The 279,701-nt window shown below is 35.6% G+C and overlaps 17 protein-coding genes and 2 long non-coding RNA genes across 26 annotated transcripts; 5 read left to right on the forward strand and 14 right to left on the reverse strand.

Moving 5' to 3' along the window:
* Window positions 1–7,960: 7,960 nt before the first annotated feature.
* Window positions 7,961–26,800, forward strand: LOC116169145. The gene is made up of 7 exons (XM_031485172.1): window positions 7,961–7,988; window positions 11,957–12,067; window positions 22,062–22,195; window positions 22,245–22,413; window positions 22,464–22,825; window positions 22,872–23,120; window positions 23,190–26,800. Exons 1-7 carry the CDS (start codon window positions 7,961–7,963, stop codon window positions 25,740–25,742), a joined length of 3,606 nt encoding a protein of 1,201 aa, XP_031341032.1. The 3' UTR covers window positions 25,743–26,800.
* Window positions 26,801–31,114: 4,314 nt separating this feature from the next.
* LOC116168866 (aurora kinase B-like) lies at window positions 31,115–32,509 on the reverse strand. Its single transcript, XM_031484863.1, has 6 exons — window positions 32,251–32,509; window positions 32,015–32,206; window positions 31,828–31,962; window positions 31,518–31,768; window positions 31,325–31,464; window positions 31,115–31,277 (listed from the first exon to the last, which is right to left on the reverse strand). The coding sequence occupies exons 1-6, from the start codon at window positions 32,352–32,354 to the stop codon at window positions 31,188–31,190; spliced, it is 912 nt and encodes a 303-aa protein (XP_031340723.1). The 5' UTR covers window positions 32,355–32,509; the 3' UTR covers window positions 31,115–31,187.
* Window positions 32,510–32,552: 43 nt separating this feature from the next.
* Window positions 32,553–34,361, forward strand: LOC116168865 (NAD-dependent protein deacetylase sirtuin-2). Its single transcript, XM_031484862.1, has 7 exons — window positions 32,553–32,713; window positions 32,771–32,904; window positions 32,952–33,048; window positions 33,101–33,457; window positions 33,575–33,767; window positions 33,816–34,002; window positions 34,057–34,361. Exons 1-7 carry the CDS (start codon window positions 32,701–32,703, stop codon window positions 34,180–34,182), a joined length of 1,107 nt encoding a protein of 368 aa, XP_031340722.1. The 5' UTR covers window positions 32,553–32,700; the 3' UTR covers window positions 34,183–34,361.
* Window positions 34,362–37,838: 3,477 nt separating this feature from the next.
* On the reverse strand, window positions 37,839–59,074 carry LOC116168208 (bifunctional glutamate/proline--tRNA ligase). The gene is made up of 17 exons (XM_031483911.1): window positions 58,676–59,074; window positions 58,440–58,611; window positions 58,287–58,394; window positions 56,425–56,550; window positions 51,567–51,711; window positions 51,269–51,516; window positions 51,016–51,220; window positions 50,750–50,965; window positions 44,143–44,412; window positions 43,650–44,097; window positions 43,345–43,559; window positions 43,124–43,297; window positions 42,777–43,073; window positions 42,458–42,728; window positions 38,338–38,995; window positions 38,145–38,288; window positions 37,839–38,084 (listed from the first exon to the last, which is right to left on the reverse strand). The coding sequence occupies exons 1-17, from the start codon at window positions 59,034–59,036 to the stop codon at window positions 37,925–37,927; spliced, it is 4,218 nt and encodes a 1,405-aa protein (XP_031339771.1). The 5' UTR covers window positions 59,037–59,074; the 3' UTR covers window positions 37,839–37,924.
* An 883-nt stretch (window positions 59,075–59,957) lies between these two features.
* On the forward strand, window positions 59,958–61,296 carry LOC116168209 (aurora kinase B-like). Its single transcript, XM_031483912.1, has 6 exons — window positions 59,958–60,181; window positions 60,227–60,418; window positions 60,470–60,598; window positions 60,648–60,898; window positions 60,951–61,090; window positions 61,141–61,296. The coding sequence occupies exons 1-6, from the start codon at window positions 60,093–60,095 to the stop codon at window positions 61,228–61,230; spliced, it is 891 nt and encodes a 296-aa protein (XP_031339772.1). The 5' UTR covers window positions 59,958–60,092; the 3' UTR covers window positions 61,231–61,296.
* Window positions 61,297–62,646: 1,350 nt separating this feature from the next.
* LOC116168211 (nuclear pore complex protein Nup98-Nup96) lies at window positions 62,647–76,511 on the reverse strand. Its single transcript, XM_031483913.1, has 10 exons — window positions 76,288–76,511; window positions 75,864–76,049; window positions 75,424–75,813; window positions 68,596–68,975; window positions 68,264–68,540; window positions 68,090–68,219; window positions 67,784–68,039; window positions 63,740–64,034; window positions 63,499–63,693; window positions 62,647–63,451 (listed from the first exon to the last, which is right to left on the reverse strand). The coding sequence occupies exons 1-10, from the start codon at window positions 76,343–76,345 to the stop codon at window positions 62,796–62,798; spliced, it is 2,823 nt and encodes a 940-aa protein (XP_031339773.1). The 5' UTR covers window positions 76,346–76,511; the 3' UTR covers window positions 62,647–62,795.
* Window positions 76,512–77,394: 883 nt separating this feature from the next.
* LOC116168212 (SAYSvFN domain-containing protein 1) lies at window positions 77,395–78,239 on the forward strand. Its single transcript, XM_031483914.1, has 2 exons — window positions 77,395–77,676; window positions 77,731–78,239. Exons 1-2 carry the CDS (start codon window positions 77,551–77,553, stop codon window positions 78,073–78,075), a joined length of 471 nt encoding a protein of 156 aa, XP_031339774.1. The 5' UTR covers window positions 77,395–77,550; the 3' UTR covers window positions 78,076–78,239.
* Window positions 78,240–79,123: 884 nt separating this feature from the next.
* LOC116168213 (post-GPI attachment to proteins factor 6) lies at window positions 79,124–86,570 on the reverse strand. The gene is made up of 5 exons (XM_031483915.1): window positions 86,472–86,570; window positions 86,179–86,383; window positions 85,896–86,135; window positions 81,715–83,022; window positions 79,124–80,648 (listed from the first exon to the last, which is right to left on the reverse strand). Exons 2-5 carry the CDS (start codon window positions 86,381–86,383, stop codon window positions 79,975–79,977), a joined length of 2,427 nt encoding a protein of 808 aa, XP_031339775.1. The 5' UTR covers window positions 86,472–86,570; the 3' UTR covers window positions 79,124–79,974.
* Window positions 86,571–88,509: 1,939 nt separating this feature from the next.
* Window positions 88,510–100,838, reverse strand: LOC116168014 (protein O-mannosyl-transferase 2). The gene is given in 14 exon segments (XM_031483655.1): window positions 88,510–88,788; window positions 88,834–88,999; window positions 89,001–89,180; window positions 89,231–89,379; window positions 89,430–89,670; window positions 89,723–89,923; window positions 89,969–90,161; window positions 91,781–91,887; window positions 99,720–99,988; window positions 100,041–100,149; window positions 100,202–100,306; window positions 100,352–100,436; window positions 100,491–100,574; window positions 100,627–100,838. Coding segments are annotated over 14 exon segments (2,133 nt in total). The 5' UTR covers window positions 100,653–100,838; the 3' UTR covers window positions 88,510–88,570.
* LOC116168015 (4-hydroxybenzoate polyprenyltransferase, mitochondrial) lies at window positions 94,600–96,599 on the forward strand. Its single transcript, XM_031483657.1, has 2 exons — window positions 94,600–95,310; window positions 95,356–96,599. The coding sequence occupies exon 2, from the start codon at window positions 95,427–95,429 to the stop codon at window positions 96,522–96,524; it is 1,098 nt and encodes a 365-aa protein (XP_031339517.1). The 5' UTR covers window positions 94,600–95,310; window positions 95,356–95,426; the 3' UTR covers window positions 96,525–96,599.
* Window positions 100,839–102,417: 1,579 nt separating the features above from the next.
* LOC116168591 (probable maleylacetoacetate isomerase 2) lies at window positions 102,418–104,513 on the reverse strand. Its single transcript, XM_031484509.1, has 4 exons — window positions 104,263–104,513; window positions 104,106–104,157; window positions 103,815–104,041; window positions 102,418–102,797 (listed from the first exon to the last, which is right to left on the reverse strand). The coding sequence occupies exons 1-4, from the start codon at window positions 104,278–104,280 to the stop codon at window positions 102,441–102,443; spliced, it is 654 nt and encodes a 217-aa protein (XP_031340369.1). The 5' UTR covers window positions 104,281–104,513; the 3' UTR covers window positions 102,418–102,440.
* A 1,414-nt stretch (window positions 104,514–105,927) lies between these two features.
* On the reverse strand, window positions 105,928–107,275 carry LOC116168592 (THAP domain-containing protein 6-like). Of its 3 annotated transcripts, none has more exons than XM_031484512.1 (4): window positions 107,110–107,275; window positions 106,618–106,828; window positions 106,484–106,539; window positions 105,928–106,261 (listed from the first exon to the last, which is right to left on the reverse strand). In XM_031484512.1, exons 1-4 carry the CDS (start codon window positions 107,190–107,192, stop codon window positions 105,982–105,984), a joined length of 630 nt encoding a protein of 209 aa, XP_031340372.1. In that variant the 5' UTR covers window positions 107,193–107,275; the 3' UTR covers window positions 105,928–105,981. The 3 variants fall into 3 exon arrangements, with proteins under 3 accessions (XP_031340372.1, XP_031340371.1, XP_031340373.1); XM_031484511.1 differs by having other exon boundaries at window positions 106,484–106,551; XM_031484513.1 differs by having other exon boundaries at window positions 106,484–106,551; window positions 107,097–107,275.
* A 372-nt stretch (window positions 107,276–107,647) lies between these two features.
* On the reverse strand, window positions 107,648–109,215 carry LOC116169146. Its single transcript, XM_031485173.1, has 3 exons — window positions 108,618–109,215; window positions 107,810–108,564; window positions 107,648–107,730 (listed from the first exon to the last, which is right to left on the reverse strand). The coding sequence occupies exons 1-3, from the start codon at window positions 108,896–108,898 to the stop codon at window positions 107,648–107,650; spliced, it is 1,119 nt and encodes a 372-aa protein (XP_031341033.1). The 5' UTR covers window positions 108,899–109,215.
* A 2,900-nt stretch (window positions 109,216–112,115) lies between these two features.
* LOC116169147 (RNA-binding protein Nova-1-like) lies at window positions 112,116–122,450 on the reverse strand (the record flags this gene model as incomplete). The annotated part of the gene is made up of 5 exons (XM_031485174.1): window positions 112,116–114,955; window positions 117,240–117,473; window positions 117,523–117,754; window positions 117,805–118,118; window positions 122,096–122,450. Coding segments are annotated over 5 exons (1,359 nt in total), but the record flags the coding sequence as incomplete, so codon positions are not given.
* Window positions 122,451–133,219: 10,769 nt separating this feature from the next.
* On the reverse strand, window positions 133,220–138,485 carry LOC116168674 (putative oxidoreductase GLYR1 homolog). The gene is made up of 6 exons (XM_031484615.1): window positions 138,324–138,485; window positions 138,202–138,238; window positions 137,979–138,061; window positions 137,777–137,903; window positions 137,623–137,727; window positions 133,220–133,468 (listed from the first exon to the last, which is right to left on the reverse strand). Exons 1-6 carry the CDS (start codon window positions 138,356–138,358, stop codon window positions 133,235–133,237), a joined length of 621 nt encoding a protein of 206 aa, XP_031340475.1. The 5' UTR covers window positions 138,359–138,485; the 3' UTR covers window positions 133,220–133,234.
* Window positions 138,486–141,563: 3,078 nt separating this feature from the next.
* On the reverse strand, window positions 141,564–150,533 carry LOC116168088 (E3 ubiquitin-protein ligase SH3RF1-like). Of its 3 annotated transcripts, none has more exons than XM_031483751.1 (8): window positions 149,771–150,533; window positions 145,580–145,694; window positions 145,293–145,528; window positions 144,925–145,242; window positions 144,077–144,842; window positions 143,858–144,009; window positions 142,901–143,023; window positions 141,564–142,278 (listed from the first exon to the last, which is right to left on the reverse strand). In XM_031483751.1, the coding sequence occupies exons 1-8, from the start codon at window positions 150,181–150,183 to the stop codon at window positions 141,990–141,992; spliced, it is 2,412 nt and encodes an 803-aa protein (XP_031339611.1). In that variant the 5' UTR covers window positions 150,184–150,533; the 3' UTR covers window positions 141,564–141,989. The 3 variants fall into 3 exon arrangements, with proteins under 3 accessions (XP_031339611.1, XP_031339610.1, XP_031339613.1); XM_031483750.1 differs by having other exon boundaries at window positions 143,858–144,012; XM_031483753.1 differs by lacking the exon at window positions 142,901–143,023 and having other exon boundaries at window positions 143,858–144,012.
* A 2,162-nt stretch (window positions 150,534–152,695) lies between these two features.
* On the reverse strand, window positions 152,696–226,626 carry LOC116168089. Of its 3 annotated transcripts, none has more exons than XM_031483755.1 (12): window positions 226,392–226,626; window positions 209,271–209,328; window positions 196,829–196,945; window positions 185,066–185,237; window positions 184,861–185,011; window positions 165,295–165,426; window positions 156,919–156,993; window positions 156,794–156,866; window positions 156,621–156,745; window positions 156,487–156,568; window positions 153,795–155,963; window positions 152,696–153,110 (listed from the first exon to the last, which is right to left on the reverse strand). In XM_031483755.1, exons 3-11 carry the CDS (start codon window positions 196,941–196,943, stop codon window positions 153,796–153,798), a joined length of 3,093 nt encoding a protein of 1,030 aa, XP_031339615.1. In that variant the 5' UTR covers window positions 196,944–196,945; window positions 209,271–209,328; window positions 226,392–226,626; the 3' UTR covers window positions 152,696–153,110; window position 153,795. The 3 variants fall into 3 exon arrangements, with proteins under 3 accessions (XP_031339615.1, XP_031339614.1, XP_031339616.1); XM_031483754.1 differs by having other exon boundaries at window positions 153,795–156,050; XM_031483756.1 differs by lacking the exons at window positions 184,861–185,011; window positions 185,066–185,237; window positions 196,829–196,945; window positions 209,271–209,328; window positions 226,392–226,626 and adding an exon at window positions 173,992–174,487 and having other exon boundaries at window positions 153,795–156,050.
* Window positions 226,627–235,828: 9,202 nt separating this feature from the next.
* LOC116168091 lies at window positions 235,829–240,171 on the reverse strand. Its single transcript, XR_004144709.1, has 5 exons — window positions 238,088–240,171; window positions 237,842–237,992; window positions 237,454–237,622; window positions 236,531–237,253; window positions 235,829–236,327 (listed from the first exon to the last, which is right to left on the reverse strand). It is a non-coding gene; the product is annotated as an uncharacterized LOC116168091 (long non-coding RNA).
* A 72-nt stretch (window positions 240,172–240,243) lies between these two features.
* On the reverse strand, window positions 240,244–256,447 carry LOC116168090. Of its 2 annotated transcripts, XR_004144708.1 has the most exons (10): window positions 256,352–256,447; window positions 255,857–256,100; window positions 255,429–255,583; window positions 250,933–251,887; window positions 249,458–249,642; window positions 245,251–245,378; window positions 241,873–242,020; window positions 241,606–241,630; window positions 240,907–241,026; window positions 240,244–240,703 (listed from the first exon to the last, which is right to left on the reverse strand). It is a non-coding gene; the product is annotated as an uncharacterized LOC116168090 (long non-coding RNA). The 2 variants fall into 2 exon arrangements; XR_004144707.1 differs by having other exon boundaries at window positions 240,907–241,630.
* Between the last annotated feature and the right edge of the window lie 23,254 nt (window positions 256,448–279,701).

Consider the following 279,701-nt stretch of genomic DNA (forward strand, 5'->3'; position numbering starts at 1 on the left):
TGTAACAATAATTAAACGCTTCCCATAGGTTCTTTAATAATTTGAAATTATGCTACATGTTCCGACGGTCCGTATTTACGGTGGTAACGGTCTAGTATTGCTTTCATTTCATAAAATTGTTCCTCTCTCTAGTTGTCCTCTGCACGGACCGGCTATAGAATCCGCTGAATGTTTCCCCTGTCCTTCCGCTTTCGGCAGTTGGACTAGTCGCCGCCCCCGCGAGCTCTGTATATATTATTGTATGTGTTTATAGTGTAAATAACCCGGGAAAAAGCGGATCATCGGTTAAGCAAGTGCGAAGCTGACCCCAGCACAATCTAGGAGACTGTCTCATAAGTAAATTGCACTATTGCGTGTGGAAGGAGGGAAAAGTTCCAGCTATAGCGAACGTAGAAGTAGCGACCCCGATAGACCGGGTGAAACACAATCAGCGAACAAACCACGTCGCCCAACCTGTCAATCCGAACCTGTGAACAGTACCAAAGACACGCACCCACAGACGAACGACAGAGGAAGTTCCTGCGAGAACACGTCGTGATAGAAAGTTATCTATACAGAAACGGCGAACAAGGGCCACGCCTCGCCGCTTCAATGGAAACCCACCACGCAGCCTTATACGCACCCACCGCCAGACATCCAGGAGCCGAAGAAACCGCAAAATGGACGTCTCCCCCAGACTACGTCCGCGGATGTTGGGTTTGCGTTGCGGTTGCAGTGAAGAGAGGCTTCGTTCAAGACGCGACAGTTCGCCCACAGTGGCTCGATTTAGATGATGGCGCGCTCTTGGCTTCATTTTTTTTCGTGATCCACCCAGAGGGAATGTTGAAACTTCAAAAGTTACAACGCGCTCTGCAAAAACGAGCAGCGCAGATTTGGCAGCAACTACTGTCGCTATTTACACTCATATTTATAGGTATCGCCGTGAATTCTGACCCAATAAGCGCTTTATCTTACAACGATGAATTCGACTCCACGCTATCATAAGCTTTTTGTCATTTAACATTCAATAGACGTATTCAACTCGCTCTCCTTACTCTTATTTTAATTACAATAACCCGCTTCGTTTACCTCGTCCTAAATGTACACACGTAACGCAGTATAAATAGTAATTTACTTTCTGAAATAGAACTGCATTTCTAACCGGGATTATTACATTCAAACCAATTTTGCCAAACTGTACAATTTTGGGAAGTCTTGTTACAATTGTTGGATAAAATTTCATTCAATTCAATATCACTATTATCACGGTACGGTAAAAGCAAGGTTTGTAAATTGCGCCGAATCCCCGAATATCTTCATCCCCTACTTGCACCTAGAAGTCTCGATGCCACAACAACAAAAAACGTATTCATGGACTAGTGAGACACGACGACAATTAGGCTAGGCCACCACTTGCGATTTTTAGTCGTGGCAACTAAAATATCGCTGTCGCAGAAAATCTGGAGGGTTTTCCAATGGATGATATCGCACTCACTTGTGTGATCGCTATTTTGCTTCGGGCGAGAAGTAAATGGCGAAAACACCGTTATTTAATCGATCCATTAGCAAATCAAAGATAATTGAAAGGGGTGCTATTGTTTGCGTTTTGCCCGCCCGTCCGTCTGTCCGGGCCCACTTCTGCGGTTTTGAACTACTTTTAGGGGAATTGTCCTAGAGTCCTGGAATTGTTTGAAAAGTAGCTTATACCTTGAAAACCACCCATGTATTTAGTGGTACCAAGTAAAACGGGGAGGGAGGGGGGGGGGGGCACGTTCCATCCTTCATGGTAGTCTAATGAAATGTGTACTTAAAGTCCTCAACAAAAGGAACTGTTTTGTACCTATACTATCCGCCCTTCTTTCTGACCCCTCATAAGAGAGGTTTCGGGGGGAGTTATCCACAATTTATACTTCCTTTGATTGCTGCAATTATTTAGTCGCAATTAAAAATCGCCTCAAGCTCTGGTGGACAGAATTGTTCACGAAAAAAAAACTCAAAAGCATCAGGTATCGACGTATCGTCATAGTAACTTACTAGTATTACAAATTCGCCATAATACTGCTTTTCTATAACGCGAAATATTTTTTAATCGCTAAATTGATAAATACATACATGTCTGTGCCTCGCAGTAAACACGTTCTTCAATAGAATACAATCTACAAATTACTATCTACCGATTTGCAGATTATACTTATTGTTTTATAATGATTTGGTCATACGTAATTCTGCCGGAATACATAATCTTTAGTGGTAGGCTCGACACTTATTCAGCTATGATGGGTATAAATCGAATTGCCGGCGTTCGTGTGGCTCGTAAAGTGAAAGAAGATTGGATCGAGTATTTATAATCATAGAGTGTTGAATGTCCATAAGAATATACGTGAATATCATTATCGAGTTGCTTTCCGCAAACTGCTGCAAGAGAATTTTGATATAATCACAGTATATTATACAATGTTGGATGCCGTACGTTATTACCTTATTTATGCATTGATAATCGAAAGTTGTATTCAATTTTTCTAAATGAGTGGTAGGTAGGTAGGTATTTGCAGTAAAGTTGATTCATTTTTACACAGCAGTATTGAAGTGTAGATGCCGCTCATTGATAACGTGTAGGTACTAACTATTAGTGTATGTAAGCGATAAATATAAAGAAACAATAATTCAGGTAATATTGCTTTGAGCTTTCTGATGTACGTACTTGCAGAATTTTTTAAGATTATTGTTGTATTGAGATACAGTGTTTCACATAACATATTTCCAATTTAACACCCAATAAGAAGCAAGATTTTAATTAATGGTGGCAGTTGTTAATTAATAACGCGCGATAATCTATGTAAGATTTGTGACTGTTGTTAAATGAATTCTAGTGTCTCACGTCTGTTACACTACCCCCTCCTTAGAGTCGTTCCCTGTGCCAGTGGGTCTTCGAGCTGTTCAGTTCCTGTAACATTCACTGTCCTTAGTGGTCAAGGAAAACAGCAATCAATGATCTTTACGTTAAATTTTGCGAATCCCAGATTAATGCGATGGATCTACTAAATAGCATTCTAAAGAAGAACACCGCTGACATTGCAGAAGAAGGTTTGATCCATCTAACCCGATAAACTCACTCCATCTAAACCCCAATGAATTTCATCCTCGTATAGCGTTGCAATTCTTTTCTCAATAATAACCGTCTTTCTATCTTCTCGAAGGGATCCTCATTCTTAGTAAAGTTTTCAAGGAAATAGTTGGCGTGACTGTGATTACAGAGTATTGCGGAATGTCCTCCCCAAACCTTTAAGCAAATAATGAAATAAGTGCAATTTAACAGGTAGTCACATTGACACCGCTACAGTTGCTACGAGCTTATTTATTTTATTGCCCTATGTTGCAGTCAATCCGTAACTATTTTCGACTTATGAGGTGGTGCAAGATCTTGTTAAAACATTCAATTCTTTTTCTCTACTAAGGGAAGATCATCTAAAGAGTCCTCAATGACGAGCCGGTTTATATCATGGTATATTTGTGAGTTGAGTTTCTGTTGGAAGATACCGTAAATCAATACACGATTCCGATACACACTAAACCCAAATCGTCCTTGTATTTGAATATCGACGGTTCGATGAGGATTGTATCTCATCACCGGTGCTCGTTGCAGCTCTACACTGTTCCGCCGGATTACAATGGGGGTGATAAACCGGAACGAGGAGCTGAGTGATCTCTAAACAACATGTTGCACGTGTTGCTCACGAATTGGGTTCCGTTGTCGCTTCGGATTAGGCGTGACGCTAGGTCTTGGATTATTAGGATCCATTTTTTTTTTGGGAGAGGTTCGATAAGGTTGACTGCTATTACCTGAAATCTTGTTGGTGCAGGAATTTGAAGGAGCCCTTCTGGATTTTGGTTCGATGCCTTAAACCTTGGCCAATCGGGCGCACCCGTGTCAATGTAACCGTTCCCGTGACACAAATAAGTTCACTTGTGCGATACCGGTATTTTCTCGGCTGTTTGGACATCGGCTGCGTATCACTCCGGGGCTTCCGCATCCGAAGCAAGCGATGGTAGAGGCAGAGACGTCCTGGGGTGGATGTTGTCATGACGGGAGCTGGCAAAGGGGCTGTTGTTGAGAACTTTACAACTTCGCCTAGTACACTTCCGGCATCTGCCATACAGAAAACTCCCAAATTTGACCTAAATTAATAATTTGAGACTCAGTTGCCTCTATCTACTTCCAAAGAATTTACTACGCAAATTTTGATCAACACATGAATTAAATTTACTTCGAAACACACTAAATAAAAATTAAAACAAAATTCCTGAAAGAAAGAGAAGCTTACAAAGCTTGTTTGGACATAATACCCCGCACGCAGACGGTCGATAATTAAAAATCAGAAAATCCTAAAATTACGTAGTTTTTTTCTTGTCATAATCCTCTGGCCGTGAATGGGCTGCGAGATTAAGGCGCACTTATCAAAGACACACAAAAACACTCACTAAGAGCTTCAAAATGAAAAAGATTCTAACGGTAGAAACTTTTAACTTTCACTAAGTTGACAACTGTTTTGTTGACTCGTTCTCACTTTTTCTATATACGAATAAACCGTTTAAAAAAACTTTGAACTTTGAGACCTATATTAATACAGCATATTAATTTAAAATTTAAAAGACTAACTGAAAAATTTAGAGGAGAACTAAGTTTAATTTAAGAGTCATTTTTATAAAGGCTCGTTTTTAAAGTCGTGGCAAAAGTTGCACTGTTAATATTTAAACTTAAAAATTAAGAAAAGCTGTTAATAAGTATCCGGAAGAATTGCGCGATTGCAATTTTTAAGCGTTTAGAGGAAAATGAAAAGCATCTCAAAAGATAACAATTTTGTTTTAAACTTATTAATTAAATTCCTCGAGGAAATTCACTTGTCTGATGATCTTAGTGGTTCCCGATCCGGCACTGGTATTTTGACTTGCCCTATACTTAAGTTCGCAACTCTCGGGAAAAATTCCAAGCAGATGAGCCATCAAACTTTTTCATGTTAAAATATGAGCGTTTCGTGCCACTTTCAAATCTCGGCAGCAGTCGGTTCGGACTGGGTGGTACGAATAGGACTCCTACGTGCATAAAACTAAAAATTTTGTGCCTAAGAAAGGATAAGAAAAATGAAATATATCACGGACGAAAAACCATGAAAAAACCCTGCTGCAGAGGCGGGAAAGAAACAATACTGTGATAAATCTGTAACTGTATTTGTGCTTTTTCCGCGGTACCTATAAACGGTTAATAGAATCATATGGACTAAAAATAAATTAAGCGGTATGTCAGATTTATTTCGAGCATCAGAGTGAACTGTATTATTTTGGAGGTTGTGGTTGACGCAAAGAAAGAACGTTTTCATCTGAAAACCAGATATTTAACAATGGAAATTGTTATGCTTTCTGCGAGTGTTTTTTATTTTTATTTTATTTTATTTTGCCTTTATTTTTGAGTGGGCGAGGTTTCAGCAAATGCTGCTCTACCAACCCAACCCACTATACATTTACAAATATCCATGCCCGAACCCGGATTCGAACCAGGGACCCTTAGCACCACAGTTCAGCTTTAACTGAACTGCGCCACACGGGCCGGCTTTTGTATATGGGTACAAAGTTATGAGTTTCGTTCAAGCTGCGAAAAGTCAACGGTGTTGCATTAAGTGACGATTGTACCGTACTCGACCGTGATCGGTAGGTGAAGGAAAAGCCGCGGGTACTGTCGATACAGTACTTGCTCAATTGTTTTGTTAATTCAAACCTAAAATTCTCTCACATCTCCTTTGATAGTATTGCGAACATGTTACGACGCTTATAGCCTAGTTTTCATAGACGCGAATTTCGCATGTTTGGTACGAAATGCGAATTTTCACAAAAAGTTGTCATATTTCAACTACACGACTTCCAACAAGATGGCGCACCATCCCATACTTTCAGGAGTAGGTACTATAACCACAGATTTAAACACTCAATCTGTGCTATAACGTACATTTATGTATCAATACATTGCGATGGTTCACGAAAACACTATTTTCAACACTATCGATGAATTAAAAAAATCTTTGTTGGAACTAATTCTGCCAAGAAATTATTAACCGATCAATTTGACAGTAGCGTCGAAGATTGCAATCTGTAGTAAATAACCACGGGGGAGAACATTTTTAATATGAATTTAAGGGTGCGCTATATCCGGACACTTAATAATACTTTTTACTCATTTTTGAATTTAAATATTACCAGGGTAACTTTTGCAATGCCCACAAAAGCAAGCTTTTATAAAAGAGTCTTTTAAATTTTAACTTAAAAATGCTCCTTTTAATATAGTATATAGTTTATCAAAATCGGCCGAAAACGAAAAAAAGGGTTCCAAATAAATTTGCCCCTCCATGTATTTGCATTTTTCCTAATAACGTTTGCATTTACATTTAACTTTCCTTTCAAATGTCCAAACGCCGGGCGTTCAAACGAAGAATAGACCTCATCACCAACAGTTTATAAACGAAAAACGGTTTAATTATGGAAATGGTACTTCAGCTTTAATTTTGAAGAGATATAAATTGTTAAATATTGAAGAATCCCCAATCAAATTGCGTCATTAATATAATATGCGCGTAAAAGCTACTGGAGTTTTTCCAAATTAAATTTTTTCTGAACCGAAAATAAAGCACAATTAGCGCCATACCTTTGCAAAGTTGCTATTCATTGGCTTAATGAAAAAGGTAATTACGTTTTTTAATTGCATACTAATTTTCAGCAGAACTTATAATCACAACGCCACGGTGCTTATCGTAAAATGTTGCATGCTACCAAAATAAGCACCTTCATACGCCTAATAGTTCGTGCCTAAACGCGACTTGCCGTTAAAATTATTTTATGGAAATTAAAATTTGTATAGTTACAGTAATTTACAGCAATTTTATTATAATCAAAATTTAACCGTATAATTATTACCAGCCACAATAGGTACTTATATGATGAGTAGTAAAAGTGCTTTGGCCTATAACTAAATTGTAGGTAATTCGATTTCGCTTATAAAAATTTTTAGCGTTATTTATCTGTCAATCAAACACAATTCATTTTTTTGCTCGGGTCACTTCTGCAATATTATGAATGCTGGAACGGTAATTTTTAGGAAATGAGTAGAAGGCGCATTACAACGGATCGAATCTATCTTATAAACGAAATAAAATATAGCTAATAGATAAATGTCTTATTTTGTCATCGGCAGGAGACAAGCAAAGGTACCGCAGTCCACCACCTTTTACATCATTGAATTGTCTAGTTTTTCTAAGGCAGTTTAGTTATAAATATTATGTTATATCAAAAACGGCATAGGTACTGTTTTTTCCTCCACAACAACTCTATAGATCATTGTACTCGATATTTATTTCTTTTACTTTAAATGGAAGTGGTATGAAAGATCATATGTCCAAGTATGTATATCATTCATCATATAAGTATCAATTAACATTTTTAATGTAATGCGAATGAAATACCTAGCAGAGAAATACCGTTTTGCAAATTGAATAGTAATATCTCACTTGCCCTTTTTAGATACATCATAATATGAAATATGTATGTACTAATTGGGCGTTTGAATGACTACAGAGTTGCAGTTTGGAGCTCCCAATTCGAAGAAAATTTCCATAAAATAATTAATACATCAAAAATATACAACTGTGGACGACATTAAAAGACGTTATTAGATATTGTTTTGTTTTACGATTTTTTCAATTTTTCAATTAGATCAAGTTAGTTTCAGTTTGTCAAATGGATACCTACTTCACGTCATGATTATTGCTGTTCCTTTGGTAATAAACTTACTAATTACGCTCTTTTACTAAAAATTAATTAGTCGCTGCCAAAAATCTAGAATAGCTCTTTCTAATTTACCACAATTAGAGAGATTAAAAGGACGTGAGAACTGGGATCTCTGAAAGTTTGCTGTGCAGGCATACTACATTACTACCCGATGGAGGATCTGTGGAATGCTGTTGAAGGTAAGGAGGAAGATGAAAAGAAACTTGTTTGAGCTAGATCCGAACTGATTTCATTGCTTACTCCCTCATTACTTGTCTATCATATTCGTCAAGCGAAAAATGCCAAGAAAATATGCGATTTGAAGATTCTGGAGGATTAACTAGGAAAGTTGATCTCATACGGAAGCTTATATCAATAAAGCTTGAGAATTGCTCATCGATGGAGGAATCGGAACATCCTCGAAGTAACTACAAGTGAGCTAAGCAGTGTCTGGTCTTCTAGATAAGTATCAACCAATGATTATGGGCATGGAGAGTTCAGGTATAGAAATAAGCAAATAACCGGAGACTATGCCAAGACGAAGTTACTTTAGGATGTACAAGTGAACTTCAGTGAAAATCAAGCAGCTGCATTTGTTGGGAAACCAAGGTCTAGTGATTTCAAGAAAACTGTGAAGTGTTATAGATGTCATGAATTCGAACATGTCAAGTCGAATTGTCTTAAGAGGAAGCTGGGCAAGAAGAAAACTGACGGCAAGAAAATGATTTGTGCTATTCAAGAATGTTCAGAAATGTTCCAGTTTTGAAATTTTGGTAGCAACTAACTCTACAACGATTGGACAATTTGTTGGAAATGCCAATTTGGACGTCAATAATACGAACGAAACTATCAATGTTCCATCTGTCTGAAATTCACAGGAACTTGCTTTCAATTCAAAAGATTATGAGCTATTATAGACATACGGTATTCTTTAGCAGGCAAGGATGCAGAGTTGTTAATCAGAACGATGAAGTGATTGCAAGTAATGCTGGAAATTTGTTGGAAGTTGAATAAACCGAATGAAATATCATAAGTATCAATGGAGAAATCTTGGCTGGTCTTTGGCACCAGCGTTTGGACCATCCTTGTCACCACAATCTGAAGAAGGTTGAACATCTTGTTCAGGGAATCGATCATGCTACTTTAAATACTTCTGAGTGCACTGTATGTTTATTGGGTAAAATTTTGGTTCAAGATCTACCTGTATTTGAACTTGTTCACTCTGATGTTGGCGGTCCCATGGAGCAAATTTCATGGAACGCTTCAAGGTATTTGCTTATGATTGTTGACGACTCCTCCAGAAAAGTGTTGGGGTATTTCTTGAAATGCAAAAGTTGGGTTCCAAACCAAATTGAACCCTTCACGACTGTGACAGAAAAACAAACGGGTTAAAAAATGAAAATTCTACTGACAGTGGTTGGGAGTTTTGTAACAGCAAAGTAGCTGAAATCAGTGATTCCAGTAGCATTATTCATCAAAAGTCTGCACTATATATTCCTGAGCAGAATGGCTTGGTAGAAATGGTGAACAGGACCTAGAGAAAGTAAGATACACGCTGATTCATTCCAATCTTGGGAAGAAGTATTGGGTCGAAGCTGTGAATTCTGCGTTGTATGTGGTGAATGGGATTGAAAAGAAAAATGCCTGAAGAAGTTTGGTGGGGGCGGAAACAAAACGTGAAACATTTGAAAGTTTTTGCTGACGTTAACTCTACCTTAATCATACAGCGTTTAAAACTACCCCTTGAGTCGTCCTGGAACTGTATCACTCTCTGTTGAAGATTCGTGGAATGCAACTAAAAATTTCTGACGTTAAATCCTGGCTCGTAGCAGGGAGGCTTTACTATTTGCAAAATCCCAAGGCATGCTCGATGTTGCCTAATCGAAATCTTAATTGAATAAGTCCTTTTTATTGTAGAAAGGGATGTCGGATGTCGGATTATCCATAAGAAATATTTGGGTCGAAACGGTCTTCAGAATCTTCTAAAAATGTTTTGGAATTTTCTGAAAAATCGTCATCTATGTACGAATTTTTTTAGAAATCGTCTTCACAATTTTCTTAGAAAAACTTCGTAGTTTTCTTAGGAAGAAGAACTGATTGTATATTGCTTTGTACAATGGCATGAGGTCACTACAACGTAACACCGCATAATTGTCAACGTGATCATCTTACATGATATACTAGAGACATCCTTGAAATAATTCTAGAAACCCTGGAGAATTAAAAAATTTCTTAGAGATCTTTTTACAAACCCAGCAGATATTTTCCTAGAAATAGAAAAAATCTTAATTTGTTTGGAATCATCTTTTGAATGATATCTTCAAGGATCATTTTGGGTATATTTTTAGGAATTGTTTTAAAGGTATGAAATAAATACTCCAGCAAAGACTCTTCTTGGAAACAGTTAGGGAATCTTTGAAATCATAGAAATTTCGATTGAAGCCTTTTAGCGCATTTTGCAACTTATGTTGGAAGGCGCTTTTATGGTCACTTTCTCCGTCCGTCCGTCCGAGGCCTTAACTACTCCTACGGTTTTCAACGTATTTAGTTCGTTCTTTTTGCACTCGATAGCTATAATAGCCTCCGTACCTCAACTAAGAAAAATCTTGACGATTGAACTTCTTATTTATGGAATTTTAACCACAGATGCCTCTAGTAAAGACAAACATATCGCATTTTGTAAAACTGCGCAATCCTAAGTTTTTTATTTATAAGAATATTTATGCAATAACTTATTTTCCTTTGTACACATAAGTAGTCCGTTGTATGACCTTTCTGGAAGTACTGATCAATTCATGTAAAATGCGCTAAAGTTAACCTTTTTTCATTTTTACAAATATTAATTAGTGTTATTTCTGTTTCGAAATAAATAGGACTGATATAGAGTCAAAATATATTTTATATTTTCAACGACCCATTGTAATGTCACCTAAAACTTTTCCGCAAATCCTTTAAAGAACCTTCCAAGAGTTTTTTTTAAAGATCTTCAAATTTTTTGGGATTTTATCGTATCTTACTACCCATTTAAGATGTGATGTGAAAAATGTCAAAACTAGCTGTTTTAAATATTTTTACGACCGAGTAAAAACCGCTGGCGAAGTTAAAAGAACGAAAAATATGATATAATTATACAGGTTGTAATACATCAATGTAATTAGGAAAAAGCGTGCAAAAAATTGAGTAAATATACAAAGGGTTGCATTTAAAAAAATACAAACTTATGGGACAACTCTCAGAAACGGTAGTTCAAACATTTTTTTGACTACGCCATTGGATTCTACGTAAAAATATCTAACGTACACAGTTTTTATCTTTTTTCTTATCTTACATGGGCAATAAGATATGATAACACCTCAAAAAGTCAAACTTTTCGTTTTGACCCTGTATCTTAGAAACAAACGTAGCTAGATTGATTTTGTTTTTAGTATTAAAAGTTTCACAAAAACTCAAAATTTCTTTCTCCAAGATGACAGAACTATAAGGTTAGGTATACCAAGTGGCACTTGCCGCAGCCGGGTTTCGCAATGTTCTAGTGTAATTTAGTGTAAAGGTCTTGATATGAAATGCTCAGAATATTAACTGGGACTGAGCAGATTATTTATACACACACAATAGCTAGGGATCTAGAGTAGAGCCATGCGGGACACCTTTATTGTACGCAATGAAATGATCTAAATTGATACTGTTTCCTATTCAGTTGCAGTTTCACGAACGAAATCGTACCATAATTTTCTGTCAGGGTGTCTTTGTAAGTTGCACGAAAAACGTTACTAAAGCTGTCAGGATTTTAATCTTGGATGAACAACCATACAAACAGAGGAGTGTTGATTAGTTTATCTTTATCAAATTTGTACATATTTTTAACGAAGACCCAGGAACGGGAGCAGGGAGCGCAGAAAAAGACCCATATGGGACTAAGAAAGGCATTCGTTTTCTACAATTTAGAACGAAATCGGTGGTATTTTTGTAAATCCTTTTCGTACCTATCTATCCGACGTATTGTAATTAACCATGCGGCTTGCATGCATTACTATTCATCTACTGACAATCTCAAAAGACGTTCCAGAAGGGTGACTGGCTCCCTTTTATAAAACGAAGTAATTACAAGTATACTAATTGAAAGTTTATGATTATAGTCAATTATACTAACAAAGATTTTCTTTTACAGAATGCGTTCTGGCTCCATTTGTTAGCGCTTCAACGTCACAGAAGATACCTTTTGTTTTTCTACCATTAAAAGGACAAATCATTCATCCGAGCAAGGAAATAAATTTTACAGGTAAGTAACAATGCTCGCTCATAGACACACTATTGCTCGCTTTAACAATTTCAAATCATGCACGTGTTCGTACACAAATTAAACAATACGCGATGACGTTTCTTGAATTTTGCAGTAGACATCTGCCTCCGAGAGGACGTTGCCTTCTCATCTTTTTATAATTAATTCAAATCTAATTACGCATATGTTACGATATAACTGTAAGATTTATCATTAAAGAAAAGTGAATTCAGTTACCGTGAATGCTTTTGAAGCGAATTCTGTTTGGGCAATTATAAAACTACATCGTTGATTATAATATTTTATGTGTAGGTAAACACCGCAACGTGGAACGGTATAAGACCCTGTTGATTGTTAACATCCTCATTTAGTCTTCACTTCCAAATTAATACCAATAGAGTCGTTTGGCTTTAATCAGCTTACGGATTGTATCGATTAAATTAAGAATTAAGATACCTATTTCTGCAGATGAATGGCAATATCACCGTTTACATACAACTTACTAGCCTGTGGTAACCTCCCCTTCGTTTTTCTTGTATCGTTCCATACGACTTAGAATGATAAGGAAAGTAATTATGTGCAACGAAATCCAAATTACACCCTTCTTCGAAATTATTTCAGATACCTATCATCAAATTAATTTGGGAAAAACACTACTACAGGATCCCACATAAGGTTTACCTTGGCTCACCGGTTTACCGAGGGGAATACATTTATCAGCAATCTTAATGTGTAAACAAACACATTGCAAATGGGTTGCCTAAAAAAATTAAGTCAAGACTACCCTTAATTAAAATTAATATTTCTGGCTGCTTCTATCACATGGAGAGAGCGCATGCGCACTTTCTTACATCGATGAACTGGCCTACTGTCTTTTGTATTTTAGTTACGGGCAAAGTTGCATGTTTAGATTCTTAGATAAAGGCTTCTTTGTTTATTAAGTTATCGAAAACGTGTTTACATGTTCCTAAAGCACTTTTTTGAGAAGAATTGAATGGCTATGAAAATTGTCAATTATTCATTTTCAGCACAAAGTTGTATTTTAGCGTAACACAGCGACGTTGAGCTAACGCTTATGTGCTCCGATTTTCCGTCGTCTGTCTGTCTGTCTGTCTGTTCTATCGAGATCTCGTCCCCTGGGTCACCCAGAGACGAGAGGGTTTTGAAAGATTATGAAACGGTTCTTATTTTCGTTAAAAGAAACGATCCGCGCCATCTTCACCCAATATCACTGACCAAAGACAGGAAACCACGTCCGGGATTACGTGTGAGGATGCTCAGCGGTGTGCACAGCAACAAAACATGGACCGATACAGAAAGCGACCGTCCGCTGCATTCTGCACGGAGCGGGTATAGAATCCTCGCTGAGTTCCGCCGTGAAGATTTTGAACTTTGAAACTGGAAACGTTGCGAACATTTTCGTCCACAGCGTAATGGTGGCTCGATATGAGTCTCGTTCTTGACTTAATTTCTATCTTCGGGATACACCCAGTAGACCCATTGGCTTAACATTGCATGACGCACTTTAGGAAAACGGCCGACACGTATCGTTGTTTAACTGCTGCTTTCCCACTATTTACACTCATATTATCGACGTTGTACATTCTGACCCAATAAGCGCAATCTTGCAACGATTAATGCTATAAATACCTACTCTTTTTGTCATTCAAAATTCGGTTACGCGAGACATATTTATCTCGCTCTCCTTGCTTTTTTTTTCATTACAATGACCCGCTTCATTTACTCATCCCGAATATATACACGCAGTGCAGTATTTATATTAATTTACTCTATTTACATCTGAAATAAAACTGCCCGTGTTGGTTATTTTATATTTCTAATTCCCTTTGAGCATCCTTACACAAGATTATAGATCCGTATCTATATTTACATTTTGCATGTTTACTATACCATAACATTTTTTTTTGCATTCAGAAGTCCTATTACATAGAGAACCGAGGCCCAAAAATTATATGATTCGATATTCGCAGGAAGTAACTGTTGGTGTCATTGGAGGCGGAGTAGCAAATCCCACTATATCAAGTCGCCAACTCGAAGCGGAAGATGAACCGCAAATTCAGACCTTACACCGAACGGAAACAACAACTGTTGCCGACTGATTTTGAGCGAAGGATGGAATTTTGTAATTGGTATCTTCAACGCATTCAACGAGATCTGTTCTTTTACACTCTACAGGAACATTTATTGGACAGATGAAACCCATATTAGTATAGTGCTGAAATTTTTCACAGGCACAACGATAATTGCTATAAGAAAAACATAGCACTCAGGGTCAGATACAAATGCCACGCTACAAACGCTCATTCGAAACAGGTTAAATAAAGTCTCCAGTACACTGCGATTTCCATTAAACAGACGCGTACAAAAGAAAATACAAACACTAAACTGAATTCGCCTCAAAATAGTTATTTGTTTCATTAGTACAAAAAATGTTAGTTTTCGGGACGAGGAAGATAGTTGCTGGACGACGCGTTAGCGGAGTCCAGCAACCTTCCGAGTCCCGAAAGCGCATTTTTTGTACGAATAAAACATAAAATTTTTTCTCCAACCCCCTTTACTTCAAATTATATTCGAATTTAGATTCAGTCACAGTTTCACTACTAGTATAAGAACTTCTGCTTTCTTGTCCTCACGTGTCATGCCACTCTAGTTTTTAAGTTAACTTATAACCTTTCGTTCTTACTTCTTACTTCTCACCTCTCGCGACTTTGTAGGGAGCAAATCTTGAGGTAGCATGTTCTGCCGTTTCTACAGGGTGTCCCTAAAAGGTCTGTACAACGCGCTACCAGGGGTTCTTGGTATCAAAATAGGACGATTTAACCCTACTTACCTCTATCCAAAAGTGCTTCGTTAAGGCGCTATCTACCGCCAAGGATTCAAAAAACAAATCGTTATTTTTATTTTATCGGAAAATGGTTTTGCCGATTAAAATGAAAGTCGGGAATGTGAATGTCTAATGTAAAAAGGGTCTTTGTGATATCATCGTTTTGATTGTAGTTGCTATGTAGGTGGTAAAATACTGACCATCCACATCTGAAGAGGTCTAAAACTTTTTAACTACTATTTTGACGGTTCTGAATTTTTAGACACTGATAGACAGTTTACTTGCAAGCATTTTTTGTCTCTTGATGAATATCGCTATCTGTGATGGTTTACGAAAAAAAAATAAATTTAGGCATGATGAATGGCATGCACCATACATGCGATTGTTCCTCAAAAAATCAGAAGATGGCTGTTAAACCTTAGAGTGGCGTAACGTTTGTTTGTTGTTTCTTAAACTTTAACAATTGACGTTTTGCTTGAAGACTTAAAACTTTAAAAAATAACGTACCAATGTTGCAAAGGGCATAGTTTAATTTATTACGCCGTATAATGCTTTGTATGCGTGAAAATGGTGGTCACTTTGAACATTTAGTACGTTTAAATTAATACATTACATTGACTTACTCTGTTGTGTTCGTTTATTCTACATTACTTGCTTGCACTACGGTTTCATAGCCTACTTCTTGCTTGCACTTATGGTTTTTGAGGAACAATCGCATGTATGGTGCATGCCATTCATCATGCATAAATTTTTTTTTTTTCGTAAACCATCACCGATAGCGATATTCATCAAGAGACAAAAAATGTTTGCAAGTAAACTGTCTATCAATGTCTAAAAATTCAGAGCCGTCAAAATAGTAGTAAAAAAGTTTTAGACCTCTTCAGATGTGGATGGTCAGTATTTTACCACCTACATAGCAACTACAATCAAAACGATGATATCACAAAGACCCTTTTTACATTAGACATTCACATCCCGACTTTCATTTTAATCGGCAAAACCATTTTCCGATAAAATAAAAATAACGATTTGTTTTTTGAATCCTTGGCGGTAGATAGCGCCTTAACGAAGCACTTTTGGATAGAGGTAAGTAGGGTTAAATCGTCCTATTTTGATACCAAGAACCCCTGGTAGCGCGTTGTACAGACCTTTTAGGAACACCCTGTATAATCTCTGGCGGAGTGCAATCCATGTCGCTATCAGTTTCAGTCATTTTATTGTATACACAATAAATATTGTTATATTTTGCATTGAAATAAAAAACTTACCATACAGTTCTTTAATTAAAATTAATTGCAATTAACTTTTTCAAATTTTGATTTCAAAATGACAGATAATAGTGCAATGGGTCTGAAGTAGATGGCGTTACGCGCGACGGCGGGTTGTATACGTATTAAAATTACGTTCACGGAATATGAATTACGTTACACATGGTTTAAATAAAAATAGCGAACGTAAATTATTTTCAATACATGTACATACGTATAGGTAACATCATTATTTGCATTGAATATGCAAAAATATTTGATTTGTATGTATAGAAATATCTTACAACCTGCAATGTAAAACGATGTCAATGTGACATATCTCCGTGATTGTAATTTTTTAATTGGCCAACTTTCAAGGTCAATTTCTTTTTGGTACTAGGACCAAAAGTATCCACTTTTTGTACAGTTGCCATGGTGAAAGCGATTAATCCGCAAAACGTCAATTTTAGGTACCGAACACTGTCACAAAATAGCGTCTTATTCAGGTGGTTGGAGAAAAACTTCTTTTTTGATTATATAACCAACTTTTCTCCGAATGTTTGACACAAAACCTCTCCTTAACTTGAACTCGACTATTCAATTCCACACGACGTGCTTAAAATCTTTTAATCCACTAACTAACTTTTTCCAATAACCTTATAATTACATAAACTGACTGTCTTTAGTACATCCAAAAATCGGCTCCAACAAATGAACCCGACCGCACCCAAATACCAAAGCACGGCGGTAGCGGCCCCGATTTCCCACACACGGACCAAGGAGAAAGGCAAAAAGTCAAGTTACCACACTTCCTTTTCTATTTAACACATTTCCCTCTCTTGTCCCATCTTTGATTCCACTTCGTTATTGTTTAGTTAAAATACGAAACATTCTCTTATCCAATACGCGCACCTGCGACAACATCTGTTTACAAAATCAATTAACTTTTAGCGATAAGTGCAACTCTTAAAAAATTAACTTTTCGAATGTTTCTTATTTTGTTTATTTAATTGTAAATTAAATAAACAAAATAAATAAATTACGATGTACAAACAAAAATTAATCACAGTTTAAACTACGTAAATTAATAGAACAATATAATAAACTGTTTTTTAGTAAAGGCATCGTTAACTACACTTTGTGTAAAAAATAAAATAAAATAAAATAAAACATTTCAAAGCCATTAAATTCTTCTCAAAAAAGTGTCTTAAGAGCACAGTTAAGCACATTACCAATAACTAAATAAACAAATAAGTTATAGGCTTTTATCTGAAAATCAAAAAAATGTAAATTTTACCAGTGACTAGTAACTAGCGCTATTTTGATCTTCGTCATCGTGTTTATCTCAAAAAACATATTGAGACTGCGAGGTTAGAAGACTTACCCCATACTAACGATCAAATTTGGCTACCCTATACTTGTGTGCATACATAACGAAAGGACATTGAAGCTATATGGTGTAATTTTTGTACGTTATGCGTTAAAATACCTCACCCTAAATAAAAGCAAGCTATGCCCGAGGTACTATACATACCTAAATGTATGCACTTTGCACTTAAGTAAAAAAACATCGAGATTTTAAGCGCCAAATTCAAACTGTATGCAGTCATTTTGAATCACCCGGTATAATCCAAACGATTGCCGTGAAAAACATTAAAAACTGCATTTATTACTTACAAAGATGTATAATGGAGAAAGGTTATTCTTTAGATATCAATTTCTTTGGGAAGACGACATTTTTACAATACCTTTTCAATATCAACGTGGTAATAATACAGAAATTGCATCGTAATTTCCGCTTGTGTCGATGCATGAATTCACTTGATCGTAACTTACCTGCCCAAGCTTAGGGTTATTATAGCAGGACGTGCCTATCTCAATACCTACAACAAGTGATCAAACACTTCCGGATTCGTATCGACCAGCGCAAAGTGCAGTCGACTTTAAAAGTCTTCACAAAAGCTCATTATTTCGAAATATAAATTTAATTAATCGCAGATAGGTAGGAAAAACAACTTTATTGTTGTACCCCTAAAGCAGTCAATTTTGCGTTTCTAATCTTATAATCATAAACCTTTGCAAATTGCAGAACCGCTTGGGAGGTAAGAATTCTGTCACGAGTGGAATACGCCCCATTGTAATTCATTGAAGATCGCATTTATATAATATCAATGAATTAATGAATAAATAAATTTTGGAACGCATCTTGCAGTAGGTATATACCAAATAAAATAACCAAAACCTCAAGTGAGTTACTTAAAATTACTACTGAATTAACACTTTGGAAGCCACGATATAATATGATAATGATACCGAACCCCAACTCGAAATTGAATACATTAATTCATGAAAATGTACGAAGCCGTACACGGGCCATACACACACTTGGTGTTCTTATTCCAAAAATAAGTGGAAATTTCGACAAAAAAAGTGGAAACTTCGACAAAAAAGTGGAAATTTTCACAAAAAAGTGAAAACTTCTACAAAAAGGTGGAAATTCCCACAAAAAAGTGGAAATTTCGACAAAAAAGTGACAATTTCGAAAAAAAGTGAAAGCGGCGACAACAAAGCAGAAATTTGACCTTCCCCCACCGCCCCATCGAGTGACCCATCATTTTAAAGGCTATCAAATATTTTTGTCGAAATTTTTTGTAGAAATGTTCACTTTTTTGGCGAAATTTTCACTTTTTTGTAGAAGAAGAACACCAAGTGTATATGTGGCCCGTGTACGGCTTCGTAAAAATGAACGGTTACATAAAATTAACTGACATAACTTTAGAAGTAAGAACTCGAACTATGGTACAACTGGTTTTGGAAGCCCTTTTCAACTTTTTGTTGGCTATAAGGGAAATAAGGCACACGTCAGTAGATATGAAGATGCGCCACCGATATTAAATTGAATTGGGGTAAATTGTAAAGGCGAAGACTGCAATGAAGGCTACAGAATAGAGTGCTTTTAGGTTACCTCTCTTAATTTCTTCGCTCGGTGGCCTAGATCAACTTCAAAAAATTCCAGAGAATTAATTGCACAACTTTTGATTAATACCTGAAATGATTTTTAGGCACTAATAGAAAAAAATCTGACATGAAAACTCTATCTGGGCCGCACAATGAATTCGAATAAACACTCAATTAATTGATTGACTATGACAAATATTCATTCCAAAACACATAAAAACAAATTAAAACAAAATCCCTGAAAAAAAGAAAAGCTTACAACGCTTGTTTGGAGACATATCCCCCCCATACTGGCGGTCGACAATCAAAATACGAGATCTTAGAATTACTTGTTTTTTTCTTAATAATCCAAAAAATCTGGTCATACAAGATTTGCAATATTAGATGCACTAAACTCTTACAAACGCTGACAGCTTCTGGACTTCACTTTGCCATAACACAGAATTAGATTACTATAATAAATAAGATGAACAGATTTTCAGAGGCTGTTCGGAACGAGCCAAATATCCCTACTTCTCTAATATGACACTCGCAATTCTTCTAAACACCTACGTCTTCGTGATCTTTTAACAGCGAGAAAACACATGCGTTAATTAATTTTCGCTTGATACACCTCCTTATCGCAACGACCCGTTGTGTCTTCTAACATCTTATCTAAATGGAATAAATCACAAAAATTATTAATTATTTTGTTGTTTTCCCATTTTTTCGTTTCCTTATGTTTTAGTGTTGAAAACACTTATAGGATGCTAGTTTCTAAGATTATACATAACGTTTATATGAAACGCTCGAATGTTGGAAGACTCGGGTGGGGAAGCGAGAGCAGATTTGAAGTGTGACTGTCACAATTCTTGAAAGTGAATTACTAGTGGTTTACGATCGGCTTTTCAATGGAAGATATAAAGCATGTTGCGCATACGTCATCTTATAATAGTATTACGAGCATGTTAGGACGTTTATTATCGAGCTCCTAGCGAGTTTATGATTTTGCTTTGTACGTCCGACCGTCAGTCGGTCCATTGGCCAATATCTCGAAAACGGGTGGACAGATTACGATGCAATTGTGCAGGTGACCACATTTGTAAGTCGACATTCACACTGCCCTTTTCCGATCTCGACCATTTATGAACCAAATTGCAATTTTTTTAATTACTTCGGTATTTAGACGAAACTTTATATGTAAACACTACGTGTGTCAGTCAAACTAACGACGATTTCAAAATATTGTTTTGTGCATGCGCAATTCCAAGTTTCTTGTATACAAAAGCCTTTAAATGAAATTTGATACATAGGCACTATGTTCAACATTTGGTTTTACCCATGCTGTAGTTATACAGGGGGTTCCTGGGTCACTTCAAGGTCGCTCGCCACCTGGTGGTGACCTTGGAAACTAGGTCAAAGTGACGTGGCGAGCGACCTTGGGAATTAGGTGAAGGTCAGAGTTGAGTGACGTGTGGTCGGTGACCTTGGATGAGCTTGAGAATTTATGAAGTCAATGCCCTCGGATGAGCTTGAAAATTAATTAGGGTCAATCACCTCGGATGACCTTGAAGTTTAATGGGGTCAATGACCTCGAATGCGCTCGGAAATGAATGGAGCCATTGACTTCAGATGACATTGCACATTAATGAGGTCGGTGACCTCGAATCACCTTGAGCATTAATGGAGGCGATGACCTCGCATGACCTTGGAAATTAATTGGGTCAATGATCTCGATAACCTTGGAAATAAATGTCAATATCCTCGGATGACCATGAGAGTTATTGGGGTCAATGACCTCGGATGACATTGAAAATGAGGTCACCGCCCACGTGGCACGCGACTCTCACCTTGACCTAATTTCCAAGGTCACCACCAAGTGGCGAGCGACCTTGAAGTGGTCCGGGAACCCCCCTGTATAACTACTCAGGGGCTCGTTTGCTATATTTGTTTACACATAGCAACTGACCCACTGAATAAATGTTATTTGTGTTGCCGATAGTTGAAAGAAATGCGAGATCTGTGAATTTTTAGTGCTATAAAAACCTTCTGTTTTTTTAGCGCATTTTTTAAAAATTAAAAAAAATGTGCTATTGTTTGCGTTTTGTCCGTCCGTCCGGACCCACTTCTGCCGTTTCGAACTACTTCTAGGGGAATGGTCCTAGAGTCCTGAAATTTTTTGCAGTATGTAGCCTATACCTTGAAGGTATAAGGCCATCAAATTTTGCTGTCTAAACGGGGCTCCCCTTCGAATTATTTCCTGAGATGCTGTTTTTGAAAGTTAAATGTGCATAACTTTTACATACGACAACCAATTGGTCCCAGATTTTGCACACGCTTGCCTTTAGGTGGTGCCAAATTAAATTTTAGAAGGGGGGGGCACATGTTCTACCCTTCATGGGATTCTAATGAAAGGTCTCATTGAAATAAATTGGTTTGTACAAACTATAACTTTCCCGTGCGACTCCTTTTCGAGATCAGGGGCCTTGGGGGGGGGGGGGTAAAAATTAATTTTATTTTTCATTGTATTATAATTAAAGGTCTCAACGAACGGAATTAATTTCTACCAACCATAGTCCTCCTCCTCGACCTCATATGGTTATCGGGTATATTCCCTTATACCTAAAGAACGGATTGTCGGAAGAGGGTACTCACAAAGGGCAATTGGTGATGTCAAAAACAAAAGCTATTTCGGTTTAAAAAAAATGCGCATTATCTGCACAAGAGTTGTGCACAATTTATACTTGTTTCATTTATTTCGTTTCTTCGAGCGCTTATAGTTATTCTCTTTTGAATGCTTCAGATTTCTTTGCTTCTACAGACTCCTTGGATTCCAGATCTCCAGACTCTTCGTTTTTTTCGATTAGTTTTCCATATAATGATCGATTAAACATAAAACAGCCCGTAGTTTTTACTACAACCTTCCCACAGTAACACGGAACTGAATAATTTACTTTTGTTACAGGAATTAAAGCACCGATATGCGCTGTATCAAACTCCAAGTTCTTAACTGAAAATGGTTGGAAAGACTTACGAAACACGTTAAACGGGGAATTTCCATTTCAACTGTTCATTGACGAAGGGCGGACATTTTTACAAGTGAATACTTCACAATTTAATCTCATTTTACTATATTTATTTATTGCAGTGGATCGGAGAGACGGAGTTACGCTCAAGGATGTCAGGCCGATTAATTCTGGTCCATCTAGTATGTCGCGACTCGGCGGCTGGTGGGCAAACTCCGGCGGAGGTTGAGTCAATTTTTACACCGTGCGTTGCGTTTAGAGTAGTTGGTACGCCGTTGAAGTATCTACAAAGTAAGAAGAAACAAATCGGAGCTCTACAGGCTTATATATTTCGGTTTCAGATGTTAGCGAGGTAGTGTTTTCGGCGGATGCTCAAGCATCAGAAGATAGTAGTAATAGCCGTTTGAGTGTAACAGAGTACATTGCAATCGGAGTGTGTTCCATTCTTCTTGGGTTGATATACGTTGCGTCGGTATTCTTGTATCTCCACATCAGAAGACAAAGAAAAGGTGCGGGAAATAGTAAAAATCAGGGTAACCACCCAGGGGTGACTCCCGTAGAGGAAGGAATTATTAAAAGCAACCCTCTACTTGGACTTAACCGTCATTTTACTGGCGTAGATAGCAGCTATAGTGATTCAGGCAGTTCCGATACAGATGTAACTCCCGATTTAGTCCAGAATCACTATGATAGGAAAAAGAACGTATGTATGCATTATGCCACCTAGCACTTTTTAAGGTTTCATATAGATTCAAACATCGGCACTCATTCATCCTCAACAATCATATTATCACTGCTCGTCGTATGTGTCCAAAGCCGTTTTGGAATCGATGTGTCAAGATTCGTCGAACATCGAAAGACTCCCAGAGGAAAACGTGTCAATCGTTGAAACCATGGAAGGGAGAGAAGAGCGTCCAGATTCAATCAGAGCAATCACCGGGACGACTAGAAAGAAGTTATACTTTAATCCTGCGTACTTTGAGCCAGAATTATTACTTGTAAGTTACATTTAAGCAAAACGTAATAATAACACTTTTAAAGTTCGATGAAAATCTATTTTGCTTTAGGCTCCTCCACCAGCTGCATTAGAATTCTTAATCAAGATCCGCGAAGTTATAGCTATAGCGAAACAGAAAATGGCTTGCAAGAAATTTTGTCCCAGTCTCCTTGGTATCCCCGAAGAGGAAAGCACTAATTTCTTCGATCCCGCTTTTGAACAGTCACGTGCTGTCGGCAGCCGCAGAAGTAGTATGATCAGTTTGAAACGTGAAAATAGCAGAAGGCGTACTTGTACAGGTTGTCCCGCATGTGAGCCACAAGATCTGAAAGCTTTATGTGGAAAACTCCCTGAGTTTCCGTCTTTAGTGGCATGTCACAATTGTACAACAATAAACTCCGACAGCAAACAGCGAAGCATACAAAAGTGGCTGGAAGATGTCCCCACACTCAAGCCAAAGACTAACGACGAAGCACATGCTTTGGTGAGATCTCTTGAGGGCAAGACTATTGTGGGGCCTAAACGAGTACGCTCACCAACCAGATCACTATCACCCGGTAATATATCAACACCGATCAGAGCCTTATCGCCGAAGCCTGCGTCGGAACGAGCGCGTTCTCCTAGCCCAACTTCGTCAATGCAACCGCCGCTAAAGAAAACGCATCAACCCAGAAAACCTACGACAAAATCAAAAGCTCCACTGCCTCCGGTACCGACTGCTGATTACAACAGAGAGATCAAAGAAACAATTGCTCCGAAGGGCAAAGAAGCACCAACTTTGACCCGAGATCACATGAAAACTGTAATCGGTCAATTTTCCAACCATCGCCCCGTAGCTCGCGTCAACAATTTTACTTCCGATTCTTCGCCCAGTCCAGAGATACCCAGAAAACCCATTTTGGATTATGAAGTGGATAGCTTGGAGAGGAGTCACAAACATAAGGGAAACGAAACGCCGATGGAGTATTGCGATTTATCATCACAGCCCAGTCCAAGTTTAAGCGCCGCTCTACCAATGGCCGAAGAAATGACTATTCAAAACGCGGTATTAAATACTAAAACTGGAAATATGACAGTCTCCAGGCTTCATTCCAAAATTGCGGATACAAGTTTGAACGACGACTATGAGTTGATCGTCGTAAGAAAGGGTAGTAACCACCACGTTGACCATTCAGATTTGTACAACTTACCCGACTACTTTCAAAATGGCAACGGCTACAGTTTAGTGAGTGAAGTGTACGTCAATAATGGTTACAACTTTGGAAGTGCTTCGTCGTCCCCATGCGCTTCAAACAGCTCTACTTTGGAAAAAAAGATGAAACCAAAAATTAAATACGAACAACCGGAATTAAAGCCCGGTCAACTGACTATTGAAGTTGAAGATTGTCCGAATAATTATATTCGAATTGATGATTCGGACAATTTCGAGCCGGATACGCTAGATCGAAAACCTAGCAAGAGAAGTATATCCAGTACAAATATTAACAGCGACGATGGTTTAGACGATTTGCACAGGTCAAATTCAATTTTATTACGCACTACCGGTTCCTTTAAACATAGCTCATTTATACACCCGTCAAAACCAACGAATCCAGCTAATGGTAGTTTCCAAAGAACTTTTAGGAGTCTTAGAGAAATTTACGAATATAAGAAAACCAAACACGGCATTCGAAGAAGCGCGGATAATCTCGCAATGGTAGATTCTGTGCAATCAGCCCGCGATGCAAATTTCGTTACGTGGCAAAATGATTTTAGTAAACAACACGAGGGAAAGCTTTTAACTTTGCAGGAGAGGCATTTGAAGCGCCAAAGGCGACTGGCGGCCCAAAACATGAAAGCCGTCCCTCCCGACGTGATACCGCCGCCGCCTCACAACACCTCGCTTTACGAACACGCGAAACCGCCCAGAAAAATAATCATCGACCTGCAAAGGGCCAACAAACCACCTTTGCCGCCAAAAAACGGGAATGGCAGGAGTACTAGTCAAACTCAAAGTATAAAGGAAATGATTCCTGCTTCTCCTCATTCTGAACATTATAGCGACGTGCCCTCAACTAGTCTATCTGGTACTTCTGTCAGTCCCAATTCCTCGGATTATGAAATATATAATACAGTAGGAGAAGCCGATAACTACGAACAGACTGAACCGAATGCGTACAAGAATCACTTCCTGCTACACGCGCCAAGAGTAGCGGAACCGTTTCATTCTCTAAAAATGAATAAATACAGCGATGATAATAATAACAGCATTTACTCAAGTCGCCTAGGCGGTTCTCAAGAAACCAAGCGAGAGTGGCACAAGGTCGTTGGCAACAATAACCTAAGAAACAAAGTTATGGACTCAGGTTATTTAAGTACTGACTCGAATGATTCCCGCAGGAAACCGATCGACTCGGAAAAGGACGTCTGCGCGGGAAGCGAAACGGATGAGAGTTTAGGCGACGGCCATAGCGAATCCGGCGCAGAGAGTGTGGAGACCCATTCTGTCTTCTTTGGGACATATAGAAGCCCATCATTTATGTCAAAGTATAATGGTACCAACGCCGCAACAATTAATAATGGTTACGTTAACATTGATGGTATGGATTATGCTACAGTTGTCCCAGTCGATACAAATAGATAACTTTAACGATCTCTCTCTTTAGAATAATTCACAGCATCGCTCTCATCAGTGTACATATTATATTGAAACCAAATGCTGAAGAAAAATGTATATATTTAGTAAACTAATTTATTACACCAAATACATTGTAAAGTAGTTCCAATTAAATTTAAGTTAACAAAAGCTCTGTAGATTACTTCAATATTGTGCAATATTAATAATCGTGGTAGGCTTGATCTACCTGCAATTGTATTGTTGTGATATACATCGGGCCGGAAGTGCAATAATTACTTTAGAAACTGTTGCAATATTATTTAATAAGATATGCAATATTATTATTAGTGCCTCAATTTCAACACACCACTTATTGTATCTCTTGTCATTTTCAACTTTTGAAGAGAATTTTAATGCCACAGTGCCATGTAATTAGATTCCTATTAGAAAACGGTCAGGTACAGGTTTACTTTTTCGTGCCTTTTTATTACATATACCTACTTGCCTACACCACTGTAAATTTGTGCAATACTTTTTTAACCATTTAGGTATGTGATAAACTTTGTTAGGCATAGGAAATATGGTGCAATAATGTTTTTGCCAATAGAAAATGTACAAATTATTTGTTATTTGTAATACTTGTACAGTGGTATAATTATATTTTTAACTATTACTATGTAATAATTGTTTTGGAATGTTGGTAATTGCTTACATAAATTACCAGCATACTAAAACTAGTATTTTATTGTAACGCGAGCTTCCACGTACCTGCTGCAGTGTATAAAGTAACCAGGTATAGGGACAAAGCCTTCGCTAGGGTTTATGGTAAATAGAAGTGGTGTGAATGGGAATACAATCGACAATAATTTGTAATATAGCTATCTATATTATGTTAACGACTTATTGATAATTCGATAGACCTGCTCGGCTAAGTTTTATAGTTTTATACGCGGTTATATACCCTGCCTTTTAGTTATTTAATGTGTACACTTGTGTTTTGTATAGGTAAAAAAGTTTAGTATGTATTTAAGTCATTGGTATCTCTGTTTTGTGGTGGTTTGTATTGAAATGATATGTTTTCTATGAGTGCTATATATTTATTAAAATAAACAATGTTTTGCCACATCTGTTTGATTTATTAGCCTACTTTTCAAGACTCTATATTTCGTGAGTACTGCAAAGGTTAGACATTACATTACAAGGGTTGAAAACTATTGCTCATACTAAATAAAACTACGAAACCAGTAAGAAGTTTCTATCACAATTAATTTTACCCACGACTAGCTCTCACAAAATTTAAATACCCCTTACCTTACGGAAGTTTGGCCTTTTATCTAGGTACTTCTGAAAATCAAAACTTGACGCTCTGGTTTGACTGCAAACCAATAAATACAAATTCCAAATAAATAATTGAATGTATTGACTAAACTAAAGTCGATCCAATACCATTCTCTATGCATTTTTGTAGAAAACTGGATCACTTTTGACACGATACAGTTATTGAACCTTTGAAACCCACTCTGATAGGTACAACATTGCCTCTCGTAGTATAGAAACTTCTGGATGACTTTTTACTTATCCCACACGGATTCGGATTCGTCAGAAAAAAATAAGTCAAGCTCACGCAATTTATATCTACTAAACTCGATAACAAAACCTCTGAATGTCACCATTATAATTTTGAATGTTTAAGGTTGATTCTCACTATACGTAACGTTTCCATACCATATCCATTCCATAACCATTCCGTAAATTATTATACCTATGAAATTGACCGTTAAGTGATATGTGCATAAGACATTTAGCCGCGCGCTAATACACATTCTCCTTTCCGTTCACATATGGAAGGCGAATGTGTATCAGCGCGCGACTGAATGTCTTACGCACATATCACTTAAAGGTCAATTTCGTAGCCTATAATAATTTACGGAATGGTTATGGAAAGGATATGGTATGGAAACGTTATGTTAAGTGAGAATCGACCTTTTCGTCTAATTTCTTACTAGACCTGGGCGATTACAGGTTTAAATAATCGATAATGGATTATTAAAAATAATCGATTATACTGATTATAATCGATTAGTCAAATAAATGGTTAATCAAATAATCGATTAATCAAACCCGATTATGGATTTTTTACCCATTGCTAGTAGGTAGTAGTAGGGGAGCTAGCACGAAATCCAGTGAACGAGAATGATCAAAATTTTAACCGATGGAGTTCCATTTTGCCCTATCAGAGTATGCTAAAATCGATCGTCTGCCGCCTCAGGTCATATGACTTAAGGTTGATTCTCACTATACATAACGTTTCCATACCATATCCTTTCCATAACCATTCCGTAAATTATTATACCTATGAAATTGACCTTTAAGTGATATGTGCGTAAGACATTCAGCCGCGCGCTAATACACATTCTCCTTTCCGTTCACATATGGAAGGCGAATGTGTATTAGCGCGCGACTGAATGTCTTACGCACATATCACTTAAAGGTCAATTTCGTAGCCTATAATAATTTACGGAATGGATATGGTATGGAAACGTTATGTATAGTGAGAATCAGCCTTTAAGGCGCTGCGGGTACTTCTTGCGGTACCAATTCTAAAAGGTTGTTTTTCGAGCAAATAAATGATACACCAAATGAAAACGTTGATAATAGCTCTTAAAAAAATATTTAAAAAAATCGCGCGCATTTGGTAACTTCGTAAAAAAACAATTCTTAGTCGGTTTTTCACGAAATTTCTACGGATATAACTAGGTTACGGTTGGACGAATGAAGCTGATTTTTTTTACAGACTGATTATAGGTACTACTAATGAGTTAACGGTGTTTCGTTTTTAAATTTTTTCTCTAATTATAAGATTGTCTTATTATCTTAACATTATAAGATATCTTATAATTAGAGAAAAAATTTAAAAAAGAAATACTCTCATAGTCATTGGCTATACCTATCATTAGTCTGTAAAAAAGATCAGCTTCATTCATCCAACGGTAACCTAGTTATATCCGTAGAAAGTTCGTGAAAAACCGACTAAGAATTGTTTTTTTATGGAGTTATCAAATGTGCGCGATTTTTTTAAATATTTTTTCTCGAAAAACAACCTTTCAGAATTGGTACCGCAAGAAGTACCCGCAGCGCCTTAAGTCATATGACCTGAGGCGGCAGACGATCGATTTTAGCATACTCTGATAAGGCAAAATAGAACTCCATTACTCCAGTAACCAATTTAATCGATCATTCTTGATTGGAGTTGATGGGAGTTTTTAATTATAAACTCAAGTTACTAAGATTTGTGTGTGATGTAACTTATAATTTTGATATTTGAGTGCTAGACTAATGACTATCCCATTGGGGAGACAATTTTTATTTTGCCATTTAATAGTAACAATAACCAGCATTTATTTTGGTATACTTGAATTGATTTGTACTCTTTGTAATACCCCCGTATCTTACTATACTTCATTCATTATAAGAAGGTAGTAGATGGCGCTGTGTTCGAAGATAAACACACACAGGAAAAATATAAAACGGCCTCAAATTATTGTAAAGTTATAATACCCAGCACCGCAAACAGAAATAAATCGTCGACATTAACACCTAATGACATTTCAACAGCTTAGTTCGCAACAGAAACTACCAACTTGCAAAATTCGCTACTCGTTTTATGTTTCAGTGTAATACTGACTCGTGTTTTAACCTTTCACACTGAAAGTCAAAGTTTCCCTATGCTTTCTACCGCTACCTTCTTAAAATGAATACAGTATAATTTCATACGGGGAGACTTTTCGGAGAACTGACAGGTCCGCTTTAAGTTTAACAAACAAATTGAAACATCAAAATAAAATTTTAATAAAGGTGACTTAGATCGCATTTGTTTTGGTTTTATTAGAAAAAACCATTTCAAATACGAATTATCTCCGAAACGAATCAATAGAATTTAAAAAGCAAATCAGATTAGTAATCACGATTAAATGGCTTTCAAATAATGTGCCATTTGCCATAGGTTCCATTTAAAATTTTAGAGGTTAACCTCCCTACGTAGAGGAGTGAAGACTTGGGTTCATGGACTTACATGGGAAGAATCATTTCAATTTTTAAATTTCTGAAGTCCTGGGTAACCTATTATTTAATAATTTATAGAGATTCTTTTCGAATTACATCTCGAGATTACGTATAATCCCGACTTATATCTCGGGATTACATAATTTGAACTACCTTGTCCGTTCTACACTTTCGTAGATTTCATAGAACGAATGCGGAACTTTCTGGAGAACCTTCTACCTTTGTTTATCTTCTACCAAGTTTTAGAAAACCTTAAAAAAAAGATGAATGAAATCGGTAGTCGTTCTAAAGTTATTGCGCGACCAGAAGAAATAGGGGTTCATTTTTATATACAGTGTGTCCAAGGTAGAACGCACCATAGGGAAACAATAATGTCTTTTTTCGCGAAGGATCCACGAGGCCTTTGAAATCAGCGTTCAACGTACCACTCCAATCTCTTTTCTCGCATCAAGTAACGCAATAAGCAATAGCGTAAACGTACGTTGATCGCTAACTTCAAATAATCAAATACATATCAAAGCTCTCATGGATCCTTCACGAAAAAACAGATTAAGTACTGTTTCCCTATGGTGCGTTCTCCCTGGGACACAATAAGGTATAGAGATTCAGAAAAACTAAAATATAATCATTTTCAGAAGATTGAGGTCAGCATGAACAATAAGAAGATGCCTATACGCGAGTTGAAGTGCATTAAAACATTGCTTGAAGAAGCGATTCCTTGAATCTGTTGAAAAGCGACAACCGCTACTACGTCATTGAATAAAAAACTCCGTGCAACTGCAACAGTGCAACCTCATACATTTTTCTATTCTGGTTCATTTTCTTTATATATTTTCAAACTATACCTCTCGTTGAATTCGTTAAGTTATCAGCTATAATTTTTATTTAATTAATTTAATATTAATTAAATTCTAATTCGTCTAAGAGCAATATGGCCTTATAAACGATATTCTAAAAAGTTACATTTTGCAAAACACTATTTAAGCGAATGGCTAACGCATTATATACATATAGGTAGATACCTATGTGTACGTTCTTGCCGTATATGCAATGTAAAATGCGCAGAGAAAAATCCTTATATTTTAATTAATTATGAATATGAATATTAGAACTTACAACCAACAAATCGCACTGTTGTAAAGATAATTAAAAATTGGACCTTTTTGAAAAATTCCATTTTTTCTTTTTTGGGCCGTTTGGACATTTGTATCAACAGACGAATTTAGGGGGTTAATTAGTAGGCCAAGCTCTATAGAAAACATCATTAATGCTTATTACCTTTAAAAGCTTGATGGAGGAACGAATTGGGTTATCAAAAAACTCTACTAATTTGTATTCTTGCCTATTCAAATTCCAATACTTTACTTTAAATAATAAAAACACAAACTTTTAAAAAAATATTACAAAATCTTATTTCTTATCCTTATAATTGGTAACTATCCATGGGTGTTTCATAACACCTGGCAATGTGATGCGGTTTACAGATGATTTTAGTAGCAACTGCAATACAATGATATGATTATCATTGAGCTAGACACCGAACATACCTTCGAGATTAAATCAACACCGCCAGCTGAAATATGCATAGGGAACGAAATCTGAATGTTTTTAATTCGAGCATATGTTTCTTCCGTACTTTTGCTTTCAAAGGGAGGACTACCAACTAAGAATTCATAACACAATATACCTACAAAAACAAGTGTAATGAACATAACTATAGTATGTATATGTATACTACACCTAAACACCAATTGTCAACGTATTTGCCATACTGTTTTCCTTCGACAATTTCTGGTGGAAGATAATCCAAGGTTCCACACATAGTTTTACGGCTCAACGAAGGAGCGTGGACCGACCACCCAAAATCACCCAGCTTAATATCATCATTAATTGAAAGTAACAAATTTTCAGGTTTTAGATCTCGATGTATAACTTTCTTACGGTGGCAATAGTCAAGAGCATCAGCGACTTGATAAATATACTTCGCTGTTCTATTAAACAAGAAATGAAATTGGGTTGTGCCTAGGGTTGTACAGTATGTCATATTCACCTTTGTTCAGAAAACCTTCCAAGTGGGCTACTGGTTAACTCTTTATACACCTCTCCTTTTCCGGCAAACTCTAATGCTAAGTAAATGCGATGGTCGTCATGGAACCATACATGCAGTTTTAAAATATTCGGATGCCTAAAAGAAACACAATTACTAATAGATTTGCTAGCAATATGTACATACTTACTCCAAATGAGATTGAATTTCAATTTCTCTCAGTATTTGTCGTTCAACGTGACCTTTGACAATTTCTTTTTTTAGTAAAGTTTTGAGTGCCACCACCCAACCAGAACGTTTTTCGCGTGCGATGTACACTCTCCCGAACTTGCCACGGCCTAATCTAGTTCCGAATTCAAAGTCATCCAATGACCATTTGTAACTAAAAGGTAGCTTTTAAAACATAATTAATAACAATGCAATTACCTTGGTTTATTGTAGGCTGGGTGTGAAAGAATGTTTGAAAGCATTAGTTTAGTGCCCTCATCATAGTGTGTGCTTGGTTCTTCATTGTTCTTGAGGATTTCCATTAGCACAAACACCTTCACGAATTATAATGACTACTTTTTGGGTAAAATTAATTATCAATTACTGTTTACAATACAATAATTATACACTTGACACTGAAAATAACAAACTTTCTGTTTTGTTTCTGTTTAATTCGAAATTAGGGGATTTTAATTATTTACTAATAATTGTTGATGGTCAGTGGTTATAAATTTTCTAAGGTTGGCAATTGGTCAGTCCATTGTCAAATGTAACCTTTCTTTTTCAACACAATTTTCCTTCAGTAGCAATTTTCTATAGTTTACACATTAATTTACATAACATTTAAAAATAAAATATAAGGAGGGGTATATAACTTAACCTTTAATAATGTCGAGCAAAGGTAATATAATTACAAAAGGGAAACAACTGTTATTTCGCTATGTACAAAAATTTTTAGAAGATTCTAAGCCACCTCCAGAAGCCTCGGGAACGTCAAGTTCTTCAACTTTTAGTGTGGAAAGTCTCCGTCAGTACCTAGCTGAAAAATTACACATTTTGGACAGTGGACTGTCGCAAGAAAAAAAAGTTAAAGTCTGTGACCAAAACTGAGATTTTACATCAACTTATTAGACCCATAGGTTTTAGATGATGTTTCTATCGACGGAATTGTTGATTACATTAAGAAACGTTCAAGTATAAATATTATTACAATGGCGGGTGCGGGTATATCAACCTGTAAGATTAATTGTGATTTGATTATGGTAATATTTACAAAACATGTTTTCAGCGGCCGGCATACCAGACTTTAGATCACCCGGTTCCGGGTTGTACAGCAATTTACAGAAGTATAATTTACCACATCCACAGGCAATTTTTGAACTTGATTTTTTTTATGATAATCCCAAACCTTTTTTTGTACTTGCTAAGGAATTATATCCTGGTAGCTTTAAACCTACAAAATGTCATTATTTTGTTAAGTTACTGCTTGAGAAAGGGCACCTCCTACGTCATTTTACACAAAATATTGATACTCTGGAACGTGTAGCAGGAATTCCTGAAGAAAAGCTTGTTGAAGCTCATGGTACATTTCATCGTGGCCATTGTTTGGAATGCAAAAAGGAATATTCATTATCTTGGATGAAAGGTAAATTGTGTAAATCATGTCAACACTGGCTGCAATTTCTCCAAAATTTGTGCATATTTCATTTTTTTAGGGAAACGCTCCTTAGCTGGCGCTTTTTGATATGATCTTTGCTTACAGAAAAAATATTTGAAGACAAAATCCCTATTTGTGAGACTTGTCCGGGAATAGTAAAGCCTGATATTGTATTTTTTGGAGAAAACTTGCCCGAGAAATTCCACAATTGTGCCCATACGGATTTTGCAAAATGCGATCTACTGTTAATATTGGGCTCCTCTCTAGTTGTGCAACCGTTTGCTTCATTAATGGATCGGTAATACTTTTCAAACTAAACTTTGTAAGGGATGTTATTAATTACTAGAGTGCCCGACACAACTCCTCGAATGCTGATTAATAGAGAAAAAGCTGGGGAACGGACGGGATTATTGTCATTGATTGGAATGGGATCGGGTTTCGAATTTGACAGTCCGGACAATACTCGAGACGTCTATTGGCTTGGAGATTGCGACGAAGGCTGTCAAATACTAGCGGATAAATTAGGTTGGGGTGTAAGTTTAACTGTGTATTGAATTAAAAGCTGTTCGTAATTTTTGTATTTGAAGGATGAGCTTAAGAAATTGGTGGAAAAAGAACACAAACGCATTGATGAAGAAAGTAAAGGTGATAAGAAAACTGAAGACATTAAAAAAGAATCGAAAATAGAACAACCACCTAAAAATGAAGAGTGAAAGGTTAATCATATTGGTTTCTATAGTTCTTTCCATTTCTGCATTTTAAAAATTTGATACTGTTAGAGAAAATATGTTATAAATAAGAGGTTTAACATGTTAATGAAGATATATTGTTTTAATTATTTATGCATCTATTATATAGACGGTATATGTTGTTTTAGTAAAAATTGACCCGATTGGTTGTTTTTTACAAATATAAAAAATATGCTGTATGCACTATTGTTTCCAGTTTGTGTTCTTCTCTTTTCAAACTTACCTTTGTCAAGAATTAGGCATGTGTCTTGTTTTTTGCTTAACTAAAGTATCTAAGATCAGTTAAATTCTGTGCAAATGTAACTGAGGCGTTTACAAATGCATTACGCCGAGTTGCATTGTAAAATCTCATGTATATCAGTTCTTTGGTGAAATATATAGGTACAAATAGGTACCTTTCCCTGTAAATTTTGGGGGTTACTCCACATTACGTATCTCTTGTGCTGTGCTGTATATTGCAAGATCAGCAGTGACAACGGTATGATTTTGTCCCAAAGATTCAGGCTTGTTTTTCGATTTCACTAGACGATGGTTAGGATGGGATTGTAGCTCGTTGGTGGAGAATTCAAAAACGGCATACATATGTATATTGAATGGTAGATACCAGAACTTGCTTAGGATTATCAGCATGTACTTAGGCTGTTAAAGTCAGTTATCTGGTCGTTATCTAGTGATAGGTCAACGAGGAATTTGGATTTCTTCTGCCGATGTATCTCGCTTTTGAAAAAGGACTGTGCGTTGAATTTTTTTCGTCTGTTTCCACAGAATATGGCCTACTGTTTCCTCATTGAAGTCGAAGTTATTAATGCTCGCTGTGATAACATTATCATTTTTTATTTGACAAATTTTTGTGAAATGTAGGTAGACACCCTTAGCAGAACATGTAATATTGACGTTAACTGTAGGTACTTGTTATGCCACTGTCTGAGAATATTTTCTGACCCGAAAGACCAATTTGCAAATGAGTGTAACTTTTGTTTGAAAAATGACCTTAAGAAAAACTGTTCAATTTTCTTCCGTACACAACAAACTTCGTGGAATTTTGTCAATTTTCGTTGTCCGGCCAAGAATTGCAGTGGAATTATTTTTTTCGAATTTTCAAAAACTAATTTCAGATTCGTGATTTTTATATTCAAAAACCACCAGCACCAGATACCAAATTTCGTCGAAATCAACATTTTTTCGCACCCCTATTGAGGGGTGTGCCCTTTTGTGGTAGGAATTTTGAAAAATTATTTGCAAAACCGGAAAGGGCATACAGCAAAACCTATTCAAAGACTTACCACCAGTCTCTGTAACTGTTGCTGAGAAATAAATTAAAGGAGAAATGGAAACTTTACCACTTTTTTGAGGGTGGCTCCTAAACGAATACATGGAGTTAATGAATTGTTTGAGATTTTACAATGCAACTCGGCGGAATGCATTTGTAAACGGCCTAAATAGCTAGTTTTGGTATTCGGATAGAAATTTCTTAGTAAAGTAGAACCTCTTACGCATCGCTCCTTGTTGCGCGAACGCTGCTGACTATCCTTCCCTCTCCGTCTCACTCGCGACTCCCGACTCGGCGAGGTGGGTAGGTTTTTACTTAAATGACCGTAACTTTTTTATTATGAAAAATTCACGGTAATGTTATAGAAAATAAAATATTCACAATGCTTCGGAGCATCGAATGAGCTATAAATATTGGAAATCGATATCGTGAAATAAAAAGTTCAAAGTGCGCATTTTTCATCTGTTACACGAATTTTGAAAGTTGACGGTCATTTTTCTAAAAACTGTGCATAACAAAAGGTAGGTAAATATGAATGCTTTAGATTCTGCTATAAATGTACTTTCATTTTACAAAAGGAATTATTGATGTATATCGGCTTAGTTGCTGACAAAATAAATACTTTCGGTGGTCTAGTCGCGCGCGCGTAAATGAGTAAAGTTCAACTTTAGCGGCCTATAACTTTTGTCAGGACCACGGGAAAATGTCGTAAAGCGAGATTCTGAAGGTTCAAACATTTCTGAACAAAATGGCGTGGGTCCCAATTCTTTCTACTCCGAAAAAAAAACTACCTCAAATAAGCGAGTTAGCGCCGGCTCTCCGCTGCACTACAAGTGACTGCATATATTTGATTGGTTAAAATAATCCAACTTTGTGGGATCCAGCTTATTCCAGCCTTAGCAAAGATTTCAGTTTTATTATTTAAATGCACGACTGTTTGAGTTAATTCCCCAAGAAAAGTATAGTTTGTTGCAAAATGAGAAAGGTGGCTGTGGGGCTATTAGCCACCAAAAAATTGAATTTCTGGTGCAATTGCAGTTCTAAGTTGCTTTGTATTGGACCATTAGTGTGTGTAAATGGAGTGTTTTATTGGCACTATAATTGGAGTCACGAAGGTTAAAGATCAATACTTTTTTCTTTTTTTAATTCTAAATCCGCACCGTTTATCGCCCTTATTTAACATACACTCCTTCACATTAAATATGACGCAGATATCTGTAAAATTTCCTCTAGGTACCTGAAACGAAATACGCAAAGACCTGTGACAACATGTAACTAAATAGTTATTTATGTTATAAGTCCGGTAGGTTACTTGTAACAGTACGAGTTAGACATTTATTGGACGAGGCAACGTCAGGAGCCGAGTCAAGAATGTCTTAAACGAGTGCTGTTACAAGTACTACCGGACGTATATCGTAACGTATTTTATTTGCATACTGTAAGTCTGTTTTGTATCCTTATTGTCATTTCAAAGATTATTGCTAAAAGGAAACAGATTTGCCACAACCCAAATTTATTAAATATTGTAATTCGGCAGGACAATTTAACGAACAAGAAATTCACCAAACCAATTATTGACAGACGTCAAACTAGTCTGTGGTTCACCACGCATTTGTCGCTGGAAAAGTTGCAGGTAACTTTTGCCGCTGTCAAAGTGTTTGCGGCTTAGATTTTTTATACATGAGTTGAATTGTCACTAAAAATGGACGCTATAAACGTTTTTTCACTTATAATTGCAACGAAAAGAGAAGTTATGTATTTTACCGAAACAAGTAAATTTGGGTTTGGATTTAAGGTAATGAAAATCATCGACGGCAGAAAAATACATCGAAAGCTCGGTAGAAGGAAAAGTTAAGATTGCCCGTATGATACAACTGATACAAGGCGGCGAAAATTTCATTGAAGTTCTACAGCAGATGGAATCAAACATTACTAACTCGACATCCAGTAATAACCCAGGCGTTAGTGTTGAGGGCAATACAAATTGTTTCATTACAATCAATGTTAATGTTTGAAATAAAGAATTACAGCCAAATTTATGTTGGGGTTTTTTGTGTGAAGATGTCAAATTTGATGTATACAAATAACAGTCCGGTAAGTGTTGCTTAGCGACACTTAACGGCTCTGATGCTGTAATAACTCACTTACCGGACTCAAAATGATAGTGTAATCGAACATCTACCGGACAGTATGAAATAAAAAATTTTTTCCTGTCCACACTTATGTATAATTAAACATTAAATACTCCAAGATTTTTTCATCTCTTTCACCGACATTGAATTAATGTGGTAGGTGTGAGTGTTTTGAATCATATTTGCTTGGAATTAATACAAATTAATTACACACTACAAAAATCTTCAATTACTTTTATTTGTAAAAATTTTATAGAACACAACATAATAAGTTACTTAGTGCAGCACTTACAGCACAAAATAATTAATAACTGCGTCCAAATAAGGTGTAAAATTTCGGCTTTCTAGTACATTTAGGATGGATACACCGCGCATTCGGTTTCATCGGTAATTGTTCTAAAGGAATACAAAGTGATTTGGCTCCCATTGAAGGTGCCCCAACTTCGGCTACCTCTGACGCATCTCTGTAATTACAATGAAGTTAATATTTTAAAAAAATGAGAAAAGAGTTTAGTAGTTAGTACCTCGTACTGTCTGTTTTAATTGCGTCTTCGCATTCCATTTCGCCACAGAATGGAGACAGAATTACATTCTTCTTATCCAAATTAGGAGTAAATTGTGACCATTCCGTCACCTGAATTGTATGACTTGTAAACTCCTCCGATGCCCTGTTGAAAAACAAACATTAAGTCTATGTGACAGCCCAATAGTCCATACTTATTAAACAAATTCTGCTGAATGTTCTCCAGGAGCGTAGCAAGATCCTTGGCGGCGGATTCACGTTTCATTGTAACTTTCTGTCCGTTATCTCTCCGCACGGCAACTATCTGTTTGTTTTTAATGTCTTTCGGTCCTAACTCAACTCTAATAGGAACTCCTTTCAACTCCCAATGATTGAATTTCCATCCGGGTGAATAGTTATCTCGATAATCACCTTTAACACGTAGCCCGGCCCCGAGTAGTTCTTTTTCTAGTTCATCACAGCTGTCTTGTAAAAGCTGTCGATCAACGTCGCTTAAACCGCACGGAACAATTACCACTTGAACTAATGCAACTCGCGGAGGAATGACCAATCCCTGATTATCACCATGAACCATCACCATGACACCAAGCGACCGTGTACTGACACCCCACGAGTTTTGGTAAGCGAATGTCTTTTCTTGTGTTTCCGGATGGTCAAATACTATTTCAAACATTTTCGAGAAGTTCTGACCGAGATAATGTGACGTTGCGGCTTGTACACCTCGACCGCTAGCCGCGACATATCCTTCTATTGTCAAGGTGTAGTCGCCACCGGCAAACTTTTCTTTTTCGGTTTTACGTCCTTTGATCACTGGTATTGCAAGAAGGTCGGTATAAATTTTGGCATACAAATCTGAAAAAAAAAGTTTGAGGTCACACATCAATTTAGCTATGGTCTATAACTGACGTCATTGTGCTTTTAACTTAGACCATACAGTAACCTGAACTGCTATTACTTCATGTTTGAACTGTTCACAGATGTTTTACAATTTATGCGAGTATAAAAATACGAATTGTGCTTTGTGATCATAATACAAACGCACTTGCAACATACCTACAGGCAAATCGGATACGTAATTCCATGTAAAAAAAACAATGCCCAATAGCATTTTAACACCAAGGATTTAAACCCAATTTGACCCAATATTTGTGTTTTTTAAATGAAACACCATGTATATTATAACGTCAATTTTTTTCCTTCTTTTTCCTGATTACATTGATGTATCACAATTTTTTACATAATTATATCATATTTTTTTAATTGTTTAAATGGCATGTTTCTATTTATTTTTATTTTTATTGATTGGTATCAGCTACCTTAATTACCACGGATCAATAAACAAAACAAAATCTCCACGAATCTATGGCCTACTATTTAAAAAAAAGTAACAAAAAAGTTTTCATGGCTAAAATTACCAAATATATAGGTAGTGAAACATCAATGTAATCAGGAAAAAAAAAATGAAAAACAATTGACGTTAAAATATAGGTACTAACATTGGAACAAATCTACGTTTTTTCTATATTACATGTGTAGTAAGATACGATAACATCTCAAAAAGTCAAACTTGTCGTTTACACCCTGTATCTCAGAAACAAACGTAGCTAGATTACTTCTGTTTGTGGTATCAAGTTTCACAAAACAGTGGCACATGAACTGGTCGATCGCTATGCAATAGTAACAAAACAATTGCCACATTGAAATGACTAAATTACAAACCTTCACATATTTAATATCGACCAAACGCAATGTCAGGTTTGAGGTTAGGGTGTAACGAAGCATCCAGTTTCCACCAGTTTTGGTGACCGCTCTGTGTATGAACGCCCGGTATTCTAGGAATTGAAGATAGAAGCTAAAGGTAATTGAATTAATGAATTAAAATAGTTGGGTTTCAACCGCCGCTACCGTAATTAAGGCTGCAATTAATCCGCCGTTTGCGGCCGTTCACATCAAGATATTACAATTGTTTTTATTTCGACCGAAAACTATTGTCATTTATAGGACGACACAAATTAAAATTTTAGAATTTCAGCCACGTTATTATATTATTTTAAAACAAGCTTAAAACCAGTTGAGGCCGTTCAGTTTTAAGTACTTTATCAGTTTCCATACCGTCCACCCCGCGGGTTTATTCCAACATTCAAATTAACAATAGGTGGTGCTGTAATTTTACTTTTAGTTTTCTCTGCTGACCACCCATAACCCTGTTCCCTGGATTTCACCGTCGTCTCCGGCTGGGTTCGTGGGCCTTCCAACGCCATTATAACCACCAAGTCAGGTCCAGAAGCAAGAACACGTTCCTACCGCCGAATACTTCTCCAAGGGCAAATTTGCATCCCTGGGTGGCGCCCGAGTTTCTGTACCACCACCGCCGCGGTCTTCGTTTCCGTTAAAAGTGGGTTGTATTCATTTAATTGAAGTTATAATTATTTTGTCTTTAATGAAATGTGAACGAGATTGCTTCAAACCCAATTCGCGAATGAGAGTTTCATTATTGTATAGTTATAGACCATAGAGGGTCATTAATACCACGTATGAGGTTATACATGTTTGCCGTTCTAACACATCGCATTTGTTACGTTCTTTTCTTCTTACCAAATTTATATACCGTTTAAGTAACTCTTCTTTTGTAACCAGGTTAGGTACGATGTTAAGTTATTTCTATAGTAGAGTTGAAATTACTCTAGTTCTTTATTTTCGCCGTTAGAGGCCATCGATGTGTTATTAAGTTTCTTTTAAAATAGCTTTTTTTTTACTTTCGCCGCTAGAGGTTGTGATCTTTTTTTTCTGCATACGCATTTCGTTGCTTTCGTGCAGTGAGGATTTTGCCTTCATATTGGTTGCATGCAAATAATTTTTCTGATACGCCATTACTTGTTACTTTACTTGTCTACCTCAATAAGGGCTTATGCTTTGCGTATTACCATATTTCCTTGCAGTGTTTTCTCGTTCTATTTCTGATGCGCCTGTGGTTGCTCCATTGAACCGTTTTGCAGATTTGTATCTGCACAGATAATGATTCAGCATGTTTCTTAATATGTATTATCTTTGTCTTCCCTCAGAGTTTTCTCTTATTTACATTTTGAATTAAGTAGATTACATTGCTACCGCAATATATTTATGCCTTGCTATTCACTATCCCTCTCATTTGTTTGTATGTGTTGTTATCTGTTACAGATACGGCAGAACGCGCCCTTCTGAGCTCAAAAGTAATTACTACATTCGTTTGATAGTCATTTAACAATTACAGTTCCATTGTTTTCTGCGGAGGCCTGCTTTGATTTTAGTAATTTCCTTGACGACGTGTTGATCACCTTTTGCTGAAAATTTAGACATTGACATGCGGATCTGGATTTTTCAGCCTATGTTAATATTTTGGAGATCATTTATTAAATTACCCTCGATTGTGACAACAATTATTGTTTATGTTCTACCCCTATCAATTATTTTATTTCTTTAGCTTCTCAAAACCAGAACCAAGATCTCTTATCTGCCTTGTTTCCCCTTTAGGTAAGTATTCTCGTTACTCTTGACACTTACTAAAGACTAAGTGGCGCCTATCCGGTTTACTATTGCTACATTTTGCTTCATTTTTGCTAGTGTAAAAAACCCTGTTATTCACCCCGGCCCACCTTTACTTTGCCTGAGCTTACCATGTGTTTAACTCATGGTAATTTTGCTACGTTCGCGCAGTTCTATCAGTATGATTTAACCGTTTATTTCTGTGGAAAGAAGAACCTCATTCAGTTTAAATTGGCGCTGTATATGTTACGTGCACACCACAGTTCTTGCTTCTTAGCAATACGCGAAAGGGGCTCTCTAATTAACTTTTCTCCCATTTAAAATGCGGGATTGTATGTGTGATGGTCTACTTTAACCTGAATACCTAGTGTTGGCATTCTTGAATTAATGATGAAGAACGTAGGAACAAAGTCATGCCCAATTTGATGTTCTTTATCACTTGTTGTTTTGTCTAGATGTGTTTGATCTGTTTTATACTAAAGCGAATTATCACGTTTTGCCATGTGCAGTTATGATGCAATTTGTATCTTATGTTGATTAATTTGTTAACCACATTTGACTCAATTACCTGACTTGAAATATCTTTGCTTTTATACTTCTGTTTGTATTTTGTTGCTGTAGTTAATTTACTTCTTGTATTTGTGTGAGCGTTATGCAAGGTTTACTTTCTTGCTGGTTCTTTTTTTCCTGGCTTTTGTATTTATGGGGAATGGTTTAGAGCTGTGGATTTGTAACTTTTGAACATCTGCTTACCTGTTACGCCACTTTCATTTTAATGAAGACAATACTAACCTACAATAGTTTTAACATCGGCTTGGCAATCTTCCTTATTGGCATAAGCATTATGTCCTTCTTGCCACAAAAATTCCCTAGTCCGTAAAAACGGTTGCGGATGTTTAAATTCCCATCGAACGACATTGTTCCACTGATTGAGTTTTATTGGCAAATCCCTATACGACTGTACCCATTTGGCGTACGCCGGATACATCACAGTTTCCGAAGTTGGACGAACTGCAACCGGTTCCGCCAACTCGGAGTCACCAGATTTGGTCACCCAAGCGACCTAAACAGGGAAAATTGTGACATCAGGAAATTGTCCAGTTATTTATACCTCAGGCGAAAAATCTGCAATATGGGTTTTTTCTTTTTCTAAAGCAGCGCGGGACACAAATATCGGGAAATAACAATTCTGAACACCTAACTTCTTTATTTCTGCATCAAACCAGTCTTTAATTGCTTCCCAAATGGAGTAGGACCACGGTCTTAGGATGTAGCAACCTGATACATCGTAATATTCGATCAACTCCCCTTTGGTTATAACTTGAGAATACCAATCGGAGAGATTTTCCTCCTTTTTCGCTTCCAACCCCAAGCGTGTCTGTTTTTTAGTGCCAGCACCATCTTCCACCTTTTAAAAGTAAATTGTAGTAAATTTTACGCTATTTGATTTGTACTTACATCGGTAGGCTTCTTCTCTTTCTCTTTCTTTTCCGATTTGGCTTTCGTCACTTTTTCCTCCTTTGGTTTAGTAGTCTTTTGAGTTCTGCCGCCCGTTGGGAAATCAGTTCCTGTCAATGCCTTATACTCCGCTTTTAAATCTAACAGTTTCTTGACTTCGGTGTCGATCTCCGCCTAACAACTTAGTTTTTGTACAAGTAACAAAATAGTGTCAGTGATACCTTTGCCGCTCCTCCAGATTTTGCTTTTCGCACCACTTCACCTTGTTGATTGATTTTGGATGTAAGATCGCTTTCATTACCGTTCACGGACGGACTTACAACAATGGGCGTGGCCATTTCTGGTTTCCAAACGTTTCCGGTTAGGGTTTTAAACTGTTCTTTTAACGATAGTAACGATTTTACTGCAGTGTCTACAACTGTCTTATCGGCTTTCTCTGGAAAAAAAATGAAATTACTAAACCGGCAACATCAAAATAAATAATTTTTTTATTGATCATCAATCTACTAATTAATGGAATAAATACCTGATTTAAGCTGCCGAACTTTATTGCCTTGTTCAGTTATCTGATTCAAAAGTTCAGTTTCATGAGCCTTGTCACATTTAGGCACTGGAGCCTTAGTTTGAGCAACCGCACCGGGTTTCCAATCAGAACCGGTCAAACTTTTGTAATCGGCTTTAAGGGCTAGTAACACCTTCACCTCGGCCTCTACCACTGACTTTTCCACCTTTTTGGACTTCAAATCTCGCACTTTATCACCTTGTGCTGAAATTTTCTCTAGAAGTGTATTTTGGTCAGTTGAATTGTGCACTATTTCAGGGGAGGGAGGTGCGTCAGTATGCGCTGGTACCACTGCTTCAGGTTTCCAATCAGAACCAGTTGCCTTCTTGTATGTATCTTTAAGCGTAAGTAAAAGTTTCACTTCGGGGTCTACAATATCTTTTGTAGCCTTTTCAGATTTCAATTTTCTCACCTAAACGAAAATTGCAAATTCACATGACGAGGGCGAGACACTTACCTTATCACCCTGCGCAGATATCTGTAAACTCAACTCATTTACGTTAATTGTCTTTTGTGGACCAGAGGGCGCAGTACCAGGTTTCCATTCAGTGCCTGTCACTGATTTATAGTCGCCCTTTAATTGCAAAAGTAATTTAACAGCTGCATCGACTTCAGACTTGGCAGCCTTTTGAGTCTTTAAATTTCTTACGATGTCACCTTGAGCAACTACTTCATTATTTAGTTGCTCTGGAGTTTTATTCTTATCACTCTGTGCGGGTTTTGACTCCTGTAAAGATATGGGTATTGTAAGATCTCTTTGGTAGTGACCATAACATTAAAAGGTTTTTTAGCGCATTTTTCATGCATTGATTAGTACTTCCCAAAAGACCATAGCTATTGTGCGCGACGTTTTTCTTTACTAATAGCATCTATGATTAAAACGTCAAAGAAATCTCTCCATAAACAAGAAAATTGGCATTGCGCAGTCTGCGCATGCGCACATCTGGTGTTTACAATATGCGATATGCTTGCCTTTACTACAAGCATCTTTGGTTAAAATTTTCAATAATTAATAAAGTCGACATTGTGCAGCATGGGTACATTAAGCGCCAAGATTTCTCTTGGCTCAGGTGCCAAGTTAGAAAATGCGATAAAAATGGTACCAGATATCAGTCTATAATATAATCTACATTGTTTCATTGCTTTGGCTTCAGAAAAGAAGGTATTGAATTTACAGTGCTATGTGCACCTGTCCAGCTAGCTCAATTAAATGTAGGCACACTAACAAAATCTTTTAAAAAGAATAATTCTAATTTTTACCACATGCATGTGAGCTAGCCAGTAAGGGAGATATTGCATTGGGGTAAAACATAACGTTTTGAAGCACCAGGAAACTAAATCACATTAAATCTCAATGATGTCGGTCTGTCTGTCAGTCCATCTGCACTCTCTTTCCGGCTAAACGGCTCAAGCGATTGGAACTAAGTTTGGTTCACATTTTCTTAAGACATAAAAGGGCAGAACTGCGCATGCGCAGGTAGTATCTGGGCTAGTCACAGCACATCCAGGCCTCCGCCACAACGAAAATTTCGATATTGACGTAAATTTTATTAATTTGCGAAATTAAGCAACCTTAACAGCCTCCAAAGTAATTGCCACATTTTCAATTAACACCTGATGTAATTCTGGGTACATAGAAAATTGAGAACTCTTAACTGGCTCATACTTTAGAACTGATTAATCACAAAGTCAACAATTTACAGACTAATAAATGTATTTTGACATAAACCAATCAAATAAGGTGAAAGAAAAACAGGCACTTAGGGCCAACATACCACGCAACAAGCGATCGATAGAACAATGAATTAAAAAAATATTAATTACCTTAAACACAAAACACCAGATGATATTGCTTTGAAACTCTCTACACTACAACTGATTTCGTAAACTTCACAAATAAACTAAACTAACTGTCTCTTCAAAAAGCCTTGATAATGACAAAATGGACTGTTTTGTAAACGAATACGCTCAAATACGGCTACGTTTCAACGTAAAAAAAACCGATTCACTTCTTCCACCAAATTCCATGTTCCCTTTCTCACTTTTCCAGATTTTGCACCCTTACAAAAAACCTTTTTGTGAATTATTCTGATTTTTTAATTTCTCGAAATAAATCGAATCGAATCTTTCAGTCTTTTTTGCGAATAAGCCATCCTTTAAATAAAAGAAATACAGATATTTCCACATTCCATGATGTTAAAATATATATAAGGTGAATAGTGTGCTGAGAAAAAGAGAAGTGAAAATCGCGCGTGGGTGCAGGAATGATGTAAACATTTTGAGAGACGATTTTACATTTAATCTGTGATTGAGTTATATTTATTTTTAAGTGCGTTTTATGTTAAAAAGGATCGTTAATAAAGTATTCATCAAACATTTACAATAACACATGACAAGACCTACGATATGATACCAATATTGCTATAGACTGTAGTGAACTCTCTGTGATCTTAGTCTTTGTCCAAGCCTTTAACCCTGTATGAGTCATCTTCGATAAATCGCGGAAACGAGCGGCCGGATCAGAAACACATGCCGAAATTATAAAGTTATACAACGCACAACGTAATAAGTGACCTGCGCCAACGAATGACACACAATTCTGATTTTTAATTGCACATTAATTAATAACAAATGAACAGTACAACGTATTTGTTTAAAATATACATAATTTTGTGTAAACAACGTCATGCAGACGTTATTTCGGTCTAAACACCAAAAATAATGACGGGACATCCTGTATATGAGAGTATTTCAATTTATTAAGTAAATCTGAGGTATTATTGAAGAAATAATCACAGAGTTGGTTTGTTCTATTTGTATTACAATGTTTGTTTTTTCTTTTGGAATAATTTGTAATTGCACAGTTTTCGATTTAATTTATCGCTTCTGTAAATTATTCAATGTAGATAAGGTGTTAGAAGTAAGGTTACATCTTGTCGTTTGCGATAAGGAGTTTTATTATCAGGCGAAAATTAATTAACGCGAGCGTTCTTTCGTTCATAAAGAGTAGACGCGGGTGTTACGAAGAGTTTCGCGTTTCATGTTGGAGAAGTGGTGTTTCCTTAAATACTGGAGACAACAATAAAACGAGCTGTAACAAATTTTTTTTCATACCATTTATTTGGTATATGTGAATTATCAATGTACCTATAATTAGCCACTACAAAATGGCCTTAATGAACCGGCAGGTGTAATAATTTTAATTCTGAAGTGCTCTTCAAACATTTCAACATAATCTCGAACATAATACAAAAGAGGAAATACAACCTGCATCTGTCATTAGAGGTTGCATCCCGGCTTATGCACAATGTGCTACGCCACTGATCATAATTTATAAAAAAAAAAGCATACACTTTCTAACCACAGATTAGAAATAGAATAATCGGGTTATGTGCATTGACCGTTACCTTTTTGTTTATTTATTAAAATTACTATAGAAACCAAAATACAATTTTAAATTACGGTTATGAATATCTACCCATGGCAGGTTCAATTTTTCGGTCGAATTAATGTACGAGGACATTATTTGTTGCTAAAAGTGCAACTAACTAAAATATTACATCATAAACATAAAATTGCATCAAATTTTTAGGACCTTTAAATTACGTATAGGAACGTCGGCATAATTGTAAACAAGAAAAATTAGATTCCTTTCAATAACTTCATTCAATACCAAATAATTAATGATGTACCAATTAACTTAACCTAACTCTCTAAAAGCTGCTAGCAGTCAAGTCTAATTTATAGAAGAGAGGCAGATAATAAAATAAAAAAGTTATCAAAAAAAACTTACATGAAAACTTTTATTTTACAAAACCCGTTCAACATACGTTTACGTTCACGAATGCAACCGTACACGTGGTTTTCTGTCAGATTGCCAAGTAAAAGGAAGTGAAATTACGACCTTGATATTAGAACTTACTTTTTCTATTACATTTTTTGGTGGGAAGGTGATGAACTCGTAAATTTATCAAAAATACAAAGAAATGCGCAAATTTAAATTGTTCCCCCAAGTAGATAATCAAAAAAAAGTTATGTAAGACAATATCGGTGATTGCCTCCATAGATAAGCGACGTCGTAAAGAATAATATAATAATAAATACATGTAACACCTTTAATTTGATGATTTATTTATTGGAATGCACATTGTACAATAAAATTTCAATATGGTGGGGTTCTATGATTTTCCCGTCATTATTAAAGCAAAATTAACATACTAATTTTGCTAGGTGTCAAATTAATATTTCGATAATAAATAATACAATAAAATAAAAATATAGCAGCTATGCGATCGAAACAGTTGCTGTCGAGTCAAATTTGGAATTTTTGTTTGTTATTTAACTTGCACTTCCAAAGGTGACTCGACGTCAATCCATTTTTGATCGCCCGTTATAACAAGTAAGAATAGGTAATTTTTATTATAGGGGAAAAGTTGCCTTTTTGAAAAAAAAAAGGTGAAACAAAGTCGTTTGCTATAATCTTCAGGTTCTGCAAGCAGCAGCTGCAGCTCATCAAAGTATTTAAATTATTTAAAAATATACAAAATTGTACTTCGGTTGTATGGAAAAATCTGAATCTGTTATCAGAATTTCCATAACACAAAACACGCTAGATGTAGAAACTACAGGGCACTACTTTCTTATTTCTATTGACGCTATGTTGGATTTTTATAGAGAGGAAAAAAGAAATTCATTTGAATGTATTGTCAATTGCCATCATAGCCATATTTTTCTTTTTTCCTCTACCTCATTTAATAAAAATCCAATATGCCGCCAATAACGAATAAGAAAATAGTAGCCTGTGCCTGTAGCTTATTCTAGATCTAGCATGTTATGTAAATTCTGATGGCAGATTCAAATTCTCCAAAAAAATACGCTAACAGGAACCATCCATTTTCCACAGTTCAAGCTAGGGAAAATGAAATTTAACATGTGCAGTTTTTCAGTGATTTCGCAGTTATTTTCAAAGATTTTTGAAAAATTTCAATTGCAATTTACAAAAAGGGGCAACTTTGCCCCAATTTAACCTACCAGTATCTCTCACCGTTATGGAGATCCCAATGGTGCGCCACGAATTTGAATCACTCTGCACTTTGTTTTCTTGCTTTCAAAACAAGTTAACTTCCTTTAAGTCATTAAAGGAGAATAGGGGATTACAGATTGCAAAAAAGATATTTGGAGCCATAAGTACATGCAGGTTTTATATGTTTAATCACAAACTGATACCGGCACGTAAGAAGGCGAAAGATGACGCATCCCCACTAGTCATCCCAGATGAAAGCTACTGATCGTAATTTAATACGCATCTGGGGGTCGATTTTTGAAAACCGATCGTTTCTGTGCGAACGCGCATTTTGCGAATGGTAGCAATTATATAGCTGCAAATCGATGCGCAGAGAGAAATTTCTTATTTTTAAATCGACCATAAACGGAAAGTGATGGGTCTCAACAGATGCTACCGTGCGGAAAAGTTAAGTTTTGAGGAAACTCTTTTTTTCTTCTTAATCCGTTCAATTTCTCAAAAACAAAAAATCGTAGGGAAGTTCACGCTACTGGTGGTACGAGTTCCAAACATTACCACACGATATAAAAGAAGACTGTGGTCACATACCCCCATGGTTAGGCAATACACCTTACATTTGAAAGAATCGCAGTATGGGAAAAAAATACGCAACGCTCTGTGTGTACAACAACCGTAAAATCTTCGACTTTGATCGTTCTGCGCAGATGCAGGGAACAGGGATTTTACACAACGTTATCGTTTAATACATTTCGCATGAAATACTTATATTGAAGCGCTGCGTACTTCAAGTTTTTGTTTATATACCGTTACTGAACCATGTCAGTCTGCAGGTGACTATGCCTTTACAATATTTTATTTTGGCCTTCACGTGGAAGTTTATTATCAGTATGATGTTACGCTGATTCGATTTAACTATTCCGTCAAGAAAGTACCTAATACAGTCTGATTCTTAGCTGTATCTGTTACTTCCTTTCTCGTGCGGACTGCAGCTCCTGCGTCTTAGCATGTACGAGAAAGGGGGGGTTCTCTAATTTGATGTTTCTCTGTATGGGTGGTCGTGCGGACCGCAGCTCTTGCGTCTTAGCAATACAGAAGGGGGGTCCTCTAATTAACCTTTCTTCTATTACTTAATGTGGTTTTGCTTCTACAATAATAGATGGCGAAAACTTCCCCATAAAATTCATTCCATGGCCATCCGTACTTTAAGTAACAGGTCAAAGATAAGGTCACTGGTTCATTTAAAATCTTAGCAGAAGGGAAGTTAATTCCTATCCAAGACTGGTAAGAAGCTATTTACATGTGAACGGATTTTATACACTCTGCATTTCTCGTGTTAATTGTACAAACCACGAAGTTATATAAGGATGTGACTCGCAATGAAAGTGAGATAGTTCTAACACCCACTGCTCTCGAACCTGAATCATTTCAGGTAATATTTCGATTTTGTACAAAAAGTTGTCTGTATCCTCACATCACTTACCAAAGGGAAGATTTATTTCTTCATCTTCAGTACACCACCACCAGCAAAAATCATTTCCTGTAGAGGAAAAGTTATAAGAGGTGTGGTGGTAACCGAAAAATATACAAAATAATATGCATATTTTCTATGTCACACTTTCTGTGTAGGCTAAGGGCTTGGTTTAATTCCCCAGTGCCCTTGTCACCAAATGATAAAAAAAAACAACCTACCATTCGGAAAATTTACAAACGCAACGCATTGGGATCACTATTAAAAAGCAAAAGCAATATTTGCATCATACAGTATCTTGAATTCTGGATTCTGGTCATCACGACAACCCTGTGTAAGGGTTGCATAAGGGACGAAGAGGTGCTACCTACAAATTTGAACAATTTCGTTACAGCATATAAGAAGAATTAGGTCCCTTTTTCACATTTCTTTTTTGTGTTCAAAATTTATAAGCACCTACTGTTTGTTGAATGTGAGTGGAGAGGTGAGTTGATGTGTGTTGATTTTCCTTGGTACATACATATGTACTACCAGCTACTGATGGATTTAATAACAATTTAAATAAACACCTACCTGTTGTGAAGTCACGAGGGTTGTACCAGCTGTGGGATTTGCCTTTGTGTGACCATCAGGTATGGCGAACAAAATAACCGACCGTTCTTTACAAGTATTCAAACTCAATGGTGCATATGCGGTCTCAACCTTGAAAAATCCTCTACGTTGCAGCTGAATGATATCACCCTTTTTCAACTTCTTCAGTTCGGGATCACCGAGCATTCGAACACTTTTCTTAGGAATAAACAACAATTATTAATAAACCGTCGATTACAAAACACTACCTTAGTTTCATGTCCAATGTACTGCTTAAAATCTTCATCTTTTCCTAACAACGATTTACTAATTATATGATCGAAATATATACAAAATGTTGGAGTAAATGTTGCCTTTTCATTGTCAGCTAACCACGTAATTTTTAACGTCTTCTTGTAATCTTTATTACTCAAGTTCGGTTCTGCTTCTATGGATACAATTTTATTATTTTCGCTAAAATCAAAAAGATTATCACGAGATGATAAATCTAACAAGGCGTACCGATTAATTTTTTTAATGAGCAAATTTCCCCAATTTATAAAAGTCGTATTTTCGCCTTCTACCAAGGTTTCTGCGTCAGCTGCATCGATCAAAACCCGAGGACCTACCCATACGTCCTTTGTTCCCATGTCGTTGTTTTTGGGATGCTTGGGTACTTCCAATCTCTCTTCCTTCGCATTTTTGACCAGTACAGGTATTGGTGAGTCATATTCCAATGCAGTATAGCGTGGAGCAATAGGATCTATTACCTAAATTTGAGGTGTAACTCTGTATAAAATGTGAAGTACAAAATGCGTACCTTTTTGTTAAAGGCCCAAATTTTATCCCACTCCATAAATACAACCGAGCGGCTAGAACCTTGCGCTATTATGAATTGTTTCAATCCCTCCACTGTCATGCCTCGCCTTAGAATTCCTCTGACGGTAGGGAATCGAGGATCATCCCTAGAAAATTTGAAAATTGTTAAATTTCTTGCCAAGAATAAAAGGCAGTTTCCGATATACAAGAGCTCCCAAAAAATATTTCATATGCAATCTCACCTGTACCTAACCTTTACCCTCATATACTGTACTATATACTCCTTTTTGATTTTGATGTTTTGATGTAGAGATTTGAACCGTGACAGGATGTCTACCACGGGCCATGTATCTCATCACATATCATGTAATGTGTCTATACATCTGATTGTTTGTTGTTATTTATGGATTACATTAAATATGAACTATTGTGTATATCAGAAATCGGATACATGTGAATTCACCTTTAAGATCCATTTTTCGCAATCTAATGAAACTACACCCCCACATAGTGCAAGCAATAGAATAGTGAGTGATCCTGGACGCAACAATCCGAGAGGCGCATCTGTCGCTATTTTAAAAGTAACCTTTAACATGAAATTGGTACTTACCTTACGCTATACCCTTAGAAAGTAGCTGTGTAAACAACAGCATGTAGGCGTTATTCGGTTTAAACACCAAAAATGATGGGACACGCTGTATATGAGAATATTTCAATTTATTAAAGTTAAATCTGGGGGTTATTTATGAACAAACACAAAGTTGGTTTATTTTACTTGAATTTATGTTTCCGTATTTGTTCTTTCTTTTAGAAATTTTGTTAAATACGTAATTCTTGTTTAAATTTGATCGCATTTACAAATTCTGTAATTTAGATAAGGTGTGAAAAGTAAGACACATCTGGTTCAGTTTGCGTACTTTATAAAAGGTTTTATCTAGTCGCTGCGATACGGAGTTTTATCAGGCGAAAAATAATTAACGCACTATTTAATTGCTGTTAAGAGATAAGGTGTTACAAAGAATTGGGTGTTCCGACGTGCATGTCATTAATCTAAAAGTGTGATTGGCGGTTGTTTTGAAAATTCATGAGAAAGGAGTATATTTTATGATGGAAGTGGTGTTTCAAATACTGGAGACAACGAGCAAACGAGGCTACTGCTACTTCAATTTACGCTAATTCATCATTGTTTACGAAACTTTTATTAAGTTTAAAAAACAAGCAGTTGTAGTGAACAGTGTAATGCATTAAAATTCGATGTAATCGTTACCAATAATGGCAGATACCGCCCAATTAAATCCAACGCATTCGACAGTGTATCACATGAAATTCTACTCTAGAAGTTAGAGGCAATATATAGTTTCGACGAGACAAGTACACTATTAATTGCACCGTTTTTGGAAAACAGGGCACAAACTGTATGTGCAAAAAAACATCTCAAAATTTCTACAGTTAAACAGGGGCGTCCCTCAAGGATCTATTCTGGGGCCGATTCTATTTATCATAACGTAAACGACCTAGCGTAACAACTACAAGATGTGGGAACATGTATACAATATGCTGACGACACAGCAATGAAAATCTCCATGTTCTTCTTGGCTGTAAAGCTGCTACACGTCGGGCAAAGGGATGATGTGAGTAATGTGACGCAAATTTCAATGAAACTAAGACTGTGGACATGTTGATATTGCTTAGACAGCATGGAATTCGTATTCCTCCGCATGTGAAGTTCCTAGCGGCACAGATAGGCCTAGAAGTAGCTTTGTTTATTTGTTATAGATAGCGCGTAAGTGATGCTTTCTCATGCCTGTTACTATTTGGTTGATTACGTAAACTCAATTAAGTACGTTTCTAAACATAACCAAATGTGGTGCAATCGTTTTGAGGAATTTTCCCTTTATAGCTATTTATTTAAGCTATGTGTGTCCGACAGAAACTCACTGAATGTAAAACTCTACAACAAATTGGATAGTCAATTAAAACTAATGTCATTGCCTAAATTTCAAATTAATGTTAAAAAACTCTTGTTGCAAAATTGTTTTTACAGTATCGCAGAATATTTGAATACCTACTCCTTAATGCACGCGAATCTAGTCTTGTAGTTCCTAACATACTGTGATATTTTTAATGTGTGAAATATTTATATATACCTATACTCCTTTATATCTCATATACCATTTTGACGTGACAAACAATGTAAATTGAATAGGTCCAATAAACTATATTATTATTATTATTATGTTGGTTAGATTATACAAACTGTAGATTTGTGTACCTGTAGTGGAATTCTCCTCACATTAAAATTAAATTCGCCCATATGGCCCAGTTCAATTAAAGCTGGACTGTAGTGCTAAGGGTCCCTGGTTCGAATCCGGGTTCGGGCATAGATATTCGTAAATGTATAGTGAGTTGGGTTGGTAGAGCAGCCTTGGCTGAAACCCCGCGCACTCAAAAATAAAGGTACAATAAAATAAATTATTGTTATCGGCTTGAGTGATGGGTCGGGGATTTTTGTTCCCAAACGGTGGCAGGTACTATAGGAATCACCCTGTATATGAAGACGTAATATACCGTGTGTCCTAAATCGCGTGGGATTGCATGGGTAACTTTCTGATTATTAAAGATAGAGAATTGGTTAAATGGGCAATGTTTTGCAGTTTTAGATGCTTATTTAAAATTTCCTTGTGGAAATTCAAAATGTCGAATAGGTTCGACGTAAATTAAAAATAACTAACATTGGTCATTTCCTTGAATGTCTTATATCATCGAAAGTATAAGAGATATAAAATAAAGTTTTATATAAAAGTTGCTGTCTTTGATACACTTAATTTAGAAGTGATGTCAAACAAAAATTCAAGATGGCTACTTTTGAGGAACATTTACCAACTTCCTAAAGTGAAATAGGCGTCATATTCGATTATTATTAGTGAATAGATTTTGTAATTCTCTTTTCAACGAGCTATCATAGCATACGATTGAAAATAAGATACCTGTTATATCAACGGTTTTTATATTTTAATCAAGTAGTCTGTGATGACTGTGACGAGAAAAAAACTGTTTAGCAGCCTGATTCGTAGCAAGTCCTTTATTTGGGTAAAATATGTGCGAAGGAACAGTTTTGAGTCGGAGAATCGCTTTTCGAAAAAAAAAAACGGCATCAAATCAACCGAGTTCGAAACTCGTGATAAACAAAGAAATTCTAGCGAGGGGAGGGGGGTGTTATTAGTAACAGCTAGTTCAAGGCCAGTTACTTGAAGTTGAGTGACGTGTTTGAACAGCGCCTTATGTAATAAATAAAATTTTGTACTTTAATTTGTAACGCCGCTTTAGCCACCGATAAGGAAATCAGTTGCCGTAGGTATATAATAAATTGATCATTTTTCTAAGTATTACCGTCGGGATATTCAAACCTCCGAAACCGTGCCAACACCTTCGCCAGAAGCAAGGCTCGAGTCCGTCCATTCCAATGCCGCTACTTTCACCTGCCGACGTGATTTATTCACAATAATTTGTAAATTTATTTATTTTTCTTTTAACTAAATTTTAATGTTGATTCCGCTAATTATATTGTAATGTAACAATTAATCGGTGCATTTACTGACAAGACCTAGTTAATAAATTGGGCAAAACTGGTGTCAACACAGTGGAACATTGGCATTTTATTCCGCTGCATAATCACGATCTCGAGTATTACTTTCGCGAAATTGAAGCTGATGGAATTGCGATTCATGCGAACTTTTTTTCAACCAAACCTAGCATTCGTCAAGAAGATAACGTTACCTGGGTATTGCAAAAAGTCATCTGTGCCATCAAAGCGATCTGTTTCCATATTTCTTAATTTGAACTGTATAAAATAGTGGTCGGTTATTTTTAGGAATTTATAGAAGCAATTTTGTTCGAAATAATTTTAACATTCCTAAAGGAATCGACCCGCGAAAGTTACTTGCATAAAACAAATTTGTATTGGGTTCATTGGTAAGAATCTAATCCAAACAAAGGATTTTGGTTATTTTGTTTCATTAATGGGTAAATTGCACAGGACATGTGGTCCTGATGTGTTATCAAGCACAGAAGGTGAAGTAGCCTCCTTGAGACCATGTAACCACAAAGAGGCAGACACGCGCGTGGTGCTCCACTTGTTTGACGTCATTCATCAAGCCCCCCAGGAACAAAGAAAAATTCAATGTTCATTTCCATAAACATATCATAAGAACTTCTGGCGCTGAACCCATTCTATGTTCCTCCTCAAATCGAGGCCACAGAATCTTCCTAGAAATTTTGATACAAGTGCCAAAAGCATTGCATATTTCGTGGAAAAATGTACAACCGAGGAGTGCAATGATTTGCTGCTGATGAATGCTGTAGACCCAATGTTAAAATTGTTTATAAAAACAATCTTGAATGTCCAAACTGTTGATTTTCTATTTATTTTTTATCTGGACTGTACATGATGTAGTTGCCATAAAAACTTTATGATTTAATAACTTACCTTCGTGGTTAATTATGCAAGGGTTGAGGTGAACGCTGAAAAAATCAAACAAAACCGAATAAATGTCCCAGTCATTAGCAATCAACATTTGTGTATGTCCCTAACCCCTCTAATGAAGGTTCCAGGTGCAAATAGGCGTGGGCCCACGTAGGAACATTAAGACTAAGGGTCAAAGAGCATATGTGCCAATTTTCATAGCGTGCAACATCCATGGCCCTTAAATTTGCAAAAAGTACATCCGTTGTCTCACTATTCTATTCTTTACGCTATGATGTCGACTACCATGTGACTACTACACAACCCAGAAGTGCTCATGCAGAAGGCTGACCTGACAGTAACCATGGTCTTACTGTCTGATCAACATTGAACTTACCATCCATCTACCAAATTGTTTTCGACAAACCATGCCAATTTTCGTTTACTTAGTACCGTGTTGGTCATGGATAATCTACTATACTCCCAAATGTATGGTTTCCTCAAACCTAATGCCTCAATAAACCAATAGAACTGTGCATCTCTATCGTGATATTCCATAGTTCTAAGAAATTTTGTACTTTAATTTGTAACGCCGCTTTAGCCACCGATAAGGAAATCAGTTGCCGTAGGTATATAATAAATTGATCATTTTTCTAAGTATTACCGTCGGGATATTCAAACCTCCGAAACCGTGCCAACACCTTCGCCAGAAGCAAGGCTCGAGTCCGTCCATTCCAATGCCGCTACTTTCACCTGCCGACGTGATTTATTCACAATAATTTGTAAATTTATTTATTTTTCTTTTAACTAAATTTTAATGTTGATTCCGCTAATTATATTGTAATGTAACAATTAATCGGTGCATTTACTGACAAGACCTAGTTAATAAATTGGGCAAAACTGGTGTCAACACAGTGGAACATTGGCATTTTATTCCGCTGCATAATCACGATCTCGAGTATTACTTTCGCGAAATTGAAGCTGATGGAATTGCGATTCATGCGAACTTTTTTTCAACCAAACCTAGCATTCGTCAAGAAGATAACGTTACCTGGGTATTGCAAAAAGTCATCTGTGCCATCAAAGCGATCTGTTTCCATATTTCTTAATTTGAACTGTATAAAATAGTGGTCGGTTATTTTTAGGAATTTATAGAAGCAATTTTGTTCGAAATAATTTTAACATTCCTAAAGGAATCGACCCGCGAAAGTTACTTGCATAAAACAAATTTGTATTGGGTTCATTGGTAAGAATCTAATCCAAACAAAGGATTTTGGTTATTTTGTTTCATTAATGGGTAAATTGCACAGGACATGTGGTCCTGATGTGTTATCAAGCACAGAAGGTGAAGTAGCCTCCTTGAGACCATGTAACCACAAAGAGGCAGACACGCGCGTGGTGCTCCACTTGTTTGACGTCATTCATCAAGCCCCCCAGGAACAAAGAAAAATTCAATGTTCATTTCCATAAACATATCATAAGAACTTCTGGCGCTGAACCCATTCTATGTTCCTCCTCAAATCGAGGCCACAGAATCTTCCTAGAAATTTTGATACAAGTGCCAAAAGCATTGCATATTTCGTGGAAAAATGTACAACCGAGGAGTGCAATGATTTGCTGCTGATGAATGCTGTAGACCCAATGTTAAAATTGTTTATAAAAACAATCTTGAATGTCCAAACTGTTGATTTTCTATTTATTTTTTATCTGGACTGTACATGATGTAGTTGCCATAAAAACTTTATGATTTAATAACTTACCTTCGTGGTTAATTATGCAAGGGTTGAGGTGAACGCTGAAAAAATCAAACAAAACCGAATAAATGTCCCAGTCATTAGCAATCAACATTTGTGTATGTCCCTAACCCCTCTAATGAAGGTTCCAGGTGCAAATAGGCGTGGGCCCACGTAGGAACATTAAGACTAAGGGTCAAAGAGCATATGTGCCAATTTTCATAGCGTGCAACATCCATGGCCCTTAAATTTGCAAAAAGTACATCCGTTGTCTCACTATTCTATTCTTTACGCTATGATGTCGACTACCATGTGACTACTACACAACCCAGAAGTGCTCATGCAGAAGGCTGACCTGACAGTAACCATGGTCTTACTGTCTGATCAACATTGAACTTACCATCCATCTACCAAATTGTTTTCGACAAACCATGCCAATTTTCGTTTACTTAGTACCGTGTTGGTCATGGATAATCTACTATACTCCCAAATGTATGGTTTCCTCAAACCTAATGCCTCAATAAACCAATAGAACTGTGCATCTCTATCGTGATATTCCATAGTTCTAAGAGTGTGTGTGACGTTTTCGATAGCATCGACGATAGGACAAGCAAAATCGTACGTTGGATAAACCCTAAAAATCAGGTAAATGCTGGAAACACAGCAGCGTGCTACCTACTTGTACTTTGTCCCTGTCCTCGGATGTGGTTCATTTTTACACCGGTAAATTGTGGGATCACGCATACATCCATTTGGAGATTGCATATCAATTTTGGCCCTTACGCAACACTTCTGGCCCTTTTCGGTCCCATTTTTCATTTCATTCCATAAATTTATATTTTGCTGATATGCTAAAAAGATACATTATTATTAGTAGACCCCTTATATTAGTACAGATTATAACTCGATGCTTACTATTACTTCTGTTCTCCGATTCAATTTTTTGTTCCCTTTGCTGTTTCATCAGTTCTGGCTCTGTATCGTCAACATATGCCTTCCCCTCCTTAAGCAATTTCTCGCAATACTCCAACATTATATCGAAATATTGGGAGGTGTGAGTGAATAAATCGGGTTTGATTTCAAGCATTTCGATATCTTCCAAAATGACCTGTTCAAAATGAACATTTTCCTTTGCCGGATTCGTGTCGTCGAAACGCATAATGAGTTTGCCTTGAAACGCCTGTTGATAATATTGGTTCAACAGTGCGGCTTTGGCGTGTCCAATGTGTAAATATCCCGATGCTTCTGGAGGAAACCTCACAACTACCTTTCCCATTTCTGCACCTGGAAGATCGACAAATTTGCCCTCTTGAGCTCGAGCGAGATGCAGTGGAGCAACAATTGCTCAAGTGATTCTGATACCAATAATGAAGCTGCTATGTATTCTGTGACCGGCAATCTAATCCGAAATCCTTAATGGGCCTGCAATGGCTGCCCAATTTTTTTTGTTAAATTATCCTGACTCACAGAAATTGATCTCAGGTATTCTGCAATAAGAATACTTTTTAAAATATGTTGTAATTGGAATTTTCATCCACATGCTGCAGATCAAAAATTGCAGATTCACCAGAAACCTGTTTCATTTATATCCACATTGAATTATTTTTCTGTATTAAAAGGACTGCTTTTGTGAAACAAATTTTTGGAACCGTAATGTGTGACAAAAGTTTTGAAAATGTCAACCAACAAACCATCATAGACATATGTTATTCGCATATGTCTTTGCCAGTGGTTCCTAACCTTTCGAATATTGTTACCCATATGTCTTACGTAGGGGAACGAACTTAACCCCCCCTCCCCAACTTAAAATCAAAAATGATTTCATACAAACAATATATGCATATACAAATTTCTGTTAATCAAAAAATCTTAAAAATTTTAATTTTTAGACAAAAAGTATTTTGAACTAAAACCAATGTGAACATTGAGATTGTTTGAAATTAACAAGTCTTTTAATATTACTATTAATTCGTTTCCTAGGCATCAACAATGTTTGTTACCCCTAAAAATTGCAGTTTTACCCCCAGGTTAGGAACCACTGGTCTATGCAAACCATCATCCATCAGTGTTTATTCTCAATCATTTGCAATCTAAAACTATTTTTTGCAGTTACCTTGTATATACTTACTGTAACGTATGAGATGTTATCTGTGGTATAAAACGAAGTCATGAAAATCCCCTACTTTCCAGTAATTTTGAATTAAACAGAAAGTTCGTTATTTTCAGATGGCAAGCGCACAGAACGGTTTATTGTGTAGTTGATGTTACAGTAATAATTGATAATTTATTTTAAATAAAAAGTAGTAATTATAATTAGTGAAGGTGTGTGATAATGAATGAAGAACCAAGCACAAACTATGATGAAGGCACTCAACTAATGCTTTCAAACATTCTTTCACACCCAGCTTACAAAAATTCAAGGTAATTGTATTACTATTAATTATTCTTGTGAACGTTAGCTTTTAGTTACAAATGGTCATTGGACGATTTTGAATTGGGAACTAGATTAGGTCGTGGCAAGTTCGGGAGAGTCTACTTCGCACGTGAAAAACGGTCTGGTTGGGTGGTAGCACTCAAAACTTTACTAAAAAAAGAAATTGTTAAGGGCCACGTTGAACGACAAATACTGAGAGAAATTGAAATTCAATCAAATTTGAAGTAAGAATACGCTTGCCGGCAGGTCTGTGTTAGTAGTTGTGTTTCTTTTAGGCATCCGAATATTCTAAAACTGCATGTGTGGTTCCATGACGACCATCGCATTTACTTAGCATTAGAGTTTGCCGGAAAAGGAGAGGTGTATAAACAGTTAACGACAATTGGAAGGTTTTCCGAACAAAGGTACTGATATATGACATTTTACAACCAAATATCATTTCTTGTTTAATAGAACAGCAAAGTATATTTATCAAGTCGCTGATGCTCTTGACTATTGTCACCGTAAGAAAGTTATACATCGAGACCTTAAGCCTGAAAATTTGTTACTGTCAATTAATGATGATATCAAGCTGGGCGATTTTGGGTGGTCGGTCCACGCTCCTTCGTTGAGCCGTAAAACTATGTGTGGAACCTTGGATTATCTTCCACCAGAAATCGTCGAAGGAAAACAGTATGGCAAATACGTTGACAATTGGTGTTTAGGTGAAGTATACACATACTCTAGTTACGTTTTTCATCACACTTTTTCTTGTAGGTATATTGTGTTATGAATTCTTAGTTGGGCATCCTCCCTTTGAAAGCAAAACTACTGAAGAAACATACGCTCGAATTACAAACATTGAAATTTCGTTCCCTATGCATATTTCACCTGGTGGTGTTGATTTAATCTCGAAGGTATGTTCGTTGTCTAGCTCAATAATGATAATCATATCATTGTATTGCAGTTGCTACTAAAATCATCTGTAAACCGCATCACATTGCCAGGTGTTATGAAACACCCATGGATAATTAACAATTATAAGGATAAGAAATAAGATTTTGTAATATATATTTTTTAAATTTGTAGTATTATTATCTAAAGTAAAGTTGCAAAATATAAACATGTATTTTATTTATTCGTAGCGGCATTCGGAATTTGAATAGGCAAGAATGCAAATAGGAAGATTCTGTAGTGTCACAGTGTAGACTTCGTAATTTGTATTTACACTGTCATTGAGGTTGTGTGTATGAGAGTGGGTTTCTTAATAGATAACATGTTAATTTTTAAGGGGGTGATTTTTGGGCCCATTTTAAGAAATAAACTTCCTATGAACGTATGTCCAAAACGTCTTTTGAGATACAGGGTGTTAAGGTTTTACGAAAATAATCAATTTTTTTGTCATTTTTATGAAATTTTTCATGCATAAACGTGGTAACTCAAATTTCATAAAAATATTTAAAGTAGTACATATGCAAATGACAAAAAATTGATTTTTATTGTATTTTTAACGCCCTGTATCTCAAAAGCTAAGAGGTTTTGGACATACGTTCATAGGAAGTTTTTTTCTTAAAATTGGCCCAAAAGTCACCCCCTTAAATATGCATGTTATTAGGAAACACCTTGTATATATATTGATAAACAGTGATCAAGTGGACTTGAGTAAGTTTGTATGCCGAGTAATTATTAAAAATATTGAAAACGGCCGATTTCCAAATATTTATAATGGTGGTTACTGACTAACTTTTTTATTAATTGGCGCAATATATTTTTTAGGTCGTTATCAGGACGCCAGAAAAAAATAAAAATCAGATCAGAAAATTTCGGTTCTTCTGGCATATCTTGGGAAGCAATAGGAATTTTCTGGTCTTATTAAAAGCATATAATAGCTGTTTAATTGCGCACCTTTTGTCTAATTTAACAATCGTATCTTTTATGGTTTCCGGAATCCCCAAGATAGACATCTATCTTCGACACAATGTCTTTTAGTCTAGTCTTTATATTAACATCAAGTGATAAATAAATTCGCTTGTTATAAGTTAATCTATTTGCGATCACCGTTATAGTTTATCGTGAATAGTATTAGTTTCTGGCTAATTTCATATAGATAAATTACGTAATAAATTTTATGTTACACTGGTGTCAAGTGTCCGGCGTGTTTGAAAGTTTATGTTAGTAGTAACCATATCCACGTCAGGAAAAATGGAAATGGAAGTCAGTCAACAAGAAACATGAGGTAACTCGTCCACAATCAGTTCAGTGTACATTCAAGTCTGGGATTATTAATGCGAACTAAACAACTAAATTGAATGGTAAAAACTTTATTGATAAATATAAGTTGTACAGTCTCTAAATTATCATTTGAGAAACTTAAAATATGAATAAAAACTAAAAGAAAGCAGAGACGGTAAATATATTCCACTAAATAATAATTTTATACATAAATTGCTTATTTTATGACTTATTTTTACAAAAAAAAAACAAATAAAGTTAAAATCACAATAAAATTCCTCACTATTTTGAATTTTAACATAGATTCAACAATATCAAAATACTTTGCTTAACAGTTTATTGTATAAGTACGCTAAATTAAATTACGAACAATTTTTTACCTAGAACAAATTAAATAATTATTGATGACTTCTTACAATCACTTTCTTCGTAACAATATTTAGAGAAATGATCAACAGTGAACTTCCAGGTACCTGTCTCAGGACGATAATCTAAGAATGTTGTGTTTTGTTTTTTAGACAGCAAACGAAGTCTATCAATGAAATTGGTTTTTGCTATCTCTTCAACGTTGTAAACCGGCTTCTGGGTATGTTTATCACGAGGCCACACATTTTCCATTGTAATTTGTGCGCGTCGGTTTAAACCTTGCCCAATCGGAGGTTTCTTGTCATCATCGGCATAAACTGTAATATCCCTGTGGTCTATGTCAACAATTTCGTCTAAATTTAAATTAGAAACGTCCATAGCATCTGGAAAATAGACACTGCCAAAACGGTTATGCCCAATGGTAAACCCTTTGACGATGCATTCTCCTTTTTCATTTTTGTACTTGTGCAACTCATTGAGAGGAGGTTTAGTGTAGTACTCTGGACGAGTAAGTTTTACTCCACAACTTAAATGAGTAGAAATTATCGCGTTATTGTTTTCCTTTTCTTCTTCCCCCACGGTATTATCATTTGCAGTATTTGTTGAGGCATCTCTAGTGGAAGAATCTGAACTCGAACTCACCTCGTTATCTTGAAAGCGCACCGTCTTACTGACCTTATCTAAATTGCAAAATGAATACGTACAATATTATTGCAAGTAGCCTTACCTTTGGGTGATGTTTCGTCTTGTAAAATACTACGAGTTCGATCACCATAAGAATTGTCACGTTGAAGATGATCAGATTCCTTGGATATGGCAGAGATATCGTTATCAGTAGCATTTAAATAATTACTGACATCTAACGGAAGTTGTTTAGCCCTTATCTTGTCGACACTCTCTCGTACAGGTGTAGCCGCCGTCACTGAAATTCTACATGAGGTTAAAAATTCAATTAGAAAAACTCATACCTTCGGTGTCCTGTTTTTTATTGAAAATGGGACCATTGATGCCGTCACGTTTGAACATCAACTTGGATTTTTCCAGGAGATCATTTTTCTCAACGTCAGTGTCGTTTAACTGCATACTAAATATGCTCTTGTAGTTTTTTGGGTTGAAACCATCGCCTAAACGTTTATAATCTTCTAACACTTCTTGTTCACTTTTAGGTACAGATTTACGTAAAATTAGGCGCCTCCCAGCGGTAGGTTTAGTGGAGAAGTTAGTTACTATTGGTTTTTCCATGACATCATCTAATAAGGCATACTAAAAGAAAAATGGGTCTTAAAATTGTATCTTTACAAACATGAAAGCACCTACTATTAGAAATCACATTTTCAGCCAGCACAAACATAAAGTTAGAAAAAAGGCATCTTCATTCTGAATGAAGAATGTAAGACAAAAATAAAGAGATTGAGAATATATTTGAACATATCAATGAATGGGAATAAGGTTTCGGAAAAAGGTTGGTGTTCAAGAAAATGGGGAAGAAAGAAGTAAAAATGGAACAACTAAAAAAGTGAAGGAAAGGCATTAGCTGTTGTCAATGAGAATGTATGTACAGTGAAACAGTGCCCACAGGAACCAATAAAATCTGCTTTGTGGTATGGAAACGCAATAATAATACAAGGCAAGGTCTTTGCAATTAACGTCTGTGCTCAAATTCCATTAGGGGTATGTTGGAAATAAAAAAATCTAATGAAATAAACTGACAACATTAAAATCCTAAGGCCAGGTTTAAACAATGTTGATTTAAAACGTCAATTTAACTGAGAATTCCATCAATCTGTCTGATATTAGTCAATGCTGTTATAAGGTACCAAAGAGCCAAAGCCATACTCAAGTTGAATAGATATACCCACAAATGCTACAAATTGTTGCGCCTAGGACGATTTTTTGACGCGCGATTTTTATTTGTTTTTATAGGAAGCATCTTCCCTTAAAATTACGAAAAAACCGTCCACAAATAACAAAATTGCGCAATCATTTTTTTTCGGTTTTTCACAACTCGTCACAAATAAGAGTTATTTATGTGTTGCTCAAGCGTAATTCCTTTTTTTTACTTTTGCATTTCTTTACTTCCATAAGATCTGTTGCTGAAATTTCAAAAGAATTGGGTTAGACTTACTAGACTGATTAGTCTGCAATTGCACAGTCTATTCATTGATGTGTGTTTAATTTATTTTTTTAGGAATCCCCTTCCCACAACATTTCATAAAATCATGTCGTTAAATAAGAAAGTTCGATCTGCGGATGTGTAATCCATTTGTTTGTAAATTTCAATTACATGTTAAGACTAAGTACATTTAACCATCTGGAAATTATTTGTGTAGTATTTGTAAAAGTTTATCTCATGTTCTTCTCCGGCCGTAGATAAGAAGTTTTCTGTTCACTGTAAAGCTAATCAGTTTAAAGATAAGAACGTGTTATGCTGAAGTTTAACACACAGGTGCAGATTATTATAAGACTGGGTAATATTTTTGTCAAGGAAAGAGGAAGGAAGTAAATAGAAAGGGGAAAAGGTTTTAAATAAGCAAACCGGACGTTGAAACGTACCCGTATTTGTTTGCAAAACAGTCAGTTTTGTCGTTATCGAGGCTTTTTGAAGAAACAGTATTGTTTAATTGTGAAGTTATAGATATAATTTGTCTAATACGTCATCATTTAAATGAATTTATAAGTCGATGTCCTGTGGTTATCGAGCGTTTGTCGCTTAAGAGAAGGTCTTCAAAGTCATCAGTTAAAGGAAGTTTAGTCCACCAGTTTTATGAATGAAATAGGTTATAATTCTGTACATGCAAAAGTTTTATTACGTAAATAAGTAAAATAGACCATAACGATTCCAAATATACCAATATCTCTTTAAATTTTTGGATATGCGGGGTTCTTCCTTAGTAGGGCAAGTAAATCGAGTTTTAAGTTAAGTCCCGATGTATCATCATTTTGACTGTTTGATACTCGCAGTTATGACCGGAGATTTTGGATTATTGAGACTTCGTTAATAAATTGTTTTATTGCGTGAGAACAGTTATAGTATTGGACCTTTGACGGCGGTGCATCTGTGTTAAATTTGGGCCATAACATATGCCCTTATCTTGAATCTAATGAGCGATAAGAAAACTTCTTATCTATAACTAGAGAAAGCATGAGATAAACTTTTACAAATATTACGCAAATAATTTCCAGATGTTTAAATTTAGTCTTAACACGTAATTTATATTTACAAGTGCCAAAACACAAAAAACAGAATAATTATTTAAACAAAATCAAACGTCAAATAATTAAATAATTCCAAGACATCAAGTTTGTCCTCGAATTCAACCGATACGATCGACATTGCGCTTAATCTCAAATTCCAACCAACAATTAACGTTAACAATAAATGAAATCCACATACGGAGCTTCCCATCTTTATTACAGGTACCGAGGTCAAATAAAACGTCCTCGTGGTGTAGTTTATAGAAATCAGACCGACCAATCGATTTCAAAATCAATACGTATTTACGCCAGATCATCTAAATGAACTTACCTCTATGGCTTTCACCACTCATAGATTAGTAAAATGGTCCTACAGCTTCCGTTTCTTTACTGCTATTCAGACTTGCCTTATAAATAAGATTGTGTAAATAACGTTAAATGGTTAAGTGGAAGAGCAGGTAAGGATTTTTCCACACCTGAACTTCGCCAGTTGGACACTATCATATTTTTTTTTTTTTTTCTTCTTTGTTTCTTCTCGTTATATTGATATTTTGTGTCCAATAAAGTCCTATTATTATTATTATTATTTGCTAATTGGTTTATTTTTCGAGGGTATAACACAAGAGCTTAATTTTTAATCAGATAATTTTATTTTTACACGAAAGTTTTGTTCCAACAGAAAAAATAGAGATCAAAAGTGTGATTTTATCATGTGCTTTTGACAGAGTTTTTTCCAGGAACTAGGAAGCAACAAAATTTGACTGAATTAAAAATCAAATTATCCTGATTTAAAACCAAAATCGAGTGTATTTTAGAGAGATTAATAAAAGACAGTAAATTTTACAACCACTACATATTTTACGCATTCCTACGCGCATTTTTATCGCTGATAAAAAGCTACTTAGGTTTTAATCAGAAAAAAAATCATCTGATTGGTTAGAATTTGAAACAACCACCAGGCTGACTGGTCGTATATTAATGGAGTGTATTAATCGGATAAAAACTCGACTAAACATACCAAAAAAAAGTTGGCATGTTGTAGTCTGCACCATTTTGCAGTCTGCGCATGCGCACATTTGATTTTTAATATGTACGATGTATTTGCCTTCACAAATGACATTTGTGGTTAGTTTAAAAAATATATATCCCGGGCGTTGAAAGTGATATTTTGCAACTATTAATTTTAGGCGAAAAAGTTATCGAAAGTAAAAAAAATAAACAACTTTTGTATCTGCACTATTTTCGTGTAACCTCCAAAACAAAAAGTGGAAAAAATGGGGACAGGGATTAGCAACCTTGAGTGCCACACCTCTAACCCCCGGATAAAGGTCCCACCATCTTTCAAGTCAAGGTTTGTGCCCTAAACCTCTGTTCCAAGGCAATTTGGATATTTTAGACAACATAAAGGCCGATGATCTGGCAAACCTGATCATAATCAGGATCAGTGGGAAAAGACAAGCAGAGCATCCCACATGAACAAGCACCTGCACCTGGCTAAGCGATTCATGAAGGCTTCGCTGCAGAAAACCAAAGATATTTCAGAATATGGATGTTCAGACCTTTACAGGTTACATGCCAACTGTACAAACAGGCATGCAACTGTTACGCTGCTGCTAAATGTAGTATAGTCAAGACAACAGAATAGTGAAAGAGAACCTCAAAGAAGTTGTTAGGTCCTTCAGTGATCTAAAACTAGTCTAGAAACCAACCGGGGAAATCATAAAAATCCTGTGGGGATTAAGTGACTACCAGATCTTATCTGGGACATCAATAATATAGTCCATGTAAATGGTTTCAATATATATATTTGTTCTTACCTTCCCACCCATATTAGACGAAGAGAACATCGATTTCGGTTTAATTATCGTCCTGTATTTGCTAGTGTTCTTTTCTATATTTGTCAAAGGCATTGGCGCTTGATCCAGAATTTCCTTTAACGCTTTCGGATCGGTGGTATTGTGAGCTTTACTCTTAAGCGCATCCACCAAAAAGTCGTGGTGCTGGAACGGTCCGTATATTTGCTGGACATGTTCGTAAAAATCTTGCGTCGGTTGTAAGTCAAATCCCGACGATCTGAAACACGGTTTAGTGACGTTTTCGTGCAAAAATCTTTAAATACTAACTGATTCAGTAATGGTTGCTGCTGGTTCATCATGAAACCGGTATTTGCCGTGTTAAAGAAACTGGGTTGGGTAGTTCCTCCTAGGAGAGGTTTATTTTGTCCAAATAGAGAAGTGCCTCCGGTTTGAGTACCTATAAATTATTTTGAGTCATGCTGTAATATGTAAATTGCATACCAAGTCCAAATCCTGTTTGTAATGGTTGTCCAAATGTCGTTTGGGCTGGTTTTTGAACATTGAAAGGATTCTGATTAGGTTGAGATGAGAAAAGGGTACTTTGTTGCCCAAAAGCTGGTGTTGTTACATTGGAAGTTCCAAAAGTACCAAATCCAGTGGAAGATTTTGGTGTTTGGAAAATACTAGATTGGGTAGTCGGCTGCTGATTAAAATTAAACAAAGGTTGTTGGGTACTAAAAGCCGGTTGTGTTGTCGCCTTGCTAAAGAGACCTGTATTCTGTAAGATTAGTATATCATTAGCAATTGCACTATTAATTTAACATTTCACCTACCGGAGCGGTGTTTTGGAATAAACTGCTTGTACCAAAGTTAATGGAAGGTTGTGTCGTAGCAGTAGACCCAAATATGTTTGCCGTAGGTTGTGTACCAAACCCTTTATTTATAGCAGTAGAGCCAAAAGTAGATGTGGTAGCGTTAAAGTTAAAGGCATTTGTTGTTGGAGTAGTTCCGAAACCAGTGCTTGTTTTACCAAACAGTGAGGGTTGGGCTGCTTGATTGCCTAAATTAAAACCCGAAGTATTTGTACCAAATGCTGAGGTTTGGCCGAATGCTGCTTTAGCGGTGTCAGTCTGTCCAAATAAGGAAGGAGCGGTTGAAGCTGCTGTACCAAATAAAGTTGATCCAAATCCGCTTTGTTGTTGTTGTTGTGGGCCTAAAATTTAAAATGGTTAATGTGATAATCAACTTCTGATTTTCTAGATTGCTCTTCATGGCCTACTACTTTTTTACTTTTTTTCCATGCATTGATCAGTACTTCCCGAAAGGCCATAGCTATGTGGGCGACGTTTTTCTTTACTAGCATCTATGGTTAAAATTTCAAAGAAATATCTACAGTGAGTTTGTTTTAAATGCGAACATATGCTTTTGTATGCAATGTAATTTCCCTATGTCGATTTAACAAAAAAACGCATCAATCTATGAGGTGTGCGCGGTTCACATTCCCACCAGTAAAACGCGCAACTTGCGTGACTATGAATAAGTAACGCTTTCTAATAGTCTGCATGATGAAGAGCACTCGGAAAAATTTTTTTAAAGAAGCCCTGTGACCCCATCGCAACTTTAGGATAAATTTTTCTTAAACTTACGATAACTTGACCCTTAGACCACATAGTACATGGACTGCTATTAGCCCTATGCTTTCAATACAAAATGGATGGTCACGGATAGAGGGCACTGTAGTCGCGGGTATGTGAATCTCAGGGTAAACTAAAGTCATGTAAACACCACTCGGATCGCGTAAAGAGTAGCTTTTATGGTAACCGCGTAGTACGGGAACCTTTATAGTATATTAAGTATGGAGAACGGTAAGGGATTTTTACCGTTCGAAGACAATTGTTTGGAGGAGGAGCGAAGCGACGACTCCAATTATTGTCTGAGAACGGTAACCCTTAACGTTCGACGTGCTTATAACATTTTTTGCGCGATCGAAATTAAAATTATGCAACCAATATAAATATGCACTAAGAAATTAACGAGCAGAATAAATCGAAATGATCGAAGTGGTATGGTGTACATCACTAGGTAACCAGTTTATTTGTCAAAATTGAAATTAATAATTTCATAAAAATGTGCATGTGTCTGATGTAGTTTACTAGCTTTGCACTTCCTTTATGACTTTATGAGCGTCTTGCTATAGGAAACAACAGCACAAATTGTACGTTTAATGTACCTAACAATAATTAAAGATTAAATGTAATGTAAGACTGTTGATTTTTAAAAAGGCGTCGGTAAGTATTTTTGCTGTTCTGTTTTTAGATCGGTAAGTAATTTTGGCGTCGTCGTAATCATAGCAACTGGTAAATACTACGTACTGTCATGGAAACACCCATGGTAAATAGTCAGAAATGACCGATCGCGCAAAAAATACTCTTGATTATCTTCTATCCGTCCACAAATAAGAATATGTTTGCTTTTTTGGCATATCTAGGCGATTAATTAAGTGACGTTTGTTAATTTATAGGTTGACAGTCTCAAATCGTGTCTAAGGGTACGTTCCACTTAACGCCCGCAACGACCACGATGCCCGTCTGCCGTTCCACATAACGACCACAGTCGTTATGGTCGCAGTCGCGACGTCAGATATGACGTCATTACTAGCGACCGCACCGAGCCCACGGCGCTCGCCTATCGTACCTGGGTCAGCGTGGGCGTTCTAATTTTATAACCTTACATTCTTGACAGGAGACATTTCTAGAGACATTTAACTGTCAGACACTGATTGTTTGAACACGCATGCGTTACAAATTTTTCGTTTTCGCTATGGAGAAAATATAATTACGTGTTTCAGAACGTAACCTTGTGGTGGACATTACATTATGGATGTTCTACATGCACAAACTGGTAAGTATATATGCTGATTCGTGAATGTTAAAGTTATTTGTTAAGGAAAATTCTGCTTTAACACAATTTTCTTTATTGTAGATCTTATGGATGAGTATGATAGATTATAAATGGTAATGCAACGATGGATGAAAATGAGAATGCACGTTAGTTTTGAATGAAAAAGAGAAATTGTTTTCGAAGCAGCATTCCCAGAAGAAATTCTGGGGAGAAGTGTTCATTATCATCGTATTAAGTATGGCCGCAGCATTTATGATAGAAATTCAAAAGTCGTTTTCAATATTTTAAAATTAAAAATAAAAAATATTTACCAACTTAATGTGACTCTTGAATTCATAATCCACCCCACTTTGTATCCTTTACGCATTACGAACTCCTCAACGACGTCCATGTTGGAAAACTGTTCACTCACGCGTGACGTCACATCGTACTCAAAAGCGTTCCACTTAAGGTTTCGCCCACAACGCCTCTAAGCTAGTGGAACGACAAAACCGCGGTCGCGGTCGTGATCGTTACGGGCGTTAAGTGGAACGTACCCTAAGTGGGCAACTTCGGACACACTCGTTTACCCTGAAATTTACATACCCAGGCGATGTCCTTGACCATATTTTAGTTACAATTAGCAGTCCATGTACTATACAGGGTGGTGCCTAGTGCGACGCAGCATAGGGATTTCAATGTTAATTTCTTTGTAGTCAATTACTAGCTCCCCTAATTATTTTAGAGCAAAAGTCTAAATACGTTTTTTTTAGAGAAAAAAATACCGCATCTGTTCATACTATTACTTATAATTTTCCGTTTTTCAAAACCGTAGAAACCGACAAAATAAAAAGGTTCATTTTACAATAAATCAGATATGCCTTGGAATTACCTTAAAAAACAGCGATCACGTTTCATTATTTGCCTTTGACGTTTATTAAATTTAAATTTATACTTGTTTACAAATTAATTAACTGCAAGTTAGTCCGGGCGAGAAATTCGGTAAAGCGCATTATAAAGGTTCTAACTGCAAATCTTGAGACATTTTGGTGACAAGTGTTTTTAGGGTAATTGGACCCTGCTGAATCCGATTTTGCCTGTCACCACCTCGAATTTTGGCTGCTAAGGCCTCAAATCAAGATGTCGGTCAAAATGGCGACTAAAACTCACTTTAACATTTTTTTCTTGTTGAAAACAAAAATATTATTATGATTTTTATGTAGCACATACATTTTGCCACTTGGTACTAGTTTATGAGAAATGAAGCCAAAAAAATTTAAGATGGCGGCTGAAAGAAAGCTCCAAATGCCGCGTTTTGTAGTATTCTTGATTTATTCAACCTTTTAAGTGAGCAAAAGAACTATAATTTGTTTACAAAGTGCCTGCTTAAGTGAAAACGAGGTACAAAAACTTTACTTACACTTTTTCAAAAATGGCGGACAAGATGGCGCTTAGTTTGACTCTTTGTACGAACTCTGTATAAAAAAATAAATCGAAAACAAAACTTAAAAAATAGAAATGAGCAAAAACATTAGTCTCTCTCTCTCTCTCTCTCTCTTCCTTTCTTTCTTTCTCTCTTTCTTTCTTTCTCTTAGGCTTTATTCGGATTCGTCACTTGAATCCGATGATAGCACAAGCTGAGTTTCTAGGCTTTCGTTGTTTTTGCTAACGCTTTTACATTGGCAACTTCTGGTGCACAGCATGCGTTTGCCTTTCGAATTAACAGTTCTCCGGCACTTGCATATGTTAGTTTTGCACCCTTTCTTGCAACCACAATGTACTAAACTTTGGCATGCTTTTGGCACGGCACACCCACAGTCAAAATATTTCGAACTTGGTATATAATAATTGAACCTAGCATGTAGCCAGCAGATTCGCGCTATCAGTAATTTTGCGCGCGTTGCGTCGTAGCCGTGATGGAAGGTCCTAAATTACGCGTGCGTTTCAAACGCTGTATAAACAATATTTGGCGTTCTATTTGTAAAACAAAAACAAATTTATAAGGATCTTATAAGATAATTTGCAACTAAAGAAATTAGTTAACACAAGTTTCTACCGTCATTTTGACCACCATCTTTATTTTTTATACGATAGTAATAAATAATGAAACGTATGCACTAGATAAAAATCATGATAATAATCTTTGGTTACTACAACAACAAATTTTAAAGTGAGTTTTAGTCGCCATTTTGGGCGCCATCTTGATTTGAGGCCTTAGCAGCCGGAATTCGAGGTGGTGACAGGCAAAATCGGATTCAGCAGGGTCCAATTATCCCAAAAACACTTGTCACCACAATGTCTCAAGATTTGCCGTTAGAAGTTAAGATCTCAAAATTCTCGCCCGGACTAAGTGCAATAACGTTCAAAATGTCCGTCAAAACCTTCAGGAAAACAACGATACATTCAACGGTTTGGCTGCAGTAGCGGAAAATCCGAATATAAGTTTAAGAACAATTCTTCCTCAAATCAGTTTTTTTTTCTTCGATTATGTAGGTACTCTGGTTCCGGAAAATGATAAACAAATAGTATCTGATGCAGATGCAGCATACATTCTATAAAAAAACATTACCCTAAGATGCCTTTTATTGCGTCGGTTATTTAAAACAGAATTAAATATGGAAATCATTCGACGTCAAACACCGATAAGTTAGATGCGATGCGCTTGGAGTTTGTTAAAAGATTCCAAAGCATCACTGATTTATAAAAATGTAATTTTTTATTTTGTCGATTCCTACGGTTTTGAAAAACGGAAAATTATGAGTAATAGCATGAACAGATTCCCTATTTTTTTCTCTAAAAAAACGTATTTAGACTTTTGCTGTAAAATAATTAGGGGAGCTAGTAAATGACTATAAAGAAATTACCATTGAAATCCCTATGCTGCGTCGCGCTAGGCACCACCCGGTATAGTCTAAGACTTGACCTCACGGGGCACGCGCTGTCACCACAATTCATTGTGAACCCACCTTCAATTATTTGTAGGTCATGTGCACCTGGTATTCTACTAATTTGATCTATTCAATACATAAATGAAGAAAATAAGAAAATAAATAACAAAAACAACTACAATAAATGTTCAAAGTGTCCTTCTTGGCATTCTAAGCAATCACCTAACCACTTTAGAAATTAAATTGAATTATTTTTAAAAATGTGACAGCTGTCAATTTTATCTACTACTCATTTGAACTACTCAATAGATTGATGTGTTTTTTTTAAATCGAACATAGGGAAATTACATTGCATGCAAAATCCTATGTTCGCATTTAAAAAAAATTCACTATAGTTAGCATTGCGCAATCTGCGCATGCGCACATCTGATTTTGACTTTACACAATATGTTTGTCATTACCAGAAACATCTATGATTAAAATTTTTATAAATAAGCAAGTTAGCATTGCGTACTCTGCACATGCGCACAACCGTTGGTTTCAATATGTGATATCTATTAATAAATAAGAAAGTGAATATTGCGCATGCGCACATTAATCGTCAAGATTTTGCACAAGGACGAAGGTTTATAAGTGAGTCCGCGTCACACTTTTCAGTTCAAGCAAGAAAAGGAAAGTAGCGAAGTTTTTTTAGCAGAGGTGGCAAAATAATTGGCAGTGCATGTGTTTGATCTGCAAATATAGGGAAATGTGTCCTTTTAATTTTTTCCTGTGAAATTACTGTAATTAGCCCTGGCACCCATCTTGCATGTGGAGAGTGGCTTTCTACCGGGGGTGTCCTCAGGTGGAGGATAGGGGGAAGGCCCTGTGAATTATTGTATGAGAAACAGGGTTAAGGCCAGAGACATGGAGAGAGGAGATCGCTGATCGACGAGTGCGCATCCAAGAAAGGGTGCGACCTCATGGGCGCTGCCATTTTTACACCCGTTGTGTCATGTTGTGTTTATAGTGGTGTTATTTTAGCGTGTGTTCGTGTTTAGGAGAGCTTTTTTCGAGGTTTAAGTGTTTATTTTGTAACGTCAACGTCACTGGCATTTTCTTTTGTTCATTTGGATTGAGATATTAGTTTCTTCCTACGGAGCTGCTGCCGAATAGAGTGTAGTGTATGAAGATTGCGTTAGATGTCTCTGGGTTGCGTCAGTAAACCTTTATAGTCCTGTTCAAATTTCGCGCTTCAATGGGTGTCAAAATGGCAGCCCCCTTGTTTTGTCACTTCGCGCAGTTTCATGCGCTATCTCCTCTCTCCATGTCTCTGGTTAAGGCGGAAATGGGATGCCTTAGTGAAATCGCCTAGTAAATAATGCAGCTTTGATAAACGCATTTCAAAAAATGACCCAAACTGTGCTAAATAAACGAATTTTTTAATTTTAGAAAAATAGTTATTTTTAAAAACAACAATTCCACCACATCATTTAACTAGCAGCAAAACGAATCACAAAGCAAAATAATGTATTGATGTGTGGTGTAATTTTGAGCTGCAGAATAATCTAGGTAATTCTTTTTTCGACATGGAATTTAAGAATTTTTTTTTAAGAAAAGAGTCATGGCTATATAGAGTGCCAATTTTTCCCACATCGCATTTGGGATCTCACCACAAAGTTTACTATCTTTACTCATCTACAAATAACGCTATTTCCCTTGTAGTCATGTTGTCAAACAAAAGATAATTGCTGTTCTGTAAGTTTGGCAAGCATGCACTATATTCCAATTAAGGCTAATTACAATAAAACATAACAATGTTAGACACATTATGTCTATGATGAGTAAATTTGCACATTAGAAAATGTAATAAACAAAAGTTAAAATAAAACTGCCAAAAGTAAACTTAATTACCTTTACGATTGGCCTGATAATCTTCCCACTGTAACTCCTCAAGAGATTTCGACTCGTACTCCTTCATGCAAGTTATACAATGATGTTTGGTATTGATCGAATGTGTAACACCGCCTTTCTGCATGGTATCTGTTCCTGTGGTGGGATTAAATTTGATGACGGTTCCCGCCTGAGGCGTTGCGCCGAAACTTGTACCCCCGAAAACGCCACCGGTACCGGCCGCTTGAAAATTTTGAGGTTGCTGTTGGCCGAACAGTGTCGACGTCGAGGGAGCAAAACCGAACGACGCTTTGTTTTGCTGCCCGAACGTCGACGTCGCGGATGAGGTGAACAAGCCATTGGTGCCGCTACTAACGCCGACATTCGGTTGCTGTCCAAATAAACCCGTACCTAAAGTAGAGTAAATTTAAAAAATAAAAAAAAATTGTCACAAATAGTACCGAAACCAGTTTGCTGTGTGCCTCCTGCAAAGGCAGGTATTGTGGGGTTTGAAAAAAGTGTTCCGGTAGCTGGTTGAGGATTAGAGCCGAATAAGGGTGCCGATTGACCGAAACCACCCGTGTTGGGTTTTCCGGAAAATTGTGATTGCCCAAATGGCGTTTGGTTGGTTGTTGTGCTTCCGAATCCTTGAAAAATAGGCATTTAATTAAATTCGATAGCGATTTGCTTTAAGAGGTAGTTTCAAAATATGACGCAATGCATCTGACAGCCTCCATTTTCTATACGCATTTAGGTAAACAAACCCAATAAATGAAAATAAATGAAAGAATTTACAGAACGGCACATCTTACGTGCTGAACGAAGCAAATTGAAATAATTCTCAGGAAAATATTGCGTCAGGAGTAATAAATAAAAAAAACTTACCAAAGGTTGGTGCGGTATTGGTGGTTCCGAACGCAGATTTATTTAAATTCGAGAACATAGCTTGGTTTCACTTGCACAAATTTAAGAAAGAACGAAACTTACAGTAAAACTAACAGCTCGAGTGCATTATAAACTTTAATTTTTTCAACACAATTCGTTTATTTACTAAAAACCTCGTAGATGTAGCACATGCGTAATGTTTATTGTGATGTGGTAAGATTGTGGGTCACGGCGTAGGTAAATTTATATATAATGGCAACACCGCATATTTTCAATAATTCCAGCTTTTATCGTTTATACAGGGTGCTGAAAAATGGAGTCAATAACGTACTGCACTGCGAGTAGGCAGCAACTGTCATACTAACTGCCCGGACTTCACACGTGAAATTTGTTACTGGTCAGATACCGAGAGGAGAAAAGAAAATGATGTACATATTCAGCATCAGTATCCTCCAATCAACGAAATATGATAGAGCGGACAGTGATTAAGCCCTAGTTGCACCAACAAAATTAAGCCTTGCTTAAAGTTAAGTCGAACTTAAAATCTATGGCAACGATTATTAAGACAATCGTTGCTATGGTATTTAAGTTATGCTTAACTTTAAGGGATACTTAATTTTGACGGTGCAATTGGCCCTAAGTGGTTCACTATACAGTGAAATGAAGAAAAGTATTGAAAAGAAAAGGACAGATGGTTTAAGAAGGAAAATTCTGGTGCGACAATTAACATCATGAAAGAATTATATATTATAGATGGCTGTGACCCCATACTTGCGTAGATACTAAAGATATTTACTCATAAGATTCTATATCGTTCTTATTTCCTGTGCTATCGTGAACGTTCAACAGAAATTAATAAACGTGTAATAAAAACTTATTGGGTTTTATTTAATTACTGAATCAAAAATATGCTTCCAGAGACCAGAACAATGTACATTCATCAATTTTTTTGCAATAATCTGAATATAAAAAATATTCATCTCTCATCTCCCTAGATCATACGTAATACATATACAATGATATGTATTAATATATGATCTAAGCTCATCTCAAATACAATTTTATGTATATCTCACCACCGAATAAATACAACTGAAGCATGTGTGGCACTCAATTCTATGGTTGCGAATCAGCTGTTTTCTACTTGTTGAGTGTTCAATTTGAAAATGTATTCCAAAAAGTAAAAATTATGAAAGTACTTAACATTAAGAACCAGTTTGGTTTAATTTATTTACCTACAAGCAGATTTTGATCGTCTTCCAAATGGATGCTGAACAGAAATTGGCACAATACAGAGCAAGAAAACGCAGGCAGGAATATTTAGAAAGTGTTACTGGGTCTCTTCGGTCTTTCTTTACTTCGAAAGTAACCGGAAGAAATACAGTTATGGTAACTCGTACATTTATTGCAAAACATTCATTAAAATTTTCTTTCTATCGATAGACGGGAACAGTTAACGAACCTCTTGTTATCGACGGAGTATCTGATGAGGAATTGGAAGAAGATGAAAACTGTAGTTGGTCATATTTACAAATTGTAACGTACATTCTCTATTTTATACTGTGGGGCACTGTGTATTTGATTTTTATTAAGTTACAATTTGGAATTATTTATCTTATAATCTCCGCATTGATAGGTATATACTTAAACACACGTACCTCACCAAAGAAGAGAAATGAAGTTAGTGCCTATTCAGTGTTTAATGAAAATTGTAAGAGCATCGATGGTACTTTAAAAGCGGAACAGTTCGAAAAAGAAATTAGATTTGGCGCTATAGGCGTGCATTAGTAATGCCAACGTGGGTCAGTTAAATGTGATATTTTTATTACATAATATTTATTAACAGGAAATACTTTTTTATGAATATAAGATGTTGTAATTGTATTAATTATTAAGTGTATATTATTTGGGATATGACAAAATATAATACAGTTTGTAGGTAAAAGATAAAACATGTTTGGTTCGTCACAGATTTATTAACCTTCCATAACCCAACTGTAGTAGAGTTTTCACTAAAACTTGTTTTCCTTTCAGCCTAGTTCAATTATTTGTATTTTATAGCAGATGTTAAATTGAGATTTTAATTAGGTTTAGGAGTCTTTAACAGTATGGGTAGATAAAGTAATCACTTTAACGCCAAGGAAGATAAAGTGAAACAAATCATTGTGCATTCCAATGAGATCTGTCATTTTTATTAAAAATAAGACGTGGAGCACTATATAAAATGAAATTCAGAACAGAATACAAATTGTTTCCAAGAAAATCACAGGAGTATCTAAGCTTGGACATTTAAATTAAATACCTACAGCATTTTTAGAAATTTTATAATGGTTTCTATGGCTTCTGCGGTAAAATAGAGTTTTGTATTATAGATGACGATAAGTAAAGTGAAACTAACCATCGCGTGAAACATCTTTCAGTCATTGGTTAAAACAACTCTTTATTGTCTTGTATAATAAATAACTATTATGTACGACTGCTTGAAATACGGTGATTAAAGTCGCAATTAGCGGCCATAATTTGCAATATTATGGCCTAGTCCATAATGATAAAGTACAAAAGGCCGCCTGTCAATGTGACAGTCGTAGTCAGGTGTCGATCCAAGGTACATGCAAGCATTTAGAAATACTTGACAAATGCTTGACATCTGTTGTCAATGATATATAGATTTTATCATTTATTGAATTCCATGAAATTTTCTTCTTTAAGCGTTGTTGCAGTCGTACATAAAGCTTTGTATATATCGCGTACATAAATAAGCTTTATGGGAACTCACCTGGTTTATTTGTGCCTCGCTCGCAAGCTCGCTCGGCTAAATAAACGGCTCGTCCATAAAGACCCAGTTTATGTACTTACTTGATATATAAATAGCTATTATTGATTGTTAATGTTACTTTATTATACAGCTAACTCAATCGGTTCCGATAAAATTACACATTGGCTTCCATAGGAATGGACCACAGTTTTCTCTATTTCTATTTTGAATATGGAGCATGTGAACCTGCAGGGCTACGTCTTAATAAAAGTAATTGTTCCAATTAATCAACTATCTATTTCAAGAAAATATATACAAAAAGTAATAAAAATATCATATTCGTTCTAGAATTAAATTGTCATGTAAATAAATTGCTCCGAAAAGTTTGGCCTTCCAAACTTTACACTATCAATCATTTTCCTATTAATCGATCCCACACAAAGTTTAAATGTGTAGTATATAGATAAAATTTGGAAATAAATAACGAAGATCATTGAGTAGCATAAATAAAGATATTGGTGTGATAATGTCATAGTGCAATTGACAGTTACAAGAAAAGTGTCTATGTTAAATGGGAGTAAAAAATATACAGGTGAATTAAAGAACAATGGAACAAGTAGGAAAGAAGATAATTCCACAACTAGGCTAAGTGCATCTAATCACATCATTAGGACACAGACCGTGCTAGTCAAAGTTGAACTTCACAATCCTACTTATCCCACTATAAAATAACATTTTATCACAATACATTCACTTTTCTAGGGCTAATATAAATATTATCACATAAATGAACAGTCTCAAATTGTCTGGTCTGTCCATATTATTGACATGCAGAACAATTTGTAGGACATTAAGGTAACAGCTAATAAAATTACTTATATAATTTCATAACCAAACAAACAGCTTGCATTGAAATACCTACATAAATTACATTACTCGCTAGATTCCACGGAAGCTGGTAAAAACGAACGCTTGTTTGGTATTAATATAATAATGGACAATGCAATGACAATATGCCACATGCTATGCAAGTACATATAATTAGAATTTGTTTGTAAGAAAGCGTACGTTAGCAAGCCAAAAGCAACCGTGATAATGCCAATCGGAAAAATGATGCACTGATAACGCTTGCTCGGGAATCTAGCTTTCGATCTTTTATAATGGCAACACCAACTGGCAACAAGAATAATAATACCGGTTACGAAAGGAATAGCGAACGCCCATATAGCCGTTTTGTTTATTGTGGTTGTAAATGACAGCAAAATCGCACCAGTAATGTGACAAATGGAAGGCCAAGGGTGCGGTAGGTGCGCAATCGCTATAATCGTGACCCATATTGCGAGTAACCCACAAAAGAAATCTGAAAATTGCAACACTGATAAATTGACTATACAAAAACTGTAAATGTTTTCGCCAGCGTCACAGGCGTGATAAAATGACGAAAAAAATCCTGTCGAAAAATACACTACGGCCTCGACATAGTACCCTCTTCTGTATGCAATGTATGTTGCCGGAAGAAATACTACATTGCTAAGCACGAGAAGCAGGAGTTCCATCAATATAACTCCTTTTGAATTCGCTCCAGAACTGTCCGAGCAATCCCATCCTGAAACACAAGGATCTAAATAAGTAATAGCATTGGGTGCATGACAACTATGGAAAAAAATCTGTCCTCCATAATTAGTGCTATAAAAAAAGTAAGTAAATAAAACTTAAAATAGTAAAATCAAAATTTGGAAGGTTTCCCTCGCTTAAGAGATATGAGGCAAATTCAAAAAATTACCAATTTCAAAATGACCTTATATATTTTCAGAATAAGTGTACGGGAAAACACCTGTCCAGCTTTATACCAAGGCTTAAAAGATAACAACAATTAACGAAAGAATACACCTGCAAATTTCAAACAATTTAAATGTCTTAAATTAAATAAAACAATCTTGCGCGTCCATTTGGCATACATTATTCCAATCAATGAAGAAATCATCTAAGGCGTGACCAGTCTTTATCAAAAACAAAAAAAATGGTTACACAAAACTACACTTATGCGTGTTACCGTAGCAATACACTCATATACAGGCCTATTCAAAATCGAGCCACCATATGTTCAAATTTGGCAAAGTTGCGTATTTTGATGCTTAACAAAATGTAGTTTTCGAAGATCCGGAAAAAAATAAAATTTTTATTTTTTACTGAAGTTATTTAAAAAAAAGTTTCCAAATAAATAACACATTGTTATGGGCACTTTTTTCCCTCTACAAGATGCTAGTTTTAAATTTTAAATCCCACGTTTCGTCTCCGGTTAACTAGCAACTTTGTTTTTTTTATGGAAGTATATGCTATTACTTTTGTGTCATTTGATAGAGAATTTTTTTCTGATTTCAAAAATGTCATAATTAAAATATCTTCTTTTTTGTCTAGAAAATTTTGTCTTGGGTAGTGTACCTACGTAGTTTCTTGCGTTTTTACGAATTAAAAGCATTATTTCTGATTAAAAGATAGTGATATTTACATTTTTGAATCAGAAAAAAATGTTTGACATATTACAGTGGACATCTAGCGGTGCGCATTATAACAACACGTCGATTAACAGTCGACTAACGTCGCCTGGGATATTGTTAGCTTGAATGACATATTTACAAGACCTTCAGTAACTTAACTTAGGTATAACTTACCTTTATAGTGATTAGTACAAATACAGACAGAATAAGCCACTCCTTCCGAAATTAAATACACGCATTTTCCATTACTCCCACATTTACCAGAAATGCACGGAAACGAAACGGCAGCGAATAATACACTTGCGTTACACGAATCGGAAGCCTTCAAACAAGGCCCGTCGCAATTACAATTCGAGCACGCTTTGTGGTCCCGTATGTCGTTCTCACAAGTTTCAATGCAACTATTACAGAGGTTCACAGAATCGCACTCCATCTCACATTTCTGTGGACAACTATTAAGCTCCTGCCTGCATTTCTCTGTACATTCGCACGGCTCGCATTTTCCGCAGAACAATTTAAAAGTGGCATACCAGTTGCCGGCATCTGGAAAAGGTACATAAACTGTAGAGTTCTTTAACGTTCTATTTAAAATAATTGGAGCGATTGTCTCTTTCTCATCTAAAACGCACTTATTCGGCCAAGTCGGGATTTCCTTCCCGTTGTTTCTTAGACAGCCGATTATTGTCACCTGCTTGGACTCCTCTCCTATCTCTCTTGCCGCCCCTTTCTTTCTTATTCTCGGTTTAAACGCCAAACTAAACTGCAAAGTTCCCCCAATATCTGTAGCGGGATTAATATGAAATTTTAACGCTGTCATATCGTTATTGGTAATATTTACTGAGGACGGAACACTTCCATCTGTATCAGGATGCAAGTCAAACGAATAGAAAAAGTTCTCTATACTTCCTTCTCTGACTAAGTTGTACTGATTGTACGACAAATTCAAGTGCAAGTAAGGACTCGCGTAGTTTCTTAAAATGGAATGCTTATAATAACGAGTGCTATTAATATTGAGCGGGAATATCTTCGTCTCATTTGAAAATAGAAGTTGAGTATCGTTAGAGGGGTAAGTTGAGAAGCACTTAAATGTAAATGCAAATTCCGCTTCACTGTCTGTTTTCGAATCGAGGTTAAAGCTCACATAATACCAACTATCTTCGACCGTCATTATTTGTGTCTTAAAATTTTTGGTGTCGTACGCCTCTTTCGTTAGGTCCATACTGTACAATGACTCGTTTACATTGGGAATCCTATGTGATTGAACACGAAGTTTGATCTTCGTGCAGTCCACGCAGAACTTAATTTTTTTCATATGCAAGATTACGTATTCTGTGTAATCGGAAACATAAAACTTAAAAATTCTGTTGGTGCGCGGATGTAGTATGACATGCTCCTGTTTCTCGGGCACTATAATGTACGGTCGCGGTTTTTTAATCACCCATAACTCGGCATTAAGGACTGTGAGGCACTTCGCTGTGAGACCTGCAATAAAATCAGGCTGTTAGGTACTACTTGCCAGATAACTCAAGCAAAGTAAAGTGCTATAACGTTACAGCGCCATCTTGGCGAATCAAGTCAGAAATTGTACATTATTAAGGATCCTAGTTTTGTATGGTTGTCTGGTTCGTATGCGTTCGCTGTAACTCTTATAGTTAAAATCCCCAGGTACTTTTTATAGCTTTTAATTTTTATCCGTCCGTGAGTCCGTGTGCGCTTTAAATCTAGCTGATCGTGTTGAAATTTGGTGTGTTGGTACTTTGGACATTAAGCTATGACGGTATTGATTTTCGGGAAGCTGGTTCAACAGGAACAAAAGCTATAGGATAGTGAATCGGGAACAGGAAAAGCTGTGTCAAAATCGTTATTCATGTACCAAGATCGTGGAGAAAAAACTAAGAGTATTATGAATTTGATATAGATCAAAATTGCAAGGTTAAAATAAATGGTATTAAAAAAATAATGGTAATACCTTTGTTTGAATGGTAATACTGAGGATCCTTCGAAATTCTGTTGTATCGGTTTATTTTCTGTGCGAATCATGAAGCGTAATTGTTTACTGTACGTACACAAGGTGTTTTTTTTAAGATGGGCCATACGACAATGTAAAGGAGTTGAGTTATTTAAAATGGGCCATAGGGAAATTTACATTACATCAATTGTTTCAGTCATATGCCCCCAGACTGAAATCTGAAATGTAGGTAATGTTCCACATTTTGACATTTGGGTGAAAGCCTGTTGAGGGCCCAGAACAAAAGGGACAATAAAAATATATAAATAAACGAGACTGTCGCCCCGTTATTTGTGCCTCAGAATGACTTACAGGCCACAATAACTAAAAAAATTACTGGCTTTATTTTCATAAGCACGTTTTAAAATTTTTATTTTGCGAATAACCACTCGGCTGGCCTAAATTAACAGAAAATTCAAAATTTACTAGGTTTGTGAACACGCGTGGTATCTATGGTTAAAATTTCGAAGAAATATTTTCATAAATAATGAAGTTGGGACTGCGCAGAATGCGCATGCGCACATCTAATCTTTACAATATGAGATATGTTTGCCTTCATTGGAAAATGTGCTAAAAGATCAAAGCTTCACCAAATATTTGTGGTAAACCACCGACCTCACGAGACGCCCTTGGTCATTTGAGATGTTGATATATCGTAATTCTATACCGATAGACATTGCAGCATTGCAGGTTTTAAAAAACATGTTATACATAGATATGTTCGTTTAATTGATAACCGCAACATCGTCAATAGTAATAATTATATATTTTTAGCAGATTAGTAAATTACAATGGGACATTCGGAAATCTGGCTAGAGCGGGCTTAAAATTTTACAGGCCAGGGTCCCTGGCGAGCCTGGCTACGCCCCTGGTTAGGTGTGTACTTTCATGGCCCATCTTTAAAAAACACCCTGTATGATCAATTGTTGTAGAGAGTACCATAGAATTGAAAATAGTCTGTCTAAACCGCTATCGTTCAAATATTGAAAAAGCTCCGAATAAAAAGAAGTGCACGTATTGCAAAAATGTTGGACATTTAAAGGACGACTGCCGTAAACTTGCAATGCGATAGTAGTGAAGGTCCATCCAAATTTGCTAATTTAAGAAACTAAGAAAATGATCTGAGTGCTGAATTTGTATGCAGTAATTTTGAAATCGAACAATCTCCTATGTCCAGTCCAATGGTTCCCGTTCAAATCAACACACATTATGGCTACGCGTTCATTGATACTGGTGCGAAAAGTAGTGTCACGGGAAACAAGTTGGCAAGCGACCACTGAGTTTAACCTCAATTCGCCAGTCGGCGTTTGATTGTTAGTTGTAACAGGTGGTCGCGTATCACAAATTTGGTTTTGAATTTGTATTTTGGTGAAGGAAAATTTACATGTATATCGCTTCATAGGGAACGCGAACAAAAGTATGTCTGGCGATAAAGAGCGATAACAACGTGTATATTTTCGATAAAGGTTTAAGTAAATTCGGATTTGTGACAAAATTGCGGGTTACCTGCAATTTTAACAGTGTGTTCAATTTCAAAATTACTGCATAGAAATTGCGCACTCTTTGTTGGAACATGTTTAGATACTTCCTCTCGACAGGTGGGGCAGTTACTTTTCACGTACGTACCCAGAAGCATCACAACCATAGCATTTGATCTGTTGATTACTTTCTTAGTTGATGGTACCACGTTTCTTAAATTAGCAAATTTGGATGTACCTTCACTCTCGCATGCTTGGTTATATTTTGCAAGTTTATAAGCAGTCGTCCTTTAAATGTCCAACATTTTTGCAATACATGCACTTCTTTTTATTTGGAGCACTTTCATTATTTGAGAACGATAGCGGTTTAGACAGACTTATTTTCAATTGTATGGAACTCAGGCAGAATGAGGGTGTAAGCAAACAAGAACACAAGTTTCGGACGTCGAAACCAGCAACTTTGGTCAAAACTTCAGTTGATAGTTTTAGTGATTTATAGTTAAATGTACAACTGATAATAGCATAATTTGCTCTATCCTGTATGTCATTTAATACCATTTGGAAAAAATATTAAAATGTTTAGAAACATAATTACAACTGCCTGGCGAAAAAATATATACGAGATAGGTATAGGAACAACATACCTATATGAAAAGAAGCAGAATTTTACAATCTTTGCTTTTGCAAGACTTAAAAAAAATGAAAAATAAGCTAGTAAGGTATAGGAATATGCCCCATCAATCGAAAGCACATTCAATATTTAAAGTCATCAACTCATCAGTGTACTAAAAACGTTATAATTCGATTTTCAAAAATCGCTTCCCCTTAAAAATAAACCAGAAAGATTTATAATGAACTAATTGCCGTACCTTGCTGTGTAATCGCGCGTAACCTAGGATCCGTATACGCAATGAAGGCGGCGGCAAAATAAAATCCGGCATACGGTGAGGTAACGTTAATATAATGGCAGGTTTTGTTCGACGTAAACTTCAACTCCTCTATAGGACCGCTATAATTTAAAAAATGTTTCGGTAACTCGGAATTATCGGGATTAATAACAGGTGGTGATCCGGATTTTAAGTAGACATCGATATCGTTCGGCTCGCAACCTGAAAGCAAATTAAGATGGGGATAATGGGGAAGTGATCTTACGAAAAAGAGATTCTTCTATTTCTTCCGCTTCAAATTTGAATGAGACAAAATGAACATCTTCAGGTATCTTAAATTGTAATACTGCAGCATCACTGTAATCCATATATTTTATTAACAGAGTAGAATGTGTTTTGGCTACCATAACAATCTCTTGGGAGATTGTTTCTAGACATATCAGTAGTAATGTAAGCAATTCAGTTTGCATCTGCAATAAATTATTGAATGTATAAGAATTACTTATATTCATCGTAATATAACCTAAGTTCCTACTAAAACAATGAAAAATTACTTACTCTATTGTAGAATAAAGAAATAGTAATAAAATTGGTATATTGGAAATAAGAACAAAATAAAAATCATAATATGAACATAATTTTAACTGTTATTTAAAAATTATTAAATAATAATAAACACTAGCACTACTCAATTTGACATTTTTGACTATTGCGTTGCAGATTGACTACTATAAGTCAGTATATCTACTATTCATAGTTCAAATGAATTTGAAGATCTGAGAGAAATCCGTTTTATGCTCTTAAAATTGGCTTGTGTTAAATTAAAAACTGTTCTTAGAATAAACATTATTCAATTTACTTATACACGGTGTCCATTTTTCGAGTGCCACTATGGGGATCTCTCTTATCTTAAGAGATAGAAACTTGGTTAAATTAAGGCAAAGTTGCGAATTTTCGTGCTGAATAATAATCTAAAAAGAAATTTATAATATCATCAAATAGTTTTGAAAATATGGCAAAAAATCGATATTTTCTGATTTTTAACTTTTTCATGGTAAACTAATTGTACTAGACATTTCTAATTAACACACATTATTCAGACACTTTTTAATAGAGATTTCGAATATGGCATCCCGTTTTCAATAACTTTCAAGATAACGGAGAAACACGTGGCAACTTTAGTTTTTTTATGGGCGCCGTTTTGGATTTTGACATTTTGAGATTAGGTCTTTTTTTCTCTTTACAACGATATATCACACATGGTGGTTCGCTAAAATATTAATTTATTCTTATGTATTTTGTTCTAATTTGAATTATAATTTCCTTGCAAAAGGAAGGTTCAATTCTGTTCACATGAAAACCGAATTTTCTCAACCCATCTAGTTCCCTGATGCCAACGCTGCAACCGGCCATATGCATCAAACTGTCAAACTTTTGTTCACAATAAAAGAACGTTTTGTTTTTCCAAAGCACTCTTCCCAAAAAAATTAAAAATTGTATTTTAGGAAAAATGTGATACTGAACCACCATGTGTGATATATGGTCGTAAAGAGAAAAAAAGACGTAATCTTAAAATCTCAAAATTAAAAATGGCGCCCATAAGAAAATCTAAAGTTGCCACGTGTTTCTCTGTCGTTTTAAAAGTTATTTAAAACGAGATGTCACATTCGAAATCTCCATTAAAAAGTGATCGAATAATGTGTTAATTAGAAATGTCTATTACGACTAGTTTATCATGAAAAAATTAAAAACGAAAATCGTTTCGTTTTTTTGCGATATTTTCAGAACTATTGATATTTTAAATTTCTGTTCAGATGGTTATTCAGCAGGGAAATTGGCAACTTTGCCCCCATTTCACCAACCTTCTATCTCTTAAGGTAAGCGAGATCCCCATAGTGGCACTCCAAAAATGGACACCGTGTATAGAAGACGAGAAGCAAAAGCTTTCATTTGTAATCGCCGGTGACTGGTCCTTTATCGACTTGATGGTAAATAATAAAATCTTGCCTTCTGAATTATGTCCAGAATTGTAGAATTTGCAAGAAATTTCAAAAGTCAAAAATCCAAAATCTCACTTATATTCAGGGCTGGACATTAAGTCCTACCAACTTAACCTTAATACTAAAGAAATATAAAATATTTTAGAGTGACTAAATCCGAAAATTAATCAAAAACAGTAAGAAAGTTGAAGAGTGTATGAAGAAAGCAATTGGATGAAACAATGATGAAACTATTGCTGAAGAAAAGGAAGCTAGAAACATTAATTAAAACATTTCTATAATTAATAATAATTTTTATTTTTTACTATTAATTTTATTTATTTATGTTAGAACCCTTAAAACCAAAAAAACACTGGAACCGGAACTGAAAATTACTGAAGCCACCAAACCGGAACCCTGAAAAAGAATTTTTCGTAAAGTGTGGAACCAGAACCTATATTTCATATGCGTTCTGTTTATTATTTGTAATATGTATTAAGTGATATGGAAGTAATTGATTAAAATTTAGACAAAAACCAAAGATTATATAATATCTTCAAAAAGTATCTTATGTCTGTAATTTTCTCATAGCCCATATTCCAGAAAGAACTAAAAAATAAAATGCATAAAAGTCTTTATTGTATAAAAATAAGTTGTAAACATAAATCTGTGGTAATTTCAAAATTCCCAACTATCCAACCATTTTAGCCCAGACATTGTCGAATTACGTTCACTTGAACTTGGGCCTGTCATACCATACGCAAGAGGCGCAAAATTTACAAAGCTATACATTAGAATAGCTAAAAACAAACCCATCATTGTATGATAAATTGTGGTACCAATCTTTTCCGGAAAGAGGCATGGAATTACGTCCAATAAATAATCAAACAGAATACCTGAAATAGTATCTCAACCTTGTTTCTTCTCATTTCTGAAATTACCTGTTAACATTGAGTTAAATAACAACGCCGGGAAGTAGTGATGAAAGTATAGCACCCGACCCATTGCCCAGAAAGGCACATAGTGTAATGACCATGCCAAAAACATCCATGCACAAGCTTCTAAATGTCGGTTGGGTGCTTCTACTATACAAAAACACGGATTAAATTACATAACAAGCGAGAATAAATTTCGTACCTGTTAATGTTTTGACATATCCTCTTTGTTGCTTAATACTCCTTGTAATAAATACTATCACAAAAACAATCAGGAATACTAAATTACCCCACCAGATCACAGGATTCCCAAGTAGATAAATTCTATATGCAGAACCGGAAAAAAATTGGCCCTAAAATGAGTGAAACCATAATTTTCTTATAACATTGCGTCAAATTTTACCCTGTAATTAATTGGCCACTGCCAAGGACGAGATGTAACCTCTCCTTCTTTAGGTTTTAAACCCGCATTGCCTTGAAACATTACAGCGTGTGATTCGAGAAATCTTTCAATAAAGCTCGGCGCGTAGACTTTAAAACTAACGTTAGGCACTAAAATTGAAATAACTGAAAACACTTTCAAAAGTCCCAAGACTCATTACATTTTTGAAAAAAGTTCTCTTCAACATTCCATATTGCGTTAGCATCACGAAGATTCGGATTACAAGATACTTCCTGTTGCTCATAGCCCCATTTGGGCAACTGCTTGCCAGTGCTTGTTAATGCGCACGACTGTAGATAGTGTATTAATCTAATTTTACTACTGACTGTAGTAACTTCGCTACCATCAGTGCCACCGATTATCGAAACTCTCCAAATATCGTTAGCGTCACCTGTCCCATTCTGAAGAATAATTGCAAGTGAAGCAATTGAATTGTGATCAGTTAGGGTTTACCTCACCGTAGCCGGTTACTTGAAAGTGTTTCTTTGTTATTGGAGCTTGTTCTTTGTGCGAGTGTAAATTACGCTTTGTCGGCAAATGCACAAATCTGACTAAATCCCCACTTCGTACAATGGTAACTCCTTTTACATCGTTAGTGTTGTACTTATAAATAATCCATTTGTTATTGTCATCTTTATGCGTATATGTAGTTATCTAAGGATACAACTGTATTATATGCTGAAATAAATGTCGCTATACCTGCTGTTGTTTTGCTCCAATTCCGTCCGGATAGAGATGGTAGTGTGAATGTAAATAGCCTCCTCCTGTTCTGTGGTTTTTGAGAGTAACTACAGCTCCATATGCAACAAGATGAGGCATACTGGCATTGTGCAAACTGTTACCGATTAATTGCGATTGAAATGCTGAACTGTAAAACCCATCTCCATTACCACTAAAAATAAAATTAATGATTAAAGTACTACTTCAATATACTTAAAGCTACCGCATGCAAGAGAGGTAAGTAAAATTGCTTGATTGCAACGATAATTAGACTTTATAGATCACCACACTAATAGGTTAGATGGTTAATTTCGACCATTTATCTCGAGCACAACGAATTGCCATGACATTCCTCAATTACACTTTACTAATCCCAGACATTCTTTGTGCGCACGTGTGATTGTAAGCGAAATTTAAACCTACGATATGTATGGGACATGTACAGCAGACGTAGCTTATTCATTCTTTTCCATTTAAGTCAAGTAAATGTTAATTGGTCAATTCGATATTAGACAACACTAGCACATTGCACTAAAAAACTTTTTCCATATATCATTCCTCTTGAATTGAAATAAATCTACCAATTCATCTGTCTGTCCCATTGCCATTGCTCGACTATGTTGAGGACTGTTTCAGATATCTGCAGAAGAAGATATAATGACGTTATTGTATAACAAAAGAACCAGATAGGCCGAGCAATGAAGCAATTACACATGTACCTAATTGAAAGAAAAAACGACTAATAATGCATGATATAGCAAAAGGTGATTTTTGGTCAAGACTTGAATGTATCAGGAAATAATTGCACTATACAGATTATAAGGCAAAATTAAACGAATGCCAAGACAATGTATCCGATTATTTTTTTCTGCATGCAAACTTTGTACAGATCAAGAGGAAAGAGTAGTAATTTGCGACGTTGCATTTTTGATTGTCGTATAAGCTATTTTTTGGTCTCTTCGCATTTTTTTAACTGTAACTCTAACTCTTTTTGTTTTCATAATTATTGAACAAAATTTAAGTAAAATGAAACAAAAATTCATTAAAATAACTCAACAAATGAAAAAGTTAGAAGATTTTAAGTTGCGATGAGAAAAATAATTTCGTTTCAGCGTGTGACGTCACTTGACCTATTCCCATACGATGTCTGTTCGTTCGCTTAGTACTGGTAGTATTGGTTAAATATTGTATTATCAACATCATGAAACTTGTCCATTGTTTATTAAGTAGCGACAGTACTGTGAGCAACCTCAAAAGGTCTAACGTCCGGGCGGCCAGTCCATCCATCAGTTTTCACGGGTTGTCGTTAAGAAACGCGCTTGGACGTACATGCCTATGGAAGCATAAAACGCATACTTCTTTACAGCTTTCCGTGGGATTATTTTATAAGAAAACTAGTACAATTTTTGTTATCTAATTGAAATCGAAACTACGTCGATAAAATGGGTCACCCAATCACCAGCTATGGTGGAAAAACTGGTCATTAGATACAGAAAAGAAATATTAGTTGAGAAGATTCCTAATACCCCATACAATAGTCCCAATTTCCCAACACCATAAGTTAGTGCACTATAGTTAAATTCGTACAAGGTAATACATTATTATTGGTTCTACAAAGTCCGCTACTGATATGATATTACAAGACCACTATTATAACTGTAGAAAAAACCTTTGCCATGCAGGAGAAGACAACTTTCAGAATTACATAAAAGCAAAAACAATCGAAAGTACATACTTTTTCTACAGTTACACTGATAGTAGAGTACCGACTCATTATATACTTTGGCTTACCTGCGATTCAAAACTGCGAGATGTATGTAAAAAAATGTCACGTATAGTAATATGGGCCAAATAATTAAACATATTGCTCTTGCAATTAAATGCTTCAAAGTCACAGTCTAAAAAATAAGTAAATATGAAATGGTAGGTAGACAGTATAATTACAGTATTAAAAACCATGCAACTTTAACAAACGCAAGTCTACGAGAAAAGCTCAGTGTTTTCAACAGTATATTTTATAATTAGCACTAACTATTTCATGTGTATTTCCTTTTAACATGTTAAAAGTGTATTTCTGTTAAGAGCATCGACATGCAGAAAGAGACTGCGCATGCCAATGCTAAGCGCGGATACTGCAGGTGCACTAGAGGGGAAAGCTAAGAAGCAAACGCTCTCGCTATCGCGCTTGTGTTGATTACACTTCCACCCTCAATGTCGATTGTATGTGACCAACAGAAGCGCGACAGAGAGAGCGCTTGCGTCTTAGTTTCCCTCTCGCTCCCCTACAGTATCCGCGCTTAGCATTCGCATGCGCAGTTCATGTCTATATGTCTATATGGTTAAGTTTATCTTAACTATAAAAATGTCATTTTTTCATTTTATTACACTATTTCTTGCACTATTTATCTGAAAAACTGTTTGTATTTTTGGTAGCATGGATCAAGAATCAAATCCATCTTCTGTTTACTCTCACGTAAAATGTAAAGACACAATCTACCACTATACATTTTAGGAAGTCTTTGGAAAAATCGTTTTCATAGTAAAACACTTACCTATGCATAGTTGGAAATTCTGGAGAAACTAAATATTTATATTATGTTGCATTTTTAATGTGGTTTTCTGACAATTTGCAAATCGATTCAAAGAGTATGGTTTCGGCAAAGAAATTCTAGAGCAATAGTACATCATTCAAAATTCGATTAATATCATTAACAATCATTTATACTCCTGTGTCTTAAAATAGGTAACTTGTTACCATAACAAGCAGGCATTTATTTAGTAAATAAAGTTTCTCTGACGGCAAAATGATACATCCGATTGTCTTTATTTTCCCATTATTCTCAAGTGGGTGGAGTTTCAGTTGAAGATACCCTACTCCAGTGGTTCTCAAAGTTACTCGGTTCCGACCCATCTAACAGAAATTTCCAATTTCGTGACCCACCTCTTTCCGCAACTTAAGTAACCTACATTTTTAAAAATCATAAATAGCCGAACGAAATATCAAATTTATCACTTCCTATTTTTTTAATTCATGTAATCGCCCATCAGGGCCCATTCAATATTCGGGGTCGCGAGGAAATACTGCCCTATTCTATTCTTTTCCATATCCAGCTTTGAATCAGATGATAAAGTCAAGCATCTAACCCATTGGCTCTCATAATTCAAATCATATCTTAATTCTGATTTGTTTATGCCTTTATCCCACGACCATATCAATAATAAACTTAATAGTGATGTGTAGGTACAAGAAGGAAGAAATGGCCACACTTCAGCACTAAATCATTGCCTACCCACATTGCCAGTACCAAAAATGATACCATTATCGATCTTTTATGTACTTGTAGTGTTGTAACCAAACACCGGTTTCCAGCCTTGTAGTTTACCCGCCTTATGATGACCACCCTGTACTTTGATGAATTGAATTTATCCGTTTTGCAACCGTTCCTGTAGGAAATTGCAGTTTAATGAAAACAAATTACGCCGCTTGACCTCACATTTCAAGGAACAAAAGAATTTGGATATTTCATTCCGACTATTTCGATAAGTATAATTAACCGTAATTAGTTGAATGAGTTACAGTTAACAGCCTCCGATTAAGTCAAGATTACATCCGTTAGGTGCGTCCTTAAAAAATTTGAATTTTGACATCGTCCCGTTTTTTTCGACGAAGGGAAGAACGTAATTAATTAAAGAAGATGTAATTTTTGGACAGCATTAAACGAATACGCCGGCCGGTCCGGAATTTCCTACGTCCCCTCTCCGTATTTTGAGAAGTTTAGATAAAGTAAAGGGGGATAGAGAATGCCTTTGGTGGTGATTTACCGAAACTCAAGAAATTTTTTGCCTTTTGAATCTTTTTGCCTTTGGTGTTTAATCGTATTTAAATCTTTTGCATTCTGCTTTTTGCATCTTTACAAGTTACGTTTGTAAGTACCGTAATTTTGAGATTTTCCGTAAATTTATTTTGCACTCGTACCGATTAATTTTTGCTTTTAGATTAAGTTTGCCCGTCAAAAAAGTACACACTATGTTGAGTAGAATTTTTTATTACGAATCCAACGATGTACGGCACAAAAAAAAAACAAATTGTTGGTTTCAACAAGATGAGAGCACCCGCGCAGAACGCCCAAATCGTGCGAGAACACCTATTGGACAAATTTTCCATTTTACAGGGAATTTGAGAGGGTATTTTTACACGATTAGCGGGTTGTGCTCGGGTGCACCATCCTGTTGAAACGAACAGAATTTCCGTTTTATTTTTTGTGTATTTGTAATAAAAAATGCGAAGTACACAATACACTATGACTTTTTTGCAGGCCATATAAAAAAATAAAGTTGATGATATCTTTGGACGTAATCGGAATTTCCTGGTTTTCTTTAAAGCATGATAATAAGACTATTTAATTTCGCACTTGATTCCAACCTCCAACATCTATCTATGTGAAAGTTTTATGTACAATGAGCAATGAAATTTGTGAGAAGGTTAGACTGATGTTTATTAAGAAATACATTTTACTTTTAACAAATAACAAAAACAGATTAATTTATAAATGTGTAGCTACTTTGTGACCAATTTTAGTTTTGTAATGAAGTACGGGGTCCAAAGATTTTTAGCGCTTCAAGGTCCTTAAGTTCCTTAATCTGGCACTGGTTTGAATGGAGATTATATCAAAAAGAGGACCTCCAGCTACCCCATCTTCAAGTTCTTTATGAGCACCCCGTAGTCACGCTTAACGAATATCACACATTTTTGAGATTTGTTAATGAGCGTAGTCGACGCGCTGTTAAATCATAAAATAGATAAACATTTACTAGGTAGGTACTGCCTAACTCAATGGTACTGCCTCTTATAATCTTGTTTAATTTTTTTGTTTTGTATTCCATTGTAATTACTGTATTAAAAGAGTCACGTCGAAATCTAGATGCGAGTCTCCCAACTGGAGGCCTTGCTACGCCTATGCTTTCAATTAGTTTTAATTTTTTATTAATCAATTGTTATCAATAATTATCATATGACCTACGCTTGCAACTTGAAAAATCACAACAGAAGTTCGCATAAAATTAAGGTTAGGAATAGGTCTTTTATTATATTTGAGGTTATAAATATGTACGTGTCTTTATTTAAAATTGTACTACCTATCTATGATGTTGTTTTTAATAAAAAGTGCATTGGAATTTCCATAAAAGTGCTAAGTAATTACACTTTTTCCTACAGTTTCCCTTATTATCAAATTACAACCATAAAGTAGATAAGCCAAATTCATTCCTAACCTAAAATCCTTTATTGCATAATTTGTACACATTTATCGATAAGAAAGAAGGTATTTTAATTCAAAATGCGATATACCTTTAATTTCACCTTTTAGATAATTAGGATGCTAGTCTACAGTTTGAGTCTAAAGGGGCGACTTCTGTACAAACACAGCAAGTTTGTATAATGTTACATGTACTACGTAATAGCTGTTTTAAATCTTCGTTAAATAGAAAAGAAATAAAATTATTGAAGGAGCAAATTGTAGGTATTGTAAGAAGATCGTGTAAAACTTCAGTGAACGTTGTGAATGAACATAAAACGGAAAGAGTGAATAATGTGAGAATTTCTAGTCGACTGGTGGAAAGTGCGCCGAAATCTGTACAGCCATATTTAAAATTGATGAGATTGGACAAGCCTGTTGGATCATGGTTGCTGTACTGGCCATGCGGTTGGTCAATAGCATCGGCTGCGGCACCTGGAGCATTGCCAGATCCATACATGCTCCTTCTGTTTGGTACTGGAGCTGTGGTTATGCGAGGAGCAGGCTGTACAATTAATGATATGTGGGACCGTGACATCGACAAGAAGGTTGTTCGAACTCGAGAACGTCCATTAGTTAGTGGTAGTGTTTCGCTAAAGCAATCTTGGATATTTTTAGCCGGACAATTAAGCGTAGGCCTAGCAGTTTTGATGCAGCTAAACTGGTATAGTGTATTTTTAGGCGCAAGCTCATTGGGACTTGTTGTGACGTATCCGTTAATGAAACGCTATACGCATTGGCCTCAGTTTGTGTTAGGACTAGCTTTTAATTGGGGTGCGCTATTAGGGTATAGTGCCATACAAGGTCACGTCAATGGTCCCGTTTGCATACCGTTGTATGTTGCAGGAGTGTGTTGGACACTCGTATATGACACCATTTACGCACATCAAGATCGTAAAGATGATTTAATTATCGGTATGAAATCTACGGCCATCCGTTTCGGTAATAACACAAAACTATATTTGTCAGCATTCACCGTCACCATGATAACAAATTTAATAATATCTGGCGTAATGAACGCTCAAACAATGCCTTACTATGCATCTATCGCGTTGCTCTCCTCTCACTTGGCGTCCCAAATATTTATGCTGAACACGGATAGTGTAGCGGATTGTGCTTCAAAGTTTGTGTCAAATGTACATGTAGGATTGATCTTATTTTGTGGCATTGTACTAGGAAATTTATTTAAAAAAGAGGAAAACTGTAAAGAAAAACACAAAACTTTAACAGAAATGTTATAAGCTAGTCAGTGTAGGTAATTCAATTCTTGATCGCTAGGGATAGAAATAAAGAAATTAAAAACTATGAATGTGATATTTTCTTTTGTTTCTGTACATCGTTGTAGTGTTATCTTTAATTGTATACCAAAGTACACAAGGTGTACAGATAAAATGGGCTTGCGTGGGTACCTCTTATTAATGCAGATAGGAATAGGAGCTTGAAATTCCTTTAGGGAATGGAAATACCGAGGGAAATACTGTGCGATCAAAAAAGAGTTGCTGTCGTGTCACCTTTGGAAATTTTGTTTACATGAGAAATCGTATTTAAGGTGAACTTCCAAAGGCGACTCGACAGCAACTCATTTTTGATCGCCCATTAGTAACGCAGACGCTTACAATATTGAGAACCATATCACCAAAATGTTTAGCACACTCTCAATAATAAAAAAATGTGCTATTGCGCCCGTGCTTTTTTTTACAACCACAATATCAGGCAATCTTAGAAATCCATGAATACCAAGAAAAAAATGGTTCTGCCTGCATATTGTGGGAAATGCAACGGAGTTCTTCTGCATGTTACACTTTCAAGAAAATGAACATTTTAAGAGGGGCATAAATCCCAAATGTACTTATGTGAAAATGCGCTAGCCTCTCTATTACTTCTTTATTAGCGCATTTTCCAACGAAGTTGCGTGCACTATTGCAGCCACATTCTCTGTCCGCCCATCTGTTCGTTGGAGGCCTTAACTACTCCTACAGTCAGTATATTTAGTTCGTTCTTTTTGAATTCGGTAGGTATGTACCTTATAGCTGTGGCACCTGAGCCGAGAAAAATATTGACGATTAATGTGCGCATTCTTATTTATTGTTTGAAATTTTAACCATTAACCATAGGCTATAGCTATGACCTTTTGGGAAGTACTGAGCAATGCATGGAAAATGCGCTAAACCTTTTTGTGGTCTCCAAAATTATAAAAAGTTTGCTCGAATCAACATACTTTAAAATTGTGATCAGTGACGTACGTCAAGAGGGGCATATATATATTTTTTAATAGCAACCACTATTTTTTTATGACCACAAATTAGATTGATTGGGAACTTTTATCATTTTGGATATCATAAAAAACTTCTTTGTAAAAATTTTAGTTTTGAACATATATTTAGTGTTCCATACATAATTTACACTCTATATGGTGCCAGCACATTGTAATTACTATTGGTGGGTTAACAGTTTAACATTACCATTCTGTTTATTTACAATGACCAAAAGTAATCAATATTGTAGTTTTTACGGCTGTAAAAGTAAATTGCATAATTCCAGCATATTAAATTCTCTTTTGAACAATATAACACGCCAGGGATGATATTCACCCTTAAGGAGCAAGGATGGTTAAAAACGTCACATATTATCATGCTACTAAAAAATTTTTAAATGTGATCAGTGCAATTTTGCAAACAACAGTAACATAACTAAGTGGCATATGTGAAATTCAAGGATGTAATGTGTAGTGTGTGCGATTAGGTATGCCGCAAATAGTAAGAAAAATTTAAATTGTGAGCTTTATTGGTAATTAGAAAATTAAGTTAATTACGGATTCAAGCTAATTCAAGACAGCCACGAGTTCTTAAGAAAAAGACCTTTCAGTTACGGTAGAATTAAGGGGTTGTATTTTCAAACCGGCAGGATAAACTTTCAAATTAGTACAATTCACTTAAAAAGCTGCTAGAATAACCCAATGTTTATAAAGCGCTCCCACCAATACACGCCATTTTTAAATCACTTCAGCGCCTCTAGTGTTCATCTGAATCGCGAATAAAAATGGCTACTTAACAAAACACAAATTTGTTGTAATATTCGCAATTGTAACGTAAATTCTAAAACGCCTACACAAATTTTTGCTTTTACCTTTAAATGTAATTTTCGTAATTTTACTGAACATGTTTATATTGACAGAGGGCGCTTTTACGTATGCCTAAATAGTATATTTGTGTCACCTACAAACAAATATAAATAATACTACATATCTTTGTTACTAACTGTATAAGGTGCGATATGAATATGGCTATAAAAATAGAGGGTTTGCATGTAAAAAAAAACTTAGATATAATTATAACTATTCGCTTTCAATTCAATTTTTAATGTTGGTTTTTAAACTCCCTGCATTTATTTATAATCAAAATATCAACACTAAAGCTGAAACTCTTGTAAAAGGAAACCAGCTCTCATATAGAAAAAATTAGCAATTGTGATTTGGACTGCAAACGTCATTTTTTATATAAAACTTAAAATAAGTATGTCAAAAACGGATAAATTTAGGTACCTATAAGATATTATGCTGAGATTTTTTTTTATGTTTACATACAGAAAACAGATCAATTGCATGGAATAGGTGGCAATAATAGGCAACCAACTCTACACAAATTTGTTTTAAATCATAATCAACGTCTGATATCAAAACAGTGACTTGATTATTCAATGTCATATTAGTGTTAGCTATTAGTCTTTATTTTTATAATCATCATCAAATTGTCATTTTTTAACACAAAGATGAATAGCAAAGGCGATAAGGTTGAAATATTTATTTATTATCCCTCTCTTGTTCTGGACCCTCAACAGGCTTGCACTTACAGAGTGACCCACATTACACATAATGCTTTTTAGAGGTGCCTCTGCAGAAGGTCTTAAGTTGTTCTATACTACTCTGGTAGACAGAGTGCTCAAAACTAGTCTAAGGAAATTCCCATCTCTGTCACAGATGAAAACTTCTTAACTCAGTCCAGGTTTGAACACCCAACCTCCAACTTTATAGCTCCAATGCTCTACCATTGAACCACAAAATATCAGGGTGGTAACAGTTTAAGAACTGTAAAAACAGCTCCAGTTTGTCGCGTGTAATGATGGTTGCCTACAGCCATCTATTTATGCTGTGATACTAAGTATCATGACCATGCATTTGATCCGTTTTGTTTTCTAAGTGTACATACTCCATATGTATACATTTACGAAAAATTCCCTGTACATGAAATCTTATGTAAAATCTAAAAATGAAACAATAAATTGGGTGTATTCTTGAAATATGCAAGTGGGCATCAACTTCTGATATAACCGAAAGTAGGTACCACCAACTTGAATATATTTGATTATGTTGGGGTCCACTTTTTGAGATTAGATAGCTATGATTCGCCACAGTGCAATCTAATGGGCGCAATACTTACCACAGGACGAGTCAGATCACCTAGAATTCTCCATAGATCAGAAATTGTAATTAATCCCACTAACATCACAGCAAAGAGCCCGACAAATTTTACAGAAATACAGCACGACAACATCAAGCCGGTAAAAATCAACCAGCTGTACCATCTGAAGGAAAATTCTCGAGTAGAATCTGAAGACACTTTAATAGCTCCCAGAATAGATCCCATTAAGAAACACAGCAATAGGGGATCTAATAAAATGTATTGTGTCAACGTAATTAAACCCACATCTGAAATGATACACTTTAAATTGTGAACAGAGACATTTCCACTTCCATCTACCTAGTAATATCAACAGTGATGAGAATAGGGCTGCTGTTACCGAATGTGTCATTTCATCTACTATTAAAAACGACATTGGTACTATAGTAGCACCCACAGCAGTACAAAACTAAACGAAATTGCTTAGTGCGCAAGTAGAAAAGAGGCATCTCTAAACTTACCACTCTCATTCCAATATAGCTAGTATTATAATACTTATCACCCGGTTTATCAAAGGGAAAAGTTCCATCATAACCAGTTACGTAGCCTGCTAAACCGATAAGCATCTAAAAGTAGGAATGCAACTTCAATTTTTGAGTGGACTAACATACCTTCCCTAAAGGGGGATGCACATCAAAAAAGAACGTTCGATTAATATACCAGCTGCCCATTTTACCAAAGTGTGTCTCATCCCAGCTAAAAAGTGAACCTTTAGCAACTTACACAAATTTGTGTACCATCGACATTTACCAAACGTGTGCAGGCTCCTGAACTTTGTAAAATCGCGTAGCCAGCGTCAAGAAACAAATGACTCCAAACGCCAGCCACCAATTCCTGAAATTCTACTTCATTAATTCATCAGGCACCTAAGAATTGTTTTAGGTACCTTGGGTACGTTTTGTTTTCGCACATCTCGTAAACAGAATTGCTGAACCAGTGTGTTACCCTAATTAATTTTTTACCTCAATTCGAAAAGTCATAATAATTTTGAGTTTATCGTGCAAACCATGTCCCATTGGGGACAAATACCAAAAAAACACGAAATTTGTTTATGCGTGTCAGTGAACGGTAAATGTGCAGCCACACATAGCGTGTTCCATTCCAATTGGATGTATCCTACAGGGTGTCCAGCGACGAACGTATTTATACTACAAAACTTATAAAACTAAACAACTTTCCTCAATAACATTTTGCTATTGTAAGGTAAACTTAATTACGTGATTTATTTATTTACAATTAACTAACAATAATTTTAACTGTAATTATTATTTCTCACTAATACCATTGTTTAATGAATAAACAAAGCTAATACCATTGTTGGTGTGTATAATCAATGCTAATACCTACTTTATAACATAAAACGAGCGGGAACTTAACACTTCACTTTGCATCGATATTAGAACTGACCAATTAAATTAGGTGTCCTTCAGGAGTTTTTGTCAATTGAAACTAGACATAGGAAATCCCTGTCTACTTTTAAATGAATATCACTGTATATAACTGACCAGCGCTAAGGAGGTAATATGAGCGCGACTCGCGTGCTATGCTATTTCCCACCACCGTTATATTCTCCCCTTATTTTTTACTCGTAGGTCTGTGCCCATAGACATAATTGTGTATTCTCATATGTCTATGTCTGTGCCTAGCTTAAGTGGTTATCACGAACCTCTTAAATTTTTTTAAGACCGGCTTATACAAAAGAAACCACCACCGGTAACTTTGGGAATGGTTCTGTTTTTTTTCTATTACTTAAAGATAACATAGCCATTTTATATGTATATATCCCTACATGTAGGAATTTTTATCTTTTAAGGGTGTAGAGATGAGGGACACTTGCACTTACACAAGTCTGTCTTCTCCAATTTCTCTGCCCCAGTTGCGTGGAATTTATCAATTGAGAACTACACAAAAAATTTATAGATAATATTATGATTTATTAAAAAAGCTCCCTATGAAGGAACGTACAAAATATTTCCCACTTACTCATAACAAACCATGATAAACTACCATCAATCAAGCAACTACAACACTTGGGACAAGCAATTAAAAAATAAATTTTTATAAATAAAAATTTCTACAAAAATTTACTTTCGCTCAGTACTTCATTTGGATAAAATTTTACTCTCGTTGTCACCACGAAATATCTAAATATGAGCTCAAATTTATATCACCACACTTGAGAGTGCCTTCTATTTGTATTATCAACATATACATAACTAATTCTATTATCACTTAAGTTCACGATTAGTAATATAAATTGGTTTGCATACCTAATGCTAATTTCAGTGACCAATAAAACTTGGATAGGCGGACCAAAAAGATAAAAATATCTCCGATTCATGTAAAAGATCTATAAAAACGCAAGTACTTCACATTCAAAATTACACTACAAAAATTGTCAACCAATATAATTATTATTACAACCAGAAATGTAAAAAAAACAATAAAAAAATAAGACATTTAAAGAAATTATTTGTACTTTATCTTGGCAATATATAAAAACAGCTCTTCTAATACAAGTGTTGTCATTGGCAAACTCGCGGAAGTATTATTGAACATGTTCTATAAATGTGTCTCGGTGACCTACATAATCCAAAAGAATATGAAGATTGTCAACGGAGCATTACATTTGAAAACCGTTTGGTGTATTGGAAGAGTTGTTCAGTGACTTTTTGTTAAAAATATCGATCAAAGTGTTGATTATTTAGTAACTTCGGGTGGACAATCGGGCTGATTACTAGGATGAGCGGCTCGAACTGCAGGATGGTTTTCTAATTCTCTGTCGATCCTCAATATGATAGGGAACGGTCGAAGATCAACGTGGAATTTTCTCGCGTTGAATACTTGCGGAATTAGGCAACAGTCTGCTAACGTAATGTCATCACCGACACAGTATTTTCCCGCGCTTTGCGATAGTAATTTTTCCACAGCTCGAAAACCTCTACTAATCCAATGTTGAGCCCATTCGTTCTTTTTTTCCTCACCGACATGTATCAGTACAATTAAATTTTGTAGAGGTTGTATACCAGAGGCGATCACTTCGCATATTTCCCTGACCTACAACATTTCTGTATAAATATCTGCCCTCAAGTGTAATCTATACCGTCAATTCCTACTAATGCTTCAGCATTCTCCTCAAGAATGGTCTAATAATTCCTGAGGACAATAATAGTTCCTTTATTACACTGTAGTCCACGGTTATACAATTTAATGGAGAGCCAAATGTGCACATGCTCAAATGGTTCACTGATAAGTTTTATAACCGTGTTCTGCACCTTTCGTGTGATTAATACAAATATTTTTTTCCCACTCAAAATTCAATGCCCAACTATTATGCTCGCCAGGTGAGAATGCCAGTCACAGAATACCTGATGCCGGTCCACAATTGCACGTTTTTCATATTATAACATGCGATTATTGTAGACCAGCATCAAGTGTTCCGTGACGGGCATTCTCTCCTGAGGCAATTTCGAAAATTCCATCAATTTAACCAGGTTGGTAGATTTTGCAATAGTAACAATTATTACCACGATTGTTTCCATGGTAATTTTTATTAGCCTGGTTAAACCGGTTCAATTTTCGAAAATGCCTCTGGAGAGCATAATTAATATGACAACCCTGCACAGATGCTTTTATTTCGTAGCCACCTTCTGTTTTGGTGTAAATTTTGCTTTATTGTCAATTTTATAATTGAAGCGTTGAGTAACTATACAAGTGATACATGCTCTCTTAATACCTACATAAAATAAAAAATGCAGGTAAGTACTTAAAAATGGTCACCCAGTCGCGAAACGGTTTAAATAACGATAGTGTTATACAACTTACGGCCAGTTGCACAAAAAAAATAATCCTGAATAATCCAGGATTATTGTTTAATCCGGTATTAAGACATTTGATTGGCTTTATATTGAAGTAGACAGCCAATCAAATGTCAAAATTCTTGTTTAAACTCAGATTTGGCAAATAATGTAGGATTTTGATTGTAACTCGCTTTCCTCCAACCGGCTGTTAGCCGTATAAAAACATAATGGCACAAATACAATAAACAGTAACAGTCAGATAAGATAGAATCACCTTTGCTCTTTTAACAACATCATGGGGTAAAAGAGGCCTTTGAGGTCGAGTTTCCTCCAAATAATGCAATATATTAAGCGATTCCACCAAAGTGACACCATCGATCTGCAAAGCAGGTACTTGTTCCATAGGGTTTATTTCACGAAATTCGTTTGAATGATGTTCTCCTCCTGATTTAATCAATGATACCGGTTTAATATCATACGGAATTTCCTTCAAATGCAACGCTATAAATAGAGTAAAAACCAGATAAACAACTAGTATGGTAATTTGAGTTGTTTAAAGTCGTACCTATTCGAACTCTCCAAGAACAGGAACTTCGCCAGTAGGAATATAGAATCGGCTAGAAACAAAATTTAAAATTTGCATATTAAATATCAAGGTAAACTTGATAACTTATTAATATGTGAGGAGAGTAAAAATGCTCGAAGATAATCAAAATTCTTACCTTTCCAATAATAGACATCTTCTAATAATTAGATTAACTTCAATAACAAAAAACGAATTTTTAAATAGTTATTGATCGTAATAAACAACAAACCGGCAATTTCACAAAAAACACCCAGTAGTTCACTTGACGGTTGTAAATTTTAGTCGCGTTCGCCTTGACACTTTGTGTCTGTCTACACAGACTAAAGACTTGTGGAATAGAATGGAAGGAGATATGACATGACATAGGCAAGTGATGATGACGGTCTGAGGGGAGTTGCCATGACCACCATCACCCGCCCCACTCCGCTAAAATGAAAGCACATAAGAAAATACAATCAAATCCCAATCAAAAATACGAAAGATAAACATTAGAAAATAATTAATCAAACCCCAAAGGTTATACCAGATACAAAGTGTAGACTGTGATCACATCGTAACCTGAGAGATAACCTCCTATTTGAATGCAGTTGTTTCCAAGGAAATTAGCAGTCAGACAGATGGAACAGTAATATAATAATAATAAAGGTTGAATTTGTACTGTCTGGTTGCGAGATGAACGACTTTTACATAAATACTTACTAGCATTGCACTTAACTTTTTTTTTTTCGTATTAATTTAAATTGGTTGCCCTTGTTTCCGCTTTGCATTTATAAAGTCTTTTTAAACTAACATTTTCGCCTTGAAGAGAGAGTAAAAACACTGTAACCAAATGAGTTATGACACTCAATACAGGGACTGATCTCGACAGTCAACTGTATAGGCTCGAAACCCGGAACAAGATTCTTCTAATACAAATTTTTCCGTTTACAATCTATGTGTGATATGTGTGATTTTGTTGTAACAATGAATTCGCCTTACAAGACCATGTAATTTTCCATCTTGCTCTTAACAAAAGGAAATTATTGCACCAGATGAGTCCCATCCTGTATATTTCACCCTTTCTCAGAATCTTAAGTACCTATGCTTACCTTACGTTACTTGTTTTTAACCTATATGTTACCACTCAAAGCCTACGTTACTTGTTTTTAACCTATATGTTACCACTCAAAGCCTACATGCTACATAATTTAATATTAATTTGACGGCTGGTTTTTTCTTAGCAAGTTCTTTTGTTCCCAGCCTATTTTTATTTTTACTCGGTGAACTACTATTCTCAAAGTTTATTTTTGCAATGTAATTTAATTCCACTTACATTTCCGAGCTTTCAGTCTTATTAATATGAGCAATAATTATTAAACAAACTTTCCGCAATTTCAGTGTTTTATTTTACGATCCTTCCCTACTGTACTTCATGCCATAGCATTGTTTGTAACTAACAATAAGAAGGCCCTGCATTAGATGTTTGATCACGCCATTTTTCGGTTTCAAATTTAAGCGGGATTCTGGTTAGCTTTTGGAGTGAATTCCTGGCCATTTTTAAACGTTGCCGGGTTGATTATTTCCATGTTCTTGTAGTGTGAATTTGGCGTAGAACCTTGGGATTAGGTACACTACAACCTTTAGTTATTGTTATGCTGAAAAATAATAGAATTAAGGTGTTGGAAAGCTGGGAAAGAAAAGGAAAACATGGGATACAGAATTAGTATATTATAAAACAAGGGACAGCAGGTTTTGTCTCGCATTTATGGGAAAATGATTTAATTAGTTATACATTAAAATAATTTGTTCAACAAATGAAGCGAACAGGTAAATATAATTTTATTTTGTAATATGTAATAATATTCTACGGTTTATACTAACTTACAATCAAAATGTCCCATGCTTCAGAAGACAAGACATTTTTCTCCTTCAATTCGTTCAAAAGTGCCTTCAAATCAATAAATGATTTCCGAAGTTTGTTATTGGAAGTTTGCAGTTTGCGAATTTTTCTTCTCTGTTCCTGGATTGTTTCTATAGCTACTTCTAAACATAATTTCGCTTCTGCTGGAGATGTACACACTTTTTTGACATCAATGTCGCCTATTCGCCGGTATTTTGGGCATGGTATGGCTTCATCATTTACTGTGTCGCTCGATCTATAATAGCATAATAAATTATACACTCGATAGACACAGAAAAATGAACTGAATATTTTTTTAACCACCATATAACTCATTTGAATGTGATTCATGCATTTTTCAGCTTTGATAATATTCAATTCTTGGTAGTTATGCAAGTTAGTCCAATGCAACCCTTCTATATTAAAAAATGCCCTGTCTTTTCAGCATGTGCAATTTGAAAAAGTACTCATTACATACCGTTCCCAAAGAGCTTTCCCCACGTCGATGAAAACCTGAGCTTCTTCACCTTCTACCTCGCCTTCTACCTATAAACCGACACCACAAAACATCTAGTTGAGTAGTGGAAGATTACTATATGATTATTTACTTACATTTTCATTTTTGATTTTATTGCTATATTGTGGGTTTTCATTCAAAGAAGGAACTGCAGCTTTTTTTAGTTTTCTCCTAGATCCAAGAAGCAGTTGTTCTTCAAAATCAGTGTCCGAAAAATGAGTAGAACAAATTCTTGATGAATCTGCGATATTGGTGAGGCCCAATGCCTCCATCCACTTTTGCTTTGCTACATTGTCCTTTGGGAACCTATATTAACAGCGAGGTAAAATTAGGTACTATTGCACATCATGACAATTTATATGACATTCAGAAACGAATTGATTCCTCAAACTTGATACGACCAAAGTACGAGTACCTAAACGATTGTTGAAATACAAACACAAACATTCTGAGAATGAAGAACAAATTTCACTAAATTTTATTTCAGCAGATTACTCGTAGTTGGCCATATAAAAAATAAGTTTCCATTGAATTGCACAATTAACAACTAATTTTCTATCTTTTTAATACCTACATTGACAACTTACGTGTGAAACGATATTCCCTGTCCACTTTGATTAGCAGTCTTCTTGCCGCGATAATTCTTGCAAACAATACAAGTCGCTACCATTATCAACAAAATAAACGATTAATAAATATCAACACAAATTACATAGACCACAAAATCAAGTATCAACCATGGACATTCGACCACAGAAATATACACAAACCACAGAACAGTAAAATGTCACAGCAATGTCGATTGAATGCAACCAACAAAGAGAGAACTATAGAACAGCCAAGTTCAGCATTTCGAATTTCCCGCTCGAATTTGAGGAGTTACCATTTTACATGCGCATGCCTTTAGTGGCAAGTAAAACTTTTGAAAATGGTAAAGAGGGGGGGGGGGGGGAGAACCGATATTGAATTTTTTCAGTGTTATATTTAAAAAAACAGAATTTAATAGCTATTTTTAGATTGAAATATACAGGGTATGCCCATTTAAGTTAGATAATAACTTTTGTTCAATCCTGTCATTGAAAACAAGTGTTTCTTACTTAGATACCAAATGTGAAAGTGTTTGTTTTACCCATTCAAACTATTTCCATAGCAACGGGTGAGCGAAAAGAGTGAGTGAAAAATTTTCACCCACTCATAATACACATACGCTGAACTTTTATTGATTCATAATTCATCACTTAGATACAAAACAACAAAATTACTTATAAATATGAAAATTAACATTACAATTGTTAAAAATTGGTTGGTTGATACCAGGGACTTGAACTTTTGCAGCATCTTCTGCTCCAATTTGCAAACAAACGTTATTGGTGCTGGTGCTACTGCCACTATCACCCGTAATAATTTTTTTCGCTATCTCGATTTTATTGGTCACCGACTCTTCTACATAACTCTCAGCAATAGATGAGGATCGCCAACCTCCGTGTCTTTTAAGGGTAAGGATATCAGCAGAAGCATTTGCTAATAGTGTTGCCGACGTCCGCCTAAAGCAATGTCCTGTATAAAGGTCGGCATCTTTCAATTTCAAGTAACTTGCCACCAATCTAGGTATTTTGGATACAGTATTTATGCCAACTGGTTGAACTGTGCATTTGCCTGATCGATAATTCAAGAAAAATCTTCCATCGCCGAGAGCTTTTGGATGCAGTGCTGCATATTTTCGATATATTGTTAAACACTTAAAATTATTTCCTTCAACATCAGTCACAACAAAGGAACGCGGTTTACAATTTTTCGTTTTGGTGATACTAACGACTAATATAGTCCCTTTATCTTGAATCTCAGTGGTTTTAAGATTTACTAACTCATCACACCTACAGGCGCCCATAACTCCCATCACAACAACCATCTTCATTAGCAAGTAAATCTCGTCAGGAGCTTCATTTAAAAACTTTTCCACTTCTCTTTGATCAAATGTCTTCGCTTTTTTAGGTTGATAACCCTTAGAATTACTTTTTAGAATGGCGAACAAGGTTTTAAACCTAAAACATTTCATATATTACAACCAGTAAATTAATAATGAACTAAAACTTACTTGCTTATGTCCACTTTCTCAAAAACAAATAGGGTGCATTTAAGCATCGAAAATACAGACCATAAAGAAGGGGCAGCGTATTTTTGTATCAATCCATTGAAATAAGCAACCACTACTTCTTCAATTACAACATTTACGTTTCTGTTCTCCATCCACGACCGAAATTTTTCCAACTCCTTGATGTATCTGTCTTTGGATTTTTTCGGTAATAAATTAAATGTCGCTGCATTCGCTTCTTCCAAAATGTTATCTGGCACAAATACACTATTTTCATCTTCCATTTTCTCGGAAATCTAAACGCGCACACTTTTGCTACAATTGTAATTTGTTGACAGATTGTGTCAATTGTTTTACGCAGATCTCATGGAAACCATAACAACGAAAACTACCTACTATGTTTTTTTCAGATGCTTAAAAAATAACTATTACACTGTTTTTTTTTAAATTTTTATTAGTAACAGGATTGAACAAAACGCTATACAGCACTCGTGGAAAACTAAATCACTCACTTGTGTGTCGTTCCACACTCGGCTACGCCTCGTGTGTAATCTCGACACACGCGTGAGTGAAACTTTTAGTTTCTCCACTTGTACTGTAATATACTATTTTACCCGATAGTACTGTATAATTATTTATTTTGAAAACGGCAGATTATTTATCAATAATTTTCAAGAAACATTTTTTTGTTTCTGTTTTTACTAAGAATATATACGGTCATTCTGAAATTGAAAATTGTTTGATTTATCTCCGTATCTCTGAAGCAAAAATGTGCAAATTTTGATTTTACCATTGCAAGTTTGACCCAAAAAGAGCCCATAACGCCTATAAAAGTGTCGAAAATGGGACACCCTGTACATGAAACACTATGTAAAATTCCAAAAGGAAAATAAAAATGTATTTTCATTTAAAAAAAAGTTGTTGGTTTTAACTTATTTTTGAGCATGTGCTCTTTCTTTAAAACTTAATACGGTAAAATCAAAATTTTCGCTCGGGTAAGAAATACAGGGAAAACCACAAAATTGTTAATTTCAAAATGATTATCGGCCCGTATTATAAAGCCATACAGCATTCTTAACTATGTTGTCAGCTAACAGTGTTGTTAAGACATGTGATTGGATGTTTTTACAAACAATAACATCATTCTTAAGCCGGCCCGTGTGTCGCAGTTGAGTTGAAGCTGGACTGCGGTACTAAGGGTCCCTGGTTCGAATCCGGGTACGGGCATGGGTATTTGTAAATGTGTAGTGGGTTAGGTTGGTAGAGCAGCCTTAGCTGAAACCCCGCCCACTCAATACTAAAGACAACAAGTTAAAAAAGTAATCGTAAACGATTTACAAAAAGCGCATTTCCACTTGCATTCATTTCTCATTTGTCAGATGCAACTTCTATTAAAATCGTAAAAATTCGGCCACAAATATGAAAGATAGCGTTGCATATGTGCAATCCATTATTCGGTCAAATATGAAAGATAGTCGCATATGTGCAATCCATTCAGAGCTGGGAAGTTACTTTGATAAAGTAAGTTACTATAGTTACTTTCCAAAAAGTAACTTAAGTTACTTGAGTAACTAGATACGTAGAAACAAAAGTAACTTAGTTACAGTTATAGTAACTAAGTTACTTTTAAAAAAGTTCTTTTAAAAAGATACTTTCCAGTTGCTTGCTTCGAATTTCAACAAATAATAAGAAACAGCTGAATACTGAATAACCAAAAGTTTTATTTTCATATTATTTCGTTCACAAGCACAACAGTCTCACGTTTACAACTAACAAGGCAAATGGCGAGTTGCATTTTTTTAATAACATAATAAGCATCAGATCACATATACAAATATCTGCCGATGCGTCGCCGGGCGTGGTGCTGTTGCCGAGTCGCGAATTCGAAAAGTGTACAGATAAGAAATTTTGAGTATATAATTACAACGGCGATGGTAGGGTGCATCGACATCTTACTCATACTCCTACATTACATAATATATCAAATAAGAGATAAAAAATTGCACTTTAGGCTACTACCTTTTATCATCTCCTCAATATTAAATTACAAGAAGGACTATTTTCTTATTGACATTATTTAAAATGCTTGTGAGATCTACAATGTATTTTGAGGAATAATTTTATAATAAATAAAAAGTAACTTTTCGGTAGGTAACTAAGTTCTTTTTAGGTAACTTAGTTACCAGAAAGTAACTTAGTTACTTTATAAGTAACTAAGTTCCTCTGAAATTGGAAAAGTTATAAGTTACTTTTAGAAAGTAACTAAGTTACAAGTTACTTTTAGTGTTATTTCAAAAGTAACTAAGTTACAGTAACTTAGTTACTTGAAAGTAACTTAAATTTTAGTTACTTCCCAGCTCTGAATCATTCCCAAGGTTTGTTGCAATTTAAATTAATCTGTTTTATTGATATATCGAAGATATTGCTATCAATTGAGTTGAGGTTATGCACAAACTTGATAGTTTAGTTATAAATTGTTCCTTTCGATAACTAACCTACTATAAATTATACCCTGCTAACAAAACAAGTTGAAAAATAATTCAAGACAATGGGCCGTATGAATAAAAGCAAATGCTTATACTTGCAAAAATTCAAAGTAAATACTCGTAACTGCCCCTTCATACTGGTCTGTTTAGCATGGTTTAGCAGCGCTGTACTGCGTCCTTCCTTCTGCTTAGAAGCGCTGCTAAGTCGCCCAGTGCGAAGGAGCACTTACAAGTATTTACTTTGAAATTTTGCAAGTATAAGCATTTGCTTACTTTTATTCATACGGCCCATTTATATGCTCTTACTTTATAATCAATTTTTTATATTAAATTATGCTAGTTTTGAAGTGCTATTATTTCTATTTGAAGAGTTTTTCAAAACAAAAAATATGTATTCCAAATTTCTGTAATATCGGGCAAAAAACAAAAAATCTAAAATCCCATTGTTGTTACTTCAACTACACCAAAGTAGCTATATTGCATTTAATCAATTATGTGGAAATTGATTGATAATTTTACCCAAATTGCTAAATTAAAATTTTATTTATAGCAAAAAGAAATCTAAAAGGGCAATTTCTTTGAATCATAATCATTTTTTAATAAATCTTTTTTATCAAATAAGTTTATTCAGCCTTTATTTTTCTCTTATACAAAATAAATTAAGTTTACAATAAACCTAATTTGAATACAAATTTCAAATTGACTAGAATATTATCAGGCTAATTGTAAAGTTAAATGGACGGATAACACACAAAGATTTGTACTAATTTTGAATAAGTAAACGAAATGAAGGTAGCTAAACGATGGAGGTGTTTGGATAACAAAACATTTAATTAGCTTATTGCAAGAGGAGCAATTCAGTCATTCTCTAAACACTTCCAAAGCTTTTCGAGTTAATTTGTCGCCGTGAACTATGTGTGAAATAAAACTAAAGCTTTATGAATTAATAAAGAGGAGAACGGAAAATGGTCATGTTTGCTGTATGTTTAAATGAGGAGTTATGAATAATACGATATATGGCACTATGAATTTTATTGAATTATAATGTAGTTGACAATGCTGTGAACTAACTAATTTAAATTTGTAAACTACAAACAATGGTACAAATATATATAATATGCTCACGTGTACCAAATTTTGTAGAATGTGCATATTTCAAAAACTGTAAATGTGTATAAATAAAAACAGCAACCCGTTTTACCAAATTTAAAGGTACGAACATCTGTAAATAAAAGTAATTTAGGTAAATACACTGTAGTACGTATCATATAGATACCTAACTGGATGGAGAGGTAGACGTGTAAATTACCTAAATTTTATAAAATTTCGTATGAGGATGAACAATAACAAAAGAAACATTCTACGATTAAATTTGTTAACACAATCACAAATCGTGCAAAAAATACTCACTAGTATGGTAACTAAGTATAAATCAGGTAACCCTGAAACCATATCACACCTCACATCCATCTCCATTAATAAGGTATACCTACACCATTAGCCCCATAAATTACTTACATCTACAGTAAAACTTATTTATCTATTTTTTATAGGATTTTCAACCCTCAGTTTCCTACAGCTAATGACTAAATGATCGTGATGCAATAAAACAACATATATATTATACAGGAGATGCACTAAAAATATTGCACCTTCTAATTGATTAAAATTTTCATTAAAAAAACGGCAATTATTTCCATCGTTAGGATATTAACGAAAATATTGAACATAAAAAAATAAAGGATTTAACAAAAGTAGTAACAAATATTACGATAAACAAATTGAATACATGAAATGTTTCTAGCTAAAAATGTATGGCCGTCGCAATCACATTTGGTTGCTGATTTTGTAAAACACACCAACAAATAAAGCAACATCGGTTATATATGTATGTAACGAAGTATGCATAATAATAACGTTTCAATGTGGCAGATCAACAACCAAATCGTTGCATTAAAGTCAGTTGTGAGTATCACAGCAGTAGTAAATGTTGTACAGAAAAAGTGTATTTATAAAAAGTTTTGAGGCAACTGAACGGAATTTATCTACTTTGTTAACAGGTGGCTTTGATTTTTCATTCTGTGATAAAGCGTATATTATTAAATCGTCGAATAGTAGATGCAGAATATAACATTTGACGTAATGTCCTATTCTCAATAAAACTATATCAAACTACAGTGATCACATACATTTAGACAATGAAAACTATGCTTTGTGTATGACTTGGTACCTTTTAACTTGCCGTTAACAATCGTTTTTGTAAATAATCTTATATTTAATATGACTCCAATATGCACAGCATTGATCAGCGAGGGAATGCCACAAAAATTCTACGTCCCGCATAGATTTCTATATCTACTACTTCCAGCTCCAAATTCATAATTAACAAACTTAGAATCTACTTTAAATCTAGTATGTACTCATAGTCAACAAAAATAATTTTTTAAATATTAACATCGTCTATACAAAGTGAATCGATTGATTAACGGCTACGTTAAAACATTGTCTTGCACAAGTCCAAACATTAACAATATTAACAACATGCGATAACAACAATATATAATTTTCAGTTATATTTTACCTTTCCATAGGATTTCTTTTATATAATTATATAGATCTATAAGAAGGAATAACAGTTCAAAAGTCAGGTGATAAATAGAATGACTATGTCTATGGCTATATACAATGTCATGCTCGAGTTCACAGGACTACCGATACCGACAGGAATAACTCTTCCTCTTACAAATTGCATAATCGTTATCAAAATTTATTCAACTTTTACTAGATAAAATTTTAACAGTTTGCACATGTGAGGCAAGAAACAGGTACAAGTACTTTTAGACCGAAAACGCTCCACACAATGTACTAGTGTTGAATAAAACTTGATGGCGATTATAATCGCTTTAAAATTATGATTTTTATTAAAATCTCTCATAAAAATAATTGTCTCCCATTAAAAATAAACATTAATTTTGTATATGAATAATATTTAAAATTGATTTCTCATTACAGGGCATTCCCAATTCTACTCTAACTTTAAATTAACCTTAAAATGGAAAAAGGAATGTGCAAGTTCTACTATTTAAACAAACAGAACACCCTGTATAATATGCCAGTTACTTTGCTATACTTGTAAATATAATTTTAACGTTTGTAATGACCGTAATAGAAAATAAACTGACATAATTCGTGTAAAGTGAAGGTACAGATACCAGAGCTAGTAACAAAGATTATCACAATTTCAAGTTTACGCTAAACTTTAATGATTACGTAATAATAAACTTTGTAACAATTTCTTAATAAAATATAATAATCAACGCAACAAGTAAGAAAATAATGACAATGTTTAATGTTTCCCTCAACAAATATATACAAATCAAAAATTTTATATAAAAAAAATAAACATCTCCTAATAAAATATTTACAGAAACAACAACAAAAGAAAGATGATTATCACGATTTCGGGTACTGTTCGTAACAGTAATTTAAAATATGAAGATTGATTTTGAAAAAACGTTATTATACAACTAATGATTTCGCTACAATTAAAAATGAAACACGAACAGAATTAGTAATTTCCATTTTCTGTACCTGCATGGATGGTCGGTGATGGTGAACTAGGTTCATGTTATCACTGTATGCCGAGCGTACTTAGAGTATTGTTGCGTGCACGTTTGAGTTCCTCTTCGGAGATGCGTTGCTCGATGAGATATTGTGCGGTGTTAATCGCGTTCGGGTTCCCGGTAATGGTGACGATACGATTGCGTGTTCCTGGCGCGAATATGCCCTTTTTGGAAATTTGTATATTGGCACCGCTCATGTTTTGAATTTCGACCAGGGACCGACCTCCTGGACCTGAAAAATTAAATTATTTGTTCTAGAAATTACCGTCTATTTAAATGTTATGAACTGTGTATTTAATCATTTGGTGGTAAATGAACGCGCATGAATTTTATTTTGCAAAGTGAAGGGAAGCGTTTATGCACATGCAAAAAATTCAGGAAAAGTTTGACTTTCTGGGATGTTACCATTTCTTACTACCCATGTAAAAATGTAGAATCCAGTGAACCACCATTTCTGAAATTTGACCCACCGTTATTTTTTAAATGCAACAACCTGTATATTTAATATCAATTTTTTTGTCCTGATTCATTGATGTATCACAACCTATATTTTTTTAAGTAGGCCATGGATTCATGGAGATTTTGTTTTGTTTCATTATGGTAACTAAGGCAGCCGATACAAAACAATAAAAATGAATGAAACATCCATTGAAACCAATCAATAAAAATGGTTGACAGTATACAGGCTGTTTCACGCACACCGTTACCTAAAAGTATTCAGACTCCCATTCATAATTTCAATCTGCAAATTTGCTACCAACATAGTTTTTTATGCTCTATCGAAAGAAAATATTATCATGATCATTTCACTTCCGGTATGGATAGCAACTTTCTTATTTTAAATAGAACACCCTATATTTTATTGCATTTTCGAAATCTACATGAAAATCTACGTCATTTGATACCACATTTCCCTATACCTAGCATCAAAGGTTTTCAAGTTATTCAGGATTTTTCAAAAATTTTGACTGCTGTTCTTTAGCGCCATGTACCTATATAGTTTCATTTTTCCATTTCTCTTTTTGTGATAGATGCTATGAAAGCTGCCGCAATGAAACGCATAATACTGTACTTCATAGATGGATCTATCTCACTTTGTTTACCACCCGCACTTAAGGGAGGTATTGCATTGGGGCAAAAAATGACCCCCTCCCCACTTTTTTTTACGGAAATACACGTTTTGAAACACCAGGAATCCGAATCAAATAAAATCTAGATGATGTCGGTCTGTCAGTCCGCCTGTACACTCAATTCCGGCTGCACCGATTGGAACCAAATTTGGTAAAAACATTCTAAGACATAAAAGGAAGAGCTGAAAAGCTATTGACCAAAATCGCGCATGCACAAGTGTGTCAAACTCTCATTTCCGACTAAACGGTTAAACCGATTGGGACCAAATTTGGTACACATATTCATAGGCATAAAAAGGTAGAATTCTTAGACCATATAGTACATGGACTGCTAATTGTAACTAAAATATGGTCAAGGACATCGCCTGGGTATGTGCGTTTCAGGGTAAACGAGTCTCTCCGAAGTTGTCCGATGAGACACGATTTGTGGCTGTCAACCTATAAATTAACAAATGTCAATTAATTAATTGCCCAGATATGGCAAAAAAAGCAAACCTATTCTAATTTGTGGACGTATAGAAGATACTCAAGAGTATTTAAAGCTTCCTGTACTACGTGGTTACCATAAAAGCTACTCTTTACGCGATCCGAGTGGTGTTTACATGACTTTAGTTTACCCTGAGATTCACATACCCACGACTACAGTAAGTAAGGTAGAATTGCGCATGCGCAGGTGTGCGGTTGGTATCTGTGCTAGCCTCAGCAAATTTTTTTTATTTGTTTTGAAAATTTCAATAGCAATGTATCTAATGAAAAAGATATAGGTAGTCGACCAGCATTTGATCAAAACAATAAATTTATATACCAGGATTTTCCTTAGTTTGCGCGCACTTCATCAATTCGGTTTTTTGGGGAATATTGTACGGTCAGCCGACACAACTGTTGAGTGTGTTGGAGACGTTAGTAATAATTGGCACCACAAATTTGGCGTAATCATAACCTAACATGTGTTTTGTAAAGTTAGTGTCAACGGCAATTAAGCGATTGAAAAAAGATGGATAAAAAACCTGGTATGATTGTTTTGAAAGATTATGTTATCATAAATCCCTTTTGCACGTTTTAAAACAGAAAGACGTAAGTAATGGTTCCAAAAGTTCCTTAAGAAAAGTTGTTGAGAATATTGGTTTCCACTATCAAAAGGACAATCCAAGAATGTTTAATGGAGTTACCCAATATTGCACTATCAAGAGTTCATTTGATATAATGGGTATCTTACCCACAATGCAGCACTGTATGGCTGCCTACATACATATTTCTCATCGATTGCATGATGCTATGTCAACATACTTAGTGATGACGTCATATTACACACAAACAAAGGAAAATCCTACGATAAATAATTTGTGATGTGTTGCGTATATCAAAATTTAGTAATAGATAACTTACCTAAAATAGCACCAACTATCACTTCGGCAATTTCTACATTTTTAGTATCCTTCCCTTGCAATTCGGCGGGGGTGGGGCTTTTATTCAACACTGCCATCTGTTGACCGGTGCCTAACCCAAAACTATTGTTATTTATAGAAATAGGAGCGGTAGCCGGAGAACTCGGATGCCGGAATGGATCAAATGCAGTTTCGTACCTTTCAAGATTTGATCTTGGTGTAGGAGATGTGGCACCTAAATAAAATTTTATATTGTAACTGATCATTTATTGTGATTTGCGAACCTAAACATTCTCCGAGACTAACTTGTCCGATTGGTCCAAACACACCCGAGTTGGCAGTCGCAGCGGTCGCTTGCTCCATGACACTAAGGTAATTAGATACTGGCAAACCGCCGGCGTGAGCTCCTCCCAAACCCAATCCCATCGCAAGAACACCGTATTTGGCTAACACAGAAATTGCGGCGCAGATTTCCACCATTTGTGAATCTGTGTATCCCGAATTCCGTAACGTCAACTGTTAATAATTTCGCGTAATATAATAGGTACCGGCGTGTCTGGACTCACCTTAATATTGTCAAGCACTTGTGCAGTAACCGTGCCCATATTTTGGCCGGGAGCATTCAGGTTGAGATTGAGATTTAGACCTCCGTTTAGCATCAAACCTTGCGACATGGAGCTAAGACCGCTATTAAGACTAGTTGTAGATGCATTGAATGCGCTGCTTGTATTTTGAGCATAAGGCGAACCTGTAGGATTGTAATTTGCAACTGGACCATTAATATCAGCATACGATACATTTAAACATGTACCACTTTGTGGATCTTCTACTACTTTTGCTAGAATCATCATACACGCTTGCTTATTTGCTTCTTTCTCACCTGAAAGCAACACAATAAAGTAGAGACAGAGTTAAAGTACATAGCTTAGAAGAATTTGTAGATGTTATACATGTGCACACCAAAACTTAACATTTGCATAATATATTGTTCAAGGACAAACCTGCATTACTTTATCCAAATTTTCTGCATAATTATTATAAAATAATAAAAGTGGCACTTGGTGAGTGCCGACAGAAGTTAGTACTTCTTCCCCCTCGCCTTATATTTTTAAAAAATATAATAATTTGGTACATAGCTTCGGCGGCCTTGCCACAACAATTATTTCAAAAATTTACGACATAGCTTCAAATAATTTTAAACTCATTTTATTCACTCCGAAACTATTTAATACGCTTTAAATATACATGTTAGTTAATTTCAAAGACAATGCGGTACAGGTGAATACACCTATGTATATTATGCTTGAAGCGTCTCGTGACCCTGCAAAACTTACAGTCATACCGAGGGATAAGAGGTAGTCACTTCAATAGACATTAATTCAACAAATTTGAAATATACACACACTGCTAAAAATAAATGAAATTTACAGTGTATGATTACATCATACATTAGGAAAGAAAACATGTGGCCGCTTTAAAGTACAGAATTACTTTAGCCAAATGTGTTAAACTTGCAAAAAATCGGAATGTATGATTACAAGTAAATCAATTCTTTGACATATATTCGCTTAAAAATTGATATATGAATTATAAATCAGAATTAGGACAAAGCTAATTCTATTAATTTGATAAGATAATTCTTCTACTCAAACTATGCCGCCTAACTTTTTGCAACAAGCACACGAACACGATGTTCATATTTAGGAAGAAAACTGCATGCAAAATCAGATTTGTTATTTTCATCAGCTTGATAAAATGTATTTCAGCGGTAATGCTATTGCACTATCCACGGAGTTCAATTGATGGAATCAATAGGCAAAGGATATCAAAAACAAACAATTTACAAAAGTGTACAGAACTAAAAAAAAACTATATGGTACAGAATACATACAAAAGAAAAAGACACGCTACAAATAGCAGACAAAAACAAAAGAACCAACAATAGACCTATTGTTTTTATACAGGGTGAGTTTTTTCCAATGTTAAGCATGGGGACTCTAAAAACCAGCAACTAGAGAACAAGAGAAGTTATAGAGCAATGATATGTAAGATAGAAATAAAAATATGGTGCCTAAGAGCATCGATCAATCTAAAATCTGATGGGCATCTATAGAAATTATTTCTGAATGTACAGAGTGTCCCATTTTTACGGTGTGAATAAATAACTGATTTTTTAAATAGATCACCGTATATATTTTTAGTTATGTCCTAGGTTATGTCGATCTCATCTGTAGCTTCTATTGAAACCTATTCACTTTTTTATTTTTTGTCAATGTTGCCATGTTATTAGTTTTTTTCTAAATAACTGTCCACCCCACTTTAATGAATCGTAGCGCTAACCTACTAAAAACCAAATTAAATGAAATTAAACTTAAACAAGACATTAACTAACATTAAAAATATTACATCACACCTTTAAGATCAGATACTGAGCAAGTGTTAATTTTACATATATCATATTTGCGATTTTTAAAATTGCTTACCATAACGAATATTGGTGATTTACAAAGTAAGTTTGTATTGGCCCTAGCACAACTTACGTTCGTATATAGATTACGAGACAAAGGGTACATGGCAAGAAGAGAGAATTACTATTTTACTACGAAATAGAGAGTACACTTGCAACAAATATAGTATTTTACATTCTTAGCCAGGTAAGTGAGTTTTTACTGGCGATAGGAGAAGTTGACTGGCGAGCCGTCAGGCGAGCCTGTCATCTCCTAGAGCCAGTAAAAACTATTACCTGGCGTATAATGTACAATATTTTATTTGTTACTCATTTGTAAACAATAGTAAACGTAAATAATTAGTTCTTAAATTGATCTTGAAGAAATGTCTAAAATATCATGTGATCCATGTAACAGAGACTTCGCATTAATTCTGGCCAATGAAATTACTAGATTACTAACTAGTAAAATTTTTACACGTCAGCTGTCAGTTTTACAAGTCAGTAGCGTTTAAAGATGACGTTTACCCGTTTGCGTTTTGTCTTGTTAATCAACGTTTACAACTGAGTAACAAATAAATTAATTTGTGACGTTTGTTTACTTTCGGACATTCTTTTGTTTTTTGTTATCACGGCCTACTCGTGCATAAACATCTAATTACTTCATGGGCAGGTACTTTTGGGACGAATATTGAATCACCAAAAAAATACGAAGTTTAGACACAGGACTTTCCTTATAAAAGTTGAAGAGAACATAAAAGACTATCAAATAACGAATAAAATAGTGGTTTTAACAAAATGATTATGGCATTTCAAACTTTCTCATGATCAAAGTGTTGCCCTTTAGCTTTACTCGGATTAACATTCTCGCTCAAATTTATTTCTTAACTTCAAAAAACAAGAATATAATTTTTATAGAAAGTCGATATTCATATCTCATAACTGCCATCTTCAATTTATTTTTATATTATCTGTCAGTTTGTCTTAACGAACTGAGACAGTTTCATATTAAATCTTAAATGCAACTGTACCGGGTGACCCAATAAGACTGTTCCTCGGCCATATCTCGAGAACCGTTCGTCATATGACTTAGGGGTAAAAAAATTATTGGGTAAATCGGTCATGAAGAATTGCTGGAAAATATTTTCAAGTTCTAAAAATGACCACCAGAGGGCGTAACTGCCATCTCAAATTTTAAAATTGCATTTTCTTTAAATTTCGCATAATAAACTAAACACTCTTTTTTCACATCTTTAAAGAGAACTAGTTTATCTATCATTTTCGTAAACACAAAAACTCAGTTATTTCAAAAACAAATATGGTGTGGGGCGTTCAGTTGTTTTCGCAATAACCTGCTTTAACTTCTTAACCGTTTGACCGACTGTAACAAATTTGGTATCGTTGAAAAGAGCATTCCTTGGGCAATAAGAATCAAACCAAAATATAGTTAATTTAGTTGAATCCTTCTCCGCCAGGGGGCTAGTTTTGACACTATGACCCAAAATCCTAAAAAAATCAAATGGAATGATATGACTTTTTCTTTATGAAAAAGTAGCCAAATAACATCCAAAAAGGCCAGTGAAAACCGTTTTTCAAAATCTCGTTCCTAATCTCAAATATTGGGAAAATGAGATTAATTAATTAATTAATACAAATACTTAAATTGTATCTTATTTGACGTATTTCCGGTATCTGTCGATGGCGCGAAGGCTAATCCAATAGGAATATTCACATTTGACAGTCAGGTCACGGTCAGAACATGCTCAAAATTCGCTACAATAATTCACCAGACCGTGACGTGACCGATAATGTGAATCAGCCTTGAGTTTATTATGCGAAATTTAAAGAAAATGCAATTTTAAAAGTTAAGATGGCAGATACGCCCTCTGGTGGTCATTTTTCGAACTTGAAAATATTTTCCAGCGATTCTTCATAACCGATTTACCCAATAATTTTTTTACCCCTAAGTCATACGACGAACGGTTCCCGAGATATGATCGAGGAACTGTCTTATTGGGTCACCCGGTACAATATAATCCTAGATAAGAAATACGCACACACAGCCAGTTTAATAGTAACTCCCCTTTTTAAAGCTGTTAACTATGTCTAAAGTGGACACCCTGTACTGTATATACTCATGCTAAAATCAACTGAGTAGATATTCAGTGAGCTGAATGTGAACAAAAAGGGCCCTTGACCCAATTAAATACAAAAATATACGGGCACACATACCGTAAGGTAAGTAACATCAAAATAAAGTATTTGGTTTGGCATGTATTATTCAAATGTTTGTTTTGGCACACGCAAACGGCATTATACCTCTACGTGAAAGTATTACACACATTGTCAACATAATTAATATTGAAGGCGTCACACAACACGAAAAAAATTCATAATAATAATAAACCTACCTATCACAGTAATACATCTCTCTTGGAGAGACATGTCTTTGGCCTTTTGAGAGATTTGCACATAAGAACCGCTCGTCTCTTTAATTTGTTTTATATAATTACCAGCTTTGCCGATGATCATACCGGCCGTCGAATTTGGTACAAGTATTTTAACTTGCTTATCCCTATCTTGCATTAATTTACTATCTATACCGTCTACTAGTGGTTTTGTAAGGTCCGGCTTTTCCCTTATTTTTTCCATTATAAATTCCATTACAGCCATAATTGCGTCGATGCTGCCGGTTATGAGGCAGACTCGTTCTGTTGTACCTGAAACAAAAACATTGATTAGAGAAGTGCGGTTTGGAAAGTACAATCAATTTCTCAATAAAAAGGGGGAGACAAACACAAACTTTTCTATCGGTATTAATCAAAAAATAATTTTAAATTTCAACGCGGAAAATTTCTTGGGACAGCAAACATCAATGGAATCAACTGAGAAAGATCAACAACTCGAGTTAAACAACCACTTTCACACATGACCACCCTGTGTAAATATATGAAAATATTCCTTAATATTGTACAAGATTAGCATACTTTCGTTTACGCCTACGCCTGGAAAGTAAACAGACTTGTTTTAATGCTAATTACCATTCTTTTTAACAACAAAACATGACGATTATCGTCTAAAGTTCTCAAATATGAAAATATAGCAGTAATCAAACGGAGAACACGGTTCAAAATAAACGCAAAACATTTCCCTCATAAATAAATGGATCTTTTTTGGCAATGCATTTAGTTCTCTGGTGCTATAAACCTCAATACCATACCCTGACAATTAATTAGAGTAATCATAATTGCTAATTTAGTCGAATGGAATTGACCTCGAAACAAAGTTAAATGTATTTAAACCAGAAGTCTCTGATTTGAGAAAAGATCCCACAGCACTGCAGTTTTTAAGAAATTTTTGTAAAGTTTTGGTTTTACAACAGCAATTTGGATCTAATCAACGATAGTGCTTTTCTCTAACAATGTATTTAATTCACTCTTTTATAAATCATCATTATTGATCGATAGGCAACATGTCATTCGATTAGTACGCTAAATTTTAATTTTCCGTAGTAAAAATTCTTGTTATGTAAGAAATGCATCTCAATTCCCATACAAGTTCAGCGTCATTTCTAAAATGGTAAGATAAATCCTTGAAGAATTTTTTTACTGTATGCAAATTAGCAACGATGCCTGCTTTAGAATCGACCTGAGAGTACGAGTGTTAATGAAATGTAACACAAATAGAACTCACCACGTGGATTATTTATTTATGGATTTTATTTAAAACAAAGTAAACAGATTTAAAAACAATTGAATGATGTGTTGCCTATACAACAGAGTAGGTACTATTCCAGAATTCGCCTCGTAGGTGTACGTCTGAGGAAACCCCAACCAGAGGAGTCGACAGCGGAATTCGAATTTCGAACGCACAACCGCCCACGTACGTACCATAAAACGCAACAAAGTAACGGCTTCTTGAAGAGAAAATGAAACGTCTGGATGGAGATGTATCTGTTAGTGGTGGTTAATAACGGGCGATCAAAAATAAGTGGCGATCGTGTCGCCTTTGGAAGTTCAAGTCAAGTACGATTTCCCAAAGGTAACTCGACACCAACTCATTTCTGTCGCATAGTACTTTAAGTGTAAATTTCTCGAGAACAGCATGAGGGAGGGGGTGCTCACACTTCACATCTTCCGTTGAATGTACTCTTAGTTTGTGTAACTGACTGAAAGTGTTCTTAGTTTGTTAGGAGTAGTTGGTACCATTCCCATTGAGATCATATCACGGGTTAATCCGAGGGTTAATCTTTGTGAAAATTGTTGATTTGAATAGGAAAATTCCAATCATCACGCTAAAATTGTTTCAATTAATTATCTAAGCGTCTTCACGCAAATGGAAAGGGTTCTATTCTCTTTAGGGACGGTTATTTTTGTAGAATTCCTCTTTGTTAACAAGTGTCATTTATGTTATGTCATGTGTTTTAATCCTGGTTTTAATTTACGTGTTTTAATCCTGGTTTTAATTTACTTATCTTTGTTTGACCTATATTGCAATCCGAAACCCGTTTATTTATTCTGATTTAGTCTGATTTTGACCTTGTAGTTTTTGGATGTATCTTTCGTGTGGCGAGCATTAACCACTCCTTATCTATGAAGTGTCGTTCTCTTATGAAATGCTGAAACGAGTTCACCAATCTATAATTAATACGTCTACTAAGCTGGGACTCCTAACACTAGGTATTTACGATCAGACGTTCTGAAATACAATGTGTGAATTATCGGAGCAGTTACCAAAGTGCAGGTAAACTGTAATAGCTTTTGACGTATATTAATCCTACACTTCCCGCTAATAAATAATAAAATCAACCCTGACGCCCCAAACAGAATCATATTAATTAAGCTAAAGGAAAATTCCCATTAATGTAATTGCACAACTTCACTTGCAATCCCTAATAACGTACTTCATTGAATTTACATGAGTAATTAAATTACTGCGCATCTACATAATGAAAACATCTCGTACGCGAAATCTACAGTAAACAACAAATCTACCCCTAAATACGGCCCTTATCCAAACTGACACTTACACAATTATTGCGCAATTTTAAACAATGCAAATTTATGGAAGCAAACACCCTAATAAATCGACAAGCAAGTGATACACAACAATTTCTCTACATCCTATGCTAGTTAAAGTAATTACAAAGGAAAATTAAATGATACATTTTCCTATATGATGTATTTGCGAACCAAACAGATACACTGCATGATATCAGTGGCGTAGCTAGGGTTCTCTGGGCCCAGTGCGGATCCAAATTTCTGGGCCCCCAAAGAAATACGAAATATGTGTGATAACCTAATGGGAAACATTTAAACAAAAATAAGCTATATTTGGTTTAGGAAATTTATTTACAGCGTTTTGTGTAAAAAAAATACATTTAAGTTCTATAAACTTATTTTACGTGCTTTCGTATTAGCCTTTATTTTATTCGTATTGTAACGTGATTTATAAATTCGGGTTCGATTTATATCAATATTTATTAAACAAAACTAAAACACTATAAAAACTGTACAATTTATATCCACTATTTATATTACACACTTCGCAATTTATATCAGATTTTCGCGCTCAATGTTTCGTCCGTACTCGATCTCGTTCGGGTTCGGTCGTAAAACTGACTGCGATATTCGGTCCGCAACCATTTATACACGCAAGCAATGTAAGTCGAGAACACTCGCGTCATTACCAGATAAGTCTCGAATATTCCTATACAAATCCCGCTATCGCGCGCGTAGAAAATTCCAGAGCGCCAAAGGCGACGTCACGTGTGGAGCGTTTCCGTTACAGTATTTCTGCAAACTATCGATCAACCACAGATTTTCAAAAATCCCGGCCGCGCGGTTACACGGATGAATTATAGGGCCCCTTCATTTCAGGGGCCCGGTGCGGACCGCACCTACCGCACCCCCCTAGCTACGCCACTGCATGATATGTATGTACCGCTGCCTAAGCTAAAACATCGCCAGCGCCACCTTCTCCTTTTAGTTCGAACATGATGCGACACCTGGGCGTCGATTCCCGAAGATGTGCTTTGTTCACATCGACTGACCTTGATGTGAACGTGAATGTCACTGCATTCTCGAACCTACCACATCGAGCGAAAAGTTAATCGAACGCAACGACTGGTCTAGACCACTCGTTGCGTGAAAGTCATGCGCAGTTGCAGCTACGGGACGGATCTTGCAGCTGTTTTGCTATAGAGGTTATTCAGTGCCCTAACCTATAAATTCACATATTTTCTGTGAAATAAAACATGGAATTGTTCGAGGATTTTCTGGTTATTAATAGCAGTATCCATAATGCAAAAACAAAACAAAATACAAAACTGACAAATGACAGTTCAATTCTTGTCTGTGATTGGTTAGCGCATAAAGTTTGTCCACGATTCGGGAATGCAGCTAGACTTGAACTTATCCCTATCGTATACGATCATGACGTCATGGCAGCCGGTCACATCACATGCACATCACGGAGCATATCGACTAACTTCGGGAATCGATGCCCTGCTCGCGAACCTTCATCCTTGTGCAATTTGAATTGCTGTATCTACTTAGCGGTAAAACATTTCCAGTGGCGTAGCATGCGTTTTCTCCTGCATAAAAACGGGAAGAATAACATTCAAAATCTGTCAAATATGTCACATCACAGCATGTATTTAATTTATTGTTCGATTTAAAGGCATCTAGCAATTTAAATGCATGCGATTTTTTTTAAGTAAAGGTGATTTAGGTTTATATTTTAGATTGATTTTGAAAACCATAGAGCACGGATTTAAAATTCAGTTGTGTATTACCACAGAATAGTTGAATATTTGTACAGTGTGTTCAGAGAGAAGTTTACATTAGCGAATTACAGAGTCGATAATTTGATAGGATCGGGAAAAGCATATCCAAAAACGTGGTAAAGTCGATAATTCTATTCATTTCTAAGAAAAATAAAATGAGACACTTAACCTATGACCATTGAATAATAAATCTGAATAGAAGGTCAGTGAGATAGGAGAAAAGGTGGCCAGTATTCATTATCTAGAATGTGCTGGTATCGTACGGCAAGTAACAAAACGTGATTAAAGGAAACTCTTCAACATTTTTTAATTCATACAATATAGCCGAGATACTCACTTCAAAATGAGTAGAGAGGTGAGAGAGAATGTTTTGACTACGGTGACATCATGCCATTGATAAACTTACGCACGTCGGTAACTGGATACCTTTGATACAACGATCGTCTAAATATAGTTTTCAGATGAATATCCGACTTAATTTTTTAACAAGTTATAAGTTCTTAATTCAATAATAATAACAGCGTTGTTGCAGAACGTAAAAAGTCAATTATTGGATACAAGATAATTAGACAACAATATGCTATGATAATATGATAAAGGGTTCGTTCACTTAGCCAAAAATGAACTAATTTTTTTTACGTATTGTGCCTCAATAATCATTTGTGCTCAATAGTGCATTTATGCGCACCGTTTGTGCCTTTTTGGTTTTGGAGATAATAGGACAAATCAAATGGGGGCAACTTAAATCGTTATTTTTTTGTTATTTGTGACATTTTCAACTAACTACATACGAAATTAGATCATTCACTATAGTAGTAGGCGAGAGACACTTTGTAACCCCAAGGCCCATTCTCCAAACGAGTACCTATAACTTTTGTTTGAAAAGTTATTTTAAAATTTTGTTCCTTAACTCATCCAGTATGTACACAACCAATTTCGTGGAATTCTCTCCATTTTCGTTGTCCGGCCAAGAATTGCAGTGGAACTTTTTTTTCGAATTTTCAAAAACTAATTCCAGATTCGTGATTTTTATGTTCAAAAACCCCCAGGCACCAAATTTCGTCGAAGCAGGGGTGCGCCCTTCCGTGATAGAAATTTTGAAAATTTTTTTCAAAATCGGAAAGGGCATACCCGAAAACCTAATTAAGAATGTGTCACTCATCTTTGTAACTGTTGTGTAGTGATTGTTTCAGGTACGGTGAAAATTTTTTTGCGGTTTTAGGTCACTAAGTAGGTCTATTTTAAGAATCCGCCCAAAAATGTCTGCAAAAAATACAAAAATTAAATTTTTTAAAAATATGGGCATGTAGCACATCGATTTTAGGGTTTTGAAGTTTTCTGAATTTAAATTTTTAGTTAAAAATGTTTTTGGGGGCGTTTTGGAGGACTGGGGGGTGTTTTTAAGGGGCGGGTTTTTATATTTTTTCAATATTAACGTGTCGTACATCGATTTATGTGTTTTTATGGATAAGGATCCCGAATTCCATATCAAAATGGAGGTGCAGCAAGTTATTCAATGTTAAAAAAGGAGAACGACGCCGACAGACGGCCCGAAAATAACATAAAACGCGCGGTACGCCTCGCCCGCGCTGCACGACATCATTTTAATAAAAAGATAATAATTTTGACGCTATCTTGTATATCTTTCTAGGATTTATTCAAAAATCATACTTTGACAGCAAAATTGTAATCTCCACCCCAAGAAACCTATAAAAAGACGTATTGCACTTGTTATAATTATTATCTTTTTATTAAAATGATGTCGTGCAGCGCGGGCAAGGTGGATCATGCGTTTTATGTTATTTTCGGGCCGTCTGTCGGCGTCGTTCTACTTTTTTAACATTGAATAACTTGCTGTACCTCCCTTTTGATATGGAATTCGGGATCCATAAAAACATATAAATCGATGTACGACAAGTTAATATTGAAAAAATATAAAAACCAGCCCCTTAAAAACACCACCCCAATCCGCCAAAACGCCCCCAAAAATATTTTTAACTAAAAATTTAAATTCAGAAGGCTTAAAAACCCTAAAATCGATGTGCTATATGTCCATATTTTTTAAAACTTTAATTTTTGTATTTTCTTGGCCGCCATCTTGAATTTCTCAAAATGCTCAAGGGTGTCAAGGTGGCATTCTCAAAGTAGACATCCTTATACGAACAAAAAACCGTCAAAAAACCTTCACCGTACCTCACTTCCAGGTTAAGCCAAAAATCCCAGTTTGGCATCCAGCGAGGCATCCAGACTATTCGGGAAGCGATTGGAGAATGAAAGGACACGTCACGGAGAACGGCAGCGACCGCGCGGTACGGCAATAGTGCTGTCGCTTGTTTACTTACATGTTTTCTATAATATTAATAATTATGTTTGTGTGCCAATTAATATAGTTTGCGTTGAGCAGTTTGTTGCTGCCCTTTCTTCCAGTAAGACAACACAAAAGTAACTCTGGTGATTGCTGAGAAAAAAATTAAAGAACAAATTTCACCACTTCTTTGGGGGTGGCTCCCAAACGAAACACGTTTGACCCTCGGTTTATTTGAAAAAAAGTGCTTATCTTGAACCCCTCGGCCCTCTATCACCCAATTTTCACCCTGTATAACCAACTTTAAATGACATCCTTACCTTTCCATGCCTGATATTAGAAGTTTTAGTTTTTGTTAAGATGAATTCAGATATTTTCAATCGTCTGAACGTTAATCATCAATACAACACAAGGTATGGTCATAAGCTGCAGTATGAAAGACATAATCTGGAAAAGTATAAACAAGTATAAATTGTGCACAACTCTTGTACAGATAACGCGCATTTTTTTAACCGAAATAGCTTTTGTTTTGACATCACTGATTGATATATTTCTTGCAGACGTCTCAATCGCCCTTTGTGAGTAGGTACCACGAACTTATAAATTAAGATGGACTGTTAATGCTGAAATGACAAATGACACCTACATGGGAGCCGCCATGATGTGCACTCACATGGCGCGAAATTCAAATTAACTAATAAACAAGCATTAACCTTGCATTAACCCAACATTAACCTCACATTTTCTAAATAAATTACTGTGACACATGTCATTTTCCAAGGCTGCAATAGTCTCAAAACTTGAGCACTAGGAAAATTCCCCTAGAAAATAACTAGAATGTGCACATCATGGCGGCGCCCATGCTAGGGCCATTTCTACCTCTATGCAACTGTTTGACCAGCAGTCCATCTTAAGTTCGTGTGAGTACCCTCTTCCGACAATCCGATCTTGAGGTATAAGGGAATATACCTAATCACGATAAGAGGTTGAGGAGGAGGGCTATGGTTGGTAGAAATTAATTCCTTTCGTTGTGACTCTTTTCATTAGAGTATCATGATGAAGGATAAAACCAGTTCCACCCCCCTCCCCCCCCGCTCCGGCACCCACTGATCTCGAAAATGAGTCGCCCGGAAAAGCTATAGTTTGTACAAATCAGTTTATTTTGATGAGACCTAAGCATTCACTTAGCCCCAGACTTAGCCCCCATTTGATTTTTCCTATTATCTCCGAAACCAAAAAGGCACAAACGATGAGTATGAAAGCACGATTAAACACAATCGAAGTACTACGCAATACCGTCGATGAACTATCAAAAAGTTTAATTTTTGGGAGGGCTAAGCGTTCACTTAGCCCCCATTCGATTTTTTCGATTATCTCCAAAACCAAAAAAGCACAAACGGGGCGCATAAATGCACAATTGAGGCACAATACATAAAAAAAATTGGTTCATTTTTGGGCTAATTGGGGGGCTAAGTGAACGGATCCCATGATAAATGTATGTTCTCTTGATTTATTTTTTGACGGCAAAAAAACATTCCATTGAATGCGATTGACGACTGCGTCTTTTCTCTTGCTATGGAAATTCATAATAGCTTTGAAATTTCTTATTCGATCCGTAAACTCGAGAACTTAAGAGGCCGTTCTCAGCATACGACTAGGAAAGCGCTTCAATAGAAATTATATGGGTCGAATAGCGTGTCTAGGTGTGGGACTTAGTATAACATTTTGAGTAAATTGGATTCTATACCGTGTTGTTAGGTGCCGATGTAAAGATAAAGGACTCATCTATGCCTCTATTGTAACAGATTTTTGATTTAATACTCGAATTTTGCATAAATAATTGTAGAAGTACTTGATATTTATGGTATTTTCAGGTGCCGTAATTATTAATATTTAAAAAATATCAAAAATATGTTACAAGAGAGACGTAGAAAAAGGTTTAGAAGTAAACGTGCCGGCATGGCGTTTTCGAGTCTTCGTTTCGTAAAAGTGCAATACAATTTCTTTCATGAAGCCGATTTAAAAAACCTTTCATTTCACATCATAATAGATTATATTGCACTTCTCTCATTTGAATTTTAAAGTTGTTGTTTAAAGTAGTACTTAATTCCAAATTTTGTCTCAAAAACATGTTATTTGTGCATTTATATACGGAAACAGCAATTAAACAATATCTGTAAATGCTCGCACAACTGAGACTGACAGTATATTGCATATTCTGAAATATCCCAAAACATTGTCTATAGGTACAATAATAGTAAAGTTTAATTTCGATCTTAAAGTCTACATAAGGTAAGATCGTTGGAATCAAGATTTACTTGTAAGTTGATAACTTTGACGTCATTTCCTAAGAGGTGTGCAAATAATAACATGTATTACGTAAGCACAAGTTTTTAAATACAGAGATAATATTGCAATACGATCTTCACCTGCTGTTATAACTCCCACGCAGTCTACGAGATAAGTACGCGAAAGTAGTGTCATCTAAAGAAATTTAATCACTTTGATTCAGTTGAGTAGGTGGTATAAAACCTCGATTAAAATTTAGTTACTTTTAATAAGCGGAGTTTGTCCCAGAGGGCAACCTACGGAGAAACTCCGTTAAAGTGGACCCTTCAAAAAGCATTGCGTTGTCTTTCTATTCAGATTTATTATTCAATGTGTTCTATTCAGAAAATTAAGTTTTTGATGTTTCTGTAATGGGATGAACGCCACTGAACTATTAAGTTTTAGAATGAGATGTAGAATATAAAACGTGAATAAAAAAATTATTTATTTATTTATTTGTTTGGCAGACACCATACAGAATGCAAAGCATTCCAATTACACGGCACTGGGATGCTGTACTTAAGCTAGAACTATCAAAGTTCTCGTGTGAGATTGAAGGAACTTCAGCGCAATTTAGTGTGGCACATCAGTATTCTATTTGCCAGTTTTGACTCCACCAACACTAAGATCTTGTTTAAGGCTACCACATTCCCTTTGTCGGTACCCACTTCCGACGATACTAATTTGAATACAATCGGACTAAAACTGAAAGATAGGAAAAAACTGAAAAATCACCATCGCTCGGGGATGGCGCCAAGATGTCGCCGACTCCACATAGTGTAGCTCCTTTCTTAAAGTTGTTAATTACACGGCCGGGTAGGTACATGTACACTCCTTGTCTTTTTACAAGCGTTCTTCTACGGGCCCACATTTGCTGCCAGCCAGTCAGCCAGCCAAAGTGAGAATAAAAGCTACCTTTTTTACAAATAAATTTGCAAAAATGCGCCAAAGAGTCATGCCATTTCAAATAACAAAATTTAGTGTCGACTTCCTTATTTTTATGTGTAAAGTTTAATAAAATTATATTTTACAGTTTCCGAAAAACGCCTAACTGACGCTCGTCGTGAAAGGCACTTGCTGAAATGGCAATACGGCGGTCACTTTACTTTTGACATGGGCGATAAGTGATAACCTAGTCAGAATTGGTGAGAATTAATGATAAATAATTCAAAACCATAAATAAATGAGTTACCTCAAATGTGGAGTCATCAAATTTCTATTGAAGTGAAGTTCCTTTTCGGTTTTTTGTTGAGATAGAAATTCTAATAAAACAAAATACGAATCAATTCGGCTACAGAATAGCCACATTCTAACTGATGAATAATAATACCTATGTGCACAGCAAGTAAGCAACCCTGTACACAGGGTGAAAATTTTTCCTGGAACAATGAATTCAAAACAACATATTTCTTGAAGTAGCTTTTTGATATTCAAAATTATAAAAAGTTTGTACTTCAAATTTGTGGTCAGTGGCGTACTTCTGTATGGTTAAAGGGAGCAATTTCACACCTTTTTATTACATATTCTTGCAGTGCACACCATTTAGCCTGCTATATCCAAAATAGTGTATTCTTTAGGAACATGTATCAAACTGTACTATGTGGATGTTCACTGCAGAACTCAAACGCCACCTCTTTGAATATAAAGGGTGTCCAAGAGAAAAATGAAAACCGCAAGTTACCAATCTGTTAAATAACAAAAAAAATTGTACAAATTTACAGAGCACACACATTTGAACGTTAGGAAAAAAAATTCAAAACGAATGTGTCGAATGTGTACACTCGTGCATTCAGTGTGTATAATTGCCTTTACACATATACATACAACACTATACAGGGCGAGTCAAAAAGTAAACCCCACGCTGTATATTATGAAGCACCTAGAGGGATGATATATTAGAATAATTTAGTCTTTTAAAATCACCCGGCATAAGATTAAGGATCCGATTGTAGTAGCCTATAGCAGACGAACCATAATTCTTCTTAATTAATTAACGACAATAATTTCTGTATTACCAGTCATGTATAAAGAAAGGCAATCAATGCAAAAGATAAGATAAATATTCATTGAAAAACTGCTTGGTTCTTAGAGAGGTCTTCGTAAGTCAAAGATTCATCTATAAACAAAAGTTTAGTTTACGCCGACATACAAGAACAAAACAATTTTTCGGTACTCTAAGAAAAAAAATGTACATACGGGTTTCTCCACCAAAGGGCGATTAAGGAGTTCTTCGTAATTTTTAGGTACATGATTCGATAAAACAGGTGAAATTGCTCCGTTCTCTTCGCTTTGTGAGGATTTGCGTTTTTTAGATGCCTTAGGTGTAATTGCAGTGGACAGCCGCTTGGTGCCTCCGGTGGATTCCTAAAACAAAAATATGAATTCAATAACATTGGTGATTATGAAGGCTTCCATTCTCAAACCTGGGATTCACTTGGTCACAGGAAGCGTCTACCAAGTTGCCCAGCGGTCATTTTACATTTCTAAAATACCATAACAAAATCGGAGTAATAAAAGAAACTTTGAACACGCTTGAGTAACACAAGCAGCTGCATCCGTAATGTTAAAAATTGACAAGGCACATTTTTCCTAATTGCTTTAATTTGCACGTGCAAGATGCCATAAGTAATGCACAGTGAGGTGGACGGAGGCAGATATTCAAATAAATACACCCTTCGCTTTTAGTTATCCAGTTTCTTAAATTGCTGAATGGATCAGTGTATCATGAGACTGATATTCCTACTAAGTTGCTTAACAATTAAGACCTACCAACTACAGGGTGTTTAAATCTAAAGGAATTAAAACAATCATTTGTTATCTAGGAATAATTCAGAACATTTTCAAATCTTGGAACTTTTTTTATGACAAACCTTTTTTAAAAATATTCAAAAACGGGGTTTCATGTTCACTGATCTGCAGGAATCCAATTTTGTCAAAATCATTTTTTTCTGAGTTTGGGAATTGGCGAAGAAAATCGAAAAGAGTGTACCAAATCTCACCCTTTTTTGTAACAGCTGCTGAGAAAAAAATGTATTATTATTTTATTCGTAAAAATGTTCTTTTTTGTTGCAAATACTGCCAGTCGTCCATCTAATTTTTGACACACTTACGTGTTACACCCTGTTTATTTTTCTTTAAATATTTTTTAATTTAATATTCACATTATGAAGAAATGAATGCTGTCAGGTCACTGACTCATAATAATTGGAAAAAATGTTTGAACGGTTCACCTATTTTCTTAGGGCAATTTTATAAAATTGAAAAAAAAACTGCTTTTAGGGGAATTGACCTAGATTTTGAAATAGGTAGCCTACACGTTAAAGATGTACCAGATAGCCTCCAAATTTTGCTACCCCACCTCCCACCCATCCGCAAGAATTATTTCCAGAGATGCAGTTTCTGAAAATAAAACGTGCGACGAACAATTAGTTTTGCATACGCATGTCATGTCAATACGCCAAGTATAACCTCTAAGGGGGGGGGGGGGGGACACACGTTCTACCCATCAGATGTTTCATCGACAGGGATTTTTATCTATTTTCCGTTATACTAACAAAACTTGGAAAAAAAAAAGAATTATACATTTAAACAAAAAATACAGATATACAAGGGAAATGGAGAGGGGGTCATGGATATGCCATTTTCATTCATTTTTTTACCCAAACAGTTGATGCATTGCTGATCTGGGATCTGAAGTTTCTAATTGATATGCTTGGCCTCAAATAAAAAGGCATTTTAAATGGTTTCTATAAATTATACCTGTCCTCCGTGACTCATGTTGCAGTTAGGACAGGGTTAGCGCAATTGGTTTTATCTTTCATTTCAAATTAAAAGTCTCAACAAAAAGAACTGTTTTCTACCAACTACGGCCCTTCTCACTTATCAAAAGGGGGGGGGGGGGAGCTGGTTTTATCCTTTATGGCTGGTCTTTTATCCTTTATGGTACTCTAATGACAGGTCTCAACGAAATATATACCAACCACAGCCTCCTTTTCAACCTCTCATCGTGATCGGTTATAATTCCTGTTAACTAAAGAGCGGAGTAAAGAACCCCCTTCCGAGAAGCTATGCCAAGAGACTAAACATCGATAAGTATAGCATGCTACTACCTTATAACCCAATTATTTACTATAATAAGCTATTTTGGTTTAAGAATTGTATACAATTTATACTTGCTTATATAAATGTACTAACTTTTATGCAATAATAAAGCAGTGAAACAGAGCTAACCTACCGTTTGACGAAAATTGAATTAAAAAATCAGTTTCAGGTTAATTCAATTCAACCAAAAGCTTAGTCATGAACCAAAACCTTATTTTTTATGGTTTATAAGTAGTAAGCCATGGATTCAATGAGATTTTGTTTTGATTATTGTGCCCATGGTAACTAACATGGGATACCAATTAATAAAAATGGCTGACGCAAAAAAAATGCAAAAAATGTACGTAACAGACTGTATACCTTGAAGTGAATTTTTGCATTTTTTTAAGCGTACCCTGATATGTTCATAAATAAATAAAATAAAAACTTATCGTGTAAACATCTTTAATTTTTTCTCAGCGACCATAGCAGCTAGGAAGATGGAATTAACGGATTTGCTTAGGTTATTTATTTTTGAAAAATTACATAAAAAACTGTTCCAATTTTTAAAAATTTATTCCATATCTCCAAGATGAAAAACCCACAAGCACTAAATTACGTCGAGGTCTGAATTATTTTGCACCTTCGTCCTCCGTGTTCCATTTTTCTACATGTTTTGATTTCTGAGAAAACAGTTAAATAAGAAACACAATTTTTGGGACTTTGGAGGGCGTAGCTTCCAAAAAATCCATTTGGGTGGAGGTGGAAAAATGTTTGCTTTTTAACAACTACGTTAACGGTTGCGTGGAGAGCTATTATGGTCCGAAGGAAGGATTTGGCAAGATTTGTATAATATGAATATTCTGCACATTTACAAAATATTTTAAATATACAGGATGCGATCATAAAGTTCAAAAGATAAATTTAAGTCTTTTATACAAGGTGGAACACTGAATGTATCTTCAAAACGACACTTATTTAAAGAAGCTTTTGATGGTATTCAAAATTATAAAAAGTTAGCTGCCACTCTATGTACTTTAAATTTGTGGTCAGTGGCTATTTCTGCATAGTCAAGGGAGGCATATAATGTACACTTTTTTTGGATACAGCAGCAAAAAGTCTGCACTTTAAGAACCTGATTAAAAATAATGGTTGCTATTAAAAAATAATTTATAAATAATAAATTATAAATAATAACAATATAAAATTAAATTATTATTTATGAAGTCAAATGCAACAAAAAAACATATCTATGTTAAAAAATAATCATAAATAATTACTTCATTTTATATTTCATTATTAATAATTAAGCATGAATACTAAGATATATCGAAAACCATTGGAGATGCACATAGGACATAATTTATTAATGTTAAAGATTATTGAATATGTTAAGTGATACAACAAAAATATATAACGTGTTTCCCGGTCCGGATTAAAAAAAATAAAGTTGATGTTATCTAACAACTGAAACTTAAAATATTTTTAAAATATATAGAATATTCTTCAATATTTTCATACAAAAGCACAATCTCTAGAAAGCCTTTGTTAGGATCATAATGGCAGTCAGCATAATTGTTGACTCATCCTGTACAAATTGGAAAACACCTTTGATATAGTGTAGGTACCGTACATGAAGTTGGTCAGATTCGGTAAAAAGGTTACCATTACGAAAAAGTGCTAACACATAAAAAGTAATGCTGTCAAGAGGTGCGAAAAAATACAAAAATATCCACGATGTTCCATTTAAAAATTCATTAAGGAAGAAATTAATGTAATTACATCTCCCTCCAAAGGCTGAAATGGAGAAATACATACATTTCATTAAAAACACTTTACGCCTAAAATATTCGCTTCTTATACCGCAAAAGTTTTATTTAATAAATTTTTCTCTAACCTCACCATTTGGGCGCTATCGGTCGCCCACCGAAGATTGAGTCACTATTACCATTTTGTTGTGATACCGTTTAAAAATTTACAGAAAATATATTTCTTTGTTTTGGAGTGCACTCTATCTTCATTGCAACATTTCTTGGGAGAGTTCGAACTTTTCAGGGCACAGCAGTCGGCCAGCCGTATTTGTTGAGCACCTAGTAAAATCACTAACACTTCAAAAGTGCTGGATTTAATTACGGTGTAGGTACTCGTATAAAAACTTAAATGAAGACATAACAAACATACAATAAAATGATTTGGAGACCGAATAATTAAAAACACCCTGTAGAACCACATCCCAATTGAGTATAGATGCTATTAAAAATGACGAACATATTAACACAATTTTAGCATCCAATTTACAATGATACTGCCAGTACTGTAACCATTCATTTGGTAATTGTATGATCAGATAAAAATGAACCGATGGCTTTTTGTTTCTGAATGTAATTAATGCAATCCACACAGGCGATTGGTGCATTTTTTAATGACTAACAACTAACCTTCTTTTTCTTTGGCGCACTCTTACTGTCTTCTTTAATACGGTCAAAGGTGGTATCCTGTTCCCTTTCGTTATCAAACTGCTCAGGAGTGAAAGTAGGATCCGCCTATAAACAAAACCGTCAGCCAACTACAATTAAGTCGTTGACATCATACCTCGATGCGTTCCAGAAATTCCTCAATTTCGGCAACGGCCTCTTTGAAACTTGCAGATTTGCACGAATTGACCAATTTCTCTTTAAACTCCAAGTAGGGCATAATGTTCGATTCCTCTATCCAGGCACTACAATTCGAGACACTTAGCGCTTTTCAAGACCGATTAAGCTAGTTACTAAACAGCGGAGTGACAGGTACTTACTAATTCTTTGTTCCGAAGAAGTAGATACATTGGAAATCCGTCTTCTTCGCGGGTTTTTTGACCCAGTGTTTCGGTTTCGAGATCTGGAAGAAGGCATTATTTACAAAATAAATTCGAAAAAGACTGACGTAAAGTTAAAGAGAAAGGTTATGTTTAAAATCGGCAATTTACGCAAGCGCACGTAGTAACGGTTTGGTTGAATGTCGCGGCGCGATATACTTACCAAGCCTGGCCAAGGAGAAAATCCCTTCATTTTTGCCCTGAAAGAAGTTAAGATTACACGTGGAACGCATTACTTTAATTTCAAATTGTATGTGGAATTAATTGAAATAATATTGTACGTACCAGACCAGGGAACCAATTTGTAATTTCTCCGACATAGCAACAACAGTTCACCTCAGTGTACACTCTCAGACTGTCCAAAAGTTTGTTGTGCCGCGCTTACATTTGCTAAAGGTGGGGATATGCGCCGCGCATCTCGGGACTCTGGAGATTTTACTGTTTATCCTAAATAGAAGTCCCGGTTTTTACAGCTTTTGATTACTAATTAAAGGCGCCCTCACCTGTATCAATGATGTGATTAGGATACAATAAACATATTACCTTGACTTCCGTTTCGTCGAAGAAGGGAATTTAGTTTATCCAACCCATTACGTGGGGGCGTAACATGAAAATGGCGGTTCATTTAAATTTAAAAATTGAAACCAACTTTTACACAAATTTGATTTGAGACGGAATGTAGCCATGTACCAATTCACGTTCAAATACCCTTTTTCCGTATATTGCACTTGCATATTTTAAGCTTTGAATCTTAAGGGAAGATTTGGCCAACGTTTACAATGGAAAAATCACCACTATGATTTAGATTCCTGATCCATGGATGGATCCACATCCACGCTCCACCTTATCAAAAACAATGGGACAAAATTGCCATCAGTGTAATTGAAGCATTTACATACTTCTTGAGAATGATGAAAAAACCTCCATACAACTGCCGCTATGGAGACTGGTTGGTCATGGATACGGTAGACATGACTATGACCAAATGGCCTAAGTTGTGTTAAAAGCTAATAGGTATATGGACGATAACCAATATAATTTCAAAAACATTAACTCCAATCAAAATTCCTGCTCAATTAGAACCATGCGGACACAAGATGCCTCCTCTGGGATGTGACATGCTCAGATACATTGGCCAAATCTTTCCGCAAATTATCAACAAGGATAATCTGGTCCCGTTGCACAGAATGCCGCTTCCTTGACACGAATAAAAATATGAAGGCGCGATTGCTGGTCATTTGCAGTGGAGACATTCGGACCATGGTGTCAGGTGTGAAGAAGCAAAGGAATTTGTTATTAGCGGGGAAAATTACTAATTAAACAAAACGGGGCGACCTCAAATCTGGATCATGTCTGACTCAACTCATAGGAATATGCAATACGACGATGGAACATTCAAATCTGAAGAGACTCTCGGAAATTTTTCACGTTTTAGACAAGGCCTGCTGCTCTATTCCAGTAACATACTTTGGGGTTTCGGTTTATTAATAAATTCCTGATACTACTTATTATTCAATTTGATAATTAAGAATAATGATTATAGGTTGTAATTATATCTACATTTTAAAATCATCTCCGATGCAATTACATACATTTGTGGAATGCAATTCTAATCATTTGTAACGAGCAATCAAAAATGAGTTGCTGCCAAAGTCGCCTTTGGAAGTTCAAGCATTCAAATGGTTCAAGTGCGATTTCCCATGTAAGCAAAAATTCCAAAGGTGACTCCACAGCAACCTTCTAATGTAGACAGACACTTTCCAAATGTTGTATAAGGAGCTGCAAGAGTCGTTTTCAAGAGCTTTCATATACGAATACGAGGGGGAGATATTCCAGACTCCCCAGAAAATTATGTTTTAAAATCCGCGGGAGTTCAAAACCACCTAGCACAGAATGACTTGATAACCTTTCTCCTATAAACCTCCGTACGTACCCTTATAGCCCCCCTAACACCTTCTTTCACAAACCGTATTGGCTTCAGCACTCGCTTGACAGTTATTGGAGAAGGATTAACAGACGATATTATTTTCTTCGCACTGGCGGTTCTTTTTATGTGTTGTACGTGAGACACAATCGGGACTAAAACTGGAACTGTTCCCGGCAGCTACGCAGAACGTTTGCTGTATATACAGAGTATTTCGTAAGTTTCCCCCATTGAAGTATATACAATATACTGTATATACAGAGTATATAGTTCAATGGTTTTCCCATACTGCATTCTTTTCAGATGTAATTGAATCATTTGCACTTTGCAAGGCAACACATGTCTTCACCTGCTTGCTTTTGAAATCACCTATCACCATCTATAGTTGCCTTATTTACAGAACTAGCTAGTTCCTCCTCAACGGCGGTAGAAACCACGTAAAATGAACAAACAGCTTCGACAAAGCTCTGGTAATATAAAAATTTTTATAGAGGAATTTTGGATGTTTTGAAACTCCTAAAGATGACCGCGACTGGGAAGGCGGCAGAGCGCTCTGGAAAAGACCGAACGTTCGTGTCTTGTAAAAGCTCTTGAATTCCAGAGATGCTCGATGAGCACCCTCTAAATTTAAACTTGAGATTTTTTGTTTCCTTTGTTTTGCGAGAAATTCAGTCTTCCTCAGTCTTTTTTTTGAGTTGTTTTATGCACCATAACGCACCTTGTCACGCTGCGCTATCTGCAAAGCAATGTACATGGACAAAAACAAAGCTCCTGTGCTGCAACATCTTCCCACTCTACCAGTTCTGCCCCGTATGACTTTTCCTACCAAAAATTAAATTGGTGCTGAATGTATCAAAAATTTAAAACTCCGGAGGCTGTTAAACTCATTGGATCTGTAGTAGTGCTTCCAACAATGGGGAATTCATGGAGCGGTGTAAGGAGGGAAGAGGCTTTATATAATAAGCTACACTGAAGTCCACATAATTGAATTACTTACCTGTGAGCTTGTGTGTGGCTAGGCGCTAGGGCAAACTTCATGGAAACAAATCTTCAGGGACAGAGAACAACACACTACATTCCAGTTTATTTACCTATTAGTCCAGGCAAATTGTATTTTTTACAAAAGAAAATTGTTAATGGAGCTTTGCCAAGTGGATATGTCTATACCTACTATAACAAATTAATACTATGCGACCAAAAGAGTTGCTGTCAAGTCACCTTTGCATTTTTTGTTTACATGGGAAATCGTTATTTGACTTGAACTTCCAATGGCAACTTGACGTCAATCGTTTTTTGATTGCCCGCTACAAAAAAAATAAAAACGTGAGCAAAGGAGTGAGACTAAGTTTTTGGCGAGGGTATCGTATTATATTATTTCTGGTCATAGATAAAATTCTTCAATGTAAAAGTTATAGAGTAGAATACCAGCAAACTAAAAAAAACATTTGGAGCAAAATGTATTAAAAAATTGAATGTGTTGGAACATGTCAAATTGTCTGCTACATTATAGAACCATTTGTAGTGTGTAATTCTTCCTGTAAAAATACAAAGGAAACACGGGTTAGGCAATCACCATGACGACACATGAACGAACACAAATATTACAGACAACGAGAGATTTTATTCTTAACACATCTAGTGACACACGTTACAAAACTAATTCATTTTATATGAGCACAAAGTTACGATAATTTTCAGTCATTTGACGCAACCCGATTTGAATTAGAAAACTATAATTTTGCCATGGTAAAATTAAACAGCAATGTGTAAGTAAAACCCACCACCAATAATAAATACATAACCTAGGCATAAGAAAAGCGTATTTTGAGTAAACCTAAACGTAATCACCTAATGCAGATTACCTAACAAAAATAATACGATTTAGATAAATTATTATTTACAGGGATATTTGAAATTTACACATTCTTTTCTTGAACACATTAGTATCATCATTTTATAAAATTACATACATACCATTTTGTTACTTTAGAGAATAATATACTAAGTGACTAACAAAATTCGCCACGTCAAAAACTCTCAACGAAACTGGCGGGAAATAAACCAGTACGGCCAGTTCTTTGCTGTGTTCCTTTGTACCAACCGTCGTCTCGTTTCTTATGCACGTAGATAATATCGTTCACTTGCAATTCTAATTCGTATTCGCTATTAGGGGGATACGGTGCTATGCAACGAAATCGTTCGCGCACAGTTTGTGTGCCGGTTTTTGAACGATTTCCGGCGTCCAGCGAGTTTGATTTGCGATGGAGATGGACATCCGGGCTGGAAGCAGAACTTCCCGCTATGTTTTCTCCAGTTCTACATAGAATTAAACAGTGTCATTTTTGGGGTAGCTACTATAAAGGCCTGTTAATAAAATTACTACGAACTACATGAAGCGGTATAACTTTAAAAGTAAATTTAATTCTACAATGTTAGTTTTTTTAGTAATATAAGGTCAACGATGAATTAGTTTCAGAAACTGTCACCAGTCTAAGTGGCCTTGAAGTGAGTTAGAACAAGCCTTGTATTACTACTCATACTTGATATCGAAAATATACACTTTATAGAAATGAGCAATGTTTTGTGAGGTCAAGTCACAAGAATAATAAGTGAAAATGGAAAAACCAGGAAGAACATACTATATTTCTACAAATATCTCAAAAATTCGTATCCTGAAGAAAAATGAACATTTCCCAAATTCAAATTAACCACGAACTTCAAATGGAAAATGTTCATTTTAAGTGCCAGGTAAATAAAAATAATAAATTACCTGTTTATGAAATGCAAACAAAGAAGCATGTCGAACGAGCAACCTATAAAGAATTTGCACTGTCCAATGTGCAGTGTTAAAGAAAAAGAATGCCCACTACTAAGACAAAAGAAATGCAAGAAGGAAACCCAAAAAGGAACCAAGTGGTGAATAGAGTGCGAAACACACCTTGAGCTGTGCGCAAAGACACTGGGACGATCTTTATGTTTAAGGCGTTGAGAGGTAGAGACAAACATTCTGTGATGTTCTGCCGGTAGCACTTGTAGAAGTTGACTTGGACATGATCCAGACCTAAAGACACACACGTACGTGCACAAGCTGCTATATACATGCAATCATTGTTATACATCTCCAGATAAGTAATAAAACGAGACAAATATTTCAATACATTTAAACTAAGAGCATCCGCACAGATTTAAATTTATGGTACCTAGCACAATCTGAATAAGAAAAAAAAGGAGCATAATTTATTAGATCCTCCTATTAATGCGCCATTGCACCAGTTGGTTCTTCCTGCAGATTCTAAATTAGGCAAAAGTTAGTAAAACACTTTCCGAAATTCCCACGGGAACGGAAACAGAAAAGAACAGAATTTTATATTTATAGTAGAAAAGAGACTTGAAATTAGGCAAAAGTTAGTAAAACACTTTCCGAAATTCCCACGGGAACGGAAACAGAAAAGAACAGAATTTTATATTTATAGTAGAAAAGAGACTTGAAATTCAGAACGTAGGTTTCTTTGAAGGCGTTAAGGAGTACTCCGAGAGAACTTCCCATAATCTGTAGCCGTTTTTCGACATAAAACGCTCGTCGTGGGAGCCATATGTACTTGAACATAGTTACAATCAATTATCAACACGGTCTCGATGATGTAACTATCATGCATCGTTCGGAAGAACACCTGATATATGCAAATTTGATTTTTAGTTATCAGACTGTGAACCAAGCTTAAATGTGTGCATGACAAAAGTTGTTTTATTACCTATCTCGAATAAATGAGGTTGCAGCAAAGCAATTATTGGAAAAAATTACCTCCTGTACTCTGGACACTCGCAATAACAAAATGAAAATTTAATCAATGACCAAATCATGCGATAACTGATTAATAATTGTGAATCACAATACCTGACATGGACCGGATGGGAAGGGGGTGTCGGTACAGTACTGTCTTCAAACACAGGATTGTCCATATATGATGTTGCGGGAGTTAACTTGGACCTTTTAATGCTAGTTAGGCGCCTCATCAGACTCACTGTGCCCTTTTCTTTGCGCTCCTTCAGCTGTGAAACAAGTTATACAAATTATACAATGCGCACACGCGCCAAGCGACAAGAAAGCACAAACCTCATCTAAAGGTTTACCAACTGTCGGGCCGTTAGTAGGCAAAGCAACGCTCGACATAATCGCACTGCTGCTGCGTCCTAAAGGCATAGCGGCGTTATCTTGCTGGCCATGCCAACTAGACGAGATAGTGTTGGTGGCGATGGCGGGACTCGAAGATCTCGGAGGAAGATCTGGAGGTAAGCTGTTTGCGCTCTGTCGCGGCTTACCGCTACGCGTGTAACTTACTACCGATTTCGAGGAGGAAGTGTTTTCGCCGGACCTAGGCGACGGCTGCGGACTTCTGGGCGCGCCTCTCGCCAGCGTCACGTAATTGCCGGGAAAAACGCCGCACTTTTGGGTGCGATTCGAGGTACCTTTAAACCAACCATCCTGACATCTTTCAGTTACGATGTAAATGCCGCCCTTCCGCAATTCCAATTCGTCGGCCTTTTGAGGTTTGTACGGATATAGGGCGACGTAAGCGGCCGGAAGTTGTAAGGTGTTCAAATTCGCTTCGTTTCCGCTCGATCTTCTTGGGTGGTCAGACTGGGTGGAAACAGGTTGCGGTTGTGCTTCCACCTCTGAACTGAGTATTTCTGCAGAGTGTCTATGGTTATTTGGTTGATGCTGAGGTATTGTTAATGAAGTAAAACTGTGGCGCTTTTCCCGATTGTGATGAGAGGAGTGAGTTTCGCTCTGTTGTGCAGTTGAAAACGATGTGGTTGCCGAATTTAGAACCCGAGATGGTGTAGGGACTGTTGTTTGAGTAGGGAGCAAATCAGGTTTTCTGTAAATAAATATTTAGGTACCATACATGTTGATTTTGAGAAATGACAAACAAAGAATGTTAAAGAAAGTTCAATACTTACACTGTCGACCTTGGAGGTGCCTGATTTCGATTAGGTGGCGATGCGGGCGACGATGGCGCTGTACTTGAACTGGATGAAGCACTTCCCGAGGAAGTATTAGGCGTGGTGCTAGACGAATTTCCAGAACTAACGGTCGAACTGGAATCTGAGGCAGGTAAACTGGGTTGAACCGATTGAGCAGTTTGATGGTGTACGGCAGGTGCGTGCTGAGCTACGTGAACATTTGAAATTGTACGTGTGTGATCGGTGGGTATCAATGGTGTGCTATCATCAGATGTGGGTGTCGGAGGTGCTAACCGTGAAGGACCAGGCTGGGTGCTGTAATTAGAAATTTGAAACATTTGCGCGGCCAAAATTTCGAAATTTACTTAGTAGAAAGTTTCATTAGCGACCGAGCTAGACTGTTAAGCTCGACGAACGCCAATGGAAAAATTCCAATTCGATCGTCTAATTTTCCTTCGGCCCAATTTTCATCGACACGACGAATGACTGTGATTATATCGCCCTTATTAAAAGTTAAGCAGCCTTCTTCGTCATCATTTGTCATTCGAAACTCGTACAAAGCTTTACATTGGGGTATATTGCTTGGTAACGGAGTGATAACCTAAAAATGATTCATAGTAGAAATTGATAGTGTGGACGTTATTTAGCATACTTGTACGTAACTGAGAGGAAAAACGCCTTGATTTCCGCCACATTCTCCATGATACCAATTGTTATCAATGCGCTTCCTCAACATGATGATATCACCTCGTTTGAAATTTAAATCTCTGAAAATATAAAAAGAACATTATTTATTGTGTTCATCCTCATTTGACCTTACTGATAATTTTAGCAATAACATGGAGACTCTGTGTCGCATTCGGGGTGTAGCTATTATATTTTAACAAATTCACTTAAACTGATCGTCAACTTTCAGTTAAACTTATCTGGGAGGTAACTTCTAATATAAATACATTTGTTTCCAGAGGTAAATTATCGTTAAGATAAAAGACTGGCACTGGCACGGGGGAAAACCAAAAATTCAATTTCAGAATGACCATATATTTTTTTAGGTAAAAAATACAGAAAAAGGTTTATTTCAAAAGTTTCTTTATAAAAAATATAAAAAGTTACGGGGGTCAGGTAGAGTTATCTGACTTAACGTCATAATTTAATCTAAAAAGAGCATATTAAATTCTCTTTTCAAAAATATAACAAAAAATTCAGTACTGATTCAAAAGATTAATAAATTCAAAATTCCTAGTGAATAAAGGCATTTATTATTATTATTATTTAATTTAAATTTTTGTCAATCGCTGGAACCTTCTTTTAGTAGGTATCGTCACTGGTGTGTTATATTGTTGTCAAGGGAATTTAATATGCTATCTTTTTCAATTAAAATATACAGAGCGTTCCATAAAAAAAAGGGTAGGTCCGATAAATTATGCATGCGAATATTTTCAAATTTTGATTTTACCTTTTTAAGTTAGACTCAATAAGAGCACATGACGTGAGACGACCATATTAGTTTATATCTGTAGGTTTTTTTAAATCTTTACCACCCGCACGTCAGTAAGGGAGTACCTATTGTATTGGGGGAAAAAATTAGCCCCCCCTTTTTTGACGGAAATACACGTTTTGAGGCACCAGGAATCCGAATCAAACAAAATCTCGATGTCGGTTTGTCTTCTCATTTACGGTGAAACGGCTGAACCAATTGGAACCAAATTTGGTACGCATATTCTTAGTTATAAAAGGAAGAGCTGAAAAGCCTTTGGGCAGAATCTCGCATGCGCAAGTGCGTTACTCTCTTACGAGGGGCAAACAACTTCCAAAAAAGTGTACACCATATTTAAAATATTTGATATTTAACGGTATTTGTAAGTAATTAACGTGTATTTGTAGGACTTAAAATATTTGAAAAGTAATCAAGCATTTAATAAGTAATCAGAACATTTTCAATAGAATCAAAATATTTAATAAATAATCATAGATAATTAAAATACTCGAAAGTAGTAATTTAAGTAATTGAGATGTACTTGAATATATTTGAAGTAATTAAGAAGTATTTGGAGATACTCTATATATTTGATAAATGTCACTTTTTGAATCATTCCTTTTCGCTATCCACTTCTCGTTTCACTGGAAAGGATGCAAACTTTCAATTCAAGTCGAGGACTATTATACCATATTGTACTACAATTGGTTAGGCATATCCATTGTGAATGAGTTCCAAGTATCACTTTGAACTGTCACACTCAGTGGGCCCTTTGGAAAATGCTAATAGCATTAGTATCTTCTTACTAAAAAAATCCTAAGTAGGTATAGTTTATCGAGTACTGTATGGTGGTTTCTACGCACCAAAATTAATAAGAAAAAGTGTTTTCCTGAGAAATTTTGGTGCAGTCGATTTTTGGTAAAAAAGGAAGGTTATACACGAGGTTATACACTGCCTTTTTTTGAGTCCCGAAAAAAAAATTGTCTCAGATCGACCCGGAAAAAAATTTTCGTATAGAATGTGGCCTGTAGAATCCATAATTTCAAACAGTTCCAAGATTGGGCTACTATTTCAAAAGTGACAGCCCTTTGAATTTTTTTTTGAAATTGGTTTCTAGTCTATAACTTTTGATTGAGAAGTCTGATCGAAAAAGTACGAATTGTTTTGGATTCTACGCACCATAATTAATAAGAAAAAGTGTTTTCCCGAGAAATTTTGGTGCAGTCGATTTTTGGTAAAAAAGGAAGGTTATACACTGCCTTTTTTTTGAGCCCCGAAAAAAAAATTGTCTCAGATCGACCCGGAAAAAAAATTTTCTTATAGAATGTGGCCTGTAGAATCCATAATTTCAAACAGTTCCAAGATTAGGCTACTAGTTCAAAAGTTACAGCCCTTTGAATTTTTTTTCGAAATTGGTTTCTAGTCTATAACTTTTGATTGAGAAATCTGATCGAAAAAGTACGAATTGTTTTGGATTCTGTTGGTGGAACCCCCAAAGCAGAATGAGAGGCAGAATGTTTTTAAGGTTTCAACAATAATGTCCTCAAACTTTCTCCAAGTAAGTACGCCAGAATGGTGCCTCGCAACATCAGTTCTGAGTTTTTTTTAAATCACTTTCTTGAAACAAAGTGAACAAACTACAGGCTCTCTGGATTTTGCCAAATTTGTTATTGTCAATGCAGAAAAAAAGCATTACGAACTGCAGTCACTGATCGGCCGGGCGGGGATGTATTTTTTTAAACGGTAGACGTGTCCGCCTGCATGCGAAAATGGACCCTTCCCCACTTTTTTCAATTTTTTTGGAAAAGCAAAGTTGTACAAAAATGCTGCGAATTTTTCCGAAAGGAAAACGCGTTTGCTATTTATGAATGGGCGGCACAGGCTGACTGGCGTCGAGGTGTGACCTTGGGAGCATAATCCAACATCCAATTGTTTAATCTTTCTGTAGCAATCCTTTTTGTTTTTTTGCGACGCTGTCGCACTTTCGCTCGTTGTTCTGCTTGGGGGGGATAGTGGAAGTAAAAGAAACAAATTTCAGCTGAGATTAAGGGAAAGGATTTTACCAGAGCCTACTACTGATTTTACCCATACCTTATGTATTAAGAGTAACATGATTCAGAAAAAATTTTCTGTGGCTGGCACAGATACCATCCGTACACCTGCGCGTTCTATCCAAAGATTTTTAAGCTCTTCCTTTTTTGTCTAAGAATTTAATTTAATGGAACACGTTGTAGATTTATAATTTACAAACACAATATGAAGCTGATGATTCAGAATAGTGCTACCACTTCGGCTACCACTCAACACTCACAGTGCACAGGTTGTCAACGAGCTGTAGGGTAAAATCTGAGGTAAAATCTATCCAAAAATAATAACAAAATTTCTAGTTTGTGCCCTTTTGAGTATCATACAAATTTTAATTAATGCACAGGAGGTAAGTGGACTACAACTTGATGTGAGGAAGTTCATTTTGTTTCCTACGATTTTAGACCAAATCCTGCAAACCTTTGGACAATACTGGTTGGATAACATACTCCTGATATCTTTTCATAGATCTGATAAGTAGTGACCACAAAAAATTGGCAATTATTATACAGGGTGATTGCAATTAAGCAAATCTGATTCCAATGTGAAACACACAACACACAATTGATTGCGCATGGTGAATAAATAATAAAACTGAAATGTTACCATGGTACCAACCTCTCGAACTACCCATGTGGAATCTGATGATGAAATTTCTAAATTGTTAGTACATAATTTATTTTACATTAAAAAGATGACTGAAATTGTCAAATCAATTAACCTCAGAGTTAACCAGTATACTGAATTTTGATTGGTTAAATTAAAAATAGTTCTATATTCAATTTAAATTGCGCAAAGTAACACTTCAAATTAAAAAACTAGAGGATAATTTGACCCTTGGTATGTGGAAGATTAGGAACATTCGAAATTGCTTGTCCCAGTTATCTAGTATTATTGAATTCCGTACAAAGTGTACAAATATAAAAAATTTCAGCGAAATAGATGTCGGTTTAGTGAAAAGCAGACAATTTGATTGCATTATACACTGTTACGGACTTCAAACCACATTAATAATAATTTTTTTTCTAATTGTCTGATTCATACTCGTTTTACAATGGTGTATCCCGAGGTGTATACCTTGGGGATGTGCGCAATCATATTGCTACAACCTACCAATTTTTTATGCCAACACCGTGTCACTTTCAGTTTAATTATTCACAAAGTACTTGGTTCTTAGAAAAAAATATTATCGGAAATACAAAGCTGCGGGGAATATTAATTTTATGCGGCTTATAACAATGGCAATAAGGAAGTAGATAAAAAAATCAATTTAATACATACTCGGGGACCTTTGATGAATAATCATACATCGCTTTGGCGTAGGGCTGGTGGGTTTGTGGGACGTGATGTTGAAGAACTTGCTTGTCGGCAGCTCGCCGATGCTGCTCGGGTAACTGATGTATGGGTGTCGCGGGGTGTACCACCCTGATTAGTCTCTGTTGCTCTTTTTTGGGTAAGGCATTTCGCATGCCTTCCAGAATTCGCATTAGAAGAACATTCGGTGGTAATTCCTCGATTTTGCAAGGAACTAAAGTTCTGCATTCGGGGCAGCGAAGTTCTTTGTGTCGATCGACGATTCCCTCTAAGCATCGCTTGCAGAATGTGTGTTGGCACGGTAGCACTTTGCTGGAGGTGTCCAAACGCTCCAAACAGACCGAGCATTCGAGGAGGTCGTTTAACATACCCTCGTCCATCTTGTACTTCTTAGGTATTTGTTATGATTTATTACATTACCTCTGAAATGGATATTTGTTAATTTGAGCAATCAAGCGTTACAATTAAAGAACTGTAGGGATTCTCTTGCAACAGCATCGTTGCATCACTCAATATCACCACACAGTCCACTCAATAACACGCCCCTACGGGTTTAAACAGCAATTATGCATCCATTAGTTCACTTCCGGTCACAAAACAGTCATCGTGAACACGTTCGGTGAAGGGTGCGGTGAGTCACCTCTCGTCAGTATCATTAATAAAATGCCACAAGAGTTTAATCCCCTTCTGTTTTTATTGCACTAAAAAACCAACCAAGAACAAGTGCATAATTAAAGTTACTAACTTGAGTTCTAGGGGAAACTTAGTCCCTAAGATTGGCCATACACTGTTATCTAAATCGTCCACGCCGTACTATTCACTGAGCATGCGAAAAGTGACGTCACCTTTTCCCCATATATTTTGAATTTGAATTTGAATGAAATACAAATTCAATTCAGTCACGATTTAAATGTGTGGCACAATCAGAGAATTGTAACAACTCTCTGGCGACAATAGTCTAGCTAGTGCCGCTAGTGGTTAGGGTACCCGGACGGCTCGGGTTCGATTCTTTGCTACGAAAAGATTTTTTTCAGAAAAATGCCTACCCCATTCAGCAGAGTCGGACATTAGGCTATTTGTAGGTTGTACATTTTTTTGAAAAGCAAACATACAAAAATGCTTCAGACATGCGCGCCCCCAGTGTCTTAAGTTCAAATCGTAATCTACATTAACATGCAAAATAATTCTAGTAAAGGTCCGCAAGTTATGAAATAATAATTAACACGCAATTAATGAAATGGCCACCAAAAAGTGTTGAGATGATCTAGTAGTCCTTGTTTTGTATTGTTGTCTGTCTGCCGGTCTGCAGGAGAAAAGTCCAATTGCTTTGAAAATTGGTATACACATGTTCTTCAGAATATACAAAAAGGTCGCTACGTAGACTATTAGGTCAAAAAGTTAGATCAAACTTCCAAAAAAATTTTGAGCATGCACCCAAAATGTGTTTGCACAATTCAATCTTTTATTTGTTAAGATATTTAAATGAAATTTTGTATGTATAGTCTTGAATAAAAGTAAAACTTATGCAGATTTAAAGAATTAGTTCTACAAGCTATGCTGATCTGGTGGGACATAATCAAGGTCTTAAGGTGTGTTGTAAAAATGATGGACGCGTGAAGATCTCGAGGATCTTTCGGTATTTAGTTGTATCAGATTTTTTGCTTTGTTTACAGTCAAACTCTAAAACGTGATATTCTGCGTGATATGGATGATGAAGAACAGCTTCTGATTCTGATGAAGGAAATTTTGTAACGGAATATACTGAATAATTTAAGGAACATATTGTTGACGTGTTTTCATCAGTATTGCTGAATATCTTTGAAATATGTCAGACGAACGAATATATTTATAGAACGTTCTATGCATATTTGGAATATTCACATACCATTTCTAGCATGGTAAAAGAATATTCTAAGCACACATCTTCCAGGCTCACAAAGTAAAGGTTTCTCTTCAACAGATAGAGGCAGACGACCAGAAGGACCTCACTCCAGAGTTAAAAACGAAGCCTCAAATATGTTCGCACATGACACAGTAGAATGGGCCCTAATACGCCTGGTGGAGACGGGACCCGCCAGCACCCTTCCAAAAGGTTGTTGGACAGATACTGTAAACTATATGTATGCTCTACAGACCCAGCTTCTATTTAGCTTAGATATCCAGAACGTCACAGGAGCAAAAGGATCAAGGCGCTCAGTCGACCTCCCTAAAGTCATCAATTCCCGAGAAGCGAGGTTCTAACAAAACATCCACTTCACCCGCAACACAAAGCATTATACGGATCACTCTGTAATTGGGCGCAAGCCTGTTGAGGGCCCAGAACAAGAGGGATAATAAATAAATAAAATAAATAAACACGCCTATCAAAAATTTAATGGCCAATCACGGTCGTACATACAAACTTGAAAAAGTGCTCATGTCAAAAGAGGCGGCCCTAACCAAGGATATACAGGGTGCTTTCGATAACACCTGGCATGCATCGAATTGGTCACTAATATTACTATATTTGTTAAACATAAAAAGAAATTGTGGGTCGCCGTTTAAAAATCTCGATTTTTAATAACACAAAAAAATTCGTAGGCCCCTTCCCCAAAAAAGTAATGCATGTAGTAATGCACATCAGAATTATACAAGGAATTTTTTTAATGTATACATATGGAGACTACTGCCATAGTAGCAGCTTAAATATGGTTGGAAAATGCAAAATAGAAGATGCAACAATATTCCCAGCTAATCAGGATGGGAAAAATCCAATAAAAATGAAAAGAAACAGAGGGCAAAATCACTTAATAACAATATATTTTATTGCAGTATGACAACATTAATATCCAAGTATGTTATACGTGTTTACACAATGTATAATACACTCAAAACATATTTTAGAGCTTTTTTAAAAGTAGATTTTACAAGCACCACTCTCGCAAGGCTTTCCATTGGTCAAACATAAAATTATTAAGTTATAAAATTTCAATTACAAATCAAAACTTAATTTTACAATTAAAAAGGCACTTATACACTAAACAATAAAAAATATACAAATAAATTCCATTAAATATTAATGCCGATTATATCACATGGCACCAATATTGAAAAGATCACTTCAAATGCTAAAATATACATAAACTATATTCATGGGTTGACGGTAATTACAATATTAGATATTTACAATTAATAACACAATAATAAAAACAGGAAACTATACAACCGGAATAAAGACCCCCATTCGACGATTATTTCGCTCACTTTATTCTCAAGCAACGGGATTTGAATTGGGAAAATTTCCATTTTAGACTTCCCATAGTACATCCTAAAATATAAGTATTATTGCTATTTCTGAAGAAAACTAGGTAAAGGTCCAAGCGGGCTACCATGGAAACTATAGAATTTATTTCTCAGAGACTGGTTTGGTCGTTAACATTAATCTTGCCTTTGCATATTCAATAAATGAAAAAAATAAGTGACAATTGAAATTATCGAGTTGTATGACCAATTAGTTCATAAAAAGTCAGTTTTTGTTGTAATTTGGATTGTGTTGACCATATCAATGTTGACTGACAGAAATAAAACACCTGACCGAAAAGTCACCTGATATAGTGATTTTCTGAAGCTAATAAACTTGAGAGCCATTGTAGTCTTTTTCTAAGAATAGAAATTGCAGGCTTTAAAACAGGTAGGTAATAATGTATTTTTGAGTTATAAGCTAAAAACAAAAGACTCTGGTGCTTGGCCCGCCTCCTCCGAATCCTATCCAATCCAATCCATGAAATTCTGCCTCTTTTATGGATTTAGCAAGTGAAATTTGATAGTGACGGTGATGATTCACAAAGTACTTTATTTTTTAGTGATACTTCACTGAAATGGAAAACCTACAAACTCATCTCTATCACTCAATAACCCGCTTGGACTCTTCCAGTGATCAAAGCGGAAAAGCAAGACAGATATGTAGCATGTAGCCAAGCAATATTTACATTCACTTCAAAATGCCACTTACTCTAAGGTACGTTCTTCTTAAGAGCTTCCTGCGCCCTTTTTTCCCATTCGGCTTTCCTCTGATTAAAATTTTTCGGAATGGCCGGAAAATCTTCATTAATGAAATCACTCTTCGACGTGATTTCCGTAATAATACTGTCGCGGGAAATTTTCTTAATCACCTCATCGTTATTGTCCACGTCCTTATCTTTACGGACGGTCGTAATCCAGGCCTTATTCAATAACTTCTCTGCGATTTCCGTTTTAGGCCTATCCGAAAATAAACTCTTCTTGTGTACCTTCTCCGTATTGTTAATCTCGTTCACTTTCGGAATGTTCAAGCTGATCGTTCTTTGCTGATAGGCGAACATCTTATTATTGACGGCGGGTTTTCGAAGGGTCACCTCGGTTGTCTCGACGTATTTGGATTCGGTTAGCGGTTCCTTGAGTTTCTCCGGCTCTTTATTTACAGATTTTTTCTCGGGCGCGCAATCGACCCGATTTTCTTTGTCGCACTCCTTCGATTTGTTCGCCTTTTCGTCCTCGATCATAGTTAAGACTTGCTGGGCTAATTCCTCGCCGTCCTTCACTTTTAGTGACCTTCGTGCGAACACCTTCATCAGCTCCGGCTCTTCGTCCTGTTTCTGTTTAATTAGCGACTTCCTCCTGACCACGGTCGCATCGGAAAGGTCAGTCGTGGATAACACTCTGGGTTTGTCCAGGTTGATCAGACCACAGTCGTCTTGTTTTAAGGAATCCACGATGTCTAGACTATTCGATTTTGTGCGCAAACTCAGCTTCGGTTTCGCATCCGTTGTGACCAAGGAGGTTTTTCTTACTTGGGCAGCATCTGGCGGTTTTTTTAACATTCGCGAGATTGGAGGAGGAGTCATGGAAGTAATAATTACGTTTGGAGTTGAAGGGGTTGACACGCTTTTGTAGGGTAAGTCGATATCATCTTGGCTATTATGATGCTCAATTTGAGGTTTATCAAAGTTGAAAACCGGCTTCTCAACCTCTGCTTTACTCAAATTGGCCACTAAGACAACGTTGCTAGCGGGTTGTTGCTCTACTTTATTTAAATGCACGTTCAGGAATTCGGGAGTCGACTCCTTTGCACTCTGCACAGTCTCGCGTTTGACATGAATTTTCGTGATCGACACTTGTTGCTCTTCGCTTACCACTTCCTCCGTTTTCACCAAAATCGGCTGAGCTTTTACTTTATCTTCAGCTTTAGAGACGCTAACGACAGACGTATGGCTTGGTCCCGAAATGGTAATGCCATTTGATAGATTGAGACTATCCAAATACTCCGTCGAGTTTGTTTGCGCGGAGGAAACAGATTCTAAACTTTCGCTGGATTCCGCCTTAACTATTTCGACGTGTTTGACGTTATCCGCCGAATTTGTTTTAACCACCGTCACTTTATCGGTGGCACTTTCTGTAACGTTAGATTCGTTTAATGTCGTTCGAAAGCTTTGAGATTTCGTAATTTGCCGACTGCTTTTCGCTTCACTATGACTGAAATCTGTCAACGACTTGAAGTTCTCCTCGTCGTTCAATTGCAGCACGCGCTGCTGCAGGGAAGATAAACCGGCTATCTTCATTTTACTTTTGCTCTCTTCGACTACTTTAATTTTGCTTTTCTCTTCGACACTCGTTTTGGAAGAGATTTCCAATGTTTCGACTTGTGTGGTGGTGACGCGTGTTTCTCCCGACCATACGTTTTGGTGTACGCGAAGTTCTTGTACTTTAGGCGATTTCGGGGGAGTATCGACAGATGGAAGTGGACTAGTGGAGAGTGAAAGCGTCATTCTTTGCCGTAAATGGTTTTCTAATTCTAATTGTAGAGGAGAAGTGCCGCTCTTTTCTAAATCGCGATGAGTTTGATCGGGCGACGGCGGAATATCAATCGGTTGAACTCGTTGACGTGAGGCCGGTCCAGACTTTAGCTTCTCTGGCACTGCTTCTGTTATAACTTGCTTATTGTACGATGTCAGAACATTGTCGGACTTTGCTTTCTTTTTCTTTGCGCTTCGCCGCGGAAATAGCCGAGAGAAGATTGAATTGTCCGATTTCTTATCGTCTTTATCTTCCTCCTCTTCGCCGAGTATGGCAAATGTGTCTTGCGATTTACTGCTAGCGCTTGACCGACTACGACTTAATTTGTTGCTTTCATTGCCTGGAGGAGCTAAGCCGGGAGGTAAAGAGGAACATTTTAGTTGTATTTCAGTTCTATTTTTGCTCATGCTGCTACTGTAAAGCTCAGTTACTGTCTCTGTAAGTAAAATATGCCATGCTTAGCAAGCCTCGTTATCTGTTGATATGGTAATGTAGTTACTTATGTATTTTTATTATGTACAAAACAGCAGGACGCTTAAGTTCGTCCAATTAAATTTGAATTCAAATGTAACTAATACACACGCTTCTCTTACATCACAAGATTGTATTAGCAACTTTTCCCCAAGACTTGTTTGAGAGATAATCTTGCACAATAAATAAATTCACTGAAAACTCACTACAGTGGATAATTAGAACACCCTCAAAAAGTGCGATCAGTTACATTGAATTTTTCAGTATAAAAACTAAAGCAATCGCTTTCATCGACAAATTTTGATTAGTTATTAACATTTTCCATACGTTCACAAAGTAATAAGCCAAATGCAAGTTTTTATACTATCACGAAACATTCCAACAAATAGCAGCACACGTACCTTTGGATAGCTCTGGCGTAACACTTCTTAGTGACGCCTCCTCGTTTACCTCTGGTGTAGTTGGAAGCGCGCTCCCCATAATCTGAAACACCAGATCGTTAAATTTCGTTAAGCCACATGGAAAATTGACAGACAGGTGGTATACGATTTCGCCTAGGTGCTCCGTGGGTGCGTTTCGGCCGTACTGAAACTCGATGATGTGCAGCGCTGTGGTTTAAGGGTGCGGATGCATGGCTTGGTCCCAACTCCCACTCAGAGTCTTTAACATTCACGTTTGAAGCAACAAGTTACGTTTTGAAAACCTTACCTTGATCTGCTACCTTTTTTTCGGACAATGATATTTTTGACGAATTCCTCGACGACTGCTGTCCAAAGGAATCCTAAAAACACACGTAATCTTTCATTGCCGTCATCGCCGATTCAAGTACTTACATCTTCGATATCGGAACTACACATACTAAGAAGAGATCCATCGCTACAAGTACTATGTGATTTTGTGGGGTGATTCTGAAACAAAAATGTTGTTTGTTACGAAATTCTCTCTGATTCTATCAAACATAGACAAAGGCGGAGATTTTTGGTCTGATTTTGGTGGTATTTGCAATTTACGCTCGGCCCTTAAAAAAAGTACATACTGTAATGACTAGCATTTTATATTACGAATCCAAAATTAGTTTTTGAAACTTAAAAAAATCTAACTGAATTTCTTGCTCCGACGCTGAACACAGAAATGGTCAGAATTTAATCAAATTTGGTGGTCCAAAAACTAATTCTGGTTCGTGATTTTCATGAAAGGTAACCGTCCTAACAACTAAGAAGATCATTATATTCACGTTTTGTTCTAATGCCGCCGCAACGCTACGGAAAAAAAATGTTTTCGTGTATTTATTGTAAAACTGAACCTGAACCTGAACATGAACCCTATAATCCACCCTTTGTGCGGAAGAGGCAAGCAAAATTAAAAAAAATATCGGTAGACGCCCACACGGCGGATAGCGTCCAAATTGTCAGGATTGGAAAAAGATTTATTAAACAAAAGTTTTGTGCTCGGTTTTGTGGTACGTTAGCCCTTTTTGGACATGCCTGGTATTTAATAAAAGTCGGTTTCGATTTAATTTCTTTAAATGAAACCCCCCAATAATCCTACGTCTTATAATTTTTTCGTTAACGTTAACGTTTCCGTATATTGTATTAGGAACAGGTGTCCTATCTTCGAGAATTTTATAGGGTATTTCCATAATTGTTACTGCTATCAAAAAAATAATATATGCGTCCTGTGCATTTCTTGGAACAACTTAAAACGCTTAAATAAAAAGTTTGCAATTTCAGAATGACCCTATAGTTTCTTAGTTAAAAGATATGTATACGGGGTTAGGTAACAAAGTTATGTGACATCATTTTTTAAATGAGCACTCTGTATATTTTAATGTAAAAAGATAGCATATTATCTTTTCAAAAATATAACACACCAAGTATATTCAAAAAAGAATTCAAAAGATTAAGAAAAGAAAAAATTGCAAAAAGGTTCCAATGATTTTTAAAAATCCAAAAAATTCAAACAGTTTTTTCAATTTTTTTGATTATTTTAAACTATTCCTTGAACTTTTGAGTCAATTTTGAATTTGTTTTGTTGTATTTTTGAAAAGAGAATCTTCTTAGATTAAAATATACAAAGTTTTCAAAATGAAGTTAGATTCGATAACTTTTTTAGCTAACTATGCATAGCATTTATAAAGAAACTTTTATCTCTTAGCCAATACCAGGGTTATTCTGCAATTGACAATTTCACACGATGCCTGTACTACTTTTTGACAAAAGTAACACTTGCCCTACAAAAATGTCGAAAATGAGACACCATGTACTGTGTGTCCTATTTTACTTGAGGTTGCAGTGTACCTCAACTGTTTTTAAAAATAGACTTGCGGTTTCAGCTACCCTGTGCCACTTCTTTTGTCAAACTTTTCAAAGTTTTGACTTTTTGGGAAGTATCTTACTATCCATGGGAGATTGTAAAAAAAGGTAACACTGTGTATTTTCAATGTTTTCACGTAAAATCCAGTGCCGTAGTTAAAACATGTTTGGGCCACCGCTTCTGAGATTTGATCCGTAGGTATTTTTAAATACAACGCCCCGTATATCTTACAGTCAATTTTTTGCATGGTTTCTCCTGATTACATTGATGTAATACAACCTATATTTTTATATACCTAATTATATATTATCTTATCATATTTTGCAAAATTTTGAAGTGGCAGCCATTTTTATTGATTGGTATCGGCTGCCATGGGTACAATAAACAAAACAAAATCTTCATGAATCCATGGCCTACTATTTACAAACCGTAAAAAATAAGGTTTTTATTTTTGATTCATAGCTAAAATGTAAAAAATATAGGCTGTGAAACTTGTACTATCAATGTGATCAGGAAAAAGAATGCAAAAAAATTGACGCTCAGATTACAGGGTGTTGCATTTAAAAATGGGTCAAATCTCAGAAACGGTGGTCCAAAAATTGTTTTGCTAAGGCACTGGATTTTACGTAAAAGTATTTAAAATGGTCAGATTTTTACCTTTTTTCTGTCTTACATAGATAACATAAAAAAAATCAAACTTTTCGTTTTCACCCCGTATGTCAGAAACAAACGCACATAGATTTATTCTGTTTGTAGTATTAAAAGTTTCACAAAAAAGTAAAAGATAGGAGACCTTTAAAAACAACTCAGATACATTGGTCTGCATTTAAATGACAAATATTCCTGGCCAAAAAACTGTTAACAAAATTGATTGAGGAATGAAATCGGCGGGTTCTGTGATTTCGCAAACGCGCTACTTCTACATGATACGGAAAAAGTAAGCGATTTTGCCATTAACTTACTCCGAAAACGGAATTAAGAAATTGAAAGTTAATTGAGTTTCCTTAATTAAAAATATTTAACAAAATTACATAATTCAAGAAGCGGACATACGGATCATTGATAATGAGAAAAATTTTTAATTACGTAAGATATGAAGAGCGGATGTGCATTCTCAACATCCTGGAATTTCTAGGGGTACTTTCAGGATATGATCTGCAGATACCTAAATTCCTTTCCCAATGTAAAAAGTGCAATTTATCCTCTTCCATCATACGAGTTTGCATAGCGTGCGAATCTCATTAGTTAGTTACCTTGATTAATTTGAACTTTCCGTCACTTATCCATTGAAAACTGTCACTGTATTTGGAATAAAACATTTTAAACGACACTTAACCTGATTAAGAACTTGTAACATCTGTACCACAATGGCATGCATTTCATAACGAACATATGCAAAGATGGAGAGAAAAAAATCTACTTTAACCGCCTGCAGCGACGAACGATATAACTATACACAAAATGTATTTCAAAACTCTTCTATCGCGCGGTAATGAACGCCCCTTTACATTTTAAAACATCAGAAGAAACGCCATTATGTAATACTTAACGCGCTTTCGACTTTTACGATGCAGTTTCATTTCCTAGAACATATAAGTTATTATGTAGTAGGTACTCTTTGCAAAATATAAAGCAGCCTACTTTCAATCTACCTTCAGTGCGAGGTTTAAACAATGGTGTAATTAATTTATTATTAATACTCCGTTCCTGAAGCCTGTGTGGGGTTCGTTCACTTCACTCTTTGTTTGTCGCCGAGCTAATTCTGTTTTTTACAATTTCTCGGATGTACGTATAGGAGGAGAGTATAACGCACAGTTTAATTTTTCATAAAGCCAACGAAAAATTTAAAAACCATGTCGGTACGGATTATTTCATTGAAGGGACATTACCAAAGCAAGATTGCACACTTGAACGAGCCAAACGGCGTCTTGTACATCGAACAGATAGGTGGGGATTAACGCGGAGGAGATTTTTGCAGGGATTCGGTGTTGAGAAGCCGGCGTAGCGTTTAGTGTCTGTACATTTATTTTGAACTTATAAAAGGACCTACTCATGGATGTTCTTCCAGTAGCCAGAGAAACATATGTAAGATCAACTTAACGAATTAGAATCAGAAACATCTCCTGGAACACGGGTTTAAACTAAAATAAAGTGTTGGAACATATCTCTTAAGCTTAGAAGCTCATGTACTTCTTGTAACCAGAGACAATTTACAGCATACTCAAACGAATTAGGAGTACGAAAGCCTCCTCGCAGATTATGTTTTCCAGATACACCTTCAACGCAAAAAAAATGTTTGAACTTAAGATCTTCTCATGAATTATGCACCCTTTGAAGGCTTAGGGCCGTTTGCACCAACAAATTTAAGCTGAGCTTAGCTTAAGTGTACCTGAAAAACCATAGCAACAATTATTCAGAATAGTTGCCATGGATTGTAAGGCTAAGCTCAGCTTAAATTTGTCACGAGATTTGTCACTGCAAACAACCATAAGTCATTCTCAAAAGGTTTAATGACTCATAAAAACTCTAAATCCAGTCCATTAGAAGTTCTTAAAGCAAAACTCTTCAAGGCTCTTAGGGCACAATAAAGGCCCTCTTAAAAACTTAAGCAAATTTCAAAAGCTTCCTTTTGATGACCCTTTAAAACCCTCGTGGTTTGTTGAAGCCTCTTAAAACTTTTTAAAAGCTTTTACAGACCCTGAAAAGAAATAAGATGTTACGCAAAATGGCGTGTTTCATCTGAGTGGGGAAAAGTTTTCCACCGTCCGAACAGCTATTATTCTAAAAAAACTGAAAGTGATTCAAGATTTATTATTTTACTTGTCAGTCGCCTGCGTACGGGGTAAACAAGCGTTGTAAGGTTTTCTTTCTTTCAGGGATTTTGTTATATTTCTCTCTTCTGTTTCGGAATAAATGTTTGTCATTACCAATCTTGTGTATTTGTTCGTGCCAAGTCGATCAAAGCCACCGAATCTCTTAAAATTGAAAAATTTCAAATGAAAAGTTTCAATTTTTATTTGCTTTAAGCTAGTTTGGAGGTGTAGTGACTGCATACCATTGCACACAACAGCAACATGTTAAGCGTTTTATAGCACCAGCATGACAAGTTGATTCGGAAAAACAACCCTCTTACCTCTTGCGCAGCATTATCCCAGTACGAAGGCTAGGACCAATGAGGATCAAATAAATGTATAGGAAGTCTAGACTGTAACTAGCGGAGGGACATAACCTTTTGACTGAAAATGAATTGGTTAAAAATAATTTGTTACGCCTGATTTTTAATTCTATACTGAATTCTTGATACATGCAGCAAAAGCACACTTAAGTGGGGTTAATTGAAAATAATAAGTGGCAAACTACAAAATTCGCATAAAAGGTTCGCGTGAAAAATAGTCTGTGGACAAATATCAGCTTATAAAAGTACGCATTTAAATATGGATATCTAACATCGATCGTGCAATCTGGCACAATTTTAACACGAATTGTTTTTGGTCCAATCACGTCAGGTCATGTAAACTATGTTACCTACACGTAAACGCGAGTATAAATAGCTTAATACCTTATAAATTATAATCCTATAAAAACTACCTTGAACTAGCAATATTACGACACGAAAGGGAACAACTGAATAATAACCTACATTTATGACATTCTCATTAAGATAAAATGGGTTACCTACTTGCAGGGAAATTTAGGAAAATGTCATGTAAAAGGGCAAGAACTTTTGCATAATTAAATCAAGCCCTTAATTCTTATTATTTATTACCTTACTCACATATGATATTTTCTACCCCATAGCTTATCGTAACTGTAGACAATGTACCAATCTCTCAAACTGCTGAAACTTTTGAACAAGGTTCTCAAGAAATAGATTTAAAAAAACACCCTCGTGGTAAACTTTTATAATGAATTTTTCCAAAAAAAGTTAAGACACCCTGTATTTAGCACTTGACACATTTTTAATGCAATTCGACACGAGAAGATAGTCGAGTGGGAAATTTTTAAAATCACAAAAATACCACCATTGGTAACAGAATTTTCTGTTATTCCAAAAAAAGAATGAAACTATAAAAAATAATGCATTAATTAAGATGTAATTAGTTTATTTCACAGTACTGTTAAAATAGCCGTCTTAATTTGCCAAATGAACTTGACCGTGAGCCATGTTTATTTATTATAATTAATTACAAAAAAAAGCTGAATTATTAACCTCCTCTTTTTCATTTTTTTTTCAATTCAAAGACTGTTAAGCGGCGTTACTAAATTAAATTACACATACTCTCACATTAAGCGCGTTAACCTATGATATTTTTGCAATATCCTTGTTTATAATAATTACGAGTGAATGAGTTGCATGTGCGTGTAATTAGAGAAACTTCTATTGTGAATGAGCGGCAATTTTTTTTAATTGTTTGTAAGTATATTTCGTCATTAGGCCCATGCGTCTGTATTCGTCGCAGTGGTTCGATCGTAAACACTGTTGTTTTTTTTAATTGAGTCATTAGTAGGATTCTACGCAATTGCGATTTCCCGTGCCGTGCCGGTTTTCACATGTCAATTTGTTGCAATATCCGAGAAATTAGACTTGCATTTCGGATTATATTGGTACTTCCTCAGAATATTACACTCCCAATTGGGGCTCTATACGCCCCCCTCCATTCCCTCCCCTAAAGGACTAAAGAAAATCAGTTTTAAAAAATAGTGTCTACTACAGACTCACACAGCATCCATTACAATAAAAGTGAAATTTTTATTTTTAGCGCATTTTTTTACTTATTAAATAAAATGTGCTATTGTTTACCCTTTGTCCGCCCATCTGGCCGTTCGTCCGAACCCACTTCAGGAGGGAAGCACTTTGACATTAAAATCTGCGCATGCGCCAAGTTCAAGGTCATTCGATGCGGTTCTGTTTCTGTTCTGTATTAAAAAAAATTCGCTCGTACTCTTATAATTTTTCGATAGTTGTAATTGCTAAAACTACTGCACGCTAGTTTTACCGAAAGAGTTTATTTTTACTGAATTTCCACATTAACCCTTTCAGAAGGGGTTAACGAAACGCAAGGTTACTTTACCTTCGAACAAACCTGCGTTCGCGATGTAACCAACTGCGTTAAATATTCCTCTAGTATTACTCAACAAACAAACTTCCGTACACGTTATAGGTAACTAAGGCGATTTCTTTCCGTAGTTTTCTTTTAAAATGCGTCACGTACAATACTTCCGTACGGAAAATTTGCGAGGTTTTTTCGAATTCGATTATTTATAGCCCTTTTGAGTTTGGGCCAACGGAAGACTAACTTTAATTACGGATTTACTTGAGCTCCTACAAGGCTCAAACGTAAATAATTGAACGTGGTTTACCTGCTGATGGCTGTACGCGCAGTGCTCGAAAAAAGTATTATTTCGAAGCGCGAACTTGACGATCTGATGGTCAAAAACTGAATGTCCTATCGCTACCTCTCCTGAACGTGTCCCTACTCTTTTTTAATTTTCAAACACGCCTACAAAATAGTTCTAATGGGACAATCGGCTTCGTTTTCTTAACCCAATCACGCCCCCATAAAGGCCATTAACCCGTTCAAAAAATACGTAGACTGCTTGACTTGCTCGGTCCCAGTTAGTTGCAGGGAAATCCGCTTAGTGTCACCATCTTCGCACAAATCAGCTGATTACAAGACAGTTTTTTGATTGCAAATATTATTGTTATTGGTTGATGAGCTACGTGGTTGTTTGTGAGGTGTGTTTTTTTCGTTTGGGAATTCTAGATTGAGTGAACGAGCAAAGAGTTGCTGTGAAATTTTATATTATACTCGGAAAATGTGCGAATGAAACCTTTGATATGCACCTTCCCCCAAGGCACCACAGTGAACCAGACTTGGTACGTTGAAGTTCTCAAAGTCTGTGGAGAAGATTCGGCCGAAACACCAGAAATGTAACTGGTTTTTTCCTCACGACATATGATATATTAAATCTACACACATCATCCCTTAAGTAATGCCAATAAAATTTATACAAAAAGCGTTGTTTTTTCCAAACAATTTTCAAACATTCTTTTTTCTTAAGTGAACGTAGTGGGAACGAACAAATCCAAATTGGAGATCCATAGGTATCCATTTGTAATATTTCAAATTCTAGGTAACGGTGAGAGATGGGAGAAAAATTTGTGACTAAAAAACATTCGAAATTTTTGAAAAATCTTTGAAAATAACCGAGATGTCACCGAAAATCTGAAAATGTCAAATTTCGTTTTCACTTTCCCTAGCTTAAAGGTCGGAACTCGGAAATGCACGGTTCACTTCCACAACAGGCTATAGATGTAGAAGCTAAATTAAATAAAAAATTAAGAAGAACTGCAAATTTGAGACCAAATTATAAAAAGTTACGAACCTAATACTTTCTCTTGAGGACCCCCAACATCAATATCACTCAATCAGGGTAACGGATAACTGTAGGTCAGATTGTAATGCTGTACGTTATCGAATGTTACACATTTAAAGCGACTAGAGAATACCCACTTCCTGTTGCGATTAAAAGACCTGGTACCCGCATCGTTCATTATTTCTTTGTTTGTGTACTATAGAATTGATTCGTTACCCCAGATGAAGGCAATAGCTTCACGCATATGTGAGAGCGAAACTATAATTAATGCAGTTTCCGGAGGATTGAGGCAAACGCATGATGTTCTGGCAATTTTACTCTGTGTTAATATCGAGTTTCTTTCGCGTTTCGTAAATGTGGGTAATTAACACCATTTGCCATACGAATCAACGGTCTAATAACGACGCACAATGACCATGTATACCTATATCTACAATGAATCACGAGCATTCCTTCGCAATTTTTGCTTGAATCCCACACAAACTATTCTTAATTAAGTATACAATTGAAACACTTACTTTAACAGTCTTTTCAAGAAGTCCTTCAGTTGCGGTAGGAGAACTGCAGCAGGGGCTGCGAGGAAGACCTTCATCATCTTCGCTTGTGTCACCACGCCCTCTTCGTAATCGCAACCTTTCACTTAGTTCTGTCTGAAACAATAATTTAATTGTTATTTATTTACGTAATTAATCGCACATCATCTTGGGGAAATTATAACAGACTACGTAGCAAATTCGCGATTAATGAGTCACTCGGTAAAAACGACACATAATTTCCAGATATCGCAAAATTTTACGGTAACAGTATGAGATCATAAAGTGCAAGTACTCATTTCAAGCAGAAAGTACGATTTTTTATGTAGGTGCTTAGGTACGTAACAAAACGAATTAAAATTTTCCTCGTGTGTACCTTCAATTTTCAAAGTCTACACACAAATGCTAATTCATCAATGACTAGAAGAGCTGAATGTACAGTAGCACAATTAAGGTACGACATTGTTGCGTCAGCGCATGAAGAACATACCTATAAGTACCAATCGAATGGAACAGAGCCATACTTCCTGTAGAGATAAACTGATACAGCAACATGAAGTGTGGAGCAAAATAACCGTGGCAAAAATGTCAATCCAAAAATGTGGTACATTTTTAGGTACAAATTCCTGTCCACTGCAGTACTAAACAGTAAGCAAACTTGTCATTATTATTTAGTGTGCATGTCGAATCGAAATACTACTTCCATCAAAAAATTCAAAAATGTGTTATTTCTCAAAGACTATGAAGCCATTTAATCAAAGAAGGACATAGTCTCGGACATAGTATAAGATTCAGTGCACGGCCAATAAGCCACCTTGTGTGTTATGAAAAAATTCAAATCTTGTAGCTACTCTCAACCAATTAAACCAAAAGTCGGTCACGATAGGGATATTATGTTATTTTCTAGACTTCACTCTTTGGACTTCATGAGCTGTCTATACATTACGCCAAATTTTTCTTCCCACAGGGGTTAATCGGGGCAGCAACGTAATAAGGTGTGCCTCTTCAATTAATTTGTTTATTTGATAATTTAGGTATTTTATTATGATCAAATCTCATTTTAGTAATAGATATTATAAACATCCGCTTTAACCCCCATAAGCAATACCAATCAGTCACGACAATGATAATTAATTAATGTAAACCTTTTGAAGATAGTACAAATATTTATCTTATCCTGCAATGTGACCGTCTATCGTTTGAGATGTTTATGCAATGAAAAACAAATTGCACCTGATTATAAACGTATAAATCTGATCGGAATTTTGAAATATTCTGAACTGTTATGCGTGCTATGACATTAAACAAAATCCGATGGAAGAGACGTCGATTTAATCTTCAAGTAAAAGATGATGAAAATCAGTGTGACGGATGAATACAAAAGAAACGGTTGTAAATCACGTAAGAAAAGTCAATTGATTGATTGGTTTAGTCAATTACCTTAAAGAAATAGAGGGCGGGCTGGCCCAATAGTTTTCAAGTAACTTAACAATGAACCAGCCGAAAAATATTTATAAGAAAAAACGGTCGGGTAGTACATTGATGTTGAGTAAAAAAATTTTGGTGATAAAAAGGACCCAAACCATGTATTTCAAAGAAATTGACGTCCCCCAAAATTTCAATTCTTTTTTAATCTTTTGTTCTGCACTGTTTGTTAAATACCCAAAGAAAACACAGGAAATTCTGATTATTGTCCCGTCAAGAATTTTTTTGAGTGTCATATCAGTTGCATATTAAACATTTTCATTTCAAAGACGATATCAGAATTTTTTCTCACCTACGTTTAGGGGTAGGAATTTCGCAATGTTTTTTTTAATCGTAAAGGGTTAATATCCTATCGAAAGACGTGCCATCCTTCTTGATACTGTTATGGTTCTCGAGAAACTACTTTTTTAAGGGAATCCTCCAAACAAAACATTTGCGATAATCGGTTTATTTGAAAAAATGTTTGTTTGGGTCACCGCTATCGCTATCACCAGATATATTTGGCTCAACGCAAATGCACCGGGTACAAAACATGGGATTCATTTCTTTTCGCAGATGATGTTGGATGTACCTACAAGGGAGATTACACAGCGTATTAACCCAGAGATAATTTGCCACTGCTACATTCATATTTGACAATATTGTTCAATATTTCGTACAGCTTAAGGGTGGCGAATATCGGTTCAATAAAATCACGACCGTTCGTGTCAATTTTATTTCAGTTCAGGCAAAAGTTCAATTACACGAAAATCGACTGAAAAAGTTTTAAGTGCAGTTGCTGATAAACAAAGCTCGAGCACCGCGTAGTCTAGCGGCACTACATTTTTTTCTCGATTTTTTTACGTCGTCTCATGAAATTTCAAATGAAAGACGTGCGTTATTGCAATTTTTCAATGAAACGAAGATAAAATCCAAAAGCGCCGCTTTTTGTCGTATAAGCATTTTCTATTGGATGGGGAAAACGCGACCGTATCATTTCCGACAGTTTAACCCCCAAGTTTTGAGACTGCTTGAGAAATGTGATTCTAGCACCCTTACCGCTTTTTTAGCGAGTCTTTGATCACAAGAGTACAGAGAGAAACGGAAGTCAGAAGGAAGACAATCGAAATTGGTTGAAGTTTACTTGTCTCCGACTCATCGGGATTTTTTATTTTGTATTGATCTGCAAGTGGAAAATACGATTGAGGCGTGCAGCTGAAAGCACAGAATAAACGCAGAAGTCGTATAGAAGGAATCGAGGAAGGAATCGTTCTTTTCGAGGTTCTTTTCCACATTTACATCTCTACAATAATTCTCAATTTTGAATAATAATCCGTGTGTCCGCCCGTTGATTTCTTGTCCGCTGATAGAATCCGAAGGAACATAGAGGTTTCTACGGGTTTCTAACTTGAAGTAATTCACTAAATCAAAGAAAGTTTTTTTTTCAAAAATATGCTCGGACACGTCGATAAGTATTTTAAATTTCACTATTTTTGATGTAATATAATTGTACACAGGGCGTCCCAAATTTGAGATATGATAAATAATAATCGAGGGGTAAATCGCTAGGCAAAATCGTGTACACCAAACTTCATACTTCACGTATTTCACCAATACTTCACGGACTTCATCAATACTTCACGGACTTCACCAATACTTCACCGAAACTTCATGTATTCCACCAAAAACTTCACGGACTTCACTGATACTTTATGAATTTCACTGATATTTTGCACTGCCCATCCTTTTTTCTAGAGTTCTTGCAATTAAAACAAAGCACTCAAAGCAGTAAAAGATGTAGAATGTATTGATATGAATGATAATAGAGGCATAACAAAAACGAAACGGTAATATAAAGTAAAATAAAAACATACTTTGTTTACACATAGACATAGTAAGTACATAGACGAAATTGAAATGAATCCATTTTTTAATTAATTAAAAAAAAATGTGCTTTTGTTTGAGTTTTGCCCGTCCGTCGGACCCACTTCTGCGGTTTTGAATTACTTTTAGGGGAATGGTCCTAAAGTCCTGGAAATGGTTCACTTCCTATTAATGTAATGGGTCGTGTTAAAATATATCTTTTATTAACAGATTGGATATCTGGCTCTTTAGACCATATAAAAGTCCAATTCTTCTTTTAAAAATTTCATTTCAACAAACAAACAAAATACGCGGGAAAATATTGCTTAGGTCTTGTAAAAGGTATTGTAACATATTACCAGGCTGAACCCAATAAGCAACTCTTAATCCTTTTACAACAGGTTGCATTTTTAGGGGATTATTTTCAAGAATTATGCTAATGGTGTTGTTTGTGGGATAGTATTGACCTCGGGATTGACGTTATAGTCGTAAATAACTCAATGGCGTGGCCAGAAACTTGATTTGGAAGGGGCTGATGTACTAAGTTGTGGAGGGTGCTGAAATTTTAAGGAAAACAAAAGCCGCTATCCACGTGACAAATTTTCGGTCTGACGATTTTATTTTAATATACCTAATAAAAGTGTTATCGAAGTGTTATTTAGCTACCTGAACCTGATGGTAATAAAGGAAAGGATTTATTCGGGATTTATTAAATTTTTAAAAGGAAACAATTTACGATATTTGTACCTACACATAAATACAACGCAAGGACTATCAGTACGTCTACGAGTCGCTATCTCATCAGGGTGTCTGTCGCCTGTGTAACTGTCCTTTTGTTTTGTAGAAATGGGCATCGTTAGTCATTCATAAATAAATGCCATACTTTTGCGGATAAAAAACTTACCTTTCAGCATAGATTTTTTAATTTATGCTTTCAGTTTTATTTCGCAGAAATTTATTTAATTTTACTTCGAATTTTACATAGTCGTTACGACCGTGAATTGAACTACCGTACGATTTTTGTTAACGGATTTGATTATAAACTTCGCCACAACCTCATGCATTTTTCCAATACCTAGTTCGCTTAAACTTCATTAACTTCACCAATACTTCACGCACTTCAACAATATTTCATGGACTTCACCAAAACTTCATATGAACTTCACGGACTTCATCACACTTGTACACCATACTTCACCAGTGGTTCACCCCTCGATAATAATAGTCGATGACATAATATCTCACATTTTTGGACAAGCTGTAAGTATAACATTTTATTACCAATTACCTAGGTACATGGAAAAGAACGCAATTTAAAATACTACTTGGTCCGAGCATATTAAAAAAAATGTTTGATTTATTGAATTTATTCCAAGTTAGAGACTCACATTGTATACCGTAAGATAGAAAGATAAGAGTGAGAGTTTCGTGACGATATCGCTAGTTCATTAGTCCACGCCCTCCTTTATCAAACTTGGGAGGGAGGGGTAGTTAACAGTATGCTAGAAGGTCCCATCTACGTAAAATATGTTTGAACTTACTCAAAGATAGGTACCTACATTTTGGATTTATTTTCTACTTCATTGCATAATAAACAGAAAAGGAAAGATTGGTCGGTCTCTTTTATCAAGAGGGTTTTAAATCTCACTCATTTTAATTGCAAATTTGAAATTTCCACTGCCCTGTTTGGCAATCACAAACCGATGGGAGTTTCATATACAGGGTGGCCCACTGAAAACAGTAAATGCCAATTTCGGTCGTTTAACAACAGTTTTGACAGTAACACTTGAACAGGTATATTTTAATTTTGAGGGGAACATCTAAATTAAATATTACTATTTACGTCACTTCAACCCTGAAAAAGGGGTGGTATACGTTAAGTAAGTATACAATAATTATTCAAAATTACAGAAAAAAATTATTTATCACTTTATTAAATGTACGAAATGATCACCACTTTTTAGGTTAGGTGAGAGAGATCACATTTCTGACAATCCCTGACCTAGGCGTGATCTCCAAATCTCCCACGCAGTAAAACAGTAAATTTCAACAAGTTAGAGAAACCGCCCTACTCTTCAAATTATCGAATAAGCAATTACCCGTCGCACTAGAGGCATCTTAAGGCTCTGCGGTACCCTTGGTGGTACATTTGGTGTATAACTTATTTAAAAAAACCATTTAGAATTCGGCTTCGGTTTTTCGATCCTTAAATAGTAAAATCAGGCAAGTACTCGATTTTCATTTTTAATTTCGTTAAAAATGATTCGATTTTGATGAAAATTTTATCGGACCTTTTTGAGACGATTTCGGATCGATTCCGAGAATGTCGCTACTGGGAAATTCTCCTGAGCGGCTGGGGAGCATCGTCGTCGAGGTGCGCGGGTGCGGATAAAAATTTGTCGAAGCTATACGGTTGGGGTTAGGACGTCGAGGCGCCGGCGCAGGGGTGTAGGGGTAGTTGGGGCAACTTTCGGGGGGGTTAAGAAAATTCCTCTCGCGACCTACGGGGTAGCTGCCATAAGAAGCGAAAAAATCGAAAATTTTAGAAAAAAAATCGTAACTCGAAAACGTTACCGAATTTCCTTTTGGGGTTTTCCGGAGATCGAGGGGGACGGGGAGGAGCGTAATCGTGCCGCGGTAGCGTTCCGGGGAAATTTCGAATTTGGAAACGGCGCGACCCGGAGGGTCGCTCTCGAAAAGGTGGTTTTTCGCATTTTCCAACTTCCACCGAGCCTTAAGGTGCCTTTAGTGCGACGGAATTACCCTAAAAACAGAAAGTAACTAACATTTCCACGTCGGTTCTCTAGATATGTTCATTTGACTTTGGCTTTTCACGAATTAGGGGAAGATAATGAGATAAATCAACGTCAAAAAAGCTTCTCAACGAGTTGTCAAATGACCATCTGCGAGTTGTTCTGTAGTTTAAGGTCACAATGATGGCGGGTGTTACCTTTGGCCGAGACCAAGACTTTTTCATTCATTTAATTCATTCATTAACGGGTATATTTTAACGTATTCATTATTTAGAGAATCTCGAAGGGATACTCAAAGTGACTGATTCAGCTAAAGTATCAATTTTCTACAAATTCTGGTTTTGCGGAGAAATTCACGCTAAATTTGAATTAATTTTGCATCTAAATTCAACGTTTTTTGACTTGTTACTTGGAACCTACGAAAAGTTCGAGTTACTTTAAGATTAGATTAACGATGTCAATTTTGATGTATGTATGTCTTGCGCAAACGTGGCAACAGTTCTTTTCAATTTTACACACGATGGATGCACATCAGAACCTTGTCAGACAAGAAATTTGCCAGCAAAATTTGGATACTTTAAACCTCGCTTTAAACTAAAATGTCAATATTTTTCAAGAATTATCATTGGTGATCAAACGCGAGTGGGATTTCCAACGAAACAAAAACGGATTCAGCGGGAAACCTGAAGCCAATGCATTTATGAGATTGCGAGGGGATTTTGTTCATCGAGTACCCAAAAACAGGCACAACAATTAAAGGCCACTATTCAAAACCTTAAAGCTGTGGACAAGCCATTGATTTTGCTCTAGGTCAAATATTAATGCCACCAAAAAATAGTTTTCCCCCATTTAACCAAATTGGCATTTCTTACCCTTTCTAGAATTCCCATTGTAACCTTCCGACCGAGTGTATATGAGGGGTGAAAGCGATCAAGACTCCACTCCACTGCAATTTTGGAGTGGTATTAAAAAACAATTTTTACTGCAAAAGATTCTCGTATCCCTACAGACATTAAATATGGATCTAGCAAAAGAAAGGGTACCTAATCTCGGGTTTAAAGGAAATTTTTCTTGATATCCGTTTTTGAGTTCTAATCTAAGTTCAGTGAAATTTGATGAAACGCACATACAGTAAAACTCTTCATACTATAAATGAAACTTTGAAACCTTTATCTCTATTAATCATGCTATACATACTTGCTTGTTACACCCTGTTAGTTAGTTAGTTAGTAGGTGAGTCATTCGAAATAAAGAACGTGCGATTTTCGTTCCATAGGCTTGTCAAAACAATCGAAATTTGCCCAAATATTTCGAAACATTTTCAAAATTTCCTGGATAGCACATTTTATTAAAAACTTAGGTAAACATTGCCGATATTTAGTGTTCTCGTATCTCGTAGTATTTTTTTGTTAACTTTCGACTTCCATAGCTGAAAATTTCGGGTATTTCAATTCTTGGCCCACAGTACCTTCAAGAAAATCTACGAGTTTTTTCTTGGTTTATAACTAAAGAAATCCATTTGCTTAAAACAGAACGATTGAACCTAACGGAGGTCGTGCGGTGGAAATTGATTAGCACCAGACTCGTGAAGGTTACCTACTTTTTTTTAGAATGGAACCAGAATGGAGTTGTATTTTACCAAATCTAATAAAACTCTGGGTTCAAAATCGATGACCATTTCAAGGTAAACGAAACGTACGGCCGGAAATCATTAAAGGACGTGCAACTCGCATTGATTTTTAGCGGGACAATGTACTATTTAACTATTATATCCAGTATAACTATATTTGTGGTATATTTTCAATTTTTATCCCGAAACTAATCTCCCACTTTCTTATTTATCATATGCGTTTCACGGTTTGTGTTGCCACACCTCATTTTTTATTTAAATCTTAAAAGTGTCATGAGTCAAGGGAATATATGAAAATTTCAAAGTCCCCGGATATTAGAGTGGTATTCTCGGGAGATTTATTGTCGTGCACGCAATTTTCTTTAATTTTAGCGGTTTAAAATTAATAAAGTTGAGCGAAACCTGTCTGTTTTGACTGGCGGCAACGAGGCACAAACAGACAGAATTGCAGACTCCTGTGATCACCCGACCACTAAAACCACTTGTCGGAATGCGTCATGTTGAAAACATAAGTAAAAACCGCCACCCAGACGTAGAATAAAAAGGCAAAAGAGAAACCGATTGCATATTTGCGGGGATGATTTACAAAAACGGGCGTTTTTACTATGTGAAAATACTTATTTAATTACTGTGGTATTTTTTCCTAATTGCCTGAAAATTTTGCGAGGCTTTCTATTAATAGCTTGGAGCAGCTATCGATTGCTCGAAGACTGAGGAATAAGGATTCGTGACGCTCGCGTGCAATTTTTAGGGTTTCCTGTGTGATGGTCGCATATTTTGTTACAACCCCCCCATACTCACTCATCAAATTGTTGACGTAGAACAACTTGTTCAGCTTTTCTGTTCTAATACTTTCAAATGCGTGCGTGTTATTTGATAACATCCGGAAACGCGACACTATCGGCTTGTATTTCCTATACGCGCGACGATAAGAAGTTGTTTCGTGGCACTTAACCCCCTGATGGTACTTACCCAAATTCTACAGAAAATATTTGTGGAAACCGGACGATTTCCGCTACCTCCCCAGCACCGACCTTCAGATTTGGCACTCACTTTCATTTCTTCACCCTTAACTTTACACTCATTTTTCATTCCGCACTGAAGACTGCGACGCGACGCTCCCCGACACTTAGTTAGGCACGCACCGCGTCGACAAAGGAGAGGACTTTATGGAAACCGCACAGGATATTTTGTCACGATTTCATGAAAACGCACGGAAGTCGGTTTCTAATCGTCATTTCAGAAAACGCTCGGTTCGTCATTCACTTGCCATCACGATAGCCGCCGGTCAACGGCTGCCGTCTCGCGAAAAGCACTTTTCACGGAGGACCGAGTAGAGAAGAGCACCAGCACACGAGATGGTCGGTCTCGGCCGTCTTCACAGCGTAAAACAATAAATCCAACTGACCGTTCAAAGTATTCAAACTTATTCCCATTTAATCCGTGCACAGTTTAAACTTGTTTGACAACTCGACTTCGACCTGTTCAAGTCTTGTGTAACGGCACTGCCACTGACTGAATGGCCGCCTCGAGCTAGTGGAGCACAATGAGTTCGTCGCATTAGTCATTCAATTGTGGATTTTTTTAATTAGTTTTTAGTAGAGGATCCTTTAGGCATTTACATTTTACGTACAATGGGCGTGATTTAATTCAAGGACACGTGCCGCAATTACCCCACGTTGTCTGTGTTAGGTACTTATTTTCCCTGGAGTCTGGACAATATTTTCAGATATTGTCACTGTCTAGAGAGATGGAAAAATAAACAACCCAACTCAGCCCTTACATACTATTACCTACATTACATATCACACTAAAACAAAAGTGATGTGTTCTTTGTGACCAAACCTGTACATCTCGTTATTTATTCCCAAGAATTCTTAATCTCACTTTCCTCCCTTTGCTTCCGCTATCTTCTACGCCTCCTTTTTACCCCGTTCACTTTTCACTGCATTAATATCTGGGTCAGCTTTGCTAAGGCCTCTTGACTGGAAGTTTGCAGACGCTCGATTACTCGATACCCATGATACTATTTCATTTATATCATGCTCGATACCACCACCTGTTTCGTTGCGGGGAATAAGCCCACCAGCCCACAAAAAAGTATACATTTTACCGTTTACGATAGCAGTATGACAAAATTACATTTATGTACTATTTACTGGATTTTAGAACATAAAATGCGACTGAGTCCAGTGTGATGTTATGAATAACAAGCCAGCAACAGATTCTGCATATTTCTTCTGACGTTAGCAAAACGATAACGACACAGCAATAAATATGCAAAAATATGCATATCAATGGATAAATCCTACTTAAGGGTGTTTGGATCCTAATTAAGTAATTATAATACATGTTGCGATTAATAATTGTACACACAGCATCCCTTAAAACATGCCAATAATAGAAGTTGTGCAAGTGTGCACAATACCGAAGATTTTTAACGCATTTTGGATTTTTTGTTTTTATTTTGTTCGTCAGTCGGTCCAGATCCATTTCTGCGGTTTTTAGGGAAAATGACCTAAAATCCTGAATTTTCTTCTAGGTAACCTATACGCAGAAGTTGTCTCAGAGCCTCCCCATTTTTTGTTAAGAGGGACCACTCTCCCCTTTACAAAATGATTTACTGAGGTGCTGATTTGGGAAGTAAAGCATCTGTAAACTGGTACGGAACTGTCAGTAACTTGGAGTTGTTTGTTCCACCTACATTAATTTAAGAAAAACGACCAAGTTTGAAAATTAGTTCGAAAAAAATAAAGGGCACTGCAAGCCTTTTCCTATTGTTAAAATTAGTTAGTTCAGGTTTCATATTTATTGTACATTTTGATAATCAGATGAACCTGTTTTCTATCCAATATTTAAAAGTTTATTTACAGGGTGTTCATATACATCTATACAGGTCTAAAGTTACAACATTTCAAATTCGTATATCTCAATTGTTTTTAATGGGACACCCTGATTTTTTGTGTAATCCTTTGACTTATTCAATAATTTTCATAAATGATGTCCTAAAATATCGTGATATTCATAATTATAAATAAATAATAATAATATACAACGTTACATTATTATTTATGAAGTCAAATGCAAACGCTTGGACGGATGTGGGTTAGCATTGCTATCTTGGTAACTGAGAGAGTTACATACGTTAAATGAAGTCATTTCAATGCTGAATAATTTGTCGAAAAGAAATTTAAACATTCCTCATCCGGAGATATAAAAAAAATGAAAAAAATGTTTGCGAGTAAATAGCGCATTTTCCACGAATTGTACAGTACTTCAATAGTAGCAATGTCAACTTTATACATTTTTTGGAAATTTTACCATACATGCTTCTAGTAAAAAAGAAAAACATAGCGCACATAGCGCGTAACGAATTTTATTGTAAACACTTTTAATATAAAAGTTGTGGGGTTTATCATAAATCGCTAGAAAATCAGAAAATGTAAAGTAAAGAAACAAAACCACAAAGTTAGTAAAACGGTCAAATTTGTAATGGAACGCCCTGTATATTTACCAAAAATTGAAAGATCTTTTCTTTTTGACTTTGACAAAAATATATAAGATGTTGACGTGCTTTTATTTGCATTTATAGTATATTATCAAATTCTTTTACCTAATCGCAGTTGCCCTAAAAAACAAATGACCAATATTATTTATTATCAATTAATATATTATTTTTACCCTGAAACTAACCTAAACCAACTTTGCTTTGTAATAGTGATATTCAATATACAAAATGCAGGACAAAATAACCAAAATATACAAACATATATTTTTGAAATCAGAAAGAAAAGATCTACTAAATTTTTGAAAAATATACAGGGCTTTCCATTAAAAATGTGCCAAATTTGCATTTTTACTAGCTTTGCGATATTCATTTGATTTTTACTGGCGATTTATGCTAAACCCCACAACTTTGTTTTTAAAGTTTTTTTTAATCTTTTACAATAAATGCAATACGCGCTGTCTAAATATACGAAATAACCCTGTACCGATCAATACATGGAAAAATGCAATAAAGTTAGTCGACTTAGGGCGAAAACCTTTTCACATGTTTCATTTTTAAGTAACTTTTGATATCAAACTTACTTCTTTTAGTACAGATCATTTTCAAATCTTTCAGAATTGACGAGCAGACATTGAAAAATTGTTAGTGTGCCTTGGTTTCGTGTATTATGTGTATATATGTTTAGATTTAGGGCCGGTTTTACAATTACACTTTTACGCAGAATAAGATATCCTTGGAATAACTGCCATAGCAACATGTATCTCATTGGTTGACACCATTGTAACCAACGCAACCGTCGACAATTATTCTAGGTATAGCCTATTCTCGGTATATACCTGCATTGTAGAATCGGCCCTTAGTAGGAAATGCAGTATTTAACATCGTACGTGCCCAAACACCCTTTTGTTTCGTGCCGAAAGTATTTATGTTGGTTCTATAAGTCATTATTAGCAGGTTTTAGTTTCCAATGGTATATTATGGATGCTATCATCCCTCCTTTACAAATTTCGCATTGCGTCATTTAGCTTCAATAACGCTATCCTTGGATTCCTTACCGCAATGATGCCAAACTTATGTTACAATTTGAAATAGTTAATTGGAATTTAAAAACTTTTAATCCGCAACTCTAAAATGCTAAATATAACTTGTCACTTACGATATGTAGTTTGTTATCAAAACTCTCTTACTCGGTATCATTGGAATGTTATTGCGTCAATTTAAACACATTTTGAGGTTCTTGCTTTAGGGCAATTCGTGGTAACCTACAGTTTCACAATGTTTAAACCGTTATTTATTTTAGAACAGCCTTTAATTATATAAGCGAATTCTTAATTAGACGCAAATTAAATCAATGTGCAAGCCTTATTCTAGAACATAATCAAAAGTTTACTTGTCGCCGTTTAGGAATGTCAAACTTTACTCATTGAAGTCGTAATTGCACGGTTCGCCGCAATATTGTGCCTTTCACGTAGAAAAGAATATAATTAATTTTTTTTAAAATTGACCTTTATTTTATGATCGCTAAAGTCCTCCAATAAACGTAAATGTTTTCAGGCTTACATGGTAAACTTCTACAAGTTATCTGCTTGTAAACTTTGATTAGTATATACACCGTGGAGAAAAGTTACGCTATCAAAGAGATTTTAGAAATGGAAATCCCTGGGTTTTTTTGATTTTTGAAACATTTGTTTTAAAATATTTTTCGATGTGTATATAATGTTTTTTTAATCCGAAACTTCGTAGTGAAAGGAAGATGTTGATATATTCTTACAGCCCTTTTTATCCTGAATTCAATGACTATAGCACGTAATAGCTGCATTCCTATTACGGACCCAAGATTTTTTTGTAAAAGAAAAAGGGTTGGAAAGAGCGAACAATAAGATATTAATAGTGACAATGTTCGGAGAAGAAAAAATATATTGGGAGGGTAATGGGAATTGAAATGAAAAGGGAAGTTGCATTCAGGACACTACAAAAGACAAAGGGAATGAAGAATGCGATTCTCAAAGTGGCTGAGAAAGAAGTATAGGTATTCCCGTAAACAAAAGTTGTAATTAATTCGCCGTTTGCAACCGTTCCCGTCAAGATATTTCAATTATCTTTGTTGCGCCCGAAACCTCTTGTCATTTGGAAGACGAGATCGAAATGATATTTTAGAATTTCAGCTTCGTTAAGTCATTATTAGCAGGTTTTAGTTTCCAATGGTATATGAAAACGAGCATGAACACTGCAAGGCGATGCGGGTTTACGCCGTCATCAGTTTGATAAGAGACCTTTTGCCGACCTGAGTAATTCCAAGAGACAATGGGGGTTAATTAAAAGTATGAATTTAGAAATTTCATTTCGCATTGTCAAGTGAGCATAATTAACAGTAGCTAAGTTAATGAGTTACAGAAACAGCATCTGATTAAGCCGTAAGTGGGCACGCGCTCTTAATTAATTTGCACAAATTACAGATTTTTAGGGTGTCAACAGGCCGCACAATGAATTAAAGAAGTTTTAGCTTTTGGACGTTCTTACCCCAATACACTGGGCTGGTTGGGAAAACCGACGTTCCCTCCATGGAATGAGTTTGTGAACCAATTTCAAACGAGTTCTTTATTCTCTACCACATGTCAACACCCTAGCGAGAAAGAGATGGTTACAATTTGAAATAGTTAGAAATTGGTTCACAAATTAGTGACGCAAGGCTCAGCTTGGAAACGTGAAGTTTTAAAAAAAGTAAAAATGAGTTAGTTCGATGAATGAAATCCGCAACTCTAATTGGAATTGCTAATTCCATAAATGCGGGGCTAGGTTCACTTGGTCGCACACTTGAGCACCACTGTTGACCTTTGGCGTATGTAACACGGAAGTTTGCAGTTATCAAACTGTCGTCACTCTCATGAGATTTTTAGGGAAGGTTTGCAACAGACTCAATGTTAAGTTTCAGCCCAACTTATCCATCGGTTAATAAATTACAAAACGAGGAATGCTATACATATCCTGCGCCTGGAGGGACAATTTACCAAAAGCGTCTCGCAAAAACAAAGAGTAATTAAAAATTTACTGACCTAAACACTAAACAGGTTCTTGCTTGCCAAAGCCAGCTATCGGGTTTACAACCACTACATAAAATTTACATATTTTTTGACACTATGCAATTCAGAAAGAACGTGGTAACCTACAGTTACTCAAGTTTAATTTGTAATTTCGCCTTTTTTTGTAAATCGCAGTAACTACCAACCATATTAACATAAACCGTTATTTATTAAGTTAGAACACGTGCCTTTAATTATATAAGCGAATTCATATTATGTTTAATGGCCATAGACGCAAATTAAATCAATGTGCGTGTAAATAAGGGAGCCTTATTCGTAAGTTTAGAACATAATCAAAAGTTTACTTGTCGCCGTTTAGGAATGTCAAACTTTGCCGCAACTCATTGAAGTCGTAATTGCACGGTTCGCCGCAATATTGTGCCGAAAGTTAAAATATTTCACGTAGAAAAGCGCTGCGGAATATAATTAATTTTTTTTAAATTTTGATTGCGGCAACCACCTACACCTTTATTTTATGATCGCTAAAGTCCTCCAATAAATTTTAAATGTTTTCTAGGAGGCTTACATGGTAAACTTCTACAAGTTATCTGCTTGTAAACTTGCCTGGCAAGATTAGTATATACACCGTGCCCGAGAAAAGTTACGCTATCAAAGAGATTTTAGAAATGGAAATCCCTGGGTTTTTTTGATTTTTGAAACATTTGTTTTAAAATCGGATTTTTCGATTTTACGAATTATGATTTTCCCTCCTAAAACCAATGGGCACACACACCAACTTTTAAGGTGGAGTTTTTTTAATCCGAAACTTCGTATTTGTGAAAGGATCATCAACTTCATTTTTTTTAAATACGGCCCAGATGTTCCGATATATTCTTACAGCCCTTTTTATCCTGAATTCAATGATCTATAGCACTTTATGGTTTAATTGCGGTTTAGCGGTTTTTTTCGGGCTAATTAAGAAAATTCCTATTACGGACCTATACAAGATTTTTTTGGAAGAGCACGTAAAAGAAAAAGGGTAATGGAAAGAGCGAACTATAAGATATTAATAGTGACAATGTTCGGAGATGGAGAAAAAATATATTGGGAGGGTAATGGGAATTGAAATGAAAAGGGAAGTTGCATGAAGAGTCAGGACACTACAAAAGACAAAGGGAATGAAGAATGCGATTCTCAAAGTGGCTGAGAAAGAAGTATAGGTATAGGAAAGGAACAAGAGCAAAGAAGCCAAGGATATCATTTCAAATAATTGAAAAGATGGAAGGGGAAAGTATAAGCGGTAAAATACGGCAGAGGGAACAAAGAAATACCTACGACTGACCGATGAATTAAGAGAAACTAAAGGGGCGAGGTAGCAATGACTGCTAAATGAACGCAAGGAGATAGAAAAGCTCGATCGAATAGGAAGGCACGACATGGTGTTCAAGAAAGTAAGAAAACTGGTATGGGATAAAGGAAAAACGCAAAGCAAAGATGGAAAGGTGCTAACAGAGGATAACCAAGTACTGAATTGATGGAAAGAATATATGGAAAAGTAATACAAATGAAATGAGAATCTAAAACTAATAAATATAGAGGAAGATAAGGGTGGGAATATTTTGATGGCAGAAATAAAGGCGGCTATAATAGATATGGTAAGGCTGCTGGGATAGACGGGATAGTTTCAGCATGTAAAACCCGCTTAATGCCTTATTTTATAGCGACAGGTTTCCTTCCTCATGGATACAGCAAACAAGTTTATCTACTTTTGAACAAAATCTTCATGTACTCCTCAATGCCAACTGACAAAATGCATTGCTTAAATAAGTTCGAACTAAACTTGGCGCTCACCCATCTGCCAAAGTTATCTTTCCGCATTCCGATCTTGGATATGCATCTAATTTCCAATGAAGATTTATTCAAACTTTTCATTATGAAGTAAGTATCATTATTTGCTTTGTAAGTGATAGAAAAATCCTAATAAAATGTCAATATTTACATGTCTTATATAAACCGAGGTCGTAATGCTATTTATTTTCAACATTATACTTTGAAAGTCAAGTGAATCGGAATGTGATCACGTATACTAAAACCATAATTAATTACTTTTAGAAGCACATAACTCTACGTTCGAACAATATTGCCAATAACGCAATAATTTCGAATGTAAAATTTAAAGATATTTTAGTATCCTCCTCCTTCTGATGCAAAATGCCACCGATATTTCCTGGTTTATTTTAAACCAGAATGTCAAGTAAACAATCACCTTTATGTGTCACGGCATTAAATACACCAACACAAAGTCGATGGATCCACTCGAAAGCCTACGGAAATTACGTTTATAGGGAAAACGTTCCCGTTTATTGTATAGATGACATGACAATGTTGATAGAAGCGTCAGAGTAAGTAAATTTAGCTTCGAAAGGAAGAAAATGGAGCCTCTATTCAGTTATCAATTTGCACATTTATGACCCACTTTTAGTTAAATCGTTTTACATGACGGCAATATTACAAAAGAATCGGTTAATTAAAGAATGGGCAACCAATTAGATCATTCGGTCAGGTGGATTTATTACACCCCCGAACCGCCACGGATTGTTGCGTAATGTTTTGTCTTAGTCACAAATCAAATTCGCGGGATTAAATTTATGAACCGAATTAACTAATTCAAGGCCAAAAATCAAATTAATACAATCTAATAATGGATTTTTTCGAGCCGATTACACTAATATCAGTGAGAATCAATTACGATTCTGTACTAGTCCGGTCTTTATTATAATTGGAAAATAATTGAGACAAAGAAGTCAAAGCGCTTGCTATGTTTTCTATCCCTGAGGAATGGCATCCTCACCAGGCGCGTCCCCATGTGGCGGATGGGGAAACGACCGAAGTGAGTTAGCATAAGTGAAAGGGATGAGGATGCTGTCCCACAAAAGAAAGGAGGAAATCAAATAAAGTGCCCTGATGGCACGCGGTACTCTCTCGGCACAGACTAGGAAGCTTTTTTATATAGGAAAAAAATGGGGGAGTGGGGTGAATATCGAATACAGGCTACAAGAAAGACAAAACGTGACTACGAGAAAATAAATCCAACACATTCCAGGTGGCAAACTCCAAAGACTCTTACAACATTGGAAGGAGAGTAGAATCGTTTCCTTGAATACAATTGAGAAGGGTGCAAGTGACTGCAAAAAAAAATCTTCCGAGCTTTTGCTTCAATCACACTCTCCGAGATCAACGACCCTGGCTCAAAATGACACGGGCGCACCAATTACTCTACGCACTAAGATGTACTGACTGACAGCCCGTTATGTAGGGGTTGTGGTGAGGAAGAAGAAACACCACACCACGTCACTTGCCAATGTGCATCCACAAAGGCAAGGGAACCCCTACTTGCAAATGATTCTCCCTACCAAAATCCCGGACTTTGTTATTTTGTTAAAGATACAGGTATTTTTGAAAGGTAGATAATACCGGGGACCACAATAGACCAAAAGGTCGCATTGCATGAGCCAACTGGGACCACTCCTAGCACTATAATAAGTAATAAGAATGTTCCTTTTCAATCCTTTATACCCAAAATTCGCATATCCCCAATCATCTGGTTTTGGTCGACATCTTCTTTTAGTTGCAGGTACTTTCTGCTTATGAACCTGCCATGTGTAAGTCAATTGATTATCACTTTAATGGATCTTCAATATCTAATTCTTCAATTTTATGATTTTCCTTCTCATCTCAATTTTCGAGAGCAGAGATAACGAATGATTTTTGGATCATCGAGTTTGTAGATCTTCTTCAGAGGTAGACGCGTTTAACATGATACAAACGTTGAAAGTTTAGATTGTAAAGCAATATCGTAGTCGACGAAATGTAAGAAAGAGACGACAAACTGCTGTTCTTCGCACTTCCACTAGAGGAGTCATGGAGTTTTCTTACGAAAAGCACAAATGGGCGCATTTATTTCACGCAGAGAGAACTAAAATGGATAAGGACTTTTAGTTTTTAGCAGATCAGTACACGTTTTCATAATTTGCAGAGTGAACGATTCAAATATTTAATGTTAAAATATACCAATTGTCAAAATTAATGCAATTCAATAATAAAATTTGCACTACGACAGATAAAACATGTGATTGAGTCCACCTTTAAAAATGAAAGACAGGATTGATGAATGTATATTGTACACCTAGTGCCCGCCTATTAATTAATTCTGCAATATTCGCATACAATGAGCGTCTATCCTATACAGACATTTTTAGCTTCTTTTCAAATATTCCGTTCCACTTTCACGTTTCAACCAGTTTTTTTGTCTTCTTTATAATCTACAAAGTCCGCTGTCTATGTTTACACTGACGCTGCAACTTTTGAGTTTTTTTTTCTTTTCGTGAATAGTCTGTGTACGTTTCCTAGTAGGTACCGTTTTTTATTTACTTCTACCAATATTACGTAATGAAATATTAATGAGAACGTGCCCGTGCACTTTGATCAAACAAACTTAGATATTCCGATTCCATCTTAAAATTGTCTAGTTAAAACCATATCACGTTCTGGGTTGGATTTATATCAAGGTTGATATACGGACGGTTAACTCTAGCTGTATCCCCGTATATGCGAACTTTTTTAATTCAATTCACTCGTCTAAGTTCAATGTACATTCGACAATTACTGCCACGACCTTCCTTGATGTAAATTGAATTTTCCTAGTTTTTCTTTGGCATCTCTCGTGACACATTCAGTTTTAATTTCCATCAAATCAAATTTTTCTGGTTTACCCCGTGCCCGGATTACATGTATAAATCACAATGAAATTTACCCATGATATTGTTCTTATGGAAATTTTCAAAAATAGTAGAAAACAAGCTCTTGAGGGTCATCTGATGTACATTTAAAATAATTGTGTTGTGCTGTAATAAAGCACTATACAAGCGATTTTCAGTAGAATAAGCTAATGGAATTTTTTTTACGGAACTCCCGGTTATTTATCTTTTTTTTGCAGTTTCCAATTTTCTTTTGAAAAATATACTGAAAAGTGTCACTTTCTAGTTGTGTTTTAAATTTGCATATCACCCCGCTGCAACCATCAGTCGCAGGGAAACGGTTTGACAGGGTGTAATGGACGCGAAAAAGGCCAGTAGTAAATCTATTATTACAACCTATAATGTAGGTAGGTGTTATCGATTGAAATATATTTGGAATTATTGACACCCTAAAATAGGTACCATAGCGTGCACATCGTAGTAAAATCGTTAACCCTAAGTGGAAATAAATCTCGTATTCGACAATTTCGATGGCAGCCAATCGAAAATGACCTACCTGTAGCCTGAGATCGGTTTGAGTTGGTTGGTGTATCGACAAAGACGACGAACTCTGCGCTTCATCCAGCTCCAGCTCCGATCCCGAATTTGGGGAATGGAAGATGCTGTCGTGCGAAACGCTTAATCCAGGATGCATGGGCGTTCCGCTTCTAAAGTGAAACAGTCCTTCAGATCTCGATTGATGTGGAGGACGGGGTACGTACCTTCGTTTTTGTGCATCGTCCGTTTCCGATATTTCACTAGTAGACCTGCTACGTAGCGTTTCAGAGGTGACCGTATCCGAATTGTCGATAGTAGGTATACTATCTTCGGACGCCTTACTCGTTTTCCGCTTAAACCATTTTCGGGGATTCCAGAATTTCTTCTTTGATGCAACTGTAACAACAAAATACAATTGTTGATTTTTGATCTCGTTTTTGAACTATCACTGAAACACTAAGGGTCAGTTTTCGGGTCTCCACTTAGTTAATAAATTTTAAGATTTATAGGAATACTTTTCCAAGAGTTCTAATGAAACTACGAAACTCATAGAATTTTCCAAAATATTTCTGAAAAGGTTACTATGAAAATTTCCTAAATTTGTAGTGAAAGCTATTTTTTTCAGACCTTGCCAAAATTGGTTAAATTGTTTAACGGCATTAAATTTTGTTTTTATTTTTTTTAATTTCAAAGTAGGTACCATAATAATCTGGTATGTGGTTATTAAAGGCTCATCAGCTGCTAGGGCTATTTACGGTTCAGGTAAGCATTTAGTCACTATCTTTATTTGACTTAGGTAAGCATGGTCATTGACAAAAGTAATGATCGCCTAATCGGTAAACTCTGCACCATAAGCAACCAACATGCGTATCACATCGGACTCCGTCGGTTTCCTCAAGAAGGAGATAGGTACCTTAATTTGTTGGTTCGCATTTTCATGTTGCACACTATATTCAAATGTCGGTGCCGTATGCTGCAGGATTTACTTATTCGGCGATCATTACTTTTGTCAATGATTGTACATATCCATTACTATCCTTTCTCAGCCTTTATAGTGCGAAAAATGACGCGTCCCTACTATTCATATTCTATTAATTGCACCTACCAGTGCCCCCCGGAACCAGTTGGACCCTCCTGCAAACTCTAAATTGGTCATCTGCGCAGAGCCCGTTTTCGCCTTCTTATCGGTACCAGCATCTTACTGTAGATATTCTCTTTAATAAACTCTAATAGTTTATTCTCTCTTCTTGGCATAGTTCTTGTACATATTTATTGTTTATTCCATTTTCTAATGCTTTCTCTCTCGTTTCAGGGCAGTACCGAAGAGTGTGCTCGACTGTGACCACCTCCTCCCCACACTTTTGGCTTTGCGTACCCTGTGTGGATGCATACGGTAAGTTGTTTCCAGTCTCATTTCGACGTAGCCCACAGAATACCTTCATCAGTTGCCTTTTTTGATCTGCTTTATATATCTACCTCTGGATCGCGCTGGATGATTTCCACCACAGTTTACACATTTAGTTCCGTATGAGGCGGTTTTCCACAGTATACAGGGTGGTGACTTGCGTAACGCATCATAGGGATTTCTATGTAAAATTCATACTATGCGATTATTGGCTCCCCAAATTATTTTAGAGCTAAAAGGTATTAAGGTTTTTTGTAGAAAAAAAATTTTTACGGCAATCAACCGTATTAGTTTTCAATGTTTTTCATAATAAAGACGGAAAATTGGGAAAACAAAACCCCCCTCTTTTTCAATAATCTGTGATGCCATGGAATAATACAAAAACTACGCCAATATCCGTCATGCCATGGAATGTCTGCTATAAAACAAATCAAATTCTATCAAAAAAGTATTATATTTAGAACAGCGAATTCAACATAAAGAAAGACCAAATTACTAAAAACGGTTTCCTAATATAACAATTTACAATAAATGTTCGAATAAGTCACCATTAACTGCAAGACAGTAACCAAGTCGATCATAAAATCCATTTCGAACTGTTGCTAATTGATAACTGGATATATTTTTGTTTTTGAAAATTCCATGGCATCGCAGATTCTATTGAAAAAGATGCGGGTTTTATTTTTCCAATTTTCCATCTTTATATGAAAAAAATTGAAAACTAATACGGTTGATTGGCGTAAAAAATTTTTTTCTACAAAAAACTTTAATACATTTTTGCTCTAAAATAATTTGGGGAGCCAATAATCGCACGTTAAGAATTTTACATTGAAATCCCTATGATGCGTTACGCAAGTCACCACCCTGTATAGCATTCTGTGTGGATCCGTCAAGCTACACGTTTCGTGGTCGCTAGTCCACCACTGGCGCAGATAATGGAGGTGAAGTATGGACGACCCTCCCAGAACCCTTGGGACAGGCTGCTGAGGCTAGGTCATCAGTGTGGGATTTACGCAACGGAAAGTTGCCGACATCGCCATAAATGCCCCTTTGACGCTGGAGGGTCCGCGTGTTCAACAAGATCGTCTAACGCCGAGCCATTCATCCTCTCAGCACACTCTCACATTAGGATTTCGGGATAAATCGGAAGACTATAGAAAAATGTTCAGGATGAAAGGATGATGGTAGGAATCGCCGCCTCCCCTGCCCATTGGTCGCCTTTTACGACCTCCAGGACGAGAGTGGGCCAATTCTAACCCCGAACCCACAGGGGCCAATGTATAGATTTAATAGCAATTTCAATATTTGATAGTGTCCACACACCCCTAATTTAGATTTGTTCGTTTCCACCCCGATCACTTAAGGAAAGACTAAGTTTGAACAAATAAAGCGTAAGTGTATGAATTTTTTGGACGTTATTTAAGGGATGAGATTTGTAAATTTAGTATGAATTGCAATCTTAATTAATTGTGTGTGTAACGCTTTTTTGTTAATCTTGTTTAAGTTTAATATCCTTTAATTTGTTTTTTTTTAGGTTAGCGGTTAAGGTATTAGTATATTTAGTTTTTGTGCTTTCTTAGATTATTAATTGTCCTATAATTAGAATTTTATTCTGTAAATAATAAAAAATAAAATAAATAAATCGTATTATTATTATTATTATTGTTATTACGATACAGGTCGTTTCTGGATAGTTAGTCCTCAAGGAGATCTGGAACCCTATTGTTTTTGGTGAAAATCTAAAAACACGTTTCGAAAGTTTTCGCGATTTTCCGGGTTTTTCCGAATAAATGTTACTACATTACAGGGCGCACTTTCGATCAAGCCCAACATTTCAGGGTTCAGGTGGAGTGGTGCCCTATTGTTGGGCAGTGTGGCCAAAAATTAAATCTGCAATATACATCGTGTTCTCTGGAAAACTGAATTTATTGATATGTCACCTTAACAGTGGAAATCACTCCTCTGGAAAGCGCGCTACTCATTTCTTACGGTTTTAGCGTAGGTAGGTTCCCGCATTTATTTCCAAAAAACCTCATTATTTTCCGTCAAACAATTCGACCTAAAAGCGACGTACGGACGGATAGTCGTACCGTTGTTTAAAAAATATTTAAACAATGGTCGTACCGTTCCCATATTGTGTTTGCAAGTTGCAACACATAACAAAGTATAATGGATGGTTTGGGGCTGCCCACTTCATAAATCACACAAAAATACATAACCGATTCAGCCTTGCCATTTGTCTTCCAACAGTTCTGTTAAAGTAATTACAATTAAGAGTCAATTAATAACACATCACACAGAGAAAAAAAGTAATTTATTCCACGTCTGCCACCACCAAATCGCATTTTTGATCATAATTCATAACTATTCATTACCGGCAAATGCTGTACGTAACTGAATGCGTGTCCAATTTGCCAGAACAACATATTTTGATCGCCTTGTGCGTTCCTTTTTTATAACTCTTCAATTACTTTGGATTTTAATATAACAAAATTTAATGGTTGTCAAAATAACGCTCCCAGAAAATGACCGTATCATGGGAATTTCTGGCCAGTCATAAAATTGGCCAACTGCTCTAGTAACATAAAATGAGCATAGTAAAATAAATTTGTGGTTACATTGCAAAATATTTTAATACAGGTAGAGGAAAATTATAAAAAATTCCACCGAAATTGTTGCACAATGCACTTGAACATGGTCATCGGAAATGCGTAAAATTCACTATTAGGGATACAGACAAAGCGTCTGGAAATAGATGGAACACTTTTGTTAATCATGATTCTTTTTATGGTAGTTGGGATCAAATCTTTTGAAGTAAAGAATAAATTGAATTGAATACTATTTTAAGGGTGTAGGTCTTCAGTTTTGAATTTAAATATTAACGCGGTAGGTAACTTTTGCACCGACCTTAAAAGCAAGCCTTTATAAAAATGACCCTTACTTGGATCTCCCTGAAGTTTTTCCGTTGCCTGCGAACATATTTGTCAGCATCAAATTGTAACAATTTTTGGTAAATGGTAAGTATAGGCATATATGACATTTGAACGTTGTTAATACAAATAACGTCACGGTTTAACAATTTGGTTAGATGATCATTAGGTGTATTGTTAGTGTTACATACAACTAACCCACGGTTGAGTAGTTTCCCTTTATGAGTTCCAAATTTACCGCACTACGGAAACGTTTCGGATCTAATTAGATCATTTATCACCGGAAAAATTCGTGGAACGAATATTTTACCTACCAAACTAGGCCAAACATGAGGAAGAAATAAATCGACTAGAGAGCATGATTAATGAAGAAAATAGTGAAATCGTAAGGCACGATCTGTACGGACAAGAAAATTATTTCGCTTTTAGAAAAACACGAAAAATCGCTATACCCGATGCGTGAGCTAAGAGACTAATCCCTTGCAAGTGTTCCATTTAGATTAGGAATCGGATGCAAACGCAACGAAACAAATTATTAGGGCGAGACGGATAACGTAATATGTGAACGGATTAATTAAGTGGTCGTCTAATTAATAACGATTAGAAAATGCGAATTACCTAATGTGTATTTTCTTCTACTCATACTAACGCACAACTGACACTATTCATGCCCTTCTGCGAGCTTCGAAATGGTGGGACTGTCGGAATAGTGTTATTGTATCTACTGGTAATTGGATTGCGTTTAGCCTGATCATACCATTTTGCCGAACCACTCTTCCGTGAATAGAAACTTCTACCAATATAATTATTGTCATTAACCTGAACAGCCGTAGTACAGGCTTGAATAATTACGCAAAATTTTCACTCTTTAATCGTCGGCCGAGCGCGAGATAAATGGCGACACGATTGCTTTTAAATTGAACTATCAAACGTTTTTTTTTTGGGGAGAAGACTTAAACCACCCACCGTTTTGTCAATTAAGGACGTCGTCGTTGTTTTCACTTCTACTAATTGAAGTAATTGGTACATAAGCTTTCCCCAGCCACCAAGTAATAAAATGGCACCCCCGTCATGAAGGTTCCAGGATCAAATTTTGTAACTTTTATTTTTAAAGAAATATTAATTTAAATTCGAGTATTAATCCAGCACCCCCACTTCTTCCGAATTTGAAATTAATCTGTCTAGATTAGCTAGTTGTGCGGGGGTGCACCATCCTGTTGAAACCAACAATTTTCAAATTTAGTTTTTTTACATGTTTGAATTCGTAATAAAAAATGCTACTCAATACAGTATGTACATTATTTAAGGGTTGATATGTGCAAATTTAATATCAATCGCAAAATGTGATACCATTTCTGAGATCCTCGAGGGAGAGGGCAATACCCGGGCCCTTAAAAGGGACAAGCTCCTCGAAAGAGGGGACGTCTCCAACGCAGAGCCTTAGTGGGCCGGGAAGCGTCGTTCCGTTGCGACGAAGGGATTACTACCGGCGCCCTCGGAGGTCGAGAAAGATGTCTACGAGATTTTCACTCGCCTGGCGGTTGTTAGCTCCGACCAGGGGGAACCTAGTGCATACATCAGAGATGGACGAGGTCTCGACTTGTAAGTAATGGTGGTCGTTTAGAGTTTTTTTTTACCAAATTGACTTCGAGTCTCACACAGCTTAACATTTAATTTTAAAAAACAATTTTTTGATTTTGTACAGTTCTGCAACATCAGTCAAACCAAACATGATAAAAGAAATCCCTTTTCCGAATTAAATGGAGCACTTATTCTTCTCTCAGTTTTCCAGTTGATATTTCTGTTCGTCTTTGGACTAATTTTCTGAACGTATGTTCTCAAGTCCACTTGAAACGCTATCTACTTCAATTCCCACGTACCACATAATTCCGATAGAACGGCACTTATCTGAGGAACATCCGCATTTAAAACAAAGGCAAGAGAACAGATGACTTACAGATCAAAGGACAACGGCTGCGTAACTTCTCTTTCGATCCTTTTAAAGTTTTGCGTTTATTTCGCATCAAACCCCAAAAAAGGACAAATCGTGACCCACTATAAAAATCCTTGTCCTCTAAACGGGCACGATTGAATGAACGGAAGACGACGCTATTGTGAAACTAATCAACTCTCATAGGAAGCGTAAACAAAAGAGGTCTCCATTTGCATGCCTTATAGGAGTCAAGGTTTTGCGTTAAAAATAGGATTACGCGTGTCTAGTTCCCTAGGTCATAAATCAAATAATCAAGACGCACACATCCGATTTTTTTTGGGCTAGTCATTAAAGGAAGATATGTCTATTTAAAAAAGGTGTACACCTCAAAAAAATTAAATAGTTAGTTACGTAATTGTATTTATAGATAGAAATAGATTATGCAAGTCTGTGTTCAAACTGGGTTATATTTATCTTTTTTATTATGCATATTTATAACGGCACTCCTTGTTATTCAAAGAGCATGCTTTGCTTTGTTGTTTTATTACAGTTACTATTTAGGGAAGACAAACTATAAAATAGTAGTGAACAATTTGTTACGTGCTGTTCGAGCATTCTGGTATTCATTTTTCCAGATAATTAATCAATGAGGATTAGTACGGGTATGTCCGTGTAGTTGCGGGTATCGACACCGTAATAGCGTTGAGTGAAGGATCTAGATCCTTCACTCAACGGTAATAGTAACAAGTTTGTCTCCGTCTTGACCTGTCATATAAATACAAAGTTTGGAGTTAATTTTTACTAGCTTAACTTTTAAGGCCTTCACTACAAAACGAACCACTGACTACAATTTGTAATTTTGCAAAGAAAAATTGCCAAAATATACATTTTCGTTATCCAAGTACAAGTACTTACAATTGTGTTTGTACAAATCGGTTTTGAAAACCAAGTTGTATATTTTATAGCTTTAAAGTGGGAGTGGATAGTGGTGAGGGAGCAAATCCTAAAATGAAGGTAAGGTTCCATTAAATTTCCTCCTAGTCATCTAAATAAACGTATTTTTCAATCAAAATTACAAATTAAAATATGTATAAAGTAACAACCAACGTACAGGGTGTCCTATTAATAAAGGTCACAGGCTGTATCTAAGAAGCTATTAATTGCCCAGCTTGGCGGAAAAGATTTTGCTGACATAAAAGGCTGGAAATTATTTTCAAGTTTCTAGGCATGCCGCTAGAGGGCGTACGATTAATTCAAGTAGAGGGAATAAAATACACCCAATAAACATGCATAAAAAATACATGCATCGCAATCTTTTATGAATTTTGCATCATTTTAACGCAGCACATATAGCCCAAGCTCATAATGAGGAGAGGGGGAAGGAGAACATCTCTTTAAGTAGATCAATTCAGTTTGGGTTAATCGATTTTCACATAATTGGTCTTATTGGAAAGGCCTCTGTTCTTGTAATCAGATTTTTACATGAATACAGTGTTTTTTGTAAAAATGTGATGAGTGGTAGAGGGCGAGGTTTGACTCCGCTAAACAAAAAAAAATGCACTTTTCAGCAAGATGAAGCTCAGTCACAATATGCTCTGGTTGTTAAACAGTGGCTCAATCGACGGTATCCGGGTAAATATATTGGCAGAGGACGTGCCACCAGGGTACCCCGATTTGGCTCCGCTTGATTCCTTTCTTTGAGGACATTTGAAAACGGATATAAGACTCTACTAGAGATACACGAATGTAGACAATTACGAGCCACTTTTGTTAATGCCCGTAGGGAATTACAACACAGACTATTATTTCCTGTGTACAAGTAAAAAACGAGCATTTAATGAAATACATTTCACAATCAAATCGTGAAATAAGTAATATTCGTTTATTTTGTATTTTCCTTGGTTTTTATAAGATTAATTCATAATCAGACCAAGAGTTGGAGCAGTTAGGGGTGCGGAGATGAATACTAAAAGTATGTTGTTTTGCAATTTTTGATTTTTTACCAAAGAACAACTTACAATCTGTGGTTCGTTTTGAAACGAAACCTCTGTACGTTCTGTACATAACCTCAATTAAAAAAGCGTTGCGGTAAAAATTCACAAGCAGCCTTACACCTTACTTGCAATGTAGCATACATATGTATAAATTTCTTAATACCGGACCACAAAACGATGAAATTACACACTTACATAATTCTATCAAGCACATGTTACCTAATAAAGTAAGATCAGGAGAAAAGATTTATTTAATTAACAAATTAAATGTATAATAACGTTTCTCTAATTGCCATCGCTAATCTATTGGTATTTTTTTTGCAATGAGTTTAAAAAATAGACATTCGCACGCTCGACTGATATTACGATAGATGTCAGTCCGTGGAAACATCATAATTATATTTCTTATAGAATCCCTCTTAACGGTAACCTCGTCGAATTAAATTATAGTTAAGTACATTGATTTATTTTAGTAAATTTGAAATTGTTGTTATGCAGTCCGTTCAGAGGAATATTTTTCCAAATTCATTATGTACTACGTATTACAAACAATTTGAGTTGTTATGGAACTTCGTACATTCATTTATACGAGGGCGTATTTTTAAATTTTCATCCAATCATCTTAATTATGACTGAAAAAATATTTCAAGGGTTTGAAGGGTTATAGTCTTGTGGAAGATGTACTGCTGTCTGATGGACGAATGAACAAACGAACGAATATTAGAAGGGGTTAAGTGGTAGAACAGACGATAGTTTATTCTACGTGTCTGAACTTCGCCCCATTGGATTGCACAAAAGTATAAGGGTAAATCTATATTAATTTTATTTTTAACCAATCTGTATCAACTCAATAAATGGCTATTATTATTATTATTATATGAAATTAAATTCGTCGATCGAATGGAAGATTAAATTTAAAGTGACTACTTATTAATTGTATGTATTAGTTTGTCGTATTTATATCAGTATAAGCGAATATTATAAAGGGAATCGTATAGCGATCAGTTGCAAGCTCGGTTTACAACGGTCGATAACGCGGGTTCGAACCCAAGCGCGTGCATTTTTTTCTTGTATAGTACATCGCAGCAGAAAGCTAGGAGTCTCGTGAAGTGCCATTTTTTTATGGAACGGAACAGCTGGAGAAACGCTAGATTAAATGCATTTTGGTACTGATGGTAGTTACGTAGAAATTTGTTGAAGCTTTGCACGGTTTCCTTCATAGTTAGGTAGAAAATTAAAAAAAAAAGTCCTCGTAAGAACCGACTTCTCAAGATTAAAAAAAAATCTGTTAGTTATTACGATGTAGAACCATGGGAGACATTAAAATTCAAAAGCTTTTACATAAAACTATTTTATATTGACTATATTATCGGTCTATTGATAAGGCAAAATTCGCGGTCGTTGGTTGCCTATTAGACAATTTAATATGCCCGAGACTGGGTAGACATATCTAAAAAGTAAAGTTTTCCCTTTTGGTCTCGCCACGGCAAAAATTAAATTTTCCTGTCCTAATGAGTCTTCCAAAGTTAATTAAAAAGTTTGCGAATGTAACCTATGGTTAATTACGAAAAGCAATCCGCATGAAATCAGACGGGCAGTCTTATCTTACGCTGTGCAATACATTTACAGATTTGTTACAGAAACGAAGTCCATATAATTCCATTCATGTCTGACATATACACTTCTATCAAATATCTACACAATAGGTCACGATACGAGGGGTATTGGATGTAGGAGTGTGAATAAGCGGATTCACAGTTCCATACGTGTTACTTCCTCTCGAATAGACCTATATTGGTACGACCAACCTACACGTTAATGTTGATGTACCGTTAGAAAATAATACGCTCGATATGGATAGTTTCAAGCTGCTGTGCGGCGAGTTTTTTTTATACGCAATAATTTATGCTGCCGTAACCAGATGAGAGACATTGTTACTGTTAATGTCATCATTTTGCTCACGGCCAAAATATATTGAAAATAAGTAGAGCGAATAACCACGTATTAGCTACCGTATCACGTTACTTTCACTATTCCTGTTCTTATATTCTTACATCCCTAATTGAGATGCAGAAGAGACAACCTTTGTGAATCCTCCTCACTGTCAACGTACGGTAACTAATTAATTAATCAAGGAAGCACTATCAGAAGGACTAATTAAAATTTGACAAATTACTCATGGAAAAAAGCATTATCTGCGAGCACTAACAATTTCTAGTCCAATAAAAATCAGGTGACTTAGACTTACACATCGCAGGCAACAAAGAAGGCGCCAAAGTGAATCCGTGGACTGCAAGTTAATATTCGTAAAGGTTTCGCCGTCGAAAGGATAGCGAGATGTTATCCCTTAGCAAGATGGAACTAGGAACCCTAACAGGGTTGCGAATGCTACTTTTGCCGACAGATCTATAGAGAATAGAAGAGAGAAAAGAGGTGAGATTAACACCTGAAAGATGGTCATCAGGCTCTTCAATGACATAAAACCACTAAGCATGGGTTTAGTTGACAGAACGCCTTTCCTAACCATTCATAACTAATACATACGTTGACAATAGTACCAATGTCGTTAATGACGTAAAATAAAATTACATTCCGATGTATTGCTACAATATTTAAATGTACGTGCAGGATTGTCACAGGAACATGTACACCTTCAATATTATTCATTTGCGTCGTTTAAATTTCTCCCCGTTTACAAAAAAATTATAAATTAATTAAAACACCTGCAAAAGCAAATATGACATCCTTGCATTTCAACATTTAATATAAACTTCAAGGTAATCCACATGGTACGTTTCCTCAACATTCATTTGCGGTTTGATATTTAAAAGGGCTTTGTCCTACCGCGAATTTTTCGTCGTCGCATAATTTGTAAAAAGTCCGGATACGTCGAGTGCGAATATCCTCGTGCGAATCTTCGCCTTTGTTTACGCTTTCCCCGCGGAAGTGCTTCGGTTCAATTGTCCTATTAATTAGTCAATTAGTTTTTAAAAAGACAGTCTGTTGGTATTATTGAGACGAACGCCAAATTGCAAACGCAAACGGAACAACTTTCTTGTAATTTGCGTAATTATCTTAAAATTAATTAAGACAACATATACGATCTCAAGTTTGCTCGTTAAAAGGCGCATACCAAAAAAGTCGATGTACTTTTTGGTGGTCATGCGAAGTATTTTTGACATGAAGTGCATTGTTCGCCACATGGCAGATTTCTTTTTACTGATTTAATATGTCCTCTTTGCAAAAATAAAGGGCGTTTTCGATATTGTACCCACTTCGAATTTGGATGCAGTTACCCGATAAAAATAAAAGCTGCTCAGTGCTCAACAAACAAGCCACAAGGGATGCGAATGTTATAATAATTTAATGCTTTTTTGAAGGTGCCAGATATAATGTTTCTCAATCATGGTTTATTTGTTAATAATTGCAATTGTTTTGTTTATTATAACTTGATGTGAAAGTGGCTACTTGAAAGCATCTCAATCATGCCATTTGATTTTGATATATGGCCTACTAACATTCGTATTTATTTTATTAGATGGCCCCTGATTAGAAAACCACGTTTTCAATCCTACTAATTGCAAAATGAAGTCTTACTTATGGAGGTCAATTATTGATCATCTTAATTAGTAATTGACAACAGTATCGGTAATTACGACGAGATGAAGGAAAATGCAATTTGATTTTCTAAACAAAATGGGAACATCCGCACTCGATTTACTTACTTGTTTTGTCGTTATCGATGTCTGGAATTGATTCTTGGGGTGACGATTCCCTCACGCACGACATTAGGCTTAGGGGACCAGCCCCACTGTGATTGCTTACAGCTGTGGAAGCCATATCTGCAACAAAAAGAATACGTAATTGCCTCGGGGTTGATCGACAGCCAAACTAAAATTTTAACCTTCACCATCATTTGCGGTTCATTTCATAAAATTAAATTCTAAGCGCTGGTCTTACATGTTACTACTCTAAATACATGGAAATAACGTATTTACATAGATAGGCGACTATCTATCACATAAGTTGAGCTGAAACATTAAAGATGCTCCCTTAAGTCTCTAAAATTTCATATTGCTTCACGGTAATACACCTGCAGTGTAGGGAAAGAACCGATCGATACTGGAACTGTTTGAAATTATGCATTCTACAGGCCACATTCTATAAGAAAATTTTTTTCCGGGACGATCTGAGACAATTTTTTTTCGTGGCAAAAAAAAGGCAGTGTATAACCTTCCTTTTTTCCAAAAATCGACTCCACCAAAATTTCTCGGGAAAACACTTTTTCTTATTAATTTTGGCGCGTAGAATCCAAGACAATTCGTACTTTTTCGATCAGACTTCTCAATCAAAAGTTATAGACTAGAAACCAATTTCGAAAGAAAATTCAAAGGGCTGTAACTTTTGAACTAGTAGCCCAATATTGGAACTGTTTGAAATTATGGATTCTACAGGCCACGTTCTATAAGAAAAATTTTTTCCGGAACTGTTTGAAATTATGGATTTTTTTAGTTCATCGAGATTTCCCAGGGTCTTAAATGGCGCCACCGTCGCAGTTTAGTTCATCGAGATTAAATGGCGCCACCGTCGCTTTTTAGTTCATCATCATTTCCCCAGGGTCTTAAACGGCGCCACCGTCGCTTTATAGTTCATCGAGATTTCCCAGGGTCTTAAATGGCGCCACCGTCGCTTTTTAGTTCATCGAGAATTGCCCAGGGTCTTAAATGGCGCCACCGTCGCTTTTTAGTTCATCGAGATTTCCCCAGGGTCTTAAATGGCGCCACCGTCGCTTTTTAGTTCATCGAGATTTCCCCAGAGTCTTAAATGGCGCCACCGTCGCTTTTTAGTTCATCGAGATTTCCCCAGGGTCTTAAATGGCGCCATCTGGTTTTTTCCTGTACCGCGTTCCCGTGGGAACTTCGGAAAGTTCTTTCCGTGTACCTACATTTTAAAACGCCTTCAAACCTACGTTCGAAACAGTCTTTTTTAGTGTAAAACATAAAATCCTGTTTTTTCCTGTTCCCGTTCCCGTGGGAATTTCAGAAAGAGTTTTACTAACTCAAAAACCTGCACGGACATACGTCCAACCCCTGGTCCAACCATTACCCAAAGTTCTATCGTAATCGGATGAACGGTTTAGACAGGCATAAGAGACAGACAAACATTTCTTTTTGTTCATATAGGCCGGTGAACCTCGTATAAGTAATAATAAATTATTGCGGGTCTGACTTACAGTAAGTAAAACAAAGACCGTGCAATCACTTCACGTGCGTTCAAGTGAGACAGAATACACAACAAACTAAAAGCGCTTCTTTTGGTAAGCTAGTACATATCACTATCAATGACACTTTAATTGCTACTGTTAACATTGTTAAAGTTGTATCTCTCTCACACTCATATAATGCTCATGTAATTTAAATCCTTTTAGGTTTTGTGAGTTTAAGAGCTGCAGTTTCAGGACATGGTGGTGATGTGTTGCAAAATCACACCATACACATTTTAAATACTTGGAAGTATTGTGAGTTAACACATTCCTACTTAACTTTCTGGTACAGCCACATAAGAAGTCTACAGCGGATTGTGCGCAGATTATTAATTTATATAGTCTACAAGAGGAGACAAATGGCTCAGTGGTGAACTAATAGGTGCAATTAATAGAACATGAATAGTGGCGGTGCGTGATCTTCTTACGCGCCGGGTATAGTGCTTCGTTCTATAATCACACGGTGCACATTTTAAATCCTTTGAAGACTTGTGTCTTAAGAGATGTCATTTCAGAGTATGTTGAAGATTTCCTGCAAAATTGCAATGTGTACACTTTTCCTTCACCTTTTCTCTAAATTTTTCTTGAATATTTATTTCTAAAATTGTCTACACGTTTCTGAAACATTTCCACAATTCTTTAAAAATTCTTCCCGAACATCTCGGAAACGTTTTATAATTTCTCATAAATTACCAATGTTTATAAAACGTTCCAAATATTTCCTAAGCATTTTTGACACTCTGAAGTATTTCCGAGAGTATTTCTAAAGTTCTTTCTAGAATAATTTTCAAATTTTCCTGCACTTTTCCAACATTTCTATATATCTTACACAATTTCATATACCTACCTACATTTTCTGAGAAATTACCGATAAGGATCTAAATTGAATCTAGTATAACATGCAAAATGGACCAGCCGAAACGGTATTTCACATTAGTTTTTCCGTGGCAAGTGGAAAAAACGTTTCCCTATGAAAACACAAGGAGATCATTGACAACTTTTGTATTTATTAATCGATATCGATGCAAATTTAATAGCAGACAGTGTTTCAATCACATGTGTCCACGTATACGTTGCTTACTTTTTAGGGGAGTCCACATTGGTTAGATTATAAACATACCGGCGATGATGTAAGGTTGCTGGAAATGTTCGTTGCTAAGTTTATGAACCTGTGATCGTGCTGTATCGGGCAAATAAATGAAAAATATATTGACACCCGTCTATAAAATCTGAAGGGTTTTTATTTGTTATTTCCCTTATGTGGTTCAATTAAGATCCTATCGTTTCTAGCCAAGTCATCGTCACGTCGATTTAGGGAAGTAAAGGAGTTCGTTGCCGCTTATACACTTAATCAATGCACTCTTCAAATTTCAGCAAGCTCCGTCAACGAAAAACCACATGGAGCAATCTGATAAAAGGGTTCCAATGTTACTTAGCATTTACCAATTATCGGCCGGGAAAAGGTTTTTCGCGGTAAGGCACTCCGGACCAGAAAGCAATTTCTACACTAAACAACAAAAATAAAAGAGATTATTGACTTCTGTCTGATCGCGAAAAGGTAAAGGTGCAATGGGAAAATTGTCAAGGAAAACGTAATGACCTAAATTAAAGAAGTAAGTCGATAAGAGTTAGGCGTAACGCACTATCCCAACTTCATAATAGGGAAGAAGAATGAGGGGTCGGTATGTAATAAATTTCTGAAATCCGGGTCCACGTCGTGGAATTGTAGGGGAAGGTCGGGTATGCTGACGGTCTAGGTCACCATCGATCGATCGGATGCTGGCGAGGAAAACGCGCATTATCTTCGCCGTGAACGAGAACGTAATTTCATTATCCTTCTTTTGTGGAATCTTCCAATTTTCATCCAGACGAATATGAAATAATGCGTGCAGTTTTTTCACACCGTAACAAAAATGCGTGTCCACAATTTTCATAGTTTATGAGTTTTTAGTGCAACGCCCTTTATAATTTTAAGGCCATTGGTTCGCTCCGCTGAACAGACCGGCTTTGACATTCTACTCAAAGCAACATTTTTGTCGCCAGATGCAATACTATAAACGATAAAGGTTGTAAAAGTTTTACAATTCGCGTAACTTTTACCTTCATTTTTCTTTTACAAGCGTTTACAACCGCGCCATTTTCGAATGGAAAACTAATAAAACGACTCCACTACGGCGGTCATTTGGTGAAAAATTAATCCGTTCCTCGTTTTGCATAAACCTCCCTTTATCCGTAATCAATAACAAACCTTATTTGGCGCGGCGCTGAAAAAGTCTCAATGCAAAAGCGTGTTTCAGAAATGGGGTGCGTGAAGGTGTATGTCCTGCTTCAATGATTATATGTAGTAGGAAATGGTGCTCAGGTATTTAATTACTTAGCTGGAATTTTTTTCGCAAATTGAATTTCAAGGTGAATGTGAAATAAGATGCCTAGGTAGGTAAATGAAATTAGGGAAACAAAAACCAGTAGTCAAGTGATATTAATTAGCGTACGAGTATTCACGGGCTCAACAAAATTAAGCAAAGGTCGACGTCGTTCGTTACATTAGTTTATTTTTAATGTAATTAGGTGTAATGTGCTTCTTATATCTGATATTCTCCAGAGTTCAAATTGCTTTTCGAAGACCTTGCACGATTTTCATGATGGTAGTTCAAGCAAAATTTCCTCCAAAGAGAAAGAAAAAGAACAGCGACCCCCTATGTATTACGGTTAAGCAGCGACGTCGGAAGTGAATAACGGTGGGGGGTGGGGGGGCAAAAATCAGCGACCATGGAGTCTGAAACGTCCCTCCCATGCAAAATTGTGTACGAATTAATGCAAAGCAGTGGGTTTTGTAAGTGACCCTGAAACCTGTTTATTTAATCAATCAAATAATGTATTTTTGAAAGAAAAGTTTTGAAAAAAATTAAAAAAAGTGTCGGAGGATGTCTAGTTATATGCAATTGAGCAACTCAGAGATACTTCACTCGATTGAGAAGACCATACCCATAGATCATGAATATTTATTTAAAAAATAATGAAGAACTAGAACATACAAAAGTTACAAAAATTTTGTTCCTATTTATTGCACTATTGAGCATTGTAAAGAAAGCAAGTATAAAAAATTATATATATCCAAAAATTTTCCGCCTCTCCGCAGTTTTGCTGGCAAATTCTTTCAACGTATCCTCTACTCCTACACTCTTTGTAATTTCTGCACGTACATGCCGTAGGTAGAAGATGTGTTAGTCGCTTTTGAATGATGACTCATTCTTAGAGGGGGCGCGGACCCCTTGTGTAAAAACTGAGGGGGCGGCTCGCCTCCTCTGACCCGTACTTCCGACGTCGCTGCGGTTAAGCGGGAAGAATAAGAAGAACTTGGTTCATTCCATAGAATCACTGAAGAATCAATAAAAACCTCTGATATCCTCTAAACAATCACGATAAAACTGTCATATGTGGGACGGTTTTGGATAATATCCACGCCAGAAGAGTTTAAATTTTCGAGGCTGATGACGTCATCATGAAGGATGATGGTGTTGATCGACTGTCGAGTAAAAGTATCGGATGTCTCCAAAAAAATAGGACAGGGGATTCACATACGAAACAAGCAATAAAATACGCAACTTTGCCAAATTTAAACTACCTATCTATCTCTTACAGTTCCCGAGATCCCCATGGTGGCCCTCGAACTTGAATCAGCCTGCATACCTGAAATTTTGAAGTCGTACAGGAAGGTTTAGTGCCGAAAAATTATAAGCTTCCACCAACCTAGCATTTAAAGGCTTGCTACTACTGCGGCATATTTTGAAGAGCGTCTTTTAATGGGATAAGGAGGATTAAGTGGTAGAACAAATACTAGACTTGCTTTCATTTGTAGTTTTTTTCTAATAAAAATCCTAAATCCGATTCTTAATATTGTAGTACCATGGATAATATTGTATTAATAAAAATTATTCTTCACTACCATTTGGAAAATGAAGCAAAATGTTACAACTCAATTAATATTATTTAATAATATTAATTGAGTTGTAACATTTTGCTTCATTTTCCAAATGGTAGTGAAGAAGCACGAAACTATCTAGCGTGCACGTGTTTTCGAGATATCTATAATTTAGTTTTAATCACAATTCACCTAAGAATTTATTCGGGCAATCGATAAAACCTGCCATTTCGCCGCTCTGCGTCATTGTTCAAACTTAGAGCACAGACAAAATACTATTAATCTGTGCTTAGAGCTTCTAAATTACCTACTTCGATTTTTGTTGCCCTGCGTCACACGAATGTGGGCAAAGTAATCCGCAACATAACTTTATTATTGCGAAAGACAAGGACGCGTATACATAATTAATTTTTATAAATAAGCGAAGACAGGGGATAAATGATAATTATTATTTCATAAGTGTAAATTTGTAGAAAATAAATGTTAGGTATTAATAAACCTTTGTGGGTTAGAATTTTACATTTCGACCGCTAAGTGTACAAAAATAGTTAAAGCCAGTCTGAGATAAAAGTATAACATTTCCACATTAATAAATAATCTGCATTGAGAGAGATATGTTTGATTCATTTGAATGTACTGAATATCATATCTCATATGAAATCTATTTGAGATTCATGTAATTGGAATTCAGTCATGTAAAATTTTTTTGAGACTCGATTGTTCATGTGAAGTTAGAAAAACGTTGCAAATGTTCTCTCTGGTTATTAGAACTAAATCCATGACGAGGTTTTTCTGTGGTCCAGAGAAATGTTCCAATACCTCGCCCTTTGCATCAAGGGATGTAAATTTTCCCTGGCTAACAGCAAAAATGTAACAAAAAGTTTCAGTACATAACGTGTAAGAAAATGAGAACCCGTAACGCAAACAAAGCGGTTTAGTTCACCATACTCTATTTAACCGGCTTAATTTGCTATTACAATTCTTCACGATTAATAATAAGTTTAAACAATTTCTCACAAGAGGTTATGACGGTGCAAGAATCCGTCTCCGGTATACTGTACAATTTCGCAATAAAGTGTTTGAACTTTACTATCGATAGGACTTTTTTTGTTTATGGCCACTGTTGTTTATAGACGAAATTGACTGAAAGCGTACAATTTGTGAAAATATCACAACGGTTTAGTATCTGATTACCATATTTAACAACTATTTTCCACTAAAACATATTTTCTGTTAAATGCCAAGTAAGTACTATTCGATTTTTAATTGTTTAACATTAACAAACGGCCCTTATATAACTCGCAATTATTGCAAATGCGACGCCTTTTTACATTGACAACCTACATACTTCTATATAACCGACAATAGCAGTAATTAAAAAAAAACCAAACATGGACCGCGGGGAAACCGGCCTCACCTTGGGTAACCGTAAATGATTTGCTATAACTGTAATTTTTATGACAGATACCAATCAACGGGCAATTAACATCTTCATTTGCCAAATATGTCGGAAAATTAGTTAATCAGAAAGTATCGTACAACAATAATCTGCTAGTAAACAGAACATGACGATCTTATTCAATCGGTTTGATGAAGAAACGTTTAACGATCTTCTAACCATAAAGTAATAATAGCTGTAGCAAATTGTCTGTCAAATAAGTCAAGTAGAAAGTTGCGGGGGGCCATTTTTTCGCCAAAAATGAAGTAATTCTCGGTAACACTCTTTAAATTGTTTGCGTTCATTGCGACAGTGATGAATTTTTGGTACAGTGTTGCATATGCACCCCGTAATATTTCTTGACAGCGAGCGTTTTTGATAAGTGCACCTGAATATCGTAAACCATTCACGCCCAGATTATTTAAGTCTAGGATTTCGCCTATGTTAAATATAGGGGAAACATGCTTCCGTATTCCATATTCATTTCAGAAAAGCTACTCAATATTTTTTTATAAAACTTTCACCTAGTGGGTACACTTTTCGTCTCTACAAAATGAAATATTTTTGGAATGATACCTTTTGTTGCTTTTAAATGTTGAAATAATACCTACTTTTTTTACAAAGGAATTGGAGTAATATTGACGATTATATAAAGACATGTTTCACGAATTTAAGTAGAACATTTCATAATCAAATTCCAATACGTTACCGAGATAAACATGAAATTGCTTATATTTAACATATGCAAAATCCCACCCTTAAAAAAGAACAACTAAGTAATTTTAAGATATTCTTATTTTATTTGTCGAACACCTGCGGGGTAATTTGTTTAAACTTTCTTTCGGTAATTTTGTTTTAGTTTGGAGACTACATAGGTGTCATCGCTATACTGATAACTGATAATGTTTGAAAAAATTTCGATATTTTGTTTTAAACTGTACAAGTTTTACAGATCACCCCTTTTCAACATTCAAGCAATCAAACCTCAAAATCTTGCAATTTATATCTCACTTGCTTAGGCTGTTTGACAGTTAAAAATGATTCCGTAAAAATGTTCCCTCGTATATAGCAACTCGCTCTTGAAAAGAAAATACGAATAGCATAACGAAATGGAAATGAAATGAAAAGTTATCTGGAAATGTTTCATTTTGTTTCGAGTTTCCAACTGTTATCATGATATATGTTTATAAAACCACCGTAATGGGAGTACAGCCAAAGGGTTAAATGAGGTTTTAAATTCGGGGATTGAAAGGGTAAATTCCCTTTTACAGTTTTTCATCTGCCTCGAGGATCAATTTCTACTAAAAACTGATCCATATTAATAAGGAATTCGTCAACATTCCGACAACAATCGTAAACATTGAACAATCTTAACTGGATTTAATTCGTATTATTTAGTTAACGGAATATTAATAATTGCCTTAGTTTTTTTATGCTCAAACATTAAGCCCGCGCGACCGTATGGTGTCACAGATTATTCAATTACTGCATAACATACACCATTAAATTGGTTAACCCCATTAACATTTCGTTAAACTATCTAACTTTTACCAATTATAAGTAATCGTCAAGCGAAGATGACTTGCTGCTCCTTAAGTGAAAAATTAAACTTTAATTACATTCGAGCACTTAAACGACTTTGCTTTTTAATTTTTCTCCTTAAAGAGCTTAAACAAGTTTGTAGTACTTCCATTTCGTACCAAAAAACGTTAAAGTTAAATCAGGGTTAAACAACTTTATTTTAAAATAATCAACGTCAGACTTGGGAAATACTTGTATTGTCTAAGAACGGCCTAGGAAATATGAGCTAAAAATCTACTTAATTGAGAATAAAACGAACAAAAGTTTACAAACTTTCTCTTGCACAACGAATCTAGTAACGATGCCTCTGATTAATCAATTTGCATTTTCACACGTCTGTTGATGACTAATATTGTGAATAATATTCACGTGTACTTTAATCGGTGAAAAGTGAATCAAAATTGGAAAGAAAAACAGGTAATTCCGTAAAAAATAAACACATCGAACAAGCAGGAACCATTTGTCCCCAGTTCTACACATAAATGCGCTCGATGTGCCAGGATTCTAGGACAATTTACTCCCGAAAATTCTCCCTTCGAGAATACTCGCCGCCAGGTAAATTCGCCCCGGAAGATTAGCTCGTTTCGGCTCTGGGAGGTCGCAAAATCACCAAAAAGAAAAGGACCTATACGCCACGCGACAACTCGGCCTAACGAAGGGTTTAACCGAAATGGCACGGAAAAAATCTCTCGGCATTTTCCACGACCTCACATGGGTCAGATGAAGCCCTTGCTATCAGCCTTCCATAAAAAAAATTGTATGGGGTACCGAGATCGACGAAAGTTACAACCCCCAAAACCGTTAAAATAATCGCTTGCAATGCGTTTCATTTAACAACAGTGCAATGTGAGACATAGACCGAACCTTGTTCGGCGTACCTCAAGGATCAGTCCTTGATCCACTTTTGTTCCTAGTTTGCGTTAATAACCTACATAATGCGGTTACAGGGAAATGGGTCCAATTGGCGGATGATACGACCATAATTTACAAATCTACAAACAACTGCGGTTTGCGTAAGTCAATTTGACATGACTGCAGAGGCGGCCTGATTTCAATCATCTGGGGATGTTTTAACATGAACGTTAACAAATCCAAAATTAGTTTCTGAAAATTAAAAAAAAACCACTTCTGATATTCTTGGTCGGTATTGCAGTTGAATTCTCTTTTAACATTTTCAAAAACTACACTTGGTTTCGATATTGCCACGTTCAAAGATATCCAGATACCAAATTTCGTCGAGACCAGCATTTTTATGGCACCACAGGTTAGGGCTGCACCATCTAGGGGTGGCCTTTTTGGAAAATGTGCAAATCCATTAATTGCATACTCCTCTGCATTATGGTTGCCGAGAAAAAAATTAAAGAAGAAACGAAACGTCCCTGATAGTGCCTACCAGGGGCGCATCCTCACGACAGTTGACTAAATCCTGGGAGAGGAGGCGACCCCAGGCATATGTCAAAGTTTCAACGAAATTGTGTCTTTTCTGACTTTCCGATTCTTTTTTTTGGACTGTTAATATGATTCTGGCTCTCCAGTTCTGCTATATTCAGATTTGTTGTAGAAGTTGTGGAAGCTTTGCTCTTAAACCACCTATCGACTTTGGTTATTTGATACTAGAGTTTCTGCTCTCTAGTTGTGCAAAGCATAAGTTTTCCAAATTTAGCCGTCGGTTACAAATTTGTACGGAGGAGACCCTTTATACTAGTTTGACATTTTTAGTTTTTCGGTTATATCTGAGTTATTGTCAAAGATTTTTCAAAAATTTTAAATGCGTTTTTTTAGTCACAAAAAGGGGCAATTTTGACCCCATTTAACCTACGCCGCTACGGAGAACATGGTAGGCCACCCTATACATAAATTACACAAAATGAGTATAATAGCCAAATGCGCTAAAAATGTAAAAAATACGTCAAAATTTACCTAAAATAGGCATTTTCCTTTGAAACTGACACAGATAAATCAGAAAACATTGATTTTTTATTGAAATACTGCTGTTATAAATGAAAAAAAAGTGTTATTTTTACTACTTTATTTTTAATGAATACCACTTTTTCAATAAAAACAGTACAAAAAATACGGCAATAGATCGCAATTTAAGTCGTAAGATTACGATTTTTCTTTATATCTCCTGCAGTCTTTGAGATATTTAGCTCAAATTTGGAATATGTCACATCATCGGTAATGTCAATGTTAGTGATAATCTACAGGGTGATTTTTGTCATATGTCAAGTTCAATTATCTTACCTTGAACTTTCTTTCGTTGCGCCACAGGTAGATTGTAAAATAAGAAATCAATTTTCTGATTTATTTAGAAACATTTTGTCTCTTGTAATTTTTTCATATGGTCTAGTAGGCCCTGGCTTTATTTGGTTGGATGAATTTTTGTTTTTATTACTGTTGACAGTTCGCATTTGAAATTGTAACTTGTGTTTGCATATTTAAATTAAAGGTTTAAATTGTAAATTGTACGGTGAAATTATAACACTGTAGATAGTTAAGTAATTACGCGTTGAATAACTGGCTACTTTGATCCAGGTCAGGTAAACATGTACAAATTGTATTATATATTAAGCGGCAGAGAAGCCATTCAAGCTTTATAGGGGGGAGCCTCGATGGTGTCCGTCTGTCCGTGAACACGATAACTGCCAAACGATTGTGCCGATTCGGCTCAAACTTTGCACAGTCGACATTTACAGGGTGTCGTTACATCCGAAAACGGCAGTTAGAACTCATTAAAACAAACAACTTTTCTAAGTTCCAATTTTTGATTTGGTGCTCCGGTTCGAAGCTATTGGCGTTCTTTTGTTTTTCGAAAAATCTCCCTTATTTTAAGGACAATTGAAAAAATACAAAAATTTTCAAAACTATCTGCAGCTCTCTGAAAAGCGTAACAGACGACGGAAAATCGAGCACCGATTCTACACCACAGGAACAATATCAGTTGAGTTGTTGAGTCGCTCGAGCGAGTCTCGAAATAATGTTACCACTAACCACCAGGTATTATGATCCCACCACTACCGTGTTCTAACAAACCGCTCTATGCAGCTTGTCCACATGCTAGGTTTCTGATGTATGATATAAAGAAATACTGAAAACTTAGTTTTATATTGTGTTGTCATGGGGGAATTTATTTAAATGAGCAAGGTTGACATTTACGCGTGAACTAGTTGTTATTGGAAAGTATTCCTTGCATTTTTTCCCCGGCCAAAATTACATAAACCCGCCGTTTCTAATTAACATTAGAATTAATGGAAGCAATTTACGGACAAATTTCGTTTATGGTATACGCCCCACGAAGACTTACCGGTATTTATTTATAACGGATTTTAACACCCAGTTAAATGAAGAGTGTCATTAGATTTATATAAATAAATTAACGTCATAAAACTTTCAGGCTGTGAAAAGGACAAGATTGGCAAACGCATCGCGCTAGTAACGTAAAAATCAAGGCCGTTGCCAATTACTGTAAAATTAAACAATTGCGGCATTTACGTAAGCATTTAGTCGCATGACATCTATACGAATATTAAAATAATAAATATCCGCACCAAGTTTATTATTATAAAACTAACTGGGCGCTTAAACTAAAACAAAAAAAGTGAAAATGTGTACATGTCGAATTTGATAAAGAAAGAGAAATTACAATTTTGTATCACAAACCTATTTTGATGGAAGTGTTTAATTATATGCATTAATTTGCCAACATTTAAATACTAAAGGACTAATGCATACAATGAAAAATTGCCTTTTTTTGTAATTAATTTATTAAAATTTTTCTCACGAAAAATGAAAGTAATTCCTAGTTGTCGTATTCGGTAATCGTCCATTTGACCTTACGAGCCGAAAAAGTGCAACTTAAATTTCTAACAATATTAATCAAAAACTGCAATTTCTCCGTTTGTTTTTGGGGGGACAATCCGGTCCGTATCCGGTTAGCACAATTATTAATTTAATGAATCTTACCTCAACCGCATTAGTTTACAGTTTTACACCATTTCACTTGCACGTTCAATAAGCGAATCTGAAAAAAATACAACGGGGGTTAATGTAATGTTGCTGCATAAAAAATACCGTCTAATAAGGGTTTCTCGTGGCCGTATAAGAAATACGGTTAAGAGGAAATCCCTTGACGATTCCATTCCCGAATGAGAACTGTCTCATAGCTATAATTGGGAATTACTCTGACAATGTCGCTCTAATCTGATTGGTAAATCTGGTTTTAGATCAACTTCAAATGCGTATGAGCAATGCTTACTTAACGTTATCGTGTGAAAAGTGTCAACTTTAAAAATTCGAGGCCGATAGGACGAAAAGTGACTTCATCTGCATACACTATTTCAAACCACGAACAAATTCGCTATTGTCAGAAATTGATTGTATACCAAATAAAGTGGGTTTTAATCACGAGGGTAAAGTGTATTACCCGAGGGGGTAACATCTTCTCAAATTTTGTGACAGTATTGCGACAATCCCCATGATTTCCCTACGATTGCTGCGATTGCGACCACAATCCTGCGATTGCGATGCGATTGTCGGATTTTAGAGGATTGCATTGTGATTGCATGTGATTATGAATGATTGCAGACGATTGTAAATGATTGCAGGTGATTGAGAGTGACTGACCAAGATTTCTGGTAGCTGCTCAAGTTGCTATACACGGGCATTACGTAAGCAAGAAACATATTCATTTATGTTGGCTATTAGGGAATTCTTAGTTGGTAACAGGTACCTTTAAACACACAAATAAGAAGTTAAAAAGGTAATCGTAAACCTCGTCGTAAACGATTTATAAAAAGCGCATTACTCGGGGCATTACAATTGCATTCATTTCCCATACTGTAAGATGCAAGCAAGCAAACTTAAACTTTAAATTTCGTAAAAATCCGGCTACAAATAAGAAAGTTAGCGTTGCACATGTGCAATCCATTTTTGACTTGCTGCTTCAATTTCAGTTTATAAAAAGAACCCTACCCTAAAATTTCAGGGTATTTCTGGGCATGCGCAAAACAAATTATTTGATTTGGCATTAGTTTCATCTTTATTCGAGATGCCTACGTCAAAATTTTATTTAAATAACTTAACAAATAAAAAAATCCGATTGCGCATGAGCCCAACATATTTTTTGACTCGGCACTAGTTTTACTTTAGTCGAGGTCCTACAGCCTACATAAAAAGTTTCATTTAAGTATTTAACAATTAAAAAAAATGGATTGCGCAAATACAAAAGCTATCGTGCACACGGACGGACAAACACACAGACAGATACACTGACAGACGGGCATACAGACAGACAGCAATACAATACAATCTCAAAAAAATGGTTTTTTTACCATAACTTTTTTCGTAAGCGGCACAGACAAAATTCCTTCCTTGGTGCAAACCTTGACAGCATAACGAACCAATAGCGAAAAGAGTAGAAAAACTAGGGACGGACGGGCAAAGTGGCCACAATAGTAAATTTTTTTTATTTTTGTGGAAATGTGCTAAAAAGAAGAGCATTTCAATGGAACAAGTTCTATACAATCCGATAAATCTAATAGGGGTGTGGCCCACTCAAATCACACATACCGAAAGACAAACTAAGTGGCATGTGCTCTTTTTGGGCCAATGTTAAAAAATGGCACAATCAAAATTTGAAAACATTCGCTCGCTTACAGAGATGCAAGGGAAAATCAAAAATTGTCAATATCAGAATGAAAAGACACGAAAAAATGTTTATTACAAAACTACTTGCTGGGTAATCTGCCGTTTTCAAAATAGGTTACATATACGATGTCCGCAAAAAAGTTACTGGACTGGAAAACAAAAGATTCAAAATTATTAAAAAAGAATTAAAACATTTAAGAAAGGTTCAAATATTAAAAAACAACAAAAATTAAACATTTTGAAATTTTTTGAAAAATCTAATGCACTTTTTTAAATTTCGTTAGTGTTATATTTCTAGAAAGTGAATTTAATATGCTCTTTTTCGAGCATTCCATTAAAAAAAATGACGTTAGGTCTCGGGTTAGGTCAGGGGTTAGCTCGGGGGTTAGGTTCTATAACTTTTTTACCTGATCCCGTACACCTATTTTAAACCGGCACATTATTCAACAGTCTTATAAAGAAACTTTTAAGAAAAATCTTGCTATGTCTCCTTTAATAAATATAGGTTCATTCTGAGATTTACAATTTTTTGAATTTCCTACGTGCATTTTTAAATTGAAATATTTTAATCAAAAACTAACATATTACGAATCTCTTTTCCAAAATATAACACTACAAAAATTCCATATTGATTTCAATAGATTCATAAGATATAAAAAACCGAAAGATTCAAATTTTTTTTGAAATGTATTTATCAAATCGTTTGACCCTTTTTTAAACCTTTTTTGAGCCCTTTTTGAATCATCCTTAGTGTATTATATTTTTTAAAAGTTAATCTGCTATATTTGTAGATTATTAAGCGGCAGAGGAAAGCGATGTAAGCTTTATAGGGAAGTTGATGGTGCCCGTCTGTCCGTCCGTGAACTCCATAACTGCCAAACGCCAAACTTTGCACAGTTAACATATATACCACATGTAACAAGGCAATTGAAAATGAGTCAAATCCAATGATGCGTAGGGTTACTCCGAGGTGCTCTGCCGCTTTTTTAAATCCGCTTTAGGGGTTTATTAAGTAGTATACAGGGCCTTCCATTTAAAAAAATAAAGTTAGGTGCAATAACTTTTTTGCCTAACCCCGCGTGACGTGTGATTGTACCTAAAAACAGGCGAGGGCGTGCACGATTGCCAATGTGATTGTCAGATTGTCACAACGATTGCGGGATTGTTTTAGGCGATTGTGAGATTGCAAACGCGATTGTGGGACTGTGAGGGAGATTTCCACAGCAATCAGAGGGATTGTAAGCGATTGCAAACAATTTGTGACAGTATTGCGGGAAGATGTTACCCCCTCGGTAGTACCCGAACGAAGGTATAATAGTATAATACCTACACTATTTTTTATAGTGCAGTGCAGCATTCAGTTACAGCAATTTCAATGACAAAGTCTTCATTTGAAAGATGTTATTTTATTGACTCAAGATACCTTTAATGTTGCTATTGTTATGGTATAAAATTAATGTCAATTTAACTTAAAGATTCTTGTACAAAACAACCGTGCAGAAATTAGAATTCAAAATGTCGTAGAAGCAGTGATGAAGCGAGCATTACGTTTCAAATTCAAAATCATTAAATTGTGTTTGACATTTCAATACAGTCACTTTTCTATTATCTACATATTATCTATTATCAGTATCAAGTACCCGGAGGTGAACCTCGCCACAGAAGAGCTTAAAGCACTTCAGGAGGAAATCGTTGAAACCATCAGTAACCTGAAAGGAGGAACGGTGCGTCCTCCTACTAGGTTTCATACCATTAACTGAATTTATTTCCAGGGACGTGGTTGCAGCTTCGGGGGTGGGAAAGGGGCCATAGTGGTGTGGACCTACTTCCCGGGGATACCCACAGGAGAAGTAAGAGTGGAGGAACATCAACATGGGTTGCGCACCATACGTAGCATGGGACAGGACAAACAGAAATAAGAGGGGTGAAATGCTGATTGAGTATAAAATTTCAACCTCATACCTATGAAAAAGCGAACAGGAGCAAAAATCACCTTTCTGAGATCTACTATAAGTTGGTTGATCGTCGCTGAAATTTTATTTTATTGTGTAGGTAAATTCATTAAAAAGCAGTTCACTTCAAGGGATTAATCTTTGCAGCGATTTTAATTAGCCTTTGTGAAACGAAGCTTTAGTAAATTAAAGTAATAGGAGAATTGAGACGAAACTCATCAAACGATTCGAAAATAATCTCTCCTCTCCCATTGTTCCCCTAATAGGTCTTCACCTTAAACCTTGATAAAATCAAGAACAATGATTAACTTCTACGCCGACGATGATGTCACACGCATTTTACTAACTTTCTACCGAAATGAAATTTACATAAATATTTATTATGCGTAAACTTGCAACTTCACCTCTAAACCTCGGCCAATTTATTCCAGTCAGTGTTCTGAATAATTTCTTATTCTTCTATTATGTAAAGGAAACTTAATTTCACTTTTATCATATTTTAAATTACAAGAGAAATAATGAATTGTTTAAATTGGCCATTCAAAATTAATAACGTCTCTTTAAACGTAATTGGGATGCGGAATTTTTTGCAATAGATTCGACAGAAAACGAGACCCACACACAAAACCGTCGTTTGATCTTTAATTTTAGCTGTAATTTAAAAGGTCAACTCACCTTGACTTATTTTAAGCCAGTGATACATCTTAAGTAGCAATTACTGGGAATTTTCTCGGAATGACTTGGCGAAATTAATTACGCGAAAACTAAACTTCCATCATATTTCAAAATACATTCAGTGATATGCTCTGGACAATTTCATGCATGTTATTATTTCAAAATTTCTGTTTTTCCCAAGATCATTTATGCTTTCTAGAAAATTTATCTCGACGGATTGCAATTATTAGTGATCGTGTAAAAAGTTGTTTAACAAAGATTGTTTTTGTTATTTAAAACGTGTTAAATACACTATTGTAAGACAACGAAGGAACATCTGCGTGTTAGATAAGAGATCTTCTACAAACAAACATATGGCATTCGTCCTTTGTTTTGAGAGAACTATTTTTTTTTATTACAAAATGCCATAAAATGTGAATTAAGATTAAAATTAATCTATTAGAATTAGTTGGCATTCATCAATAGAATTTTTAAAGAATCTCACTCACTAAAGATTCCCGAGAGGTCCATCAGAGATTCTTCAGATGTCACTCAAGTTTTCTTCGGAGACTATTCAACAATATTTTAGAGTTTCCAGAGAGATTCTTGAAATATTCTTTGTAGATTCGTAAAATATATAAATCTTCTTCAGAAATAACTTTCAGTATTCCCAGAGGCCCCTTTTTTAGAAATTCTGGTATGGATCTTTAAGAAGACCACAAGTTTCTATGTTTAAAAACAGCTGAGATACACTGCAGTCTCAAGCCAAATAGGACACACTGCACATCATATTTAGGAATACCCTATATAGTGAGGGTAGTAAATCTTTATAGTATATTAAATATTTGGTTTTTTTTATACCTACGTCAAAAGTGACAGTTCGCTGATCATATTCAAACAGCGAAGTATCGTTTCGTTGCTAGGGGCAGAGAAGCGGAAAAGAGGCAGAGAAATGTTACTTCTCTGCCTCTTTTGATTTCTATACCTGTGTTGACTAGCCGTTTGTATACGAGAAATTCTAGCATACTAATTTTAAAAAAATGTAGTGTTTACCACGGACGAGTGAGATCCGCTGACACGTCGGAATTTCCGTACTCGGCGCCTACATAATCTGATTTGATTATAATTGGTATTGTAGTAAATCGAATCGGGTAGATTTATGTTTCGTATTTTGTACAGGAACCATTATACCAATAAATTAACCAAAGTTTCCAGAGAGGGCACGACCACGTTCTAGGTGGGTCTGAACTCAGCCTGGCCAACCCCTCATAGGCGTGCTGCGATCTCAAACCTTCAGACAAACGGACGAAATTCACGCAGATATAGACTACATGCACTCTTCATGAAAAATACACCAAAAACAACATCCATTGTTTACACCAGCATGAATTATAAATGTATTGCCTACCCTGAAAGGGAACCGCAAAGAAAAATAAGAAGTATAATAATTGTATCTGATTTAGTGGAGGTCCTTTTGAAGTAAATTGCAGCAGTTACATAAATTTTATATTAGATAAACGACCTATACAGTCACGAAGCTTGTGTCATGTATACCAAAAGCACCACATTCTTTTCAAATATACATTCAGAGGGTGTTTTCACAAAATCGCCCTAATTCATATAAAATAAAAATAGACGTAGCCCATGAAACATAGATGAAAACAGACTGGCTCCTGACCTTTTCGTATATGTGCCCGAAAACAATCACATTACAAATGGTAGAAGGAGGAAGATTAATAAACTTTCCCTTACAATTGAATTGAACAAACGAAAATGATATAATTAAGTCTCGAAAAAGAACTCGATTAGAGCATTAATTTGTTCAATTGTGGAAGATCAAATTACGTTTATGCACTTTCTAATTGCACGTTAAATTTCACTTTTCGTACACGTTTGACATCGAAAACGCTTGTACGCAATTAAATGTGACACAATGTCGCGTTTCGTTAAGAGGTGCGGGTAGAACAACTGCAAAATGAAAATTGTATCTCAAACCTGACCAAACGGGAAATAGACGTCGGAGGAGATTGTATTTGCATATAAATAATCGACAAAGTGGTACTGCGAATTCGAACTTTACAAATGCGTGGAATCCTGAAAGGAAGTGCCATTATCTAACGTTTGATTTGAAATTCATAAACGGTAATTATCATAATAGTTTATTGGCATAGGATTTCAGTTTCAAATTGAGTCTATAATTCTCTGTTTTAAAGCTGTTTAGCATTTTCTAACGGGAGTTACCATTGTAAAATGAATTGTTTTATTTCTACAAATTCAATAAACGAAAATAGTCACAATTGACAAACAATGAAAAGCAACCCCAAATTTGATTAATGTCAAAGTTGTACCATTAGAAGTGGGCGGATTAATCGTTTTTTGGGGTAAACGTAAGTTAAATTAACACTTTTATCTAAACTGTGCCTCTCAATATTTTTTTACTGCATAATTTGCATATTTTTACATATTTATGGCCGAATAGTTTTTGCTAACAACATTAAATATGCAAATCAATTGCTAGAACATTTTATTGCTAACTTCACTCGAGTTAAAAAAATTATTATAATCGTTTTTTTTTTTAATTTGCCGAGCATATATTCCTAATGATAGAGTTTCAGCTGCCTCACCCATATTCTTCTGAAACAAGATTGGCAAAAGAAATATTTTTGTTGGTCATCCATCATGCCCACCCGGTAGCCGAAGACATTTTGCAATGTTTGCCGCCAACTGATACTTGTATTAGGAGCAGGAACACCTATTCGCACACTATATGCTCCTGATACAAGATATACAAAAATTTAGATCAAAGTAAAGCTTTGAGATACTTTTCTTGGTGTGTATTAGCAGCAGAAAGACCTCCTCGCACATCATATTCTCCCGATACAAGGTTGGTCAAAATCTAAACCAAAGAAGTGTTTTTCTTGGTTATATAAAAGACTATCTATCTATCGTGTTCTCGTGGTAGTCAGATTTTTTTTTAATATTTCGTGTATTAGGACAAGGAACACCTCCTCCCATATATTCTACTAATACAAGAGTGGCAATAATTTAAGCCTAAGTAAATCTTTGAACTATTTTTTTTGGTGATGAAAAAAGACGTCCAACATGTTCACCTGCCAGAGATAGTGTTAAAATCATTTTCTTGATGATTGCAAAAGATTTTCTCACCCCAGCATGTTCTCCTGCTAGCCAAAGAAATTTTACAAGAGTCTGCCATCTTATACTCCGTGTATTAGAAGCTGGAACACCTACTCGCACATCAAATTACACAAGAATGACAAAAATGTAAACCAAAGTCAAGTGTTTTGAAATATTGATCCACAGGATGTACAGAATTTAAAGGATTCAGAAGCGAATATTACTTCCAATGCCTCTTAACATCCGCATCCTCGTCCGCATCAAAACTCAAAGACAGAAAATTTTTGAAACTCAATGTCTAAGTTAATGAAAGGTTGAAAAATGTCCGCGGGATCATATAATCACTTGACGATTCAACATCTTTTAGAGACTCAAAGGCTGAAAGAGTTAAAGAATCCGAATTTACACCCAAGATTTTACAAAATTGATGTCACAGATAGAAACCGAAAGATTGAATCGTACCTATCTGACGACCAAAGATTCAGGCGTCAACATTTCAAATAGATAATCAAAGCGTCAAAGTTTCAGTTCTTCAAATTATTAGAGCTTGAAGTCGTATCCCAAGGCATTAAAGTGGTATTTTTGCGGCTGATGGAGAGACTGCGTGCGTGCTGATTATAATTTCTAGAATGACTGTTGCGATTGCGGCGTTGTCGGGTGGAAATGAGGAAGCATCGCGAAATTCTAGATCGTAATTGAGTAATTAGATAGGTACATTTATTTCCATCAATTTTAAGAGTTTAAGCAGAACAAAGTGAAGGTAATACCTAATTCAAAGGAAATTTACTCAACCTGCACGTAAAACGCAAACGTAATGGAAAATGGTTACACCGCTACTATAAAATTTCTAATTAACCATACCTTACTAATTGGCCCCTGGGAAATTCACGCGGAAACATTAAATCTTTGCACTATTTTTTATTGCGCACCATACAAGAGTGATCTAATTTCCAACGCCGTCCGTTTAAATCCAAGAATAATACGCAAACGTGGTGCAATTTTCTTGTGAAATCCTAAACATTCAGACGAAAATCGGTTCATATGCCAGATATTTTTAGAGAATGAAATCAGGAAATGCTATTTGGAGAAATAACTGCCTATTAAAAGTCGCTATTTTTAAATGTTGTCTGGAACAGGTAAAATGTCCACAGGCTGCCATATGTCTGACATTATTTGTAATTAAAATTATAGATTTACATTTCACGCCATCGTTACTATTAACTTATGCAAATTGATTGCAATCGGGAAGTTGTAGAAATACGGAAGTGAAATTTTGCCCAATTTCTTTGTTAAATGCAGTAGATATGCTTCAGTCGTTTTCAAAATGAATGGGTTACTTTGTCATAGTCCAAATTTACGAGTTCTTATGAGCCTTGCAAAAAAAGTCTGACACCTATTTATTAAATCTTAGATTGGGCCCGTAGAATCCATTTTTAGGTTGGACCACATCAAAAATTCTCATTTTTGAAAATTGTAGACGTTCTGGAGTCTATAGGGCAAAATCTACAAGAAAAAATTTTCCGTGTTATTTCGGAAACGTTATTTTTTTCGACAGAATTTATTGCCAAGTTATGCTATTTTACCAAAAGTTGACAAATTTTAGATTTGCCGTAAACAAACTTTTTCTTATTGAACATGGCTTGTAGAATCTTGTAACATTGGACCGCTACATCAAAAGTTATACCTCGAGTTATATTCAAAAAGCTCGAAAGGACCAAAACAAACATTTTTTTTCAAACAAAGCTAAGGACCCTGTAACGCCGTTCCTGATAAAAAAAATGAAAAAATCGAGAATTTTGACTTTTGGGGACGTACCACCGTTACAAAAAAAATGTTCTGTCTCTCGTATACATAATTACATACTCGATTACATAGTACACCCTGTATACATATTTCAAGAGTTAAGCAAACTTTAATTCTGCAAATAAATTATGCTTTTGGAGTTTTGATACTGTTTATTCGACCTTTGGTTTGGTTATATTACCTTATAAGGCGCACATTTTCATATAAGGAAACGTTTTTTTTTCCTGCAATTTGTATTATATATATTATCTAATTCATATTACAACTCCATACATTTGTGTGTGTTACTGAAATAGTTTATTTTCCTAAATAAAGTTCATATTTGAAACTGAAGGCCCTTTTACATATCTACTGATAAGGGTAACCGACAGATTCAATTTATTAATATCTTAAATTCCATCCCCGAAATTTTAATTTTTCGGACGGATAAGTTTCCAATGATTCGTAGATATTAGAATCTGAGCTTATCATAAAATTGTATTTTGTTCGCGCTTTCATCCATTTTACACACGTTGCAAAAAGCTAAGTCGTACACTAAATCATCTTACAAAGCTAAATCCCGTTTTGGGTATTTTATCTATATTACATTTTTCGTGCCGATACACAAATTGAAAATCGATATTCAAGCATTTTCAATTGCTTAATAGGGTGTAATAAATTATAAGTGATACTTCGAACGTGCAAATTGTAGTACAATTATGTTGTTGCAGTCAGTTGCATACTTGTACCAATAAATTATAATTAATAGAATTCGATCTACAAATGAAACATTTATCAGCAGCAGACGAGGCAACATGCTAGTATTGGAATGGCAGACACTATGAAAATGCTTTTTGTATGTGGTATTGAAAGGAAAACCAAAGTTTGTGGGTACATCGCTACACAAAACTGTTTTTCATAACTTATTATATAATGTAACATAATTTATCTTAGGTCCATTCAGTTAGTAGCGTGATGCCATCGCCGGTATGCATATAACCAAAGCAGACCCCCCTGGTATGCAACAAAAGATACGTCAAAAGTAACGCGGATACGGACGATTGGAACACAGTTTCGGATATCCTATTTAAAAGTCTACACATTTTTGAAACATTTCCTTCATCACTTAGATGGAGTATTTCTTAATTTTACGAAACATTCCAAAGTGTCATTTTGACACATTTTTACAAGTTTCTAAAACAACATTTTCAAATTTTCTTGCACTTTTTCTATTTTTGAAACATATCTTACATTTCCCACACAAATATTTCCAGAAATAAAAAAATAGCAATTTCGGAGGTTCTTAAACATTTTCAATTTTTTTTACACCCGAATCATTTATTACAAAATTATTGATACATTCCTGACATTTGCAAATGTTTTACACATTTCCAAAATGCCTATGCTTTAAAAATTTTGAAGCGTGTCAAAAATCTCATTCCTACTGATTTCCATTACTGAAAAATGTCTGACACATTTCCTCAATTTTTTTAAGCATTCCGGTAAACACCCACAATTTCCCAAATTTATTAAACATTTTTTGCATATATTTGCTAGGTAAATTTGCAAAATTTTTTGAAACAAAAATATCTTAAAACATTTTTAATGTTTTCTGTGTTAAAAAAAAACGTTTCCTTATAAAAATTACATCATTATGAAAAAATGGATGTTATTTATTGATTCATCGATTTCATTGGAATTTAATCTAATACAACAGGCAAAAAAAACGCCTGTGGCCATGTTATTTTTTCATATCATTGTCCGTTGCTAATTTTTGTAGGGGGATCCACTTTGGTTATATGCATACCGGGGATGACGTCGCATTGGAAATGTTCGTATGTACTCAGTTACAATTTAAATCCTACTATTGAAATTCTAAATGTTGAAAAACAAAATGAATGGTGGCCACAGGCGAAACCGCCAGCAATTAATATCCATCGGAAACTAAACCAAATATTATACGACGATTTAATATTTTTTTCCATCGTGTCGCACAAAGGAAATTCAAAATCTAAATATGTCATGATTTTATTGCCTTAAGTTGTACAACGTGCTTCACGCACAGTACTACAATGCAAAATAAGAACAATAAACTTTTAATTGTCCATTGTTCTCCAAGTGAGATTCTCAAAAAGTGTGCCGTTAAATTTCAATATACTACTACCGACATCTGTACTATTTACGCATTTGTACAGGGTGTTCAATATTTCACTCCATTAACAAATTGAGGAACGAGATCGGACGAGAACATGGAAAGTCCCGCAAGAATTACTCATTCAATCCACAGTTCGAATTAAAACCGATCTATTCTCGGCAATTTCAATCCGCCAATATCCCATAACTTACTCGGCCTTAGTAAGGATGAGAGCATTTATTGGTTTAGTGAAAACAATAGATATTCATTACCTACGTAACGAAATTGTTTTTTGTAATGGGATTTCGTAATCTGGATACTAATTGCCCATAAATTGTTTGGTGTGACAGTTAATTAATAAAGTAAATACCGGAATACTGTAGGAAGTCAATTAAACGGAATAGGCTCGTGACATTTTTGGTATTATGGTAGTCGATTATGTGCTTAAATTGCGACGGTGAAAGCGGTATCGCGATTATTTTAACGATCGTCTTATTGCCGTTCAAATAGCTTGAGAAAATGCCTCGTAATTTTTGGTTTTGAATTTCCCTAAATTAGCCCGGATTTCGAGTCCACCTACCGTTTTGCAATTCATTTAATTTGAAGGGCTTCACATGAATCACATGTGTATTGCTCCATTTCCACATACACATTTTTTAGATGGTTTCGAACCGGTTTTGAGCCCGTCTTAATATCATTATCGTTGTCAAAATTTTCCCATCGCAGAACATTTTTAAAATGGACACACTGTATAGATACGTTTACAGTTGTTAATTTTTAACCACAAAATTGGGTAGTAAGGAGGATTTAAACAAACATTTTAAAACCCAAATGTCACCAACAAGTTTACATTTCTACTTTCTGTTCTGGTTACAACTGCCTCGGGGGTGAACTTTTTTTGGAAGTCAGCAAATTTTTTAGGAGGAAATCCTACGCGAACCGGCGAACTTATATGTTTTTTGCACGAAAGTAAAATCAACTCCTTCAGGCGTCACTCTCGGGTAGTGCCGTGCGAATGGAAGGCAAACTCGGCATTATTAAAGCAAAGCAAAAACCCTAATTAAATTTGAGAAAAATCGTTTTTACTCCCCTTGGTCCAAATGCCCGTGGTCATTAAAAATGCATAAAATTCACTTTGTGGAATTATGACTATAATAACCGAGATAATAACACATCTTCATCAAAATGCACGTGGCCCTCGAAACTGTGTAAAATTCACCTCTTAAGAGTTCACATTTTTCGAACGAAATCGGTGCGTAAAAATCGATTTTTACAAAAACACAAATGGAAAATGAAACTTCATAAAATATATTTTGTAGAATAAAATTTCTGGCCGTTTTGTATACGAGACTGTACTAGATCGATACATGGCCAACCACAATATAAATTGGTAATTAGGGTCGTATTGAAGTTTTAAGGGTGAAAGGATTTTCAATTGTTCACTTAGCGAGAGGTAAATTGAGGCTAGCGCTCGGTGATATAAATAAATGATGTATTCGAAGTGTTTGGTAGACCTCGTATTTTGGTCGAATTTTGTTGTGAATAGGCGAATCACTCGTAAAGACTTGGAGATTAGAAGATCGCGACTACAGTTGTGCCAATTAATTCAATCCGTATTATTTCGTGCTCTAAATATGGGAATTTCTCTCACATTTGCATTGTTCTCGCCGTAACTGTAAACATGCCAACATCAATCTAAATATCATTCTTTCAGTTGTCACACCGTACCAATTTCGATGTTCACAATTCCTGAAGAGGCGTGGAAATTGCGCGAGCCTTACTGTTGCGAATTCGATTGTTCGCCGAAGAATTGGTCCACTTTTCCCTTAAAAAAAGCCGGAAACAGGAAGATACCTCGCATCGCGAGTGGTTCACATTAAGATTTTCTAATTGTTAAATAATAGACGTATCCAGGCGAGCGCAAAAAAAACAAATAGGTTCCAATTGATAACAATAATAAACCAATCCGGAACTGCTTTCATTTTATGTGAATGTCGAATTAATTGCTCGGTTAAATTTTAATTTCTACAGTAGTTGAAGATTTTATCGTTCATCCGGTTAGAAATTGTAAAGAAACCATGAAGAATATCGAATTATAATTGATTCGCTCTGGGGTTACAAAAAAATGCGTCGGATAACGACTTTGATTTCTCACGCGAACGTTGTTAATATATTATTAATGCTCGAAAAACCCGCTGGAAATGTAAACTTGCACTGAAATTACAAAATTAGCGCCATTATACTGGACTGGCTTACTTTATCTTAAATCAAGAAAGTTATACTGTGGTATAAAAGGTTTGGATCAATATGGATTTCAAATCAAAAGACAATTTGGAACGAAAAATTCGTTTATTGCGGTTGCAAGAACTCGTAGAAACAAATTACGCGCACTGGGTACATACGTTGAGTATACGAGAATGAATATTCCTTAAAGGAAAATTCGCCCTAGTAGAAGTAGTGTAATCAAAAAAGTTATCAAAATTTGATAATATTCGATAAAGGGGAAAATTAATAAATTGCCAATTTCAAAATGACCCAATACTTGATTAGTTAAAAGAGATACAGAAAAATGTTTATTACAAAAGTTCCTTATAATGATTGTTGAATAATCTGATATTTTCGTAACATATAAGTATACGGAGTCAGTTAAAAAGATATCGGACCTAACCTCGGTTTTTTTTAAATTAAAACACTGAATTTTAATTTAAAAAAATAGCATTCAAAAATATGCCACACTAGAGGACGAAATTAAACAAGTATAAATTGTGCTTGTGCAGATAAAGCGTATTTTTTTTAACCGAAAAAGCTTTTGTTTTGTTATCGGCCGCCTTAGTTATTATGGATACAATGAACAAAACAAAATCTCCTTGAATCCATGGCTAAAATTTAAACAAATATAGTTTGTCATGCATCAATGTAATCACGAAAAAGAATGTTTAAAAAATGACGTTAAGATATACAGAGAGTTGCATTTTTAAAAATGGCAACATTTGGTTAAATGCCAAAAACGGTGGTCCAAATTTTTTTCATTGCAAATCTTTAGACCACCAACAATGCAACATTCCTTCATCAACCTTTCTAGTTTTCCATATTACATTTTATTATTAAATACAATGGATCCAAGTATATAACGACCAAGGACTAATAATTATGCATACCCAAGTGTAAACCTGTTTATTGAAAAGGTGTAGTTAACATTTGAAAGAAGATGCACCAATACCAGTTTTCCTTACTAAATTTTTCTATACCTAATGACCAGGCTACAAGATAATTAGTGTGACAAAATTAGCAACATTTGCAAAAATTTTCAATACATTTTTAAGTCAATGTTTAATGACGGGACAATTAAAAAATATTAAAAATAAACGAAATGATATCGGCTCATGTTGAAAAAATTAGTAATACAGAGCTTGCCGTTTTGTTGCCTTAAGTAACATGGAAATAAAATTTTTTGTTAACTTATTTTTGAACAATTGACGTCTTGACCGGACTGGTAAATTTAGCACTCGCAACAGTTTTATCTTTGCAAGTAGATACATATATTTATATTTTGGTTGAGCATCACTGATTTTTGGTGGAGGGCCACTGTATTTATATAAATTGTATGGTATTTCGTCGTGGGCAATTATGATTTGTGCGAGGATTGGTGGATTCTCAAATGCGTTTGGATTGGATTTCATTTCCGCTTCCCTCTTTCTTGCAGCGCGGGTTACAATTTTTAGTTTCCAGTTTTAATTTTTATATATCGATTTAAATCGTAGTTAAGCTACAGACTGTACTTGGAACGAAGATAACGAAAATTGGGTCAAGGGACTATTTATTTACCTTCATTCGTCAATTAACCAAGCATTATCAGTAGTTAATTTCCTCTTCAACGATTGATACGAATGTAACTTCCGAGATAATTTCTTTAAATTGTGAATGTCAGTAACTGAACTGTTGCAAAAATTAGAAAACAAGTACAACAATTTAAATTGACGAGATAAACTTTGGGATTTTGTTAAGTTTATTTTCTGAATATAATCACCGAATTCGAGATTGAATTCAGTGCTCTTTTAAACTTTAGAAAAACTTTCTAAGAAAAACAAAAAACTTGGTGGGAAAACAGATCAACACAAGACAAGCCAGTAAAAGGATGAGGTCGAAACATACATGCCAAATCAAGTTTCTCAAAGAAAATCTACAAACCTTCAACCAAATAATATTTATTTTTTATGATCCACTTAAACTTATTAGCACGTTGCCATACACCATCAAAGGGTGTGATTGAATGAGAATTAACAATATTTTTAAAGAGATGACAACGAGGTTTAAAAAATTGTACATTTTTTAGGGAGTGGACAACACATTGGTGGAACATTGTTCATTAACTGGGCTGCTTACAGCACCTCTACGGATGAAAAAATCTGAGTTAGATATATTTAACTTTTATGAATGCTGAGAAACCCATCGGCCCATGTACATTCAAAACTTGCGAATAAAACCATTCTAAGCTCGTTAACTATCGCGAGATCTATCGTCTAAGTCATAAGAGACCATTTGAAACCTGTATTGCTATATGTGCACTTTTAAATACCGGTCTCGATACTGGCATTCATTATATACTACGAATCAGTGATACTGGTTAAAAAAGGAAACCGAGTTGTCACTATTACACATCCAATGCACGGGCATCTGAAATGAAGTACCTAGATACTAAAAGAACTTGATAGGATTTGAGTAAATAGCAGTAAATAATAGCTAATCATTAATTAAATTAAGAGGGGGGTAACAATGTGCAGAATAGTACCAGGTAGATTCCTTGCTATTCGTTGCTACTTTAGCAGAATCGCCGCAGGCATTTTAAGTACAATTTAACTTGCCTGCTTTCAGATGTCGCGTTTTTTGAAAATCTGAGGAATCTATTTTTTTTAAATAATTGAGTGTCGCGGCAAAAAATAATTTTGCGTTTCCATATTGGTATAGATATTTTTTTTCTAGTCACATTACAGTGGTTGCTAATTATGAATTCCTATTCATAGATGTAACTAAAAATCAAATTACGGACGCAGTCCTGCAAAGAATATTCAGTATACATAATTTGTTAGGTACCATAGAGGAGGATTAATGTAATTGCAACCTAACTCCTAATAAGAATTAAATTAATCAAACAAAAACAACCAAAATAAACTGCGACCTTGAGATCGTTAATCCATTGAAGTATTCCGTTTATCTTCCTAATCGTAGTAAACAATAAACTCGGCCGCTTCAAACAGCCAGCGCAATTTCGAAGCGTTTGCTTAACCAATACAAATCGAGTTCACTACAAAAACATCTTAACGGTATTACCATGTTGGTGTTGGTTGTAGGCACAGGGAAGCAATTCTGGGTTACGTCTTCGTTAGGTATATTGTTACAGGTAGCAAGAACAGTTTCAAATTCAAATTGTTTTGAGAGCACTGAGCAATTAAATGCAAAATACCCACCGTAGTTTAATCACTCAACTTCTTCAGAAACGTGTAAAAGAGTAATTAGAGCAAACAATTTAATAGACCAAAACAATAAATAAAATATTTACATCAATTCAAATCTCACACTACTTTACTTTACTTTAATTACACCGTGAATAATGAACAATACGTGTTGAACTGTTGTTACTAAAACAACACGTGTAAAATACTAGACGCAAATGTTTACTTTACGTAACTTTGTTTATTGATAACAATTTAAAATATGTAGATGAATAATAAACCACAATCGTCATCAAATGCACACAAATAATGTAACAGTGAAAGGACTTACTTAAACAATAAGTTACACAACTTTTAAATTCGCTCGGAGTTTTTACTCCATCCACAAATTTAATTATAGAAACTCCTCGACACGAAATTGTAGCACCTTCGCTTATACACCGCGATTATGTCCCCTTGTTAAGTACTGGACACATGTTGTTTTTACAAAAGGTCAACGCGAAAAGTTGCTAACAATCGTCAATCGGTACCTACATGCTTTCACTAACTCTGAATGTTGTAAACTGTTGCTGTTTTTTTCGTTTACGTATTTGTAGCGGCAGCGCTATATTTACCAAGGAAGTCATGGGCGACATCTTACGTTAGTCACGTCAGACGATTGACGGTAACTTTGATACCGGTAATTTAATTGAAAAACCTATTCTCTACTTTTTATGATTCTAGAAAATAAGCGACTTTGCTAGCTTTATACGACCGAGTCAGTCTTTTTGTATGAAACAGACAGCGATGCAATGGTACAGAGTAGAAATATTAATTCATTACAATAACATACAATAAGTAAATTATAAAAATAACAAAGGACACAAGAGGATGTCTTATATCATTGACTAATAGGGTATAAGTCAATGCTTATATATATATAAGATTGTTTCATATCCTCCTTGGTCGTAACAAGGGCCTGATATAACCTAACTCCATCAGAAACTCCTGGGCGCTAACAAACAGGACATCCGTTGACCAACGATTTTAAAAAGAGGGCATTGAATGAAGAGGGCAACTAAAAGTTTTCTAACCGTCTTGCTAAAACACATCCTATTTCGCAGGGCTAACAGAAAGATGGCAGCTGTCTTCCCAACAAAAAATAGGATGGCAAGTTGCAGCTGAAATAGCTGAAGGTGGAAATAAAAGAGTTACAATGAAAAAATGCGCAACTAAAAAAATTCAAATTATTCTTATATCTAAGCAGGCGAAATCTAACTACGACTTATGTCTTAAGTACGGTGGATTGCATGAAGGTGCTATCCTAAGTTGCCTCCTTTACCTCCCCTCACAGCCACCCTCAGCCTCTCGAATTATGCAGTATAAATTAACTCTCGGATAACACCTTTCAAAATCCACCTTCATTGATATCAAGCAAGCAAGTTGAAATCAAACAAGCGAGATCTAACTACGACTTATGTCTAGAAAAGCCACTAAAAAAATTAAGGGATGCAGCTATAAAAATAGCTGACTGTTGCAAAAATTTATGTTGGCAAGTTGCAGCTGAACGTTGAAAAAAAAAGGCGATGGCAGCTGTTCCCCGAACGAAAAAAATTAGGATGGCAGCTAAAGTAGCTGAAGGTGGAAACAAAAGAGTTTTACGATGAAACAATGCGCAGCTGAAAAAAAATTGGAATTATTCTTATATCTAAGCAGGCGAGATCTAACTACGACTTATGTCTAGAAAAGCCACTAAAAAAATTAAGGGATGCAGCTATAAAAATAGCTGACTGTTGCAAAAATTTATGTTGGCAAGTTGCAGCTGGACGTTGAAAAAAAAAAGGCGATGGCAGCTGTTCCCCGAACGAAAAAAATTAGGAAGGCAGCTAAAGTAGCTGAAGGTGGAAACAAAAGAGTTTTACGATGAAACAATGCGCAGCTGAAAAAAAATTGGAATTATTCTTATATCTAAGCAGGCGAGATCTAACTACGACTTATGTCTAGAAAAGCCACTAAAAAAATTAAGGGATGCAGCTATAAAAATAGCTGACTGTTGCAAAAATTTATGTTGGCAAGTTGCAGCTGGACGTTGAAAAAAAAAAGGCGATGGCAGCTGTTCCCCGAACGAAAAAAATTAGGAAGGCAGCTAAAGTAGCTGAAGGTGGAATCAAAAGAGTTTTACGATGAAACAATGCGCAGCTGAAAAAAAATTGGAATTATTCTTATATCTAAGCAGGCGAGATCTAACTACGACTTATGTCTAGAAAAGCCACTAAAAAAATTAAGGGATGCAGCTATAAAAATAGCTGACTGTTGCAAAAATTTATGTTGGCAAGTTGCAGCTGAACGTTGAAAAAAAAAAAGGCGATGGCAGCTGTTCCCCGAACGAAAAAAATTAGGAAGGCAGCTAAAGTAGCTGAAGGTGGAAACAAAAGAGTTTTACGATGAAACAATGCGCAGCTGAAAAAAAATTGGAATTATTCTTATATCTAAGCAGGCGAATCTAACTACGACTTATGTCTAAGTACGGTGGATTGCATGAAGGTGCTATCCTAAGTGGCCTCCTTTACCTCCCCTCACAGCCACCCTCAGCCTCACGAATTATGCAGTATAAATTAATCTCGGATAACACCTTTCGAAATCCACCTTCATTGATATCAAGCAAGCAAGTTGAAATCAAACAGGCGAGATCTAACTACGACTTATGTCTAGAAAAGCCACTAAAAAAATTAAGGGATGCAGCTATAAAAATAGCTGACTGTTGCAAAAATTTATGTTGGCAAGTTGCAGCTGGAACGTTGAAAAAAAAAAGGCGATGGCAGCTGTTCCCCGAACGAAAAAAATTAGGAAGGCAGCTAAAGTAGCTGAAGGTGGAAACAAAAGAGTTTTACGATGAAACAATGCGCAGCTGAAAAAAAATTGGAATTATTCTTATATCTAAGCAGGCGAGATCTAACTACGACTTATGTCTAAGTAAGCCACTTGCAAATTAAGGGATGCAGCTATAAAAATAGCTACCTGTTGCAAAAATTTATGTTGGCAAGTTGCCTCGTTGAAAAAAAAAGGCGATGGCAGCTGTTCCCCGAACGAAAAAAATTAGCTAAAGTAGCTGAAGGTGGAAACAAAAGAGTTTTACGATGAAACAATGCGCAGCTGAAAAAAAATTGGAATTATTCTTATATCTAAGCAGGCGAGATCTAACTACGACTTATGTCTAGAAAAGCCACTAAAAAAATTAAGGGATGCAGCTATAAAAATAGCTGACTGTTGCAAAAATTTATGTTGGCAAGTTGCAGCTGAACGTTGAAAAAAAAAGGCGATGGCAGCTGTTCCCCGAACGAAAAAAATTAGGATGGCAGCTAAAGTAGCTGAAGGTGGAAACAAAAGAGTTTTACGATGAAACAATGCGCAGCTGAAAAAAAATTGGAATTATTCTTATATCTAAGCAGGCGAGATCTAACTACGACTTATGTCTAAGTACGGTGGATTGCATGAAGGTGCTATCCTAAGTGGCCTCCTTTACCTCCCCTCACAGCCACCCTCAGCCTCTCGAATTATGCAGTATAAATTAACTCTCGGATAACACCTTTCGAAATCCACCTTCATTGATATCAAGCAAGCAAGTTGAAATCAAACAGGCGAGATCTAACTACGACTTATGTCTAGAAAAGCCACTAAAAAAATTAAGGGATGCAGCTATAAAAATAGCTGACTGTTGCAAAAATTTATGTTGGCAAGTTGCAGCTGAACGTTGAAAAAAAAAAGGCGATGGCAGCTGTTCCCCGAACGAAAAAAATTAGGAAGGCAGCTAAAGTAGCTGAAGGTGGAAACAAAAGAGTTTTACGATGAAACAATGCGCAGCTGAAAAAAAATTGGAATTATTCTTATATCTAAGCAGGCGAGATCTAACTACGACTTATGTCTAGAAAAGCCACTAAAAAAATTAAGGGATGCAGCTATAAAAATAGCTGACTGTTGCAAAAATTTATGTTGGCAAGTTGCAGCTGAACGTTGAAAAAAAAAAGGCGATGGCAGCTGTTCCCCGAACGAAAAAAATTAGGATGGCAGCTAAAGTAGCTGAAGGTGGAAACAAAAGAGTTTTACGATGAAACAATGCGCAGCTGAAAAAAAATTGGAATTATTCTTATATCTAAGCAGGCGAGATCTAACTACGACTTATGTCTAGGAAAGCCACTAAAAAAATTAAGGGATGCAGCTATAAAAATAGCTGACTGTTGCAAAATTTATGTTGGCAAGTTGCAGCTGAACGTTGAAAAAAAAAAGGCGATGGCAGCTGTTCCCCGAACGAAAAAAATTAGGATGGCAGCTAAAGTAGCTGAAGGTGGAAACAAAAGAGTTTTACGATGAAACAATGCGCAGCTGAAAAAAAATTGGAATTATTCTTATATCTAAGCAGGCAAGATCTAACTACGACTTATGTCTAGAAAAGCCACTAAAAAAATTAGGGGATGCAGCTATAAAAATAGCTGACTGTTGCAAAAATTTATGTTGGCAAGTTGCAGCTGAACGTTGAAAAAAAAAAGCGATGGCAGCTGTTCCCCGAACGAAAAAAATTAGGATGGCAGCTAAAGTAGCTGAAGGTGGAAACAAAAGAGTTTTACGATGAAACAATGCGCAGCTGAAAAAAAATTGGAATTATTCTTATATCTAAGCAGGCGAGATCTAACTACGACTTATGTCTAGAAAAGCCACTAAAAAAATTAAGGGATGCAGCTATAAAAATAGCTGACTGTTGCAAAAATTTATGTTGGCAAGTTGCAGCTGAACGTTGAAAAAAAAAAGGCGATGGCAGCTGTTCCCCGAACGAAAAAAATTAGGATGGCAGCTAAAGTAGCTGAAGGTGGAAACAAAAGAGTTTTACGATGAAACAATGCGCAGCTGAAAAAAAATTGGAATTATTCTTATATCTAAGCAGGCGAGATCTAACTACGACTTATGTCTAGAAAAGCCACTAAAAAAATTAAGGGATGCAGCTATAAAAATAGCTGACTGTTGCAAAAATTTATGTTGGCAAGTTGCAGCTGAACGTTGAAAAAAAAAAGGCGATGGCAGCTGTTCCCCGAACGAAAAAAATTAGGATGGCAGCTAAAGTAGCTGAAGGTGGAAACAAAAGAGTTTTACGATGAAACAATGCGCAGCTGAAAAAAAATTGGAATTATTCTTATATCTAAGCAGGCGAGATCTAACTACGACTTATGTCTAGAAAAGCCACTAAAAAAATTAAGGGATGCAGCTATAAAAATAGCTGACTGTTGCAAAAATTTATGTTGGCAAGTTGCAGCTGGACGTTGAAAAAAAAAGGCGATGGCAGCTGTTCCCCGAACGAAAAAAATTAGGAAGGCAGCTAAAGTAGCTGAAGGTGGAAACAAAAGAGTTTTACGATGAAACAATGCGCAGCTGAAAAAAAATTGGAATTATTCTTATATCTAAGCAGGCGAGATCTAACTACGACTTATGTCTAGAAAAGCCACTAAAAAATTAAGGGATGCAGCTATAAAAATAGCTGACTGTTGCAAAAATTTATGTTGGCAAGTTGCAGCTGAACGTTGAAAAAAAAAAAGGCGATGGCAGCTGTTTCCCGAACGAAAAAAATTAGGAAGGCAGCTAAAGTAGCTGAAGGTGGAAACAAAAGAGTTTTACGATGAAACAATGCGAAGCTGAAAAAAATTGGAATTATTCTTATATCTAAGCAGGCGAGATCTAACTACGACTTATGTCTAGAAAATCCCCGCTCGATACGGGTGGGAGGATAATACTCGTACCAGTAAGGTAAAGTTGAATGGAATCGTGTATTACACAAATGGCCCAAAAACTACGGAGGGCACCGGCTGTGGAGTGTACGGAATCAATGGACAGGGCTTCAGAATCTAGGACAAAAAGTAACCGTGCTCCAAGCAGAAGTATACGCAATCCTGACGGAAACTGCTCAACTACATTAACAGGAAACCTTACCAAAAAGGAAAATCCTCGGGAAAATCTTTAGAATAACAGACAGCAAAGCCCCGATTGCAGAATTAGACTCATATGCAGTAGATTCAGGACTCTTCCTTGGATGCCCACAAGTACTAAACGCATTAGGAAGCTGTAACCCAGTCACAACTGGAATTGGCTGCCCCATCGATTATATCTATTTGCCCTTTTAAGAGTGGCGCTCAAAATCGAAATTACGTGTAAATGAAAGCTCCTAAATAGCTCGTAATTCATGCATAAAAATTAATCTGAAATAAGTAAACGATAACAGAGGAGGGGCTACGTCCAAGTGGAACTGGCCGCCCCATCGATTATATCTATTTGCACCACCACGAAAAGGTGCATCTAACGGGGGGACCCCCATTGACAGATTCATCGCGTCCCTTCACCCACTTTCATTTGGCCCCACCAGCGGGTACATCGCGCTCCTACTCATCCCTTTCCACTGACCCAACCGATAAATACATCACGTCCCCTTTGGCCCCAACGACGAATTCATCGTGGTCCTACCCAGCTCCTTCCTGAGGCTCCATCAACGGATGCATCAGTCCCAACCACCCAGCTCCGTTTAGATCCATCAACGAACACGTCGTGTCCCTTCCCTCTACTTTCCTTTAGATCCATCGCCCCCACCCTCATTTCCTTAAAACACACACTTTCCTTTAGACCCACTCATTTAAGGAAACATTGTATCCCTAACCTTCACTTTCCTTTATCCCAGCCAACAGATACATCGTTTCCCTAAAAATACACTGTCATTTTACCGTATAGACGAATAGTGCCATCGTGTCCCTACTCACCAGTTTAATTTAGCCGCACGCACGAATACATCCCCCCCCCCCAACTTTGGTCCCTACAACTGATACATCGCATCCGCAGCATACCCTACCCATCACTTTCCTCTGACCGCCCGAAGAATGAATCGCGTCCCTTCCCCCCACTTTCTTTCGGTCACACCAACTGATGCATCGCTTCCTTCCCGTCACTTTCCTTTAGCCTTATCAACGGATATATCGCGTCCCTACCCTCAACCTTCCTTTGGCCCCACCTACGAATATATCGCGATGCCATCCTCCATCTTCCTTTGGCCCCATTGACGGATACATCGCGGTTCAACGTTTGCTTAGTAAGTACCCTCTTCCTACACTTTGAGATATTGACATTTGAATTTTGAAAACCATTACTTTCGTTGAGAACTGTCATTCGAATACCATGAAAATGGGGAGAGCATTAACATTCCCCAACATTCATTTCAACTGAGGTTTCGACCAATACAAAAGTAGGAAGGAACAGCAGAATACTACATGCAAAAAAATCAAATTGCATCAAGGTGCTATACCCAGTGGCCTCCTTTACCACCCCTCACAGCCACCCTCAACCTCTCTTTTAAACATTTAATTTATTAATACATCAATGATTATCAAAAAAAATATTACAGAGGTACAACACCTTATGAAATGCACTTTAATTTACAACAAACAATACCTACAGTACCTACTAATACAATAAAAAAAAGGTTATGATGGATAAAAAATTGAATGTGTAAATCAATACAAGAATAGTGAAAGTTATGTAAACAGACAGTGAAGAAAAGATAAATAATAGGGACAGTGAAAAACTCGAGAAGTGTGCAAACCCGATACTGAAGACGAAAGTAAATGGACCACAAACAGATGAACCTGAAGCAAGAATTGTAGACATACCAAAAAAAAAATCGAGAGCCACATTTATAGAAAAATGAAAATACAGAACTAAACAAAACTTTTCAGTAGAAAAAATTAAAAATGATCGGTCATACAATTATAATGCCCATAAGATCGAAAAATAGGTGAAAGAAAAATTAAATTGCCAAAAAGTCAACTTTTGATGTATAAAAGTTCCAAAAAAAAAGTCCTAAAGAAAGCATTCTACAAAAACAGTACCTGCTTAATATGGATGCGATTTTACAATTAGACAAATAGGCCAGTAGGTGAAGGTAATTCTTAAGGCTGTTTGTGAATGGACTATTTCGTTTTTCATAAATTTCAGGCGTAATTATAGTCCGATTTTTTTGAAATTTTGCACATTTGTGCAGTTAACTGTTACTATTTGCGCTGAGATCTCAAAAATTGAATAGTTTTAAAAACAAGCAAAAATTTTTGTAAATAATAGACATATCAAAAATCGAAGATCTCAGCGCGTACTATCAATGAAAAATAATAGGGTTTTATGAAATGACAAATTTCCATTTTTTTGTAAATAAATCTGTAATTTATGAAAAAAGGTTTAATTTAATTTTGCTACAGACGGTGCTGCCTCTAGCAGTATATCAAATTAGTGTATGTTAACTCCGCCGCTTACTCCCACCACTGACAATGCGAGTTGCGAGCACATTCGGTTAGAATTTTTATTTCTTCACCTTCTTTTCTTTATCATTATTATGGTAATTTTAAAATAAAAAAAATTATATTTACATGACCATTTTAGATATCGCGGGACAATACGTTTTGGGAAAGTAAAATGAAAAGTAAATTATCAAACTTTTATGAAACATGTCTTCTCCCCGAAATTATCGACCCTAGATTTCCTAAGAATTTATCCATAAGGAACCCTGAACGATAATTATTTTAACACTTTTCTTATCCGAAGCGTGGGTAGGCAAAAATTTGTTACGACTTTATATTTATTTTTGCATTTTAGTGAGTTTGTCGAGGTGGATAAAATTTCATTTACTTTGCACATTTTAATTGAAACTTCAAATCGCATATACATTTAGCAACGATTTACAAGCAAAAAAGTCAACGCATTGCTTTCCCAATTCCAATATACGTGAAAACCGCGGAGAAGGGTTTCGGTACTATTCGGATACTGTACGGAATAAAAAGGTACGTTCTAATTGACTAGCGCGTATTACATTGGTTATTGTCTTTCCGCCTTAATTCTGTATTCCCTTTACCGTTGCCCCGCAGGTGCAAGTCGAATGATAGTTACAAACAACCTTAAGGCCAGTGATAATTGGAAGAGAGAGCTGAAGAACAAAAAAAAAAACCAAGGAGAAATGCATGAGACAAGACAAAAGACAACTCTAAATATGTTTATAGACAATGGACAAAACAAAAAATGATTATACAAAAACAATACCTTCACAGAAATTGCGAAAACTGAAAAAGAAAATAAGAGTTAACGTAGGATACAAAATAATGCAATCCCTTATATGAAACGTTGAAAATTTGGAACGGCAATTCTTAGCATCTATAATTTGGGATACAAATGATTACCACAAGCAACTAAGTATACACACAACAAGATATTACAACGCACATTAAAAAAGAACACAATACGGAAATCGTACAAACAGATCGATCAGCCAGTAATTGCTGCTTCAAAAAAAAAAGAAAAACATTCAAAAACTTAACGAACCCACAAAGGGAAAAGGGCAAAGTAACTGGCAATCAAATACAAAAAGGTGAAAATACGAGGTACAAACTGGAAAAAGCAAGGAATTAAAAACAGATTTGGATGCATTAGCGATTACTAAAACCAAGAAAAAGGTAAAAGAGCAAGAAATATTTAAATGGGAGATATTTTTTCTGACGCAATGAAGAAGCAAAAATGAATGGCTAGCGGAAGTAGGTACATATCTAAATAAGGCAAATTACATGTAAGTGCTATATCCCTTTTAGTGGCCTCCTTTACCACCCCTCACAGCCACCCTCATCCTCTCGCTTCGAAATGTTTAATTTTTTTTAATCTCAATCATGATTATAACAAAAAAAACAACATTACCCGAAAGGGTTATAACACCTCATGAAATGAGCTTTAATTTACAACAGTACTACTTCTAACTAAGGTTCCCCCTGACATACGCCTTGGAAACCCCTGTCAAACGAACTGCTTCCAAAATGGTGTGCTGTAAGGAAAATGTATTAGGTGCATAATGCATATTCATAAGAAAAAACGAAAATAATTGATTTAAGAATTGGGCGTTGACTATCACTCAACTTGGGAACGGAAGACATGATTCCAATGTGTCTGCACAGGTTTGTTCGCAAAGACAATCGTTTTGCTTCATAAAAAAAAGTACAATTATGAATTCATACTTCTACAAATTAATATGATGCAAATTGATTGATTCCGCCAAAGATACCTTTGAAGAATCATTGCAATCAATCTTATGTCACCAAGATAAGAAGACAACTAAACTTTACTTACGATGTACGATCAGTTGAAAATATCTCCAGACACTATTCACTTTTCCCCCACTGCTTAAAATTAATAAAAGAAAAATCCTACCTTTATATAGCTGCCCTTCTCGAATCTGTAACAAGAAGAAAAATTCTGTTAAGAACATTGCCAAACTGTGGGTACCTACTTAAAATTAAGCGTGAAATTTCCCTACAAAGTCTTATGACAAAAAAAACTAAAACCGTCCACGTTAAATAAATAAATATAAGTACCAATAAATTCTCTTAGAAGAAACGCAATTTTAGTTTGTTTAATGAGTCTATTGGGTGTACTCACCTCTCTCGTATTCAATATCCATACAATTATTCAACAGGGATGACGATAATCTTGAATCAAGATCCACTACCGGAGTTGCTTGTGTAGAACTGATACTGGGAGTAGACCGATCACTTGGCCCTGCGAATAACCAATGAAATTAGTAAAACAATGTAAACACACAATGTAATAATTTATTGTAAGAGTGGGCTCGTTTATTAAATAACTGTAATATGATCTTATGGCATCACAGACCAGTAACAATAAACGAACATACTATTTATTAAGTCAACTACTCACCCTCTTTTTAAAAACTATTAAGCCGATCTTCATGTAATAATAAATGAGGTATAACAATCATCAAATCCATGGCACTTGGAAACGAAAGAATTGACTACAATACTTCTCCATAGTCTCGTTCGTCGACCAGTCAGTTTACGTCTTATCATTACTGTGGCTATGAATACATAATCGCTTGTTAATATAACGAAAACTGACGCAGACTTCGAAAGGGACTAGGTACTTAAAGAATCATTGCGGTAATCTTACATCGCCAAGATGATAGATTGAGAAGATAGTCACAACTCACTTACTACTTTCTCGGTTAGCTCAATACAGTTGACGATCTTCTTTTTAGTCACCATATGCACTAGTCACTTTTCCCCCCTTTACACAAAATATGACATGCAATACACCATGCAAAAGAGAAAAAATCCTACCTTTATAAGGCTGCCCTTCTGATATCTGTAACAAAGAATAAACGTATGATAAAAAAGAGACACATTATTAATGTTATGTTTCATTAAATTAGCACGCTACATTTAAGAAAAAATTGTAGATTATTTCTACCGGAAACATTACATTTCGGTTTAGAAAAGTTTTTATTGATATGATAGAATCAGCAGATGTGAATGGCTAAACATAATTAGAAAATGGAAACATACCCTTAGCCTTATTAATTCCGGCCTAGCCTGGGAAGCTTCATCAGGGAGGTACGATGCACTGCAGAACCGTTGGCTGATATCGACAATCTCTTCAAAGATTGCGGGGAACAAATCGGGTGTAAAGCGGTCTCACTTTGCGAAGTAACTTCAGAATTAGCTGTTCTGGAACCTGAAACAAGAAACAAATTTACGTTTTAAAAATGCGGAATGCTTAAATACATTTATTTAAAATTACTTAATCGAAATATTCTAAAATCGAAGTCTCCTTAAAGAAGACTTCCTGCTGCATTCGGGGAATGAAACTCAAATTCTGGTTAAAAAAAACAACAAATCTGTCGAAAAGAGGCATGCTGTCTACACAAGCCCAATTAGCAAAATTTAAACTCACCCTTTAGACTTATCACTACAGTTATGGATGGGTGGCGGCTAATAACAGGATAGTCGGTACAGTGGAGAACAGTGGCTGGATACGCTCGAAAATACTATGAAGGATAGGTATTTCACGTTAAAAGGTGAGTCACCTCCAATAACGGCAATAACTGAAAAGTAAAATATAATATGACAAAGGATTTCTATTGGCATTGGCAATGCTATACAAAAATATATTTAAAAAACATAACAGCAGTGTACTAACCTCAGTGGAACCATCCGCGTTATTCAACGGGGTTGGCGATACTTCATGGCCCCATCGACGAACACATCGTGTCCCTTCCCTCCACTTTATTTTGCACAAGGCAATGGATACATCGTGTCCCTACTCTAAACTTTAATATGGGCCCAAAAACGAATATAACGCGTCCCCGTCCTAAACTTTCCTTTGGTCTCATCAACGAAACCATCGCGTCCTTATCCTCAACTTTTCTTAATCCCACCAATGAATACACCGCGTCCCTAACCTCCTTGGCTCCATTAATGAATACATAAATCCCATCTACGAATACATTGTGTCCGAACCTCCATATTCGATTGGCCCTACCGACAGGTATAATGCGTGCTAACCCGCCACTTTGTTTTAGCTCCATAGACGTATACATCTCGACCCTTTCCTTGGCTGCACCATCGGATACATCGCGTCCCTACGCACCACTTTCGTCTGACCCCACCGATAAATACATCAAGTCCCTAATCTACTTTCCTTTGGCCCCACCGACGAATACATAGTGACGGTACCCAGGTCCTTCATGACATACCAAACAAAAATTGAGAGCCACGTTTATGGAAAAATGGAAATACAGAACGAAACAAAACTTTTTAGTGGAAAAAGGTAAAACTGAAAGGTCAAGACGATGAGTCATACAATCATAATGCGCATAAGTACCAAAAATAGGTGAAAGAAACATGAAATTGCCAAAAATAAATCAAATTTTGATGTATAAAAAAATCCAAAATAACGTCCTAAAGAAAGCCTTCTACAAAAACACTCCTCAACTTGGATAGGATTTTACAATAAGACAAATGGGCAAGTAGGTGAAGGTAATACTTAAGGCCAGCTACACCCAAGTGATAATTGGAAGAAAGAGTTGAGGAATAAAAAAACAAAAAAAAAGACAAATTAATAAGACAAGACAAAAGGAAACAGAGTTGCAATAAGAAAATAAAAATTAGGATAACGCGTAAATAAAAAAAGGAAGACTTTGAGGACACGAAAAATATGTAAGAAAAAATAACATTATATTCTTAAAAGAGATCAAGTAAGTGCTGGAAACAAAGGTGAATTGGATACGTTTATATCACATCGGAAATCATAAAATAGAAAGTACAGAAGCTTACGAGATAAAAAATGATTGGGGTACCTAGCCAAAATAACTGCCGAACTACTACAACGGAAAACACCAGAAGAGGGGCGTATGCTAAAAAACGAAGATTATCTAGTACAACAAAAACAATATGGAACTGTTTGATAAATTGTAGATTAAATGAAGGAGGTATTTGCAGTGTGTGTAGCACCCAAAAGAAGAAATTTAAAAAAATCGGAAGATAAAATAAAGCCCATACAAATTGAAGACAAAGGAAACCAGAATGGCACAAATAAAGTTGATATCAAAGCAGATGAAACAAGAAATTTAAATTTATACAAAAACAGTACACAGAAATTGCGAAAACTGAAAAAGAAAATATAAGAGTAAAAGTAGGATACAAAATAATGCAATGATAAATGCATCCCTTATTTGAGACGTTACCAATTTGGACAGGCCAGAAGCAACTATGTATACACACAAGAACGCACATTAAAAAAGAACACAATATATGGAAATCGTACAAATAGATCCATCAGCCAGTAATTGTTGCCTCAAAAAAAGAAAAACGTTCAAAAACTTACGGAACACACCAAGCGAAAAGGGCAAAGTAACTGGCAATCAAATACAAAAAGGTGAAAAATATGAGGTACAAACTGGAAAAACAAGGGGATTAAAAAAAGATTTGGATGCATTAGCGATTACTAAAACCAAGGAAAGGTAAAGGACAAGAAATATTTAAACGGGAGATATTTATTCTGACGCAATGAAAAATTAATGGGTAGCGGAAGTAGGTACATATCTAAATAAGGCAAATTACATGTAGGTGCTATATCCCTTTTAGTGGCCTCCTTTACCACCCCTCACAGCCACCCTCATCCTCTCGCTTCGAAATGTTTAATTTTTTTTAATCTCAATCATGATTATAACAAAAAAACAACACTACACGAAAGGGTTATAACACCTCATGAAATGAGCTTTAATTTACAACAGTACTACTTCTAACCACAGATTTAAATATACTATAAATCTGTGTTCTAACTAAGGTTCCCCCTGACATACGCCTTGGAAACCCCTGTCAAACGAACTGCTTCCAAAATGGTGTGCTGTAAGGAAAATGTATTAGGTGCATAATGCATATTCATAAGAAAAAACGAAAATAATTGATTTAAGAATTGGGCGTTGACTATCACTCAACTTGGGAACGGAAGACATGATTCCAATGTGTCTGCACAGGTTTGTTCGCAAAGACAATCGTTTTGCTTCATAAAAAAAAGTACAATTATGAATTCATACTTCTACAAATTAATATGATGCAAATTGATTGATTCCGCCAAAGATACCTTTGAAGAATCATTGCAATCAATCTTATGTCACCAAGATAAGAAGACAACTAAACTTTACTTACGATGTACGATCAGTTGAAAATATCTCCAGACACTATTCACTTTTCCCCCACTGCTTAAAATTAATAAAAGAAAAATCCTACCTTTATATAGCTGCCCTTCTCGAATCTGTAACAAGAAGAAAAATTCTGTTAAGAACATTGCCAAACTGTGGCTATCTACTTAAAATTAAGCGTGAAATTTCCCTACAAAGTCTTATGACAAAAAAAACTAAAACCGTCCACGTTAAATAAATAAATATAAGTACCAATAAATTCTCTTAGAAGAAACGCAATTTTAGTTTGTTTAATGAGTCTATTGGGTGTACTCACCTCTCTCGTATTCAATATCCATACAATTATTCAACAGGGATGACGATAATCTTGAATCAAGATCCACTACCGGAGTTGCTTGTGTAGAACTGATACTGGGAGTAGACCGATCACTTGGCCCTGTGAATAACCAATGAAATTAGCAAAACAACGTAAACACACAATGTAATAATTTATTGTAAGAGTGTGCTCATTTATTAAAGAACTGTAATATGATCTTATGGCATCACACGCCAGTAACAATAAACGAACATACTATTTATTAAGTCAACTACTCACCCTCTTTTTAAAAACTATTAAGCCAATCTTCATGTAATAATAAATGAGGTATAACAATCATCAAATCCATGGCACTTGGAAACGAAAGAATTGACTACAATACTTCTCCATAGTCTCGTTCGTCGACCAGTCAGTTTACGTCTTATCATTACTGTGGCTATGAATACATAATCGCTTGTTAATATAACGAAAACTGACGCAGACTTCGAAAGGGACTAGGTACTTAAAGAATCATTGAGGTCAATCTTACATCGCCAAGATGATAGATTGAGAAGATAGTCACAACTCACTTACTACTTTCTCGGTTAGCTCAATACAGTTGACGATCTTCTTTTTAGTCACCATATGCACTAGTCACTTTTCCCCCCTTTACACAAAATATGACATGCAATACACCATGCAAAAGAGAAAAAATCCTACCTTTATAAGGCTGCCCTTCTGGAATCTGTAACAAAGAATAAAAGTATGATAAGGTCAGTTTCTTAAATTACATTTTTTGGAATTTATTATAGTTAATGCTGAAAGACCACACTGAAGTTCTGCCTTTGCACGCTGCATTTAAGAAAAAAATGTAAATTATATCTGATGAAAAAATCTCATTTAAGTTTAGAAAACCGTTTATTTATTGTGCTCGTAGTATCACCAGATGTGAATAGCTAAACATATAAATATAAAATGGAAATTTACCATTAGCCTTATGAATTCCGGCCTTGCCTGCGAAGCATCATGAACAGTAGAACGAACGATGCACTGCACAACCTGGAGAAAGAGGTCTCACTTTGCGAACTGTAGACCTGGCAAACCCAGTGGCATACAGAAAAATCTGTACTGGCACCTGAAATAAAAACAAATTTACGTTAAAAATGCGAAGTACCATGCCAAGCACATTTTAAAAATCGAAGTGTCCTCAAAGAATACTACTGTGTTAGAGCAATTTTACTCAAATTCTGGTTCAAAAATCTCTCAAAAAGTATTATTTAATTCTTTTCGGATATTTAGGCAAGGCGCGCACTTGTGATGGGTGCCAGTATCGATCTTGTCCTTCGCTTTCGAAATAAAAAAAAGAAGCGGTATTAGGTATTGCGTAAATAGAGCATGTCACATCTTTTTTAATCTCTCGCAATTTAATTTATCTTCGCTTAAAAATTAAGTGTTTGAATGACTAAACGATCATGCGCGCCTAGTCTTACTAAGGCTCTCTAACTTTTTAGAGCTCTAGTCTTACTTGTTTGTGGTTACATATGACCAAATTTAAAAAATGTTAAGGTTGCTTTTTGTTACATTTTCCGAAAAAACGATATAATTTGGGAACTAAAGAATGAAGTTTGTATGGTAAAACTTGTATCTTCTCTTCTGTAGTATCTTGTTTAAATGGCCATTCAAGTTTTACAGATTTTCTTTGTACCGGATGATTTCGGTTTTATTTCTTTACTTAAACCGCCGAAATTTGGAAGCTGGACAATTCTAGATGATGACATAAAGAATTCGACGAAACTTTTATCATTTGATGATTTTAAGTAGGTAGGTACATATTTTGCGAGGAATTTTTATGTGGCTCGGTAAATGTAGAATAAGTTCATCTCAATTTATCAGTATGCAAGAAGGGTTTCTCATTTGCTGCTGTACATATTTAGAAAAACTGGAGGATTCCCCTGCAGGATATGTAACACAACGGGCGATAAAAAATGGAATGGAAGTACGATTTCCTGTGTAAACAAAACATTCCAAAAGTAACTGGACTACTGTCATTTTTGATAGCATACTATGTATTTACATTGAACCGTAAAAACTGAAAAGTTTACAGAGGAAAGCGTGCTAGAAATAAAAATTTTATGAAAATCATCCGGGAAACGTTTTTTTTAATTTCCAACCTTCAAGAAATATGCAAAGTTGTAGGAAATTTAGAAAGCTTTCTTTTTATCAAGGAAAATTTTTCATTACAATACTAAAAACTAAAATTGGGCATTCTCCATGATTCCAACAGTAGCTGCCAACTACAAATGCAAATTAATTCAAAATACTTCTGCACTCTTGAATTTATTTAATGGGTCTTGATCTCATAAGTAAAGTGAGAAATGTTACTCAAAATTGTCATTTCTTCAAGGAGCGCAAACAGAATGGCAATATTTACATTATGGTTCAATATTTATTAAATTTAATATGTAGTGGGTATTGTTAACAGTTTTTAAATTACGTGCACTCTGCTCTTCCATTGTTCTCATCCTATGAAATGACATGAGTAAGGAACAACATGAAGTTGGAAGTACAGATGAACATTTTGAATATCTCCGTTATGGCTTGAGCACTTAATTTGTATAATGCGGCAAAAATTGACACAAAATTATACCGTGTTAATGACTCGAATATCTTCAAGTGGTAGCTCCATCTTTACAGACCTCATTTTATTGCATGAGAAAAACTTTTGAAACAAAAATGGGCCAATAATGAAAATTCAAAATCATAATAAATAGTTGCCACTTGCATTAAGAAAAACACCTTTATAAAAACAAAAACTATACATTCTACCTGCTACTCCGAATTAGGTTTTCCTGCAGTTTTTCTAATTCGTAAGATAAATACCGGAGTAGTACAGAACAACTTAAGACCTTCTGCAGAGGCACCTCTAAAAAGCATTATGCGGGTCACTCTGTAATTGGGCACAAGCCTGTTGAGGGCCCAGTACAAGAGAGGGATAATAAATTAATTAATTAATTAAATAATTAAAATCACCGAAAAGGGGTATTAAAAAGATTCTAAAGACACAAAAAATTGGCTTTTTTCATGATCGGTAACAAAGAATATTTTCAATCAAGTGAGAGATTTGTAGCAGACTTCATATTAAACTCGAAAAGAGCACACTTAATTCCGAAGCACTGAATACAAACATACGTGAAGAGTATTAAGACAAAAGAAACCGCAAAAAAAAACTACGATAATTATATGATAATTCCCAGTTCATTAAAAAAAAGTGTGTAAGATAGCGTTGTAGCAACTTCATACATAGATCCGGGTTATGCATACAGCCAATGATACTGTAGTGCTTGAATACACTATGCGTTTTAACTGGTCCCGTTTGACCAGACCGTTTTGAACGGATTACTGCATCCAATGGATTTAAATGCGAGCGTTTACACTTGTCCGGTTGCGTTCCGGTCACCACAAGCGACCGCAGCTTGCTGCGATTCAGCCGGATGACCGGATAGCGGGATGATACCAAAAACACGTGCATTTATATGTAGGAGTTTATACTATCCGGTTCTACCGCTGCGGTTATATAATTTTTTAATATGTTTGATGTTCAAAGGTTCATCGAATGTGTCTAATAATTCATCGACCGATTTGGTTGACGTCCGAAATATTCAAAACACTTATTTTCGTACTTGCGTACATTGATAAAAAAGATCCAAAACCGATTGCTGGATTCACGCTCCGCAAACAACGGACGTATCCAGTAACGACGCTTTTGGGGCTCTTTTAAGCAGTTCAGGGCTTTAAGAGCGCAAACCAGCACTACCTTTGACGACACTACAATTGCTAATAAATAAATGGATGCGTTTTCCGATGGTCATGTAGACGCACGCAACCTTCCGGTTTTGCAGGATGCGTTTAAAACGCATAGTGTATTCAGGCACTTACTACATCATTTACACATATTTCGAAAAAATATTCCAACACCATTCGACATAATAGATATTTTTAACATAACTACAGCAACATCATGAAAGAACACCGAAATTACTGATCTCTTGCTGTTTTGAATCATTCAAATTGAATTAATGAACAATTTTGTGCGGTTTGGTGATATAACAGAATATGACTTGTAATAAATAAGTATTGGTAGTTCTTCATTAGATCACGTATTTTCAAAAACAGTCCTTCAATTACTCTTGAAATTTCTAGCAAGGGTTTGGGAATTGCAATTACCATTTTAAAAATACATAGTAATGTCATACTGATCGAAAGTGCTTAACACCTAAAATTTGCTTTGTGTACACATCAACAAGAAAATAAAAAATACAGCAGAGTATGTTGGGATAGTGCAACTACCAACAGTTTACAACACACCTTTTATGGACAGGCTGTAGAGGTGGGGTTGTGTAATGTATAATTATTTCCGCCGTCAATGTTGGAAGGCTTTCATCAACTGGTACATTACTCCTTGGATAAATTACACGGCATCCAAACGGAACCACCTAAAAAATACAACACTTATTGATATATTCAAAAAAGGGCCTATGTGATTAAAAAGAGCAAAAAAATACGCAATTATATCGCAATCGCAATTATTTGATTTTTTCCACGTTGCAAGTCTAATAAGATCCTCGAGTATCCAGAGCTGGGTAGAACTTGTAGTGAGAAGCCACTTTTATTTGTAAAGTATGGTTGGCTGTCTAACCACACAGCATTATTCAATATGCAAACATCTTACCAAAGAATACCCTTACTCTTTGATTTTACCAAAGATCATAGTGTAGTATGATCTTTGATTTTACTAATGTATAATGGTATAGATGGAGTTGTGATAATTAAAGTGTGTGTGGACTACATGATGGAAGTCCAGAGGGTTTAATTTTGAAAGTGAAGCTCCACCTCAACTTGCCTCATCTGACACATTACGATGATCATTTTTATTAATGAGCGAGTTTATAATTTTGCGGTGTCTGTCCATCTGTCAGCAAAATCTCAAAAACGAATGGCCCGATTACGATGAAATTTTGCAGGTGGATTCTTTATCAAATTTGTAGGTCGGAGTTCGTAAATTGGCAATGTAGACCAAAAAATAAAGAAAGCTCTTTTGATATCTCTGATAGTTATGAACCAAATTGCATGCAATTCAAAAGCCATGTAATATGTAATGCCTAGCCAAGTCAGTCAGGGGCTCGTTTGCTATATTTGTTTAATTTATTGAATTTCTCAATGTACAGATGAAAATATCTCAAAACATGAAAACCATTTGACAAACCGATTTAATTAAAAGAACTTTTTTAAACTGAACACGCATCAACTACAAGAGAAAATCTACTGAGCCAAACTTGATCTTTGGTACATTGCATTAGAATCACTTTCCCAATATTTAAAAATATGCAGAAATATTAGTGCATAAAATTTGTGAAATCAATTACAAACAATTCAAAAATACTGTTGCAGAATTTGCTAAAGAATCAGAAACTGTTTTGAGTCTCAAAAATAATATATTGTTTACCAAGAATGAGAAGTCAACCCAGATAATACGAATCAAAAGAAACAGAGAAGCGGAAACAAAGCAGAAAAGTAAACTTACTCTGCTTCTTTTCAACTTCTCTGCTCTTGGCAACAAAATAATACTGTTGTTTGAATATATTCAGCAAAACATTTGATTAGACTAGTCTGCAATGAAATTAAGGCTGGGATTGCCTGAAAAGAGAAGTACCCATAGTAAAGGACAAAGTTTTTTTCGTTAAAATGTGCTGGTACCTAATAATGAATAGCGTAACTACAGCAGTTTTCTATACAAATATTTAAATAATTATACTCTCTTTAAGTGGGCCCCAAACAACACAGAGGGTGCTTTAAAAAAATGCAATTTGATTTGCATAACCACACGACAGTCGACAAGAAGATACAAAACACAAACGCAAGGTCGTTCACGGCTCCTTACAGACTGCTAGGTTAACAAAATTATAATTAGCTCTCTACCACACATAACTTGAGGAGAATAATGAACCGCTTGTAACGTAACTTTATGAAGTAAAAATCGCGTAATTATTGGCATGGGGGACTTTCAAAATTAAGGTCGTAAAATTGGTTCACAAGTGGCGACAGGGGCTTTTTGTTTGGGAGGACCCTCAGTAAAACTCTTGATTCCTTCACTTAATGAAATTCAATGTCATTACGAAGTGTGTTTGTTATAACGATCCTAGTGCCTATTCAAATAACAGGTAACGAAGACTTTGTAACTAACAAAATGTTATTACAGTAAAGACGCGTTTTGACTTTTAGGACTTGGAAAAGTTCAACCATATTTTCGTTTTTTTTATATTGTTCTCTGAAACGGTAGGGACATTTCGAATTAGAACAAGCAAAAGCTTTTATGGAGAATGGATTTTTGTCAAAAAGTATAGTAAAAGTTTTTCTTCTTGTAAAGTCAATCCGGGGACACGGTATACCGATTTTTTTTTAAATTTTTTAGCCGCTTATACCTAAATATACATTTGTTCCCAATGTCTTACATTCGAGGGATGGTGTTTTGTAAATTAGTAATTGACAGGCTGATTCGAATTCGAGGGCCACCATGGGAATCTCGGGAAATGTAAGAGATAGGTAGGTGGTAAATTTGGCAAAGTTGTGTATGCTTAACAAAAACAGTTTTGAAACTGAAATTCTGACTACTTTCGGAGATATCCGGAAAAAACGAGATTTTGAAAATCGTTTTTGTTTTTTACTGAAGTTAATAGTTATTTACAAAGATATTTAATAATAAATGACACATTATTATGGCCACTTTTTTCCCTCTACAAGATGCTACTTTTAAATTTGAAGATTGACGTTTCGTCTCCGGTTAACTATAATCATTGAATACAAACACTATAAGAAGCCTAACGCTTATTCAATGCTATAATCAACTTTGTTTCTTATGGAAGTAATTTTTACTTTTTGTGCGATTTGATAGTGAATTTTTTTCTGATTTCAAAAATCAATGTTTTTAATCCTTGGAAAACATCTTTTTTGCCTTTGTCTTAAGTAACGTACGTAAGTAGTTTCTTGCGTTTTTACGAATTAACGTTATTTCTTATTAAAACTAGATGATGTTACCATCAAGGGTAACTTTGTCAAATGTAAACTACCTATCTCTTACAGTTCCCGAGATCCCCATGGTGGCCTTTGAATTTGAATCACCCTGTATAGGTCAATTATTACACATTACACTACTATAAACTGACTAAACTAATACTAATAATATGTAATAGGTACTATCATTGAATAAAGAGCTTTATTCAATGGTACTATTGAAGTTCAAAAAATTTAATTTGCAACAAGGTATGGATTATAAATTACGGTATTTTAATCTGCAAAGTGCAATAACAATAAGCAAAGATAAAGAATAAGGAAGACGGTCAAACAAATCGCATTACAAATAAACACCCACACAAGGTCGCAACTTGCCAGACATCAACAACAATATACAACAGCCCTTTGTTCTAAAAATGACGTAAAATTTTGATATTTGTTATAAAGGAATGTTACCTATCCCCATTTCTATTATTTATTTCATAAAACGATAGGTAGAGGAGGTTACCTTTTGCAATGAATAGGAAAGAGAAACCAAATAAATTTCGAAGCAGTGAACGATCTTTTTCTTGCTGTCAGCAAATTCTTTTACAAGCAGGCTCTGTTTAACCTTGAAAGAGAATCGCTAAATGATTTAACATAGGCAACTTACATAGCCTGCTAGTTTTTTTATGCTCGTAAATTTTTGTCTTTTGTTATCCCCATTACACAGTACTAGCTCAACGGTACTAGCCTAGTTAAAAAGTAAGAACAACTCCATCGCAAGATAAAAGCGCTTAGGTACCTATTTCATATCTTTATCGTATTTTTTACCGACTTCATGAAACTCTTGGTGGCACCCTCTGTGAGAAAGAAGCTACACTGTTGACCGCGATATTAGTCACAGCTGCGTAGTTTATTTCCATTTCTCCAGTTCACATGCCCATTTTTCAGAACTTCATTCACCACTTTTTTTATGAAAATTTTTGAGCTTCACATAAATTGCCAAAATATAGATAAGTATTCACGCTACCGATCCCATACATTCGTATTGCTTAAAATGCTCCCTAATTTTTGCAATTAATTCCTAAACTATGAACTCTTTTGACGCATGTTTTCTAGATTTTTTAAACATATATTAATGGACAAAATATCAGTTTATATTGTATGGAAACTATGCTCTGTACATCTATCTACCTAATGCATATTTTTCCGATCATATACACCCCTTGCTTATGGAATGGTGAATGAAGTTCTGAGGCAATGCACGCCCCATTGAATTACATGTGCATCACCAGTTGCCTATATTCTCTAAATCCAAACCTTAAAACTATAAATCGGCCTGTTTTACAGGAATTATAAGATGCTTGTGGATTCTTTGCGAGCACGTTAAAATAAGCCACAGAATGCTTAGATTTTGCACGTTAAAACTTAAAAGATTTACCGCTTTGCTTACCCAGCTCTGCTTACCAATATATTCTTATACTAATAATAACTTAACAAAGAGAAATAGAAAATTATTTACAATCAAGTATGGTTGGTTTCCTAACTTCCAGATTCTAACCATTTCTAACATCTTTCCTGTGCACACTGGTGGTAAGGGATTGATCTACTACTGTATCCACTGCCAATATTAACCAACCCAGCTTTTCAACATTGATCCATCTTCCTTGGAACAAGAAGTTTGGCACGCCATAGTAATTGGTCCACCTAAAAAATATGGCCGTACTAAAAAAACTGTCAACCACAACAATTGTAGGTAAAAACATGAGTATTTAGTATTTTTAAATAGGATAATTTTATTATACACTTGAAAATGTAATGGGTTCGTACCGAAACATGTGTACGGCATAACTTTTTGTAAGCAACTTTAACACTTCATTACATTCTTTGGGGAGATCATGAATTTCACTTATTCATTTTTGCAACTAAAAATTTAAATATTTTTTGGTTCACGTGAACAGAATCAGGATTTGAGCAGTACAATTTCACTCGCATGCCAAGGTGAAACCGCCAATGGTATAAACGAAACATAAATCTCAAGCAATCAGCACTTTCAACTGCAAATAATCACAAAAAAATATATAATTGCTTCAAGCTATTCTAATTTTACGACAAAAACGTAAAAAAGATGTGACTGCAAACAACGTCTAATCTCATGGGGCTATTACATTTTTTAGCCTTGCCCAAATATTCAAATGTTATGAAAAAATACTAAGATATTGTAAACTACAAACAAATACAACCATTATTATCAAACTTGGTCACTAAAAATCGACCTGTATGCCTTTAGAAACAAACTACCGAATATTCATTGAAATATGGGATGCTTGCAAATTCAAGTGCTTACAGGCCTTCAACAGACCAAAAAGCTTAGTGTTTTCAACTGGAAATTACATTTACAAATCGCGAAAATATGTAAAACTCAATAAAAAAGTTGCTAGGGAATGCAAGGACTTTATATGAGTGATGCTAACCACATAATTTCGCTTTGAGATAATAATGGCAACATGAATAACCATTCACAATAAAGCAAGTTTAATTATACATCGGACATGACCAAACGATCGAAGGGAATACAAACGTTACATCTAATTTTGTTAAAATGTCTGGTAACTCATGGCCAAGCGAATCAGCGCGCAGGGATGGTGATCTTAATTTAAGTGGGTGCGTTGATTACCAATTGTGTGTAGTTTGCCAGAAATTATGAACTTTCTTCTGAAAGTTTTAAATCACTTTTCTTTGATTTAAGGGATTATCCCTTATCATCCCTAATCAACGCACCCACTTAAATTAAGATCACTATCCGTTGACTAAATAAGGGATTGTATACAACCCTTAAATCACACAAAATTAATTTCACATCTTCGGAAACGGATTTCAATTTCTGACAAGGGACAAAGGACAAAGGAAAAAAAGATTGTAATTAACATTTAAAATTGTAAGTACAAAAATATATGACAAGACACAAAACAATTGGAAATCATCCCATCTACTTACTTTAAAGTCGTCATCCACCAACCAAATGATTAAAATGTGTGTAAGTTTCACTCCAACTCGGTCATTAGTAAGATAATTGACGAACCACAGCACCAGATTGGGACAGGCGTTTAGGACGTTAAAAGTCGTGATCAATTCATCGTTGCGGCATTGGTTGCAGCCTGCACTCCCAAATAGTCCTCTCCTCCATTGAAAAGTTGCTCAAAATGAAGACTAAAGTAGGTATAAGTCGAGCCCTCTTCGCAAGCTGAACATGATTGTGCGTCATCATACTGGACTAGTCAACTTGAATTTTGTTTCTGTAATGCGGTCTCAATTTATCCATTAGGTTCGTACAAAATTCCTGGTAGTCTTGTTTGTGGTCAATCTTGCCATATTCAACCAAGATGTGTTCGATGTCAATGGCTGCGACGGTGGTGGTGGTAAGGTTAGTTGTGTTCGTGTTACAGTTTTATTTAAGATCGGTGGTGGTGGTCGTGGTCCAAAGAAACCAGTTGACAGCGGTTGTTCCCAAATGATCGGCTTATGGAAACACGACTACTGCAAGCCACGTACATACGAACTTTTTAACATCTGCTTGTCCAAGCAAACCACGACAGTTTGAAAGATTGCCCCCTGCGCTTTGTGCATGGCCAGCGCCGAGACCGGAGTGACGGAGAATTGACACCATTCAACAAAAATGTCCGAAAATTCCTTTTTTGTCTTAATTTGGGGCGTACATCTGTCTAATGGTATGTACTGGAATCGCCTTCCTCTAATCTTCTTGATCGAACTGCAGCCAAATCCTTTTCAAACACAACACGTTACTTTCTGATCTTTCAACGGCCCTTAGAAAACAACAGGCGCCATTTACCAGCCCCTCCTTAACGTCCATGTTCAGTTATCATATATCGGGCGCCAACCAACAAATGAATGCTTGATTGATACCAATATGAGACATCGGTCCGGTATATTACTGAAAAAAAAAATTATTACATATACACGAAAAAATTTAAAACGTGTCTAAAACCTACGCATATTTTTAAGTTATAATTATTTGTTTTTCGCAAATAAAAAAGTTTTTTTTATAAAAACAACTATTTTTGAATTGTTTATTAATAAATGTAGAGCATTCTCAAAATTAATGAAATAAAAATTTGTATAGCAAAAGAGCTCCTGTGTATGGCTACAGCTTGGCATTGCATAAATTATATGGCTAAAGCTATGCTCATTTTGAATTCCATGCAATTCGGTTCATGACTAACGGAGATGTAAAAGACGCCTTCCTTATTTTTGAACTGCATTGCCAATTCACAAACGGACAGACAGATGGACAGAATTAAATTACCACCAGATGAGTAGATGACAAAGGACTTTGAATTAACCAAAAATTCGATAAGCCGCTTGTGAGCAAGAGGCAAAGAGAACAGTTTGAAATGTGTTTTTTCGATTTTAATAGCCCTTATGATCATTTCATGCCTTAACGAGAATACAAACATGAAATAATTTTTAATTTCTGATCGGAGTGACACCAATACCAAGTCTGAAAGTGGTATAGTTCCAGAGCCTTTATGACTCAGACAGACGGACAGATAGACAGACAGACATCAATAGCACAAAAGTGCACTTTTTATTTTTTGAAAATAGAACAAAAAATTCCTATGATTATTATACTCGAAGAGCTTTACACATAGAAGTTGCAAAAATGTATTAGACAATAGTATGCCACTTGCCCTTTATAATTACACTTAAAAACAAAAATCGCGCATTAAAACCACCAAAAAGATTCAATAAAATCACAAAAAAATTTGTTCATGGTCAACAACAAAGAATATCTTCAATAAAGTGAGAGATTACACATATTAGAAAACTATAGAGAAATCCATAGCGGACTCGAAAATAGCACACTTTATTTGGCTAGGTTAAGTTAGCACACTCCTAAATCGGCACCCCCATTTGTTATATTTTCAAAATATTGTGCTGATTTTGTGCTAATTTCAGCGCCAATGCCCAAATGTTGTGTAGGTACTTCTCGTTTGCAAGAAACTCAAATTTTTTGGTTGTCGGTCCAACTTAGTACCTACTGGAACAGCATCATTCTGCAGAAGGTTGTAATCAACGTTTAAAAACGTACAAAAACTTCTGAAGGGGCACAAAACAATTGAGAATCATCCCGTCTACTTACTTTAAAATGACAGTCTATCATCAAATAAATAAAGGGTGTAATTAACCCAGTATCACACAAAATTAATTTCAGACCCTCCGAAAAGCATTTCAATTTCTGCAGAGGCAGAAACGATAGGTTTTCACTTGATCTACTTACATACAACCCCCGATTCATTAGCTAAAGGAAACGAAAGGTTGTAATCAACATTTAAAATCGTACAAAAATTTCTGAAGAGGCAGAAAACAATTGAGAATCATCCCGTGTACTTACTTTAAAATGAGATTCTATCATCAAATTAATAAAGGGTGTAATTAACCCTGTATCACACAAAATTAATTTCACACTCTCCAAAAAGCATTTCAATTTCTGCAGAGGCAGAAACGATAGGTTTTCACCCCATCTACTTACGTACAACCCCCGATTGATTAGCTAAAGAAAACAAAAGGTTGTAATCAACATTTAAAATCGTACAAAAATTTCTGAAGAGGCAGAAAACAATTGAGAATCATCCCGTGTACTTACTTTAAAATGAGAGTCTATCATCAAATAAATAAAGGGTGTAATTAACCCTGTATCACACAAAATTAATTTTACACCCTCCGAAAGCATTTCAATTTCTGCAGAGGCAGAAACGATAGGTTTTCACTTGATCTACTTACATACAACCCCCGATTCATTAGCTAAAGAAAACAAAAGGTTGTAATCAACATTTAAAAATCGTACAAAAATTTCGAAGAGGCAGAAAACAATTGAGAATCATCCCGTGTACTTACTTTAAAATGAGAGTCTATCATTAAATAAATAAAGGGTGTAATAAACCCTGTATCACACAAAATTAATTTCACACCCTCCGAAAAGCATTTCAATTTCTGCAGAGGCAGAAACGATAGGTTTTCACTTGATCTACTTACATACAACCCCCGATTCATTAGCTAAAGAAAACAAAAGGTTGTAATCAACATTTAAAATCGTACAAAAATTTCTGAAGAGGCAGAAAACAATTGAGAATCATCCCGTGTACTTACTTTAAAATGAGAGTCTATCATCAAATAAATAAAGGGTGTAATTAACCCTGTATCACACAAAATTAATTTCACACTCTCCGAAAAGCATTTCAATTTCTGCAGAGGCAGAAACGATAGGTTTTCACCCCATCTACTTACGTACAACCCCCGATTCATTAGCTAAAGAAAACAAAAGGTTGTAATCAACATTTAAAATCGTACAAAAATTTCTGAAGAGGCAGAAAACAATTGAGAATCATCCCGTGTACTTACTTTAAAATGAGAGTCTATCATCAAATAAATAAAGGGTGTAATTAACCCTGTATCACACAAAATTAATTTTACACCCTCCGAAAGGATTTCAATTTCTGCAGAGGCAGAAACGATAGGTGTTCACTTGATCTACTTACGTACAACCCCCGATTCATTAGCTAAAGGAAACAAAAGGTTGTAATCAACATTTAAAATCGTACAAAAATTTCGAAGAGGCAGAAAACAATTGAGAATCATCCCGTGTACTTACTTTAAAATGAGAGTCTATCATTAAATAAATAAAGGGTGTAATTAACCCTGTATCACACAAAATTAATTTTACACCCTCCGAAAGGATTTCAATTTCTGCAGAGGCAGAAACGATAGGTTTTCACCCCATCTACTTACGTACAACCCCCGATTCATTAGCTAAAGAAAACAAAAGGTTGCAATCAACATTTAAAATCGTACAAAAATTTCTGAAGAGGCAGAAAACAATTGAGAATCATCCCGTGTACTTACTTTAAAATGAGAGTCTATCATCAAATAAATAAAGGGTGTAATTAACCCTGTATCACACAAAATTAATTTTACACCCTCCGAAAGGATTTCAATTTCTGCAGAGGCAGAAACGATAGGTTTTCACCCCATCTACTTACGTACAACCCCCGATTCATTAGCTAAAGAAAACAAAAGGTTGCAATCAACGTTTAAAATCGTACAAAAATTTCTGAAGAGGCAGAAAACAATTGAGAATCATCCCGTGTACTTACTTTAAAATGAGAGTCTATCATCAAATAAATAAAGGGTGTAATTAACCCTGTATCACATAAAATTAATTTCACACCCTCGGAAAAGCATTTCAATTTCTGCAGAGACAGAAACGATAGGTGTTCACTTGATCTACTTACGTACAACCCCCGATTCATTAGCTAAAGGAAACAAAAGGTGGCGGGTGGCAAACTACGTCTAAATGGGTAGACGTTTTATATCATTTACGTACATATACCTATATCTACCTATACCTACAGGTAAATTAATGTCAACCCACTTGTAACTTTATTGAAATTTCAAGAAATATGTAGTTTACTTACCCCTTTGTAATGATCGGCGATTGGCACAAAAAGCTGGGTAGATCACTGACAACATCATACTGGAGGGAGGGGAGGCGAATAACGGCTTCCAAAATGATCGATTGCACCCCTTGATAGGATTTTCTGGATGCTTGGCAGCTTGCAATTTGTCGAAGCTAGAATATGATACCTATATTAGAGATTAGATAACACAAGTTAGATTGAGAGAACAAAAACACTTTTAATTCCTTACTACTGCTTAATTAAATCAAGCCTTCGATCAGGGACCAAACGCCCAACGCCCAAGTGACGCTATCACAAAAATGAAATCAAAACCCTCTACCTATACCTACCCATTGTGAATTCACTGCTCGTTAGATTAATATACCTAGATTAATTAAAGTATACCTATACCTAATGACCAGATTCATAATGCAGTAATTACTCACCCTGAACGTGTAACCGGATTGTACCATGAATAACGCTCGCGGACGAGACGACAAAATGGCGGGCGTTTGGCCATGAAGGACTCCAAGCTTTTCGTTCTCAAACGAAAATTATTTTTTACTCATACTCCTGAAACCTTCAATCGGCTCCCAAAAAGTTTGATGGCACCCTTTGATAGGATTTTCTGGCATCAGGATTGTCTGGACGCCTTGCAGTTTCCAATTTATCGAAGCTGGAATCTTCTACCTAAGTATTAGAGATTAAGGATAACACAAGTAAAATTATGAGAACAAAAACACTATGAAATTAATAAAAAGCGTTTTTCTTTAATGGAAACCCTTGATTAGGTAGGTAAAAAAAAACGGCCAACGCCCGAAGTGATGCTATCGCAAAAATTAAACTAAACCCATTACCTAATATGAATTCACCACTCGTTAGATTAATTAAAGTATACGTACCTACCGAATGGCAAGGTTAATAATGCATTAATTACTCACCCCCAACGTTTAAAACGACTGCATCAGGTATAACGTTCATGGACGCTGCATAAAAATGGCCGACGTTAGGCAGGTCAAAAACGACTCCAAGCTTGGTTTTAGTCTGCAACCTGCAACCTTCCATCAGCTCTTGGACATCACGCACAGGTATTGACGATGCTGACGATCGCAAGCTGTAAAATTAATTAATTATCACGATATATATTAGGATTGCTCTATAAACTGTCTGTACCGTTATGAACCGTGTGAAAGAAGAAAAATGAAAGAACACTTTGAGCCGTTGAGCAGTCGAGCTATACACCACCACCCCTCTTACTAAACTACGAGTATGCGCAATAGCACAGTTTTTGACGAACATGGAGACCCTTATAAAATCACCTCAAATTAAAGTACCTACGCTACCCAACTAATTTGATCAAATTAACCCTGTTTAAACTATGCAAATACATTTAAAATTAAAGGATTTCAACAATTAACTACTCACCCCAGACGCACATTGTAAAATTGATCGCAAAATTTACCAAACATTCGATGCTGTACCGGCACACCGTTAACTAAAAGCTCGTATATAATTACTTAGGTACCTACTTTAATTAGGTGATTGCATCAAAAGTCAATAATCGCTAAACAAAAAAAGTTAATTTATACCGCTGCACTAACGCGTTACTGATGCACATGTTTGCGACCTTGTAAGCTCAAGCTAGATTAAAAAGTAAAAAGCTCAACTGAAACCGATGACCTCAATTCAGAACGCCTGCGATTGGTTATAATTTGAATTCGTCTAGGACGATACTATCCGTCCCAATACATTCGATTCGTATTTTTCCTGGAATTGTGCTTGCTTTGGATTTTTATCATACCTTCACGCCGGTGGCAATTTCGATCAATCCGCAATATAATTATTAAAACGAGAAGTATACAGAAACTCAGGTTAATTTACTTTTAAGTTCCGTACAAGCAATGCGTTTGACGTCTTTGAAAAATGTGAAGGTCAAAGCCAAAAATTTAGTCTGAAGTCATAATTTCATGCGCTAGACTAACAGTTGCTATAGTGTTCAAAAATTTCCATTTAGGGGCATTTGGATGCAGATTCGTGTTTGTTTACAATGAACGTATACGTAAATATTTCATAATAGACACTTTGGACAAGCACTGTGTAAACGTGTGCGTATTACGTAAACGTTACTTTGTCACGGATACGTATACGTATGCTGTGAGTTAAGGTTGCTTTAGTTAGAACTGTGTTTTTCTAAGGTAGTGTATCTGACGTTTAGAATATTTTTCAAATACACAGACTCTCATAACCCAACCGTAAAGCTATGTTGCGTACATCGGTTTATTCTCAAGGCTACACGTATCCGCATGATAATACGTAAAATGGGAGGAGCCTAACGTAATGCGATAAGGATAAGTCATACGGATACACAGCTCTGTCCTAAGTGTTAATAACGTGACTCGTACGTATGGTTTCCGTAAAGTTACTTCGCTGTTTACAATAAACCAAAGATCATACTACATTTAGTAGTATGATCTTTGACCGTACGTAACTCTGTAACATTTTCAACTTTTGCGACTATGCGCAAGACTTGCATATGGCTTACTTATACCTATTTAGGTACGTAAAGTAAAAATTACGTTCATTGTAAACACCTTCGTATGTTTCTATACAATTCAATTATTTACATAATAATCATAGGTATTTTGTTTATCGATCTGTCTGTCACAATGTCGAGCGTTTGATTTCTTAACCTTGTCAAAATTTCTAAAACGTTTTACACCTGAGTAGCTACCTAATGTACCTACACCCTATACCTAGGCAAACATTTCTTAAAATTTCAAATACAATTAAATTATGTAGATAGGTACCTACTTCCGAACCTCCTCAATGTTCTCAAGTTATAGGTATGAGAGATTAGACCCTGAACATACCTATTCGTACAAGAGATCCTAAAGTAACTAAAAAGCTGTCGAGTATGAAGTGGGTACCTAATAATGTAAAATAAAAAACATTTCCAGTTTCTGAAGTCTAAAGTTTGTAAACTACCTATTTAATGGGAATTTATAACTTTAATATTTCTTTTTAGCGCATTTTTTAAGAATTAAAAAAAAAATGCTATTGTTTGCGTTTTGTCCGTCCGTCCGTCCGTCCGTCCGGACCAACTTGTACCGTTTTGAACTACTTCTAGGGGAATGGTCCTAGAGTCCTGGAATTTTTTGCAGTAGGTAGCCTATACCTTGAAGGTGTGCCAGGCGGCCATCAAATTTCGCTGTCTAAAAGGGGGGTCCCCCCACGAATCATAGGACAACCAATTGGTCTCAGATGTTGCATACGCATGCCTTTAGTGGTGCAAAGTTAAACTTTAGAAAATGGGGGGGGGGGGGGGGCACATGTACTACCCTTCTAATTAAAGGTCTCAACGAAAGGGACTTGTTTAGATATTGTCCTGTTATAGAGTATTTACTTGTTTGGACAATAAATATTATTATTAATTTTCTGAATGCGGTTTTTAAGATACCTAGCTACTTATTTTAAGGTTTTTCGAACATTCATAGTTTATTTGATTTAAAATTAAATTATCTAAATTTTAAATTAAATAATTAAAAATTATAAAAATTAATATTTAAATTAGGTACCTATCTAGTTTTTTTGCGCATTTTTGAAAAAAATACGCTATTATATTCGTTATGGCTGGCTGGCCGGCTGTCCGGGTCAGATCTCAGCAACTACAATAGCTAGAGACTTAAAATTTTCACTAAAAGCTTTCTGCTATAGTGTAGATGTGCAGGCTCTAGTTTATTTTGATTTAGATTACTTGTGAGATCGATAATTTTAAACTTCGCTAATAAAATACTGACCTGTATTACCAAAAATGCGCTTTAATCATGCATATGCTGATTTACAACTTGTTAAGTTTCTAAGGTAAACAAAGTTTGTAAAGTGCTTATACCTCGGCTCGGCTTATACGTTAGAAGAGTTTTAGATATTGTCCCTAAACTATGATAGGCCGTAAACATAATTCTCGAAAGCAAATATCTTGGAACTTGCTGAAGGTGTTAAAGTGCTTCATAAGGTTTCTCTCATTAAGTTTTGAAAGTGATTTCCGTATAGGGTTTTAGCCTTTTAAGAGCTATAACCTATAACATATCTAGGATTTGCGAATAACTCTCTAAAAATGTCTAGAACCTTTCAGTTTATTTAAAATCCCCTAATCCACCTATAGGTTAAGTCCTATAAACTTTATAGGTACCTAATAAATCTCGCTGAACCTAGGTAAGTACCTAAAGTTATTAAACTTCGGAATTCGCCAATATTTGTAATTGTCCAGGTTTCTTAGAGTTCATAAAATCTCTTCAATTTGCTAGTTAACCGGTTAACCAAAGTTCAAAAGTCTCTAATGCCCCTGAATATTATCTTTTAGGTAGATATTAGAACTTTAGAAAATTCTAAACCTTCAAATTCAACAAACTCTCTAAAATCGTCAAGACTCATAGTCCATAAATTTTGCAAGTCTTTCAAGCCACCACAAGAACCAATTATACAGGCTGATTCAAATTCGAGGGCCATCAATGGAGATCTCGGAAACTGTAAAAGATAGGTAGGTAGTTTAAATTTGGCAAAGTTGCGTTTTTTCATCATTTTGATGCTTTAACAAAATGCTGTTTTGAAACTGAAAAAATTCCGGTTACCTACTTTTGGAGATACCCAGAAAAAAATGGAATTTTGAAAACCTGCACAATTTGTTGCATTGAAATCTATACCTATGTCCAACAAAAGATAATTCTACTCATTTTAAGTTATTTTTGCTTCTTTGCAAATATCCCCTGCATAAACAAATCCCAATTCCTAAGCAAATAAAAAAAACACACCCAATCAATACAAGATGTTCTGGGAACGGAGCACGTTATCTGATTTGTCCCGTTCTAATGTATGTGGAGGTCCACGCCCACAGAGCAGAATAAAATGGCTACTTGTTTTATCGTGCAACGTAAACAGAAAACCGGTTGCTAAAGGTAAAGGTGTACGGCATTTACATCAGGATAAGAGGGGTCATTAGCATAATGGCAAAATAAACACTTGATCTCAGAATGATGACCTATTACCTACAATTGAATAAATTCTTCAATGCTACTACAGAGAAGTTTAGCTTTAGATCAAAAATGTAGCAATAGTAGGTAGGTAGGTACTTGTTTGGTGTGAAAAACTTAATTAATATTAATTTATAGGTACTTAATAGCTTCCAAATTATCCCTAAGAATAGAAAAAATTGGAACATCTAGGTATAGGTAGGAAATAAAAATAGAATGATGCACCCTCTTTTGAAAAAATTAAAAATCAATCGCAAAATTACCAAAATTTGCACTGACAATTTCAGGTTCTAAACATTTGAAGAATGTTTTTAAAATGTATAGAATAATAGTAAAACAAATTTTAATTCGGAAAAATTCAATAATTTGAATACAAGAATTCAATATTTCAGACCATTTCATGAAAAATTCAGATAATTATCACACACTGAAAATTTCAAATTCATGGTCCAATCGAGAGAAGAATTTTCATGAAAGTTTGTATTGTTTTCCTAAAACAGGAATAGCTAAATATTAAAGAACAACAAATTCATATCTTATTTATATCCCGAACACTTTGGGCTCCTAAACTAAAGCCTATCGTGGCTGTACCTACGATTTGTTTTCACAGGAATTAGCGGCAATTCTCACCCAAGGCAAACTTATTCATACAAATAATATTCACATTGTAAACAAAAAATTAGGTAAACTGTAGTATTTAAACAATGCTATAATTATCATGAAGCGTAGTACTTACCTTCACTGAATGATGATGGATGATGGAATGGCAGCACCCCAATGACTGGCACACAGGACGGCTGCGTTTGACTCGCTTCGCTTGAGTTTTCTCCTTGCGAGATTACCATTTTAACCCCACTGGAAAGTTATCACAGTAATTATACAAGGTGTAACATGTCCGCATGTAAACAAAAATTGGGTGATAAAAGGGGATCAAGACAAGCACTTTTTCCAAATAAACCGAGGGTCCAACATGTTTCGTTTGGGAGCCACCTCCAAAGAAGCAGTGAAATTTGGATTTCTTTAATTTTTTTATCAGCAACTATATAAGAGTTACAAAGATGGGTGGCACGTCTTTAATTAGGTTTTCGGGTATATGTCCTATCCGATTTTGAAAAATTTGTTTCAAAATTCCTACCACGAAAGGGCGCATCCCCTACTTAAGGGTGTGAACAAAAATTCTGATTTCGACGAAATTTAGTATCTGGGGGGTTTTCGACCCATGAAAAGCACGAATATAAAGTTTCTCCCGCCTACTAGTGAGTGATCTAATTGCGCATGTACCTACTTCATTGAAAATGTCGCAAATAACGATGATCACAAAAAATTCAATATGTCGATCATGGTATTCAAGTATGGAAATACGATTGTGGTGGGAAAATGCTTTTTAAGTAGAGTTCCATTACAATCAAAAAGCATTGCAAGTATCAAAAACCCCCAGATACCAAATTTTGGCAAAATCAGAATTTTATTTCACACCCCTTTCGTGTTAGGAATTTTGAAAAACCTATTCAAAGACGTGCCACCCATCTTTGCAACTTTTATGGATGCTGAGAAAAAAAATTAAAGAAAAAATCCAAATTTCACCACTTCTTTGGAGTTGGCTCCCAAACGAAACACATTGGACCCTCAATTTATTTGGAAGAAATGCTCGTCTTGATCCCCTCAATCACCCATTTTTTTTTACATACGGTCATGTAACACCTCATATGGGTTATATAGGGTGTTCTTAAATAAGGAAGCGGGTACCTATTTTTTGGTACCCTTACTTGAAATGTTTTACTCTATTCAAATTGGTTTACAGGCCAGTAGTTTTTATACTTATTTGCATCGATAAATTTGGGAAGCTTTTAAAATGCATCGCAATCAATCGTTACAATAATCGTTGCCATGGCTTGTGTAAGTCCCAATAACCATTTTTGGGTGCAATAATTGTAAGTATAAAAGTTGTTCTTAAAAAAGTATCATTTATTATTGGGAGGTCTAAAGTATAAACAAATTACTGAACCTTTGTATACACTTGTACTTGGCCTGAAAAGAGATTTTTTCTGTACAAATAACATTTACTTTTTGGTTGTCTTATCCTATAATCACAAATGTTTTGACGGAATACTTTTTTAGGCATTCCAGAACCTGTACATCTACAGCAGAGCATAGATTATCCGGAAGTAACAAAGACTGATGAACGTTTTAGCTGCTAAGGTAAAGGTTGTTTATAAGTATATGTTTTTCTGTATAAATTAGGCAAGAGTGGGTTATCCATAAACCTTCAAATAATTTGGAAACCAACAAAACATGTATAAAATGTAATTGTTACATTTACAAATTTTACCCTAATTTGGAAGACAGTAGGTATATCACTAACGAACAGTAGGTGTAAGACTTAAAAAAAAATTCACAGATTTCGCAAGCCTTGCAACCATTAGAGACATTGGACATGATAACCGTATAACCTATAAACATAAAGCCATAAATAACCCTTATTCAACCGGAATAATCTTGCTCCATTCGCTCGCAAGCTCGCTCGTTTCGCAAACGTAAACTTTCTGAATAGTAAGCGGGGTAAGTCGTAACATGCTTGTAATACTATCACGGGCGATGTGCGAGAATTTTAAATTCAAATTAACAATCCCCTGGCGCACTGTTAAGTAAGTACTGTATCGACAGTATCCGCGACTTTTCCTGAATCTACCGATTGCAGTCGAGTACGGTAAATCAACACTAGACGCGACACCACTGTCTCTTTTTCTACTCAGCAAACTGGTAAATTCATACCCATACAAAACATAAGCATTTCCAATGCTAAAAGCTCTAGCATGTGACCTAATTAAGTACAATATTGTGCATGTCAAAGGGGAGGCAGACATCAATTTTCCCATATTGTGAGTGTTACCTAATTCATGAACTCTGAGTTGCCAATTGGGGTTGATTTCTGTTCAAAATCTTGCAGCAATACCAAGAGTAGCATGTTATCCTAGGGATAAAATGAAATTTTGGCATGCAAAATACGATCCGTAATGGCAAGATAAAGACCCCCTGGTGCAAATTACATTTTATCACAACCTCTGCTTTAGATCAGTTTAACAGAGGGTGGTCATTACAAAAAAGTCCACATGTTAGAGGGTTCTGCTCTACAAACAAATCGGCTTATTTGGATTCACAAACTCTTAATATAAACCCTAAACAAGCCATGGAATGCTTGAGAGCCTCACATTTCCAGGATGTGTACAAAATAGGTAGTTGCAAGTGTTTAGAAAACCTCAGCATTTATTTTTATTTATGAGTAATTTAATACCTAATCGCAAAAATGTGTAAAATCATAGAGTAAACAACGTTGTTTACTCTATGGTAAAATTCAATCTAGCAACTTGGTGCTTGAAGATCCAAGTACCTATTTCTATGAGTGGGGTATTTTACCAACTCTACTAATTGCAGGTTTATAAAAAAATCCGATAAAACTTAATACAGAACAAACCCAGTAACTCAAACTCAATAGCCACCTTTCTGACGCAGGTATCTTAAAGAACGTGTGTACCAAAAAAGATCAGACGTTTCTAAACAAAGTTATCGTGCACACGAACAAACAGACAAGACAGCCAGCAATACAAAATTCTAAACGATCTCTAGAATCGTTAAGAAATACTAATAACATTATAAGAACAGACATAGTACAGCACTCACAAACAGTTGATCGTGTAGCCACCAATGTTATAATACCATACTATGAGTATTGGAATGCCAGTTACTTGGCCACTTAAATTCTCCTTCGGTCGAGTTCTTTGACACAGCATCGATATCGGTCCATCCTACAAAATACGACATTATTAAAAAAATTTCAGTCACAATGTAACCCCAATTCATTGGCCAAGGGAAAAGTTGTAATCAAACCTCAAAATTGCACAAAAATTGACTCTTGGAATAAAGTTTCAATTTCTGCCAAAGCACAAAACAATCCCATCTACTTTCATTACCAACACCATCCATTGGCTAAGGAAATAAAGGGTTGTAATTCACCATTAAATCATTAAAAATGAATGTATAAAATTAAAGTAGGAAGGTAAGTATTGACAATTGAAAGCAGCCATTTTGTCAAGAGAAGAATGGTTTAAACAGTTATGCCCGTTTGCACGACAAATTTAAGCGGAGCTTGGCTTAACCGTAGCTTAAACTCCACAGTAACGATTATGAGACAATGGTTGCCATGGATTTTAGGCTACGCTTAAGCTAAGCTCGGCTTAAATTTGTCGGTGCAAACGGGCATTAGTATAAAGAAATTTGAGTGGCCAGTGTATAAAAGAGAGCCTGTAAATTGGCGTCTTTATTTATAAATGAGGCTTGCCGTTACCTACTTCCAAATGGCCAAACGTTGCAGATTTCGTTATGTAAAAAATGGCCCATATCACAATTCACTTTATTTAACTTTAGGTACCGTAATCCCAATGCGTAAGTCGACTTCCCCATTTATAATGAGTAGGTACTTAAATGAGATCGTGGGTAGTAATAGTAATGACAAGGGGTGCGAGAAAACGGCTCCAACAGTACTAGAATTTTTTTAAAAATCTTCAAATTGCCTGAACAAATTTAAAATTGGTAGGAACAATCTAAGCAGGAATCCTTTACGTAATTAAATCAAGTCAATTACGTAATTTAATTACTTGGAAAAACGTACCCACCGTCTAACTGACATCAAACATTAAAACAAAACGCTCTTTCGCCCCTCTTTGGACTAATTAAAGTATATAAGGGCTTTAATGGCAAGCTCAATAATTCAATAAATTACTTACCTCAACAAGCTACGCTTTAGAACTGCAAGATGGCCGACCATTGCCGGCATAAACGACTCCCGAATTTGGCGCGCTCTTTCTCTGTTCAAATATTCTATGAACCTTCCACGAGATTAGGAACAAATTCACGCTGCGGTTGATTTTCACAATGAACGAGGAGGCTGTAAAATAATAACGATATTAGGATGGCTATTAATTGATATTAATTATGTTAATTCATGTAAAAGAATAAAAATGATTGAACGTTCAGCTAGCTTACCCCCCGCCCCTCACTAAACCAAGCACCCCTTAGCTAATAAACCCGTACAATGATGTAAGTACTTAGGTACTTACCTACTTTATTTAAGTACCATTGCATTGAAAATCGATTACAATTTACTTACCTCAACAAGCAACGCTTTAGAACTGCAAGATCCAAGATGGCCAACCATTATCGGTGTAAACGACTCCCGAATTTGGCGCGCTTGTTCAAATATTCTATAAACCTTCAATCAGATTAGGAACAAATTGATGCTGTGGTTGATTTTCTCGAACTAGGAGGCTGTAAAATAATAACGATATTAGAATGGCTATTAATTGATATTAATTATGTCAGTTCATGTAAAAGAAAAATAAAAATGATTGAACGTTCAGTTAGCTTACCCCCCGCCTGTCACTAAACCAAGCATACGTTGCAATACAGGCACACCCTTTAGCTAATAAACTCGTATAATGATCTAAGTAGGTACTTACCCATTTTATTTAAGGGCGAATGCATTAAAAATCAATTATTTACTTATGCGGCTTCACTAACGAATGTGTAGCTCGAGCTTAGATTGAAAAGCTCTTTCTGTTGTAAGTAACTTGGAGGGGATTTGGTTGACCTCAATTCGGAACGCCGCGATTGGTGCATTTAAATTCGTCTGGAAAGAGATTATCTACCCTGATAGGTACATTTTGTTGCAATAGCGCCTTCTTTGATTTATTATTAAGCCTTTACGCCGGTCATAATTTGGGTCATTTACAAAAAAGCAATGTAAATAGGGGTGTACAGAGTTGAGATCCGTGATTAGATCAAATTTTACGATTCCCCTACATTCAATGCGGTTAACGGTTATGCTCCAGAAATTTGAGGATTAGTCAAAATGTTATCGATTTTCAGCCAAAAAAACGGATACAAGATACAAGTAGGTAGGTAAGTAGGTACTATGCGATGCGATCAAAAATGAGTTGCTGTCGAGTCACCTTTGGATTTTTGTTTACATACGAAATCATATTTAACTTGAACTTCCAAAGGCGACTCGACAGCAACTCATTTTTGATCGCCCGTTACATGTTCTTAAGCGAATGATAACAATTACTTCGGAGTCATAATGTCCGGTCCCCCAGAAGTGGTGCCCCGCATTAGATAAGGAGCAATTTTTCTGATGCATTGTCCAATCACACATAATAATCAAACGGAGGATAACAATTTCACTAGTGCTACAGGAGTTTTTCCATTCGAAATCGTTATAAAGTTTCAAATGTCTCTAAATCTCTAAAATTGCTATTACGTAACTGATGTCTCTAATCTTTCAACAATTTCTAAAGTCACAATTTCTAGATTTCTACACCTAATACCTATACTTCTACTCGTAGTTAGGTATACCTACAAAAACTGCCTTTTGACGTTTCTAAAGGTAGGTAAAAAATAAGTCACAGTCGAGTCGGCTTTGGTCGTTCAAGTTAGGTACGATTTCCCATGTAAAGAAAAAGACCAAAGGTGACTATAAACAGCAACTCATTTTTGATTACATAGTAGTATACTGTCCGCCATAAGTATCTGAACACCTAGTGTACTTTGATCAATTTTGATTAACTTTTCAGGACTGTTGTATTTACTTCGAAATAAGAAACGATTAAAATTGCATTATACAAATTAAACTAACACTAATAATACCTAGGTAATGCTTCCATGGCCTTCCCCTTCGCTGGATCTAAGACGTGTAAGTTATAGGTACCTAATGGGTCGGAGGCAATGGTAAACAGTTTAGGTGATCTTCGCAAGCGTCTTTTACAATCTTGGAACAGTGTATCACAGGCTAGGATCGATTCACTCATTTTCAGTACCTATGCCCAGGCGAGAAGCTGAATGTGCAAGAATCGATGGAATGATCTACACATTATTAGTGTAGTTCGAATTTGTTGTAATTGTATCATGTTTTCCTTTTGTTTCTTATTGGAAATAAAAATACAATTTGCCTGAATATTTCCCTCATATGTAATAAATCCCGCATATGAGGTGTGCAATTATCGCTCAATTACAGCGGTAATTGGATTGTAGAAAGCGAAAGAGCCCTGCGATAATTGCACTGATGTCCATATCCACGGCAACTGGCAACTCCTTTGGACACTTTCATAATACACCGTCAATGTATAAGTAGGTAACGTCAGTTTGACAAGTAATGCTTGTTCGGGAAATATTCCCCTAAATTACACTCTTGCATCAAAATACTCATAAACCTGATAATTTTTTATTCAAGCATGTTGTCAGTAAAAAACTGCATTCGGTCATTTTCATATTTTACTAAAATTTTCGCCAATAATGAAAATAAACTCATGCAGTTTTTAGACAACATGCTTTCAAAGAAATTATCGTAATTTTGATGCACTTGTGCAATTACTCACGAAAATTTAATCAAAATTGATCAAAAGTGCATTGGGTGTTCAGGTACCTACCTACTTATGGTGGACAGTAGGTAAGTAGGTAGGTACATTTAGAGCATTAAAACTTCTCAAATCTCAATGGTGTTTAAAAACCTATCGAGCATCTACCTATAGGTATAGTTTCCAACGTCCAAGTTTCTGAAGTAGGTAATTTTTTTATATAGGTACCTACTATACAGTGTGATTCAAATTTTTGGCTCACCATTGGGATAACGAAAAATCTCTGGAGACAATGAAAACGAAATTTGACATTTTCAATTTTTCTTATAGTTTACTACTTGATAACGTGTTTCTTATTCCAACATTAGTGGATAACAAATTCTGCATAAAAATGGTGCACTTGTTAGAAACAAAGGACTAAAAAAAATAAAATTATTTTGCTGCATGGGCTTTTCATATAAATGCAGCTACCTTCGTGTACAGACATATGTACCTACAAGTCCTCTATGTACCTATTTATATTCCACATCAAGGCAATAAAGTATTAGGAGGATTTACACAACGTAAATAGCATCTAATAACAAACAAAATTTTATTTAGAGTGTAACATTTTGAGTGCAATGTTATTTATAAATACTCAAATGTCCACAAAGAAAAAATGATGAATTAATCAACAGTTTAAATCACGGTAATGAAAATTCAAATTGATTCCATTGACAAATAGATACTATTTCAGTTCCTAAAATCCAATCTTAAATTTCTAATAATAATAATTTGATGTAGTCAATTTAGTACGTAGAGAAATTGAACATACATATTCTTTTAAAAGAATCTTTTGGATTTCACTAAATTCGCATTAGAATAGACGATTGTAACATGACATAACGGAATAGCAAATTATTTTCGTTAGAGTAAGGTTCTTGCTTGTTACACTCTCATCCAAAGTTAAATACCTACCTCGTTAAATACTAAAGAGTGGGTAATCTTTGCTATAACACACGTTTCATGCACAGGCTTGATAGGGATAGTGATAAATTGTAGGTATGTAAAATTGTCCACATTGTCAATATCGGAGGACCAGTTTCTCAACATCGTTAAATTTTCCGTGCAATCCATAAATCCGTCTACCTAAAAAATATGGCACAATTAAAATATGAAAATCGCTGTTATATACACACCTTTCGTGAACAGGTTGATGAGTAAGTGATGTCCACAGTCAATATTGGAAAGACCATGTTTTCGATATGTTAATTTTCCCTCGGGTCAAGTAGTTTGGCACAGCATTGAAATCGGCCACCTAAACAATATGCCCATATTAAAAAAGCTTGTTAACGAGAAACGGTAAAATGTAGGTCATGTGCAACTAAAAGGAGTATGATATAAATGTTGTATCTAATTTTTCACAAACCCAGCTTGAATGACATACATTTTTACAGGTTGTTTGAGGGTACACTAGAATGTCTATCCTATAAGAGTTCGATCTCGAGGACGGTGTGCTAACTTAGAAAGGGTTCAAAAACCCCAAAATGTTCAGACTTTTTTTAGTTTTTAGTTTATAACTCATAAAGCAAGAATATTATTTGTATCATAGGTAGTGTATTCCAAACTTGTCGTTGCTAAAATTTGACTAGTGAAAATAATTTTTAAACCCAATACCACAGAGAAAATACCCTTTATCTGTGTCAATACTTATCTATTAACCGAAAAATACAGTTGATCAAAGTTGGAGCTAGTTTCATGAAATGCAAAAAAAATGCCGAAGAACGAAGATTTTCGGTGTATAACTATTTATTACCGCATCATCGCCACCATCTTTGAAAGTCTAGGGTTCTGGCTATACATCTGCTTACCTTCTTCTTTCCAATACAAAGAGGGGTTGATGTGTTCTCAGTTTTTCTCTCAGATTTTCGAAAAAAAAATTCTAAATTGCCAAAGTACGATCTGTTGCCTAATACCCTTTTCCTTTGAAGCCAAAACAAAGATCATACTACACTAGATAGACAGCGCTGTATAAATTTTAGACTCTCATAATTTGTCCCGCCACATAAGTCGACTGCGTCCTCCAGCGGCTATGTTTTTATGAGAATAGTACAAACTACCTGGCGGGGTAAGAAGACGCGCGAAATGGCAAAGCACAGTTATTTTTAGAACAAAGGGCTATTGTATGGGATATCGGTGTCATTCTTAAGCACAACCTTGTGTGGGTGTTATAGATGTTTTATCTGGTTACCTTACTGTAAATTAAAATTCCGAATATTCACATCTTGTTTTAAATTAAATTTTTTATCGTAACACAACGAAGTTGAGGTAAAGCTTATGTGCTCGTGTTTCTGTCTGTCCGTCCGTCCGTTCCATCGAGATCTCGGCCCCTGGGCCACCTAGAGACTTCGGGTTTTCGCTAATTGATAGCCGTTATGGTCTATATTTGCCCATTTCGATCAGTTTCATATTTTCCATATTTTGCGCAGACTGCGCAATGCCAACTTTCATATTTATGGAGATATTTCTTTGAAATTATAACCACAGACGCTTCTAGTTCCGACTCACTTTAGCTGGATACAATTTTATTATGTAGGAGGCTAAGCGGGATATCTCGTTTATCCCAATCATAAAATGCTTAATTACAACAAATCTAAGTATCGTAGATACGTGAAACTAAAAGTTTTCAGAAATTATGCTAAGAAAAAAGACGCTTTTGCAATTATTAATTTAATCCGAAAATCTGGAAAATGTATTGGTTAGCGCTGGTTAAAAAAAAGCAAAAGGAATATTGTGTACAACCTTTCAAATTATTTCTTTCATTGTAACGTCCTGTCTGTAATAGAATCTACCTTGTCTTGAATGACGCCCACGTACAAATGTAATTTTATCCCAATGATAGTGAGGAGTGTTCAGTAGGTCATGTTTATGTGTCTCGTGTTTAGACAATAATCACTCTTTGTATTTATGATATGATTCGAACTCGTACGAAGACGGCTTCGGATGAATCAGTTACGTTCTTAACTTTGAAAGCCCCCTATAAATATTTTTATGGAACTACTTAAACGCGAAACAACTCTTGCATATACGCTGGCTATCTAGTGTAGTATGATCTTTGGCCAAAAGCACAGCGTCAGTCTGTGTTGTATAATTCAGTACCAAAAGTAGGACTCGTGATCTGGTCACCTTTTATGCACAGGCTGGTCAAATGTAGTGAACGTTAGAATACCAGCTAAATAGCTTAAATTTTCCTGATATGAAGAACTTTGCTACAGTGTCCAAATCAGTCCAGCTGAAAAATATGCCAGTATTAAAAACCTTTCACTCACCAGAATCAATGGTAATACAGGCCACTCAATGGAAGAAACTTTTGCATTATGCTTCCATTTCCCCAACGCAAAGTTGAGTGGTAAATGTGGACGTTAAAATGAAGGATTGGAGCTCCCAGTCTGTTTTCGAAAGTATTTACTGCTTGGTAAACATAGATATCTACCTGTAGGCTAGTAGGTACCTGATGTATGTACTTGGCATCGAGCGTTTGCAACCAGTTCCGAGCTTGCAAGCTCTCCATAAAAATTCAGGAATGATTAGAATGTTTGTTAATGTGGACTAATTAAAGAGTGATAATGTTTTAGGTATTTTAATTTTGATTGCTAGTGGGCTAGCATTGAACCATTGAATAAAAAGATAACATAAGTAAAGAAACCCGTTTTTGTGTTACCAATCCAAAAATTATTCACACAAGTGCCAAAAAAGTACAAAAATCTCATGTTGTAATGTAATAAAAAACAGCAATTTTAAAAACTACCCTTCCACAACGTACCATTTGCATTCTTTATGTGAATTATTATCATTTTGTTATTGTATAAGACAGATTTTAACAACTGTTGTGTTTGTATCCTATAAGTACAATATACACTCAATTGCAGTGTTCTTTGTACTTATACTGAGTAGGTTGGTACCTACCGCAAAACAAACACAATGTGGGCTTGCTTCCATCCAGGGGCTGATTATTAACTAAACTAACACGAATACATCTCTAAACATCTCTACAAGGATCAATTTCAATTTTACTCATATTAGGTAGGTAGGTATATAAGACAGGTGAGATTCGGTGGATACTGGTATAGAAACCGTTTTCCTTTATTTATATTACAATACCTAATTGTGAAAAATGGGGAAAATGGGGTAATTTCAAGGCATTTTAGGAAATTTTAATTCCTGAGTGGGAGAATTTGTTTTAAATTAGGTATGAGTTAACAACACCGATACGGGCTGCTTCACGAAGTAAGTACTGCAACATAATTCCAACTGGCTCCAAAGAGATTCTGAAAAACAATTCCCAGATTTCCAGACGATGCTTTCAAAATCACAAACTGATTTCCAAAATAAGTAGGTAAAACGTTTCAAATTACTTACGTACCTAAGTACTGACAGAAAATTATAAGACCATATTCCTAATAATTCCACAAAAATTAAACCTAATGATTCTAATAAAAACCAAAGGTGGAAATAATACTTACCTATAGGTACCTACTTACACCGTATGGTACCTACTTATACCTATCCCAGAAAGGTTTTTTCGAAAGATTTCAGTAAATTCATATAACATACCTACTAGACTAAGACAACACGGCCCCACTCCGCCCCCACTGCAGAATAACAAAGTACTATGGGAATTTCATCTGTTTTTATTTCATACAAAATATAAATTTCTCATGAATTAGAGGAAATTTTGTTAAGGCATCATAGTTTTTTCGACATAAAATTGCAATTTCCCAAACTACACTTTGTGAATATGACACTATTTACATACAAAAGAATATAATTTTGCAACATTTGGATTAATATAATTCAAAGTTCAACAAAACATTTTACAATAGAAAAACACGTATTTACCTATCGACAATCAATTAGGATTTTTTTGCTTTTCAGTTTTCACAGCATAACACACACCTCATTAATTGGATAACAATGAAAAGCATTTCTAAAGAGTTTCCGGTGACGTATAAATTAGAATGGAACTATTTAAGCCGTGTTAAGGGTGGTTTAAAGGGCATAGGGGTGAGAGTCTCGAATACACTCATTCGTTATTATTATTATTCCCCGAACGCCTCTCGAGAGGCAACCAATGGTCAAATTTAGAATGCCGCATGTGTTATCTGATTTGTCTGGTTTTAGTGACCTCCATGCAAGCATCAAGCAGAACGAAATGGTTGGGTGTTCTAAGTATATATGGTAATCCTCAAGAGAAAGCCGAAGCATAAATGTGACAGAGGTTTAGGTAGGTATATCCGATGGTATCTCTGATGGCAATAAAGAGGGGTCATTAGCATCATATATGGCCAAGCATAATACCTAATGTATATGTAGGTCGATAGGACTAGGTACCTTATTTAATTTTATTATACCTAGTTGTAATTTTTTATCCATTTTACCTAATGATTAATTATTGTTACCACTAGGACCCAAATTATATTATGATTTAGGTACTAATCTGATGAGCAAAATTCCAAGTAGGTACATAGACAATTTAAAAAGAAGCATGCAATTGTTAATAAGATAATATGCAATGTTTTATCTGATTTGTTTGACTCGAATGACCTCCACGCCCACGCACGTTCTTGTTCCACAACAAAATGGCGGCTAGTTTTACCTACATCACAGAAAACCGGATTATAAAGGTGTAGGTACGAGTTTACCTGACCATAAAGAGGGGACGCCGCATGATGCCAAACCAATCAGGTAAGTACTTTCATTTGGCCCCCAAAACAACTTTACTTACACTAAAATAATAAGTAGGTATATGTACCTACTTGACACTTATATAGCTTTAATCGAAAAATGTACTTTATTGCAATGCAGATGAAAAGTAAATTAAGTACAAGTTATTCTGGAACACGAAAAACTTGAGAAAATTCAAAAATCAAAATGCGTAAGTATCTAAAAATTAGTGATAGGATAGGTAGGTACCTACTACCTATCATGCAGAAAATGAGATGAAATGCGTTTTACCTATGTTAAATCCTTTTGCTATATAAAAAAGTAGAAAACTGAAAAAGGACGCAACGGAAAACGAACGCGTTGGATTATGAAACAAGATACGATTTTCAGTACAGGGGAATTTTTGCTACTCGGCTCGTATTCGGAAACTAAACCTTTGACCCGGCTCATATTCAATAAGCACTGATGCTTCAACTCGTAGAAAACGTTTGCCAAAGGTTTGACATCACTGTCTCTTTTCGTTCTCGAATTAGATGAAGAACAGACAGACTGACAAAACCATCACATAAAGGGAGTTTTTTTTCTTTCGAAAAAGCAAGTTTTTTTCGCCATTATTATAAGTTACAAAATAAATCGGAAATTCTCAATTTTAAAATTCTGCAGTTACCTATAGACATAGCCTGATCGATACAAAAGATCAAAGAAGTGGTTTTCTTCGAGGTTTTCTTGAAACAAATTAGTGGCAAAATAAAAATTGCAAAAACAAATGTGTAATTAGTGAAATTAAAATGATTGCATTAAGCTAGCGACCCCCCTATATAAAAACCGATAAAAGATCCACTGATTTTGTTTTCATAACTAAGTGGCAAAATAAATCCTACTTGAAAACTCGAAGAAAATTAATACCTAGGTCAGTATATTTACACGAAAATTAAGAATTATTTTTCTGAAATTAAAGGTACACACCTCGGTACACAAATTCCAATTCAGAAAAAAGAAGGTAAACAGTAAACGATATGAAAATTATTAAAAAATGTAGATACATCCAGAAGTGTTTGGATAATGCAGATAAGCAGTTTTTTAGAATGAAGAACATATTACCTACATATAAAATACATACCTAGCTATATACACAAACACTCCAATTTAGGGACCATATTTAAAGGGTGAAGAATATCACTCAACAAATTAAAAAATTAAGAAAAGATTTAAAATTTACTTGATGGGCAAATACAAAAACCAAAGAAACCATTGATAGGTGAAATGTATTTAACCTCAAGTTTCTATAGACTGCAATCGGTTATATCGTGGCAGCAATCTGTTGTTGTTTTATTATGAATAATCCGTTTCTCAATGAGAGTTGTGTCTTGTGACTTACCTATCTTTGAAAACAAGTCCTTTAATGAACAGACGCAAAGATGGGTTTTGTTAATATTTTGTTTACCCCCTTTGCGCATACCAATCGTTGGGGTATAGGTACACAATATATTCCAGAAAATTTCTAAACTCTTGAAGGACGACAACACGAAATTCTAACCTGAACTCAAACAAATTTACCAAAAAATCACTATAAAGTCTAAAATCCTACCAAAAAGGAGTCCCGAATATTTCGTTTTATTTGTTTTTAATATATTCAACAAAAAACTTCATTAACGGATATAAGTGAATTTTGGAACTATATGATACATATGTTTGTACGAGTATTTGTCAATAGCAAAAGTATAAACCCTTCGTAGTGTTCCTTTTATAAGCACTCGGTCAACCCTTGTCGAGTTAAAAGATTTATTTTGGTATATTGCAAAAGCAAAAAAGACTACCATTGATAAAATGTAGATACTTGTTCTGGTTGCTTCTAAAAAGTCCTGAAGGATGTCTGTAAGCGAATTTGTTGGCGTGACTAAAAAAATTAACTAAAAATATTTTTATGTGTAAATTATAAAGTCTTTACTCGAGTTTTACCTGCGCCTTGTATCGATTCACGTCACACCCACAAGTCCCTCTTAACCCTCGGAGAAATTATCTCTTTGTACAACAAAACTACCCCTAACCAATAATACGCGCAGATATAATTCCAGATGGCGAGAGAATCCAACGGTTTATGGCGCCATTACTGAAGGGGAGTGTTTATTATATTGATCTGTTACCCCTCATTCCTACTACTGCTATAGTTTATGTTCTAATTTAAGATTATATTATATACCTACACTACAAGTGCGACTAACTTGAACAGGTATCTACTAAAGATTACAAAATTCAGTTCTTTAGTTAGTTTCTTTAGTATACCTAAATGTTGGAAATGGAGCATAATAAAAAAATGCAAGTAACTTGAATAATTATATGTATTGTACCTATAGTATAGTATAGTATAGTACACTGAAAAAAATTGCAGGAATTTTTCAATCGTTGTGCTGTAAAAATTTCAGTTTAAATTGGGGAATTAAAAATGTTTTGTAACATACATATTATGTAAAATGAAAATGCATATGAGTATTACATGACATAATACATAAAAATATGGTAAATTTACAGTGGAAATATGAAAATTCGCATAAGTGAACATTAAAATTACATTGTCGGATACGTAAAAAAAATAATTGCAATGTAAGTGTAAAAAACGTCAAACATATGTTGTAAGATTTTGTCCTGAAAATGCACATGTATAATAATAATGTCTAGATACTTAAAAACGAAGGCAGTGCCATTATTACTTTTGCTGATGCTGATTTGTAGTTTTGGCTGAGGCGCTAATGTCATTTACCTCCCTTGCGTCTATAAAGTTAGTGTGAGTTAATCTAAATTTATTATTATATTTATTACTCTAAACTTATCTGCGATTCTGAAGGTACTAAGTACGTATTTTAATTACTTATCTGTAACAATTGTAAATTTAAGGGCAGAGCGAGCCTGCAAAATATAAAGACCTTGATAGCAAACTTTGGTTCTGTTTGCACTTTTTCCAATGTTGGTGCTTCCACAAAAGAAACATAATTATAGTGTTCATGAAATTGAGTCTTTCTTTTCCTTTATTTTTAAGTATAATCGAGAGTATAATGTTTTCTTTGTATTACACAGGCTATGTTTACATTTTAATAAGAAAAATTTACAAATTCACTATTTTTGCTTTTATTCTTTTGCTTGCAAGGTGTCTAATGAGGATTCCAATGGTAACATGGTCTTGAAGACCAACGGATTTTTGGGAGTGGTTAAACAATTTCTGTTATATGTTACGTTTTTTGCATCAACTTGTAGACGAGTCATATTCCATAACACCATACGTAACATATGCTAGCCGAAATACTGTAATAAAGCATAATAGGAATAGGAAACGTACCCAAAAAAGATAAGAATTTTTTTTGTGATATCCTCTGGAAAATTTAATAGTGAATTTCCCATATTACGGGAAAATACAGTGAAGTATTGCTTTTTTCAAGTTGAAGAATGGAATATCACCTTATAAAACGTTGTTAATTTAGAAGCTCCTCGGAATATGCAATAATAAAAATTGGAACTTTCCTATATCAGTCATGAATTAATCTGTGAATAATCAAGGTAAATTACGTTACGTATTACAGCAAAATTAATTTACAAATCGTTAGGTATTTTCGCAGAACTTTACGTTGGTTATAAATAGCCAACGTAAAGTTATGGAATATTATATAAACCTTTTTTACCGTGTATAGTATATGTACCTATAGTGAGCCTTAGCGCATGTATTTTTTTTCGTATACTTCGCCATTCTTTGTAATTGTAATGGAATTTATCAGAATCAGAAACCAAGAGGGCAAAGAGTTTTACAATAACCATTGTAAAAGGCTGCAACCACGTGGAAAATCATTTTAATGACAAAATGAAAATATATGATTTAAATTTAAACAATTATTACTTCCACAATCCGCAATAACAATTACAATAGCCGGAAATCAAATAAGTAGGTACCTACATAATAACTCGTCTTCATTATAGCAAATAAAGAGGACACTAAAGATGAAAGTAATAGCGTCTACAATAACGTCGCAATAACCAGTGTAACAGGATAAAAACCTTTAAAAATCAATTTTAGCAAATTGAGGTGCTATAAGGAAACGAACCTCCTTATTTAAATTATTATAATAAAAAATACGTCTGCAATGAAAATTTTTTCGAAGGCACAAAAATCTGCTCTCCAAACCGACTTCTGCAATAATTCTTGATACACGGATGAACTCGCGGATGAACATCTTTAAAAAATAAGAAGTAGGTATTTTTGCATAAACAAGTTTAAACGGCGGGAGATTACAGGGACGAATCTACTCTCCGTCAAAGAGAAACTGAACAAATTTTCTCTTCATAGACGAGAATAAAATTGTCTGCAATAGCGGTTGGCAGTGTCTGATACGAATAAAATAATACGATACACTTCTGCAGAGGCCGATTTAGCAGATTAAAAGGATATATGTGTATGTACCTATACCTTACAACTGGAAGTAGGTATAACATTATATATCTTATATACCTACCTATAGGTAATCTATGTAACCAGCTGGAAAATTATAGTGCGGAAGACAGTTTGTTATTTTTAGTAGAACATATTAACTTAAGGTTTATTGAAAAATCTTTATCGCAATTACATATTAGGGGTAGTTTAAGAATTGCATCGATTGTTAGTAAGTTCACAATTTTGCATCATTTAGCCAACCAACAGTTTGTTTGTGAACCCTAACCCTCCTAATACATAATAGGTCGTTGTCGTGCCAATGTTGAACGAAAAGTCTTTTCGTTTAACATTGACACGATAGGTACTATCCCGGAAGTCGCTCACATCTTTAGAAAAACATAGATTGTAGATCGGGATCAAGTGTTCGTGACCGGCAATCTTTCCTGGCGAGAGGTTTATGACTTTATGTACCTAGGTATACCCAAGTGATACACTTTGAAGAATAAGAAAAACAAATAGGACAATGGATGCAGAATCACGAGTAGGTAAATGCGCGATTAAACACGTACTTAATGTGGAAATATTGTGCCGATTTCCATTTTCCTTTGTAAAATATACATAGGTACTTCACTTGAAACTACAATTTCTCAATTAATCGATAGGGAAATACCTCGGGAAATACGTTATTCACTTATACAATGAAAATAATAAACCCTAAGGTTATAACAAAATATTCATTACTATTTTTCCATATCTTGTATTTTGATATTCTCTGCATTTACCTTATAAGTACCTAAACTTGCATATTTTTAGGTAATTTTAGAATTTTTTGCTTTAGTCTTAGAATATTTAATACATTTTTACAAATTTTCATAACGGACGCGACCATGAAACATACCACAATACATGGAAGGTAGATTTATACCTGCACTTGGTATCTATGCCCTTTAATTTTGCAATAGGATTAGGTAAAGTGCAAGAAAACAGGATGAGTCATCTATAGAAACTTACTTAATCTTGAGCACCTACTTGTTTTCGTACAGATGAAGAGATACAATTTAGGGTTTTCCTGTAAGTAATAATTGATGAATGCATCTGGTGATGCAAATAAAATTAGTCATTAAGTACTATTGTTAGCAATTCTATTCATTGATACTCCGGTAATTACCATTTAAAATCCTCCTCAATTAACAGGACCTTAACGGGATTCCACATTTAGCCAGTATAAAATATGTTTTAATTGATGATTTAATGGATCGTTTTAATTTCTTCACGCATTCTATTTGTAAAGAGGCGTTCGTGCAATAAAAACATTTCACGTAATTAGAGATTTATACGAGATATTATTACAAAAATCGAATCCGAAATCGCGCCTGCAGTGTAACCAAACGTCGTTCGCAAGAAAATTTTCTTCAGGGATAACAACAGTGACAAACTGAATAAACAAGAAAAAACATAACATGGGGTTACCGTACCTATGTCACATCTAACGTGAAACTATTGTGTAGATTTGCAATTTCGGTTGTCAAATACTAAAAGAGAAACCAGAATTTCTCGATAATCGAAGCCGAAAATTATCTATTCATCATAAATTGTTGGCGTGTGATATGAATATTTTCAAAAACCCTTATAAAACCTTTAACTTTCAAATTCAATAATTTCGAGTTCATAAATCGGGAATATTACTGTGTGCGTACGAATCTCAATCCTGACGTAAGGCATTAAAAGATTACTAATTTAA

The sequence above is a fragment of the Photinus pyralis genome, unplaced genomic scaffold (assembly GCF_008802855.1).
Source record: "Photinus pyralis isolate 1611_PpyrPB1 unplaced genomic scaffold, Ppyr1.3 Ppyr1.4_LG4, whole genome shotgun sequence".
In the NCBI taxonomy this organism is placed as follows: Eukaryota; Metazoa; Arthropoda; class Insecta; order Coleoptera; family Lampyridae; genus Photinus; species Photinus pyralis.

What these genes read in the sequence shown, in the direction of transcription:
- LOC116169145 (XM_031485172.1), top strand. Translation starts at nt 7,961, where the DNA reads ATGGAGGATCTGTGGAATGCTGTTGAAG. An exon ending in CAAGGAAATAAATTTTACAG is followed by an intron (nt 12,068 to 22,061) that starts GTAAGTAACAAT and finishes CTTTTGTTACAG; the next exon opens with GAATTAAAGCACCGATATGC. An exon ending in GCCGTTGAAGTATCTACAAA is followed by an intron (nt 22,414 to 22,463) that starts GTAAGAAGAAAC and finishes TTTCGGTTTCAG; the next exon opens with ATGTTAGCGAGGTAGTGTTT.
- LOC116168866 (XM_031484863.1), bottom strand. Translation starts at nt 32,354, where the DNA reads ATGGAAATCCTCAAGAACAATGAAGAACCAAGCACACACTATGATGAG. An exon ending in CCAGCCTACAATAAACCAAG is followed by an intron (nt 32,207 to 32,250) that starts GTAATTGCATTG and finishes GCTACCTTTTAG; the next exon opens with TTACAAATGGTCATTGGATG. An exon ending in GAAATTCAATCTCATTTGGA is followed by an intron (nt 31,963 to 32,014) that starts GTAAGTATGTAC and finishes TGTTTCTTTTAG; the next exon opens with GCATCCGAATATTTTAAAAC.
- LOC116168865 (XM_031484862.1), top strand. An exon ending in GGGTGCGGGTATATCAACCT is followed by an intron (nt 33,049 to 33,100) that starts GTAAGATTAATT and finishes ACATGTTTTCAG; the next exon opens with CGGCCGGCATACCAGACTTT. An exon ending in TTCATTATCTTGGATGAAAG is followed by an intron (nt 33,458 to 33,574) that starts GTAAATTGTGTA and finishes CTTTGCTTACAG; the next exon opens with AAAAAATATTTGAAGACAAA.
- LOC116168208 (XM_031483911.1), bottom strand. Translation starts at nt 59,036, where the DNA reads ATGGGAAAGGTAGTTGTGAGGTTTCCTCCAGAAGCATCGGGATATTTA. An exon ending in AACAATTTGGTAGATGGATG is followed by an intron (nt 51,712 to 56,424) that starts GTAAGTTCAATG and finishes CAAATTTTCTAG; the next exon opens with GGATGATCCTCGATTCCCTA. An exon ending in AATCTGGAGGAGCGGCAAAG is followed by an intron (nt 43,298 to 43,344) that starts GTATCACTGACA and finishes CTAAGTTGTTAG; the next exon opens with GCGGAGATCGACACCGAAGT.
- LOC116168209 (XM_031483912.1), top strand. Translation starts at nt 60,093, where the DNA reads ATGAATGAAGAACCAAGCACAAACTATGATGAAGGCACTCAACTAATG. An exon ending in CCAGCTTACAAAAATTCAAG is followed by an intron (nt 60,182 to 60,226) that starts GTAATTGTATTA and finishes GTTAGCTTTTAG; the next exon opens with TTACAAATGGTCATTGGACG. An exon ending in GGAAGGTTTTCCGAACAAAG is followed by an intron (nt 60,599 to 60,647) that starts GTACTGATATAT and finishes CTTGTTTAATAG; the next exon opens with AACAGCAAAGTATATTTATC.
- LOC116168211 (XM_031483913.1), bottom strand. Translation starts at nt 76,345, where the DNA reads ATGTTCTCGAATTTAAATAAATCTGCGTTCGGAACCACCAATACCGCA. An exon ending in CAATACCGCACCAACCTTTG is followed by an intron (nt 76,050 to 76,287) that starts GTAAGTTTTTTT and finishes CTATTTTTCAAG; the next exon opens with GATTCGGAAGCACAACAACC. An exon ending in ACAAACAGGATTTGGACTTG is followed by an intron (nt 68,220 to 68,263) that starts GTATGCAATTTA and finishes AATAATTTATAG; the next exon opens with GTACTCAAACCGGAGGCACT.
- LOC116168212 (XM_031483914.1), top strand. Translation starts at nt 77,551, where the DNA reads ATGGATGCTGAACAGAAATTGGCACAATACAGAGCAAGAAAACGCAGG. An exon ending in CCGGAAGAAATACAGTTATG is followed by an intron (nt 77,677 to 77,730) that starts GTAACTCGTACA and finishes TTCTATCGATAG; the next exon opens with ACGGGAACAGTTAACGAACC.
- LOC116168213 (XM_031483915.1), bottom strand. Translation starts at nt 86,383, where the DNA reads ATGCAAACTGAATTGCTTACATTACTACTGATATGTCTAGAAACAATC. An exon ending in AATAGAAGAATCTCTTTTTC is followed by an intron (nt 86,136 to 86,178) that starts GTAAGATCACTT and finishes ATTTGCTTTCAG; the next exon opens with GTTGCGAGCCGAACGATATC. An exon ending in ACGCGCGATTACACAGCAAG is followed by an intron (nt 83,023 to 85,895) that starts GTACGGCAATTA and finishes ATTTTATTGCAG; the next exon opens with GTCTCACAGCGAAGTGCCTC.
- LOC116168015 (XM_031483657.1), top strand. Translation starts at nt 95,427, where the DNA reads ATGTTACATGTACTACGTAATAGCTGTTTTAAATCTTCGTTAAATAGA.
- LOC116168591 (XM_031484509.1), bottom strand. An exon ending in TTCTTGGAGAGTTCGAATAG is followed by an intron (nt 104,042 to 104,105) that starts GTACGACTTTAA and finishes CTCTATTTATAG; the next exon opens with CGTTGCATTTGAAGGAAATT. An exon ending in ATGTTGTTAAAAGAGCAAAG is followed by an intron (nt 102,798 to 103,814) that starts GTGATTCTATCT and finishes GAAATGTTGTAG; the next exon opens with GTCAGGGAAATATGCGAAGT.
- LOC116168592 (XM_031484511.1), bottom strand. Translation starts at nt 107,192, where the DNA reads ATGGTAGCGACTTGTATTGTTTGCAAGAATTATCGCGGCAAGAAGACT. An exon ending in CAGGGAATATCGTTTCACAC is followed by an intron (nt 106,829 to 107,109) that starts GTAAGTTGTCAA and finishes CTGTTAATATAG; the next exon opens with GTTCCCAAAGGACAATGTAG. An exon ending in GGGAAAGCTCTTTGGGAACG is followed by an intron (nt 106,262 to 106,483) that starts GTATGTAATGAG and finishes ATGCTATTATAG; the next exon opens with ATCGAGCGACACAGTAAATG.
- LOC116169146 (XM_031485173.1), bottom strand. Translation starts at nt 108,898, where the DNA reads ATGGAAGATGAAAATAGTGTATTTGTGCCAGATAACATTTTGGAAGAA. An exon ending in GAGAAAGTGGACATAAGCAA is followed by an intron (nt 108,565 to 108,617) that starts GTAAGTTTTAGT and finishes GAAATGTTTTAG; the next exon opens with GTTTAAAACCTTGTTCGCCA. An exon ending in CCAACCAATTTTTAACAATT is followed by an intron (nt 107,731 to 107,809) that starts GTAATGTTAATT and finishes ATAAAAGTTCAG; the next exon opens with CGTATGTGTATTATGAGTGG.
- LOC116168674 (XM_031484615.1), bottom strand. Translation starts at nt 138,358, where the DNA reads ATGTCGGAGAAATTACAAATTGGTTCCCTGGTCTG. An exon ending in CAAATTGGTTCCCTGGTCTG is followed by an intron (nt 138,239 to 138,323) that starts GTACGTACAATA and finishes AACTTCTTTCAG; the next exon opens with GGCAAAAATGAAGGGATTTT. An exon ending in TTCTTCGGAACAAAGAATTA is followed by an intron (nt 137,904 to 137,978) that starts GTAAGTACCTGT and finishes CTCGAATTGTAG; the next exon opens with TGCCTGGATAGAGGAATCGA.
- LOC116168088 (XM_031483750.1), bottom strand. Translation starts at nt 150,183, where the DNA reads ATGGACGAGGGTATGTTAAACGACCTCCTCGAATGCTCGGTCTGTTTG. An exon ending in TATTCATCAAAGGTCCCCGA is followed by an intron (nt 145,695 to 149,770) that starts GTATGTATTAAA and finishes TTATATTTTCAG; the next exon opens with AGATTTAAATTTCAAACGAG. An exon ending in CTAATGAAACTTTCTACTAA is followed by an intron (nt 145,243 to 145,292) that starts GTAAATTTCGAA and finishes TTCTAATTACAG; the next exon opens with CACCCAGCCTGGTCCTTCAC.
- LOC116168089 (XM_031483754.1), bottom strand. Translation starts at nt 196,943, where the DNA reads ATGGCTTCCACAGCTGTAAGCAATCACAGTGGGGCTGGTCCCCTAAGC. An exon ending in CATCGATAACGACAAAACAA is followed by an intron (nt 185,238 to 196,828) that starts GTAAGTAAATCG and finishes TTGTTGTTACAG; the next exon opens with TTGCATCAAAGAAGAAATTC. An exon ending in TACGCCAGAGCTATCCAAAG is followed by an intron (nt 156,051 to 156,486) that starts GTACGTGTGCTG and finishes TTTTACTTACAG; the next exon opens with AGACAGTAACTGAGCTTTAC.